Here is a 288,358-nt window from a genome sequence, read left to right as displayed (position 1 = left end):
TTGGATTCCCTCTTGGATTAGTTTACCTCTTCAATTCTGCAGTAACTAAGTTACCAGTACATTGGCGGTTGACTTTATTAACATTATAACGTTGCACACTATTTGACACTCATGATAAGACACTCATCACAAAACTGACACCACAAACATTATTTGGAAGTAATAATGACACTCAGAGCAGCTAAGGAAAAACATGCATAGACTATTCCAATTCTACACTGACACGATCTTGCAGCACAGGACATTGCAAGGCTCTTTGTAGACAAGGAAATGTACTCTGAGGTGCAGACTGTGGCAGGCAATTTACATGAAGCAAGCTCCCACACACAATGTGACTCTAATCAGTTTGTAACATTGAGGGTTAAATATTTGCCAGAACTCATTCCATCCCGAAGAAGAGCCATACTTCACTCAACGTTTTTCTCCCCACATCTGCTGCTGGTGAGTATTTCAAACACTTAATAGTTAAAATAAACACCATTTAAAAAGATGCACTGCTTCTTATCTTAGTGATGAAGGCTGAAATTTGACAAAACATAAAATTGCTCCTGTGTCAATAAGGCTGTTCATTAGTAATTATGGTTTTTACATTTTACTTGTCTCTCCATGGTGACTTTTCAAAATGTCTCTGCAGTAGAGTGATTTGGCGGAAACCCTGCAGAACTTTGAAACTTGACAAGCATGGATTTCTTGAGAGTCCATCACTATTTATCTTGTGAAGCTCCTTAAGAATCCACTGAGATCACTTCTCATTCTTCTCAGCTCCACTGAGTAGAGTCTCAATCTGTTCAACCTTTGCTCATGAGACAATCCCTCAGTACCGGAGATCATCCTTGTGAACTTTCTCTGACTGCCTCCAATAAAGTTAGATCTTTCCTTAAATAAGGAGACCAAAACTGTTCACTCCAGATGTGATCTCACCAGTATCTTGTACAGTTACAGTCTGTACTCTTATATTCCAACCTCTTGAAATAAAGCCCAACATTCCATTAGCCTCCCAATGTTCCTACTGCATCTGTGTACTAGCTATCTTTATTAATATTTTGAGGTTGCACGCTAATTGGCGCTCATGACAAGACACTCTTCACTGGGGCATTTGGGCTGACTCACTGTTTCATGCACACATACCCCCACGTCCCTTTGCTTTGTATCTTTCTGTAGCTTTTCCCCAGTTAACTTCATCCACAGTTCTTTATTTTTTTTTGTGGATTTGGAAGGTGCTGTCTAAGGGCCTTTGCTAAATTTCTGTACTGCATCTTGGAGATGTTGCACACTGCTGTTATTGAGCGTTGGTGGTAGAGTGAGTGATTTTACTTGTTTAGCAAATCTTGACACCATGATTTATGTGTTTCCACATCAGGTTAGGAGCAATTTTAAACATGGGACAGTTCATGATAGTTGTTTTGGAATAAAGTACGTAAGGATTCCCTCCCTTTCTTGCCCTGCTATCTGATGGTATTGTCAGCAGTTGCTGTGCTACAAAATCAGGAAGATGCTAATTTTTACGTCTGCATGTTGGACTGATGATGGCTTTTACCCAACGATGGAGAACCAGTGAGCCCTGGAGTGGAGAGGGTGAGAGGTAGAGTGGAACAGGAAAATCAGCCAGACTCTTAGCTCCTTGTTATTCAATCATAACAGGTGGACAGTAAAGGATTTGCATCTGAACATTATACTGAAATATGAGTATTGGATCAGGGCAGCCAATATGCCTCCAGCAGTGGAATAGCTTGGTACTGTCTAACCTTCAACATGCAGGTGGGGAAGCCCACATCCATAAAGTAGTGCCCAAGCATGAACCAACATCTTCAGAATAAGAAGATGGTTTATAAAATTTTTGTCTTTTATATAAATGATTCAGACATGAATATAGGCATATGGTTAGGAAGTTTGCAGATGACACCAAAATTGGTGGCGTAGTGGACAGAGAAGGATGTTATCTCAGAGCGCAACAGGGCCTTTACCAGATGGGCCAATGAGCTAAGAAGTGGCAGATGGAATTTAATTTAAATAAATGTGAGGTGTTGCATTTTGGCAAGAGAAGTCAGGGCAGGACTAATACAATTTATGGTATGGCCTGGGGAGTGTTGCCAAACAAAGAGACCTAGGGGTGCAGGTGTATAGTTCCTTGAAAGTGGAGTAGCAGGTAGGTAGGATGGTGAAGAAAGCATTTGGCATGCTTGTCTTCATTGGTCAATGCTTTGAGCATAGGAGTTGGAATGTCATGTTGTGGCTGTACACGACATTGGTGAGGCCACTCTTAGAATACTGCATTCAGTTCCGATCTCCCTGCTATAGGAAAGATGTTGTTAAACTTGAAAGGGTTCAGAAAAGATTTGCAAGGATGTTGCCAGGGTTGGAGGGCTTGAGCTAAAGGGAGCATAGTGTCTCAGTGGTTGGCATTGCTGCCTCACAGTGTCAGGGACTTGAGTTCAATTCCAGCCTCAGGTGACTGCCTGCATGGAGTTAGCATGTTCTCCTCGTGTCTGAGTGGATTCCCTCTGGTTGCTCTGGTTTCCTCTCAAAGATGTGCAGGTGAGGTGGATTGGCTATATTAAATTGCCTGTAGTGTCTAGGATGGGAAATGGAAGGTTAGGATAAGGGGTGTGTCTGGGTAGGATGCTCTTCAGAGAGTTGGCGTGGGCTTAATGGCCTGCTTCCACACTGTAGGGATTCTTCTACAGATAGGCTGGGGCTTTTTTCCCTGGAGCAACAGAGGCTGAGGGGTGACGTTATAGAGATTTATAAAATCATAAGGGGGCATGGGTATGGTGAATAGCCAAGGTCTTTTTCCCAGAGCAGGGCAGTCTAAAACTAGAGGGCATGGGTTTAAGGCGAGGAGAACAAAGATATAAAAGGGATCAGGGCAACAAACGTTTCATACAGAGGGTGGTGCGTGTATGGAATAAGCTGCCAGAGGAAGTGATGGAGGCTGGTACAATTGCAACATTTAAAAGGCATCTGGATGGGGACATGAATAGGAAGGGTTTAGAGGGAGATGGGCCAAATGCTGGCAAATGGGACTGGATTAAATTAGTATATTTGGTCGGCACGGTCAAGTTGGACTGAAGCATCTGTTTCTATGCTGTGCAACTCTATGACTCTATGTAGAAGCAGAAGTGGGCCATTCAACCCATTGAGCCTGCTCCTCAATTCAGTAACTGTTCTGATAATCCTCAAGAAGACCATTAGAGAAACATTGTGCCAATTATAAGAATTGTAAATCAAACCATATTAAAATATCGCTACGTCGAGCCATGCAAACCTAGTTTGCTGCAGGCAAATATGCACAAAGAGTTAAAGCAAATTTGGTTCAATACAGTAAGAGAAAATGGAAGAGCACTTTTAAGTGGTGATGGTCATTTCTGCAGCACTTTCTACTAGGCAAACAAGTGCACATAAAATATTAGTTTTTGAAAACTACAGTTTCTTAAGCAGCCAATATTGCCATCTTTATGTCTTCAACATGAATTTGTCTCTATTGCTTAATGTTGAGGCCATACCAAGAAACAGGGTCTCGGTAGCGAAGATGTGCGTAAATAAACATTTAAAACATTCACATGGCATTTAATAGGCTCTTTTTTTTGTGTTGGGCACTGTGGTTTTTAATGGGGTCTGACACTAATAGGGTTAATGTAAAATATGCCATTCTGTTAACAAAAAAAAGATATTTGCATTGGCTTTAATCTCATTTTCCATGCTGAAAGACTGACAGTCAAAAGTCAGTGATCTTTTAACAATCTGCTGTGTACTAGAGAATTTATGCTGCAATCAATATTCTCAATAAGTTTAAATAAAGCGAATCATTATCCGTGGCAGCATAATGCCAGAAAGGGGCAGCATAAAAGTGATCGGCCATATCAATGAAAGAATAGCGAGCAGCTTTATTAACAAATGATTTATCAAAATGAAAAGATTGGTTTAACACCCCCAACCAAAAAAAAACAACAATGAATAGGATAGGCAGAAGAAAGGAAAGGTTCATTCCTCAAAGAGAATATCTGCGACTTTGTGACTTTACAAAACATTGAGTAAATTGGAAGACAGATCAAAGGTCAGCTGTCTTGAAGTGGAACAGTTGTGAGGGAGGGGAGCAGTGGCAGTTTGGGACAGGGCAAAGTAGTGGTGCCCCTTTTTCTAACAGGGCCCTGTTTAGACACACCACCTGCTTCTCCTTTCTTCCAGGACCAACCAATCATGACAGTGTGTGCAGACAGCCATTAACTTCAATACTCCTGACACATGGCACCAGACGGAGCTGGATGAGTTAAGAAAAGAGAAATTAAGTGGTCAATAATGAGGAAGGTCAAAAGGAGCTCTTTACCAGTAAATGATGGCAATAGACCAGAAAATTCTATCAAAGCTGACGAATTCAACTCTTTTGTGCTCTGAGGTGGAAAATCTGTGATAGGAGCAAATTATTGCTGGTCTTGACGGAACAAAAAGTTATCGCTGTACAATTTGCAAAAAAAAGTGCCACATTTTACAGAGGTTGTTACTGATATGCATTTAAGCCATAATTAATTGGAGTATTTATGACTGGTGTTGGGAGCATTCAAGATCTCTAAATGATCCAGTGACTACCTCTTCTCAAATGCTTAATCTTTCTTCCAATAAACCTTTATAATATCAATTTATAAAATCCTGATATGTTTCTTAAAGATACACACTGCAATGATGCCATGTTATCATGCATCTTATGTGAGATATGAACATATAAATAATGAAGGACTGTTCTCCTTTGACAAAATACAAATGATCAAATATCTTTCACAAAGATGGAATCCCACTGGGGATAGAATTTTCCGTAGTAATATACCGCAGCTTAAAATCGGTGGGGTTTAAACATCACAAAGACCTCCCTTATAGAGACTTCCACAATACATCAGATGCTTCAACTGCTTACTGGAATTGTGTTTTGAAACAATTAGTCAATATTATCCAATTGTTCAAAGTTGTTTCTTAATAAATGCATAAAATTGTTAAGCCAACCAATGAAAGGGAATTAAAGATGATAGCATTAATTCTAACCACATGAAACATAAGGATTTATAGGTTTGGAAAGAAATGGAGCACCTGAATATGATAATTTCATTTCAAATCTGCAATTTTAGATACTAGTTAGGAAGACTACATCCAAAAGAAAAGTGTATCATAACATTATTTAATATATACATAATCAAGAAAATATATTGAGTAATTATGTGAATTTGCTTCTAGATGAAGTGGCTACACCTGAACATCAGGGTGTAATATTAAGCTTGAATCTGAAACAGCACTGTGGGCTGCTGAAGGAGTCACTAGACTGAATTACAAAGTAATTTTAAAACCCGGGTCTCAATAAATGGACATGAAGGATCGGGGTGATTAAGGAAAAGTGTATTTATGCGAAAAACATAATTCGCTCAACCTTTGAAAACCAACCTGATGCAGCTTTTAGTTCAAGTTGATATAATCCATCCACAGCTTTAAACATTTATTCCCACTGCCTTAGTAGCAGCAGTGTGGACCAACCTCAAAGATGCAATGCAGCAAATCACCAAGGTTCACCCAACGTTATGTTCCAAACGCACTGTTATATAAGGTGACAAGCTCTCAAGGAGTTAATGTTTCATGTCACATTAATCTCCACCCAAATCTGATAATACCACACAGTCTTTGGGTGAGAGCAGTAAAGTTCTAAAAAAGCACCTGGAAGAATCAGATACAGAAACAGAAGTTTCTGGAGAAACTCAGCGGGTCTAGCAATGTCTGTGAAGAGAAATGAAGCTGGCAGATACGTGGAGATGAAGCTCAGAGAGAGAGAAAAACAGATTGGCAGATAAATATATGGTTGGTAGTAAGTCAGGGAAGGAGGAACGTTGATAATGGAAACAAAGAGAAGATGAAAATCTGTTAACTGTGCAGAAAACAGGCCATTTCATGATGAGACCTGGGGTGTGGGGTGGATAAAGGACATGAATGTAGGTGTTCAGACCCTAAAATTATTGGACTTGATACCGAGTTCTGAAGGGTCAGATATATTCCATAGAGTTTCTGAGACCCCTTAGTAATTATGCCTAACTAGAATATTGGGTCCCCGATTTACAAACACTTGTAATTTTAATTTGACGAAGAAATATTCCCTTTACTTATGAACAGATATTTTACATGGTGAACAAATCGATTTGCAAAAGGATTCTCGAATGGAACCAGTTCACAATCCAGGAACTGCCTGTAATGCTAACTGTATGTTTTACAATCATGCAATAAGCTGCTTTGTGATCTAAGACAAGTGCTTCTTCTGTTTAGACTCCCAAGAAATTTATCCTGTCCAGCCAATAATTAAACCAGCCCCAGACTCAGCTTGGCAAAAGGAGGATTAGTGGTAGTCAGCTACAAAATCACGAAGTCACACGTTGGTGGCAAATGCATCTGAGATTATGACACCACAACTGTTACCATCTAGCAGCACAAAGACAGCAGATTCTTGAGAACATCACCTCCTGCAAGTTCTCCTCCAAGCTCACACGCTGGCTCAGTGGTCAGCACAGTTGCCTCACAGCGCCAGGGACCTGGGTTTGATTCCACCCTCGGTCAACTGTCTGTGTGGAGTTTGCACATTCTCTCCGTGTCTGCATGGGTTTCCTCTGCGTGCTCCAGTTTCCTCCCACAGTCCATAGATGTGCAGGCTAGGTGAATTGGCCCTGCTCAATTGCCCATTGTGTTCGGGGGTGTTTAGGTTAGGTGGGTTAGTAGATCTCCTGGAGGAAGTGCTGTTGCCAGAGATTGCAGCATCAAAAAATACAGCTCCATAATTATATATGTCAAATATAATTCAGTGTTAATATTCTCACCCTTACAACACAATACTGTGGTTGCATGCTTCACCACTAAGGCCCTTTCATCTTTCCAGGTCAGCATCGTAAATCCAATTATAAAACAGCAGAGTAATATTTGATTAAACTTTTTGACATAGATGATGCACAGTGTAAGTGGACTGGTTTGCTTGGTTGGCTGGATAGCTAGTCTCCAATGCAGAGTGACTCCAACAGCTAGTGTTCAATTCCTACAACAACTGAGGTTACCATGAAGGACTCTTCTCCTTGACCTCACCCCTCACCTGAGGAGTGTGATCAGGTCAAATCACCATTGCCACCATCACCAGTTGACCCTCTCTAATGAGAGAGTGGTCATTTGGCACTATAGTGCCTACCTCTGTACCATGCTTGATTGCTTTAGCCCATGGCTGGAACTAGTGAGTCAAGTAGTTTTCAGAGAGAAAATGATGGAGAGGTTTGACATGTTACTGCTTGCTATGACTTCATGGATGTTTAAAGCTCTTGGCTGTTTCAAGTTATGTAATAAACTGTTTGAATTTGGAACTGTTACTGCTCTATTCTTGTGATAAGCAAGATACATAGCAACTCTTAATCCAGACATATCCTGGCCAACAAATAACTCAATGAATATCACTAAAAAGACCAATTACCTGGTTATTATCACATGACTTTCTGAAGAATGGTCCAGACCCAAAACATCAGCTTTCCTGCTCCTCTGACGCTGCTTGGCCTGCAGTGTTCATCCAGTTCTACACCTTGTTATCTCAGATTCTCCAGCATTGGCCGTTCCCACTGTCTCATTATCACATTGTTATTTGTAGGAACTTGCTGAATACAATTTACCTTTTGTGCTTCACAACAGTGAGAAAACTTCAGAAAATGGCAAATGTGCACTAGTTGGAGATTCTAGAACTGGGGGCATAGTCTAAAAAAAAGGACCAGACCATTCAGGAGAAATATTTGAAAGACCTTCAACACTCAAAGGGTAGTAGAACTTGGAACTCTCTTCCATAAACAGCAGCGCATGGTGGGTCAATTGTCAAACCTGAGATAGATGGCAAAGGAAATGTATTGAAGGATATGAGCCAAAGGCAAGTATACATAGAGTTAGGTCACTAGCCATAACGCTATCACAGATCAGCCATGATTTAATTGAATGATGGGACAGGCTTAAGGAATTGAATGCCTACCCCTGATTCTAAGTCCCTATGAATGTGCCTTGGGACATGCAGAGGTCATGAATGCCACTATATAAATGAAATCAATTTTCAAGTATTGCTCTATCTGCCTCGAATGAGTATGACAAAGTGCCTATCAGTGAGAACACTGCTCTTCATCTTGGTAATTAAAATCATTTGCACCAATAACATCTGAAATTTCTTCTTTGTTTAGTTAAAGGCACAAAAATCTGTCTTGAGACTAAATTAAAACCTTACAACAATGCAAAACTACTTCACTGTCTTTAAATATATCCCATATTGGGACTTCTAGTGCCTGTGCAAAGTGCTGTATAAATACCAGTGTTTGTTTCTTCATTTTAGAAAAGTATGCTAAAAATATCTATAGGCGTCTGCCTGCGTTCAAAAAGTTATATCTCTCCTTAGTGCACCATTGGAAAAATGTATTGGTGTAAAAGCTAATAAATTTGTAAATTAGCCTCCTTCACTGCAATAACGTGCTCCAAACATTAACTAATGGCCTAAAAAATCAGGCTATAAATTTAAACATTAACATTTATAAGTTCCAGGAAATCTCTGGTGTGAAACTACAGAAATAATGGAGAGCACAATGTTTTAAATGGTAAAAACCAGTAAGTCAGTACATCTGTATTTATTTGTTCTGCTATTCATTGAAGGTATATTATTATGGGTTAAAGGGATTACTGATGAATGAAGTGAAACCCCCCTTACAACTCATCCTTGCACCTTTTGTAGTGGCATTCCACTATTTTCAGAACCTTGTCACAATAACTACACACCTGTAGTTTGTTTCCGTTTTCTATAAACATTCTAAGATTTCTTCTGCTCAGTTAAGTGTTGGATCTTCCCAGCATTTGGCTGTCACTGTGACATTAAGTATGCATACCAACTATACCCTTTGCTCACGCTGCTGTGGGAAACTCAGAAATCTACCAAAAGTGTTTTTGTAAGGAGCCATAGTTTGGCGTAAAGAGATGCAACTACATCATTGTCCACAGTTGGTTTGATTGTCAACTGGATGTACGATCCAATACCAGGGAGGAAATTTCTTCTGATTACTCGGTGTCATGACTGTAAAAAGGTTTGCTTAAAATGTATGGCCTATTCATTCATAGAAATACATAAAAATACAACATGAAAGGAGGCCAATCAGTCCATGCTAGCATTTACCTTTGACACAAATAAATCATGCCTAATATATTTAGTTACTTGGTTCCTTATCTGGTCATCCACCTATCTGACCTTGTCTTGAATTTTAGCATAACTTCTGCCTTAGCCATTCAAATATGAAGCTGGGTTCCACAGTACCAGGATTCTTTGTGTGACAAGGTTTCGACCCTATCAGTTGCATTTAAGCACTGTCATCCATGTGGTGTATGTATATCCACATCACTCCTGCGAAGTGAAGTCCAGGATTTTGACTCAGTGACAATGATGGAAGGAATGGTCATTTATGTCATTTGAGTGGTCATTATGAGTGGCTTGGCAGGGAACTTGTAGATGGTGGTGTTCCCATATACCTGCTGTGCTTGTCCTTCTAGGTGGGAGAGTTTGTGGGTATGGAAGGTGCTCTCTGAGGATCTTTGGTGAATTTCTGCAGTGCATCTTGTAGATGGTACACACTGCTGCTGCTAAGTATCAGTGTTGGAGGGATTGATATTGAATATTGATGTACTGCCAGTAAAGTAGGCTGCTTTGCCCTGGAGTGTATCAAGCTTCATGAGTATAGTTAAAACTGTACTCATCCAGGCAAGTGGGGAGCATTTCATTGCACTCTTGAATCGGGCTATTTGGGGAGACATGGGGAAATCATTTTAAAAACTGCCTCATAAATGCAGGGTACTATTTGTCAGAACTGCAATCCATATTTTTGTAATAATAATAAAATCTGTTATTGGTACATCAATCTCTCCAAATGACAGTTTCAAACATTTAACCACACCACATTGCTTATTTGGAATTGGTATCCTTTAAAATTATAATTATTCGGTTGGGGTACATGGATGCTACGACATAAAAAGCTTGGAAACAATGTTGTGCAGCCCACTCCTGATACAAATCTGCCATGAAAATGTCAACAATAACTTACAATTGGACAACGCATTAAATGTAGTAAAATGTTACCAAGAATCTTCACAGGTAGCCTGGTGGCTTAGTAGTTAGCACTGCTGTCTGAGAGCACCACGGACCTGAGCTTGATCCCAGCCTCTGGTGACTATCTGTTTGGAGTTTGCATATTTGCCTTGTGTCTGTGTGGGTTTCCTCCTGGTCCAAAGATGTGCAGGCTAGGTGGACTGGCGGAAGGAAATATCGTATCACATGGGTGTGTCTGGGTGGGATGCTCTTTTGATAGTCAACGCAAGCTTAATGCGCCAAAATGGCTTGCTTCCACACTGTAAGGATTCTATGAGGTGTGTGGTCCAAAATAAAATTGACACTGAGCTACATAAGGTAATATTGAGACACACCAAAGGCTTGGTTAGAGAAGTAGCTTTAAAAGAGCCTGTTAACGTGGCTGAGAGGTAGAAAGTTGAGACAGGGTGGGAAGTGTTGGATAGTGAATTCTGGCTCAAATGTCCCTGGCAACTGAAAGACTGGCTGCCAATGATGAAAATTGAGGATGCTTGAAAGACCATTCACAGAGGGTGGTGGAAGTCCTGGGGGTGGTCACAGAGACGGTGAGGGCAATCTGACTCATGAGGTACTTCAATTGTACCTAGGCTGTCTGTACTGCATCAGTACTGCCAGTTTGAATATGTGTGAGCTGGGCACTGCACAGCAGTAGCTGTTTTCCACTCCCTTACAGCATGACCCCACTTCCCTTGCAAGACGTGCCATTGTAACAGATTGCAGCCACAATTTTCACCGCATCAAGCTGAGTCATGTTGTAGTTGACCATTGCAGGAGACTGAGGGATGAGTTCCAGACAAAGTGGGGCCCACTAGATAACCAAATGGAATAATGAAAATGGCCATTGTCCAATCTTATTGAAAAATACAAAAAGGAAATAATAGAATTAAGCAATAAATGAAATAACATTAGCAGAAGAGATTTAAAGTTTATTTAAAATGCTGGTTAAGAAGAACAGCAAATAGGACAAAAACTGCAAGCATTGACCAATTCTCTTAACAATGGAATTTGCTTTTTGAACAGGTGTTCTTGTAAATGGCTTCATGGCTCAATTAGTGAGGATTTTCAAACCAGCTGCAACTTACTTTGATGATTCTTCTGGATCAGGATAGGATAAAGATACCAAATTTAAAACCAAAAGATGGGTTTGAATCACAGTGTGGAAATGATTTAACTTCTGCAACTGATATTCATGACATCTGGTATTGCTTTGCCTGATGGACACTGTGTAACAACTACACACTTTCCCACATTGTGTGGATTTTCAAATCACTCTTCTTTTTTTTGTTTTGGCAAGAACTCAGATTGTCTCATTGATCTGCAATTCCTTTGAAAGTTAACCATAGCTGTGAAGCCTATTTCTGGCTTGATACAAATTCACTGACCTTGGTTATCCCTCTGTAGCAATTATTCTAATGGCAGGGATGTATTTTAGGACATGTGTTTAAAGGCAGTTACGCCTTGCTGGCACATGAAGCCCTGCTATTGATGGAGACATGACAAAAGTTAAAGATTTTAAATATTATGTAAAAATTTCTAATTTACCTGTCTTTTAAACTCAGATGACAGAAAACACAGAGCCGATTTCTGCATTTGACGAGAATTTATTACAAGCAGTTAGACGGTAGCCACAGGTAAATTAATATGAATCATCAGCAAATAATTCTACTAGCTAAACTCTAATCTCAATATAAATTCTCCTTTATACACACACACACACACACACACACACACACACACACACACACACACACACACACACACACACACACAAACAAGAAAAAGAAATATGGGTGTTATGGATGGAGGGGAAACTGGTAAAGTATTTCAGTGATCTTTGTTGTTCAGACATGTTGAGTTTGTTATCATGTTGATCAGAATGTTGCTTCTCGTTCTTCCTTCTCTGGATGCTTCCACTGGTTTTCAGGAGGCACATGATGATTGGTGCACATATGCAGAAATCTTTCTGACTTATTAACTGAAAGTCACAGCTTACATCGACTTTTGAATCAAAAACAGACTGGTTTTCTTCCAGCTTCAAATCAATATTTTTCTTATTGCAGTCCACAGTTAAAAATACAGAAAAAAATAAAAATACATTGTCTTTACAAGGGATACATATTACAAGATATGCATCATACCCAGTCAGCAAACACATGCCTGTTACTGAGCTGCGAAATGATGATATTCATCTGCCCTGTGATGTGGGTCTCTTAGGCAGGTGCCTTAATTTCATGTCCTCCAATGCTGTTTTATTATATGTTCATTGGAAGCAGGAATTGCTAGAAACATCAGCATTTATTGCGCTTCCTGAATTGCTTGAGAAATGATTGTTGAAATGCAAATCATTGTTACATCTGTATAAGACACTTGTTAGACCTCAGCTAGAGTACTGTGTGCAGTTTTGCGCAGCACAGAGCAGGAAAGATGGGAATGCATTGGAGAGAGTGTAGAAGAGATTCACAAGAATTGTTGTAAGGATAAGAAAGTTTGGTCATGAAGATTTTGGAGAGGTTGGTTTCTTTTGGTGAAAAGAACACTAAGAAAGGCTTGACTGAAGTTTTCAAAATTGGACAAAATACACAGAGGGGTCCTGTGCACAAAATGGATGAAGAATGAAAGGGCCACAGATGTAAAGTGATTTGCAAAAGAATTAAATGTGATGTGAGAAAAAGAAAACATTTATTCCGCAACTGGCTTAGGTCTGAAAATGAACTGCATGGAGGTGTGGTGAAGGTAGTGACAATCAAAGCATTCAATTGGCTATTGAACAATAAGTTAAATAGAAATAATATGCAGGGAAAAGGTGGAGAAATGGCATAAAGTGATGATATTTTGGGTTTCCGATCAGACATGATGGAACAAATGGCCTTTCTTTGCATTGTAACAGTTTTATGATTCTGTGATGACAATTTCTGTGCAGAAGATATACCGGAGTACTCTTAGGAAGGGAGCTCCAGAATTTTGACTGTAAATTGAAGTTACAGCAGCTCAGCAGTGTGTGACTTGGAGAGGAACTTCCAGATTGTGGCGATCCCATTGTTCTTGTCTTTCTTAGTGACAAGTAAAGATTGCAGGTCAGGAAGCTGCTGTCATGTGTTGTCTTACATGCGGACTGTGCCATTATGATGTAGAGAGTGAATGTTTAAGATGGTGGATGATGAGCCACTTAAATGGGTTGATTTATTTTGGATGGTGTCAAGCTTCTTGAGCATGTTGGAGCCACAGCCATTCAGGTGAGTGGGGAGTATTCCGTCTACATCTGACTTGAGCCTTGTAGATGATGGAAAATCTCCAGGGAGTTAGAAGTAAGTATCTTGTCCCAGATTTCCCAGGCTCTGACAGGTTGTCCTTTGGGTTTTATTTTTATACCGTTTCTCGTGGTATGAACACTGAAAACAGTGAGATGGATTTTACAGCGAGGGGAAGTCTCGCACAGATTGTTCTGCGCTTTCTGAAGAAGGGTCCAGACCCGAAACATTGGCTTTCCTGCTCCTCTGTTGCTGATGGCCTGCTGTGTTCATCCAGCTCTACACCTCATTATGTCTTGTTTCTGCACTTCCTCGTTTTTACAAATGAAGGGTGTCTCACATTTCTGAGTGGAAATGCCAGACTTTGGAAGAATGTGTGAAATCGTATGGTACAGTTCTTGTTCATTGTTGTGCTGTCCTCCAATAACCTCCACAATGCGTTTCATGTGAACATGCCACAACTTTTTACCCCTCACTTGTGACGTTTTTCTTTTGTCTCCTGCAGGATGATCATTGTCTCTGCACGTGGCCCCCCAAGGAGTCTCCTCCTCTATCTTTAAGGAAGAGACCATGAATGCCATAGAGGAAGTACTGGTAAGGCTGCCTCCTACACCCTTTACAAGGTCAGATACTGGCACCTTTGTGGGTATGTTGGCTGCATTAGAGTTAGGACTTCCACCTGGTGAGTATTCTACTGCCACATCTTTGCAGTTGGCCGAGAGAAGGAAATGGTCTAGCTCATTGACACTTGGAGGATGGCTGGAGGCCAGTCGCCTGCTCAGCCCCAGGCAGGAGTGGACCCCCTGATGTTGCCAGTTTATGATTTTGTTGGTTTGCAAAAGCAGACGCAGGAGCATCAGGCAGGTCTGTCGGGAAGACTGACACAAAGGCTGCGGGCTGGCAGCAATGAGGTTGGGGATCCTGATGCCTCAGGCATGTGACTATCCGTCTGCCTCCTTGGACAGGTTGGCAGCTGTCATGGTCCACCACTCTCAGGGTCTACTGGAGAGATGCACGGGCTGGCACTCCATTGCAGAACTTCACTGGGTCTCACATTGGTATCAAGTCAGTGGGATGGCAATGTGTCCCAAAGGTCAAAATAATTTCTTTCTCTAAAGGCTCCAAAGGACAACGCTGAGGCTACTTTTAGAAAATTGCATTCAGTCTGGTCTCGCTGCTACAGGAAGAATGTTGTTAAATTTGAAAGGGTTCAGAAAAGGTTTACAATGATGTTGCCAGGTTTAGAAGTTTTAAGCTATTGGGCGAGGGTGCACAGAATTAGGTTATTCTCCCTGGAATGTCATATGTTGACAAGTGTACTTATAGAAATTTATAACATCATGAGGGGCATGGATAGAGTGAATATCCAAGGTCATTTTACCATGGGTGGGTGAAAGCGGAAAGGAGCCCAGAACCAAGATACATGGATTTACAGTGAGAGGGGAATAATTTAAAAGGGACAATGTTTTCATGCAGATGGTGGTGTGTGTATGGAATGAACTGTTAAAAGAAGTGGTGGAGGCAGTTACAACCACAACATTTAAAAGACATCTGGATGGGTATATGAATAGGAAGGGTTTAGAGGGATATGGGCCAAATGTTGGCAAATGGGACTAGACCAGTTTAGGATATCTGGTCAGCATGGAGGAGTTGTATGAAAGGGTCTGTTTCTGTGTTGTACATCTCTATGACTCCACGCGTCCCTTTAAGATATTCTCGAGAGCCACTTTGTATTTTCAGGGACTAGGTTTTGGTTTTCAAGTGAAGTGCTTGGAACACATAAACAGAGTTAGAAAAAATTTGCCAAATCTTAAAAATATTGTTGAACCTCCATTAACCTTCCAAACCACAATGCACATGAATAACATTATACTCAAGGCAGCACAGCATTAATATTGACACAAGATAACAGGCTTAAGTTAACAACAAATGCCTTTTTAAAACAAACTGATACACACCTACACACAAAATATCTTCATTATAAACATGGCATGCACAGAGTGGCAAAGTGGCAGCTGAGTGGCTGTATGTTGACCTCTAACAAATTCATTCCATCTCAAGGAATTGTTATGACTCACTGAGGCAGTACACTGGAAACCAAGCATGAGTATTCCCAAGTAAACACAAAATATTGTAGAAGTAAATCAGTTAATTCTATTTCTATTTCTCAATGGTAATGTGTTGCTGGTGTTAGACTGGGATAGACAAAGTCAGAAGTCACATGATATCATGTTATTGCCTGATAGGCTTATTTAAAATCACAAGCTTTCGGAGTGCTGCTCCTTTGTCAGCTGAAGTGGAGGGAAGTACACAGGCACAGAACGTATAGGTGCAGAGATGATGGCAAGATAATTCCAGGTTATTAAGAGTGTCAACAGATAAGTACAAAATAGTGTGAGTGAAGTGTCAACAGGCTGAATAACAAGTTTTTGCCTGTCATCAAAAGTGTCGAACAATGTAAATATTCAGCTGAATAGCAAGTGAAGGGATGACCTATTAACTAATTATTAAGGCAGAGAGATAATTGAGCCTGTGACCTTTTCTCCACTTCACCTGATGAAGAAGCAGAGCTACGAAAGCTTGTGACTTTAACTAAACCTGATGTAGTGTGAGTTCTGATTTTCTCTTTCTCCGCCAACGCTGCTAGATCTGCTGTGTTTCTCTGTGTTTGTTCATCAAAAAAGTTAAAGATTTTAAAGAGTACACCGAATTCCCCAGTTTATCTGATTTTCACAACCAGATTGACAGAAGTACAGTCCAGGTTATTGCACTTGACTATCTGTGCCTGTACCTGCCTCCCTTTCCCACCCAGGCCCTGGCACATGAGGTAACGTGTGGTTATACATTGCCCCTTTACCTTGAAGGCAGAGTTTTTCCACCGGAGCCCCTTCCCCAGCCATTCTTCGCTGTATCTCTCCACTCCACTTCTAGATCCTGTCGTCCCACTTCACAATTGTTCTCCTTCCCCCCTCCCAGTCCTGGGCAATAATGCACTGAAGTCAGTGCCATGTTGGCTGCCCATGTTATCACCCCTCCCACTCACTGCATTCCCTCTCTCCCTTTGTTTTCTGTAGATGGACCTAGCGGACTGAACCTCACCCCCCTCCAGTGACCTGACTGGTCAGTTCTGGAGAAGATATGCCCAGACCGCTGCCTGGTGCCACTTAAGTCTCTGACTGAGACTCACCAGCACCACCGCACCCCCTGCTGACTAGCCACTATGGAGTCAAAGAACTGACCATGACCCACTCCCTGGACTCTAGATGCATGTAACCCCCAGTTGAGATCACCCCAAACTGTCACTTGACTGTGGCTTATCCCCTGGGTGTATGGGAGGTTGCCCAAGGCTTATTGTGCTGGATAACAAAGTGTGGAGCTGGATGGACACAGCAGGCCAAGCAGCATCTCAGGAGCACAAAAGCTTTTGTGCTCCTGAGATGCTGCTTGGCCTGCTGTGTTCATCCAGCTCCACACTTTGTTATCTTGGATTCTCCAGCATCTGCAGTTCCCATTATCACTTATTGTGCTGGAACCTTGATTGATGGCTGCCTTCATGACTTTTTTGCGGTCCAATCCCCTGAAACTTTGAGGCATGGCTAGTTGCTGGACATGCAGTGTGTTTGTTGCTTAAGCTGCTCGCCTGTGGTGAGATTGATGTAGCAAAGAAAAGAACAAAGAACAAAGAAAATTACAGCACAGGAACACCCTGTTATACAGTAAGACATGCATCCCCATGGCCCTGGACTACTGCGTAGCAAGGCAAGCTGCTCAATTTTGTGACAGATCTCCCAAGGAAATGCAAAGCAAAGCCCAGATGTTGTGACCCAGCTATGGGAGGAGCACAGAGAGCATGCGAGCAACCGGGAGCCACCTCCCGGTCCCATCCAGGAGCTGGGTTCCTGTACTGCATGAAAAGTACGCCCACTGCAGTCTGTCAATACTAGCTGCTGGTGTGCCCAGCAATGCAAGTCTGTGCACCTAGCGTGCGCTGCCAGTATATAGGACAGGAGCCAGCTTGGTTGTGAGGGGTTGGCTGATGCTGAATGCCAATGCCCCTGCAGGAAGGGTGTGTGTCGCTGGTACCCATGGATCATGCCCGGATTGTGATTTGGTCATAGACAACATAAACATTTTTCGGAGCAAGGGGCAAGCTAAATCCTCCAGGCTCCCTTCTTTGGTCTCCATGTCGGGTTTTAGAACCATAGAAATGATGCCCTTCCTAATCCCATCTGCCTGCACATGGCCCATAGTCCCACACCTTATAGCACTTAAGGTGCAGATCCATGTAATTTTGCAAAGAGCTCAGGTTCTCTGCCTCCACGGCTATCTATGGCAGCAAATTCCAGACACCTACCACTGTTTGCTCATGTTCCCTCTATTCCTTCTGCCACTTAGCTTAGATCTATGACCCTTGGTTTTTGAACTCTCCGCATAGGGAATCATATGTTTCATCAATGTCTGGCTTGTTTGGATAGTTCAGTCAGATAGAAAACTGAAATGAGGTGAATTATACAGCTAACGAGGCATTGAATTGGCTTTAATCACCGTCCGATTGGCCACTTGCCACTGCCTAGTGCGAATCTTGCCATGCCACTTGTGGGAATCATGAAACATGGAGCGAGAAACCTCCCCGTGCCGAGATGTGTCCTACCCACTTCTCATCTGATTCTGCCACTAATCTGGCTGTAACCCACGTCGCTCAGAACCCTCCATCAAATTCTGTCCTTCGTTTCCATGGCATCACAGATTTGTTGGCCTTTTTGTCCTATTGTTTGAAACACAGCAAAGTGTGGCTGCCCATCTGCAATGTTTCATTTCAGGAATTCCTGTCAAACAGTAGAACTGTTACAGACCCAGTAGCTACACCAGCTGTGTCAATAATAAGGAAAAGACCGGCACTAAAAATGATTCAGTTCTCCTAAATCTTATGAGAATCCCATCCCTTTCTAAAGAATCATAAATCTTTTGATTTTCTTGCAAGGAGATGGCGGCCTTTTTGATGCCAGGCCTGTTGGTTTCAATGGAAAGAATTGATAAAAAAAGGCAAAAAAAGGAGGTGTTTATGGATTTCAATTATCTCCTGCTTTCTATCCCAGGATTGAGATAGGTCTGATTGAGTTGCCCTCAAGAGGCCCTTGAGACAACTCTGCATTTTTACCCACTGTCCTCCAAAGAGTAAGTCGTCCTCTTTTCGTTCGCTCTCCCATAGTTTGGTCAGTGTACAGAGCGCTAAGGACTGCCCTGAACAAAGAAGACCTACTTAACAAAAGTACGGAGCCAAATGGAAGCAAAATTGGAAATCCAGTGCCCAATTCTAGTGCAAACAGAGAGAAAAAAACTAATGGATCTGTTATTTCTCCTCCCATCCAATTACTGTTATCTAGCGGAGAGAATATGGGCGAAATGGTTCACACAAATTCTAATGCCCTTAATCCCTTCCATACATATAAACCTCACATTCACTTTCATGACTTCATTACTGAGCCACCCAGGCAGTATGAGTGCTGGAATGGGCCCACCAGCTGTGAAACCTGGCTCCCTCAGGTTTAATCAGCTAATGAGGGATATGTAAATGAAAAGCTTAGGGGATTACTGCTTGTCCAACGGCAGTTCACCCCACAATGATACAGCACTAATTCAGGTGTTAGCAAACCAGTATTAGCCACTGGCTAATTTAGCTCCATTCATGCTCTGATTGTACACTCAGCCCTTCTACTTATAGCAGGGTTCTGGCCCAGTGGGGGATTAGTTTCATGCTGTGGTGGGTCTGACATATTTCCTTTTACAGTATACAGTGACACCGGCTCTGGGAGTATGATTGACAGCTCTGTAGGATTTTCTTATGCAGCCTCCATTTCATGCACTAAAACAACAGGGAAAGTTTCCCATGTTATTACGTCCAATAAGTGCGAATCAGTGAGAAATCAATTACCTCTTTAAAGTTTTCCCTCCTCACTGGCAAAAGCTACACAAAGAGAGAGAGAGAGGCAGACAGACAGAGATTTGATCCAAACTGTCTTCTGACAAAAAATTCACTTTTCAACATAATAAGAGCATACAAAGCTGATCAACTTTTAAAGAAATCTTACATAAATTTATCAAATATCAGTAAACTTGAGATGCATTCATCACAATCCAGTGCTGTTCTGAAAGATTTACTTTAAAATAAATTAATGCTGAATGGTTAATTAACAAAGAGGCGTAAAATGATCATTCACAAAGGTTAAAGTGATAAACTTCATTGCAATTTCAGTGTCCTAGGAGAGGGCAAGGTTTGATGTTCTCTCTTATTAAGTGTTCTTGTGGCACAGTGGTAATGTCCCTATCTCTGATCCAGAAGATTCAGGTTCACGTTCTACCTCTGTGTTTGAACAGGAAGATTGATGACTCTTTGAGTTTAAAAAACAGCTAAAGCAATACACTAGTGAGACTGCAGGTGAAATACTGTGATCAGTTTTTGTCCCCTTATCTAAGGAAAGGCATACTGCCATTGCAGCCAGTCCAGAAAAGGTACAGCTGGATGATCCCAGGTACAGAAGGACTATCTCAAGCAGCAAGATTGGTAGATTAAGCTTGTACTCATTGGAATGTAGAATGAGAGGTGATCTTATTGAAACAAACAAAATAGGAGATAGTAGGAACTGCCGATGTTCGAGTCTGAAATAACAATCTGTAGAACTGGATGAACACAGCATGCCAGGTGGAATCAGAGGAGCAGGAAAGCTGACGTTTTGGGTCTGGATCCTCTAGACCCAAAACGTCAGCTTTCCTGCTCCTCTGATGTTGTCTGGCCTGCTGCATTTGTCCAGCTCTGCACAAAATTTTTAGGAGTTAGTTTTAGGGCTCGAGCACCAATGTCCTTTACCCACTCCAACACGCCTGGTCCTGTCAGTACAATGGCATGATCTGTATGTCCCTGTATGTTATGATCTACCTGTACTGCATGCAAAACAAAACTTTTCATTGTACTTAGGTACATGTGGCAACAATAAATCATATCAAATCATAGTTAGTAGCATTAGTGGAAATCACCAGTCATGGGTGGAAAGGCCATCCATGGGATGTTCTTCCAGGAACATAACGAGGGGCCTGGAAATAGTAAGTATCATTACCATCACCCACCCATTTCATTCCATGATCCCATCACCACAAACTTACCACAGGGTAAGAACACTAGCCTTTTGCCATCACCTCTGTTTCTCTCTCCACAGCTGTTGTTAACTCCTCTTTTTCCTTTATTCTTTTCTGCTCACGGACATTTCTGGTCCACATCCAGTTGCCCTTGAATTGAACAAAGTGTAGAGCTGGATGAACACAGCAGGCCAAGCAGCATCAGAGGAGCAGGAAGGCTGATGTTTCGGGCCTAGATCCTTCTTCAGAAATTTTTGATGAAGGATCTAGGCCCGAAATGTCAGCTTTCCTTCTCCAGCATTTGCAATTGCTACCATCCTTGAATTGAACAGCTTGCTCAGCCATTTCAGAGGGCACTTAGAAGTCTATTGCATTGCTGTTGGTCTAAAGTCACATGTAAGAATGAAAAATTTCCCTCTCATAAGGGGATTAGTGAGCCAGATATTTCTTGTTTTTTAAAAAATTGCAGATTGTTTCATTATCAGCATGACTGGGGCCAGATTTCAATTTCAGCATTATTAATTGAATTTCAATTCTACCAGCTTCTGTGATGGAATTTGAGCTTGTATCCCGAGAACATTAGACTTTTGACTTACCAGTCTGAGGATATTGTCACTATACTACCTTCTTCTCACTAAACATTTTGACACTTTCTACTTTTATTTCAGAGTTCCAACATCTGCAGGTATTTGGTTTCTATTCTAGAAGTGTATGATAGGGATGTATATGATATTATTGTCAATTTGGAATTTGGATTTTTGAAATAGAGGCACAAGGATTTTGATTTCCATTGAGTGAAAGCAATTTTTTTTAACAACGTCAGAAAGTGACCTAAATACATCATTCCCAAGAAAGCAAATGAATCAGTCACGTGACTAGCAAGGTGCCTTGGTGGGAATGGATGGAATGTTTGTACTGAGTTTACAACTCATAGAGAAAATAGACCATAAATTTTGTATATTGACTTCAATTCTGAACAGGACTCCTAATTCTTGGAATGAAACTCCTAGCAGGAGAATATAATTTTCAGTTCAGGGGTACAGTTTTCACCAGAATGAAACAATTTTAGATTGTGAAGTTTCCAGGATGCAAAAGCCATATGTAGATGTTTTCAAGTTTGCTAGGCCCAAAAAGAGGTTCAGACCGTCAGAGCTAGACAGAGGTCATAAAATTGTCCCAGTAGCCCAAAAAAAATTGGAATGAACCAGTTATGTAAGAAATTAAAGAGTAGAGATCAGAAGGATGTTTCTCTGGGATTGACTATCTGTAACTGATTTGGCAGTGCGGCTTAAACTATGTTCTGCTGTTTTCACAAACACACACGCACAAACGCATATATATAACATATGTGATACACATATAATATGTACACACTACACATCTATAAGTATAAAGAGAGAGAGAGAGCTTGGTTTTCTTTATTTCTCTTATGTAATAAACTTGTATGCATATGTAAAATAATGCTTGCAGCCTCTGTGAACATGTTTCATTGATTAATTGCTATGATAACTAACTACAAAACTTAAACTTATGATTTATCAAGCCAGGCTTCAATCTGGGATCTGATTTCTTCCTGTATTACCATCAGTAGGGATCCTAAGAACTGGTTTAGCCAAATTCAACAATTCATTTATAAATGGTAAGGGAAAATGTTCAAAAGATAATATTTAAATTGAGCAACTTGAAAATTGCATTGCCGTGGTCAGATGAAAAATTGCTCTGAATCCTGAGTGATCCAGGAATTAGATGCTTAACTGAGACAACTTGTCTGTATAGAAACATTGAAAATAGAAGCAGGAGTAGGCCATTTGGCCCTTTGAGTCTGCTCTCCAATTCAAAACGATCATGGCTGATCCTCTATCTCAAAGTCGTATTCCTGTTTTCTCTCTCCCCTTTGATGCCTTTAATATCTAAAAGCTTCTAAATCGCTTGGTACTACTTCAACCACAGGCATTGTTATATGTAATGACTAACAATCTCGACCTTGTTTGCATACCAAATAGACTGCCGTCATTTAAGAAGGCAACTCAAGCCCAACTCGGGATGCACAATAAATGCTGGCCCAGACAGTGTTGCCTACATCCCATGAATGAAAAACATAGAACCTCCCACTGTATTTTGACAGCAGTATATCTGGATTAAAAATTAAAGTGCAGTCAGATTAGTGAGCCAGTTTTGAAACGTTAATACATGTGTTTGTTGCTGTTCCATTTCTGAAAAAGACACCCTTTGTAAACACAATTTGTTGCTGCATTCCCATATTACCATAGTAACTGCAGTTTAGAGCATATAAAACACTTTGAGACTTTTTGAAGTCATGAAAGGCAATGCTATAAATGCAAATTATTTTGCTCTTTTACTTGACATCAGTATAACAAAGACTTGCATTATATAGCACCTTGATGGTGACAAAGTATCTCAAAGTGCTATACAAACAGTACCCAAAAAAGTTGGAAATGAACTGCATAAAGTAATATTAGGCTTTATAACCTCAGTCAAGGTCAAGTACTTTAATAGAGGACCAGGGAAGTGCCAAGAAGAAGAGCATAGCTTTGGAGGCAACAACGTATTTAAGGACATTGGAGCAAATACTATCACATGTAAAGTTATGCTTCCTTCAGGGACTAAGGCCAGTTATGGCTTTGATAGTCCATGGTAACCACCCGCTAGTGATACCTACTCAGAGACAACCTCTTAGTTAGTGACCTCCCACCTTAGAGTCGTAGAACAGTTACAGTGTAGAAGGAGACCATTCAGTCAATCATATCAGCATAGTTCTATCCCAATACCAATATCTGGCCTTTTCCCATATCCCTGAACACTATTTCTAGTCAGCCATCGCGTGCCCTCTTGAATGCCTCAACTGAACCTGCCTCCAGTCAATTAGGGGCAATGGGCTGGGAGTACATGAGGCATTTGGTCAGTTGGACAGCGCTGAGGGGAAATGTGGAAGCTGCTGGTGTAGGAGGGAGGCTGAAGAAGCATCTCAAGCTGTGGACACCTCTGAATGTGTCCACAAGCTGCCTGTCCATCTTTATGGAGCCGTGGCCTTTCTGTGTGGGAAAGAGGGGTGGGGAGGGTGGACATTTGAGCTAAGAGAGACCTCGCTGACATTACTATTTCCATTCCATCCCTCCCAACCAACCCCAACAGACTACTGTCAAGAGACGTCCAACGATCCGCCTGGACTTGGCTTCAGCCAGGAAAGTGGTATTCACCACAGGAAATGTCCCTGTGTTGGCTCCAATCTGCGCCCAAGTAACCAGCTGAGTGCCACTAATTAACTACCCATTGCTGTCAAGTTGGTCACTAGTTCCAGGATAATTCTGCCTCCGCCAAGGTTAATTGGATTGTGTGGGGTAGCTGAAACATGCTGCAGTTATACAGGGCCTTGGTGAGGCCACATCCGGAGTACTATGTGCTGTTTTGGTGTCCTTACCTGAGGAAGGGTATTCTGGCGATGGAGGGAGTGCATAGATGGTTTTCTCAACTGGCTCCTGGGATGGCAAGACTGAAGCATGAAGAGAGGCTGGATTGGTTAGGACTAAATTCACCAGAGTTTAGTTTTAGAAACCTAGAAAATGTGAACAGGACTACAGAGGATGAATGCAGGAAGGATATTCCTGTTGAATAAGGAGTCCAGATCATTCAGCTGTTGCTCAACATGCCAGCAGTTTTTTTTTGTAAGCTGGGAGGGAATGTAACCTTAGTTCACTTTTTTTCAACTTATGGTTAATGTTGAGTAACATCTGAAGGCTTTTCTATCTGTAATATTTCCATAGTAAATAAAAATAAAATACTGGGCTACAATGGGCATTGTGGACATTGTTATTGTGATGAGAGAATGTTGTAAGATGGGATGTAGCTACAGGCCAGTGAGGTCTGATGCAGCACCTGGGGAATAGGAATGCATCATTGTGTAAGCAAGTGTTGACCATGCTAGCTTGTGCTGTGAGAAGTGATGGATGGGGCCTCCAGCATAGCATTGATGACAAAGGCCAGCTCCAGTCCTGCAATGTCTGGCTGGGTGCATGGTCAAAGTTCCAAGATGGCACTGGATACTAATATATTCCAGATTATCTCTGCTAGGGTGAGTATTTCCAGTGGGTAGCACCAAGGTTGCCGTGGGGGGAGGGAGGTAACTCTGGAAACCTGTTTGAGACAATAGTGCGAGACAACTTGCTAGACCTCACGAAGATAAAACCTCCATGAAACTCAATGAATATGGCACTTAGCCAAAATGTTACAAAACCCGGGCCCAAAGCTTTTTCATTTGCATCTTGCAAGATAGTGTTCATTTGAAGGGGGGATAAGTTCATGAAGGTCAGAGGTAAGGTCAGTCAGGCTTCCCCTCACTTGCTCCCAATCCGTACATCCAATTAGTTCCAGAATCAGGCAAATGGAGCCCACCCTCCCAAAACAACCTGACAGGTGGACTGCACTGGTTTCGTCCTGGATACCAGCCACCCTCTTGCCTGCCTGTTCATTGGGCCTGTGGCAGATCATGACCCTTAAGTGCTCATGAGTCGAAGAGGACACCTAGCAGTTAATTGCTGAGGAGATGAGGAGGGTTAAAGTAACTGCTCAGGGTCAACTTATCAAATTAATGATCACAATGGCCCTGTGGTATTATCATGAGATATTATCATGAGACTATGAATCCAGAGACCCAGATAATGGTCTGGGGAGAGATAGTAGTAACTGCCGATGCTGCAGAATCTGAGATAACACGGTGTGAAGCTGGATGAACACAGCAGACCAAGCAGCATCAGACGAGCAGGAAAGTTGGCATTTCAGGTTGAGACCCTTCTTCAGAAATGGTCTGGGGACCTGAGTTTGAATCCTGCAATGGTAGATTGTAGAATTTGAATTTAGTAAAAATCTGGAATTAAGAGTCTAATTAAGAGACTAAGATACCATGAATTCATTGTTGATTGTTAGGGAAAAGTACATTTGATTCACTGAAATCCTGGACACTGTCATCCTGACCCAGTCTTGCCTACATGTGACTCCAGGCCCACAGCAATGCGATTAACTCTTAACTGCCATCTGGGCAATTAAGGATGGGCAATGAATGGTGACTGAGACAGAGATGCCCACTTCACATGAAGAAATAAACCAATTATTTGCCATTCTCATCAATTTCCTTACAGAAAGAGAAATTTCGCCAAAATTCATGCCAGTACCTTCGTGAAACCAAGGAGAGCTGCCCAATCTGTTAGCCCTTTAAGTTGGTAGGTCAACTTTAAAACTTTGGCCAAGTGAAGTCCTAACCTTTTTCACTGTTTTATCAAACTATTGACATGCTAAATTGACTCAGAAATGTCTTGCTATCTACATACTCCCAGGAATACTGAATAAAACCTTCAGAAGAATGTTTTAAAAGAGCGATCTGTTCTAATACAATTGAATAACCACCTCACATGAAGGATGGGAGAGGTTTAATGGTCACGTCTTCAGCAATAGTTCTGAAGATAAAGTCTGAAAGGACTTTACAATAAGGGCCGATTTGGCTGTATAGAAGTCAAAGGTTAATTGCAAACAAATTTGCTAAGCAAGGATATGACTTATTTTTTTGATGGAGAAAGGGTGTTTATTGAAGGACATTAGCAATTCAAAGAACTAATGACTCCTTTCAACAAGGAGATCTAAGCTTTTAAGCTGCGACCAGTATTCTAGAGCACAACTAAACATACGTTGAGCTGACATCTCCAAATGTAGGTAATGTTAAACTATTGATTTTTCTCATGAGGTCAGGTTATTTTGTGTGGGGTTGTTCATTCTTTAAAGCATTTACTTCTTGCTGTTAATTGTACCTCAAAGAATTTCAGGGCAAATGGTAATGGATTAATTGGTGTGACACTGCACTACAGTCAAACAACAATTGATAGGGTGTTGGAGGCGGGAGTGTAGATTTTCAAATAAAAGAGAAACTGTGTCAAAATGTTATCATTTCTTAATAAGTCCCTTGTGGATATATTTGAAGATGTACTTTGCGAGAACTTTTTCTCAAACTATCTAACTAACAGATCTAGTTGTATAATTATGTCAATTGTTCAATATTTGGACTTTTCAAGCTCCTCAGATGAGCAAAACTGTTGAAGTCAGTCTCCCTGACAGTAGCCTCCAGAGTGATGAACTATTACTATAACTACTTCATTACTACATCCTTGTTAGGCAAAAACAAGCAGCAGTGGGCCACATAAGAACCTTTTCACAAATTTTATCACAGTTATTCTGTTGCAAACAGCTCAAGACTGTGATCTCTCCAATTTTTTTCTCTTCTGGGTCAGCCTGCATGGTCTCTGTGCAGTGGTGACATCTGAAACCAGAAGTTAATTCTGGAGATGTCCTTGGCACACTGATTAGTGTGATGGACAGAGGAGAGGTTTGCCACTGAGAATTCCTTGGGGTGGGAGAGTCCAAACTAGAGGGCATAGGTTTAAGGTGAGAGGGGAAAGACTTAAAATGGACCTGAGGAGCAACTTTTTCATATAGAGGGTGGTGTGTGTATGGAATGAGCTGCCAGAGGAAGTGATGGAATTTCAAAGCCTGGGAGAGGGCGCATTGGAGATTCACTAAAATGGCACAAGCGAAGAGGTACTTCACTGTTGTAGCGAGTAAGTACTTCTTTACAAATTTTTATGTCATTTAGTTACTGTATATGTGGCTACTTTTCACTGAGGAGACAAAACAAACACTAGTTGGTGCAGAACATATCTGCTCAATCTGAAAACAAGACCCAAGCCTTCTTATTATTTTAATACATCATTTCATTGCCCTGGGCCTATTTCAGTGAAGCTCAAAGCAAGTTGGACAAACTGCACCACACTGTCCACCTAAGCACTTTACAGCCTTTAGTACTTCACTAATCCTAACTTCAGACCACAGACTTACTGAATAGTGGAGAAGGCTCAAAAAGGCTAAATAGCCCGCTACAGTTCCTATTCCTATGTTCCCCAAAAAGATAATGCGCTACAATGCTTTCTGAGCCTTGTTGTCATGTCCAGTGATGTCTCTTCAAGGAGTACTAGTTTGTCTGCTCATCAGTAGGCCACCGGGGTGGACCATTCTGTCCACACACAGACAGCAATTGCTGGAAAAACTCTGGAGCAAGATACAGAACTAGCATTAACTCTGTTGTGTCCCCACAGGGGCTGCCTGACCTGCCGAGACACTCTAACAATTTCTGTTTGTCTGTGTTTTAGACCTCCAGCATCTAAAGATCGTTGCTGTACTTTACACACATAGAACATAGAACATAGAACATTACAGCATAGTACAGGCCCTTCGGCACTCGGTGTTGTGCCGATCTGTCATACCGATCTGAAGCCCATCTAACCTACACTATTCCATGTACGTCCATATGCTTGTCCAATGACGACTTAAATGTACCTAAAGTTGGCAAATCTACTACTACTGCAGGCATTCCGCCTGGGAACCCTGCAGCCTAATGGTATCAATGTGGACTTCACCAGTTTCAAAATCTCCCCTTCCCCTACTGCATCCCTAAACCAGCCCAGTTCGTCCCCTCCCCCCACTGCACCACACAACCAGCCCAGCTCTTCCCCCCACCCACTGCATCCCAAAACCAGTCCAACCTGTCTCTGCCTCCCTAACGTGTTCTTCCTCTCACCCATCCCTTCCTCCCACCCCAAGCCGCACCCCCATCTACCTACTAACCTCATCCCACCTCCTTGACCTGTCCGTCTTCCCTGGACTGACCTATCCCCTCCCTGCCTCCCCACCTATACTCTCTCCACCTATCTTCTTTACTCTCCATCTTCGGTCCGCCTCCCCCTCTCTCCCTATTTATTCCAGAGCCCTCACCCCATCCCTCTCTCTGATGAAGGGTCTAGGCCCGAAACATCAGCTTTTGTGCTCCTGAGATGCTGCTTGGCCTGCTGTGTTCATCCAGCCTCACATTTTGTAATCTTGGAATTCTCCAGCGTCTGCAGTTCCCATTATCTCTGATACTATTGCAGGCAAATCGTTCCACTCCCTTACTACTCTCTGAGTAAAGAAACTACCTCTGATGTCTGTCCTATATCTTTCACCCCTCAATTTAAAGCTATGCCCCCTCGTGCTCGCCATCACCATCCTAGGAAAAAGGGTCTCCCTTTCCACCCTATCTAACCCTCTGATTATTTTATATGTTTCAATTAAGTCACCTCTCAACCTTCTTCTCTCTAATGAAAACAGCCTCAAGTCCCTCAGCCTTTCCTCGTAAGACCTCCCCTCCATACCAGGCAACATCCTAGTAAATCCCCTCTGCATCCTTTCCAAAGCTTCCACATCCTTCTTATAATGCGGTGACTAGAACTGTACGCAATACTCCAAGTGCGGCTGCACCAGAGTTTTGTACAGCTGTAGCATAACCTCTTGGTTCCGGAACTCGATCCCTCTATTAATAAAAGCTAAAACACTGTATGCCTTCTTAACAGCCCTATCAACCTGGGTGGCAACTTTCAAGTATCTGTTTACATGGACACCGAGATCTCTCTGCTCATCTACACTACCAAGAATCTTACCATTAGCCCAGTACTTTGCCTTCCAGTTACTCCTATCAAAGTGCATCACCTCACACTTGTCCGTATTAAACTCCATTTGCCACCTCATGTCAATGTGCCTATGAATCACTGGAACTTAAGTTGTTCTGTATGGAGATGTGCTGCCTAAAATATTCAGCCACCCATTCACACATGGCAATGTCCTTTAAAAATAGCTGTAGCTGGAGAATAAGTCAATCAGCCTTTTACTGTTACCACCGCATTTGGCTTGTTAAAACGAACCCCATCTCCCCGCAACCTGATCCCAACACCCATAGTCACACCTGCATCCCTACTGCCTCCAGAGTGTCAGCAGTTATCAGTGCATTCTTTGCGCCATCTGAAAATAAAGAAATGTTATACCACTTTACGTTGTTTTGGGATGACTGATGATTTGGTATGTTTCAATATTAAACTGAGACCACTTGTCCAAGTACTTGTCCCTGTTAACACACAGTAAAATCAGGGAATATGAAGCATCTGGAGAATTTGCTTGGACAGATGTTCATACTTTGTTCTTTGTGGGATTTGCAGAGTCCAGTGTTTTTTTTTCATTGTTATTTAATCCAGGAGGTCTGGATACTGTCCTGTGCCCAGAAAACCTCTGCAGTGTGTGAGGAGCCTGGGGTGAAAGTTACATTCAGAAGAAAATGCCAATGCACAGGAGCTAAGCTCCACATTCAAGCTGCTTTTGTTCTTGATGCTGACACTTCAACTTCCAGCTGCTGATCACTGATCTTGCTTGTTTAAGCTTCATTATTCAGGAACAATAACATCATCAATTAAGCTAAAGGAATTAAGTGCAATGTTAAGAAGCTCCAAAACCATACCTAAGATGAATAGTAGATATGTCACATTTCCAGGCCTTCTTAGTGGTAAAATTCTCAAAAACAAAGGCAAGCTAATTAGAATTTAATGCTCAATAACAACAGCACTCTGTCAGACAGGGAGTCGTATTCTGAAGCATGTTTTATTTAAAAATTCTTTAGGAAAATTACTTACAGCATGCTCATTTTATGATGGCATTCTTCACTTTATCTGGCAAACTTGCATAATGTACCTGATCAGTTTAGAGGCATTTAGATCCATAGAGTCATATAGCTGTGCAGCATGGAAACAGACTCTTTGGTCCAAAGCATCCCTGCTGACCAGATATCCTAAATTAATCTAGCCCCGTTTGCCAGCATTTGACCCACATCCTTCTAAATCCTGCCTACTCATACACCCATCCAGATGCCTTTTAAATGTAACTGTGCCAGACTCCATCACTTCCTCTGGCAGCACATTCCATACACACACCAACCTCTGCGTGAAAAAGTTGTCCCTTAGGTCCATTTTATATTTTATCCCTCTCATCTTAAACCTACGCCCTCTAGCTTTGGACTTCCCTCCCCTGGGCAAAAAAGGCCTTGACTATTCATCCTATCCATGCCCCTCATTATTTTACAATCCTCTATAAGGTCACCCCTCAGCCTCCAACACTCCAGGGAAAATAACCCCACCCGATCTCCCTACAGCTCAAACCCTCCAACCCCAGCAACATCATTGTAAATCTTTTCTGCACCCTTTCAAACGAAACAGCATTTTCCTACAGCAGGGAGACAAGAAATGAACACAGTATTCCAAAAGTAGGCAAACAAAGCCCTATACAGCTACAGCATGACCACCCAGATTCTCAAATTCTCTACCTTAATCTCCCCAACAAGATGAAACATCTTCCTGTTATCCACACTAACCAGTTCCTCAGGATCTTATATAGGTCAATAAAACCACCTCTAGCCTTCAAAAATTCAATGTATATAAACCCAAATAGTTTGAAATCCTTATTCCAAGAAATGAGTTAAATGAATCTTCTCTGAACGTCTTCTCAAGCAATTGTATCTTTTTCAAACAAAGAGAACAAAACTGTACACAGTACTCTAGTTCTGGGGGTCTTCCAAGGCCCTGTACATATGCAGTAACATTCCCCCACTTTGAGGTTGGATTAGATTCCCTACAGTGTGGAAACAGGCCCTTTGGCCCAACAAGTCCACACCGCCCCTTGAAGTATCCCACCCAGACCCATCTCCCTATAACCCAATCACCCCTGAACACTACGGGCAATTTAGCATGGCCAATCCACGTAACCTGCACATCTTTGGACTGTGGGAGGAAACCGGAGCACCCAGAGGAAACCCACGCAGACACGGGGAGAATGTGCAAACTCCACACAGACAGTTGCCCGAGGCTGGAATTGAACCCGTGTCCCTGGTGCTGTGAGGCTGCAGTGCTAACCACTGAGCCACCGTGCCGCCCGTTATATCTTATTCCCCTGATATTAAAAAACAATATGCCTTTCTATCACTTGCTGTGATTCACATACCAGGCCAGTCAAATTCCTTTACTGTATATCACAACTAACAGTTCTATAAGCTCACTGCACTAAAGCTGTGTACTTCTTTTGTGTTTCTCTTGCCAACATAGACAAGTTTAGATCTTCCCAAATTGTACTCCATCTGAACAAAGAAGACTAATAAAAACACAAAAGAGAAATAAAAAGATTAAAAAGAAAACAAAAAAACAGATGTAGTGGATGAGCACTGTACGAAGCATCTTACTCCGCCACCATCGACAATTCGAAGATGGTGACAGGATCGGACACTTCAGCCAGATCTGACCCAGTCTAAGATAACAAAGTGTGACGTTGGATGAACACAGCAGGCCAAGCAGCATCTCAGGAGCACAAAAGCTGACGTTTCAGGCCTAAACCCTTCATCAGAGAGGGGGATGGGGAGAGGGTTCTGGAATAAATAGGGAGAGTGCGGGGATGGCGGAAGTGTCGGAGGACATCCCAGATGTCCACGTTCTTCAAGGACCGCAACTTTCCCCCCGCAGTGGTTGAGAACGCCCTTGACCGCGTTTCCCGCATTTCCCGTCACACATCCCTCACACCCCGCCCCCTCACAACCGCCTCAAGAGGATTCCCCTCGTTCTCACATACCACCCCACCAACCTCCGGATACAACGTATCATCCTCCGACACTTCCGCCATCTACAATCCGACCCCACCACCCAAGACAGTTTTCCATCCCCACCCTTGACTGCCTCCTGGAGAGACAACTCTCTCCGTGACTCCCTTGTCCGCTCCACACTCCCCTCCAACCCCACCACACCCGGCACCTTCCCCTGCAACCGCAGGAAGTGTTACACTTGCCCCCACACCTCCTCCCTCACCTCCATCCCAGGCCCCAAGATGACATTCCACATTAAGCAGAGGTTCACCTGCACATCTGCCAATGTGGTATACTGCATCCACTGTACCCGGTGTGGCTTCCTCTACATTGGGGAATCCAAGCAGAGTCTTGGGGACTGCTTTGCAGAACACCTCCGCTCGGTTTGCAATAAACAGCTGCACCTCCCATTCGCAAACCATTTTAACTCCCCCTCCCATTCCTCAGACTGCATGTCCATCATGGGCCTCCTGCAGTGCCACAATGATGCCACCTGAAGGTTGCAGGAACAGCAACTCATATTCCGCTTGGGAACCCTGCAGCCCAATGGTATCAATGTGGACTTCACAAGCTTCAAAATCTCCCCTTCCCCCACTGCATCCCAAAACCAACCCAGTTCTTCCCCTCCCCTCACTGCATCCCAAAACCAGCCCAGCCTGTCTTCGCTTCCCTAACCGGTTCTTCCTCTCACCCATCCCTTCCTCCCACCTCAAGCCGCACCTCCATTTCCTACCTACTGCCTCATCCGGCCTCCTTAACCTGTCCGTCTTCCCTGGACTGACCTATCCCCTCACTACCTCCCCACCTATACTCTCCTCTCCACCTATCTTCTTTACTCTCCATCTTCGGTCCGCCTCCCCCTCTCTCCCTATTTATTCCAGAACCCTCTCCCCATCCCCCTCTCTGATGAAGGGTCTAGGCCCGAAACGTCAGCTTTTGTGCTCTTGAGATGCTGCTTGGCCTGCTGTGTTCATCCAGCTTCACACTTTGTTATCTTGGATTCTCCAGCATCTGCAGTTCCCATTATCTCTGACCCACTCTTTCCATTTCTTCTTCTGTATTTCTTTTCTCTTTTGTGTTATTTTTGTTTCTTTTTCTTCCCAGCGATTTCCTGACCTCTCGGCTTGGCCTTGCATGGGGTCCTCTTGGCCCGGCCTGATGGTCTCCCGGCACAGCATGGTTGTCTCGCAGCTCGGTGCGGCAGATTCTCGGCAGCCCATGGTGGTCTCTCAGACTGGTGTGGTGGTCTTTTGGCAGCTTGATGCGACAGTTTCCCAGCCTGGTTGGCCATCTCCCTGTGCCCATGGCAGTCTTTTGGCCTGGCATGGCCTCAGTGTGGACATCCAGCCTCGAGAAGATTCAAGGCCTGGTGTGAATTGGATGCACGGTGCCAGCATGGGTCGGTTAGAAGGTTTGTTATTCCAAGTTTTTTATTTCTCTACTGTATAATTTATTCCTGTGATCTATAACTCTTCAATTTTTATTTCTTTATTTCTCTAATTTGTTTTTCCTTCAGAACTTGTAATGAAAAATCAGTACCTAGGTACCTTATACTTAAAATGGTGCCATAAGTGGCAGCCTGTAAACTTTTCATTGTACTCGTTTGAATACATGTGACAATAAAGCTAATTCAATTCAACGTTTTGCTCACTCATTTGGTCTATCTATACTAGTTTGCAGGTTCCCACAATTCTCTAGTCCTTTCCACTTGGCTTTATGTCATCGGCAAATCTAGCTACTGCACATCTGGCCTATTTGAGGGAGCACTGTGGACAGCTGTTGGTCTGGTGCACCCTCCACTACGTTTGGTATACTTCTGTCCCTCGCTGCAGCTCCTATTGTCTTCCAGGAGATACCTGTTGGTCTGGTGCACCCTCCACTACCTTTAGTTTACTTCTGTCCCTCACCGCAGCTCCCATTGTCTTCCTGGAGATACCTGTTGATTGGCGCTATGCGTTGCCATTGTGTTGACTGCAGTGGGCTTTCTGGTCAGGGCATTTAGCTCAATCTGGGATCAGAAATCAGGCCCTAGCCTCACATACAAATTAGAACCAGAATTAGGCTATTTGTGCCCTCCCCATCCAAATCTTGCTGCACTTTTCAATAGAATCATGGCTGCTTAGGATTGTAAACTCAACTCCTCGTTTCCAATGTTCTTTCACACCCCTGTGAGGCAAGAATCTACTCAAGCTCTCCCTTATAAAAATTCCAAGATCCTGCCTGCCTCATATTCCACAGATTCACAGCACTCGGAGAGAAAAGAAATTCTTCATCTCAGTCTGAAATAGGAGACTCTTTTTGTTAAAACAAACAGAAGCAAGGGTTGGTGTTCTTTGCTGTTTGACCTTTCAGAGGTTTGACTAGAGCCTGAAATGATCTATGATTCTATTGGGTGGGATGCATTTCATTGGTATGCATTCAATGGGCCAAATGGCCTGCTTTCCACATGAAGGGGATTCTATGATTCTATGATCTTCAGATAATTTGATCAGGCATTTGGATATAAAGCTTAACTAAGGGAAGGTTATTAACTGGCACGGATACCAGTAACAACATGACACTTCGTATTGAAGGATATGAGTTAGTCATTTGTAATTTCTCCCCAAAACCCGAGATCTATAACAACTTGTTACAACTTAATTGGGAGGAGTATGCTGATAGTTTAACCGCACTGTTCCATAAGCTGTCATAAATGACTGAATACACACTGAAACCACTGAAAAAAACCAATCTGACTGCTACTGAGAACAAAAACAATTCACCAAAGATCCTCAGACAGCACCTTCCAAACTCATGGCTATTTGCATCTGGAAAGACAAGGCACCAGATACATGGGAACATCACCACCTGCTAGATCCCCCCTAATCCACTCACCATCCTGACTTGGAAATATATCATTATTCCTTTAACGTCTGGGTCAAAATCCTGGAATTCCCTCTCCAAGGGCATTGTCAGTCAACCCACAGCACTGCAGCGGTTCAAGATGCAGCTCACCTTCTCGAGGGCAATTAGGATGTCAATGAATGCTGGCCCAGTCAAAAATGCCCACGCCCCAGAAGTGAATGAAAGTGAACAGGTTTCATCATTATTGGGAAAATAACTCCATTTGTGGAAACATAGTTCTTTAACAAATGGCATGGAAAAAAAACATGGAAAGAGGGTTGGAATCTTCTCCCAGAGACAAAAAAAAACTATAGATGCTGGACTCCAAGGTAGACAAACAGGAGGCTGAAAGAACACAGCAGGCCAGGCAGCATCTGGAGGAAAGGAGCAGTCAATGTTTCAGGTATTAGCCTTCAGGACAGGAAGTGGGGGTAGGGGGAATTGCAGATAAAGGTGTTGGAGGGGAAGGCATGGAGGTGGAATGGCGGTGATAGGTGGACACTGGCAGTAGGTATAGCATGGTTGGTCAATGGGAGGGTTGAATCTGGTTGGTAGAATGGAAGGGTGGGTCAGTAGCTAGAATGGAGTGGAGGAGGTAGGGCTGGAAAGGGAGCAAGGGGATGGGTGGGATGGTCATTTGAAATTAGAGAACTCAATATTGAGTTAACCTTCCCACTCATGCCCCGGCTCTCCTTCTAGCCCTACCTCCTCCCTTCCATTCCACCTACTGACTCTCCCTTCCAACCAACAGTGGGATTCATCTTCTCGTTGACCAACCAGGTAGTACCTACTACCAGTGTCCACCTTTCACCATCATTCCACCTCACCCCCACCCTCTATCTGTAGCTCCCCTACCCCCACATCGAGTCCTGAAGAAGAGTAATACCTGAAACGTTGACTTTTCCTCTCCTGTGGAATTTTCTCCCAGTCTGAGTGTCATGGGCTATGGGAGGATTTGTGGCAGAATCAGATGGGATGTCTGGCAAAACTGACCTCAACATAGGGTGCAACGTGCTGCATTATTTATGTTTTTCACAAGTGGTGTGGTGAGTTTCTCTCTAGGTAGTGGCGAGTTGCTAATTAAAGGGGATTATTGGTTGATAAATACATTGTTGACGGCCCAACGTGCCTCATTAATATCCAGCTCTATCTTTGGAAGGTAAAACTCAACAAAACTCAATAAGGCAGCCAAAGGGGGCGTCAGGCAAATTTAGGTTGCTGCTTGCTCAAAAGGACTTCCATGATGGACACCAGGCACCAACAGCTCAGGACACAGTCCATGGGCACTGGCAGCACACACCCTGCATCCATCAACATTGGCATCCAATATGTGCCAGCCTCTGAAAACCCTCCTGGCACATCTCCAATCCATTTACAGGATGTTTCTACTGCACCCCGAACTGCGCATTTAACTCTCATTGTAATGCTATATCAAGGACAAGGTCAGAAATCACACAACACCAGGTTATAGTCCAGCAGGTTTATTTGAAAACACGAGCTTTCACAGCATAGTCTGTCCAGTCCAACACTGGCACCTTCACTTCATGTATATCAAGAGCACTGTGTACTCAGGGACATGCATCCAGCTCATGGACTGGACCATGTTATATCTCCAGGCTTTTCACTCACTGTCGTGGCTCTCACTCACACTGAGTCTACCCTGATGCTCACAGCATCCCTTCATTGTCTTTTTGTGTTTCATCCCTCAGTCAGAGATACCGGGCTCACATTACTTCTGTCTTGCCTTGTCATTTAGCACAGTCACAAATCCAGGAAGCTTGTCATGGTTGTCAGGAGTACTCTGTCAGTAAACGGGAATAGCCTTCACCCCAGGAGTACCAGAACAAAACGTCAAGGGCAGCCTATGACACCAGTCCAGGAGGTCAGACACAGTCAATCAGCCGTTCAGGGCGGTCAGAGTAAAGATGCTATCCATATAAAGGGTGAGAAGCCAAATGTCAGGCAGCTCAGCCCCCAACTTGACTCTTTCTGTCTTATTTGCAGTTGTCTTTCTCCTGTAATGAGAGAGGGGCAGGAATTAAGGGAGATAAAAGTGAGTGGCTCAGCTGTTGGTGGGGCTGCAGGTGGGGAGGTTTCCTAAGTGAGGGAGTAGGCAACACAGAGGGAATACAGGGGGGTCAGTGCTGTCAGGTTTGGGATGGATGACAGCGAGGGAAGGAAGATACTGCAGGCAATACTGAGTGCGGGAGACAATATTATGGCAGATGCAATATTATGCGCATAAATGTGAGATTATCCACTTGGGTAGCAAAAATAGGAAGGCAGATTATTATTTTAATGACTGTAAATTGATGGAGGGGAATGTTCAACAAGACTTCGGTCTCTCAAGCACCAGTCACTGAGAGTAAGTGTGCAGGTGCAGTCGGCAGTAAAGAAGGCAAACTGTATGTTGGCCTGCATTGCGAGAGAATTTGAGTACAGGAACAAGGATGTTGTGCTGCTGTTATACAGGACGTTGGTGGGACCACACATGGAATACTGTATGCAGTTTTGGTCTCCTTATCTAAAGAAGGATGTTCTTGATATTGACGGAGTGCAGCAAATGTTACTAGACTGATTCCTGGGATGCTGGGATATGAGGAGAGGTTGAGTCAATCAGGGTTGTATTCACTGGAGTTTGGAAGAACAAGGGCGGAGTCTCAAAGAAACCTAAAGAATTCAAACTGGACTAGACAGTTGTAGGAAGGATGTCCCCGATGGGGATAGGTGTTCAGAACCAGGGGTCATGGTTTAAAGATAAAGGTTAAGCCCTGTAGGACTAAGATAAGGAGAAATTTCTTCACCCAGAGGGTGGTGAACCTGTGGAATTCATTACCACAGAAAGTGGCTGAGGCCAAAACATTGTGTATTTTCAAGATATAAGTACATCTCTTGTGGCTAAAGGGATCAAGAGATTGTGGGGTGTGGGTGTAGGAGTTTGTGTGGGGAGGGATTAGGATATTCAGCTTAACGATCAGTCATGATCATATTGAATGGTACAGCAGGATTGAGGGATTGAATGGCCTACTCTAGCTCCTAACTCCTACATTTCTTTGTTTATGGAAGCAGAGATAGAGTTAGTGTAAAGCATTGATGGGAAGATAGTGGCACTTATGTTGGCTGAGTGGGGAAGGTCATTGACATTGTTCTACAGTGCTGGGCTGCATAGAATTATAGAGTCATAGAGTCCTACAGCACCGAGACAGTCCTTCAGCCCAAATTTGCCCATGCTGGTTAAAATGTCCATCCATGCTAACCACATTTCCCTGCACTTGGCCCATATTCTTCAAAATCTTTCCTATCTATGTATTTGTCTAAACACCTTTTAAATGTTGTTAATGTACCCACCTCAACCACTTCCGCTGGCAGCTCATTCCATATGTATACCACACTCTGTGTGAAAGCATCATCACTCAGGTTCCCATCACCTTTAACTGATTCCATCTAGTCCTCGATTCCACAACCCTGGGAAAAAGATTGAATGCATTTACTCTATTCATGCCTCTAATGATCTAATACACTTTTATAAAATTCCCCCTCAGTCTCCTATGCTCTAAGGAAAAAGTCCAAGCTTGTCCAATGTCTCCCTCTAACTCAGTCCCTTGAGATCTGGCACCATCCTTATAAATTTCTTCTTCACTCTTTCCAGTCTAATAATATCCTTCCTATAGCAAGGTGACCAAAACTGAACACAATACAGCCACAACAATGTCCTGTACAACTGCAACATAGCTTCCCAAGTTCTACACTCAATGCCCTGACTGATGAAGGCCAGTGTTCCCAGAGCCTTCTTCACTGCCCTGTCTCCCTGTGACTCCACTTTCAGAGAACCATGCACCTGAACTCTAAGGTCCCTCTGTTCCACTACACTCCTTAAGGCCCTACCATTCACCATGAAATTCCTACCTTGATTTGACTTTCCAAAATGCAACACCTCACACTTATCTACATTAAAATCCATTTGCCATCTCTCAGCCAACTTCTCCAGCTGTTCCAGATCCTGCTGCAATTTCTGATAACCTTCCTCACTGTCCATGATACCGCCTATTTAAATGTCATCTGAAAGCTTACTAATCATGCCCTGTACATTCTCATCCGGATCATTGATACAGATAACAAACAGCAATGGGTCCAGCACCGACCCTGAGGCACACCATGAGTCTCAGGCCTCCGGTCCGACTAGCATCCTTCCACTATTATTGTCTGCTTCTTACCAACAAGCCAATTGTGCATCCAATTTTCCAGCTCTCCCTAGATTCCATGCAATCTAACCTTCCAGAGCAGTCTACCATGTGGAACCTTATCAGAGGCTTTACTGAGAATCCATATAGACTACGTCTACTGCCCTGCCCTCATCAACATTCCTGGACACTTCATCAAAGAAGTCTAACAGATTTGTGAGGCATGATCTCACATGCATGAAGCCATGCTGAGTACTCCTAATCAAACCCTGTTTTACCAAATGCTTGTATATCTTATACCTCAGAAACTTCTCAAGTAACTTATCTATTACAGATGTTTGGCTTACTGGCCTATAGTTCCCAGGTATTTGTTTGCAGTCCTTTTTGAATAAGGGCACAACATTTTATACCTTCCAGTCTTCTGGTACCTCACCTGTGGCTAACGATGATGCAAAGATATCAGCCAGGGCTCCTACAATTTCTTCCCTAGCCTCTTGCAGGGTTCTTGAATATATCTGGTCAGGACCAGGAGATTTATCCACCTTCATGCATTCTAATACTTCCAACACCTCCTCTACTGTGATATGGACTGTCCCCAAGATATGGCCATTAACTTACCCAAGTTCCCAAGTCTTTGTGTCTTTCTCCACAATAAACACAGAGGAGAAATAGTCAGTGAGGATCATACCCATCTCCTGTGGTTCCACACATACATGTCCACTTTGGTCCTTGAGGAGTCCTTTCTCTCTCTAGTTATTCTTTTCTTTTTAACATACTTAAAGAATCTCTTCTCAGCCAAAGCTATCTCATGGTCCCTTTTCTCCCTCCTGACTTCCTTCTTAAATAAATTCCTGTATCCCCTATATACCTCCAGGAATTCCCTTGACCCAGCTGCCTGTAACTGAACCTTGACTGCTTCATTTTTTCTGGTCAAAGCCTCAATATCACTCGTCATCCAGACAGCTGAGAGTACCTTAAACTGGGTGGGAACCTCAGACCAGACCAGCCATGGTCTGGTGTCATAGCCTCCACAGCTGCTCCTGGACATTGGCACCATACTGTCCAACATGACGCCCAGATCCCTGTCCACAAGGTGAGCTTTGTTATCTCCCTTCCCTAACCTCACAATTTGTCCAGGGAAAACATCGGGAATTGTGCAGGGCAGCTGTAGACTGACAATGCTTGCCCTAGTTCACAATGGCTTTTCAAGATAATTATGATATAACAGAAGCTGGTAGCTTCTGGAATATATGCTGAGTGGTGAGTTGTTCTGCTAACACATGTGGTATGATGGGAGTGGAGTCATTTGTGAGGAATGCCATGGGCTGGTGTAGTTCGTTAATTTAGTAAGTCTGGTAAAATACAGTGAAAAAACCTGCTCACCCTCATGATGGAAATCCCCCCAAAAATCTTGATGCAATTCAGACTTAGCCAAGAAGTACCAAGTATCAGCTTAGGATCAGTAATTTACTACTACATTACTTAAACCAAACCCATTTAAATCCCAAATACACATACACACACAGACACACACATGCGTGTGTGCACACACACACAAATACACTGATACACACACAAAAACACACACACACACACACACACACACACAAATACGCATACACATATACAAATGCACACACACATATACACACGCATGCACACAAACACGCAGATACACACACGCACACACATATAAATATACATACACATACACAAACACACACAAAGACACACGTGCGTGTGCACAAACACACTAATTCACAAATAAGACATACAAAAAATGGTTTATGGGTGAAAAATAAAGGCACAGAAACCAAAATTCTGAAGGTTATAAGTCCCGATCACAAGGTTGTATCTATCACAGTTCATTTGAATTTTGCAATGATAGCACACTGTTGTCTGCAGATTGGTGGTCACTCTTCAAGAGGTGATTGGATGAATCTTGATCTTTTGTTGAATGAGAATTCTTTTGATTTTCTTTTGATTTTTCTGTGTTTTCACTCAGACAGGGAGAAGGTTGAAAGATGATTTGTGGTTCTGGGTGACTCGAAAGAGTCTCACTAACCTGTAACAAATTGTTGCTCAACCAAGTCGAGGTCTGTCATCAGGCAGTTTCCCTTAACTCAAAAACCCTGAATCACACTGTCTCAATCATGTAACAACCTCAGTATTGCCATGGAGAGCTAAAGTTGTGCAGTGCCTGATGTTTCCAAGTCATAAAATTTCTCTGGATTTGAAACTTTGAGTTTTACTTCCATTTGAGTCTTTTACTCCAAAAAGAAGTGATGTCATTTCATGCAAAATTATATTTATAAATCAGGCCTCAACTGGAAGACTGTGCACTGGTCTGGGTGCCACTTTGGGAAGGGTGAGACTGCACTGGAGAGAGCACGGAAGATATTTATGAGAATAGAATGAGAAATATCAGTTATGAAGACAGACTGGAGAAGTTGGGCTTATTTTCCTTGGAGAAGGCTAAGATGTGATTCAATATGTTTTCAAAATCATGCGTGAAATGAGCACAGTAACCGAGAAAATCTGTTTGCTCTGACAAAATGATGGAGAATGAGATAAAGGTCAGGACCAACTTCTCAGGGCCAACTAGGGATGGGCAACAAATGCTGGCACATGCCTGCGTACCACAAGTGAACTTTAGAAAGTATGTAATTTTCAAAAAAAGAGAACGTGATACGAGAAAAATCCTTTCACACAGTGAGGAGTTAGAGGACAGAATCTGCTGCCTGTAATTGTGGCGGAGGCAGATTCGACTGAAATATTCAACAGAGCTGATGGGAACTGCACATGCTGGAGAATCCGAGATAACAAAGTGTGGAGCTGGATGAACACAGCAGGCCAAGCAGCATCTTAGGAGCACAAAAGCTGACATTTCGGGCCTAGACCCTTCATCAGAAAAATGAAGTATTTTTGTGATGAAGTATTCAACAGAGCATGAGTCATAGGGTCAAAGATTCATAGACCTATACAGCAGGGGAAAACAGAACCTTCGGTCTAACTCGTTCAGGCCCACCAGATATGCTAAATTAATCTAGTCCTATTTGCTAGCATTTAACCTCTAAAGCCTTCTTATTCATTTACCCATCCAGATGCCTATTAAATTTTGTCAATATACCAGTCTGCAATACTTCCCCTGGCAGCTCATTCCATACACATATCACCGCCTGTTTGAAAAAGTTGCCTCTTGGGCCCCTTTTATATTTTTCTCCTTTCATCTTAAACCTATGCTCTCTAGTTTTGGACTAAATGAAAACCGAAAGAACTGCAGATGCTGTAAATCAGGAACAAAAACAAAGTTGCTGGAAAAGCTCAGCAGGTCTGACAGCATCTGTGAAGGAAAAAACGGAGTTAAAGTTTTGGGTCCAGTGACTGAGGAAAGGTCACTGGACCCGAAATGTTAACTCTGTTTTTTCTTTCACAGATGCTGCCAGACCTGCTGAGCTATTCCAGCAACTTTGTTTTCGTTCCCTCTAGTTTTGGACTGCCCAGCCTGAAAAATAGACCTTGCTATTCACTCTATCCATTTCCCTCATGATTTTATCAACTTCTATAAGATCACCTCTCAACCTTTGACAGTCCAGGGAAAATAGCCCCAGCCTATTCAGCCTCTCCTCATACCTCAAACACTCCAATCCTGGCAAAATCCAATGTAAATTTAATGCAGCAGGGAGCCCACAATTGAACACAGTATTCCAAAGGTGGCCTAACCAATGTCTTGTATAGCAACAACATGACATCCCAACTCCTATAATCAATGCACTGAACATTAAAGGCCATTGTGCCAAACACCCGAAAATAATTATTTAAATAGAAGAAAAACTGTACAGGTTTAGAAGCGAAGGCAGGAGAATGGCAATAAATCATTGCACTTATCAGATGGCCAGCTGAGATAACATGGGCTAAACAGCCTCTGTCTGCACCATACTGATTCAATGATTTTATGATGTTCAGTGCCTTTAACAGAGTGGAATGTTGCTGGACTACTGAGTAATTATTTGTTATGAAGCGTCTCATGGCACTTCACAGGAGTTTGTTTCTGTGCATTTGCAATATTCCCAAGCAACAAATTGTTAAGAATTCCTGGCATGCTGTTTTCCTCAGGATCACACAATAGCCAGGGAATACAGAAAAGCTTTCAAGGGAAGTGTGTGGAAATAATGTGAACGTGCAGATTCCTCATGAGTGCTTTCTTTTTAATCAGTAAGTAAATGTGAATGAGCAATGATTGCATGCAAGGGAATGTTAAGTTAGTATTAGTATCTTGCTATTGTAAGGAGCCAATTCGAATTTTATTTAACTGGTTCCCAGAGTATGACTGACACAAATTGCTTTGAGAAGCTTGTGTCAGGATACTGACTGAGTAGCAACAGGATGGGCTGAATTTTCCAGTGATTCTTCAGGATCTATGCTTTGGGGGTACACAATCAGTGTCCACCCATGAGGTGAGAGTAAATTCCTCATTGGATAATTCAGAGCTCACCATCTGATGTCTCAGGGTTTTCCCAGCCCAACGTAGGAACTTGTGGATAAGTGGTAATGTACCGACCTCTGAGCAAGGAAGCCCAAGTTCAAATCCCACCTGGTCCAGAGGTGTGTAATAACATCAGCAAACAGGTTATTAGAAACTCTCAAGCTGGAGACTCATTCAGCTGGAGCAGGGGTTCGGAGTTGCTCAGGCAGAAAAGCAATTATAATGGTTCCTGGGCCAGGAGACACTTTCAGGTGCTCTGCAGAGAGATTTAACAATTACAATGGCTGATAGTCCTCATTGCTTTTAGTTGGAGAAGTCCCTTTGTGGGATTGAGTTCAAACACCGGGTGTGGGGAGTCATTTAAAGTGAGAGGGAGAAATTTCAAAGGGACCTGAGGGGCAACTTCTTCACGCAGAGGGTGGTGCGTGTATGGAATGAGCTGCCAGAGGAAGTGGTGGAGGCTGGTACAACAACAACATTTAAAAGGCATCTGGATGCGAACATGAATAGGAGGGATTTAGATGTATATGGGCCAAATGCTTGAAAATGGGACTACATTAGTTTCGGATGTCTTGTTTGCATGGATGAATTGGGCTGAAGGGTCTGTTTCCATGCTGTACAAATCGATGACTATCCATCTTACATCTATCCTGCCACCAAAAGGGCAATAACCTCTGACCCTGTCCTATCATTGAGATACTGCTGTCAAGGAGCTGCCTTATGCTCTGCTTGTTTGGGGTGACTCCCTCCCATAAGGAGAAGCTATCACAAAATGTCCTCCAGGTGGTGTCTTCATTTCTTTAATTGGCTACCTGTTTTTTTAGGGGTAGGCAGTCTCCCGGTCAAACCCAGGGTTGGGGCAGGAATGTTTGTGGAGCTTCCTGATTGCCATGAGATCCTATTTAATGATCTTCCACTACCTACATCCCACCCTGTTTTCCTTCCCGTCTCCAAGGGACCAGGAAACATGACCAACTATAATGACCCCTGACTTGGAGGGCGACATGCAGGTTGATGTCGTTCCCAAGATGTTCCTTTTTTCAATCTTTAGAGACGTTGTTGAAGTAATTTGAATGAGCACTGTGTGGAGCTGGATGAACACAGCAGGCCAAGCAGCATCTCAGGAGCACAAAAGCTGATGTTTCAGGCCTAGACCCTTCATCAGAGAGGGGGATGGGGTGAGGGTTCTGGAATAAACCAGAGAGGGGGAGGCGGACTGAAGATGGAGAGAAAAGAAGATAGGTGGAGAGAGTATAGGTGGGGAGGTAGGGAAGGGATAGGTCAGTCCAAGGAAGACGGACAGGTCAAGGAGGTGGGATGAGGTTAGTAGGTAGGAACTGGAGGTGCGGCTTGAGGTGGGAGGAAGGGATGGGTGAGAGGAAGAACAGGCTAGGGAAGCGGAGACAGGCTGGGCTGGTTTTGGGATGCAGTGGGGGGAGTGGAGGTTTTGAAGGTTGTGAAGTCCATATTGATACCATTGGGCTGCAGGGTTCCCAAGCGGAATATGAGTTGCCATTCCTGCAACCTTCGGGTGGCATCATTGTGGCACTGCAGGAGGCCCATGATGGACATGTCGTCTGAGGAATGGGAGGGAGAGTTAAAATGGTTCACGACTGGGAGGTGCAGTTGTTTGTTGCGAACCAAGCGGAGGTGTTCTGCAAAGCGGTCCCCAAGCCTTCGCTTGGTTTCCCCAAGGTAGAGGAAGCCACTGGGTACAATGGATACAATATACCACATTGGCAGATATGCAGGTGAACATCTGCTTGATATGGAAGGTCATCTTGGGGCCTGGGACAGGGGTGAGGGAGGAGGTGTGGGGGCAAGTGTAGCACTTCCTGCGTTTGCAGGGGAAGGTGCCGGGTGTGGTGGGGTTGGAGGGGTGTGTGGAGCGGACAAGGGAGTCGCGGAGAGAGTAGTCTCTCCGGAAGGCAGACAAGGGTGGGGATGGAAAAATGGCTTGTGTGGTGGGGTCGGATTGTAGATGGTGGAAGTACCAGCCCAGCCTGTCTCTGCTTCCCTAACCTGTTCTTCCTCTCACCCATCCCTTCCTCCCACGTCAAGCCGCACCTCCATTTCCTACCTACCACCTCATTCCGCCTCCTTGACCTGCCCGTCTTCTCTGGACTGACCTATCCCCTCCCTACCTCCCCACCTCTACTCTCCTCTCTACCTATCTTCTTTTCTCTCCATCTTCGGTCCGCCTCCCCCTCTCTCCCTATTTATTCCAGTTCCCTCTCCCCATCCTCCTCTCTGATGAAGGATCTAGGCCCGAAACGTCAGCTTTTGGGCTCCTGAGATGCTGCTTAGCCTGCTGTGTTCATCCAGCTCCACACTTTGTTATCTTGGATTCTACAGCATCTGCAGTTCCCATTATCACTGAATGAGCACTGTACCTGTTTACTGCATCTTTTATACTACTCCAGATACACTGCATCCTGTAATCTGCATCATGTATACTGCACCATATACACTGCATCCTAAATTCTGCAGTCAGTATAGTGCACTCTGTATACTGCATCATTTATACTTCACTATGTGTAATCCATCCTGCATACTGCACCATCTGTTGCATTCTGTATATTGCACTGTGTACACTGTACCCTGTACACTGCATCCTACATAATGCAGCACATATGTTGCATCCTGTATGTTCTCGCCTGTATAATGCATCATCCATATCACATCATGTATTCTGTACGTTCGCCCAGGCAGTGAACGTTAACTCCATTGAGGGGGCACTGATCAATTGTTGCCTTGGATGGAATGAATGAGTGAATAAATGAATGAATGAATGAATGATTTATTATCATATGTATTTTACAGTGAAATACAATAACATACAGTGAAAAGCTTTCATTTGTCACTATAATCCAGCGCCATTTGGTAGATTAAGAATCAGAGAAAATTAAAAGATGTAGTTGAAGGGAAGTCCATCTACTTATGAGTTCTGAGCTCGTTTATAACCTCTGTTAGTTGGGTCTGGTGAGGCAGTGGTGAAGTCGCTGATCCTCAGGCGCCATCTTTCGCCATTGGGCCAATTTACCTTCACCACTACCTCCACTGGATCGTGTCAATTTCTCAAGTATTGTTGCCACTGCAGGTCAGCAGTGGGTAATCCAACAAATGACAAACATCTGAAATACACGCAGGGGTGAACTGCTTGGCCCTTGGAGCCTGCTCCAACATTCAACAAGATGCCAGCTGATCCAATTACTCTCCATTGCTGTCTTCCCTGGATAACCTTTCACCCGCTGACTTATCATGAGTTCATCCATCTCTTCTTTGCAAACATTCAAACATTCTGCTTCCATTGCCCTTTGAGTTTCAATGACACGTAACCCTCTGAGAGAAAGTCTCCTAATCTTTGTCTTAAATGGGTAGCCCCTAATTTTTAAACAGTGGTACATACTCTCCTACAAGGCAAAATACCTTCTCCACATCCATCCGGTCAACTCCCTTCAGAATATTGTATGTTTCAGCTATGTCACCTTTTACTCTTCTAGGCAAAAGCCTATGTTGTCCAACCTTTCTTCAGAAGACCACATTCCCAACTCTGGTATCAATATGGTAAACCTTCTCAGAACTGTCTTGCATGTATTTATGTCCTTTCTTGAAAAGGAACTCAGTAAAGTAAATAGTACTCCAGTTCCCCATATTAAACTGAAGCAGAACCTCACTACATTTGTATTCAATTCCCCTGTCATTAAATAATAACTTACATTTGCTTTCCTAATTACTACCTGTTATAATTCATGCTCTTGGATTCTCAGATCCCACTGCAACTCAGATTTTTGCAATCTTTCTCCATTTACACAACAGCATGAGTTTGGAACTAAATAAAAACAAAAAAAAATTACAGATACTATAAATCAAGAACAAAAACAGAAGTTGCTGGAAAAGCTCAGCAGGTCTAGCAGCGTCTGTGAAGAGAAATCAGAATTCATGTTTTGGGTCTGGTGACCCTTCCTCAGATCTGATGGTAGCTAGGAAATTGTCGGTTTATATGCAGACGATAAGGTGGGGTATGGGGTAAGAAATATACGATAGGTGGGGATAGAGCACAAAAAAAGAGAAGATCAGTTAGACAGACAAAGGAGTTGATGATAATGTGGCGAGGAGGCTGAATAGCTGTTAATGGTGACTGTTAGTGGCTAACAATAGTGTGTATTGCAGGCTATGTGCTAACAAGGTCTGATGTGAAGGATTGGGGGATAAGACATTGGGGAGTTCAGGCCATAAAACTTTTGAACTTGATATGGAGTCCGGAGGGCTGCAGTGTCCCTAAGCGGAAAATGAGGTGTTGTTCTTTCATCCTGTGCTGAGCTTCACTGGAACACTGCAGCAGGCCTGGGGAAGAAATGTTGGCCAGTGAAGGGGGTAGCGTGTTAAAGTGGCAGGCAATTGGAAGCTCAGGGTCATCTTTGTGGACAGAACATAGACGTTCTGTGAATCAATCACCAAGTCTATGCTTTGTTTACCCAATGTAGAGGACAACCCAATGTGAGCAGTGAATGTAGTGGACTAGATTCTGGGAAATGCAGATAAAAGGCCGCTTCACCTGGAAGGTATGTTTGGGCCCTTGGATACTGGGGAGGGAGGAGGTAAATGGGCAGGTGTTTCCATCTTCACTGGTTGCAGGGGAAGGTACCATGTAGGGCAGTATTGGGGGTGAAAGAAGAGCGGATCAGAGTGTCCCGGAGGGAATGGTCTTTGTGGAAGGGGGACAAGGGAGGAGAAGGGATTATGTGCCTGGAGGTGGCAGAAATGGCAGCTGATGATTGTCTGGATGTGGATGCTGGAAGTAAGAACAAGGGAGCCCTATTGCTGTTGTGGGAGGGAAGAGAGAGGGTGAGGGCAGAATTGCGAGAGATGGGTCAGGCTTGGTTGAGAGCTCCATCAACTACAGCTCTGGGGAATCCTCGGCTGAGGAAGAACAGAGATGTTGAGGAAAGAGAGGGACAAGAGAGGGAAGCAGCACCAATGATAAAATTGATATATTGGAGAACGCGTTGTGGTTTGGATCAGAAAAGGACTGGATCAAGGAAGGTTCCATATACCCAACAAAGAAATAAACATAACTGGGCCCATACAGGTACGCATAGCCACCCCTTTGACCCTCCCCTTCCTCAATATTCCTGTTTCCATTTCTGGGGATAAACTGGCCACTACTATCCACTATAAACCCACTGACTGCTACAGCTACCTGGACTATACATCCTCACACCCCATTTCCTGTAAAGACTCCATCCCATTCTCCTACTGGTTTTGTCTCCAATGCATTTGTTCTGATGAAGCCAACTTCGACAAGGGAGCCTGTGAAATGCATACCTTCTTCCTCAGTGCCGTTGTTGACATGGCCCTCAATCAAGTCCGACCCATATCTTCCACCCTCACCCCCTCTCTTCCCTCTCGCAACAGCGATAGGGTTCCCTTTATCCTATCTTACCACCCCAGCAGAATCCACATCCAGAAAATCATCAGACAACATTTCCACCACCTCCAGCATGATGCCACCACTCGACACATATTACCCTTCCCTCCCTTGTCTGTCTACACAGGGATCATTCCTTGTGGGAAACCCTGGTCCACTCTTCCTTCACACCCAAACCCCAATCCTCCCACCCCACCAAAGCTTTCCCTGCAATCACTGAAGGTGTAGCGCCTACCCATTAACTTCAACTCTCCCCAGTATCCAAGGACCCAAACATACCTTCCAGGTGAATCAGCATTTTACCTGCATTTCACACAATTTAGTCCAATGCATTCACTGCTCACAATGTGATTTCCTCTACAATGGGGAAAACAAAGCGTAGACTGGGTGACCGCTTGGTAGAACATCTGCGTTCTGCTTGCAAAAATGACCTTGAGCTTCCCGTTGCCTGCCACTTTAACACACCACCCTGATCCCTGGCCAACATCTCTGTCTCTGGCCTGCTGCAGTGTTTCAGTGTAGCTCAGCGCTAGCTGGAAGAACAACACCTAATTTTCCACTTGGGGACCCTGCAGCCTCTGGACCCTCTGGACTCCATATCAAGTTCAATAATTTTAGGGCCTAAACTGTCCCATGTCCTAGCCCCCTACCCTACACTCCAGGCCTTGTTATTACACAGTCTGGCATTACATACCTATTGTTAGTCACTAACAGTTGTGATTAACAGCTATTCATCCTCCCAGCCAGAATATTATCGAGACCTTTGTCTGCCTAAGTGTTCTTCTCTCTCTTTGGGCTCTATCTCCACCTCTTGTTTAGTCCTTAGCCCCTCCCTATCTCCTGCATATAAACCAACAGTTTCCTAGCTAACAGCAGTTCTGAGGAAGGGTAACTGGACCTGAAGCATTAACTCTGATTTCTCTCCACAGATGCTGCTAGACTTGCTGAGCTTTTCCAGCAACTTCAGTTTTTGAGCAAGAGCTACGAGCCAAAGTAGCTCATTCGACCCTTTGAGTCTGTTCTGTCCGTCATAAATTTTATGACGGTTTATGCAGATTTAAGAAGGAGCTTCTCTCAGAAGATAGTTAATCTTTGGAGATCTGTAGAGGCTGTGCCATTAAGGCTGGGATGGACAGTAACGGAATTAAGGCGATAAAGAAGGAATGTGCAGCCGAGAATTATCAGACCAGCCATGATCTTACTGAATGGCAGAGCTGCCTCGAAGTTAATACACTGAGTAATGTCCAAATCGATAAAAGTTTTAATATTCTGCACATATGAAATATTGGACAGGAATATATAAATGCTAAAGTTTTTCAGTTCCTTGCTATGTACATTTTGGGTCATTTCTCACAGATTTAACCTTGGCCTTGTCTGAAGTGTTTTGTAGGTTCAAGCCCCAAGAATTGGTCATTCTTAGAAGTGTCAACTTTGATACACAGCTGATGCACACTCACACAGACCTGACTGATCTAAGTGCTTTAGAAAACTCTGCTTTCCATGGTGTCAGGTAAGTATGTGCAGACTTTATTTGATTGATGTTTACTTCCCATTTTTTCTGCAGTTTCCTCGGAAGTTGTGAGAGTTTGTCACAGTTGATTTTCCCTTCTCTCTCTCTTTTCTCCTGCAGGTGTTAAAACTACCCCATTGGTGCCTGCAATAACTCATGAAACGCACATTGGATTAGTGTGCCCGTGAATGTTCACTGTGTACTTGACTGGAATACATTGGAGCTGAGGCCAACATTGTTCCTATTCAACAACTACACGTTTTCTTCTTGAAGCAGGTGGGACTGAACTATGATAAAGTTAGATTGTTTTTCATTAATTTTAAGTCTGCTTGCACTTCCCCATTCATTCCCACACAGGCCAACTGTGCCATCCACACTAGTGCCGTGTCAAAATTGTCAGAAGTATATCAGAACCAGCTGATTTGGCATTACCCAAAGTCAACATGATTTCTTCCAATAATAAAACAAAGAACTGAAGATCTGACCCCAAAACAGAAATTGCTGGACGAGGTCAGCAGGTCTGGCAGCATCTGTGGAGAGACAAAGCAGAGTTTAAAGTTTCAGATCTAGTGACCCTTCTTCAGAACTGATAATAGCTAGGGAATTGTGGTAATTATGCTAACAACAGGTGAAATAACTGCACAGAGGCCAGAATGCTGTCACCAGGTCACCTTTTATTAACATATGCATAGTACATGACACTGATCCAGATTCTTCACAGCTAGCTCTCAGAGTGAACAGAACCTGTTTATATCTGTCAGCCAAGTCTCCCTGATTGGTCCCACTTAATAACCCCAATTAGGGAACTCATATTCTATGAAGTCCAGCTGTCCGACCTTGTTACAAATCCCACAGCAGGAGGTGGGAGGTGGGGGTGGGGGTGTAAGGAGTGGGTGGATGGTGGAGACAGAGCCCAGAAAGAGAGAGATACAGTTAGGCAGAGAAAGGGATGGTTTGATAGTAAGCCGGGGAAAGAGAAAAGCTGATAATGGAGGGAATGAGTGGATGAAAATGAGTTGATTGTGCTATATGAATAGTTCATGTCATGACAGGGCCTGGGGTGTGAGAGTGTAAGAACACTGAAGGAGGTGTTGAGGCCTTAAAACGATTGAACTTGGTATTGCGACTTGAAGCCTGCAGTTTCCCAAGCAGAAGATGAGATGCTACTCTTCCAGCGTGCACTGAGCTTTCCTCGAGACTGTGCTCCTATCTCATCTAACTAAAATCCCATCTATTGTAACCTTATGGGTGTTTTGCCTAATTATTTTTTGAGATAGTTCTCATAGACATTGAACAAAATAACAAGTCAATGTGCTCCACTGAATATCTCATGTGATAACTCCATTCTAATTTTAAATTTTAATTTGATCATTTTGCACTATAGTCCCTAGAGATAGCTATATAAACACTGACAGATCTGTGTCATCAATTGAAAGCTGTCTTAAAGTGTCACAACCACTTTAAAAGCCAGATGACCGAACAGTGCTCATATTTATGAAATCCCATTCAATATAATAAATCCTTTCTCTGTTGCCTTTGAAGACAAAGAGTCACACTAATTAATCTAATCCTTGCTGTTTGAATATGGGGATCATCTGTACACAGACCACCTCACAGTAGGCTCTCACTTACACCAATCTGTCTCCCATCACCTAAAGGCAGTGAATGTGATCAGTAGCTGCCTCTTAGTGAACAATGTGAAACAGATTGTTCTGTCAGGGCCCATTAATAACTGTCATTAGTATTCCTGCATGGAAACAGCCAGTCCCTCCTAACTCCTCAATCCAGTCTTTTCTTCTTCATTAAAGATTATGTCCAGCTGGCAAAATTTACAGCTCAAACAGGGTCAGCATGGAGGTCATGTTCACAATCTACTGAGTTAAAATTAGTGCAATATTTAGCACTCTTAAGCTGAGGTGTAGCATTGGTTGTGATGCAAAATGATATTTGTTGTAGATGTCATTCTTAAGCATTTAACTGTATGTTATGCCACTATTTCCCTCATCATTCTCATTTCACTCCAGAATTCAGCAAGTATTTGGTAAAAAAATAACAATGGAAGTATGGTCTTGCCTATCAACAATTATATCAATGTATTTAATAGAGTTAGAATCCCCATAGGGCGTGAAAATATTAATAAAAATCCCAGCAGACAATGAAATTACTAAAAGGCAAGACTTCTCATTTTAAGACATTGACTGAAACAACTAAGCTAAAATCAACAACAATCAAACACTACTTAATGTTAAGATACCAAACTAAAGATAAAAACCTCTCATATTAACTAACCAAAAGAAGTGAAATAAGTTTTATAAATAGTGTTGCTAAGCACATGGGGCAAAGTGATATTTCTCATATTCCCCACACAAACTTGCCTCATTGCCTATCCACCATGGCACAATGGTGCCCCATTCAGCATATTCAGGGTGGCACGGTGGCTCAGTGGTTAGCACTGCAGCCTCACAGCATCAGGGACCCGGGTTCGATGCCAGACTTGGGCTACTGTCCGTGCGGAGTTTGCACGTTCTCCCCATGTCTGCATGGGTTTCCTCCGGGTGCTCCGGTTTCCTCCCCCAGTCCAAAGATGTGCAGGCCAAGTGGATTGGCCATAGTAAATTGCCTGTTGTGTTCAGGGGTGTGTGGGTTATAGGGAGATGGGTCTGGGTGGGATGCTGCAAGTGGCGGTGTGGACTTGTTGGGCTGAAGGGCCTGTTTTCACACTGTAGGGAATCTAATCTAATCATATCCTCCCTTTCGCCACAGGCAGAAATAATTGCCACTGCTGGATCCTGGCACTGCTACCATTATTAAAGCCTAGCCATGTTGAATTGCCCCAGGAATGTCAGCCAGAGGGCAACTGATGCCCTGCTTTGCCAATAGATACCTTGAGCCTTGGTGGATGAGGTGGTTGAGAGGAGGGATGGCCTCTTCCCTCAAAACCACTAGAGGGAGTTGCTAGCTCAGTCTGAGGTTGCCATCCAGATCTATGCTGTTTCCATGTTCCAGTAAAGCAGGAAACAAGTCAATAATGTCCTCTATCCTGCCAAGTGTCACCATTTTCTTTTTGCAACCTCAGTTTCACTTCACCTCATCTACTGTACCTGCCTCCCACCAAGTGTCATGCTCTGTCACTCTCACTATTGCATGAAGTATTTTCCCTCACTCATTCCCACCTATTCCATTCCCTCACTCAACTAACAGAGCATAACCTCTGTGATGTCCACTCACACAGTTGGGACAACTCACCACCTTTCCCCCACCTGCACCAGCTGTTTCATCCAACTTCATCTGACCCAATCCCTCCCTTTGCCCCATTGCAGGAGAAAACATCCAACATTTGGGATCCTGACTAAGCCAAGTGGCCATCAACCATGCCCAAAGTGTCTGGATGGACACTTGGACTGCCCTTAATTAACTGTGCTAGAATGCCTTGGCTGATTGGTGTCTCCCTTGGCTTGACTGAGGACCTCTCCCTTTAGGCTTCGAGGTACATCCATTTTGTTTGATACACATAGGGATTGTTTGTTGCTAGTATATTCTGGAGATGTGCCGTTGACATTGCACAATGCCATGCAGTAAGGTGTCCACTCTGACTGTTCGCTGCTGACACCATGACAAGATGCCTGGCTTTCTGTCTACACAAATGGCAAGTAAAGACAGAAATCCTAAGTGGCCCAAGTGCAAAAAGACAAGGTAAAGCAAGACAGGACAATGCAGAGATGCTGTGAGCATCCAAGTCAATGAAAACTGAATGAGCACTAAGAGAGTGAACCAGGAGCCACGAGATGCACTGCAGTCCAATCCATGAGTTGTGTTCTTGACTCTGTGTACAAAGCGTCCTGGCAACAACATTGCAAGGCAAGGTGCTAGTGTGCTCCACAACAGAAGAGCAGCACTGTATTGTATACGGATCAGAGATGTGCCATGAGAATCTTATGCCTATGTTTGTGGACAGAGGGTGCATGCGGTTGCTGCCAATGGAGTATGGCCTGAGATGTTGGTGACTGCCATTGAATATTGGGACTCTGAGGAACAGACAGTGAGCTACAGTCATCAAGTCACCACACTGAACTTCATTTTAGGAATTGCCATTGTCTAGTTTCTGTCTAAATTCTACAAGAAATTGCATATCACTGAGTTGAGATGAAGTAAAAATGAGATGCTAATGAATGCTTATGGGTCTCTCCATGCTTACTAGTGAGAATCTGTCTCACTGTTCAACATTCAGTTGGAAAATGGAACGTTTCACTTTCAATGTTGGGAAGTTCCCTACCGCTGATCAAATCTGATTTTCCCAACTAAGTCTCCAAGGCCCAAATTGTTTAAGGGCTGGGAAAATTCTGCCCAAAAAATCAAACTATCTTGCACCATCTTTTTGTGTCAAAAGGAACAATGATTTTTCATTTGGTTATAGTCATTTGAAATTCGAGAAATATGGAGGCAGAATCATAGAACATAGAACATCGAACATTACAGCACAGTACAGGCCCTTCGGCCCTCGATGTTGTGCAATCCTGTCATACCGATCTGAAGCCCATCTAACCTACACTATTCCATGTATGTCCATATGCTCACCCAATCCTCATATGACTTTTCTAAATCCAGTTTTCATTTCCATCAGAGAAACCTGTTGCATTTGTAAACCATTGAATCAAATTGACTTCAAAGTTTTCAATTGAAGAAACTTAAGTTTTCAGTAAAAGATCTCACTTTTATGCAGAATGATTTACCATAAATGTTAGTAATGATATTGTCAGAGAGTATAATGTAAACTAATCAAACAAAAAAGTGCATCTGATTATTTTTAGGCACTGAAGGATTTTCATCATCGATATTATTTCCTAAACTTATCATGGTGTTCCTGATTGAAGTTTGTTGGCTGGCATTATGGCTCTTAAAACTAGTAAATTAAATTAAGTAAATATGCATTGCAAGGCAACATTGTGAAACTGGACCATTTCAGTCTGGTGCAGATGAGCACTAACCAAATATTATTACATCAACCAACAGAATAAATAGACAGGAACTTCATCCTGCTGAGTAAAAGCAAGAATTCAGCATTCTCAATCCTCAGCTGTTTATGGTTTCAAAAACCAGTTCAAAATCAAACAACCTTTGGTCTCTCCCGATTCTGTGGATTGGTCTTTTCAGGCAGTAAAGAATTGTCAACAGCATTCGATAAATCAACAAACACATTCATTCATTTCAAAAAAAGCATGAAAACACCTCTTTGGATGTATGGTCATGACAGAAAGGTCACACCCAGTGTCATCATCTAATCCTAATCGTAAATACAAGCTGGCTGCATTGATCAATGCCCCAATTCTCTGCCCTGTTCCACAAATAGTGTGAGGAAGGAATTTGCCTTTCATCTACTGCTGCAGGATGAATATTACAGGCCTTGACAGTATCAAGGCTCTCGATAAGCCGTAAGTGCACCTGTGCAGAGAGCAAGACTTGAAGCTTTGGTAATCCTCAGTCACAGAGAAGGAAACTGACCAACATTTGCAGTGAAGTGGGGTCTTACTGCTGTTGACAACAAATATATTTTTTGTTGATTCAGTGCCAGTAGCCAAGCCAATATTTATTGTCCATTCTGAATTGCACAGGGTACTGTTAAAAATCAACAACATTGCTGTGGGTCTGGAGTCACTTGCAGGCCGGAATGTTTGGATTTCTTACCCTGAAGGTCGTCAATGATGCAGGTGCTTTTTTCTTAAAATGAAACTCAACAAAGAGTTACATGGTCATCATTTGGCTGGCTTTCTAATTCAAGAGTTTCACTCAATACAAATGTTAATAAAACAGAAGTAGCTGGAAAAGCTCAGCAGGTCGAGCAACACCTGTGAAGAGAAATCAGAGTTAATGTTCCAAGTCCAGTGATCCTTCCTCAAATTTTAACCATCTGCTATGGTGGTATTCCAACACATGCAAAATAAAGTTACAAAACTGGAAGTGATTTCAATCAATTTGAAACTGACACTTCATTGGAGTCAGTTTCAGAAATTATTTGATTTTGATCTGGATTTTGAATCCATAAGCAGCTGAGAATTTCAAATGGTCTAAAGAAGGGTCCAGACCCAAAATGTCAGCTTTCCCACTCCTCTGATGCTGCCTGGCCTGCTGCGTTCATCCAGCTCTACACTTTGTCATCGAGGATTTCAAATGCTGCTTCTCTGTCTACTCAACAGAAGTTCTTGTCTATTTACTCTGCTGGTTGATGTAATAATATTTAGTTTCAGAAGAGTATCTCTACCCTTGCTGTGTGAAATAGGTTGTATCTACAAGCTGTCATGGGATAACATTTGCACCTCATTGTTCATCTCTTTGCATCACTTCCTCTGTCTTACAAAAGCAGTAGTGAGTGAATGATTTGGTAATATCTCAATTTACCTTAAATTTAGACGTACTGCATTTAAGAAAGAACATACCAAACTGGAGATGCAAGCAGTTAAAATGCTCCAAGTTACTTTCTAACCATGGAGTCATGAAAATCCCCTGTATTGCACTTCACCCAGAGATAATAACAAAGACTTCAGTTCAAGGCTGGAGAGTCCATTTTTACAGATACATGCCAAGTATCATTTGGGGCAATGTGTAATTTTAACTTAAAACTGAACGGGTTTGCTGCTCAAGATTTACCATGAAGTCACCTTGGGCTAGAGAGGTACCAGCCCTGCAGAGGCTGATCTTCACAGAAGTATCTTTCTCCGTTCTTTGTTCCTCCAGGAAAGTAGGTACTGCTGTCCCACAACCCAAATGGAAAACAGAAACTGTCTTCTCCTGGATGTTGTATCACCTTTCTAAAAAAAAAGCTGTATTGCTTTAAGATTTAGATGTGCGAATGAACGAAGGACCAGGGTGAAAATACATGAACACCTGCTAAATTCAGTCCAGAAGGGGTATGCTAGAAGGAGGATACATACTTCATTATCTGGAACTGCAAGTTATAGTTGGAGCTGTCAAATTACGCTGTCTGAGACTTTCAAGGTTTTCAACAGGTTGAAAGGGCCAAATAGTCTACTCGAGCACCTAATTCCTAGTTTCTATTTGTTCCATTTCTAGTTTCTATGTTAGCCTCCCATAGCTCCTAAATCTGTTACAGGCATCCATGAGGATCTCACTTGCTCAGACCTTCAACTTTCTTGCACTTTTGATGATGGTGCACCCCTGCATTCTGTTGGAGTTCCTGACCTGGCACCTGTGGTGGATTGGCATCATGGTGGGTAGAGGTGAATACTGGACCCACCAAAAACAAAATGAGAAAATCCTACGCCAGGAGCGGCAGGGCTTCCATGTCTCCAGAACTGTCATCAGAATGCGTGTTGTTCTGTTCTTCTGCCAGATTCGTTCCTGATGAAGGTAGTTAATATTTTCTTTATCATCACGACAGCAGTGGGTGCTCCAGCTGGGAGGTTCTTCATCATTTCAAGTCGGCCGTCCAGAGTGTACCACTGAAGAATGGAATACGAATTTCGGCACCACATTGTTTGTAGTCTTTCTGCCTTACACTCAGGTAAACATCACATTATAAGTCCCAGCTGCTGTGACAACACAGAATCACAGTCTGTCAATCCATTGACAATGACAGAGCTGTAGAAATGATACATCATGGAAAGGGGCTATTTGGCTCATCTTGTCTGCACCAACTCAGAGGCACCCAAATGTCCTTTCTAATCTCATCTTCCTGCACATGGCCCATAAGTGCTGTAAGCTGCAGGGCTAAAGTGCAGATCCAGGAACCTTTTAAAAGGGTGTCTGTCTCCACCAGCCACTCAGGCAGTGAATTCCACACAACTATCACCCCCTGGATAAAACAACTTTTCCACACATTCTCTCTAATCCTTCTGCCACTTAGCTTGAATCTATGACTCCTGGCTTTTGAACTCTCTGTTGAGGGAAACAAGCTCCCCCGTCTACTGTATCTTTACCCCTCACTATTTTGTATACCTCAATCATGTCGCCACCATAGCACCCATCCTTTAGCCTTCTCTGTTCCAAGGAAAACAACCCCAACCTCTCCAATCTCTCCTAGTAGCTTTCATGCTGTAGCCCTGGCAATAGTCTAGTTCATCTTCTCTGCACTCTCTCCAGAGCAATTACGTCCTTCGTGTAGTGCAGTGTCCAGAACTACACACAATATTCCAGTTGCGGCCTCAGCAGTGTCTTAAACAATTTCATTATTGTATCAGAGATAGTAGCAACTGCAGATGCCGGAGAATCTGAGATAACAAGGTGTAGAGCTGGATGAACACAGCAGGCCAAGTCGCATCAGAGGAGCAGGAAAGCTGACATTTTGGGTCAGAAATCTGAAGAAGGGTCTAGGCCTGAAACATCAGCTTTCCTGCTCCTCTGATGCTGCTTGGCCTGCTGTGCTCATCCAGCTCTACACCTTGCTATCTCTCTTCATTATTGTATCCCTACTTTTGTATTCTCTATCCCTGCCAATGTTGGAGAGCATTCCAAGTGCCTTTGTTATGACCTTATCTGCCCGTACTGCTACCTTTAAGGGCCAGTGCACTTGCATGCCAACATCTCTCCGCATGCACAACTGGCCTTGTTGGTCAGGAAGCAGAAAATAAGGATGCACATGCATCCCTCCTGGGTTCTCCAAGATTGCTTTTAGAGATTGTAACAATTAATAAAAGGGATTTGAGAGGGGGAGGGAGTTGTTGTGGAGGAGGTTAGATTTGCATGTAAATAGTTTATGAAGTTGATTGTTTGTGGGAAGAATGAGCCTTGGATGATGTGGATAAAGGGCTAATTATACCTCTACTGAGTCAGAACATGTGTAAGAGATCATAAATTTTATGATCACGTGTCACAGACTTAAAGCAGTGATGAGGAGAAATTATCTGTAATAGTCACAGAATGCCTACAGTGTGGAAGCAGGCTATTCGGGCCATTGTGTTCACACCGACCCTCTGAAGAGTGTCCCACCCAGATCCACAACCCTACCCTGTCCTATACTTTTCCCAGAGTGTTGTGAATCTGTGGAATTTGATGGTGTGTGAATGGTGCTGGAACATTGAATAAATTTAGGGAGATAACAGACAAATTTTCTGTTAGTAATGGGTTGAAGGGTTGTCAGAAGTGGGCAGAAAAGTGGAGGTGAGGTTGAGATGGGATCAGCCATGATCAAACTGAATGGCGGAGCAGGCTTGAGGGGCTGAATGGCCCACTCCTGCTTCAAGTTTTTATGGTCTTATGTAATTATGATGTCAGAGCATATGGAACTGAGACCTGAGAAAAGAAGTCCAGCTCTGCTGTACGAATGCAGACTGTTAGCAAGAAATAAATGTGAACAATTTACATTAGACTTTGTATGTCTCAAGATCCTAGATGCTCTCAATGACAAGCCTACAGAAACATTGTCCCATCTCTCTGCATTCCCACTTAATTGTTGCTACCTGCATCAGTTAAATATTTTGAAATATTTTGTTACAAGCTAACATGAAAAGTTTTGGTGAGGTGTAATGAATTCAGTACCACAATATTGCTACCAATTCCAAAATCATCTCAATCACTTAAAAGCAACTACATTAAGGTGAAACAGAAGTTTCACATCATTTTTGTACTTAAATAATGTACAAAATCTAGGAGAATGAAGCTGTTAGAATTCATAACATCATCAAAAATTCATGATCCTGTTTAAAGCCTCACAATACCTTCCTGCTCAAATGTTTTAATGCTACCTGCATTTAATATGAAACAACTTCTGGTTTAGCAATTTAGCAGTTCAGAGGATGGTTCACTGGACCTGAAACATTAACTCTGATTTTTCTCTACAATTCTGCTGAGTTTTTCCAGCAATTTGTGTTTTTGTTTCGAGTTTAACAGTCATTGCCGTTAATTTTCTGTCAATTACTCAAAAAATATAAGGAACCAAATAGCCGAAAATAAACCATGAAGATCTTTAGGCCTCAAGCAGAATTTGGAAATGTATCATGATTCCTTCGGAGTCACTGGCCAAAATCCTGAAACACCTTCCCAAACAGCACTGAGGGTATCCCCATGCCAAGTGCCCCACAGAGTTTGGAGAACGCAGTTTATTACCATCTTCTCCAGGGCAAGTACCATCAAATGTTGACTGAGCCATAAATGAACAAAAATAACAGCTTCATTGTAATCAATTCAGCATCCTAAAGTGGGTTAAACAGTGTCTGATGATGGCAGACAGATGGAATGCATGTGACTAGCAGTGATTCAGTTGCCTCGGGTACCCAACTGGGATGGGTGAGTCTAATATTCACATTAACAGATGTGAAATTTGCTTTGGTAAATCACAATAAAACTGAGTCATTAAGAAGAAGGTTCCAAATCGTTTTTGACTGCATAGCACACGTCATGGCAAAATTTTGGCATCAAAATTGATTTGTTTTGACTATTGTGTGGTTTCTGTAAATACATTTTTATGGCTTAATTCTACAATACAGCAAGGAATAGCAAAGAACAATAGTATTGCTGCAGATCAGCTTGAAAATCTCTCCCACTGGAGGACAAGCAATAATCAATTATTTTTCAGAAATTCTGGCACTATCATCTCATAGAATTGTTACAGCACAGAGGAGGGACATTTGGCCCATTGCGTCTATACTGGCCCTCCTAAGGAGCAATTCTTGTACTATTGTTCCACCCAATCACTTCCAACATCCCTGAACAATCCTTCTCTTCAGATACTAAGAATATTTAGAACACACAGAAAATTTTAAAGGAACAGAGGGACATTGTTAACTTGGAGAGATGGAGCCGGAACAGCATAAATGCCTTGTTTGTGGGATTTACTAATGTTAGTTTAATAATTTGGTAACACCTTCAATTTAACTCAAACACCAACAATCTCCAGCCCCAGCCTGTCTCAACTTCACTTTCATTCAAATTGCTGAGCACTCAAAGGCCTGAACCATGACTAACAGTAAAAGCAAAAGATCCTCAGACAGCAACTTCCAAACCCATGACCACTACCATCTAGAAGGACAAGGGCAGCAAATACATGGGAACACCACCACCTCCAAGCTCCACTCCAAGCCACTCACCACCCTGACTTGGAAATAAATCGCAGTTCTTTCACTGTCACTGGGTCAAAATTCTGGGATTTCATTCGTAAGGGTATTGTGGGTGTGCATTCACTAGTTGACATACACTTTGGGTGCTAACAGTTCCAAATGTTAAGATTGGCCTTATTGGTAACCTGGCAAAAAGGTCTTGATCCGTTTGCAAGCTTGTCTCTGAAATGAGACACATCAAGGCCATCCTGTAAGAAAAGAACTGCCTTGATTAAAGTATTTATTGCTGTATATTGTGCAAACTCATGAATTCACTCAAGGCCACCACTTGAAAAGTGGGCACTGTAGTTTGAATTAACCCAGAGCAGGTGGACCGCAGCTTAGCACCACCTTCTCAAGGGCGACTAGGAGCGGGCAATAAATGCTGACCCCACATCCCACAAAATGAATAAATTTTTTAAAAAAGCATTGGGTGAGGATGTTACAACCCCTACTCTGCACCCACTCCCCTGGCTGTTTGACCTGGCAGAATAAGTGATTTCTGAAGGAGATGAGTCAGCATGAATTAGTTTGAAGTTTCAACCGATAGTACCCATTTTCTTCAATGTATCATTTCACGTTGGAACGATTTGGTGTGTGTAACACCTGTATCTCAGCAGTAGCACGTTTCCCTCTTGGCTGACATGCCCTGGTTCAAACTCAACTACATGACCAATTAAACATGCGCTAAAAGAGCACTATACAGTTCCCATACCATGTGATGTCCATCAGAGTAGGGTAGAGGATTTTCCTGGTGACTTGCTCAAAGCTTATTCCTCAAAAGACACCATCAGAAACAAAGGGTGGAAACTTATCGTGATCTGAGCAATGTGAGCTGTTTGTTTATTCATTCATGGGATGTGGGCATCACTTACGGGACCAGCATTTGTTGTCCGTCCCTAATCGCCCAGAGGTCAGTTAAGGGTCATTCTGGAGCCGCATGCAGGCCAGATGGGCTCCCCAAGATAAACGTTAGTGGCAGAACAGGGTGAGAAGTCTGGCGAGGCCTGTTTTGAGATTGAGACAAAAAGTGCTGAAGAAACTCATCAGGTCTGGCAGCATGTATAGAGGGAAACAGAATCGCTGTAACAAATCCAGCGACCTTTCATCAGACCCTATCTTAATGTTGTGAGCTCCTCACACTTTTATGCAGCACAGCGAGTTTTTCTCTAGGCAAAGGTGAATTGTCAATGAAGGAGGATTATGACTTGTTAAAGCTTTACTAACGGCCTAACTCACCACATTAACATTCAGCTTTCTATTTTTCTAAATTGTCAAACATGCTCCACATCTGGAAATCTCAACATGGATACCAGAGCAGCACCTGACAAATTCAGCTCACTGCCTGCTCCCAATGACTTCCATGTTGGACATTGATTGGATTAGATTCCCTACAGTGTGGAAACAGGCCCTTCGGCCTAACAAGTCCACACCGCCCCTTGAAGCATCCCACCCAGACCCATCTCTCTATAACCCACACACCCCTGAACACTACGGGCATTTTAGCATGGTCGATCCACCTAGCCTGCACATCTTTGGACTGTGGGAGGAAACCGGAGCACCCGGAGGAAACCCACGCAGACACGGGGAGAATGTGCAAACTCCGCACAGACAGTTACCTGAGGGTGGAATTAAACCTGGGTCCCTGGTGCTGTGAGGCTGCAGTGCTAACCGCTGAGCCACCGTGCCATGATCTCAGAGCATGGACACTGTTCACATGCACTACGGGTCCTCACTCATTGGCATCTGACAAACATCCTGGCACATCTGTGGATTACTGCATGCTCCTGCCCTTCAATGCTGTACGTCAGGCTGCCCCAGTAACTCTCATTGCAATGCTGCAGAAAGAACACTGTGTGGGCACACAGGGACATGCGCCCTGTTATAGACTGGACGTGGTTGTATCCCCAGGTTTTCTGTTTGCTGTCAAGCACTTACTCAATCTGAACCTGCCGCAATGTCCACAGCATCCCTACCTTGGTTTGCCTCTTTGCACCTTGCCCTCTCAGCCAGAGATGTAAGGCTCATTTCAGAATCAAAGAATCCCTACAGTGTGGAAGCACTCCATTTGAGCCATCAAACCTACACTGATGCTCCCCACCCAAACAGACTCACCACCCTACCCCATCCCTATAACTTTTCATTTCCCATGGCTAACCCACTTACCTACATAACCTTTGGACACTATGGACAATTTATCATGGCCAGTCCACCTAACCTGCACATCTTTGAACTGGAGCAGGAAAGCTGGCGTTTCGGGATTATCTCAGAGAGTGGATTTGGTCAACTCTAACTTTTTATCTGCACTCTGTTGTTACATCTTTTGCCATCACTCCCACCTGGCATGTGTAGCTGTATAGAAATCACAGCATAGGGACTGTCCAACCTGATTAATATTTCTTTAAGAAGAAACAGACCCACGTTCTGCCATCCATGCTCTCAAATCATAATCTGCAACACAGTCGTATGTCTGATTATGTGAAGACTGTTTGGGACAGCATTTCAGAATGGTTTCTTTGAGTCATAGAAACACTTGAGTTTGAAAGCAGGCCATTCAGCCCTCTGAAGAGCATTTCCCCAGCCCCAACTCCCTATAACCTTACATTTGGCATGACCAAGCCATACAGCCTGAACACTATGGACTGAGAAGAAATCGGAGCTCCCAGAGGAAACCCTCGCAGACACATGGCGATTGTGCAAACTCCACACAGTCACCCAAGGCTGGAATTGAACACGGGTCCCTGGTGCTGTGAGGCTGCAGTGCTAACCACTGAGCCACCGTGCCACCCTTTGGCTGTGTGAATCTGTTTGTTTTATGAGTAGAGATTGGACAGACTTGGCTTGTTTCCAGCGAAGTACAGAATAGTGACGGTTGATTTGGTTGAAGTTTCAAAGATCCTGAATGCTCCTAATAAAGGACGTTTCTTCTTGTGAGTCAGTCGAAAACTAGGGAACATTACTTAATTTTAGGGGATCTTTTGGCACAGAGACGAGGAGGATTTTTTACTCTCAGTGTCATGCAGACTTTGGAACTCTCTGCCTCTGAAGATTGTGTATGGTGGCATCATTGAATATTTTTAAGGCAAAGGTGGATAGGTTCTGATATGAAATGAAAGAGATAACTTTGGAGATCTGAAGCAAAAAGTCATAGAGTTGGGTATAGCATGGAAACAGACCCTTCTGTCCGACTAGTCCGTGCTGACCAGATACCCTATATAAATCCTGCCCCAATTGTCACCATGTGGGCGATATCTCTCTAAACCCTTCCTATTCATGTGCCCATCCAGATGCTTTTTAAATGTTGTAATTGTACCAGCCTCCACGATTTCCTCTAACAGCTCATTCCATACACGCACCATCCTCTGTGTGAAAAGTTGCCCCTTAGGATCCTTTTACATCTTTCTCCTCTCAATGGAGTATCATTTCTGATGAGTATCTTGCTTGGTTTTTGCTGTAAAGTATTAATGTACAGCATTTGGCAGTGACAAATGTACACGAAAATGATGGGCAAGCAAGTGAAGGAATCATTTGTAGTTCATTGAACTTTAAGTCTTCGTATTCAACTGACGGAAGAAAAATGAAGAGCAAGTGGGTGAGGCAACAGTGTGGCCACTGATTATTCTCATAATTTTGAAGAAACAGCAACTCTTAAAGGAAGGATTAACTTTCCCCACCTGCCAAGGGAAAAGCAAAATGCTTGCGTTTTCTTGTTTCCAAGAACAAACTGTATTCTCAAAATGTTGATGGCGGCATTAGCAGTGCAGCGTGCTGGCTCCTCAGCCCAGGAGCCTGTAGCTGACCTATTCTGTTTGCTTTTACAATACTTCTACCTTCTTCTTTCTCTGTTTATGATGTTTCCAATTCATATAGTTAACATCAAAACATCTAAATTCATCTTACCTTCATTTAACGCCTTATCCAGCGATGGGTAGCTTTCGGTAGTGTGTGATGGTGGTCTTTTCCCAGCAGAGTGGTTTCGGCCCTGCGGAGTGGTCTCCTGGAGTGGCGGTTTTGTCTGGTGTTGAGGTCTCCTCAGGTGGTCCGGCCTAATTTCCTGTGAACGCTTCCAGCCTAGCGTCTCGACGACCAGGCACGGCGTCTCTGCCCAGGTTGGCGGCCCTTTCTCAGTGGCATTTTCTTCAGCAGATGCTTCTCGCCTGGCATGGTTCTTTTCATTGGGCTGGTGGTCTTGTCCCAGCTCTGGTTTTCTTCAGCAGAGGCTTTCGGCCCAGGTTTTCCTGGTGGCCTGGCGCACTGGTCTTGCACAGCAGGCAGTGAAGAAAGTTCATGGCATGCTGGCCTTCATAACAAGAAGAATTGAGTATAGGAGCAAAGAGGTCCTTCTGCAGCTGTACAGGGCCCTGGTGAGACCGCACCTGGAGTATTGTGTGCAGGTTTGGTCTCCAAATTTGAGGAAGGACATTCTTGCTATTGAGGGAGTGCAGCGTAGGTTCACAAGGACAATTCCCGGAATGGCGGGACTATCATATGTTGAAAGATTGGAGCGACTGGGCTTGTATACTCTTGAGTTTAGAAGGATGAGAGGGGATCTGATTGAGCTGTATAAGATTATTAAGGGATTGGACACTCTGGAGGCAGGAAGCATGTTTCCGCTGATGGGTGAGTCCAGAACCAGAGGACACAGTTTAAAAATAAGGGGTAGGCCATTTAGAACAGAGTTGAGGAGAAACTTCTTCTCCCAGAGAGTGGTGGATATATGGAATGCTCTGCCCCAGAAGGCAGTGGAGGCCAAGTCTCTGGATACTTTCAAGAAAGATCTGGATAGGGCTCTTAAAGATAGTGGGATCAAGAGTTATGGGGATAAGGCAGGAACAGGATACTGATTGTGGATGATCAGCCATGATCATAATGAATGGTGGTGCTGGCTCCAAGAGCCAAATGGCCTACTCCTGCACCTATTGTCTATTGTCCTGGCGTGGCGTTCTCCTTATGGATCAGTTTCCTCCAAAATCAGGAGCCATTAAACGGACTGTGACGACCTTTTGTCCTCAATTTACTTTTGTTGTTATTTATGAATTTACTTGTGACTTGTATCATTGACACAGGCGCCATGGGAAGGCGACGTATAACACTTTGCATTGTATTTTTCTTGTAAAAGTACATATGACTATAAATTCTAAATTCAAATTCAAATTCAAATTCTTTGTTTCTGCTCCAGCGCAACATTTACCTGCACATCCCAAGAACATCCATTATTCCACCTAATACACGAGGAGTATGAGTCTATATTGTGTATTTTGAGGACAATTTGAAGCTTTTAAAGAATTGTTTGCACCGATCCCTGGAGTGTCTGGTCTAGCCTGCCCTCTAGAGCACAAAAAGTAGAATTGTAACTGGATTTGTCACTGGCTGAAGATCTGACACAAACAGTTCATTTCCACCATGCCCTATAATTTGACTTCACCACAATGTTGTCAATGTGCTGCATGTGTCTGAAGAAACATAAAGATGTATAATGTTATTTTAACACCAGATTGATTCCAGAGGCGAGCAATTTGTCTTACGAAGAGAGTTTGAGCAGTTTAGGCCTATAAACTCTGGGGTTTAGAAGAAAGAGATGAGATCTTACCGGTAGCGGGCAGCGGTGTTTTCTCTTTCACAGAAGGAACGGGAGCAGCGGAGGAAGTGACGAGGACCAGACGGGCAGCCGGGAAGGAAAGCAATGACATATATATCAGCAAGGCGGCTAAACCCGAGACTCTACAACTGTAGAGTCTCCTACCCACCCTCCTCCTCTAACCTAGTTAATAAGGTAAGGTTCATTCTAAACTTTCTCTATTGAATATAAGTTTGTTATTAATTTTATAGCAACTTGAACTAAGCTTTCTACTTTAGTATTGAGTGGGTGTTCAGATAATGGGGTATGGATGCTAGGGCAGTTGCTTGCTCCTCCTGCAGAATGTGGCAGGTGGGAGACATGGCACACGTCTCCGCTGGCTACATCTGCGGGAAGTGCACCCAACTCCAGCTCCTTGAAAACCGTGTTAGGGAAATGGAGCTGGAGCTGGATGAACTACGGATCATTCGGGAGGCAGAGGGGGTAATTGAGAGGAGTTACCGGGAGTTGGTCACTCCTAAGGCTCAGGACAAGGCTAGATGGGTTACAGTTAGGGGGAGGAAAGGGGACAGACAGACAGTGCAGAGATCCCCTGTGGGCATTCCCCTCAGCAATAAGTATACCGTTTTGGATACTGCTGGGGGGGATGACCTACCAGAGGAAAGCCATAGTAGTCAGTTCTCTGGCACTGAGGCTGACACTGCGGCAAAGAAGGGAAGGGGGCAGAATAGAAAAGTACTTATGGTAGGGGACTCGATAGTTAGGGGAATCGACAGGAGATTTTGGGGTCAGGATCGGGATTCCCAGAAGGTATGTTGCCTCCCTGGTGCCAGGGTCCGGGACATCTCCGATTGGGTGTATAAGGTTCTAAAAGGGGAGGGCAAACAGCCAGAAACCGTGTTACATATTGGCACTAATGATATAGCCAGAAAAAGGATTGAGGATATAAAAAGTGATTTCAGGGAGTTAGGATGGAAGCTGCAAAGCAGGACGAACAGAGTAGTGTTCTCGAGTTTACTACCGGTGCCACGAGATAGCGAGGCAAGGAACAGGAAGCGGGCGCAGCTTAACACGTGGCTACGCAGCTGGTGTAGGAGGGAGGGCTTCAGATATGTAGATAATTGGGATGCCTTCTGGGGAAGGTGGGACCTGTACAAGAAGGACGGGTTGCATCTGAACTGGAAGGGGACCAATGTCCTGGGTGGAAGGTTTGCTCGAGTAGTTCGAGAGGGTTTAAACTAGTATGGCAGGGGGGTGGGAACCTGAGCTGTATACCGGAGGTGAGAGTTGATGCAGGTGAGGCAGTAGCAAGAGGTAGACCAGCTAGTGGGAAGGATTTTCCTGGGAAGGAACCAAGGGATCAGTTAAAGTGTGTTTGCTTTAACGCAAGGAGTATCAGTAATAAAAGTGATGAACTTAGAGCATGGATCAGTACCTGGTGCTATGTTGTTGTGGCCATAACAGAGACACGGGTTTCTCAGGGGCAGGAATGGTTGCTGGATGTTCCAGGGTTTAGAACATTTAAAAAGAATAGGGAGGGGGGAGAAAGAGGAGGGAGTGTAGCTCTACTAATCAGAGAGGGTATCACAGCTACAGAAGCTTCCATTGTCGAGGAAGATCTGCCTACCGAGTCAGTGTGGGTGGAAATTAGGAACAGCAAGGGAGTAGTTACCTCGTTAGGGGTTTACTACAGGCCCCCCAATAGCAGCAGGGAGATTGAAGAAAGCATAGGTCGACAGAGTTTGGAAAAGTGTGGACGTAGTAGGGTTATTGTAATGGGTGACTTTAACTTTCCCAATATTGATTGGAACCTCCTTCGAGCAGAAGATTTGAATGGAGCTGTTTTTGTAAGGTGTGTTCAGGAGGGTTTCCTAACTCAGTACGTTGACAGGTCGACGAGGGGAGAGGCCATTCTAGACTTGGTGCTCGGAAACGAGCCGGGGCAGGTATCAGATCTTGTGGTGGGAGAGCATTTTTGTGATAGAGACCATAACTGCCTCACATTGTTACATAGCTATGGAGAAGGAGAAGATTAGGCAAAATGGGAGGATATTTAATTGGGGAAGAGGAAACTATGATGCGATTAGACATGAGTTAGGAAGCATGGACTGGGAGCAATTGTTCCATGGTAAAGGCACTATAGACATGTGGAGACTGTTTAAGGAACAGTTGTTGCAAGTGATGAATAAATATGTCCCTCTGAGACAGGCAAGAAGGGGTAAGATAAAGGAACCTTGGATGATGAGAGCGATGGAGCTTCTCGTCAAAAGAAAGAAGGTAGCTTACATAAGGTGGAGGAAGCTAGGGTCAAGCTCAGCTCGAGAGGATTACAGGCAGGCGAGGAAGGAGCTCAAAAATGGTCTGAGGAGAGCCAGGAGGGGTCACGAGAAAGGCTTGGAAGAACGGATTAGGGAGAACACAAAGGCATTTTACACTTCTCTCAAAAGGTCATGAATCTGTGGAACCTACTATTCCAGCATAGCAGGGCATTGAATAATTTCAAGGAGTCAATAGATAGATTTTTAACTAGTATTAAAAGGATTATGGGGAACAGGCAGAAAAGTGGAGTTGAGGCCAAGGTGAGATCAGCCATGATGGTATTAAATGGCAGAGCAGGCTCGAGGGGCTGAATTATTGAACCCTACTTGAGGTTGTTGACTTGCTCGCTGAGCTGGCTTGGTTTTGTTCAGATATTTTGTCACCATGCTAGATGAAGTCATCAGTGGGACCTCCGGTGAAGTGATGTTATTCTATTCCGCTTGGAATTAATACTGTCTGGTCCGTAATGGTGAATGCTGTCGTTTCTGCTTTGATCTGTAGGGGTTTGTGTATATGGGGTCTGATTCTATGTTTGTTGATTGAACTAAGAGTGGAGAACAACTACTTACCAACAGGCAGAGATAGACCCAACACCGCAGCTCGGTAATAGGAAACCCACACAGAGTCAACAACCTCACCCACAACCTGAGCTACAAATCTTTACGAAAACTTTAAACTGAATCCTACTTCTTCTTCTGACATTCTTGTGTTCTAATACAATGTGGAAGACAGGTTTGAGGGCAGAAAACAGCCACAAATATGTCACCAGATATTTTATTTATTTATTCATTCATCTGTGCGATGTGGGTGACACTGGCTGGCCAGCATTTACTGTTTCCCAGTTGTCCCTTTAGAAGATGATGGTGAGCTGCCTCTTTGAAACGCTGCAGTCCGACTACTGTAGGTTGACCCTTAGGGAGCGAATTCCAGGATTTTGACTCAGCAACAGTGAAGGAACATGGATATATTTCCAAGTCAGGATTGTGAGTGGTTTCGAGGGAAGCTTGGAGGTGGTGGTGCCCCCAATGGCCTAGTGCTATTATTGCTGGATTGTTAATCTAGAGACCCCAATAACATTCTGGGCCCCGGGTTGGAATCCTGCCAATGGAAGATGGTGGAATTTGAATTCATTAAAACATCTGGAATTAAGAATATAATGATGATCATGAATCCATTGTTGATTGTCGGAAAAACCCATCTGGCTCACTAATGTCCTTCAGGGAGGGAAACTTTCATCCTTACCTGGTCTGGCTAACATGTGACTCTAGGTTCACAACCATATGGTTGACTCTGAACTGCCCTCTGGGCAATTAGGGATGGACAATAAATACTGCCTGGCCAGTGAGGTCCTCATCCTGTTAAAGAATTTTAAAAAATGTATCAGCTGCCCTGGTCCTTCTTGATGGAAGTGGTCATGGGTTTGGAAGGTAATAAAATGTGAGGCTGGATGAACACAGCAGGTCAAGCAGCATCTCGGGTGAACTTCTGCAGTGCATCTTATAGATAGTACACACTGCAGCTACTGAGCGCCGGTGGATGCTTGTGGACATCGTGCCAATCAAGCTGGCTGCTTTTGTCCTGGATGGTGCCAAGCTTCTTGAGTGGTGTTGGATTTACAAGATTATTCATTACTGCCAGAATCTGGTACACATTTCTCTATTTGTCTTATTCAATTTTATTTTAGAACAATCACTAAAATAAGCCTTTAATTACTATAAACATGCTGAAATTGCTAAACAATTTAGCACATCATTTAAAATTTCTATCGTTTCACTCGTGAGGCCCCTATCATTATAACACAAGTACAACTAGTTTATTGCTCTGTTATGTTTTCGTGTCCCTGATGGTAAAAGGTAACCAATCACTGCTTCTTGTTAGACCTCAGCTCGAGTATTGTGTCCAGTTGTGCACATCACATGAGAGGAACGATGTGGATACATTGGAGAGAATGCAGGAGCGACTTACCCAAATGTTTCCAGGAATCAGAAATTTTAGTGATGGAGATAGATTGAAGAAGATGACTCTGTGGATTTTGGGAGTAGACTTCGTGCAGGTTTCAAAATCACAAACAGACTGGCTAGAGCAGTAAGTGGGGAGCTATTCCCCTGTTCATGAAAGGAATAAGAAATAGAAGGCATTGATTTATAGTCAAGAGCAAAAGAAGCAAGGGGAAAGTGAGGAAAACCTTTTTTGCTCAGTGAATAGTTCAGATATGGAATGCACTGCTTAAAAATGTAGCATTTACAATTGAGGCATTCCTGATGGAACTGGATGATTATTTGTGCGGAAATAATGTGCAAGGGGATGGGGAAAAGGCAGGAGACTGGCACGAGGTAAGAAGAGATAAAATGGCCTGAATGGCCTCCCCCTGAGCCATAATAATTCTGTGATTCTGTTGTACACAGTACTGAATCATGAACATTTCTGAAATAATGCAACATTTGGTCCACCTCACCTATATTGGTCCTCATGCGGCTATACAACTGGGGATAATCGATAGTCCTCAGATTCCTTTTGTAAGGGAATTTCAGATCACAGGACAAAAGGATCAGGGTATAACTGTCAAATTACACACTATGCCAATAAATGGTGTACAGTCCTACAGGTTACTTTACTTGATTAGACAGAGGTCAGGGTGCATAATCAACAGACTGTAATTTCAAATCACAATGTGGTAGTTTGAAAATTTGCACTGTCTATGAACACATATGCATATCCTTAGATCTGGCAAAACCTAAGTTGTCTGCCATCAAATTATGCAGACACAATGGGCCAAAAGGCTTTTTTCTGTGATTTGCCTGTAAATGCCTATTTCAGTGGGAAACTCGACATCTGTATTGAGACTGGGCTATACATGACTGCAGTCCCATAACAAAACTGATTTTTAACTGCCTGGCATAATACCCAGGCAGTCACTCAATTCTATCAAACTGCTACAAAGAAATCTAACTTTGCCACATGGATTTTGGTGGCTCAAGAAGGCAGACATTCGGCACCTTCTCAAGGTAAATTATGAAGGGGCAATAAATATGTTTGTTTCATTCATTCACAGGATACTGACCAGGCCAGCATTTATTGCCCATCCCCAGTTGCCCAGGCAACAGTTAAGAGTCGACTGCATTGCCGTGGGTCTGGAATCATTAGTAGGCCAGACCAAGTAAGGATGGCAATTTCCTTCCCCAAAGAACATTGGCAGTAATGCCCACATCCAGAAAACAAATGCAGGACTCTGCAGTTCTCTGAGTTCAGTTTGCTAGCTTCGCAGTGTGACTCTGTCCCATGGTACTGATTGAGACTGGCTTAGTCTTTCAGTGCTGAATGTTGAAATCCCATTAGAGAATATGATAATCAAACTCTGAAAGAGCTATTAGCACGTGAAAAAAATGACACAAATATACGTAAAATATTCAAATAAAAGCAAAATATTGCAGAGTTTGGAAATCTGATATAAAAGCAAGGACTGCTGGAGAAACCAGGTAGGCAAACATCTGAGGAGAGAGAAACAAGCTCAATTTTTGCAAACCTCGAGCTCAATGTACCGAAGTGTCTGCCTGAATCATAAGTCGGTGTGTCTGCGCACTGATCGGCATGCACAAATTTTTTGAGCACTTGTACAGCTCAGGGAGAACATTGGTTAGTGGAACACAATATCTGGGAAGGTTCTGTTTCAGTCAAAGCAGAATTATGCCATCTACTGAAACCAGACCTGCACTGAGGACGGAAAATCTGCACTGGTTTAGAGGGATTGTCTTACAAGCAAAGCTAAAACAGGTTATGACTCTACTCATTGGGGTTAAGAAGAATGAGCGGTGCTCTCATTGAAACATACTGGATTCTTAAGGAGCTTGACAAGGTAAATGCTGACAGAATGTTTCCCTTCATGGAAGAGTCCAGGACCAGAGGATATAGTCTCAATTTAAGACTGAGATAAGGAAGAATTTATTCTCTCTGAAGTGAGAGAGTCTTTGGAGTTCCTTGCCATGGGGATGGGGGGATGGGGGGATGGGGGGGGGGGGGGCGCAGAATCCTTGTGTATGTTTAAGGTTGGGATAGAGAGATTCTTGGTTAGAAGTGGAATCAAGGGTTGTGGGGAAAGAGCAGGAAAGTGAATGTGAGGAATGTTGGTTCAGCCATGATCCTATTGAATGGTGGAGCAGGCTCGAAGGGCTGAATGGTCTACTCCTGTTCCTAATTATTATAGTCTTAAGGTCTTTGCTGTGAAAGCTAATGTAATTCATTCCAGGACTTTTCACGCTTTCCAGCAATAACAGTAGCTTCGACAAAAATCAGTCAGTTTTCAGTTCATTACATTAGCTCAGTCTCAAGTGTCCTGTCCTTATTTACTGCCAAACATATTAAAATGTCAGTCTGCAGCCATCAGAGCAGAAGCTCGTGATGTACTTTGAAAATCTGATGTTCCAGGTTGGCACTTACTGTTCTGCCACAGCCAGAAAAACAGCTGTACACTGCTCCCAGGACATTCAACAACGAAGCAGATAGTACTTAATGAATACCCAGATGGTTCACAAGCACAGTGTTGTTCTGCAGATTTATGCTTGTGACATTCCCATGACACCTGAGTCATCTGTTGCTTACTTCTTCCAGGAAGAAGATAAAGTGGACAGTTACATCTTGTTAGATGTGACTTACCTGCACAAAACTGGAAGTAATTAGGGAAGCTAATATGAAATAGAATGCTATAACATTCAAAGCTATGGGCCAAGTGCTGTAAAGTGGGACTAGTGCATATTTAGAGTAGTTTTGTCAGTACGGACTGGGTGGCCTCTTCTGCATGACATGATTTGATGATTCTATGACTTTTATTGTTGATTCTGAGGGAAATTGAATACAATAGTATGCGTCAGCTCTGCAGGGTGCTGGTGAGACCACATCTGCATACCGCATGCGGTTTTTCTCTCCTAATTTCGGGAAAGATGTAAATATTTCAGAGAAGATTTACTGGGCTGATATCTAGAATGGGCAGGTTGTCTTACACGGAAAGATTGGACAGGATTGGATTGTCTCTGTTTGAGCTTAGACGAGTAAAAGGTGATTTGATTGCAACATGTAAAGTGTTGAGAGGCATGCATCTTGAAAGGACATTTCCTCTTCTGAGAGGATCTAGAGATCAATGAAATTTTTTTTAAAGCATAAGGGGTTTCTCGTTAAGACTGAGGTGAGGAGAAAATTTTATTTTGCAAAAGGCCTGTGAGATTTTGGAACTGTCTTTCTTGAAAGGCTGTGGAAGCAGAAGCTTCGAATATTTTTAAGAGAATAGTTGATAGGTTCTTGAGAAGTGAGGAGGTGAAAGGTTATTGAGGGCAGGCAGGAATGTGGTGTAGCCAGTCTGATCATGATCATATTGAATGGTGGAGCTGGTTTGCAGGGTTGAGTGGTATCTTCCTTCTCCCAATTCACCTGTTTGCTCAGTGCCCATTTCCTCAATTAAGGGAATATGATGAATGGGAAGGGCATATAATTAAGCACATATTTGTCACATTTAAACAAAACAATGGATATTGCACTCTCACAGGAAGGTTCTCCAATTTGGTCTAAAGAGTGGCAACTGTATTCTATTGGCTGTACAGGATAGCAATCAAAGGTGGATAAAGATCAAAATAAATCCAGTTCTGGGAGCTTTTGTCAGATGTGGTTGGAAACCTGTCTAGCTCAAACTAAGAAGAAGCTTAATTTTGAAGAAGGTGTCACTGTACTCGAAATATTAACCCTGTTTCTCTCTCTTCGCAGATGCTGCTAAACTGGTTGAGTTTCTCCAGAAATCTCTCTTTTCATTCCTTCTAGATTTCTAGCATCTGCAATTCTCTGTTTCATTTTAGTGTTTCTCTCACAGCCACGCCTCTTCCAGGTACACCCACCTTGAAGAAGTCCTGCCCCTCTCACTGATAGGACTTCCAGATTAGTCTTTGTTCATCATCATTATGACTTTTGTTTTCACTCGTGTTTGACAAAGCTCGCTTCCACAAACACAAGTTCTGAAGAAGCGTCACTGAACTTGAAACATTAACTGTGTTTTCTTAACAATCAAAAGAACTGCAGATACTGGAATCAGAAACAGAAATTGCTGGAAAAGCTCAGCAGATCTGGCAGCATCTGTGGAGAGAGAAACAGAGTTAACATTTCATGCCGTGACCCATGTCGTAACGGTCTGACAAGGGTCACGACATTAAACAGTTAACTCTGTTTCTCTCTCCACAGATGCTGCCAGACCTATTGAGTTTTTCCAGCAATTTCTGTTTTTGAGAACTCTATTTTCTGTGCCCTTGCTGTGTAAAAGACTGGAATGGTTAAGGGTAGAACGACAGTGAATAATTTCCACATTAGCACAATTCTGTGGCTTAAACTACTATAGTCATTGTAGTCTCTTTTTTAAAAATCAAAATGCAGCAATGTGGTAATATTTGGATAAAGTATGGCAAAATACAGTTTTTTAAAATTCTTTCATTAGATGTGGGCACCACTAGTGAGGTCAGCATTTGTTGCTCAGCCTTTGAACTCAGTGGTTCAGAGACAGTTAAGAATCAAACATATTGCTGTGGGTCTTGATTTACATGTGGCCTGATTCCAGGTAAGAATGGTAGATTTCCCTCCCTGAAGGGCATGAGTGGACCAGATAGGATTTTACTGCAATTATTGATCATAGTCATGGTTGGCTGTGGGACTAGTTTTATAATTCCAGATTTAATTTGAATTTAAATTCCATCAATCGCCATGGTGGGATTTGAACACACATTCTTTGAGCATAAGCTTTGTCCTCTGTGTTGCTAGTACAGTGACACTATCACCACAGCATCACTGTCCCATTCGTAGAGGAACTAGGAGCGTGAATAGACAATCTGCTTTGAGTATTATTCGTTACTTAATATGATCATAACTGATCTCATCGCTGCCTCATCTCCCCTACCCTGACCGTTCTCCATAAAGTTTCAACCTATCACTAATTAAACATCTGTCTTTCCCGTCCTTAAATGTACTCAATGTTACATGATAGTGAATTCCACAGATTCATGACCCTTCGAGAGGAGTAATTTCTCATCTCCATTTTAAATCTGACCACCCCATCCAAAAACTATGACCGCTCATCTAAGATCGCCCCATGTGAGGAAAAACACTCTCTACATTAACTTTGTCAATCCCCTTTTATCATCTTATTTACCTCAACAGAATCTATTCGCATGCTTTTAAACTGCAGAGAGCTTCATAGCTGAATCTCTCATCATAAGGGAAAACCCTTCATCTCATGAAACAATTCAGTGGACCTCCTCTGAACTGTCTCCAATGCAATTCTTAGCCTCTTCTTCTATTTGAAAGTCCAGTGATGCTTCCTGCTGGGCTTATCACAGTGATGCAAAATGGTACCTGGTGTCACAATGGGATGGTTGGAGTTGAAGTTCACATCAAGTTAGTCCTCCGCTGCAGGGGGCAGCACCGTCCGGAAGTCGCTAATCCGGAAGCTCTGAGAGAAGGCGAGATGAAATTTCCTGGTGTCTGTGCCTTTAATCTTGGTGTGTTTTCACTCAGCACTTTGGCACTTTCTTTGGCTTATTTGCTGTATCATCTGGAGAATTCTGACCCAGGGCCTCTACCCATTTCTAGGTAAAACCAAGGTTCAGTGCCTGTTTTGGGTTTTAGTTTTACTGCATTTTTTAAATGTTGACTTGTGTCTAAATTCCTTTGGAAAAAAAATAAACTGGAATGCATCTTATTGTTACGTGATGAATGTTGCTGTATCTCAAGAAATTGAATGTCATTTCTGATTCAGAGTAACTTCTAATATGCATGATCGAGCCAGTGACTCAGCTGTTTTGCAGTGAACTCTTGGCAGCTTGCTTGTCCGGTACCTACCCAGTTAATAGCAAAGAATGTGGATGCTCCGAGATCTGAAATAAAAGCAGAAATTGCTGGAGAGATGCAGCAGGCCTTGCAGTGTCTCTGGAGGGCGAAACTGAAGTTAGTATTTTGAGTCTGATGTGACTTAGAATCATAACAGCATGGAAGCAGACTGTTTGGTCCGACCAAGCAATATTGACCACGTTCCCAAACTAAACTAGTCTCACCTGCCTGTACTTTGCCCATGTCCCCTCCAAACCTTTTCGATCCATGAATTTATCCAAACGTGTTTAAATATTGTAACTTTTTTCTGGTAGCTCATTCCATGCATAAACCACTCTGCTGAAAATAGTTGTCCCTTTTAAATTATTCCCCTCTCACTTTAAAAATATGCCCCCTAGTTTTAAACCCTCCACCTTAGGGAAAAGACACTTGTCATTCATTGTTACAATTGAAATGAGGTCAGCCAGGTGGTCCTCATTAGAGTATGATTTCCCTGATTGGACCAGCCCCAATCAGGGCATCCTGGCTGACAGATACAAACAGGAGTGTCAGGCATTCTGTTTGTTGTAGGAGCTGGCTCTGAGCTAACTGGGTCAATGTCTTGTACTATGTGTCTGTAAATAAAGGATGACTTGGTGATGGGATACCGGCCTTCGTGGAGTTATTTCATTCACTCTATCTATGTGGTGATTCTTTAAACCTCTATAATGTCACCCCTCAACCTGCTGCGCTCCAGTGGAAAAAAAGTCCCAAGCCTATCTTTATATCACACGCCCTCTATTCCCAGCAACATCCTGGAGAATCTTTCTGAACTTTTGTCCTGTTTAATATCCTTTCTATAGCAGGGTGAGCAGAATTGGACACAGTACTCCATTAGGGGGGTCACCAATGTCCTATACGACCTCAACATGATGTCCCAACTCTTATTCTTAAAGGTCTGAGCAATGAGGCAAGTGTGCTAAACGCCTTCTTAACCAACCTGCCTGCCCTGCGATGCAAATTTCAAAGAATTATGCACCTAAACCCCTACGTCACTTTGTTCTACAGTACTACCCATGGCCCTACCATGAATAGTATAAGCCCTGTCTTACCAAAATGCAATTCCCACACATTTATTCAAATTCAATCTATCTGCCACTCTTCAGCCTGTTGGCCAAATTGATCAAGATCCCTTTTTTTAAATCTTAGATGACCCCCATGGTCCTCTACACCACCAATTTTGGTGTCATCTGCAAAACTTACTAACCATGCCCCCTACATTCTCTTCCAAATCATTTATGTTAAACAAAAGTGGACCCAATACAGATCCCTGAAAAACAACCATCCACCCCACCCTCTCTCCCCTAAAGATAAATCTAATTGGCAAGCTAGCCCTGAATTCCATGTGTTCTAACTTTGTGCTTAATATACCATGCAGAACCTTTTGAAAGGCTGTATTAAAGTCCAAGTAAACAAAGTTTACCGCTCTGCCCTCAATTATTTTGGTTACTTCATTAAAAAACTCAAACTCAACCAAGTTAGTGATACATGTTTTTCCTTGCACAAAACTATCCCTAATCAATCCTTGTTCCTCCAAATGCATGTAATTCCCATCTTTCAGAATCACCTCCAGCACTTACCCACCACTGACGTCAAGCTCTCAGGTCTATAGTTTCCAGGCTTGTCCCTATGTCCTTTCTTATATAACAATACAATATTAGCTATGCTGCAGTCCTCCGGTACTTCACCCATGTTGACAAATACTTCTGCGAGAGTCCCCACAATTTACTCTCTAACTTCCCACAACGTCCTGGAATACATTTAATCAGATCCTAGAGATGTATCTGCCTTTATGTTTTCTAAGACCTCCAGCACTTTCTTTTCTGTAACATAAATGATTTTCAAAACATCAATGTATATTTCCCCAAGTTCTCTAGTCTTCATTTCTTTCTCAACAGTAAAAACTGGCACGAAATATTCATTTAATGCCTGCCCTATCTCCTGAGGTTCAACACAAAGACAACCTTGTTAACCTTTAAGGCATCCTGCTGTCTATCTCCCGCGTTGCTGTCAATGTATTTGTAGAAAACTTCCAAAGAAGCCATTGATCTGGAACATTAACTCTGTACCTCTCTTCACAGATGTTGCCAAACCTGTTCACTTTCTACAAGCACCTTGTACTTTTATTTATGTCTGACACGTTATGTTAGATGAGTAGCAATCTATCAGTGCTGGTTTTGGGAGTAGTGTAGTTAGCTTCCAGAAGAAAGTCTCCGCTAATATTCCTGATCCTGATTGTTACTCTGTGACCCTTGTTGAAAATGCACCTCTGTGGGATAGGATCAGAGATTTACCCTATTAGAATAATTCACATGTGAGGAAATGACTGGGCAGGGATTTACAGCGAATGCAACTACGGTTCAGTGTGATCCAGCATTTCCAATTTTATTTGTCTTTATTCTTTGATGGAACACGGACAAGGCCAGAAATTGTTGCCCATTCCTAATTGAACTGAGTGACTTGCTGGGAGCATTTCAGAGAACAGTTAAGAATCAACCCCATTGTTGTGGATCTGGTGTCACATAAAGTAAAAAGGTAAAGTCAGACAGTAAGGCTCCTGTCTCATTCAAGAGAGACAACTGCTGGTGGATTAACTTGGGGGTCACTGGTCCTCATCTGAGGGGAGGGGTGAGACATGGTAACCTCAGCCAGTGCAGGAATTCAACCCATGTTAGCTTCACTCTGCATTGCAAACCAGCCATCAAGCCAACTGAGTTAACTGACTCCCCTCCTTCAGAGTAACCTCAGCCGTTGTGAGAATTGAACCCACAGTTAGGGCATACAGAGTAATTCCTCTTCCTTTTCCTGAAGGGTATTAGTGAACCAGATGGCTTTGTACAACAGTCACCATGGAGACTAACAATTAATTTTAACCCACTTTCAGGTGAGGTAGAGAAAACAATCTATTGAAGATATTGGTAACGACAACTTTTACTTGTCTACTTAATAGTTTTAGTGTATGTTTTATAATAGCAATTAATTGATTTTTTACTTGTTTTGTGTTTCCAGTATGTCTCAGGATATAAATAATCTCCGAGAAGTGTACAAGACACTGAATAAATCTTGTTTCATTCTTGGAGCTTCTGGGGAGACAGGGAAAGTGCTGCTGAAAGATATTGTTCAAAGCCAACTCTTTGCCAAAGTCACACTTATCGGCCGCAGAAAACTAACCTTTGAGGATGCCACCTACGAGAATGTAGTAGGTTTTCTCTATCTTGACTATCTCCCATTTATGTGATCATAGCCAACTTGATGGAACTGTGGTACTAATGCTGAACAAATCCGATGTTTTGGGTGACATTTAAACTGTGGCAATGAAACATCTGCAGGTTTCAACTCCGGAGAAATGGTCACATTGCTTGATGTGTGTAGCAATTTTGTAATAACACTCGAAATTCATTGTTACAAACTCCTGATAATCAATCAGAACGTCTTTGCCCTTGGATCTCAGTGTTTTGGCTATTTTGTTATCCTTTAGACAATAAATAGTTATTTTAAATGTCAAAATACCATTAAATTAGTTATAAGCTGTAGATCATTGTCACTGAATGGACGCATCAGGAGTTCTTGGTTCCAGGGTAATTCTTCATATTCTGCACAATTGGTCCTTCCACGCCTTTCACTAATGTTAATGTTTTATACAGTTTTGAAGAAGAGTCCTGTGCGACTTAAGGTGGTAACACTAGGGCAGCTGAAAGTCTAAGGGCATTATCACTTGTCTGTTAATCCAGACACTCAGGTAATGGCACGGTGGCTCAGTGGTTAGCACTGCAGCCTCACAGCACCAGGGGCCCCAGTTCGATTCCACCCTCAGGCTGACTGTCTGTGTGGAGTTTGCACAGTCTCCCCATGTCTGCTTGGGTTTCCTTCCACAGTCCAAAGATGTGCAGGCTAAGTGTATTGGCCATGGGAATTGCATGGATAGGTTAGGGTGCTGGGTCTGGGTGGGTCTTTAGACGGCCCATGTGGACTTGATGGGTGAAATGGCCTGCTTCCTCAGCGTAGGGATTCTCTGACAATGTTCTGGGTATCGGCTTTCAAATCCTGCTGTGGGTGTAAGTTAATATCGAATTCATTAAAAAGTCTAGAATCAAGAGTCTAATGATGATGCTTCGTTAATGACCTTCAGGGAAGGAAATTGCCATCATTACCTGGTCTAGCTAACATGTGACTCCAGACCCACAGCAATGAGGTTACTGCTTAGCTGCCCTCTGGGGAGTACAGGTCCCCAGTTTCCTGAAAGTAGCATTACAAGTGGATAAGGGGTCAATAAAGCAAATGGCATTCTGCCTTCATTGGTTGGGGCATAGAATATAAAAATTGGCAAGTCATGTTGCAGCTGTACAGAACTTTAGTTAGGCCACATTTGGAATATTGTATACAGTTTTGGTCACCAGATTACCAGGAGATGGAAGCTTCGGAGAGAGTACAGAAACAGTTTACCAGGATGTTGTCTGGTTTGCAGTGTATTAGCTTTGAAGAAAGAGATTGGACAAACTGGGTTTGCTTCCACTTGAATGTCGAAGAATGAATGGTGACTTGATAGAACTTTACAGAATTATGAAAGGCAGTGGATTGAATGGATAGTCAGAGTCTTTTTCGCAGGGCAGAAATGTCAATTACTAGGCAATGCACGTTTAAGGTAAAATGGGATACATTTAAAGGAGATGTGAGGGGCCCTTTTTTTTAAAAACACAGAGCGGGGAATATGCTGAAATTTGCTGCCTGAGGATGTGGTGGAGGTGGATACAATAGCAACGTTTAAGTGGCATCTTGACAGATACATGAATAGGCAGAGATTAGAGGGACATGGACATTATAGAGGCAAAGGGTTTTTAGTTTAGAAAGGCATCATGTGTTGGCACAGTCTTGGAGGGCAAAGGACCTGTTCCTGTGCTGTACTGTTCTTTGTTCTTTGAGGAAAAGATGAAAAAGATGTTACAAAGATAGTAGGAACTGCTGATGCTGGAGAATCTGATATCACAAGGTGTAGAGCTGGATGAACACAGCAGGCCAAGCAGCATCAGAGGAGCAGAAAAGCTGACGTTTCAGGTCTGGACCCTTCTTCAGAAAATTTTCTGAAGAAGGGTCCAGACCCGAAACGTCAGCTTTCCTGCTCCTCTGATGCTGCTTGGCCTGCTGTGTTCATCCAGCTCTACACCTTGTTATATATGAAAAAGATGGTTTTTTTTGGTTGGCCATATTTCGATAGAATACCTATTTCTTTTCAATTTAAACAGGTCCAGGAAATTGTTGAGTTTGAGAAGCTGGACGAATATGCGGCTGCTTTCCAAGGCCATGATGTCGGGTTCTGCTGTTTAGGGACAACCCGGGCCAAATCTGGGGCGGTAAAGAGAAGTATTTCTTATTTGCTTTACCATATCTTTCAGTGAATGTAATCCAACTGCAGGAACATGCAACATGCTAGGTAACAGTGTAACCACGGAGAGCTCATTTTCCAAGATGGCAGCGGTGGAGTAGGTAGTGTGTGGGCTCCTGAGCCCGAGACCCGTCCACTCCATCTGCTTTACTTTTCCTTTCCTTCAGCTTTTTATTTATCTTTTTACTCTTTAATGTCACTTACCTTCGGCATTGATGGTGAAGTGGGTCCAGCGCAGACAATTGGCGGCGGTGGCAGGGGTGAGTTTTTTGGGTTTCTGGCAGTGGTGGTTGTGGCGGAGATGAGTCAGGGCCGAGTCCTGGACCCAGTGGCATCTTTGGCGGCTGCATCATTCAGGTTGGACCACAGTGAGGACTCAGGTCAGCAGCAGCAGGTTGAATTTGAGCCTGGTGACAGCGAGGTCGGCCCAGTGAGGGTGGACGCCAAAGAATGGCGACTGTATCCCAGTGGCATGATGAAGGAATTTGAGCCGGGTCAACTGTTTTGTGTCAGTAAAGGTCTCAGCATTGGGCTGGAGGAGCCAAGATCCTGGCCCATGACTAAACACTTAAAAAGAAGGACTGTAGATTTGAACATTTCTTTATTTTCTGCCTTTATACTCAATGTTGTGATTTATTTTCTGTGTTTCAGGGCAGTGCTGGAGACTGGCATGAGTTTTAATTGGTAACATGATACATGTGACAATAAATAAATCAAATCAAGTCACTCCTCTTTATGGGAGAGTGTAGAACCAGATAGCATTGTCTTAGAATAAGGGGTTGCTCATTTATGGTAGAGATGAGGATGAATCTCTTCGCTCAGAGGGAAACTAATCTATGGCATTCTTTGACATAGAGGATGACAGCGGTTGGGTCATTCAGGGCTGAGATAAACAAATTTTTGAGCAGTCAGGGAATCAAGGGTTACGGGGAGAAGGCAGGAGTGAAGTTGAGGATGATCAGGTCAGCTGTGATCTCATTGAGTGACGGAGCAGATGTGGTGAGCTGAATGACCTACTACTTCTACGCCTTATGGTTTGATCTATTATTCGTGACTGCGGCATGAAATTGTGATTTATTTTTACATGAACATTTAAATAACCTATTACCTGTTTGATGGCTGGTGGCAGTATGGGCTCAGGAGTATCTGGTGTACTCTGATATCCAACTATTGGCTGTTCCACATGAATGAGGCTCGCACAGCCATGAGTTACAGACTGCCAGCCTGGTCATTTCATCAGCCAGTGCCAAAGCAGAGCCAGTTCTGAACCTCGTTGCCAAATGGCTGTCAGCAATAACAACCCGTGTTTATATAACACCTTCAATATTGTAAAATGCCCAGGGGGCGTTAGCAACCAAAGATCGACGTAATAACTAAGCCACATGAGATATTGAATTTTATTAAAGTAGCTTTATTGTCACATATTCACATGAGCACAGCAAAAAGTTTTCAAGTCATCACTTACAGCATGTTCCTAAGTACAGATCCTTGAATACAAATTCTTAGGAAAAAAATTAGAAATAAATAACAAGTCCAGCATTACAGGCCTTGAAAAGTGCAAAATCACAGTAGCACATTAGAAAAATAAAGTTTGGAATAAAGTCCTTTCTCAATGTTATAATAAAAGATTAGGACAGATGACCAAACAATTAGACTGAGTTCAGAGATAGGAGGAGCTGCAGAATCTGAGATAACAAGGCGTAGAGCTGGATGAGCACAGACGGCTGAGCAGGAAGGCTGACGTTTCGGGCCTAGACCCTTTCTGATAAAGGGTTAGAGCCCGAAACATCAGTCTTCCTGCTCTTCTGATGCTGCTTGGCCTGCTGTGTTCATCCAGCTCTACACCTTGTTATCTCAATTAGACTGAGTGGCAGGTTCTGAGGAGTGTCTTAAAGGAGGCCAACGATGTGGAGAAATGTGGATAGACAAACCTCTGGCAGCTGAAGAGGTCTGGCAGCTGAAGGGGTATTCCCAAAGCCTGGGGGCTCAGCTCTCACTGTGCTCAGCCTGTCTGTAGCAAACCTGACTGAAATGGGAAGAATTTGCTTCATTTGTTTCCGGTTTGAACAATGGCTCGGTGGACTCTAAAGGACTTCCTTTGGCCGGTGGGAATTCAGGGCTGGGAGCATGTACTGAACAGATCTGTTTTAATACTCGATGAATGAAATATTGATATGCTTCAGTGACCAATTATTCTGGGACATTGAGGTCCTGTTTTCTTTAGGGTGGAAGGTATGTTACTATTGTATTCCTCCTGTACCATGGTTCAAGGAGGCAGCTCACCCCTGCATCCTCAAGGTCAACTGGGCCAGTGACGCCAATATCCCAAGTATGAATAAAGGAAAACTCTGATCTAAATTGCATCTCAACTCCTGCCAGTTCAGAAGCAGTGTAATACTCACTAAGAGGCTTTTCTACACTTTGAAGGATAAGCATATTTAATCAGGTATTGGGATAGAGATTAAATATGAAATCTGCTAAATGGTTTTGAAGGAATTAGTTAGTCACTTTGAAGAATTGATGTATTCATTAGAGTTGCCGTTATTTAGATTGAGATTTTATTTTCACATGCACTCAAGCACAGGAGTATGTTGAAAAGTGTCCAATGTTGCCATACATAGCACCATCTCAGGTACAAAAAAAACTCAGGTACAAAATAGTAAAAGTTACAAAGTTAAAGATAAGCATTACCTTCATAGAATAAGTAGAAAAACAAAGAAGCTAGGTAATAGTTAGCATTGAAATCCTTCGTCATGTAAACTAGGAAATTAAAGGAATAATGTTTAAAGTTCAACAGTTTATGATGTTTGCTGGCTTGGCCCCCAGTCTCTTCTGTTTAGCTCACTCTCCTGGAAACTTCCGCTACCTGTTCTCACAACCGCCGCAGATACCAGGGGCACCACCTCCCACTGCTGGTCCTTCTCGTGGGTGGTTGGAGTGTTGGGGTGCTGGGGCCAGTGATTATTGTGAGTTTTCTTTTTGTTCGCAGCAATCTTCCAGAGGCCTGTGCAATTGACCACACATGAGTGCCATTGTGATAAACGATGTGCAGGTCAAGTGGATTGGCCATGGTAAACGTTAGGTTACGGGGATAGGGTGGGAGAGTTGGGTCTGGGTGGGATACTCTTCAGAGGGTCAATGTGAATCTGATGGGCTGAAAGGCCTCTTTCTACACTGTAGGGATTCTATGATTTTATCAAACTCATCAAGGCACTGCACAACTGGATGAAAGTTTGATGCCAGTAAATAGCACCGGAGTATTTTGGGGCCTGAGTGGCCTCTTTCTGCGGTGTAGGGTACCTATGGTTCTGTTAAATGAATGACCATATAAAGGCTTTTCCCATTAGTAGTTGACCAGGTTAAAGCTGTAGTCCTCCTGGTCTTTATGGCTGTGTGCCATGCAGCATGGTATGCCCATTCTTGCTCTTGTTGCGTAGAAATTTATAGCCCAAAAACTGGCCATTCTGCCCAGCTGGTCTGTGCCAGCATTTAGGCCTCCCATTCTAGTTCACTACAGCATATCTGATTTATCTCATAATCCTGTCTCTGGCATGTACATATCAAGTTCAGAAGGTTCTGCGCTGTCAGACACATTCCTTGAGAACAATTTTAATTGCTGTAGTTTTTAGTTTGCGGAATAACCCTTTACATTCCATTCAGTAGTTAGTGACCCCGAAGGGTATTCAGCAAGGGTGCAGCAATTAAGTCAAACCGAAAGATGAGCATCCCTTAAAGGAAATCAGGAACAAGTGTTAAATAATCAAAGCAAAATTAAAATTAAAATTAAGATCAAAGATCACTGTGGGTGGAATTGAGGCACTCATCTAAGGATACCGGAGTGTTGATGTAAACACCAAAGAGAAGAGGGCAGTTGGCCTAAAGCCCGCCAACCTCCCCACCACACACACACAGAGACACACAGACACACACACAGACCCCTCTGAAGCACGGACATTTGAGAAGGAGCCCCTTCAAGAATTGAAACAAGCAACTTTAACACTTTGTGTGCCTGTGGACAATGCATTCTAAATTGGTCCCACATGAGCCGGCAGCCTGGATTCTTCCCAATGGGAAGATGGCATTTCTTAATGGTACCAATCCATTCTGAGACAGTCTCTGACAATGTTCCCTTTAGGCTGAGGCCTCAGCACAGGCCATTCAAGAACTGGATCCTTGAAAATACTGCCTGTCTGCTGCTGCTCAAAATGCTTAAAGGTGGCCACACCCCTAAATAAATCACCTACAAAGAAACTGAAGGGAATATTGTTTGCTCTCAGCATTGTCGTGTTGGATGTTGATAAACGTACAACATTTTTAACATTTCTATTTTTACTTGATTTGCGTTCAGAAATTTTAAAATAAAATCCCTTCATATCCTTAAGCATAAATTGCACTTTTTAAAATCTTTTAAAGCCTTTAAAAATGTCCCTTGAGGTGTAATTGCCATGGATGAGTGCATCTTAATTTTATTTGAGCCGTTCCCTTTATTGAGATTCACATCTATAAAGTTGTGTTTGTAGTCACCTAGGGAACCTCACGCAAATTCCTTTCTTTTCTGGCGGATGAAAATTTCAGGATTAAGTCCACTGGCTGCTAATAGGACAATATTTTGCTTTGTTTGGGACAGATTCATCAAAAGAAACAGCAAGGCAACTTGTCAACTAGAAGCTATTGAGAGGGGATGATGGTTGAGCGTGGGTCTAAGAAGTGGTGGCGTGGGCTCTTGTTCACAGGCAAGGGTTTGCTCCTTGTTAGGAGCACTTCTGCATAAGGGACGCCAGCGTCTGTTTCTGGGCTCGCATTGATGTGGTGTATCAGTAATCGGATTTAAAGAGAGCTCCAGTATATATGTCAGTTCAGATTTCATCAAGTGACCATTGAAGGGCTGCTGCAAACTAAACTCTGTTTTAGAACATTGACCAAGAACTAAGGGCAGAGAAATTGTGCATCATTCAATTCAAGCGTTGGAGGTGTCGAATAATTGACTTGTGTTTCGACACTCTCGAGGCTGTTAAGTTCTGCTTGGGTCTGTTTGTCTAAACCCTTTAAAATAAGCCTTTGGTGTGTGGAGTCGGGGAAAGAGTGAACTGAAATCAAATGTACCAAATGCTATTCAGTATTTCGATAGTGGCACACAGCAAAGAAAGTGGCTACAAAATCAGTGTGGGAGGTCACTCACTACATCTATTTTGTTTTAAAATATCCCAATTGAAATGTAGTTTCAGCAACAGAACAGTTATGGCCTTGATTTTTCATAATGGGCTACTGTCACAAGACTTAAAGCGTTTCTATTTAGTCCTTTTTAGTGCTTTTTCTCAATTTTCCTAGTCTCTGTAATTGTATATAAACAAAGACACTAAAGCACTTAAAAGTGGAAATAAAAAAAACCTGACTCCGATCTTTACTGATAAGCTTTCATGTATCATCTTTTTGGGAAAAGTTGATCATCTGTTTAATAATGAAGGATATCTATTAATTATGCTGTCCGGAGCGAGGAAATCTTGCTGCTTCAAATCCTGTTGTTTAGAACTGCATTGCTTTTTGTTATTTGTTCCTAAAGTTTGTTATTTGTATCTCTTTGACATTTTTTTAAAATTGACATCACCGGAAGTCAACCATATGTTATTAGTTCATGTGGGAAGTTATCATTAGAATTAAGACAAAATACCCCAGATGCTAGGAATCTGAAACCAACACAGAAACCACTGGAGAAACTCAGCAGGTCTGGCAGCATCTGTAGAGAGAGCAACACAGTTAACATTTTGACTGTGGTATGACTCTCCTTTAACTATCCTTTACATTGTTGGTCAATGTTATCCCCCACCACCCCCCTGCCTCCAAACCAGATTTTAGTTTCCAAATTTACATGGCAGCTCAAACAAAAGCAAAATACTTTAGAGGAGGCAATGGCCTAGTGTTATTATTGCTGGAATGTTAACCCAGATAATGTTCTCGGGACCCGGGTTCGAATCCCACCACGGCAGTTGTGGAGTTTGAGTTCAGAAATATTGGGAATTAAGAGTCTAATGACAATCATGAATCCATTGCCGGTTGTTGGGAAAAACCCATCTGGTTCACTAATACCCTTCAGAGAAGGAAGCTGCCATCCTTACCTGGTCTGGCCTACGTTTGACTCCAGATCCACAACAATGTGGCTGACTCTGAACTGCCCACTGGGCAATTAGGGATGGTCAATGAATTCTTGCCAACCAGTGACACCCTCATCCTGTGAATGAATTTTTAAAAAAAAGTGGATGCTGGAAATCTGAAACAAACAAAGTGGTTGCTGGAGAAAGTCAGTAGGTCTGGCAGCATCTGTGAAGGGAGAAACTGTTAACATTTCAAGTTTGATACAGCTCTTCTTCAGAACTCATCATTCTGAACTGAATTCATCTGTCTGTCCAGCTTCCTTTTTAAAACCAACGTCTTCAACCAAGTGTTTTTTTTGTCATCATCCTATTATTGCCTGATTCTGCTCTGTTTTCATTTCACATGATCAAGCTGCTGTGAAGTGACATGGGGTGCCAAAAATCCTATGTAAATGCAAAAATATTGAAAATAAAAGCAAGACACATCAGAGACAGCAGCAGTGTAATGAAACATTGAGGAAAGCTGTGGTCTTGTGACAATACAGACTGCAGTTCTGTTTCAATTTCAGTCTCTCCAGAATGCCTCTTTTTCCCTTCTTTTGCAGGAAGGCTTCTTTCGAGTGGATCATGATTATGTATTGAAGTCAGCTCAACTTGCAAAAGCTGGAGGGTGTACTCACTTTAACTTGGAGTCTTCAAAAGGAGCAGATAAGAACAGTTCCATTCTATATACAAAAACCAAGGTTGGAAAATTTTGAATGTAATTTTACTTCAAAGTGAGTCTGTTAATTCTGCCTAGGAGCAGTCTTGCTGACCATGTAGATACACCCTGTCCTTTCAGTACAGTGACGCACTAAATTATTAGATTACATTGCCTTAGGGTTATATTTGGCAGTTTTGACTTAGTGTGCCAAAGCACTGTTAAATACAGATTGAATTAGAAAACCAGGGTCAAAATATAACAAATTGTGCCACTAAGCACTTCCAGTGTTTGACTGAATTATAAAAGTTAACATCTCTATTTTTCTGAATCGTACTAGCTTTGTAACTGAGCTGGGTGGCATGGTGGCTCAGTGGTTAACACTGCTGCCTAGGGACCCAGGTTTGATTCCAGCCTTGGGTGACTGCCTGTGTGGAGTTTGCAGATTCTCACTGTATCTGTGTGGGTTTCCTCTGGGTGTTCCAGTTTCCTGTCTCAGTCCAAAGATGTGCAGGCTAGGTGTTATAGCCATTGCAAATGCAGAATTACAGGGACAGTGTAGAGTGGTGGGTCTGGGTAGGAAACTTCTTGCTGGGTTGGTGAGGATTTGATGTACCAAATAGCCTCTTTCTACACTGTACAGATTCTATGGTTTTATGTAACCCATCAAGGCATTGCACAATTAGTTGGAGGTTTGATGCAAATACTTGGGAATAAATTTTTAACTTACCCTGGAAAATGATTCACACTATTAAGTGACGAGAGACACTGGGAATAGATTGTACATTATTTTCTGCATCAGAGAAAATAATTTCTCCACATCACCGTTTAAAACACCTTAATTGGATTGCCCCTCATTCTTCTAAGTTCAAGGGAATATGAGCTAAGTTGTCGTATTAATTTAACTCACTGTATCATTTCCAAATCTATATAGCAGTTCCATCAGAGACTATATATGTTTACTGAGATGTGATGATTCACCTTGAGCGTGCTACTGCAGATAAGGTTTAACTAGGCCCCCTCCATGTTGCACACTAGATCCCTTTTAAGATAAAGGCCAACAATCTGTTCTTCTTCAGGAGTTCCCTGCCAAAAAGCTGACCCAACCTGATCTCCACCTTGGCTAGAGCAAGGAGGTAGATTGCCAAGCCACCCTTACCAGAATAGTGATTGAACCCCATACCGTTGGCATCGATCTAACGTAGACTTTAAGGCATACAGCCTCCCACAGAGCCCAAGTTGCTCTGATGACCTTACATCTTTGCCTGGCACTATGGCTAGTGTTAGTACAGGCTCCAGTTTTCCGATCATCACATGGCTGTCAGGAATGTTGCCCACTCTAACCACGTGTCACAGCGAGTCAATTGTGCTCAACCACCCTATCCTTGCAAACCTCAGAAAATCTTGTTCAACATTAGATGCCACTCCGCCAATAGACTCCTTTTGACTAAATAATTCTACTTGCGCTAGGAACTACATTGGAAAGCAATTTAAGTTGATCAGTCAACCTCACTTTTTTTTTTCCACATGTGCCAGAAGTTACATATGTTAATACATGGAACCCTTTTCTTTGTAGGCAAAAATAATTTGCCTGTATATAGTAGCTTTCTCAATGAGACAAGGGCCATGGAGACTGTCAATCCAGCTACATTCTTCATGGCAACACTCGGACCAATCAGAATCTACTGTTTTGTTTTAACCAGCTAAGATTGACAGTTAACAGTTCTGCTACAATTGCACAGTAACCGTGGTCCAATTGATAGGCACCCTCTTCTCATGTTGTATAAACTGGTGCTCCCTTTCCAAACTGAGTTTCTTGTGTTTCGGACCTGAACAGCTTTGAGTTGGGGTTGCTTTTTAACATGTTTAATTTTTAGGATGTCATCATTGATTTTAACCAACGATGGAGGTATTTTGTTGTGCGAGCTGGTTGACAGAGGATCTGAAGTGATTATCCAGTCTTTGCCACCTTCCAACTGTAGACACTCAACCACAGTGTATATGAACAACATTACTGTTGCGCAGTGACCAAACCTATCGGTGGTGCACTCTAGATGTTTGCTGAATCAACATGGTTTGGAGATGTTAGGGCACACTTCTGGCTCAGAGGTAGGGACTTTACTATTACACCACCACGGCCCTCTGTGTTGCACTCTGTTATCAGATCAGGGTAGAAGTCCCATTCCATTATGCTAAAAGAGAACAGTACTTCAAAGAAAAGCAGAGAACTGGGGTTCTGGAAAACATTTATCCTTAGAACATCATAATCAGAACAATTTGTGTAGTCAAAAGAGAAGTATAGTACAGGAACAGACCCTTCAGCCCTCCAAGCCTGTGCCGATCATCATGACCTGACTAAACAGAAAAACAAGCCTTCTGCCCTTATTCGGTCCATATCCCTTTATTCCCTCCCTATTCATGTAACCATCGAGGTGCCTCTTAAATGTCGCCAACATGCCAACATAAGGCATTTGATAAGGTTCCCCATGGAAGGCTCATTCAGAAGGTCAGGAGGAATGGGATACAGGGGAACTTAGCTGCTTGGATACAGAATTGGCTGGCCAACAGAAGACAGCGAGTGGTAGTAGAAGGAAAATATTCTGCCTGGAAGTCAGTGGTGAGTGGGGTTCCACAGGGCTCTGTCCTTGGGCCTCTACTGTTTGTAATTTTTATTAATGACTTGGACGAGGGAATTGAAGGATGGGTCAGCAAGTTTGCAGACGACACAAAGGTCGGAGGTGTCGTTGACAGTGTAGAGGGCTGTTGTAGGCTGCAGCGGGACATTGACAGGATGCAGAGATGGGCTGAGAGGTGGCAGATGGAGTTCAACCTGGATAAATGCGAGGTGATGCATTTTGGAAGGTCGAATTTGAAAGCTGAGTACAGGATTAAGGATAGGATTCTTGGCAGCGTGGAGGAACAGAGGGATCTTGGTGTGCAGATACATAGATCCCTTAAAATGGCCACCCAAGTGGACAGGGTTGTTAAGAAAGCATATGGTGTTTTGGCTTTCATTAACAGGGGGATTGAGTTTAAGAGTCGTGAGATCTTGTTGCAACTCTATAAAACTTTGATTAGACCGCACTTGGAATACTGCGTCCAGTTCTGGGCACCCTATTATAGGAAAGATGTGGATGCTTTGGAGAGGGTTCAGAGGAGGTTTACCAGGATGCTGCCTGGACTGGAGGGCTTATCTTATGAAGAGAGGTTGACTGAGCTCGGTCTCTTTTCATTGGAGAAAAGGAGGAGGAGAGGGGACCTAATTGAGGTATACAAGATAATGAGAGGCATGGATAGAGTTGATAGCCAGAGACTATTTCCCAGGGCAGAAATGGCTAGCACGAGGGGTCATAGTTTTAAGCTGGTTGGTGGAAAGTATAGAGGGGATGTCAGAGGCAGGTTCTTTACGCAGAGAGTTGTGAGAGCATGGAATGCGTTGCCAGCAGCAGTTGTGGAAGCAAGGTCATTGGGGTCATTTAAGAGACTGCTGGACATGCATATGGTCACAGAAATTTGAGGGTGCATACATGAGGATCAATGGTCGGCACAACATTGTGGGCTGAAGGGCCTGTTCTGTGCTGTACTGTTCTATGTTCTATGTTCTATGCCAGCTTCCACCAACACCTCTGGCAGTGCATTCCAGGCTCCTCCTGCTCTCTGTGTGAAAACGTTCCCTTGCACATCTCCCTTAAACTTTCCCCCTCCCACCTGCTCCCTTGTAATTGAAATTTCAACCCTGGGAAAAAGCCTCTATTTCTCCACCCTATCTATGCCTCTGAAAATTTTGTAGACCTCTATCTGGTCTCCTCTCAGCCACTGTCTTTCCAGTGAAAACAATCTTAGCCTTTTTAACCTTTCCTCATAGCCAATGCCCTTAAGACCAAGTGACGTCCTGGTGAACCTTCCCTGCACTCTCTCCAAAGCTTCCACCTCTTTCTGGTACTGTGGTGACCAAAACTACAAACAATACTCCAAATGTGATCTAATGAAGGTTTTGTATAGCTAAAACTTTGTTTGCGAACTCTTGTACTCCATGCCTCGGCTGATGAAGGCAAGCATGCCATACGACTTCTTAATTTTAATATGCCTTCTTGGCTATTATGTTAGTACTGCTCAAGAAAATTGTATGCAAATAGGGTGCTTCATTTCCTGTATTGCAACAGTGAATACACTTCCAGAGTAAGTAAAGCTGTAAAGCACTTTGGAATGTTGTATGATTGTGAAAGATGTTATGTAAATACAGTTCTATATTGTGTATGGTCAGGTCAGATATTGGACACTGTTTTGTTTTGGGTATTAGAGGTACAAGGAAACATTGATACATTAAAGGTGAAGTGTTGAAGGACCACAGGTTCTCGGTGGAAGGACCACACACACACACACACACACACACACACACACACACACACACACACACACACAGTAATTAATAATCTTGAAATGACGTTAATTCAGATTCTTCAAAGTGCGTCAGAGCTTGCTTACTTGCTCATAATAGCATGCTTTAATATCAGCTGAATAAACCTGGATTATTAAGACTAGAATTTTGTGAAGGCTGTTGTGGCACAGTGGTAATGTTTCTATCTCTGAGCCAAAAGGCCTTGGTTTAAGACCCCCTGCACTACAGGTGTGTAATAGCACCCCTCAGCAGGCTGTTTAGAAAATACCTGGGAGATTGGTAAGGAGAGTTCTTGATGACCAGTTTTAAACAAGTAACATTTTTGATTCTGTTTTAAAATTAACTCTGAAACAGGGTCAGGTGGAAGCTGAAATTGAAGAGCTGGATTTTGACAGATACAGCATTTTTCGTCCTGGGTAAAGTCAATTTCCTCTGTTTATAATGCTAATTTGTTTTTCTTTTCTAATTTAATTTGTCATTTCTTTTTAATTCCATGAAATGAACAGTAAGAATGTGAGATAAAAACAGAAATTGCTGTGAAAGCTTAGTTGGTCTGGTAGCTCCTTTGGAGAGAAATGGAGTTAACATTTCGGGTCGAGTGACCCTTCCTCAGAACTTATTAAATAAGAAATTGAGCCTGAGTAAATAGGTGCTTGGTTTTTAATGATGGTTCTGAAAGTTGTGTACTCTCTAATATTTCTGCGCTGTTGCTAATTTTTTTTTTCCTAACTTTAACTTTGAAACAGAGTTCTGATGTGTGACAGAGAAGAATCGAGACCCATGGAATGGATGGCAAGGAAATTTCTTACTCCTGTGGCTTACATGTTTCCAACTGCAATAACAACCCCTGTGTCGGTGTTGGTAAAGGCCATGATGACCAATGTTGTACTTCCAGCTGACAAGAAAATGGAATTGTTTCAGAATAAACATATCCATGAGCTTAGTAAACTTGGAGAAACTAAGGCCAAGTAGCATTATCCAAAGTTGACTTTCCAAGTGCATACTGCTTTCCTTGGCTTTCTTTTACCTTTGAATTGGTTTAATCCGTCTTCTTACTGGTGTTCTGTTATCACATTAACATTTATATTGAGGATTGCTTTAAAAGGACATGTTTTGTTGAAGTTTTGAATTGATATTCTTGCAAATTGTCCTGAATTATGCAAGCTTCAACAAATTGTGTTTTTCTTCGGCGATAACAGCTGTCTCTTCGTGGTGCTGCACGGGACAGGGTCTGTTTGGTTTCTGTTTTTTGGGAGGCGTCTGGATTGGGATTGGTTAAGTTGAAATTTGATGAAGATAGACCACAAATAAAAAATCTCCCACAGCATGTTATGATCCCAGACAGATCAGCAGCTTTACATTACAATCCAGGGATCAGTGACTTTATTTTAAAGTAGATAATCCCATGTACTATACTGAGGCAGTAAAGCCATGCAATTCCAAGGTTTTGAACAAACGAAAATAAATTTTACATCAGCAAAATAAGTACAAATAACATTCGAACATCTGTAATTAGCAGGAGATGAATGGTGAAGTCAGACAAATTGATATCTAACAACCTATCATATCAGATAGCAAAGGTGGTCCAGACAAGTTCCACACTATTTCACCAAAACACCCCACCCCAGACATTAGTTACACTCTGGGTCATCAAATCTCTTTAAAACTTCACAAAGGATTCCAATTCTTCACTTTTGAAGATTTGACTTGAAGCTCATTGGAAAACTGTAATGTCATGGAACGTCTGAAAAGCCTGTTCATTTCCTTTTGGGTGAGCTTCTTTTCTTGGCCATGTGGCTCGCCTGGATTCCTGAAATTGCACTCTGCTGCCTACTCATTGGCACAATTTCAGCATGTCCACAGAGAGCTAGCATCACCAAGCTGGTAGTGCCACATAGCTGCACCAAGCAAATGCTGCTTGTGGGTTGCCTTTGCCTCCACTCCCAGCTGCATTGAATTATTACTGGATGGACAGTTCTTCTAATCTTCCACCACTCCTGTGGCATTTTCTGAGCCCTAACCCAAAGCACTTTGCTGCACCTTATGGCTTCCAGTGTGTCTCAGAGCCCAAACTGTATTGTCCTATCACAGCTCCTGGTGTTCCTTCTTGAGCCTGACTACACAGAACCGGTGAACTTTCATCTTCTCAATGGCACTGTTAACAAAAGCAATTTTCCTGTGGAATAGCTGATTCTTTTTAAGTAACTGACTCAAATTGATTCTGACCCTTGAACTGCACTATGTGCCCTACGGAAAACTTTACAACAACCCCACTCTCATCCCTAGATAGGGTTGAATGTAGCAACCGCTGGAACTGTTGATTATAATAACAATTAGAATACCCCAATCCCAGAACATTACAATATTCGTGCATTGTTGCCTTACATAATACAATTGGAAACCACAAAAAAGATTTCATCACAACAGTCTGATAGTCAGCTCAATTTCTATTACCTTAACCTCTATATATTCGTATTCACTTTCCACTCTGAATAGAACATTCAACGTGAGTGGATTTTGATTTTTGTTCTGTACTGTATTAATTAGCAGACAAAAATTACAATTGTGTAATGATTTTGTTTCATTTTATACGTATAATTTGTAGGGATCTATAATCACTTTGAAGACAACGTGGCATTTTTATCCATTGTGGGGGCATTCTTCCACAGTTTGCACTGATCATATTGTTTTACTAAATTATTGTTTTTATTACAGGCCTTAATCTGTAGCTGTCTCATCTCTGAAAGTGACGAAAATGCACTGGAGTGAGCATATCTCAGGTTTTAGAACTTTATTTGACTTTGTACTACCTTGTAAGTACCATATCAGGCACACTACAAAAACCCGGACTGCTTCCAGGGCAGTACTGGTTGATAAATTTAAACACACTTCTAATTTTAAAATGTACAGTATTTCTTTCATTGAGCCAAAGTGTGAAATTGGATCAGATTTGGCCTGCAACTGCATCTGGAGTTTTGACTGTATTTCATGAGGTGATGTGATTGGGAGTTAAAAAGAGAGAAGTGCTAGTAACCAAATCTCTTACTCTATCCAGAAACCTATGACTATCATCCAACACGGTTTTGCAAGAAATCATGCAATAAAATATCTAGAAGTCAATGTAGGATTCTGTAATAGTGGTTATCGTTGTGAAATCTCTTCTGTCTCAGTGTTGTCATGTGTCAAATCTTCAGCGTGTTTTGGCTGATACTTGTAGAAATTACTGTTCTCTTGTTTTGCCTTGTGCTTTTATAGCTTTGAGTTTATTTTTCAATGATTAGTTTGTAGCTTATGTATGTATAATGATCAGACAAGGAATGTATACATATTATTTTCAGTTTAATTGTGGTTAATATAAGACACTGTTAGCCTTTGTCTGTTGCTGTGCTCCTGCTGGTGAAATTGTCTGTATGTCCCCAGGCTGATATAAATGCAGTGATGGAGGAGATTTAGTTTTCATAACCATTTTCAATGTAAACATACTTTGAAGGTTTAGTTTGAGAATGTGTTTTTTCAGTATTGGTTTCAAGGGAATTGGTTACTGTCTTTTACTACACAACTGACTTCTATACATATTTTACTTTGGAATTATGTTTTGCAATTTTTAATGTAATAATTTCTTATTAAAAAATCTAGGTTATGGAGATTTATTAAAATATTAAGGTTTGTTTCTTGACAAAGTGAACCCTGTCTCTGGAGAACATGAGGTATTGTTATCTTTACAAAGTTAAATTGATACAGACTCTAACAGTCCCTGTGAGCCCACAAGTAAAATAAAGTTATTTTGAGTAAAGTGTATTGATAGACTCTGGAACTCTTTAGAACATTTCAATGTATAAGTTAGACTCTAACAACAATACTATTCATGAAGATCAACAGTACTTATTTTCTCAGCAGACCCAAATTACTGTGGTGGCACCTCATTATCATGGTGCAAAGCTATAAACTTGTAATTTACAGAGAAAAGTGATCCCATAAGTGACTGGTTTCCTAAGAAATCAGTCAGGTGATATCAAGAAATGACATCAGTAAGACAACTCATTTTTTGAGACCAATCCTTGATAGGCGTACATGGTCTAGCCAATTTGAGGATAATCATGTGGTGTTCCTGCATTGTTTCCTTTTATTCTCTCCCGTGGGGTCTGGGTGTAGCTGCTCAGACCAGCATTTACTGCCCACTCCTAGTTACTCTCAAGAAGTAGGCGGTGGTGAGCTGCTGCCTTCAACCACTGCACGGTGCTGTAGGCAAACTCAATGCCGTAAGGGATTTTGACCCAGCCACACTGACGGAACAGCGATTATATTTCCACATTAGGATGGTGAGTGGTTTGCAGAGCTATAAACTTGTAACTTACAGAGAAAAGTGATCCCATAAGTGACTGATTTCTTAGGAAATGGCATCAGTAAGGCTGGCAGGTGGTTAAAAACCGAAAGAACTGCAGACGCTGTAAATCAGGAAGAAAAACAAGAGTTGCTGGAAAAGCTCAGCAGGTCTGGCAGCATCTGTGAAGAAAAATGAGAGTTAATGTTTCAGGTCTAGTGACCCTTCCCCAGAATGGGTGGTGTTCCCATTCTGCAAGCCCAGAGATACCACTGCCCGTGCACGGATAGCAAGGACTAATAAGCTGTAACCTCACAGTCTATGGATAAAAAATAGGCCATTTAGAACTGAGATGAGAAGATTTTTCACCCAGAGTATGGTGAGCCTGTGGAATTTTCTGCCACAGAAAATAGTCGAGGCCCAAACATTTAATGTTTCCAAGAAGGCGTTAGTTATAGTTCTTAGAGCTAATGGGATCAACGGGCATGGGGTGAAAGTGAGAGCAGAGGACTGTGTTAGATGATCAGCCAGGATCATATTGAATGGTGGAAGGGCTGAATGGCCTACTCCTGTTCCTGTTTGCTTTGATTTTATGTTTAGCAGTTAGGTGCACAATAAAAGATCAGAATAAGAAAATAAACAAAACACTGTGGATGCTCAAGACCTGAAATAAAGACAAAATTATTGAAAAATTCAGCAGGTCCGTGGAGAGAGAAACAGCCTCAAGTCCGGTATGACTTTTCTTTGGAACTGAAGTGAGAGATGACAAAGTGATGAAGTTTTTATGTAGAAATATTTGGGAAGCTGTAAGTGGAGCAGAGGAAAGGTTAGGACCTTTTTACCTGACTTCCCCTCCATCTGGACCCCAGTTCTGTCTTTTTACCTATTTTTCATCCTTTCATCAAGAACTTCAATAAGTTGTTGCTGACCTCAATTTCTCTGCTCCCCTGACCCATTTCAACCTGTCTCCCTCTGAATTTGCTGCATCCTGTTCTCTGAAGACTTCCTCATTAAATGTTCTGACAATTATTATCTGGCTTTTTTTTCCCTGATGTACTCATCAGATACTCATCCGGCTGAATGCTAACTCTTTTACCTTCTCCCATATCTCCTGCTGGACCATGACCTAACCACTGAACATCAAGCTGTTGTTTTTAGGACTGTCATTGCCCTTGTCTCCTCTAGAGTCTTTATCTCTTCATAGCCCCAGCCTCAAATAGCAGCCTTCTGTGTTGTTCCCAAAATCCACAAACAGAGTTACCCTGGTAGACCCATCATTTAGAGTGAATCACTGAACTTATTTCTTCCTATTTTGATTCTGCTTGTTTCTTCTCCTGTCTTACATTTATGATTCTCAGTCATTTTAACAATTTCCTGTTTGCTGCACCTGACCATCTCTATGAACATCCAATCCCTGTACACCTCCGTCCCATCCCCCATCCCCCCATTAGAACAATTTGATGGCTGTATCATCCGACAAGGGATGCCTTAACAGTCCCCGTCCTTCACTCCCGCTGACTTTGTTCTCTCACCTTTAACTCATCTTGCTTCCTCCAAATCAAACCTGTATGGTTGCAGAGGCCTGCCTTCTAATGGGGTATTTGGAACGTACCTTGTTGTAGTGTTACTGGGATACCCTCAATTTTTTTTTACAGTACATCACTGACTGTATCAATGCCTTTTGCTGCTCCCATGTGGAATGGGACATTTCATCAATTTTACATGCAATGCTTACCTTTGTCTCATTTTCACCCAGCCTGTCTCCGCCTCCTCCTTCTCTGTATCCATTTTTGAGGGTGAGTTGACTACTAATGTTCTTTACAAGTCTAATCGCCCCCACCATTGCTTTATTTGTACTTCAAACTGAACTTTGTGTAAGGACTCCGTTCTGTTTTCCCAGTTAGTTTATCTCTGACTAATCTGTTCCAGTGAGGCCACCTTCCACACAGGGTGCTTCTGACATGCCTTCCTACCTTCTTCGCTCCACACCTTCACCTTCACCTTGCCCCCCACCCACCCCCTAGCAATGTGGAATACAGGCCCTGAACCCTGTTCAACCCATTTTCTGCACTTTGGCACTCACCCTCTAACTATTCCTTCCAAAATCGCAATACAGTTCCTTCTGTCCTCATATTTCACGTCATCGGCCTTCTCATTCATAGGAACATCCCCACTATTTCTGTCAACACAGCATTCCAAAGGGGTTGATTTATTCTGTGCCTGGCCCGCACCTCCATCACCCCAATTCCTTCCCAAGCAACATTTGTCCTTTTATTTCCTGGCTAACCCAAATACTCCTTCCAGGCGGAGCAGCCATGAATTACTTGTGCTTGTTTCAATCCAACGTATTCACTTCACCGTTCACAATGCAGTCTCCTCGAACCAGGGAAGACCAAATGCAGGTTGGGTGGCTACTTTGTGGAAAATCTCTGCTGTGTCTTTAGCAGTAGCCATGACCTTCCAGCTGTTTGCTGTTTCCATACATCATCTTGTTCTGATGCTGACCTTTCTGCCCATGGCCTGTTGTCGGGCTCCAGTGAAGCTCAATACCAGCTGGAGAAACAACACTTCATTTTCAATGTTGGCACTTTACAGCCTGCATGACTCAACATTGAGTTCAACGATTTCAGAGCATGGCCTCTGTTGTCCATTTAGATAATTGTCCCCCCTCAAATATTTCACACCTTTCCTTCAGTCAGCACTGATCTATATTCTGCTATTAACATCTAGTCTGGCTCTAAACCCTTTCTCTTCACTAGCCTTTCTTTTGCTTTTTGATCTGTGACACTTCTGGTCTCTAATCTGCTTTGCTTTTAACCTTTCCCTTATGTTTCACTTGCTCCTCCCTAACTTTTGGAACAGCATTGCCTTTGTGCCAAGAAAAGTCATTGTGAACTCAAAATGTTACATCTGTTTGTCTCTCCACACATGCTGCCGGACTTGCTCAGTTCTCCAAACATAATTAGAACATCAGTCAACAGAGCAAGACAACACATAAAGTCAGATAAAAACTGAAATAACTATTGATGCAGTAAATCAGAAACAAAAACAGAACCATTCAGAAAAGTTCAGCAGATCTGGCAGTATCTGTGAAGAGAAATCAGAGTTAACGTTTTGGGTCTGGTGACCCCTCCTCAGAATGCATGCTGTCAACCTGAAATTTAGAACAAGTGTTCCAGAATGAAGTCATTGATTCATGTTAAATTAATGCAGTTGTGTTTTGTTTGTGTTAAACATAATATATTCTGTGAAGTCTGAAACTGCATGTTTGAACTTGGGGTGTTCTTGACATTAGTTAGGGTTGAAAGACCTTTATATTGACTCTTTAATTCAGTCTGTAATCATAATTGACTTCAGTCTTAAATTGAAAGTTCAAGAAAATCCCAAGATTTTCATGCAGTCAGCTAGGTCATAGTCAGAGGTGTGCAGCATGGAAACAGACCCTTATTTCCAACTTGTCCACACCAACCAGATACCATAAATCAATCAGTCCCATTTACCAGCATTTGGCCCATGTCCCTCTAAACCCTTCTTATTCATGTACCCATGCAGATGCCTTTTTAAATGATGTAACTATACCAGCCTCCACCTTGCCTCTTAGGTATCACATGGTAGGGGAGCAGAATTGACAATTCCTGCTTCTTGTTCTTATGATCAAATGTTTTAAAGTTTGCACTGTTATAACACAATTATTTTACACTGTTTACATTGTTATAAAGCGGAAGTTGACCTTCCTCTGAGAACTAAAACTGAAACACCCAAGGAGGAGTAGCTTGCCCTACAACCTGTAAAAGGAGTGTGAAAATCATGTAAACAGCAGGCCAAGCAGCATATCAGGAGCACAAAAGCTGACGTTTCGGGTCTAGACCCTTCATCACAAGGGGAATAGGGAGAGGGTTCTGGAATAAATAGGGAGAGAGGGGGACGCGGACCGAAGGTGGAGAGAAAAGAAGATAGGTGGAGAGGAGAGTATAGGTGGGGAAGTAGGGAGGGGATAGGTCAGTCCAGGGAAGATGGACAGGTCAAGGAGGTGGGATGAGGTTAGTAGGTAGGAAATGGAGGTGCGGCTTGAGGTGGGAGGAAGGGATGGGTGAGAGGAAGAACAGGTTAGGGAGGCAGAGACAAGCTGGGCTGGTTTTGTGATGCAGTGGGGGGAGGGGACGAGCTGGGCTGGTTTTGGGATGCAGTGGGGGAAGGGGAGATTTTGAACCTGGTGAAGTCCACATTGATACCATTGGGCTGCAGGGTTCCCAAGCGGAATATGAGTTGCTGTTCCTGCAACCTTCGGGTGGCATCATTGTGGCACTGCAGGAGGCCCATGATGGACATGTCATCTGAGGAATGGGAGGGGGAGTGGAAATGGTTTGCGACTGGGAGGTGCAGTTGTTTGTTGCGAACCGAGCGGAGGTGTTCTGCAAAGCGGTCCCCAAGCCTCCGCTTGGTTTCCCCAATGTAGAGGAAGCCACACTGGGTACAATGGATACAGTATACCACATTGGCAGATGTGCAGGTGAACATCTGCTGCATTCACCGCCTCCACTTCCAGAACTAACACTACACACATCGCCCTCACCACTGCTGCTGCCGCCCACCCCACTCCTCCCACTGCCGACGGAACTCCACCCACTGCCGACAGAACCCCGCCCACCACTGGTGCTGACACAACCCCGCCCACTGCCGATGCTGACGGAACCCTGCCCACAGCCGACGGAACCCTGCCCACCACTGGTGCCGACACAACCCCGCCCACCGCCGATGTTGAATGAACCCCACCCACAGCCAGCAACTCCAGAGAAGACAGCCACACTGAGCCCTGCCGAATCTTCACCATCCCCCCCGACCTCCCCCTGACTGAGGACGAATGGCCAGTCCTAAGCAAGGGGCTCACCTTTGTCCCCCTACAACCACACATCAACGAATACCAGTCACGTTTGGACATCGAGCAGCTTTTCCGCCACCTTCGCCTCCATGCTTACTTCTTTAACCGGGAGGTTAACTGTCCCTCCACTGACCCCTTCACCCGCCTCCAACAGAAGTCCTCTTCCTGGACACCACACCCAGGCCTCTTACCCTCCCTCGACCTCTTCATCTCCAACTGCCGTTGAGACAATAATCTCCTCAACCTCTCCCCCGCAGAACGGGCTGCCCTCCACTCCAACCCCAACCTCACCATCAAACTCGCAGACAAGGGTGGCACAGTGGTAGTATGGCGCACTGACCTCTACATTGCCGAGGCCAAACGCTAACTCTCCGACACCACCTCCTACCGCCCCCTTGATTATGACCCCACCCCCGAGCACCAAACCATCATCTCCAACACCATTCATGACCTCATCACCTCAGGGGACCTCCCACCCACAGCCTCCAACCTTATTGTTCCCCAACCCCGCATGGCCCGCTTCTATCTCCTTCCCAAAATCCACAAACCTGCCTGCCCTGGTCGACCCATTGTCGCAGCCTGTTCCTGCCCCACCGAACTCATCTCCACCTATCTGGACTCCATTTTCTCCCCTTTGGTCCAGGAACTCCCTACGTACATCCGTGACACCACCCACGCCCTCCACCTCCTCCAGAGCTTCCAATTCCCTGGCCCCCAACACCTCATTTTCACCATGGACGTCCAGTCCCTATACACCTGCATTCCTCATGCAGATGGCCTCAAGGCCCTTCACTTCTTCCTGTCTCACAGGCCCTACCAGTACCCCTCCACCGACACCCTCATCCGCCTAGTCGAACTCGTCCTCACCCTCAACAACTTCTATTTCGATTCCTCCCACTTCCTACAGACAAAGGGGTTGGCCATGGATATCCGCATGGGCCCAAGCTATGCCTGCCTCTTTGTACGTTACATAGAACAGTCCCTCTTCTGCACCTACACAGGCCCCAAACCCCACCTCTTCCTCCGTTACATTGATGACTGTATCGGCGCCGCCTCTTGCTCCCCAGAGGAGCTCGAACAGTTCATCCACTTCACCAACACCTACCACCCCAACCTCAAGTTCACCTGGGCCATCTCCAACACATCCCCCACCTTCCTGGACCTCTCAGTCTCCATCTCAGTTAACCAGCTTGAAACGGATGTCCATTTCAAGCCCACTGACTCCCACAGCTACCTCGAATACACCTCCTTCCACCCACCCTCCTGCAAAAATTCCATTCCCTATTCCCAATTCCTCTGCCTCTGCCACATCTGCTCCCAGGATGAGGCATTCCAGTCCCGCACATCCCAGATGTCCACGTTCTTCAAGTACCGCAACTTTCCCCCCAACGTGGTCAAGAATGCCCTTGACCGCGTCTCCCGCATTTCCCGCACACATCCCTCACACCCCGCCCCCACCACAACCGCCCCAAGAGGATCCCCCTCATTCTCACATACCACCCCACCAACCTCCAGATACAACGCATCATCCTCCGACACTTCTGCCATCTACAATCTGACCCCACCACCCAAGACATTTTTCCACCCCCACCCTTGTCTACCTTCCGGAGAAACCACTCTCTCCGTGACTCCCTTGTTCGCTCCACACTCCCCTCCAACCCCACCACACCCGGCACCTTCCCCTGCAACTGCAGGAAGTGCTACACTTGCCCCCACACCTCCTCCCGCACCCCCAGCCCAGGCCCCAAGATGACTTTCCATATTAAGCAGAAGTTCACCTGCACATCTGCCAATATGGTATACTGTATCCATTGTACCCGGTGTGGTTTCCTCTACATTGGGGAAACCAAGCGGAGGCTTGGGGACCACTTTGCAGAACACCTCCACTCGGTTCGCAATAAACAACTGCACCTCCCATTCGCGAACCATTTTAACTCCCCCTCCCATTGCTTAGACGACATGTCCATCATGCGCCTCCTGCAGTGCCACAATGATGCCACCCGAAGGTTGCAAGAACAGCAACTCATATTCCGCTTGGGAACCCTGCAGCCCAATGGTATCAATGTGGACTTCACAAGCTTCAAAATCTCGCCTTCCCCCACTGCATCCCAAAACCAACCCAGTTCTTCCCCTTCCCCCACTGCACCACAAAACCAGCCCAACCTGTCTCTGCTTTCCTAACCTGTTCTTCCTCTCACCCATCCCTTCCTTCCACCTCAAGCCGCACCTCCATTTCCTACCTACTAACCTCATCCCACCTCCTTGACCTTTCCGTCTTCCCTGGACTGACCTAACCCCTCCCTACCTCCCCACCTATACTCTCCTCTCCACCTATCTTCTTTTCTCTCCATCTTCGGTCCGCCTCCCCCTCTCTCCCTATTTATTCCAGAACCCTCACTCCATCCCCCTCTCTGATGAAGGGTCTAGGCCCGAAACGTCAGCTTTTGTGCTCCTGAGATGCTGCTTGGCCTGCTGTGTTCATCTAGCTTCACATTTTGTTATCTTGGATTCTCCAGCGTCTGCAGTTCCCATCATCACTGAAAATCATGTAACCTGCCCTTCAGCAACTTCTAGTCATTCAACAAAATAAATCCCTGACCCTCACTTCAAAATCAACAAGTAATAATTTATTTATCCAACTCTAACAGTGAGCAGATTAACTAAACTATTAAGAAAGTGAATAAACCCCTTCTGAATAAAACAAAATTCTAATGGTAAGATATCCCAGTCGATAGGAGTCCCACTTATGTACAAAATAATAGAAGTTAGTCTCTTGAAAATTATAACCAAGTTACGTGTCTTATGGAAAATTTGGTGCCTTCTCCATTGATTATTCTGTCAGAAAGGCCTTGTCTGTCCATTCTTCTGTCAGAAATATTCACTAGTTATACCATGGGTACATTTGGTCTTTACATGGTACTTTCTCTGGGACAGAGAGGGGTCTCTGAGAGTCAGCGATTCTCTCTTGAGAGCTGAAGGATGTTAACTCTGGTTGATAAAAGTTTGCTCTCCTGTCTTTGTCCAACTGCCCCCTTCTTTTATACCCTTGATAACATATCAATTTCTTTCAATAGGATTGGTCGCATGTTGTCAAAACCATCAGATTTAAATTTTATTGGTTTTTGCTATCTAAGTGCCTGGCTCAAATTGATTGGCTAAATTCAAAACCATGTTGTCTTGGTAAAACTACTGCTTGGCTGACTAACTGTGTGGCCTTTTGATTCAAATGTGTTAATTCGGATGCTCTCTTTGTATTTTCAAACTTTGAAGCTGCTCACAGACATTTTGTTTAAATCCGTAAACATAGAAAAAGCACATCATCTTTTAAAGAGATCAAGCATTGCCATGAATTTTCTATAGGACAGGCAGGAAGGAAAGGGTGGTGGGATAGCTTTGTTAGTACAGGATAGAATGAATACAAATGCAATAAATTACCTTGGACCAGAAGATGTAGAAATCATATAGGCGGAGGTCAGAAATAAAGAAGAAGAAATAATTTATATGCTTCTGAACAGTAGCTTTACAGGGAAAGAAATTAAATAAGAAGATTCATTGACAGAAACATAGCTGAAGTAAAGGACATGGAAAAGATACTAAATGAATGTCTTGCTTCTGTCTTTACCAAATTAGAAGATATTGATAATGGCCCAGTTGAAAGTGGGTGTTGAGCAACTGAGCAGTATATAGTGATAGATAAACAAAAGGTGCTAAAAACGCTGGCAGCACTCCAGGTGGAGAAGTCGCCAGGCCTGGATGGGATGTATCCTGGATTACTGAGGGAGGTTAAGGCAGCAAATCTCAAAGCCACTGAAAGAAATGTTCCAGGCCTGTCTGAACACAGGATTAGTCCCAGGGGTCTGTAGGATTGCAGATGTCCCACCGTTGTTTAAGGGCAAGGGATAACCCAGGAAACTACAGCCCTGTCAGTTTGACATCAATAGCGGGAAAATTGATAGAGGCAATAACATGGGATAAGGTAAATGTACATATAGAGGAAAATAAGCTAGTACAAGTCAGTCAACACGGCTTTGTCAAGGGTAGGTTATGTCTGACAAAATTTAATTGAGTTCTTTGACAAAGTGACACAGGCAGTGGATAACGGTGTGCTGTGGATATTGTATATTTATACTTTCATCAAGCATTTAATAAGGTGCCACGTGGCAGCTTGGTTAGCAAAGTAGGAATGTTTGGAATTGATGTCCTCGGCAGCATGGATTAGACATTGAGTAAAAATAGGAAACAGAGGGTAAGTACAGATGGACATTTGTCAGACTGGAGACAAGCTGAAAGCAATGTTCTCCAGGGGTTGGTGTTGGGACTCTTGCTTTTTCTGATTTCTGTAAATGATTTGCAGATGGATGTCAGGGTAAAGTCTCTAAATTTGGAAATGATATCCAGCTAGGAAGAATAGAGAAATATAAAGATGATGCTAAGTGACTTCAAAGGGACATTGACAAGTTGATCAAATGGGCAGATGAATTTCAATGCAGTGAAATGTGGTGTAATGCATTTTAGTAGAAGAAACACAGAGAGACAGTACAGATTCCATGGTACAATGTTGAAGGGAGTGCAGGAGCAGAGGGGCCTCGGGATTCACATGCATGGTTTTCTGAAGGTGGCTAGGTAACTAGAAACAGTTGTTAAAAAGACTTATAGGATCTGTAGATTCATAAATAGAGGCTTGGAGTATAAAAGCAAGGAAGTAATGCAACATCTCTACAGATCATTAGTCAAATTAGATTTCAAAATTTAGGTTCAAAATTTGGGGAAAGATGTTAAAGCCCTGGAGGAAGTGTAAAGGATATGTACAAGAATGATACCAGGGAATGAGGGATTTTAGATGAGCATGGAAAATTAACAGATGACTTTGGAGATGAGGTGTTCAGATTGACAGGATAAGGAAGAATATTCTGTTTCCACCAGTTAGTATGTCAGTAACCCAGGGTCGCTATTTCAAGATGGTCAGCAAGAAAGCTAGGAGTGAAATGAAGAGAAACTTCTTCACCCAGAGAGCTGTTGGGATTTGGAATGTGCTGCCTGGGAGGGTTTTGGAGACTGATTTCAAAACAGAGCTGGAGATATATTTGAAGGTGATGAATTCAGAGGGCTGCAAAGATGGGGCTCAAGAATGGGGCTGGCTGGGTAGCTCTTTTGGGTGCTGGAACAGACATGATGGGTCAAATGGCCTCTTGCTGCACTGTAAAATTCTATGTTAGATAATGAAGGCATGTGAATAGGATAGTGTACTAATCATGGGTGACTTCAATCTTCCTGTAGATTGGAATAGTCAGATTGGCAGAGGTAGCCGTAAAGGAGAAATCGTGAGTGTATCCTGTACGGTTTCCCAGAATAATATCTTATGGATGCAATTAGACATCAGGTTATTTGGATCTGGCCATGTGTAATGAGGCATTTTTTAATAAATTATTATCATACTAAAAGATCCCCTAGGTAACAGTCGCCATAACAAGTTAGAATTTAGAATTCTTAGACACTTGCCACCCTGTAGATGCTGAATATTCCTTTCCGTCTATGGTTCTGCTCACAAACCTCACACCCTACCTTTTACCACCTCCTTGCCATAAGCCAAAGTGAGCGCCCAAAAGATTGCCATTGCACCCAGAAGGCACAGTAAGTGGATTTAATGCAACAGAGAAACTTAACGTCTAGATATCCATTTTAAAACCAGTTAGCTTGGAAATATCACCCTCTGCTGCCCTGTCATCAAACTGCATGTGTCTGAGGACAGTTTTCTTCGATGCTGAACCTCATCGTTAGCTTTGACAGTGACAGCTTTGGTCGAAACAGCCAACTTGTGTGTGTTTTTAACTTGTATTCGAAAGATTATTCTGTTAATAATCCATTATCCTATTTAAAGAAAAACAAAAGAAATGTTTTTATTTTGAAGCAATATCTGATGAATCACACGTCTCTGAATTTAAATTTATAGTAATAATGGTGATCAAATGAATACCAGCTATGACTTGAATCATCATCAAACTGCCAAGCAACCAAAAGGTTAATTAGTTAACATCGTTTTCAGTCACTTACAAGTCACATGTAGCATGTGGTAGTGGTGTAAGCCCATTGTCACTATTTATTTGTAGCTTGGAATACAAAATCAATCAGATGATGTGATGAAACCAAGATGTTTGGAGGTGTTGTGGTGGAGGGATAAAGTTTCTGATTTTCATGTACCTTGTAAAGAAATCCAGTAATTACAAGATCAAGGTTTTAGTTAACAGTAACTAGCACTGTCTCAATGTGCTTTTTCCAAATGAAAGTCACATTCATACAGAGTCTTATGAGTGATTATCACATGAAAATTGTTTACTGGAGTCGAAGATGATGTTGCCGTTTTTTGAAAAATAATTGAGCTGTTGAAGCTCATTAAGTGTTATATCTCCAATGTTTTTTTATTCAAACTGTGTGGGAGGATGCTAGATAGTCACATTTGCAGGTACGTGTCCAGGGTGGTTTTTCCAAGGGACAGCCAGCATTTTGATTCTATTTTACAACCAAGGCCAGTTCTTTGTTCAGGTGTACTAGCACAGTAACGACTGCTTGTTTGGTTCTTGGGCAAGTGCCTGCAGCTTTGTGTTGGACAACACAGCAGAAATATGCAGTCTGTGAGCGAGGAACATTTCAGTCTCTTTACAGATTCCTTTCTTGAAAGGAGAAGCATTAAAACCAGCTTTAAAGACACTAAAAGGATGAAACTTCAACCAGTGAATGAATGAGTGTGAGGTGGTGTTTCCTCAACCTTGTGTCCTCATCATTGAGCAGAAAGGAACTGGAAGGACCTGAAGGAGAACATCTCAGTCGCACTTGGGTTCTCGATTGGTACCAGTACTGTAGTCCACTGACTATACCACTTTGTGTTAGTTTGTACGTTTATGGGAGGTTTTTCAAAAGTGGTAGAAGTTATATTTTTGGGTGTTATAAGATGCCATAATGTTTCTTTTCTGTAATCAGTTAAGAACAATCTGTTTATAAAAAATAGCTATTTTCTTGTTGAGTATAGAAAACCCATGTGTGTGTTTGTTTAACTTGAGTCTGTCAATCGGGTCAATTGCAAACTCTAGGTAGATGTATTAAATTGTTTCATATTTGCAATAACTTGGAATACTTGGCCTTTACTTCCAGTGCACTACCTCAGTGAGCCTTAATATTCAATAAATTGTGTGTCTGGAATTCAAATTCATGATATTGGAGATAAAAAACTGAACGCTTGCTGTTCATCAGAGCGACATAAATCATTTTTCAACTTTTACATACAAGCCGCCAAAGGTCAGATGAATATTCTGGCTATTGCCTTCTGTTCTGAATGATGCCACCCCAATAATCCAGGCTGGAATGAAAATGATTGGTAAGGAAATTGCCCAATCATACCCAACCCTTGCCACTCTTAAATTATTGAGAATTCATCACACAAGACTTGCATTACATAACTCTTCTCCATTCTGTTGGAGACCTGGACTCTAAATTAAACGTCAGGCAATACACTGTGTAAGCAGTAACAAGGAAAGAGAGTAGTCAATGAATCGTAGGACACTTTAAACTGAGAGGAATAGAGGGATCTTGGGGTACTTATCCACTGATCACTGAAGGCAGCAGGACAGGTTCATAGGGGAGTTAAGATGTACAGGACACCTGTCTTTACCAATCACAGAATGGACACAAGAGAATGTTATGTTAGAGCTGTACAAAACATTAGTTAGGTGGCAAGTGCAGTACTGTGTGTTTCTAGATCCTGCACAAAAGCAAGGGTGTGATTGCACTCGAGAGAGTGCAGAGAAGATTCACTACAATATTGCCTGAGGTGAAGTAGTTTAAATATGAAGAGAGGCTGGATAAATCCATTGTTTTCGGAGCAGCGAAGGTTGAGATGGGATCTGATTGAGGTATATCAGATAGTGATGGGCATGGACAGGGTGAATAGAAAGCAGCTGTTCCTGTTTGCTGAAGGGTTAATAACAAAAGGGCAAATTTAAGGTGAAATACCTTAAGATGTTTAGAGGGCATTTAAGGATCATTTTTTTTTAACGCAGAGAGTGAAGGGAATCTGGAATGCACAGCCTGGGCGGATAATTGAGGTCAGAAATGTCGCAAATGTTTTAAAGAACATGGATAAACATTTAAAGTATAACATTTAAGGCTGTGGGCCCAGTGCGAGAGGATGGGATGAGTGCTGGTAGGATTGAGGATAACTTTAGTCAATGCAGATACAATGGGCTGAAGGGAGGGAGTTGCTCTGGGAGTCCTCAACATTTACTCCGGACCCCATGAGGTCTCATGGCTTCAGATTAAAAATGAGCAAGGGAACCTCCTGCTGATTACCACATACCGTCCTCCCTCAGCTGATGAATCAGTACTCCTCAACGTTGCACAACACTTGGAGGAAGCACTGAGGATGGCAAGGGCACAAAACATGCTCTTGATGGGGGATATCAATGTCCACCACCAAGAGTGGCTCGGCAGCAGCACTACTGATTGAGCTGGTCGGGTCCTATAGGACATAACCGCCAGACTGGGTCTGTGGCAGGTGGTGAGGGAACCAACAAAAGGGAAAAACGTACCTGACCTCATCCTTACCAATCTGCCAGCACAGTTGCACCTGTCCATGACAGTATTGGTAAGAGTGACTACCACACAGCCCTTATGGAGACAAAGTCCCGCCTTCACATTGAGAACAACCTCCATCGTGTTGCTGTGACCATCACCAATAAGAGACAATCTAACCACTGCTCCTTTACGTTCAATGGTGTCACCATCCCTGTATCCCCCACTATCAACATCCTGGGGATTACCATTGACCAGAAACTCAACTGGACTCACCACATTAAAACACTGGCTACAAGAGCAGGCTAGAAGCTAGGAATACTGCAGCGACTAACTCACCTCCTGACCTCAAATTCTTTCCACTATCTACAAGGCACAAGTCAGGATTGCGATGGAATACTCCCCACTTGGGTGGATGAGTGCAACCCCAACAACACTCAAGAAGCTTGACACCATCCAGGACAAAGCAGCCTGCTTGATTGGTACTACATCCACAAGCATCCACTCCCTCCACTGACGCTCAGTAGCAGTAGTGAGTACTATCTACAAGATGCACTGCAGAAATTCACCAATGATCCTCAGACAGCACCTTTCAAACCCCCAAACACTTCTGTATAGAAGGACAAAGGGATCAGACATATAGGAACACCACCATGTCCAGGTTCCCCTCCAAGTCACTCACTATCCTGACTTGGAAATATATCACCATTCCTTCCACTGTCACCGGGTCAAAATTCTGGAATTTCCTCCCTAATAGCATTGTCAACCCACAACAGGAGGACTGCAGTGGTTCAAGAATGCAGCTCACCACCACCTTCTCAAGAGCAACTTGGGATGGGCAAGAAATGCTGGCTGGCCAGCGACGCTCATGTCCCACACATGAACAGAAAAAAAACCCCCAACTTCAGTATCGACACATTGACAACCAAAGCTATGCCACACCATTGAAATTCTTGAATGCTGACCTGATCTCTGTGATACAGGCTCCAGGTGTACATCCCACAATCCTACTTGTGTGGAGAGTTATTCAATGTAGGGTTTTCCACTTGGGCTTGTTATATGGGTGCATTTGTGTGTACCTGTATCTACATATGGTTAATGCACAGGTCACGGTTCTTTATACCTGCTGCAAATCAACAGAACAGGAGTTGAACATAACTTAGTGCAAGCTTGATCAATCAGTGTTAACCTGCCTGATTTAAAGTTTAAACAGAGCTTGGCAGTTAACTGTTGATCAGCAGCTAAATGCAATCTTCATCACTGCATCCCTTCCAATGATGGAATCCACTTTACAAGTCCACATGCCAATCAAACCTCTATCTTCTCCCATATCGCCTAAGTTATTTTCCTTTTTTTTTGGGTATTTCTTCTGAATTGCCTGGATGAGTGCTTCAGCAAAATATATCTTTTTCTCAGCAATACTGAATCCTGCTTCTTTTCCAACAAGGTTCTCATGCTTATAGCTCTAAAATGCTTCTTCATTGATTAAAGTCAAAATCTATTTAGAGTGCCAGAGGTTCAGGAATTTGTGTTTTGAGGATCACATTCTCAAATTCCCCCAAAAAAAGCTAATCCTGTGATTCTGGGATTGCCCTTCAAGGAGAGTTTATGGAGAGTTAGCCTACATTCACAACAGTAGGGCTCCCAAAAGTAGGGGTCAGGTTCCAAGTGAGGCCATGAACTGAAATTGGGCATTATGAACTCTGAGGAAGTAATGGTTCCTTGTGGACCTCTCACTGAGCCATTAAAGCTGTGGCTCTACTCTCTTGGTTCTTACAGAGGGATCTCCACAAGCATCAAGCCTTAAAATGGCATCACAGTTGGAAAGGGGTTTGGGAAGTACTGCACTAGAGTTTAGAAGAATGAGAGGTTATCTCAGTAAAGCCTAGAACATTTTTACTGGGTGGATACAATAAGGCTGCTTCCCTTGGCTGGGGCTTGGGGTCTAGAATGAGACAATTCTCTACTCCAAAGAACTGTGGAAGCACAATCACCGCGAATATTGAAGATATAGACAAATATAGATAAGCTGCAGAGCTGGGCTGAGAGGTGGCAAATGGAGTTTAATGCAGACAAGTGTGAGGTGATGCACTTTGGTAGGAGTAACCGGAAGGCAAAGTACAGGGCTAATGGTAAGATTCTTAGCAGTGTAGATGAGCAGGGAGATCTCGGTGTCCATGTACACAGATCCTTGAAAGTTGCCACCCAGGTTGACAGGGCTGTTAAGAAGGCATACAGTGTTTTAGCTTTTATTAATAGAGGGATCGAGTTCCGGAACCAAGAAGTTATGGTGAAGCTGTACAAAACTCTGGTGCAGCCACACTTGGAGTATTGTGTACAGTTCTGGTCACCGTATTATAAGAAGGATGTGGAAGCTTTGGAAAAGGTGCAGAGGAGATTTACTAGGATGTTGCCTGGTATGGAGGGAAGGTCTTACAAGGAAAGGCTAAGGGACTTGAGGCTGTTTTCATTAGAGAGAAGAAGGTTGAGAGGTGACTTAATTGAAACATATAAAATAATCAGAGGATTAGATAGGGTGGATAGGGAGAGCCTTTTTCCTAGGATGGTGATGGCGAGCATGAGGGGGCATAGCTTTAAATTGAGGTGTGAAAGATATAGGACAGATGTCAGAGGTAGTTTCTTTATTCAGAGAGTAGTAAGGGAATGGAACGCTTTGCCTGCAACGGTAGTAGATTCGCCAACTTTAGGTACATTTAAGTTGCCATTGGACAAGCATATGGACGTACATGGAATAGTGTAGGTTAGATGGGCTTGAAATCGGTATGACAGGTCGGCACAACATCGAGGGCCGAAGGGCCTGTACTGTGCTGTAATGTTCTATGTTAAATAAAAGGGAGGCAGTGATGTTCTGACACTATCACTTGGCTAGGAATCCCAGAGGCAAAAAAGGGTAAAGGTTCAAATCCCACAATGGCAGCTGATGGAACTTGAATTTAGTTTTGGAATTGGAGACTGATGTCATTTCTGTTGGCTATCAATTGACAAATACTCGGGGCAATTAAGGATGGAGGAAAACTGTTGGCTTTACTGGAAAAGCTCACATCTCATGATAGAATAAACAAAAAGTTAGATTTCTAGGTATTGGAGACACCAAAAGGGCATGGAGGCAGTGAGGTGTGGTATAGGCAGATCACAGTCAGGTTGAATGGTGGAATAGGCTTGATGGGTTGAATGGCCTACCTCTTCCACCCATTTCCTATGGGAACCCGTTATAGAAATGCTTTAATTTTTAAAATATGTTTTTTTACCCTTTGCTATTGAATGATTTTGATCATTATTCTTTGCTTCCCTGAACTTAGATGAAACTCTTTTACACAACTTACAAAAGTTTATGTACGTTCCAAAATCTGTGCAGTTCATCCAACATTTAAAAGTGCAATCTGTTTTGAGAGTAGTCTGGAATGTGAAACACAAGGTTTCTGTTCTGAAAACGGATGAACAGCATTTGCTGGGATCTGACAGTACTGAAGGGCTGGCTGAAATGTGAAACTAAACTGCAATCTAGGAGCCACAGACAAAATTAGAAATACACTTTTATGTTATCCATTTTATTTTGTTTAGTCATGCAAAAGGTGTAATCCACAATTACAACCACATTTATTTCTATTGTACATTTGCATTCAGATGCATCTGCTGTTCCAAAACTTGATTGTCTGCAGATAAACCTTCACTTTGTTTTTGCAGAAATAAGCCTTATTCATAAAAGAAACTTGTATATAATTATGTGTATATGTATATATAAGTTACAACTCGACCAAACATTGCTGGTAAAATGCACAGCAGAGATAGCTTGTATATATATAAAATTACTAAAGCAGTTCTGTACAGTTTTTGCACAAGAATAAACAATGATGGGAATGTGGCATTCTCCGCACTGCAAAAATTAAACCTCAGGCGTTTCTTACTAATGCAGGACAATACAGATATTTGATCTCGCTGCTGCTGCGACCCATCGTTGGTTTCAACACATTATTCAAACATTGCCAATTCTCAGTGACAGCACCAGGTGGAGCTACCTATAAAATACTGTTTATGTCGGGGCGAGATCTTAATTGGAGACCATTCAGTATTGTGATTGAATATTCATATCCAGATCTAATCCGGAACACGCATCGCACTGAATTTTAAAGAGAAAAGCTCACGAATGCAGAAGTTGTTGAATACATTCATTCTAAACCTGCAGAAATACTTCCTATTTCCAGGAACAGAGCCGTCCCATTGACCTGGAAGCGGATGGGATATGTTGGGGGTGATGACATTTCATATAGCGTCGGTGGCTTGAAAACATGGCTGAGATTGAAGGTAAACACACGTGGGTGAGAGATCAATGAATGAGGAGTAACATGAATTGTAACATTGTAGTGTAACAATGTAGCGGCCGCTGTATCCCTGCTGTCTCGTTACTATTGAAAGTTTGGGCGGATTGGCGGGGCATTTAAACAGGGCCAGTCCTGCTCTCGATCGGCAGATTTTAGATTGTTTGAGACGCCGGGGGTAAAACAGACTCAGGTTTTGAAGGGCCCAGACCCGAAACGTCAGCTTACCTGCTCCTCTGATGCTGCTTGGCCTGCTGTGTTCATCCAGCTCTACACCTTGCTATCCCAGATTTTGACCTGTTTCATTCCAAGTTAAGGAGTTCACTCGAAGAATTTTAACCACCAGGAAAGACCTGGCAGGAACCGCTTAGAGATATTTTTAGTTAACCCGTTCAGACCTGATATGACACATTTCTAGAGCAGGTGGGCCTTAAACCCAGGTCACCTGGCTCAGAGGTATCAGTGTGTCACAAGGGCGTGACCAATGCTTTGGGACTTAATAGATATTTTAAATCAACCTCTTCGGACTTAGTACAAGCCTGGAGCTGGTGGAACTTGAACCCAGAACTTCTGGTCTAGTGGTAGGGACAACACCACTGCACCATAAGAATCTGTAAGGAACTTCAGTCATAGAATTATACAGTGCAGAAACAGACCTTTCTGTCCAACTTGTCCATGTTGACCAGATATCCTGAACTAATCTGAGAGGTGGCAGATGGAGTTCAACCTGGATAAATGCGAGGTGATGCATTTTGGAAGGTCGAATTTGAAAGCTGAGTACAGGATTAAGGATAGGATTCTTGGCAGCGTGGAGGAACAGAGGGATCTTGGTGTGCAGATACATAGATCCCTTAAAATGGCCACCCAAGTGGACAGGGTTGTTAAGAAAGCATATGGTGTTTCGGCTTTCATTAACAGGGGGATTGAGTTTACGAGTCGTGAGATCTTGTTGCAGCTCTATAAAACTTTGGTTAGACCGCACTTGGAATACTGCGTCCAGTTCTGGGCGCCCTATTATAGGAAAGATGTGGATGCTTTGGAGAGGGTTGAGAGGAGGTTTACCAGGATGCTGCCTGGACTGGAGGGCTTATCTTATGAAGAGAGGTTGACTGAGCTCGGTCTCTTTTCATTGGAGAAAAGGAGGAGGAGAGGTGACCTAATTGAGGTATACAAGATAATGAGAGGCATAGATAGAGTTGATAGCCAGAGACTATTTCCCAGGGCAGAAAAGGCTAACACGAGGGGCCATAGTTTTAAGCTGTTTGGAGGAAAGTATAGAGGGGATGTCAGAGGTGGGTTCTTTACACAGAGAGTTGTGAGAGCATGGAATGCGTTGCCAGCAGCAGTTGTGGAAGCAAGGTCATTGGGGTCACTTAAGAGACTGCTGGACATGCATCTGGTCACAGAAATTTGAGGGTGCATACATGAGAATCGATGGTCGGCACAACATCGTGGACTGAAGGGCCTGTTCTGTGTTGTACTGTTCTTTGTTCTATGTTCTATGTTCTAATCTCTTTCCATTTGCCAGCCTTTGGTCCATAGCCCTCTAAACCCTTCCTATTCATGCACCCATCCAGATGCTTTTTAAATGTTGTGATTGCACCATCCTCCACCACTTCCTAGGTCAGCTCATTCCATACCTGCACCACCCTCCGTGTGAAAAAGTTGCCCCTCAGGACCTTTTTAAACCCTTCCCTTCTCACCTTAAACCTGTGCCCTCTCGTTTTGGACTCTCCTACCCTGGGAAAAAGACTTTGGTATTCACCCTATCCATTGCCCCTCAAACCGAATAAACCCCTTCTAACTACTAACTATACCTAAATAAAGCAAGATTCTAATGGTATGCTGTCCCAATAAATATGAATCCCACTTCTATAAAATTTAAAGAAAGAATTTAGTCTCTCGCAATTACAGCCAGATGACCCATCTTCTGGAATGTTCTGTGCCTGGGCCATCGATTCTTCTGTCAGGACAATGAACTGGTTGTTCCATGGGGTACCTTTGTTATTTAGATGGTGCTTTCTCTAAGACATAGAGGAGGCTGTGAGAGCCAGCTATTTTCTCTTGAGAGCTGAGGGTTGTTAGCTCTGTGGTTTTGTCCAACTACTCCCTTCCTTTATACCCTTGATGATCTGTCAACATTTCTTAAAACAGGATTGGTCCTATGTTTGTCAAAACCATCAGTTATTAAATTTAATAGATTTTTGGTATCGAAGTGCCTGGTTCAAATTGATTGGCTAAATTCATAAGCTCATTATCTTGGTAAAAACTGCTGCTTGGCCTGCTAACTGTACGGCCTTTTGATACAAATGTTTCAATTCAGGTGCTCTCTGTGTACTTGCAAACTTCAAGCATGCCAGAGGCCTTTCTAACCACCCTGCCTATATATGACACAAACTTCAAAGAACTATGTATCTGAACCCCTATTGAAGTATTGTAGCTAAGGATGAAACAGTCAGCAGCAACAACATATATAGCACCTCTAACATAATAAAATGTCACAGAAGAATTAACAGGGCCTTTATCAAATGATGACGCCAAATCATAAAAGAAGATATGACGTCGGGTCACCAGGAACAAGGTTGAAGATGTAGGCTTTAAGATAGAAATGTTAACGTTAGGTGCAGAGATTGAATACAGGGTTTTGGGTGAAGTAAGTAAAGGCCTGACACCAATGGTAGAGCAGTTGGGTTGCACAAGAGGCTGGTATTAGAAGAGTAAAACTATCTCAGTGGGTTGCGGAATTGGAGAAGATGCCTGAGATGGGGTGGCAGTGGTGAGGCAGTGGCAGGGCTTTGCAAACTAGATTTAGAACGTTAAATTCAAGGTATCACTTGATTGAGGTCATGGAATCTTGGTCAACTCTGACATCTGTCCAGGTTAATTTTCTGCCTGTGGCCCTGTCAGTAATCTGGGAAGAGTGCAGGATGACCCACTGACAACTGGCCACCTATATTGAAACAACCTTGTCATTAATACACCCATTCTGCTAGGCTAACAACTTCTCACATTTTATTGCAGTCTTCCCCTTTATTGGCTGCACCATCCGCGCCCCTTCCGGCTTCAACCCCCAAAACCCCTCTGAGGTGTCATTGCAAATGTTGTTATTGGACTGCTCATTCTCCAACCTAAACCATTCACATAAATCAGGAGCAATAGTGGTCCGTCATCAATCCCTGGGGAACACACCTTTCCACATTCTGTCACACTGAGGAACCACCTTTAACCCATACATTCGGTTTTTGAGACAGTTGTGGTAATGTGCAGCTGAGTGTTTGGGAAATGCTGAGGCTGTGGAAAGGGTCTCCAGGCATTTAAGTTGGAGGTTTTTTTTAAAAATTGAGTGGTCATCAGAAAGAGAGAGACCATTCCAGATGAAAAGTAGTTGATGTTTGTCAGTTCTGATTTCAAGGACATCAGCAACAAAGGGCTGCATGTTCCTGTCAGTTTAATAACACCGATGTAATACGGTGCAAAGCAGCGGGGGATTTGTAGCAGGGCTGTCACACAGCAGCCTGAGAAAGGAAGAGTCTGCATTTAGATCGAGAGCAACAGTGAATCCTTCGTTGGTGTCAAAGTCAGGACAGAGATAACACAGTGTGACGTTGTCTTATTTGCTAAGCTCCACACGCAACTTCCCTTATAAAGTCTGTTCTAAATAAGGATTAAATTAATTTATTCTATAGATGTGATTTTTGTAGTTAAAACTTGTTCCACAGGCCTGAAACCACATCTGCTTAGAGACATAATTAAGCTAACATGGCTGACCAAACAATGACATAGCAGTGTCACTGGGCTGGTAATGTAGATATCCAGGCTTATGTTCTGGTGACACCAGTTCAAACCCCACCATGACCACTGGTTGTGTTTAAGTTCAGTTAATAAAAGCTACCAAAATGTGAAGCTAGCCTCAGTCATGGTGACCATGGCAACACCTAGCGATTGTTGTAAAAACACATCTGGCTCCCTCATATCTTTTCTGCTCTGAAGTTTGTTCTAAGTGTTTATCCGTCTTGTGCAATGTCGGCCAACATTCTAACCTTGGGCTGAAATTGCCCTTTTACTAGTTTGAGCCCATGTCTTTGATGTCTTTTTTTCCTCATTCTTTTATGGGCTTTTAGTGTCACTGGCTGGGTTGGCATTTATCACCCATCCCTAATTGCCCAGAGGGCAGTTAAGAGTCTGTCACATTGCTGTGGGTCTGGAGTCACATGTAGGCCAGTCCAGGTAAGGATGAAAGATTTCCTTCCCTATCGGTCATTAATGAATCAAATGGGTTTTTCCGACAATCCATGATAGTTGTTATGGTCTTCGATATCGACCTATTATTGTGCTGGGATTTGAATCCCTGTCCCTAAACTTCATGTTGGGCTTGTTCACTGTCATACATAACCTGTCAAATCTTTTCAATATTTGTAACACTGTGGTAAGATCACCACATCAGCCTTCTATATTTTAGGGAACTAGGTTTGTGTATCTAGTCCCTGTAATTCAATCCATTTATCTAGTTCTGCTTCCATTTCCTAAGTTCATACATAGCCTTGGCATTGTGCTGGATGTTGGTGGATCAGTGGTCGAACTCATACCTGCCACCCAGGAGGCCTGGGTTTGATTCCCGACCGATGGATGGTACTCCCTTACATCCCCCTGGGGTGGAATGGTGGTTCAGTGGTTTGCACTGCTGCCTCACAGTGCAATGGACCCAGGTTTGATTCCAGCCCCAGGCAACTGTCTGTACGGAGTTTGTATGTTCTCCCCACATCTGCATGAATTTCCTCCAGATGCTCCGGTTTCTTCTCGCAATCCACAGATGTGCAGGTTTAGTGGATTGGCTATGCTAAATAGTCGGAGTGTCAAAGGATTTTCAGGTGGATTAGCCATAGGAATGCAGGGTTACAGGGATAGGGAACCGGAGAGGGTCTAGGTGGGATGTTCTTCGGAGGTTTGTTGTGGACTTGATGGGCTGAATGGCCTGTTTCCACACTGCAGGGATTCAATGAGTCTATATTTGTAGTGAATAGTCACTGATTGCAAATAAGGTAACTGTGTTCTACCAGCTGTAGGTCCTGAAAACCTTGGGCAGTATTTCACTTCTGCAACCAAGGTATCCTCTTTGTGTTTCAGTCATTTTTGATATGAAACTGCATCCTGTATTTTCCTGTTGTTGCTGCTGAGACTTTGATCTTTAGCTTTCCTACTTCCAGTGTGGACAACTGAGCAAGGAGAGGTCGAGGCTATTCAGCCCTTCAAGCCTGCTTGCCTTTCTTAAAGATCATGACTGATCTGACTGTAACCCTAAATCCACATTCCTGCTGACCCCAATAACCTCTTACCTCCTCGCTTACCAACAATTTGCCCACCTGTGCCTATAAAATATTCAAGGATTCTGCCTTTTGAGGCAGAGATGCTCAACACCGATAGAAATTCTTTTAGCTCTTCTCTGTTTTAAATAGGTAACCCTTGGTAACAAAAGCTCCTAAGTTTTGATTCTTCTACAAGAGGAAACATTTCTACCCTGTAGGGACCCCTCAGGATCTTGTGTGTTTCAATCAATACATCTCTTCCATATACTGTATGGTGCCTCTCTGCTCCCTCTGCCTTTGTAAGTGCCTTGAGTCCACACAACCCGCTGAGAATACCACAATGCTTTCAGTCCAGTCTCCTGCACATTCTCCATTCTCTTCGCTTTCCTGTAGTTAAAGTACTTTTAGCTGTCCAGGCCCTAAATCATGGAATGATCTCCCTAAGCTTTGTTCCAGTTTTACAACTCTCCTTAAAGTCTACCCTTGGACAAGCTTTTAGTCACCTCTGCCAACATCTCCTTACTAAGCTCTGGGACAGTACTGAATTGATGACACTGTTGTGAGATTTCTCATGAAATCGTTCAGCTGTAAGGCACCAAGTAAATTGTTGTTGATGTATGTTCCAACTCAGTGGAGTGATGTTTTGTGGATGACTCTTCTGCAAGAATTTCTAAGATTTCTTTGTGTCTGTGTGAGAGAGGGGGAGAGAGAGATTTATGCTCTACCTCCATTTAACACACAACATATATTATCCTTTTGATAGAGTTTCATCTTTTTTTCCTGGTAGACAGAGAAGATGTTACTGAAGAGATGCCTGAATTGTCTGAGGTGGGCGATGAAGAATGGTGTGACTGGGATGAAGAAGAGCAGATCAAGGGACAAGAACAGATTCGTTGCCTGTTTTGTGAGAGGTGCTTTTACTCAAAATAAATCTACAGATATTTGTCGTTGTCGCTTGTGGATAGGGGTAAAACTGTACTATCACAAAACATTTATACTCTGAACACATCTACATTATATGCCTTAAAGTATTGGGTCAAATAGTGAAATGCCAGTTAAGCTGAGGCAGTGACTTTTTTTATTATGCTAGCACACTGCGAAATACTGGCCGATCGGATAGAGTCGTAAACCCATGCAGCACTGAAGAGGCCTTTCTGCCCATTGAATCTATACCAACCTATTTGCGCTGATCCCACTTACCATCACTTGGACCAGAGCCTTGAATGTTATGACATTTCAAGTGCTCGTCCACATTCATTTTAAAGATACTTGGGTTGAAGGGAATATTGGCATCTTTATTCCTTGACAAGTAAGAGGGATTTGGGTTTGCAAGATTAATACTTGGATTGGCCAGGTCGTTCCATGAGGAAAGGGTGGACAGGTTCGGCTGGTAACCATAGGTGTTTAGATGAATTCAAGATGATTTGATTGAAATATTTAAAATCATGATGAGTCTGTACGGAGGGCAATGTGGAAAGGATATTTCCACTTGTAGGAGAATTCAGTACTAGAGTTCATTATCCAGAAATTGGCAGATGCCCATTTGAAACTGAGATGAGGAGATTTACTTTCTCTCAGACGGTCATGAGTCATCATTATCTTAGAGTTGTACTTGGAAGCAAACCCTTCCAACCAGCCCATGGTGAACATCATCCCAAATTAAACCTATCCCACCTGCCTGCCCTTGGGCCATATCCCTCCAAACATTTCTTATTCATGTACTGACATAAATGTCTTTTAAATGTTGTAACTGTACCCGATTCTACCAATTCCTTGGGAAGTTCATTCCACACACCAGCCAGACTCTGCGTAAAATAAAAAATGCCCCTCATGTCTTTTTAAAATCTCTGTCCTCCCACCTTAAAAATATGTCCCTTAGTCTTCAAATTCCCCACCCTAGAGAAAAGGCACTTGCTATTCACCTTATTTATACCTCTCACAATTTTATAAACGTCTATAAGGTCACTTCTCAACCTCCTAAGCTCCAGGCAAAAAAGATCCCAGCCTATCCAGCTTCTCCTTATAACTCAAACTCTTCATTCCCAGTAACACCCTGGTAAATCTCTTCTAAACCCTGTCTTGCTTAATATTATCGTTCCTATAACTATGCCACCAGAAATGGACTTGGTACTTCAGAAGAGGCCTCATCAACGTCCTCTACAACCTCAACATAATGTCCCAACTCAGAAACTCAGTGGTCTGACCAATGAAGGCAGGAGTGCTAAACACATTCTCAACCAACCAATCTATGTGTGATGTAAACTTTAAAGAATTATGTACCTTGGAATTATGCCTTTGGAACTCTCTTCCTGAAATGGTTGGGGAAAGCACAGTTCTTGAATATTTTAAAGTAGAGATGGATAGATTGTTGGTATAAAGGGGTTATCAGGGAGTAGACGGGAAAGCGGAATTCTCATTATGATCAAATGAGCCTTGGTCATATTAAGTGGTGGAATAGACTCGTGGGGCTCATTAACCTACTTCTGTTCTTAGTTCATCTGTTCATGAACGAGCAAATTTGTAACTCTAAACTGGGACAGTTAATTGAGCATTTTATTCCTAAAATTCTGGAGTACTTTTCCTTCAGCTGAGAATCCTACTTCAAAGGCTGCAGCAGTGATTTTAAAATATACCACAAGAAGTTTGCAGACCTCGTGGTGAATCGCCTGGTCATGTATCTCCACCAATATTGATTTAAGTCATCCTGCAGGATGGGAGACCAGGCTTTGTATTGCAATGTCGTGAGGGAAGCAGACAGTGATAACTATTTTACACACTCGACTCTTTGCTTCTCTTCTTATTGGCAGCATGACACTCTACCGCGGTTTGGTGCCTCAGAATTCCAACTGTGCCAGTTAAGTGAAATGAGGGATTGAATCCTCACAGCCCCTGGTATTAATACTGCTGTGTGCAGTGGCCCTGTGAAGGAAGTTGTCAAATGTAATAGCAGAATACTGGAATTCAACACAGATCTTGATGGAGAAACTCAGCAGGTCTGGCAGCAGCTATGGAGAACAAAACAGTCAATTTAGAGTCTGGTATGACTTTTTCAGAACTAAATCTAAAAATCACATCTTTATAGATTCTGCTGCCAAAGTAATGCTGCGTTGGTGTTCCCTGGTGCTTTACAATCAGTGTACAGTGAGTGGTGGGTGCGTGGAGTGCTCAGCTGGCAGTGGTAGTGGATTAGCACATCTTGGATAGGCACATGGATGATAGTGTAATGTAAGTTATGCAGGACAGCTTGATCTTAGTAGGATAATAGGTCGGCGCAACATTGTGGGCCGAATGGCCCGTAAAGTACTGTACTGCTGTATGTTCTATGAGTGGCAGATGTGCAGTCAAAAGCAGACCACATCTTGAATATTATTTACAGTTTTGATCTCCATATTTAAGAAATGATGTAAACAGGTTGAACGCAGCTTGGAAGAGGAGTCATACCAGGCTTGAAGCCCTGCTGTTCTTTTATTCTCTCATGGATGTGATCATCACTGGCTGGGCCCAGTCCCTGTTACCCTTGAGAATGTAGTGGTGAGCTGCCTTCTTAAACTGTCCATGTGCTGTACGTTGACCCACAATTCCGTTAAGGAGGGATTTCCAGGAGTTTGATCCAGCGACACTGAAAGAGAATGGCGATATATTTCCACGCTGCTTTGTCTTGGATGGTGTCAAGCTTCTTGAATGTTGTTGAAGCTGCACCCATCCAGGTAAGTGGGCAGTATTCCGTCACACTCCTGACTTGTGCCTTGGAGATGGTGGGCAGGCTTTGGGGAGTTAGGAGGTGAGTTACTTGTTGCAGTATTCCTTACCTCTGACCTGCTTTTGTAGCCACTGTATCTATGTGGCCAGTTCAGTTGAGATTGCAGTCAATGGTGACCTCTTAGTTGTTGATATTGGGGGGAGAGGTGGGAATTCATTGATGGCAACACCATTGAATATCATGGGGCAGTGGTTAGATTGTCCCTTATTGGAGATGGTCATAGCCTGGCATTTGTGTAGTGCTAATGTTACTTGCCACTTGTCATCCCAAACCTGGATATTGTCTAGATCTTGTTGCATTTGAACATGAATTTCTTCAGCTTCTCTTTCCACAGATGCTGCCAGACCTACTGAGTTTCTCCACCATTCTGTATGCTTGTTTCAGATCTCCAGCTTCAGCAGGATTTCACTTTCATTGACTAGATTGAAATCTGAAAAGAATGTGTTGGTCTCAGATAGGTTAGACAGTTTAGGCTTATTTCTACTCGAGTTCAGAAGGGTCAGGGGTGAAGTAGGCAAGATCCTGAATGACCAGGACAAAGTGGATGCGGAAAGGATGTTTCCTCTTGAGTGTGAGTGCAATATTACGGGACACTGTTTCAAAATTAGGAATCACTCTTTCAGGACATGAGGAGAATCCTTTTCTTCCAGTGGACTATGCAACGTTGGAAGTCTCTGAGGAGGCAGTGTCACTGAATTAGTCAGCGATGGATAGAGTCTTGTTAGGCAAGGGAATCAAAGATTATTGAGCCGATGGAGGATTGTGGAATTAAAAACGCAAACAGATCAGCCACAATCACACTGAATGTGTAGCAGAATCAAAGTGCTAGATGGCCTACATTTATTTCTAATCTGCATGTTTTTTATGGAAATATCTGAAGGTTTCTGTCTGACTTAAGGCATTCTGGTAATAGCTTTACGAAACGACATTTGCTGTCTGTCTCACTATTCCAAGGATTGACAGTATGAACTGCTGTATTTGTAGGGGCAAAACTAAACCTGCTTGCAGTTGTTTAGGTTCATAAACGAAAGACTAGTAAGTACCGTCATAGTGATGTGATTGCTGTTGAAGTGAGAATTAAAGATGATTTTATAAAAAGAAGTTACAACAGTACTGCGACAACAACTTACTGCTGGTATTGTAAGGCACATTTTTAACAAGCATGAGCTGAAGGTTAACCTAAGGGATCTAGTATGTATTTGCTTTGGGAGCAGACGGGAAAAGTATGAACAGATTCCAGTAGATGGGACATTAAAAAGATTGAAAATGGAAGATTTCTGTTATGTATGTTTCATTCTTGGACAATTATGTCGGCATTTGTATTACAAGGAGTAGAAAGATTGATGGTTTTCAGTATGTCTTGGACAGAGTTTCACCAATTCACAACCTTTTGGGTGAAGAAGTTCTTCCTCAATTCAGTCTGATATCTGCTCCCCCTTATTTTGAGGCTATGCTCTTTTGTTCTAATTTCACCTACCAGTGGAAACAACCTCCTTGTTTCTATATTATTTATTCTTGAAATAATTTGATTTGTTTCTATAAGATGCATCCCTCATTCTTCTAAATTTCAATGAGTATGGTCCCAGCCTACTCAATCTCTGCCCATAACCCTAACCCTCTCAATTCCCGAATCAACCTAGTGAACTTCCTCCGCACCCCCTCCACTGCCAGTACATCTTTTCACAAGTAAGGAGATAAAAACTGTACACAGTACTCCAGGTGTGGCCTCGCCAGTACTCTACAGAGTTACAGCATAGCCTCCCTATTTTTAAACTCAATCCCTTGAGCAGTGAAGGACAAAATTCCATTTGCCTTCTTAATTACCTGCTGCACTTGCAAACCAACTTTTTGTGATTCATGCACAAGGACACCCAGATTCCTCTGTTTAGCCCCCTACAAAAGACAGTCTGTCTCTCTCTCTCACTCACCGAGGTTGTTTGAATAAATACAAAATTAACCTGCAGTCTCCTTACTGTAGTCCTCCTTTGTTCTGAGTAGGAGGTGAACCTCAGCAGTCACGATGTTTGTCAGTTGTGGTGTGGCACCAAAAATAAGCTATTCCTTGTGTGGCACTGTGCTCCTTCAATTTCTCAACCAGTTCAGCGGATATAATTTGTTTAAAAACTGCCAAAGTTAAATCTTTTCAGCTGAATATTTCTTTTCCACTCTTTCAATTCTCTTCTTATTGTTTGCTCTGTCTTACTGGATGAGACTCCCCTGCTTCACTGTTCTTACCTCAGCTGTGTTCTGGAAAAAGATTCTTTTGAGCAGAAGGGTGCAGAGTCAAGAACTGGTTGAGTTAAAAGTTGTTCGTTAGCAGAATCTGACCCTGTGTCTTCATAACTCTTCGGTAAAATAATATTTGGAAAGTGGAGATACAGGCCCATCACAATCTGAAGGATAGAGAGACACAAGCTATTTATTTCTCATTTGAAAGATTTTGGATGCATTCTGTCTACAGATGAAGCAGGGGCTGCTGTTTGCAGACTCTACGGATTTACTGAGACTGAAAATGTATGTCTCTTTGTAGACTCTGGTCTTTAGTTGACGGCTTTCCAAATTTGCTTCAAGAATCTCACTGATCATAAAACACCTTGGGTATGACATACCAAATAAAAACTGATAAAAATTCCCACAGAAGATAATGAATTGCTTGTTGTCTAGTATTGGCACTGTCAACATGATGAGCAATCACTCTGTGTTCCAAGCCCTATGCCTCTGCTGTTGCTTAGAGCAGAATAACTTTGCATGAAGCAGGCAAATTGTCTGGAAACATCCTAAAGCCCCTCTGCTTCCAGAGGAGCAATCAGTTGTTTCTAAAATGATTTCTTGTTTCTTTCTCTCACACAACTGAATCAATCTCTCTTTACACGAAGACAAATTTAGGACCATGGGATATTGGCGTGGAATTCTCCTGTCTCCTCCCTGTAACCTTTGATCCCTTTACTAAATATGTCCCTCTGAGACAGGCAAGAAGGAGTAAGATAAAGGAACCTTGGATGACGAGAGCGGTGGAGCTTCTTGTGAAAAGGAAGAAGGTAGCTTACATAAGGTGGAGGAAGCTAGGGTCAAGTTCAGCTCGAGAGGATTACATGCAGGCAAGGAAGGAGCTCAAAAATGGTCTGAGGAGAGCCAGGAGGGGGCACGAGAAAGGCTTGGCAGAACGAATCAGGGAAAACACAAAGGCATTTTACACTTATGTGAGGAATAAGAGAATGGTCAAAGAAAGAGTAGGGCCGATCAGGGATAGCATAGGGAACTTGTGTGTGGAGCCTGAGGAGGTAGGGGAAGCCCTAAATGAGTTTTTTGCTTCTGTCTTTATGAAAGAAACGAAGTTTGTAGTGAATGAAACCTTTGAAGAGCAGGTGTGCATGCTGGAATGGATAGAGATAGAGGAAGCTGATGTGCTGAAAATTTTGTCAAACATTAAGATTGACAAGTCGCCAGGCCCGGACCAGATTTGTCCTCGGCTGCTTTGGGAAACGAGAAATGCAATTGCTTCGCCACTTGCGAAGATCTTTGCATCCTCGCTCTCCACTGGAATCGTACCTGAGGACTGGAGAGAGGCAAATGTAATTCCTCTCTTCAAGAAAGGAAATAGGGAAATCCCCGGCAATTACAGACCAGTAAGTCTCACGTCTGTCGTCTGCAAGGTGTTAGAAAGGATTCTGAGGGATAGGATTTATGACCATCTGGAAGAGCATGGCTTGATCAAATACAGTCAACACGGCTTTGTGAGGGGTAGGTCATGCCTCACAAACCTTATCGAGTTTTTTGAGGATGTGAGTAGAAAAGTTGATGAGGGTCGTGCTGTGGATGTGGTATATATGGACTTCAGTAAGGCATTTGATAAGGTTCCCCATGGTAGGCTCATTCAGAAGGTCAGGAGGAATGGGATACAGGGGAACTTAGCTGTCTGGATACAGAATTGGCTGGCCAACAGAAGACAGCGAGTGGTAGTAGAAGGAAAATATTCTGCCTGGAAGTCAGTGGTGAGTGGGGTTCCACAGGGCTCTGTCCTTGGGCCTCTACTGTTTGTAATTTTTATTAATGACTTGGATGAGGGGATTGAAGGATGGGTCAGCAAGTTTGCAGACGACACAAAGGTCGGAGGGGTCATTGACAGTATAGAGGGCTGTTGTAGGCTGCAGCGGGACATTGACAGGATGCAGAGATGGGCTGAGAGGTGGCAGATGGAGTTCAACCTGGATAAATGCGAGGTGATGCATTTTGGAAGGTCGAATTTGAAAGCCGAGCACAGGATTAAGGATAGGATTCTTGGCAGTGTGGAGGAACAGAGGGATCTTGGTGTGCAGATACATAGATCCCTTAAAATGGCCACCCAAGTGGACAGGGTTGTTAAGAAAGCATATGGTGTTTTGGCTTTCATCAACAGGGGGATTGAGTTTAAGAGTCGTGAGATCTTGTTGCAGCTCTATAAAACTTTGGTTAGACCGCACTTGGAATACTGCGTCCAGTTCTGGTCGCCCTATTATAGGAAAGATGTGGATGCTTTGGAGAGGGTTGAGAGGAGGTTTACCAGGATGTTGCCTGGACTGGAGGGCTTATCTTATGAAGAGAGGTTGACTGAGCTCGGTCTCTTTTCATTGGAGAAAAGGAGGAGGAGAGGGGACCTAATTGAGGTATACAAGATAATGAGAGGCATAGATAGAGTTGATAGCCAGAGACTATTTCCCAGGGCAGAAATGGCGAACACGAGGGGTCATAGTTTTAAGCTGGTTGGTGGAAAGTATAGAGGGGATGTCAGAGGTGGGTTCTTTACACAGAGAGTTGTGAGAGCATGGAATGCGTTGCAAGCAGCAGTTGTGGAAGCAAGGTCATTGGGGTCATTTAAGAGACTGCTGGACATGCATATGGTCACAGAAATTTGAGGGTGCATACATGAGGATCGATGGTCGGCACAACATTCTGGGCTGAAGGGCCTGTTCTGTGCTGTATTGTTCTATGTCCTATGTTCTATGTTTACTAATCCATCTCTGTCTGAAGCCTATCTTTGTGTGAAATACAATCAATGACCTGGCCTCCACACCTAGCTGTGGTAATGAATTCCATAGATTCATCACCCTGTTGCTGAAGAAATTCACCCTCATCTCAGTACTAAAGGGTTATAGCTTCACTCTGAGGCTGTGCCCCCAAACACTAGTCTCTCTGACTTGTGGGAACACTTTTGCCACATCCACAGTATTCAGACCCCTCAGTATTCTGTAAATTTCAGTCAGGTGCTCCCATATCCTTCTAAACCACATCGAGAGCAGACCCAGAGTCCTCAACCACTCATCATATGACAAGCCCTTCACCCCTGGTATCACTCTTGTAAATCTCCTCTTGGACCCCCTGAAACAGTAGCACATCCTTTCTCAGAGATGGGCCCAAAACTGCTTGCAGTGTTCCACATGTGGCCTGAGCACAGCCTTTATAGCCTCAGCAGTACACCTCTGCCCTTCTATTCTAGCCCTCTTGAAATGAATCCTAACATTGCATTGCCATCCTAACTACCTGAACCTGCACGTTGACCTAAAGAGAACCCTGAAATAGGGCTCCTAAGTTCCCTTGTTATTAGTTTGAATCTTGGCCACTGTTTGACCACTTCATCGGATGAACACAGTACCAACAACACTCAAGAACCCTGACACTATCCAGGATAGAGTAACCCACTTGATTGCCTCTTCATCCACTACTTTCAACATTCACTCCCTTTGTCAACAATGTGAGCCATTTGCAAGATGCACTGCAGTAACTCAGCAAGGATATTTCAACATCAATCATCTTCCAAACCCATGATCTTTACCATGTAAGTTGACTCCCTCATCATGCATTTTCATTGCTACTGGAGCTGCATTCATCCAGGCATGTGGTAAATGTTCCACCACAACCTAGACTTGTGCCTTGTAGATGGTGAACAGGCTTTGGGGAGTCAGGAGATGAGCTACTCATAGCAGAATTCCCAGCCTCTAACTTGCTATGATAACCACAGTATTTAATCAATACAGTGTGGAGCTGGAGGAATGCAACAGGCCCAGGGAGTAAAAGAAGAGCAGGAAAGTTGGCATTTTGGGCCTGTTGTGTGTTTTGGAAAGTTCTGATGAAGGGTCCAGGCCTGAAACATCGACATTTCTGCTCCTCTGAAGCTGCCTGACCTGTTTCAGTCCCACACTGTATTGAGTCTGACACCAGCATCTGCAGTTCTTGCTACCACCACAATATTTAGTAGCTCGTTCAGTTCAGGTTATGGTCAGCAGTAGGACCCCAGAATGTTGACAGTTGAAGATTCAGTAATATTCATTACAATAATGTATTCACCAGAATTTTTAAATTTTAATGAATATTGAAGGTAATTAGAATTCTTTTCTTTGCAAACAGATTATTCAGTTCAGCTGAAGATACCTTTTCTCACTGTAAAGTGGACCATCAATTTGACATGAGCCAAATAGTTCACAAGCATGGTAGGTCATTTTTCAGTTCCAACACTACACTGAGAATTTAAGGTCATTGTGTTTTCGACATTTAAAAGACTGCTATTGTTAGAAAGCAAGTAAGTGTGAAATCTGTAATTTTTCTAAAACTTTAATATTTTGTCAGTTGTATATTTTGATGGTAACAGGAAGTATCTTTTTCAGGTCTCGATTGTTATGGGTTCATCAGGCTTGTCAATTTTATTAGAATCACAGTAAGTTTTGATATGTCTGAGAAGTATTCTCTTTTTTTTAAAATCAAGTAATCACACTCCTGTAGATTTTTCACAGGGCACAAGGTGATATCCTTCAAGAAAAAGCACTAAATACTTTGACTCTTGTTTTCTTGGAGTTAATGTGGACAAAATTTCTATCGAGCACTACATAGTTGAAGTAGAAGGAGGAAAGTTCGGGATAAAACATCAATTGCTTCCTGGGCATAAGGACATGAAATACATGTTTATTTATATAGACTTGGATCCTGTTTTAAAATATTGGCCATTGGGCAAAAAATATTGAACAGAAGTAACAGGCAATAAAGTAAAAAGGACATGCGTTGAATTGTGGAAGGTTATATTTTTAAATGAGAGGCGCACACTTCATTTGGTAATACAAAGCTATTTTAATCCATTGTCCAGAGACTGGAAAGAATGAGCGAGCTATTATTTTCATTCAAATGTGGTTTTCTGCATTTCAGCTTGCAAACAGGGGCCAGTCAAATCATGATAAGGAGTTTGCAAAGGAATTGGAGGTGGATGCTGGCAATTTATGAGTCTTTGCACTGCAGTCTAATTTAAGTTCCTAATTCACATTAATCATTCAGCAATTCACTCCAAACAATTCTGATGTTTTAAAGAGCATTACCCTGATGTCACTGTGTGAAATTTGGCAAGGGTAAGCTGACTTTATTTGGCTCTAACTGTTAGGGAAGTACAGTCAAGGAGTACATTTTATACTTGGATCAGGAGTTTTTGTATAATAGGAGTGAATGGATACATCGTAATTCCATGCTGTGAAATCATGCAACAAATGCTTTATGATGTCCAAAGATGTTTGCAAGCTTGCACATTTGTAGCAAATATAAGTGCACTTATATTTTAAACAGAAGTTGCTGGGAAAGCACAGCAGGTCTGGCAGCATCTGGTTCCAACTGGAACTCCATCAACAAACACATTGACTTGGAGCCAATCTACCATCCCCTGAGAAAAAGAACAGGAAATGACATCACCAATGCAGGAAATGACATCACCAACCCAAGGAAACCGAACCAGATAAATAGAAAACGGGACAGAACACCAGCGCTTCGTCGGAGGCTCACTGATGATGTTACCTAGAATGGTGACAAAATATCTGGGAACAAACCTTACAGCTCAGTGAACCAGCTCACATCTCGAACACAATAAAGACCCACTCTCTTGTGGACCGAGAGGACGAGAGTGCAGTCTTGGAGGTGAAAGGAGGACGTCGGGTTGGCTGTGCACCCTTGCGACCAGTGGATCTTAATGCTGGCTTCGGCCTAACGCTGGTTCAGGGGAGCAGCCAACCTGCAACAATGGCTGCGGCAAGTGCTCGTGCCCCAGGTCAGGGGGTCCGGAACACCATCCGTGTTTCCGTAAAGAAGGTGGATGAAGGTGCACCTGTGGACCGCACCTTCTTCGTGAAGAGGGTCCTGTTGGACTGTTGTGGGTTCGCTGCTGCGGACATTTACTGCCTGCAGGATTTCCCCGGAGGGGGTTTTTACGATGTGACCTTCCGGAGTGCCAAGCTTTGCGAGCGCTTCCTGGAGGTTTTCAAGGAGAAAGGAGGTGAGGGCCCCCTCTCTGTATTGACCGCTGTCCCGCTGTTTGTGAGCCAGCGCAGAGGAGCCGTATGGTGACTGTACACATGTACAACCCGCATGTGCCAGCAGTTGATGTCCTGACCTTCCTCGGAAGGTATGTGAAGGTGGAAGGGGACCTAACTGACATGGTGGACCCCTTTGGCATCTGGACGAGTAAGAGGCAGGTCAAGGTGACGCTGAGGATGGGCGCAGACGGGAATGTCGCACACCCACCGTCCAGCTTCGCGATCGGCGGGAGCAGGGGCTACCTGACCTATGCAGGGCAACCTAAAGTCTGCCATGCCTGTGGTAGGTCAGGTCACATGGCGGCCGACTGCAAAGCCACCATCTGCAGGGAGGAGGGACACCTTGCAAAGGATTGCCCACGAGAGAGAAGCTGCAACCTTTGCGGGGAAGCGGGCCACTTCTATAGGGCATGCCGCGGCGGGGTACCACCTGCGCCCAGGTCGCCGGCAGGGGAAATGCGGGGCCAGCCCCCCCCGGAGGAGAGGAAGGCACCAGGGCCCAGCAAGGACCCCACTAATGTGCAGGAGGGCCAGGCCGTGCAGGAGGGCCCAGCCCTGCAGGATGGGCCCGAGGCCAGCAAAGCACCCCTGCAGGCTCCGATGCCCCCCGACAACCCGGAGCCAATGGAGGCGGCGACAGGCGACCCAGGGGAGTGGACAACAGTCCGGAAAGCGAGGAGGAAGGTGCGTCGACGGGCCCAGGAACCGCAACAATCAGGCGGGAAGAGGCAGCTACAGGGGGGCTATAAGAGCTCCTCTGATGAGGAGGATTCGGAGAGGGCCCACCCGAAGCAGAAGTTAAAGGTCTCGAGGGGGAAGGAAAGCAGCACCCCGCTTCCAGGTGACGGGAGGCGTCCTGAGGCTCCCTCCGACACCCAGTCAAGTGCCGCTGGAGCACTGGAGGGCCCCCCGGAACTTCCAGGCGGGAAGGAGGAAACAGCGCGTCCCCAGCCTGACCCGGAGCCGGACCCTCCTGCCTCCGCACCCCTGATGGGGGGATGCCACCCGGAAGGCAGCACGGACGGTTTCCTGAGCCCAGAGAGCGTCCAGCAGTTAGCCCGGGCAATGGGCATGAAGGGACAGATGGAGGGGCTGGACCTTGGACTTGGGGAGGGTACTGCGGTCACTGCCCACAATGGGGGTACGAATTGCGAGCATTAATGTGCGCAGCGTCAAGTCAACCGCGAGATGTGTGTCCACGTTGGCCTACCTGACCACCATCAAGGCGGACCTCCTGTTTCTGCAGGAGTGCGGGATACCGCACCTCGGCAGGTACGGGAAATGGTCCGGCGCCTGGACCTGTGGGCCTTCGATCTGGTCGGGGGGTAACGACTGTCGCTCCTCGAGCCTGGCTATTCTGCTGCGGGGGCACAACTTCACCATCTCTCAAGTTCAGGAGGTGGTGGGGGGGCGCCTCCTAGTGGCTGACATCACCTACAGGAATGCTCCCCTGAGGCTGATCAACGTGTACGTCCCAGCGGTACGGAGTGAGCGGTTGGCCGTCCTGCAGTGGCTTCCACCCCTGCTGGCTACGTCCAGGCCGGTCATCCTAGGCGGAGACTTCAACTGCATCATTGATGCAGATGGAAGATCCGGCGTGGGGACAGTGGGTGGGGGGATTCAACTGGACGTCACGTCCAGATTCCTGATGGGCACGGTGAAGGACGCCAAGCTGCTCGACGTCTTCAGCACCCCTGCAGACGGAGCGCAGCAGAGGTACACCTGGTCGCGGCCAGACGGGTCTATCCGCTCAAGGATAGACTTCCTGTTTGTGTCACGGACGTTCTCGGTCAGATCCACCGGTGTCGAGCTGGTGTTCTTCTCTGACCACTGCCTCCCGTTGGCCGACTGTCACTTACAGGACGACCAGCCGGCCGGCAAGGGGACGTGGAAGCTCAACACGACTCTGTTGACCCCAGAGAACGTCGAGGAGCTTAAGAGGGAGTACGCCGGTTGGAGAACCGTGAAACCCCTCTTTGAGTCTCTGGGCGACTGGTGGGAGACGGTGAAGGAGAACATCAAGAGGTTCTTTGTCCTCAAGGGTGTTCAGAAGGCAAGAGAGAGGCGGGGAAAGCTGTCGCGACTCCAGAAAAGGGTGCAGAACCTGCTCCTTCTGCAGTTGATGGGGGTCGATGTCATGGAGGACCTCCGCGAGGTGAGGGGCCAGCAAGCCTCACTCTTCGGTGCGGAGGCCTCCAGGATAATCTTCCGGTCCAGGGTCCGCTCCGTGGAGCAGGACGAGACGTGCTCGCGTTTCTTCTTTCAGAAGGTGCACAAAGAGAGCTCTGTGCTTAGCCGGCTGAAGGAGGACGACGGCTCGGTGACGTCGTCTCGGCCCGATGTTTTGAGGATCAGCAGATCCTTCTATGCCGGACTGTACGACGCGAAGCCCACGGACAGCACGGCCTCCGAGTCGTTCCTGTCGTCTATTACGGAGGTCTTAGACAACGGCACGAGGGAGTGGCTGGACCGGCCGATATCCCTGGACGAGCTGGCCAGAGCCCTCAAGTCCTTGCAGAGGAATAGGACTCCCGGAAGCGACGGCTTACCGGTCGAGCTGTATTCCGCTCTGTGGGGCCTGGTCGGCCAGGACCTGCTGGAGGTGTACGATAGTGCGCTTCGGGCAGGGGAAATGTGCAAGTCCATGAGGAAGGGCATCATCACCCTCATTTACAAGAGGAAGGGGGAGAGGGAAGAAATTAAGAATTGGCGTCCCATTTCACTTTTGAACGTGGACTACAAAATCCTGGCCAAGGTCATTGCCAACCGGGTCAGGTCTGTCCTGGAGTCAGTGATTCACCCTGACCAAACCTGTGCTGTGCCGGGCAGGAAGATCGCTGAGTGCCTCGCGCTCATCAGGGATACGATCGCCTACGTACAGGACAGGCGGGTGGACACCTGCCTCGTCAGCCTGGACCAGGAGAAGGCCTTCGACAGGGTTTCTCATGCTTACATGAGGGACGTCCTCTCCAAATTGGGGTTCGGGGAGGGCATCCGCAATTGGATCCGGCTGCTCTACGCCAACATCGTTAGCGCAGTCTCGATCAACGGGTGGGAATCAGACAGTTTTCCTGTTAGATCTGGAGTCAGGCAGGGCTGCCCGCTCTCTCCTGCCTTGTTCGTGTGCTGTGTGGAGCCCTTCGCCGCCTCCATCAGGAAGGACGTGAGCCTGAAGGGCGTGACTATCCCAGGCAGCGGAGGCCTTCAGGTCAAGACCTCCCTGTACATGGATGATGTCGCCATCTTCTGCACCGATCGTCGGTCGGTGAGTAGGCTGTTGGACATCTGCGGCCAGTTTGAACTGGCCTCGGGTGCCAAAGTCAATAGGGGTAAGAGCGAGGTCATGTTCTTCGGGAACTGGGACGACCGCTCCTTCATCCCCTTCACCGTCAGGACAGACTACCTGAAGGTGCTGGGTGTTTGGTTCGGTGGAGCTGGGGCATGCACTCAGACTTGGGAGGAGCGTATTGCCAAATTTAAGCAGAAGCTGGGCAGGTGGACGCTCCGGTCCCTCTCCATCGCGGGTAAGAACCTGGTTGTCAGGTGCGAGGGGCTTTCGGTACTGTTGTATGTGGCGCAGGCCTGGCCTATTACCTGGACCTGCGCCGCTGCGGTCACCCGGGCCATCTTCCACTTCATTTGGGGGTCGAGGATGGACCGGGTCCGCAGAGACACCATGTACAAAGACCTGGGAAATGGGGGAAAGGGCGTACCGAACGCCACCCTCGCCCTGACGGCTACCTTTGTGTGCGGCTGCATCAAGCTGTGCATAGATCCCCAGTACGCAAACACCAAGTGTCACTACTTACTGAGGTTCTACCTGTCCCCGGTGTTGCGAAAGATGGGCCTGGCCTTGTTGCCGCGGAATGCTCCAAGTAGTTGGACCGTTCCATACCACCTGTCCTTCGTGGAGAAATTTTTGAAAGGAAACACCTTTGACCACAAGGCCATCAGGCAGTGGTCAGCATGTAGTATCCTCGGGACCCTTCGGGAAAAGGAGAGGGTGGATCCCGTCGTGTGGTTCCCCACGCAGACTGCCAAAGTCGTTTGGCAGAATGCCTCATTGCCAGAACTTTCAAACAAGCACAAGGACGTTGCTTGGCTGGCGGTGAGAGGGGCTCTGCCAGTGAGATCCTTTATGCATGCCCGGAATCTCTGCACCACTGCACGCTGCCCTCGAGGTGACTGCGGGGGGGACGAGACTGTTGATCACCTCCTTCTGGAGTGTGCCTATGCGCAGGAGGTCTGGAGGGGGATGCAGTGGTATTTGTCGAGGTTCGTCCCGAGCAGCTCCGTGACGCGGGACTCCGTGCTCTACGGGCTGTTTCCGGGTACGCACACCGAGACCAACATCAACTGCGCCTGGAGGACCATCAATGCGGTGAAAGACGCTCTTTGGTCTGCCCGCAACTTGCTGGTCTGCCAGCTGAAAGAACTGACCCCGACCGAGTGTTGCAGACTGGCGCACTCCAAGGTCCAGGACTACATGCTGAGGGACGTGCTAAAGCTTGGGGCAGCCGCCGCCAAGGCGCGGTGGGGAAAGACCACCGTATGAGCCCCCTCGTCCAGAAAAGGGAAAAGAATCCTATCTGGTAACTGGGCCCAGCTGGCGCCTTCCCCAACTGGTCAGGGGGCTGACTGGGACTGTGCGGGGTGACGACTGCCGGGGCGGTTTCTTTGCTTTGTTTTTTTTTTTCTCTGTTTTGTTTTTTTTCCTTTCGTTGGTGTACGTACCCCCGGGTAACCCGGAGTGGCTTGCATGACTGGGTAGGTGTATAAATGTTTTATTTTTTGTACATTCTATGAATAAAGTATATTTTTTCCAATAAAAAAAAGTGACGAAACATCTGAAAACGAACCTTCCAGCTCAGCGAGCAAACTCACATCCAGAGCATCTGGTGAAGTAAAAAAAACAGAGTTAACCTTTTGGGTCTGGTGACCCTTCCTCAGCTCTTTCCCAGCAACTTTTGTTTTAGTTCCTGATTTACACCATCCGCCTTCTTGTGGTGTTCATAATTGCACTGTAATTTGTCTTCAGGAATAAAGACTGTCGTTTTTGTTTCTTTAACCAAGAATGGGCACACTGTCTAGAGACACATCTTCCAAAGCAATGACACAAGGTTGACTGGACTGGTACTGGGGATGTGGGCATTGTCTTTTGAGGAGCTCCTATTCTTCCATCTGCTTACTTGTCGATCTAGAGAGCTGTCAATACCATTATTTACTTACGTGGAACTGCAAACGTCATGATGCAGGCAAAATTAAAAGCTGAGATAACAAAGTGTGAAGCTGGATGAACACAGCAGGCCAAGCAGCATCTCAGGAGCACAAAAGCTGACGTTTCGGGCCTAGACCCTTCATCAGAGGGCCCGAAACGTCAGCTTTTGTGCTCCTGAAATGCTGCTTCGCCTGCTGTGTTCATCCAGCCTCACACTTTGTTATCTTGGATTCTCCAGCATCTGCAGTTCCCATTATCTCCGATCAGAATTAAAAGCTGCACAGCTTGACCAAGCCAGCTTCACAAAACAGCATCTTTTATATTTTAAAACACAAGTGTTAGCTTAAATCTAGACAACAAAAAAATGTAACCTCAGTCTGACCAGTTCTCTTATTATCGTCGGTGTAGTTCATATTCCATCTTGACATCTGTATATCAGCTATAAGTTGCGCTGAAAGGCGTGTTTCTCTGTGTATATGTGACAAAATTGTAAATTTCTTGTAGAGGCATTGCAACTTGGAAATCATTTTTTTCTCATCTCATCCTATTGGATATGAATGCTTTGATGGTTGAAGTGAAGAATGATGATATTGGGGAAATTTAATAAGCAGAACAGTAAACTGCTTTGAATTGAGTGAGATTGGATTGACTGAGAAGAGTTTAATTGCAGTAAATGTTACTTAAAAATTTGCATTGTACAGCGAAGCGAAGAGAGAATAATGGTTACAGAGAGAATTCTGGTGAAGCTCAGCAGGTCATGCAGCATCTGTGGAGGGATGTTAACACAAAATGTTAACTCTGTTTCTCTCTCCATGGACATTGCCAGACTTGCTGAGTTTCTTCAGCAACCTCTATGTTTGTTTCAGATTTTCTGCTGTATGTTGCTTTTATTTGAAATTGACACTTGCTGTGTGTTGCTTTTCACAGAATCCCCCTGCAGAATCTTTCAAATCCATATTGGGTCCCGTCCCTTGGGAGAATGAAGAATATATGAAACCACCGTCCACAGATGATCCTTTACTCCAGTTTGGTACAAATCATTTTTCTTGTTTGTATTATAAGGAATTCAGATCTTCTCTGGTGTCTCAAAATTGCAAACCTTTTAGTTTTTAACAAGAATCATGACTTTAGTCTGGCATTCCAAAATCAGGATGCAAGAATCATGTGACGCGGTGAATTTCAAACACTAGCTTCTGGGAGTTTGTCTGCAGCTGTTAGCACAGTCTAGACCCCCTCCTGTGTTAATTTTCAATCTTTCTCCATTTCTATTTTGGCCCCCTCCCAGTTCCTTCCATGGGTGATGACACTTGCTAAGGGTGTCGTTGCCCACTGCGTGATCTCAGTCCTTCAGTATTCTTGGTAACAGGACATACTCCACATGTGAATGTGAACGTCCTGTCTCCAGGTGATTCCAGAGCGAGATCGGCACAAAGGAGCTCAATACCATTGTCTGCGTTCCGGGCAGGCCACAGGTTCGGGCAGACCAAGCTGCCAAGTAGTCAGGGTCGAGAAACCAATCTCCTTAGCGACTGGTTGATACTATCCTGAGGCTTGGAGGGAAGCAGAGTCTCACTGTGATGACCCAGCTGTTTCTCACATCAGTGAACTCAACACAGAAAGCAGAACCCAGAACCAGCTCTCCACTTTGCTCAGGGACTTAATAAAGACAAGACCAAGGAAGCTGGACTGTCCGGACACAATGGATATTGAATGTTGAATGCTTTCAGGGAGGAGTTAGATATAGTTCTTATGGCTAGAGGCGTGAATGGGAGTGGGGGAGAAAACAGGAACAGGGCACTGAGTTGGATGGTCAGCCATGAGCATAAGGAATGGCCTAGTCCCAGTGATAATGGGAACTACAGATGCTGGAGAATCCAAGATAATAAAATGTGAGACTGGATGAACACAGCAGGCCCAGCAGCATCTCAGGAGCACAAAAGCTGACGTTTCGGGCCTAGACCCTTCATCAGAGAGGGGAATGGGGTGAGGGTTCTGGAATAAATAGGGAGAGAGGGGGAGGAGAGAAAAGAAGATAGGTGGAGAGGAAAGTATAGGTGGGGAGGTGGGGAGGGGATAGGTCAGTCCAGGGAAGACGGACAGGTCAAGGAGGTGGGATGAGGTTAATAGGTAAGAAATGGAGGTGCGGCTTGAGGTGGCATGAAGGGATGGGTGAGAGGAAGAACAGGTTAGGGAGGCAGAGACAGGTTCCTCTCCACCTTTTTCTTTTCTCTCCATCTTCGGTCCGCCTCCCCCTCTCTCCCTATTTATTCCAGAACCCTCTCCCCATCCCCCTCTCTGATGAAGGGTCTAGGCCCGAAACGTCAGCTTTTGTGCTCCTGAGATGCTGCTTGGCCTGCTGTGTTCATCCAGCCTCACATTTTATTATCATGGCCTAGCCCCATTCCAGTTTCTGTTTCTGTGTCTTCCAGTGACTGCAGTTCAAAAGTACACTGTTTGTTCTAAAGCCATAAGGTTTGTGAAAAGTATTTTGGTTGGAAATTTATGGGAAGGATTGGATGTGGGCCACCCCAACTGGTCACATCCCTCAGATTCATGAGGTCATAGAGCACGGAAACAGACCCTTCAGTCCATCCAGGCCATGCCGACCATAATCCCATATTAAACTAGTCCCACCCGCCTAGTCCTGGTCCATATTCCTCCAAACCTTTCCTATTCATGTTATTTTTCTAAGCATTTTTCAAGTGTTGTAACTGTATCTACATCCACCACTTCCTCAGGAAGTTCACTCTGTGTAAAAAAAAACATTGCCCTTTGTGTATTTTTTTAATCTCTCTCCTGTAAGATGTGCCCTCTAGTCTTGAAGTCCCCTATCCTAGGGAAAAGACACCAACCATTAACCTTATATATAGGTGTCTAACAGGCCCAGAACAAGTGGACCCTGCAGACAAAGCTGGGCTCCACCCCTGGGAGACACAGCTTGGTAGTAAATGTTGTTGGGCCTGCAGGCAGGTCCATGCAAGAGGCCCCGTGGAGCTGAGGATGTCTTAGGCCCAGGGGCTTTGGAACTCAGGGTGGGCTTGGGGGCCCCACATGGAATGACACATTCTGGTCTGATTCCTCTTGTAGATAATTTCTAACCAACCTGCTCAATGGAGGTGGTCCACTGGAGGTTCTGTAACAAGGAGTTTGCCATAGGAGGAGAAGTTGAGGACTCTGGGTCTGCATGCGATGGGGTCTCAAAATGATTTGGGGGACGATCTGCTTGAGACTGATAGAATACTGAGAGGCCTGGCTAGGATAGCTGTGGAAAAGAGGTTTCCACTGGTAGGAGAGACCAGGACCCAAGGGCACAGCCACAGAGTGAAGGGATAACCCTTTCGAACGGAGATGAGGAGGAATTTCTTCAGCTAGAGGGTGGTCACTCTGTGGAACTCATTGCTGCAGAGGGCTGTGGAGGCCAGGTCATTGAGTGTATTTTAGGCAGAGATAGATAGGCTCTTTATAGGGGAACAAGGGTTTCAAGGAAGGAGAGTGGTGTTGAGAAACATATCAGCCAGGATCGAATGGTGGAGCACACTCACTGGGCCAAATGGTCTCATTCTGCTCTTTTCTCTTCAGGTTTTATAGTCAGAGATTACACAACTCTGAAACAGGTGGGACACAAACCTTGTCCTTAAGGTCCAGACATGGGGACACTACCACCACACCACAGGAGCTGGCTCATCTTGTTCACTTCAAAATTGAGCTTCAGTATGACTTATTTCTGAATATTAATTTTCCTGCTGGCCTTTGCTTCTGAAGTGAGCTGTAAAAGGAAAGAAGATGGGTAATCTCATTTTGACAAGTGCCTCCAGTGGGCATGTTGCATCAATGAATGGCACTCTTCCCTCTTTCTTTCTGCCATTTTAAATGTAAGGAGTGAATATATTGTTCAGTGTCTGAGGAGATAACAGCCTGCCCACTCCTCTCCACCTGCACCAAACTTACTATGACAGGGGTAGTGTATTATTGAAGTCCATATAGGTTTTAACAAACTCCAGTCTGGCCTTGATTATATACTTAGTGTAATAATGCAGCGAGCCAGACCGGAAGGGAACATAATTTATTGCTGAACACCAAAATGGAGCCATTACTCATGACAAGGTCAGCTTTACTTTTGTTTAATTTAACCTATATTTCTAATCAACCCAGTCAGAGATGTTAAAAACCAAAGGAACTGCGGATGCTGTAAATCAGGAACAAAAACAAAGTTGCTGGAAAAGCTCAGCAGGTCTCGCAGCATCTGTGGAGGAGAAAACAGAGCTAATGTTTCAGGTCCAGTGACCCTTCCTCTGAGGACATTGAAAGTACTCGACACTGACCTAACTTCTTCAGAGCCAGCTCTCAAGGGTGAACTGAATATTGGCCTCCCCTGTTTATATACATATTTCGTTACACCCACTCTACTGCTACACAGCAGTGGTTCTTGTTAAGCTCCTCTCCTCTCCTCTCCCTCTCCTCTCCCTCTCCTCTCCCTCTCCTCTCCCTCTCCTCTCCCTCTCCTCTCCCTCTCCTCTCCTCTCCCTCTCCTCTCCCTCTCCTCTCCCTCTCCTCTCCCTCTCCTCTCCCTCTCCTCTCCCTCTCCTCTCCCTCTCCTCTCCTCTCCTCTCCGCTCCCCTCCCCTCCCCCATCCGTGCTGTGTGTGCACACACATAACGTACAAAGATCCAGTGAAGGTATCACTCTCATGTTGACATCTGTCAGCTGGGGCTCCCTGATGGGTGCCAGTAACGAGACACACCTATCAGCCCTAGCCATGGAACTCATATTCTATGAGGTCCACCTGGCTGACGTCATTACAATCACTACAACTGCCTACAGTGTTTTTTATGTTGTAACCTTCAATCTAAATCTGTGAGAGAGGTTTCCGCAATCCTTGTACAGTATGCCCCTCCCTTTCATTTGTGAGCATGTTTTCTTTTCACTTAAAGTTGCCAAATGGACAGGAGCAAACTCGACCAACCAAAACGTGGCCTGTCACTGTTCAGTTACACAGCACAATGGGCTGAATGGCTGCCTTCTGCTCCACAATTGTTTAACTTTAGCATTGCTGAACACAGCTGCCACGGCCCCTTCAGACCACAATCCCTGCCCCTCCCAAAAGGGCCAAGGCTTTAGACTGACGTAGTTTTTGTACTGGCTGGGTTCAGTGCATGGCTGCGCTCACTGGGTGTTGTCTTCACAGATGTCGATGAGTTCTGGGAAAGTACAGAAACGCAAGCCTGTTTGGCAGAACCACTGGGTGAGGAGAGCTGGGACCGAGCAGCACAGCTTCAGCGATTACGAGAAGCAGAGAGAAGAGCCAAGGAGGCTGAAGCAGCCATGGAAAGGATCATGGGAGATTTTGAGAAAATGAGGTGTGTGAGTTTTATTTATTTTGGGAAGGGCCCTTCTCTCCCGTGCCCCGTAACCTTCAGAGGTCACAAGCCTAATGGCACAACATGAGGTGGAGTGCTATGGAATCCTGGGCCACAGCTGGGTCAGGGAATTGGGTTCTGAATTCTTTAATGACAAAATAAAACACATCTTTGACGGAGGGGTGGGGATGAGAAAGGGCAGCCGATGGAATATTAAAAACTCAAAAATAAAACTGGAATTTAAAACTAGCCTCAGTAATGGTGACCACAATTCTTGTAAAAACTGAACTGGCTCACTAATGTCTTTGAGGGAAAGAAATCTGCCACCCTTACCTTGTTTGGCCTACATGTGACTCCAGACCCACAGCTATGTGGTTGACTCTTAACAGCTGTCTGAAATGGCAATTGAGAATGGGATAGTCATGGGAGACCCTAGGACCAGAGGGCATATTCTCAGAATTAAAGGACACCAATTTAGGACTGATATGAAGAGGAATTTCATCTCAGTGTGTTGTGAGTCTTTGAAACTCCTTGTCACAGAGAGCTGTGGGGGACAGAACCCTTGTGTATATTTAAGGCTGAGATCAATGTATTCTTGATCAGTTTGAGAATGAAGGGTTATGGAGAAAGGGCAGGAAAGTAGACATGAGGAATGTCAGATCAGCCATGATCTTAGTAAATGGTACAGTGGCCTCAAGGGGCTGAATGGCCTACTCTTGTTCCTATTTGTTATGGTTTTAATGTGGGCAATGAATGCTGGCCTTTCCAGTGACCCCTTATCCTAGGAAAGAACAAAATAACTGGAATAACGTTTAAAAATTTAAAAAAGTTAAAAATCAAGTTTTTAAAAAAAGTCTTGGGACAAATGATCTTGAAGATGGGACTGGCAAGGAGGGATCTCAACATTTAAAATAGGTTCTTTGATTTTAAAAGGATACTGTTGAATCCTTGAGAGCTGGGTGGGCTAAATAACAAATTGATAGTATTCTGCAAGCTCACAGGATGGAGTTGTCGACATCCAGAAAAGAGTGGTAGTGAGTTTTACATCCTGCAGTGGTTTCACTTGATTTCAGTCAGGCAAAGTGATTCTTGGTAACCTTTCTTTGATATGTTACTTCTGCTCAAAGAACATGTTAAATACTGAGACTGCATACACATTGCAGCTCAGCTTTGTTTATGCAGCCCCCGATTCCAAGGATAAAACTGAGTGAATTTCCTCGCTCAGTCTGCATCACATCTGACGGTGCAGGGTGGTTAAGTTGTCATTTCTCTCCGATCAAATTATGATTTAGTGGCAGATAAACTTGCACACAAGACTGGATTGTAGTACAACCGGCAGCTTTTGCATTGTAGTGAGATTTGTTTGAATTGCTGCTTTTATTACAATTAAAATCTGCACATCCTATGCCAGTATCCCGTGAGCAAACTGATCATTTGGTCATGACTGGGGAAATTGTAATTTAACTACTAAACCAGCAGAGGGTGTCAGAGTGTAAAAAGGCTGGAAGTTTATTGGAAACATTCTATTGTATAATTTTTTTGCGGTTCAGTGAGTGTGCCTCAAGGGTGTGTTTTAAATTGATTACAGACAATATGCACAGGATTTCGTGATAAATGCAGATGCCAGAGCTGAAACATCAAGCACAAACGCTATAGCTAACCTGCAGGAGGATGAGGACAGTGTCTATTTCAGCTCTTATGCGCATTATGGCATACATGAGGAAATGTTAAAGGTGAGATTACAATTGAAGAACCTCATCAGGTTATATCTTCAAATGGGAACAAGCTTCTACTATCCAGCTGTAATTGCTGCCTTTTTGACTCAATTGTAACTTGCTAATTTCTCCCACTCTGTTTCCAAAGAATGTTTAAACCTCTTTGCTGCTTCAGAGTGACTCCTGATTTTTATTTGTGAGACTCAGCCATCATTATCCAAAGCTTGCTGGGAAGAATCTTATTTCTGCAGGCAGGACATTTATTTAAAAAAAAATTGCAACAACTTATAAACCCAGGGGACAATCCCAATTTCATTTGTACAACATTCTTTTTTAAAGTAGCACCTTTCTTAATTCCCAACCTTAATGATGGAAAAGATGGAACAGCATCTTTACTGGAGAAGAACTGTGGTTCCATTATTACTGCAACATTGTCGAAAATTAGCGGATCTAGATTAAGGTTAAAAGAATGCAGCCTGATTGGCAGGATATGATATTTGTTTAAATTAGAACAAAAAGATGCTGATGCTAAAGATCTGGAACAAAAACAGAAATTGCTGGAGAAACTCAGCAGATCTGGCAGTATCTAAAAGACTATAAAACATAGGAGCAGAAATTAGGCCATTCAGCCCATTGAGTTTGCTCCACCATTCGATCATGGCTGGGGTGGCACGGTGGCTCAGTGGTTAGCACTGCAGCCTCACAGCACCCAGGGACCCGGGTTCGATTCTGGCCTCGGGCGACAGTCTGTGCGGTGTTTGCACATTCTCCCCGTGTCTGTGTGGGTTTCCTCCGGGTTCTCCGGTTTCCTCCCACAGTCCAAAAATGTGCAGGCTAGGTGGATCGGCCAGGCTAAATTGCCCGTAGTGTTCAGGGGCCTGTGGGTTATAGGGGGTTGGGTCTGGGTGGTATATATCAAGGGGTGGTGTGGACCTGTTGGGCCGAAGGGCCTGTTTCCACTCGGTAGGTAATCTAACCTAATCTAATAAATTCCTCAACCACTTTCTCCCCATAACTCTTGATCCCCTTGACAATCAAGAGCCTATCTATCTCAGTCTTAAATGTTCTCAATGACCTGGCCTCCACAGCCTTCCGTGGCAGTGAATTGCATAGACTCACCTCTGTCTGGCTGAAGAAACTTCTCCTGTATCGCCGTTCTAAAAGGTCTTCCCTTTACTCTAAGGCTGTGCCCTCAGGTCCCAGTCTCTCCTACCAATGGAAACATCTTCCCAACATCCACTTTGACCAGTTCATCTGTGGAGAGAGAAACAAAGTGGGCGTTGTAGTCAGTATGGACCAGTTTGGGCCAAAGGATCTGTTTCTCTCCTGTATTACTGTATGACTCTTAGTTAACGTCTCAAGTCTAGTGACCCTGCTTCTGAGTGGAGGGTCAAGAAATCAACCTGAGCTTACCCAGTCTCCCTTCATAGCTCTATCCCAGGCAACATCTTGTGAATCTCCACTGCACCCTAAATACTGAATGAGTTGAAATTTCCCCCATTTGAATATCACGAAAGGATGAAGCCATTATTTTTAGCCTCAGTTCCAAACCTCAGCTTCTAATCACTTACTCCATCCCTTGCCTTGTGTTTGCAAATTTGTTGTCACATTTGATCCTGAGATGTGCTGCTGGTCTTGAATTTGTGCTAACTCTAAGATTGTCCATTTCCACTCCCCGAACCCCTCTCCCTCTCTCCCATACTGTCTTCTCTGCCTAAGCATTTGGATATTTAATTTCATGCGTGGCTTGGTTTCATACTTTATCTCTGTGAATTGCGTTGGTGTCATTATCTTCGAGGTGCTGTATAAGTTGTTGTTAAAGCTGGTGCACAATTGTGAGAAATAAATGTATTAGGTTAATCATACATTGACCTTCCCTGCAGTAAGATGGTGATAAAAGTAAAGAAGTGACGTGAAGCTGATTCTCACTTGCTCCCCCTGCTATTCAAAATGTTGCCTTCAGTTTGAGTCACTGAAACCCAGGTAGGTTATATTGGTTTTAGATGAGGTTCAGCTCAGGCCACAAGGAAGATGCCAGAGTTAAGCTGAGAGAATAGGTAGCTCTCGCACTGATAGCTCTGTCCTTGGCCCACTCACTGCCAGGTTCAGCGTGAGCAGGTAGTAACACATCTTTCAACTGGGGATTCTGTAGCCTCTGGACTCAACAGAGAATTTAATCATTTCAAACCCTCATCCATTTTGTTCCAAAGACAGAAATTGCTGGAAAAGCTCAGCAGGTCCCGCAGCGTCTGTGTAGAGAAATCAGAGTTAAGGTTTCGGATCTGGTGACCCATACTCAGAACTGACTTTGGGTCACTCGACCTGAAACATTGACTCTGAATTCTCGACACAGATGCTGCCAGACTAACGGAGTTCTTCAGGCAATTTCTGGTTTTGTTTCTGATTTACAGCTTCTACAGTTCTTTTGGTTTTTATCCAGTTTGTTCTCTTTGCTTATTTTGTTTTATTTCTTTTAGAAACACAGCTGCTCTGGGTACATTCTTTCTTTTCTTGTCCTCGGCATCATTCCCTTTGGCCCTGGAAGACTAATTTTCCTGCCATTCAGTCTCTCCTGTTCTCCACCTGATCGCAGACCTCCAGTTTTGTGCTTGCCCTGATTTATGTCTCTAACTTTTCCCTGATAAGTGGTCAATGACTTGAAACGTGAACTTTGATTCTCTCCCCAAGTGATCGCTGCTTAACACATGAACATAAAAGCAAGGCTAAAGAATAGGCCATTCTGCCCTTCGAGTTTGTTCCACCATTCAGTATGGCTGATCTGATAATAACTCAACTCTACGTTCCTGCTTATCCAGCCCTCTTTGTCTGTCTACCTTTGCCTTAAAAATATTTAAACAGAGCTCCAAAGACTGTCAAACCTCTGAGAGAAAAGAAAACATGACCTGCTGAGTCTTTTCACCAACTTCTATCTCAATTGTGCAAATGTGGTATGTAGTTTAGAGCTTAGAGGTGTGTCGTGTTTGGATCCAGGTGGACCTTGTTGACTACGAGGCCCTTGACTGGGGTTGTTCGCCAATCAGGAAATCTCTGGCTGACCAATATAACCAGAAGATTTAGAATCTCGTCAGTTCAGGGACTGACCCCGAGCTGGTTGGTCACAGCCAGTGTACTTTGCACATGTAAGTAAGGGGTGACTTAGTGATGGGATACTAGCCCCTGTGCAGTTATTTTGATGTGTGAGCACTCAAGCTATGGAAAATGAAAAGCAGATTTGAAAGGGTGGCTGAGAAGCTCTTTCCTTAATTGATGCATAGAACATAGAACATTACAGCGCAGTACAGGCCCTTCAGCTCTTGATGTTGTGCCGACCTGTGAAACCAATCTGAAGCCCATCTAACCTAGACTATTCCATTATCATCCATATGTTTATCTAATGACCATTTAAATGCTCTTAAACTTGGCGAGTCTATTACTGTTGCAGGCAGGGCATTCCACGCCCTTACTACTCTCTGAGTAAAGAAACTACCACCCTATCTAATCCTCTGATCATCTTGTATGTCTCTATTAGGTCACCTCTTAACCTTCTTCTCTCACAAAAACAGCCTCGAGTCCCTCAGCCTTTCCTCACAAGACCTTCCCTCCATACCAGGCAACATCCTGGTAAATCTCCTCTGCACCCTTTCCAATGCTTCCACATCCTTCCTATAATGTGGCGACCAGAACTATACGCAATACTCCAAGTGCAGCTGCACCAGAGTTTTGTACAGCTGCAACATGACCTCATGGCTCAGAAACTCAATCCGTCTACCAATAAAACCTAACACACTGTATATGCCTTCCTAACAACCCTATCAACCTGGGTGGCAACTTTCAAGGATCTATGTCCATGGACACCAAGATCCCTCTGCTCATCCACACTACCACGAATCTTACCATTAGCCCAGTACTCTGTATTCCTGTTACTCCTTCCAAAGTGAATCATCTCACACTTTTCCACATTAAACTCCATTTGCCACCTCTCAGCCCATCTCCGCAGCTTATCTATGTCCCTCTGTAACCTGCAACATCCTTCTGCACTATCCACAACTCCACCGACTTTACTGTCATCTGCAAATTTACTAACCCATCCTTCTACACCCTCATCTAGGTCATTTATTAAAATGACAAACAGCAGTGGCCGCAAAACAGATCCTTGCGATGCAATCTGCATGCAGAACGTGGAGCTGTATAGCAGTGAAATTAAGGAAGAGTTTCTCTACACACAAAGAATTGGAAATCTAGGATTCTTTTCCCAAAGACCTCTTGCTGGTTCAGTCAAAATTTTAAAGGTCAATTTGTATTCAATAAAGGCGGAGAAGGACAAGGGAACATAGAAGCAGGAGTAGGCCATTCAGCCCCTCGATCCTTTTGATTTTCCATTTTGTGGCTGATCACCTGCCTCAATGACAAGTTCTGGCACTGCCTCTACTTCCCTTCATGGCCCCTGTTGGTTTCTGTTTCAAATATACTCAATGATAGAGTTTCCACAGCCCTCTGGGGTAGAGAATTTTGGAAGTTCACCACTTTCTAAGTGAAGAAGTTCCTCCCCATTTCAGCCTTAAATGACCTGTTTGTTCTGAGCCTTTGTTCCTCTGAATCCGCATCCTATAGCGCACGTGAAACATCATTCCTGCATCCACCCTGTCTATTCTTTTTAACAATTTTGTTGTTGTCAGTGAATCTCCTCTCATTCTTCTAAACTCCAAAGGATACAGACGCAGTGTCTTCAGTCTCTCCTCAGAACTGAATTCAAGCTGGTAAACCTTTGCTGCATTCCTTCAATGTTCATCAGTCTGTAAGAAATAGAACCAAGAGTAGGCCATTCAGCCCCTGAGCCTACTCCGCCATGATTTCCCTACTGACTAGGACATGTTTACTTTCCTGTGTTTCCCAATAATCTTTGATTCCCCGACTGAACAAGAATCTATCTGTCTCAGCCTTAAATATACACAAGGACCCACAGCTCTCTGTGGCAAGGAGTTCCAAACACCCTCAACCTTCTGAAAGAGGAATTCCATCTCATCTCATTTTTAAATTGTCACCCCTTCATTCTGAGACGATACCCTCGGATCCTAGACTATCCCATGAGGGGAAACGTTCGCTCAGCGCTGACCTTATCAAGGCCCTTAAGAATTCTATATGTTTCAGTGACATCACCTCTCATTCTTCTAAATTCCTGTGAGTAACATTCCTACCTGTTTAATCTTTGCTCATAAAACAATCCCTTCATACCAGGGATCATCCCAGTGAGATTTCCCTGAACTGCCTCCAATGAATTGATATCTTTCCATACATACAATTGATCCCTTTATTTTGCTCATTGTACTTCAGATGTGGCCTCACCATCACCTTGTACAGTTTTGAGTTATAGCTGTTATACTTCAACCCCCTTGAAATAAGGGCCAACTTTCCATTAGCCTTCCTGATTCCCTGCCTCACCTGTGTACTAGATTTCTGTGCTTCCTACCCTCAAGTCCATTTGTACGCAGTTTTTCTCCCTAAAGTAATATTCTGTTCTACTGCTCCCCCTTCCAAAATGAATAACTTTACACTCTCCCACATTATACTCCATTTACCAACTTCTTTGCACACTTACATAACCTATCAATATCTCCGTAAACTGTTGTATCCCCTTTGCAGCTTGCCTTTCCTCCTATTTTTGTGTTCTCTGAAAATTTAGCTACAGTGTATTTGCTTCCTACAAGTCATTAATAAATGTTGTAAACAGTTGCAGTCCCAACCTGCTCCCTGTGGAACCCCAATGGTTATAGGTTGCCAGTCAGACTATGAACCCTACTCATTGATTCCTGCCCATTGACTGATTCTCTATTCACACCAGTATACTACCTCGAACACCATGGGCTGTTATCTTAACATTTAATCTTTCGTGAAGTACATTGTTGAATGTCTTCTGGAAATCCAAATACAAAAGTTTCCTCAGGGGATGGGACCAGATGCAATCTTATTTAGATTTGATGTATTGGAGCAAGACATTCTTACTTCTGTCCTCGAATCCTTTAGTGATAAAGGCCCACATAACATTTGCTTTGCAAATTGTTTGCTGTACCTTCATGCTAGCTCTCACACACCCGTGAACAAGGACACCCATACCCAACATTTCCCAATTTCCAAAATCTTAAGAAATGTTTTGTATCTCCACCCAAAGTGATAACCTTACACTTATCCAAATTACATACCATGCATTGACCCTGTCCAAGCTCCTTTGAAACCAGTCTGCATTGTGCTTACAACACCCATACTGCCATTTAGGTTTGTGTCATCTGTAATCTTGTAAACGTTATGTGTGGTTCGCAATCCAAAACATTGCCACCTGACTGTTCAGTATCAGAATCACAAATGCTGTTAAATAGGGATGAGGTACAGATCAGTCACGTGAACGTAACTAAGGAGCAGGAGTAGGCCACTCAGCCCCTTGACACTGCTCTGCAGTTGAGCATGATTGTGGCCATAACTTCACATTCTTGTTCTCCCCGAGTAACAGTTGATTCCTGACTCTTAAAGGTATTAATTGTTCTGTCAAAGATTTAGAAGGATGTTGGCAGGGCTGGAGGGCATGTGCTACTGGGAGAGGCTGAATATGCTGGGGCCAATTTCTCTGGAGCGTTGGAGGTTGAAGGATGGCCTTATTGAGGTTTATAAAATCATGAGCGTCTTCGATAGGTAAATAGTCAAGGTCATTTTTCCAGGGTAGGGAAATCCAAAACTAGAGGTTTAAGGTTTGTGGGAAAAGACTTAAAAGGGACCTGAGGGGCAACTCTTTCACGCAGAGGGTGGTGTGTGTATGGAATGAGCTGCCAGAGGTGGAGGCTGGTGCAACGACAACATTTAAAAGGCATCTGGATGGGTATACGAATAGGAAGGGTTTAGAGTGATATGGTCCAAATGCTGGCAAATGGGACTAGATTAATTTAGGATGTCTGGATGCCATGGTCTGTTTTTGTGCTGTACATTTCTATGATTCTATGTCGCCCAAATTCTAACCTCTGTGAACTAAATTGCATCCTAAATTTAGCTGTCAGCGTTTTAACTCACAGTAATTACCATTCCTTAAGCTCCGCTGTGCTGACAGTATGTTAGTGTCATGTGCCATTCTCGAGAGAACAGAATTCTACAGATTCTTTTACACCTGAGAGGAAATAAGTCAGAATGAAATTTAACCATGGACCAGGTTGAAGGGGCTGAAGTTTTTTTAACGTAATCTATAAAGTGACCAAATGCATAGATTTTTGTCTTCAGGAGACAACATGAAATAGATTCTCTTTTGAGTTTTATAAAGTGAAAAACAAATAACTGCAGAAGCACTGATGCTTAAAATTACATCAAGGACTGTAATTGATGAAGTTCAGGCAGAGCTGATTATTGTGGACTCTTGGCTCTGTTGGTCTGATCACTTTCCGACCGAGTGCCTTGGCAATTGACACTGAGTCCTCTGTTTCTGGATGTCTGAGCTAGTTCAGCTGCCAAAGTTGCCTTCTTTTGGGACTGTGGTAAAGATTGCTATGTCTGCTGTGAGCCTGGCTTCACTCATTGCCACCAATTTTCAGTTCAGCTTTTGAAAGGCAGGAGTGTAATGGTAATGTCACTGTAATGGTAATCCCGAACCCCAGGTTAATGTAATGAGGGACGTGAGTCCCACCGTGGCAGATGATGAAATTTGAATTCAGTGATATCTGGAATTAAAAACTAGCCTAATGGTGACCTTTATAACCACTTCTGACCCCACCACCTAAGGGGAGATGATGGAATACCGGGTGGTATTCTCACAGGGCTGTTAATCCAGAGACCCAGGTAGTGTTCTGGGGACCTGAGTTCAATCCTACCAAGGCACATGGTGGAAACTGAATTCAATAAAAATCTGGAATTAAGAGTCTGATGATGGCCATGAATCCATTACCGATTGTTGGAAAAACCCATCCGGTTCACTAATGTCCTTTCAGGAAGGAAACTGCCATCCTCACCTGGTCTGGCCTCCACGTGACTCCAGACCCACAGCGAGGTGGTTGAGGTTGAGAATCAGTCAGGGATGGGAAATAAATTCTGACCTAGCCAGTGAACACACACCCCCAAAGTGAATGAATACAAACGAAGCTGTGAATTGTTGTTAAAACCCATTTAATTCATTCTGCTGGTCTACATACTCCAAACAGCAATGCGGTTGAATGTTAACTGCCCTATGAGCAATTAGGAATGGACAATAACACTCAACGTCTGTCACATAATATCTTTTTAAAAGTTACCACTCAAATTTTAACAAAAAACAGTAGGCCTCTGCTCACTGATAATGGGAACTGCAGATGCTGGAGAATCCAAGATAACAAAGTGTGGAGCTGGATGAACACAGCAGGCCAAGCAGCATCTTAGGAGCACAAAAGCTGACGTTTCGAGCCTAGACCCTCCTGAGATGCTGCTTGGCCTGCTGTGTTCATCCAGTTCCACACTTTGTTATCTTGACCTCTGTTCACAGTCTTACGGAGCGAAAATTACTTTCCAGAATTTCTGTCAAATGTTGGAATGTTTCCAGTATTTTGCTACTTTTACTTCTAGCTAAAGGAAGCTTTGATTTTGGATTAGAATGTGCATCTGACCAAAACACAGACATGCAAAAGTTCTGAGCTGGCAGTCAGGATGAATTTTTTGACCTTTAAGTACATATGCAAAGTAAACACCTTCATGCCATTTGTATAACAAGGAGAAGGAAAGAAATGATGAATATTTTAACAATGGTTGCATTTTAAGATTCATCGTTTTAAACTGTGTTTGCTTGACTGTAAATTTGCAGGATAAAGTGCGGACTGAGAGCTACAGGGATTTCATGTTCTGCAACCCCCATATTTTCAAGGATAAGGTAAGAGCAACATCGCCAGTTGTGCAGTAGCTGCAGTGTTTAGTTAGAAGCTTCCAGAAGGTAGGAAATCACTAGCAATAGCCTTTGTCCATGAAAGGATTTGATTCAGTAGACCCGGAGTTCATTACAGTATGGATGTTTTTTTTACAGCAAGCAGAGACTGGAGTGTACTGATAACGCAAGTACAGATCATTGTCGTCATTGTACAGTGGAATATCCCATAACTGTTATCTGCTACATATAATGGGACAGCTGGGAAAAGCAATTTTGCATTTTTTTTTGCACCTTGCTTGTAGAAACTGGGAAATGCATAGAAGGAATGTGTTGGGCTGCAGTTTGTTTCGGTAACAACAAAGTGTGAAGAGAAACACATTATGTTCCCATTTCATTTTTGTCTAAAGCCCCTTCAGCTCCCTCTTGAATGTATGAATACTTTGTTCTTCCTCTGACTCCTTAGCAGTTTAACCTTTGGTAGCTGAAATAGTTAAACCTGAATCCTCTATTCACCTCCTCATCAATCATTTATAATCTGTGCTCCCTGAAATTAAAATTATATATTTTCAGTTACTGATACCACAGTAAATTTTCACTTAAAATTATAACTATGTTCCTGAAAGTCGTGACTTTTCTTAAGTGGAGCAATTTTAAGTGAATCATGTGCTCACATAGGGATCAGTGTTAAAGCCAGAATTGGGTTCTATCAGATATTTCTCACCTGGAAGAAACAAAGCCCATGGTGAAATATTGTACCGTGCAGGTGCAGGATTGACTATTCCATGATGAAATAACTAGCAAAACAAATTAAATCACAGAGTCACAAAAGTAGTGGATGTGTCGGTGATCGCGTTTCAAAATTTTATTAATTCTGTCGTTGCGCCAGTGTTTGGAAGGTTGCGAATGTTACCGCGCTGCTTAAGAAAGTCGGGCAAGAAAATATGGGGAATGACAGACTTGTTTGCTGATGTCAGCAGTAGGAAAAAAGTCAGAAGTCACACCACACCAGGTTATAGTCCCAACAGGTTTATTTAAAGTCACAAATTTTCAGAGTGCCGCTCCTTCATCACGTGAAGTCTTTCCACCCCAGTCCAATACCGGCATGTCCACATCAGTACTAGGAACAATGCTGGATTCTTGTTATAAAGGATGCGGTGATGGGATATTTATAAAACAACTATCTGGGCATCACTTCGTAGCAGATAACATTCCCTGTCCTTCTTCAGCAGTCCTTTGCGTTCAAGGATGACCTCACAGAAGCGCATAAGGAGGCCGTTCACTGGCTGGTCAGCATTTATTGCCTGCGCCCAGCTGCCTTTGACTGAGTGGCTTGCTGTGCTATTTCAGAGGGCAGTTGAGAGTCAATCTTATTGCTATGGGTCTGGAGTCACATTGTAGGCCAGACCAGATAAGAATGGCAGTTTCCTTCCCTAAAGGACATTAGTGACACAGATGGGTTCTTTTTGTTAATTGGCAATGGATTCGTGGGCACCATTAGATTCTTAAGTCCAGTTATTTGTAGAATTCAAGTTCCACTATCTGCCGTGGCGGAATTAGGGATGGGCAATAAATGCTGCCTAGCCAGTGATGCCCCCATCCTGAGAATGAATAAAAAAACTCACTTCCCCGAGAGTTTCTGGAATCTTACTTGTTCTTCCTGCCAAATAGAACCACCTCCCCACCTACACTCTCCTCTCCACCCATCTTCTCCTCTATCCATCTTCAGTCCGCCTCCCCCTCTCTCCCTATTTATTCCAGAACCCTCACCCCATCCCCCTCTCTGATGAGGGGTCTAGGCCCGAAACGTCAGCTTTTGTGCTCCTGAGATGCTGCTTGGCCTGCTGTGTTCATCCAGCCACACACTTTGTTATCTTAGAAAACCATTTTTGTTGTAGAGAGCTTTGCTTGGTGCTTCTGACACAAATTTTGTGTTTTGCAATTGAGCCTGTCACAGTAAAACAGTCTCGAACTTGATGCCACTTCGGTTCCTTTAATTAGCCATTGGTTTTAAGCTTTCATATCCATAGTGACCTCAGTCAGTATTTAACATCTCCCTGAAATAATTTCATACCCAAGACTAATTACTCCTTTTCAAAATTGTCTTCATTTTCACTTTGGACGCTTTTCCAAAGTGCAATGACCATTACTCCTGATACTTAAACTAGATACCTGTTTGCACTTCTTTTCTTTAATATCTATGATATGGCTTTTCCTTTGGAATGTACATTTTGGATTGAATCTATCACGTGCTTTTCAGCGTACGAATATTTGATAGTTCTGTTTTGACAAAGAGTGCCATTGCTTGTGCAACCAAGGTGGTTAATGTCATAAAAGTAATATGTAAAATTCAGTGTACTCATGGTGACAGACAGGCTCCTTGTAGTTTAATAATTTAAGATTGCACAATTCAATTTGCTGTTAACAACTAACTTACTGAGAGATAGCAAGAACAGCAGATGCTGGAGTCAGAGTCTATACAGTGTGGAGCTGGAGGAACACAGCAGGTCAGGCAGCATCAGAGGAACAGGCTTGCACCCTTTGGGTGTAAACTAGCTCACTTATCCCCAGCAGCTATGGTTTGACACTTAGACGTCAAAAATAATCCCGTACTCCTGCACTGTGTGACATATTTTCCTCATTCTGCTTCTATTGTCTGACCTCTCCATTGTGAGTTACGTCAAGGATATTTGTCCCAGATTTTATGTCATTGCATTTGGTTCTTTTTTTTTGTACTTCCACAGACTCCTAAATCCACCTCACCCACTCCAAAACACTTTGCAGCTTTTCTAGAGGGTTTAGCAACCTGAAATCAATTAATCTTTTCAATACAGCATTGTTGTTGCTACTAATTTCTTTCAGTTCCTCATTTTCACAAATTATTTGGTTCCACAACATTTCCCGAGATATTCTCCATCTTCTTCCATGAAGAAAGCCCTGAAAGTAACTGTTCAGTTTTCTCCAGCATTCTCCATTCTTAGTTGGAAGTTCATCTGTCTCTATCTCCGGTGGATGCACTTTTGACCTTGCTAGTTTTTAATGTCCATTCACATTGTGAAAGAAGCTTTTCATTGTCTCTCCCTGCATCTTACCAATGCTCATGCTTATCATGTATTTTTTCTGGCAACCTCATAGGCCACCACCTTTCGACTATTAATCTTTGACTTCCTCCTTTAACTTCCTTTTCTAGCCGTGATTGATTTTTTTTCTTTCTCTACTCATTTGTGTGAATGTCGATGTTGCAGGCTGGGTCAGCATTGGTTGTCCATCCCTGAGCTGCAGCTGACAAGTTGGTGATGAGTTTCCTTCCTGAAATATTGCTGTCCACTTTTTATACTTTCATTCGCAGGATGTGCATGTCGCTGGCGAGGCAGCATTTATTGTCCATCCCTAATTGCCCAGCAGGGAGTTAAGATTCCACCATATTGCTATGGGCCTGAATCACATGTACCAGGTACTGGTGCAGATTTCCTTCCCAAAAGGACAACAGTGAACCAGATTGGGCTTTCCTGGTAATCCCACAATGGTTTCATGATCATTACTGGACTCTTAATTCCAGATTTATACAGCATTTAAATTATATCAATTGCTAAAGTGGGGTTTAAACCCTTGCCCCCAAAATGTTACTTGGGCCAAGGGATTAATAGATTAGCAATAACACTAAAGGCCATCACCATTCCAGTACACACATTCTATCACAGTTCTGACTTTACCTTGTAGACCATGGATAGGCTTTGGCAGACAGGAGGTAAGTTACTTGCTGCAGGATTCCTAACCTCTGACCCTGCTTTTGTAGCTATAGGATTGATATAGCTAGTTCCGTTCAGTTTCTGGTCAATGATAACCACCATGATGTTGATATTGGGCGATTCACTGACAGTGACAGCATTGAATGTCGAGGGACAATCAATAGATTATCTCTTGTTTGAGATGGTCATTGGCTGGCACTTGTACGACACAAGTGTTACTGGGCACTTGTCATCCCACACCTAGATATTGTCCAGATATTTTTTCATGTGAACATGAACTGCTTCAGTATCTGCGGAGTCACGAATGGTGCTAAACATTGTGCAATCATCAGCAAACATCCCCACTTCTGACCTTATGATGGAGGGGAGGTCGTTAATGGAGCAGATGAAGATGGTTGGGCCTGGGGCACTATCCTGAGAACTTCTGCAGAGATGTCCTGGAGCTGAGATGACTGACCTCCAACAACCACAACCATCTTCCTATGTGCCAGGTACGACTCCAACCAGTGGACAGTCCCCCTTGCTCACCCTAATTTGCATTGACTCCAGATTTGCTCGAGTTCCTTGATGCCACGCTGCAAACAGCAGCTTGTCTGATTTTGGGATGTGATTTGAGGCTATGTTCAGTGAAAAAGATGATCACAGACTGCCCAGCTAGAGGGAGAATATAACAGCTTCCTTTTCCTCCACTTCCTCTTTCTCTCCTTCCTCCTTTCTAACTCATGCTATCACACCTTTTCCACTTCGTCTCCCTCCTGCCCTGCTTCCTTATCCTCCATTTCTTCTTTCCCTGCTGCCTTTTCCTTTGCTTGCTTCCTTCCTTTCCTTTCTGTCTTCCTTCTGTTCCTTTCTCTCCTCATCCTCTGCCTCCCTTCCCTTTTCCTTTCCACCCTTCTCCCTCTGCCCTTCTCCCCCACTCTCTTTTCCTCACTTCCTTCTTCCTTGATTCCTTCATTATTGTATTGTCCCACCGTATCTTCCCCTCCTCCTGTTCTGTTTCCACCCTCCTTCATTTCCCTCTTCCTTCTCTTCCTTCTGTTCTCCCTACCCTCTTTTTCTCCCTCCTTTCCTTTCTCCTCCTATTTCCCCCCTCTCCTGTTTTCTCTCCTTTTCTTGAGGAGTTCAGTATGAGGCTGGTGGCTTGGGTTTTGTCCTTGTGGGGAACGCAGCGTATCATTGACTCCCGCAAGCCCGCTATCCTTACTTCTGTGTGTTAAAAGTGCTGTATAAGTGCACATTGTTGCTGTACCAAACAATTGTGTAAAGCAGCTCCTCTTAATTGTGGAGAATTAAAAGTCTGCTGATAGCTATTCAGTGTTTGTTTAATGCAAAATCTTTATTTAAAAAGACTGAGTCAAGAACCTAAGGCCAAAAGCTGTTTAGGTTTGATGCTAGACTTTCATTGTTTTTTTTAATATCTCAGCTTCTGAAAAGTGTTTGAAAATTCATTCTTATCTTATGCATTAAAATGAGCTGAATAAATTTTGCATTGACAGCATTTCCCATGTAGAATACATGGATGAGCAGAGCCACTGATAAAAGTCTGTTTGTTACAGTTCAGTGCAGTCCTCATAAATGTGATCCCACATTATTACAGCTGCTTTATCAATGGTTTCCTATTTGCTGTCGTCAGAAATCTCGAAGGAACTTTAACTGAAATGTAGCAAGTTTATGGTAATGTGCTGCATTAATTTATTAAATCGAATGAAATCCTACAGCTAAGCATCTATTCAAAGATGCAGTCCTCAAATTTTTCCTCTCCAATATAGAGCTTATTACTCATTTTAACCAACTTTATATTTAAATGAATGAATATAAATTAAATAACATTCCACCCTTCCCCGTATGGAGAAACTGCATGATTATTGTTGCATTTAATCTAGTTTTTAGTTTGGTGGTGTTTTTGGTGCAGGATCTAGCATCGTTGTGGGGGGATGGTTGGAATTACAACCAGTATTCAAGGTTGGACAATACAATGAATTTGAGAAGCTATCTAATAGCTGTAGTTAATTCTTTGAGACTACAGTACATTACTGAGCAATGTTTAATCATAATGTGATAGTTTAACATGGCAAAATATCAAATTGATTCAGTATTTTCTTAGAAAATGTAATTTTGGATCTTGTTTTGGTTGTCAGCAAAGAAGTAAACTCATTTGTAGTTTTCTAACTACTGGGTTCATATTAATTAAGTGGAGAATAAAGCAATTTTTAATAAGTTTCTGAAGTTTTTTTGTTGTTTGCTTTTGGGACGTGGGTGTCACCAGTCAGGTGAGTATTGAGTTTTTCTTTCTTGTCCAGTTCTAATTTTCCATGGCACCATGTTGAGGAATCACCTTGTTGAAATACAACAATCTTTAGGCTATAGGGACATCCACAGGATGGTTTGGGAAGGAGTTCCAAGGTTTTGATCTGGCAGTGGTGCAGGAAGAGTGATGTACAGTATCAAATCAGGAATGTGTGTAGACAGAAACATGCAGTTGGTGTGTTTCTATGTGTATGCTGCCCTTGTTCTTCTAGCCATGGGTTTGGAAGATACTGCCTGTGGAGCTGTGGTGAAATCCTGCAGTGCATCTTGTGCTGATGCACACTGGTGATAATGAGCATCAATGGTGGATGGACTGAATGTTGGAGAAGGTTAATGAGAGGCCTGCTTTCGCACAGAGGGTGATACGAGTATGGAATGCACAGACAGAGCACGTTTGTAGAAGTGGGTACAATTACAGCATCTAAAATACACTTGGACAGGTACATAACAGGAAAGGTTTAGAGGGATATCAATCAAACACAGGCAAATGGGACTAGTTTAGTTTGGGATAAATTGTTGGTGTGGATGAGATGTATCGCTGGTTCATAGTTCCTTGAAAGTGGAGTCACAGATAGACAGACAGGGTGGTGAAGATGGTAAAAACCGAAAGAACTGCGGATGCTGTAAATCAGGAACAAAAGTAGAAATTGGTAAAGCTCAGCAGGTCTGGCAGCATCTGTGAAGAAAAAAAAATCAGAGTTAACATTTTGGGCTATCAACTCCTTTGTCTGTCCAGCTGCCCTTCTCTCACTTCGGGCTCTATCCTATTGTTTACCCCCTACCCCACCCTCCTCCCAGTCTTCTGCATCTAACCTGACATTTCCCAGCCACCATCAGTTCTGAGGAAGAGTCACCGGACCTGAAACAATACGTCTGAATTTTTCTTCACAGATGCTGCTAGACTTGCTGATCTTTTCCAGCTTTTCCAGTTGTTGGTACCCTTGTCTTTGTTGGCCAGTGCATTGAGTAAAGGAGTTGAGAGGTCGTGTTGTGGCTATGCAGTACTTTGGTGAGGCCACTCTTGGAATATTGCATTCAGTTCCCATCTCCCTGCTATAGGAAAGATGTTTTAAACTTGAAAGGGTGCAAAAAAAAATTTACAGGGATTTTACCAGGGTTGAATTGTTTGAACTACTGGAAGAGGTTGAATAGATTAAATTAGATTAGATTCCCTACAGTGTGGAAACAGGCCCTTCGACCCAACAAGTCCACACTGCCCTTTGGAGCATCCCACCCAGACCCATCCCCATATAACCCACAGACCCCTGAACACTACAGGCAATTTTAGCATGGCCAATCCACCTAGCCCGCACATCTTTGGACTTATAGAAGTTTACAGAATCATGAGGGACATATATAGGGTGAATAACCAAGGTGTATTTCCTAGGTTAGGGGAATCCAAAACTGGAGGGCGCAGGTTTAAGGTGAGAGCGGAAAGATATAAAAGGGTCTGAAGGGGCAACTTTTTCACACACAGGGTGGTGTGTGTTTGGGATGAGGTGGTGGGGGCTGGTACAATTGCAACATTTAAAAGGCATCAGGATGGTTATATGAATAGGAAGGGTTTAGAAGGATATGGGCCAAATGCTGGCAAATGGAGCTAGATTAATTTAGGATGTCTGGTTGGTGTGGATGAGGAGCACCGAAGGGTCTTTTCCATGCAGCACAACTCTGTGACTCCACGACTGGATGGTGATAACTGTGTGGTTTTAAAAAGTTGTACTGCATTTGATGACTTTCATTTCACCCTGCTTCATTCGAAGCATCATTTTGTAGGTAGTTTTGGCAGGGGATGTAAAAGCTGTTGTTCATTTATTAAATCAAACAAATCTCCCACTTTTCATTCTTCTGACCTACATACCAAACAAAGTAAAGCATGTTCGCAAATTTAACTTAAATTAACCTTTTAAGTTAAAAGTTAACATTTTAAAAGAAGTTTTGAGTGACATTTTGAGTGGTGATTTTGATCTTGAGAGAAGAATGAGGAGGCTTTTGATAAAATTTTAAAAATTGGTTTTTCTGCATCATGCCAAATTAGGTCTAGAATCACTATCTCTGGTGCAACTTCATGTAGCTGACAATGAATCTCTTCAACAGCACAGGGCGCTGCTGTTGTTCAGTGTGAAGCAGCTCGTCACTCACCAGAAGAGATCAAAACGCCAGTTACAGTCTGTAACTGGGACAAAGTTCTGGAATTCCCCTCCCTAAGGGCGTTGCGGGTCAAGCCACAGCGCACTGCCACCTTCTCAAGGACACCAGGGATGGGCAATAAATATGTCCCCGCCAGTGACACCCCCATCCCACATATGAATAATTTTTAAAAAAATGTTGAGGTGAAGGAGCGGAGCACACAAATTAAAAGCGGGGGCAGGAACAAGTCATTTGACCCCCCCCCCCACCCCGTTCAATTAGATCGTCATAAAATCATACAACCCTTACAATGTGGAAGCAGGCCATTCGATCCAATGAGTCCACATTGACACTCCAAAGAGTATCCCACCCAGACCCACTCCCCTCTTCTATCCCTGTAACCCGACATTTCCAATGCTCAACCATCTAGAGACTACGGGCAATTTAGCATGGCCAATCCATCTAGCCTGAACATCTTTGGACTGTGGGAGGAAACCAGAGCACCGAGAGGGAACCCACGTAGACACGGGGAGAAATGTGCAAACTCTGCACAGACAGTTGCCCAAGTGTGGAATCAAACCTGTATCCCTGCTGCTGTGAGACTGCAGAGCTAACTACTTGTTACTGCAGGCCTGATTGCTGCATTCCCAAGCACCACACTACCTTGCCCCAGCTGCTTCCACATTTCACTCCCTTTCTCACCAAAAGAACCTGCCTTCAGTACTCAATGGAATATTCTGCTGAGTCCTGATGGCTGCCCAGTGTGTGACAGTGGAGTTCCCCCTTGCTGGCTGGTTCAGAAGATTGTACTAGCCTTCCAAACCCCACTGTGCAAGTTTACACATGGGGCTCTGCCTTTTAATAGAGCCAGAATCAAGCAATTCATGTAGAGGGGGAAGAAAGAGATCATTTTGAGAAATGTGTACTTTTTAGGCTGTAGATCCTGCACTTTAACTCTGATATGTTTTATGCTACCTCTGTTACCCTCATTTGAACCGGTAAAGTATTAAAATGACTTTCCAGGTAGTTTTGGATGTTGGATGTGGAACTGGGATCTTGTCCATGTTTGCTGCCAAAGCAGGGGCCAAGCACGTGATCGGAGTGGACCAATCTGAGATCATTTACCAGGCCATGGATATTGTAAGGTAAAAAGAATTTGGGGCTTGGATTTTGTCTTTGCACTTTCCCAATTATTGTTTCAGGCTCTGTCCTTAAAATTACTGTTTTAATGAGATCATTCTTTTTCCTTGAAAGTCAGGCAGGAGACTGATTAGGGATGCTGGGAGGATGAGATAACAGAAAATGGACAGCGATAAGGATCGTGCCCAGGATATAAATTTTACCAGCTTGAGTAATTATTCTGTCCTACGTAATATTACTTGTCATGATAATAGCATATTCAGGAAGATGGATATGTTGCCTATTGGGGCAGAGAATCATTAAAACTTAAGAGTCGAAGTTGCATGCTGTTTGGATTTCAGTGTTTGCGACTAAAGACCCACAATAAACAACACTAAGGGAGAAACAGAACTAGTGACAGTGTGGACTTGTTCCTCATTACTTTTGCTGCAGGCAGTGAATGAGCAAAACTGCTAGCAAAATGTGTTTCATTGATGCAAAAGAAAAATCGTGCAGTTTAAAACACTGGAATTATGATCAGATTATGATCATTAACATCTACGGGACACTGAGGCTGAGCATGTCCTTGGACTCTGGGCTTATAGATCCCGTGGGAAGACTGTCTGACCTTAATAACTCCTATTCAAAAGTTTGATTTTTGCTTCTGGATGCTGTTAGTGAGATGCTTAAAGAGCAAAGTGGCAAAAAACTGTGGTGACATCACACCATGTTTTGGCTTGTGTTCTGTGGTATTAATGTGAACTTTGGTCTGTTCCATGCACACAGTGTGTGTCCCCGAAATCAGATGGCTGCATTTTCAACCATCATTTGCAAGTTGCTTGTCTGTTGTGCCTTTTATCAATGGGGAGACAGCGGTAATGTCATTGGATGAGGAATCCAGAACCCCAGGCCATTACACTGGACCCCATCATGGCAGGTGGTGAAATTTGAATTCAGTAAAAAGGTAACCTAATAGTGACGATGTAAACATTGTTGTGAAAACTCATTTGGTTCATTGTTGCCCTTCAGGGAAGGAAACGGCTCTCCTTAGCTTGTCTGGTCCATTTGTGACTGTAGTCCTACAGCAATGTGGGTGATTTTACCTGGCCTCTGGACATTTATGGCTGCGCAATAAATGCTGGCCTAGCCAGCAATACCCACATTCCATGAACAAATGCTTGGCACCGCGGTGGCTCAGTGGTTAGCACTGCTGCCTCAAAGTGCCAGGGACTCAGGTTCGATTCCACCCTTGGGTGACTGTCTGTGTGGAGTTTGTGCGTTCTCCCTGGGTTTGCGTGGGTTTTCTCCAGGTGCTCCAGTTTCCTCCCACAGTCCAAAGATGTACAAGTTAGGGTGGATTGGTCATACTAAATTTCCCGTAGTATCCAGGGATGGGCAGGCTAGGTGGAGTAGCCATGCGAAATGCGGGGTTAAAGGGATAGGGTAGGGGGAGGGTAGATCTGAGTGGGATGTTCTTTTGATAGTTAGCATGAACTCGATGGTCTGAATAGCCTGCTTCCACACTGTAGGGATTCTATGATTATATGAAATATTAGAATGAATATTGTTAATTTCTTTACGAAATCCCTTCATTGTCTCATGGAGAAAGCTGACAATTAAAGAGTTGACCGTGTCCTCAGAGAGAGACAACTGAGCTAAACTGAGCCCAAGTCAGCAGGTACTGGCCGTTAGATGATATGCGATCATGATTTGATTGCATTTGTCTTGTCCTGTAGGGAAATGACAATCTCAGGCTCAAAATTTTATCACAGGAGAACCATGATGCTTTTTCTTTTGCCTCAGCTGCATTGAACATGGTGAATTGGAAGCGAGGAGAGGTGGAAGCAGAGTTGAATCAAGTAAAACCGTCCGGGATCATTCCGGTGGTTTCAGAGAGAAATGGGCCGCTCCATGAGTGATGGAACTTGGCAGAGCTTTTTGCTCAGAGCTTACTGCACAGGAGAAGACCATGCAGCCCATTCTGGCTGTGCTCGGACTTTGAAGGAGCGACAGTGTTGTGGCTCCCTTGCTCTTTCCCCTTTGATAATCATTTTTGAACGTTATGATTGAATTTGCTACCAACAGCCTTCTGAGCAGCGCACTCATAGCAACCCGCTAGACGAAGCAAATTTCTCATCTTCCTTTTCCCTTTTACCAGTCATCTTTTGATTTCATTCTCCCAATTGGCATAGTGCTGACACAGGCTTCCATAGTGAGAGAGAGGAATGGAAAAGTGAAAACGAAGCCCTGCTGTTACAGTATTTATTCTGTGGGAAAATCCTGAGCGTAATTCTTTTGTAAAGCTTGGATGTAAGTTGCTTAACTCGACTGTTGTAGCGCAACATAGAAAAATAACCATTGATATTATTGTCAGTTTGTCATTTAAAATGAATAAAACCTTCATTCACATATAACCAAGGATGAGAACCAAAATGACTACAAGATCCAATTATTCCTATTGCCCTCAAACTGCCGGGAATTTTCCCAGGTGTGTTTTGGTTTGAATGCCCTCTGCTTTCCCTTTGCCCCACTCTCTAACTCCTCAGAGATAAGTTCTTGGCCTTTTTATTCTATTCCCTCCTCGCTAAAGAATCTTGGACAGGGCTGGGAACACATAAAGAGCCCGATGTGTGTTTGTCATTCTGAAACAGTGCGAAAATAAAGTTGAACCGAATGCGTTGCCTTAAACCGGGTATGGTGTGGTGCTTCAGGGTGACCTCTTCTCTTTTACATTAGCCTCTTTGTTCTGCAGTAAGCACTGTCAGGTGGAAGAAAAATGTCTGTCATTTATAGAGTGGAAATTATTTGCCAAGGAAATTACACCATAAATTTTGACTGAGGTGCCCTGAGCATACCACATGCCCAAGGTTATCAGTGAACTATCTTAAACTATTTGGATGAGTTAGTTAATTTGCTCTGTTCCACTCTACACCACGTTTTTTTCGTCCAGAAGACAATCACTTTCATCTCCTGTTTTAATTGTTATGAACAAAATGAAAGTTGTCTGCGTACTCTTTTGCTTCTTCCTTTAGCCTGATTTTGAGCTCTTTATTAGGCTTTTCTCTTTCGTTCTACTTATCATCCTGCATCTTTTAAAGTAGTCTCATTCTGCTTCTTTGTGAGTCTAATTCCTCCAGATATGAACTCATAGACAGAAGGTATTGCTACGACATGACTGCAAATCAATGAGTGATTGGCAATGAAGGGTAGCTCTGAAAACTTTAAAGTAGTTCCCAAAAATCCGCAGCTGTCCTTCGAGAAATACTCCCAAGAAGGCCTAAAAATTAACCATTTGGGCCCTATTAGTGAAGCCTTATTTCTTGCTTGGCATCTCAGCTTATTTCGGCCATTCTTTCTCCCATTTTATTTCATCATCATTTTGCTGCTAGGGCACCTATCTTCTGCCTTGCCTCCTCTTATCTCCATGACAATCTGCTCATGTTTATGGAACATAGAACATTACAGCGCAGTACAGGCCCTTTGGCCCTTGATGTTGTGCAGACCTGTGAAACCAATCTGAAGCCCATCTAACCTACACTATTCCATTATTATCTATATGTTTATCCAATGTCCATTTAAATGCCCTTAAACTTGGCGAGTCTACTACTGTCAGAGATAATGGGAACTGCAGATGCTGGAGATTCCAAGATAATAAAATGTGAGGCTGGATGAACACAGCAGGCCAAGCAGCATCTCAGGAGCACAAAAGCTGACGTTTCGGGCCTAGACAAGGGTCTAGGCCCGAAACGTCAGCTTTTGTGCTCCTGAGATGCTGCTTGGCCTGCTGTGTTCATCCAGCCTCACATTTTATTATCTTGGAGTCTACTACTGTTGCAGGCAGGACATTCCAGCCCTTACTACTCTCTGAGTAAAAAACCTACCTCTGACATCTGTCCTATATCCATCACCCCTCAATTTAAACCTATGCTCCCTCATGCTCACCGTCATCATCCTAGGAAAAAGGCTCTCCCTATCCACCCTATCTAACCTTCTGATTATTGTTTATGTTTCAATTAAGTCACCTCTCAACCTGCTTCTCTCTAATGAAAACAGCCTCAAGCCCCTCAGCCTTTCCTCGTAAGACCTTCCCTCCATACCAGGCAACATCCTAGTAAATCTCCTCTGCACCCTTTCCAAAGCTTCCACATCCTTCTTATGATGCGGTGACCAAAACTGTACACAATACTCCAAGTGCGGCCGCACCAGAGTTTTGTACAGCTGCAGCATAACCTCATGGTTCCGGAATTCGATCCATCTATTAATAAAAGCTAAAACACTGTACGCCTTCCTAACAGCCCTGTCAACCTGGGTGGCAACTTTCAAGGATCTGTGTACATGGACACCGAGATCTCTCTGCTCATCTACACTACGAAGAATCTTATCATTAGCCCTGTACTTTGCCTTCCGGTTACTCCTACCAAAGTGCATCACCTCACACTTGTCTACATTAAACTCCATTTGCCACCTCTCAGCCCAGCTCTGCAGCTTATCTATGTCTCTCTGCAACCTACAACATCCTTCTTCACTATCCACAACAAGTTGTAGTACCAAGCTTACGTAACTTGGCTGTTGACTGCCAGTCGTCATTTAACTGGTGCATTCTCTATGGCAAAATAGGACTAGGCTACTTTAGGATATCTGGTCAGCATGCACGAGTTGGACCAAAGTGCCTGTTTCCTTGCTGTACATCTCTATGACTCTATGACTGCAACAGTCAGAGTCCTGTTCTCATACCCAGTGTAAGAGCATTATTCCCCTTTTAGAGTCCCTTGTGAGTTTGTTGCAGTGTGTCAACAAAATGTACAATTTGTCCAGCAATGCACAAAATAGATTGGGGCAAAGCCTCAGTAGACAATGAGCCAAAACACTTCTCATTGGGCAGAGCACCCATGACAATTTGATCCCTTGCCCTAATGTGCCTTCTTTTTGTTTAATATCAGTTGTCTGTTTCTTAACAAGTCTGCGAACCCCCATGGGAGGCTTTGCTGATTTCAGGATGCTATCTATCAGTGTCAGTGTCGGGAAATTGAATTATTGGGCTCCCGTATTTTAAATTTCACTCTCTGCCTGTTTGTACATTTGGTGTTTAGCAACCTCTTCTTGTTTCTGCTGCTAGGGAAAATGAACTGGATAGTGTTATCACGCTCATTCGAGGAAGGATTGAGGATGTTGAACTTCCAGTTGCTAAAGTGGACATTATTATTTCAGAGTGGATGGTGAGTGTTTTTAAAATAAAATTATCAAGAATACCACATTATGAATTTTGGGCTGTGTAGGTATTTGAACGTAACAACTACCTTTTTAAATTTCTGCTTCGTCCATCCTTTATGTTGCTATGTAACATGAGAGGCACTGCATAAATGAAAGGTTTTGTTCTGTCACGTGCTGGTTGAGACTTAGAGCTCTCTGAACTGTTGCAGAGATCTCGTTTTATATACCTGCATTGGTGCACCTTCCTGTTAAAACCAGGCTTTATCAATGGTTTCAAGAAGCTGTGTTTCTGTGGGCCGTCATTTGCTTGAGGTACGTTCAATAACTTTGTACGTCCCCTGCTCTATTAGACCATAAGCAAGAGGAACTGGAATAGGCCATTCAGCCTTCAAGCTTGCTCAGCTATCCAGTTTCCTGCATTTTCCTCATAACCCTTGATTCCACACCTGATCAAGAACCTATCGATCTCAGCTTTAAATATACAAAGGAATCTACCTCCACAGCTCTCTGTGGCAAGGAATTCCAAAGACACTCAACCGTCTGAGAGAAGAAATTGCTCCTCAACTCAGTTTTAAATTGGTTTCCCTTCACTCTGAAATTATGTCCCTGAGACTGTTAAATGAAGAGAAACATCCCCTCAGCATTTACCCTGTTAAGCCCCTGAAGAATCCTTTGTGTTTCAATGAGATCACCTCTCATGCTTCTAAATGCCAATGAGTAGAGTCCCAACCTGTTTAACCTTTGCTTGTAAGATGATGCCTTCAATTCCAGGAATCATCCTAGTGAACTGCCACCAATGAAATAATAACTTAAATAAGGAGACCAAAACTGCTCACAGTACTCCAGATGTGGTCTCACCAGCATCTTGTACAGTTGCAGTAAGACTTCCCAACTGTTATACTCCCAATTCTGTTGATAGAAGACTCAGTAGGACAGCAGGATAATACAGTCTTTGGTCATTGTTTTCCTGGTTTGAACTGAGTCTGCACAGACTTTAGCATTGTTCTGGATCATTCTGACATTGTGTGTTTTAACTGTTTGAGAAGCAGCCCGAGATTAGGGTTTGAAATGATGCACACTACATATATGAGGTGTAAATGTACCAAGAGAGCAAAGGAGTAGAGACAACAACATGCTGCAAACTATTCTGTTAATCCATGCTGCTTCAAATCTCCAGAGATGGGTAGTCACACCAACAGTGAGAGAACATAGGAACAGCGCTTGGCCATTCAGCCCCTTGAGTCTGTTCCACCATTCACCGAGATCATGACTGATTCGTGGGCTAACTCTGTATATTTGCCTTTGAGTGAGTGAGTTATTTATTGTCACATATATGCAGAAAGATGCAGCGAAAAAATTGATTTGATTTATTATTGTCACATGTACCTACATACTGTGAAAAGTTTTGTTTTGCATGCAGTACAGCAGGTCATAATGTACAAAGTGTTCAGTGTTACCACAATCCTGGCCATTTTGAGTTGCAAAAGAATATAAAGAAGTACAAAAATAGAGTTCATCCTCTGCGCAAGAAATCTTCAAACACAGCTCCAGGGCTTCTGCAAGGTCTCAGTGAGGTATCCCAGGCCTCTAGGAGTCCCCATTCTGGGTACAGCAATGAAGACCCCATCAAGCGTCTACCTTCAGGCAGACTGCAGGCAGGAGTGTGTGCTTCGGGATCTGTCACCTCGTTAGGTAATGACCCACCAAGTCTACACTCTGGGCCTGCTGCAACCAGGAATCCTCACTTTGGGCACTCTCACTGCTGCAGTTGATGCCCCAGCCCCTGATGCCAGACCAACTTCTCCACGACGTCACAGGGTGAAGAAAAGAGAAAAGAGAAAGAAGAAAGAGAGAGAGAGAGAAGGAAGGATACAGCCGGCCTGGAGAGTATAGGCTCAGAATCTTGAACAATACCTACTGCCATCTTAAAGAAGGCCCATATTCCGTGATACATTTCGTTAACAAAAATGTAATAATCTCAATGTTAAAACTAATTACTGATCTAGCATTCACTGCTGTTTGTGGAAGAGAGTTACAACTCTACGACCCTTTCTGTGTAGAAATGCTTCATAATATCTCTCCTGAATAGTCTGGCTCTAATTCTCAGACTATGTCCCCTGATTCTAGAATCCCCAGTTAGAGGAAGGGCAATTGCTGTTGTTGAAAGTGTCTTTTAAAATTTTTCTGGTTGTGTGTGGGGGTTTTCTTTCATGCGTGTACACTGTTTTTCTATGTGCTGTTACATATTTGTTTGGGAAGCATTATGCATGTCTTGTACTGTATGAAACATTGTGAGCAGCTTGGCAGGAATGTTGCCGATCCTGACTTATTTTTATTGGAAGGAGTGCAGGAAAGGTTTACCTGTCTGATTCCTGGGAGGTAGGATTGATGCACAAAGGGAGATGGGATCAAGTTGGGCTATACTCACTGGAGTTTAGAAGCATAGGGAGATCACATAGACTGTATAGAATTCTAACTGCACTCTCAGGAAACTGAGAAACCTAAACTGAGTTTAGGACTGAAATAAAAAGCAATTTATATCAAGCAGTTAGCTTGCTATAGGAAGGGTGTTGTTAAACTAGAAAGAGTACAGAAAAAAATTACAAGGATGTTGCCGGGACTGGAGGGTTTTGAGTTATATGGAGAGGCTGGATAGGCTGGGACATCTTTCCCTGGAGTATCAGAGAGGCAGAGAGTGACCGTTATAGAAGTTATAAAATCATGGGGGACATAGAGTGAATAGCCAAGGTGTTTTCCCCAGGGTGGGGGAGTCCAAAACAAGAGAGTATAGGCTTAAGGTAAGAGGGAAAGATTTAAAAGGGACCTCGGGCAACTTCTTCACACAGAGGGTGGTGCGTATGTGGAATGAGCTGCCAGAGTAAGTGGTAGAGGCTGGTTCAATTACAACATTTAAAAGGTATCTGAATGGGTACATGAATAGGAAGGGTTTAGAGGGATATGGGCCAAATACTGACAAATAAGACTAATTCAGTTCTTTGGGGATATCTGGTTGGCATGGATGATTTGGTCCAAAAGGTCTGTGTCTGTGCTGTGTGATTCTATCACCATAAGTTGAGGACAAAGCATTGAATGCTTTCCAGAAGAACTTAGGGCTGAAGGGCCAAAGGATAGGGAGAGAAAGCAGAAACAGGGTACTGTGTTGGATGATCAACCATGATCATATTAAATAGTAAAGTAGGTTTGAAGGGCAGAGTGGCCTACTCTGATTTTCTATGTTTCTATGTTTACTCCTAGATTGCTAAGATTTTATTCAACCTCTTCGCTTTGCTCATTTTCATTGTTATTTCTGTTCTTTTGGTTGTTTCACTGGGGGTTCTCTGCTTTAGATTTATTCCTGCTGTTTCAAAATTATAGTCTTTCTTTCCCTCCTACCCTTGTTCACATCTCTGTCTCCTTGCCCTATTCTGTCATAGTGTACCTCATCCCCTCATTTTGAATGGTGTTATTAATGCTAGTGTTTTCCATATGTTTTCTTAGATGAGTTAAGGTACAGATCAGTTGTGATTCAGTTCAGTAACACAGTATCTAGGTAGAGGGGCTGAATAGCCTCCTCCTGCTCCAGTATTCTCTGTCTATTCGACACCTGCCATTGACTTGGGTGGTCGCATTTACTCCGGATGAGAAACCAATCGGATGGTTTTCTATTTGACCAAGGCATTTTTCACATTTTTCCAACCAGTTTCCTACTTGAAGCCAACCAGCTGATCAGGCTGCCTGTCTCTCCAGTGAAGTAAATACCTCGGGAGCGTCGTAGAATCCCCTGCAGTATGGAAGCAGGCGATTCAGCCCATTGAGTCCACACCGACCCTCCAAAGAGTATCCCAGCCAACCCCATCCCATCCTATTGCCATAGCCCCACATTTCCCATGGCTAACCCACCTAGCCTGCCCATCCCTGAACATTATGGGAAATTTAGCATGGCCAATCCAGCTCAACCTGCACGTCCTTGCACTGTGGGAGGAAACCCATCCAGTCAAGGAGAGAATGTGTAGACTCTACACTTCCAGCCTCAGGTGACCGTCATTGAACCCAGGTCCTTGGTGCTGTGAGGCAGCAGTGCTAACCACTGAGCCACCGTGATGTATGGTCAGTCGGATATTGTGATTGGGGTGCGTGGTTATAGAAGGGATGGGGGCTGTTGTCGGTGGGCGTGTGAGCCTGTGTTGCATTTCTGCTCCTTCACTCTTGGAGCAGGAATAAAGAAAGGAGGTAGTTAGTTAATGTAAGAGTACAAAGAGAAAAGAGGTGATCGCTTTTGATGATGGTCCTTTGACCAGGAGAGATGGTGACTGGATCTAATTCATTCACAGGATGTGAACAACACTGGCAAGGCTAGCATTATTTGTCCATCCCTAATTGCCCAGAGGGCAGTTAAGTGCCAGCCATATTGCAGTGGGTCTGGAATCACATGCAGGTCAGGCAAGGATGGCAGTTTCCTTCCCTAAATGACATTAGTTAAACCCGGCGGCTTTTTCCTGACAATCGACAATGGTTTCGTGGTCATCATTTGACCCTTAATTCCAGACATTTATTGAATTGAAGTTTCATCATTTGTCTTGGCTGGATGAGAATCTGGGTCCCTCGAACAGTCCCAGGTTCTCTGGGATAATAGTCTATTAGGACATTCACTGGAATTTCGAAGAATGAAAGTGGTGGTGGGGGGAAGCTGAAAGAAAAGTATAAAATTCTAACTGGACTAGACAGGATAAATTGCAGGTAACATGTTCCTGATAACCAGGGAGCACAGAACCAGAGGTCACAGTTAAGGATCCAGGACAAGCCATTCAGGACTGAGATGAGGAGAGATTTCTTTACCCAGAGCCTGTGGAACTCTTTGTCATATAAAGCAGTGGTGGCTAAATCATTGATTTTCATTGTTAAACACCAATCCTTCTTTCCCATCACCTTTAAAGTGAGCTAATCACAGAGAAATGACTCACCTTAAACCCCAAAGATACTTCTATGGTGATCAGAGATAATGGGAACTGCAGATGCTAGAGAATCCAAGATAACAAAGTGTGAAGCTGGATGAACACAGCAGGCCAAGCAGCATCTTAGGAGCGCAAAAGCTGATGTTTCGGACCTGAAACGTCAGCATTTGTGCTCCTAAGATGCTGCTTGGCCTGCTGTGTTCATCCAGCTTCACACTTTGTTATCTTTTATACTTATTTGGTGAGTGATTTTAGAGCTTTTTTGGACTTGTGGGCTTATGACAATAGGATGGGATGGGTTTGGCTGGGATGCTCTTTGGAGGGTCAGTGTGGACTCAATGGGCCAAATTGCCTGCTTCCATACTGTAGGGGATTTTATGACTCCCCCAAGGTACCTGCTTCACTGAAGAGTCAGGCAGCTGGTTGGCTTCAAGTAGGAAACTGGTTGGAAAAATGTGAAAAATGCCTGGGTCAAATGTTTTCAAGAAGGAGTTAGATATAGATCTTAGTGCTAAACAAATCAAAGAATAAGGTGAGAAAGTGGGACCTGGGCACTGGGTTGTGGATGATCAACCATGATCTTGAGAAGCAGACTCCCTCTCCAGAATGGTCTCGTCCTGCTCCTATTTTCTACGTTTCCAGGAGGGATTGAATCAAGCAGGAGAACAGAGCAGGACAGGTTGGGAAAGAATGTCGGACTAGAGGAGGAAACTAATTCAGTTTAGGATACCCAGATGTCATGGATGAGTTGGACCGAGCGGTCTGTTCCTGTGCTATATGACTTTGTCACCATAAGCAGTTGAGGCCAAAATATTGAAGTGTGACCAGAGGACAATAAAATATGGGAGTGGAGTTAGGCCATTTGGCCCATCAAGTCTGCTCCACCATACAATCATGGCTAATCTGTTCGTGAACCCAGTTCTCCTGCCTTTTCCCTGTAACTCTTGATTGCCTTATCAATCAAGAGCCTATCTATCTCTGTCTTAACTACACTCAGTTTAGTGGCCTCCATGGCCCTCTGTGGCAACGAGTTCCACAGATTCACCACCCTCTAGCTGAAGAAATTCCTCCTCCTCTCAGTTCTAAATGGTCACCCCTTCATTCTGAGGCTGTGCCCCCCGTATCCCTCTCTCTCCTACTTCTTCTCTGCGTCCAGTCTATACAGGCCTCTCAGTATTCCGTAAATTTCAATCAGAACCCCACCTCCCCCATACTTTTGCGGTGGAAACGTGGGGAGTACGTCTGGATAGGGCGACTGGGAAAAAGAAAAAAAAGCTGTGGGGACAGCTTCCCCGTAGAGTCAGGAATTTCTTTCCCAATTTTCTTCCGGTCGGAACTGCTGAAATGCCAGGGTTCCCAAAAGAATGACAATATGACTAGAGCAACTGGACTGTGACAATTTTCGATGGTGGAGGTGAGCACAATACCTTTATGATAACATCACAGTGTTATTAATTTATTACAGTATTGCTGCAGTGAAGAAAATCTTTTCAAATGATTTCTTTTATTTAGGTGGTAATATTTTTCTGGGTCTTGAATCACTGCAGTTCAATGGTCTGTCAGAAAGTTAAGTTCCTTTGAAGGTCACTGTGTGTAGAAATAGATTTTTGGGAGTATCTGCAGTAATTAGGTGAGGCTCTCAAAATTGCAAATAAATATGCTGCGTGACTGTTTAATATTCATTTTTTTTTCAACCTATTCAATTTGAAAAACAATGGTTACCCAGAGCAGTTTTGTGAGCTTAATGGCTTACTTTCTGAGCTGTAACAGCTCACTAGTTGTGTATTTAAATGAAACATTGAGAGTGTTTGTTCTGATTCATGTGAATTGTCTAACAGCGCCATGTTTTAGGCAGATACTGCAGGGAGCATTCAGTCCCATAGCCCTAGCAGTACAACAGCCTTACCAAGGGCAAAGGCTGGGACTCAATAAAAGGTGGGGAATACATTGGGAGCAATCCTGTATTTTTGTTAGTTGCTGTCCATTGTAAGAATTGACGAAGCCTGCCGATTTAAACATTTCAACAGTTAAAAGAAACGTAACCAACTAGATTGCTTTTCAGTGAAGCATGAATGAGTGTTAGATTTTACACTGGGTTTTTGTCAGAATAATAACTTCATTATTGACTGCAGTGTTGATCAGTGTTGACCTCCAACATGGGTGGCTTGTTTCTCTATTAAGAGTGAAACATGCTCGCCAACTGAATCATCCAGATGTCTTGCTTATGGTTGTATTGTCATTATTGCCCTTCTCAGTTTGAGTTTTCACAAAACAATACAGGCACTTCCCCAGGTTGAGAATGCAGTCCGCTTGCAAAGTTGATTTGTACGCAAGTCAGAACACAATACACAGTAATAATAAATAGCTGTTCATAAACACAGGAAATGTTAGTAAGTCAGAACTTTAAAATTACACCCCCGAATGGAATTACGTTTGTAAGTAAGAGCATTCGTAACTCAGACCGTCATAAATCAGGGACTCCTTGTAGGAAAAGCTTTAAAATCACTCAACAAAGAAGTATCTTTGGGGTTTAAGGTGAGTAATTGCTCTGTGATTAGCTCACTTTAAAGGTGATGGAAAGGAAGGATTAGTGTTTGACAATGAAAATCAATTATTGTGGCCTCTTCTTTTGATAATTTGTGGGACCACTCGTTTTCAAAGCTCCCAAACAGTAGAATGAATGGTCGCTGGCTCTGTACAGTTCCGGCTGTCCTTGTCATTGGCCTCTCTGCGCTAGCACTGTCCTGTTGTTGGTAAAACTGTCACATTGGCCTCACACATAAAGGCATTGTTGCTGCAAAGCATATTGTTGGACTTTGTTCAATCTTACTCTGAGTTTTTTGGGACTCGTTTCTCCACAGTTGCTGTCGAGTCTTTGAAAATGTTGAGGAGCGTCACAGTATTATGAAGAGGGTCAGAAGCTCTGACCTTTCTGGCACAAAGCAATGTGTGCTTTTTAGGCTGTTCAGCCCACTGAGTCTGCTCCACCATTCGATCCTGCTGAAATGCTTCTCAACCCCATTCTCCTGCCTTCACCCTGCAACCCTTACCAATCAAGAATCTATCTATCTCTGTCTGAAATATACTAAGTGACTCAGTCTCCACAATCTCTTGTGGCAATGAGTTCCACTGAGTACCACCCTCAGGCTGAAGGAATTCATCCACATCTCAGTTCTAAAGGGTCGTCAGTTCACTCTGAGGCTGTACTCTTGGGTGCTGGTCTCTCCCACTGGTGGAAGAATCTTCTCTGTATTCTATATTCTTCTCTGTGACATCCTGTCAGTATTCTGTAAGCTTCAATCAGATCACTCCTCATCCTTCTAAACTCCACTGAGCACAGACCCAGAGTCCTCAACTGCTCCTCATATGACAAGATCTTCAACCTCAGGATCATCCTTGTAAACTTCCTCTGGAGCCCTTCCAAGGCCAGCACATCTTTCCTTGGATACGCAGCTCAAAAAGACCTTTCGGCTGCTGAGTGTGCGGTACGGCAGGTCGGGCTGCATCCACATGGCTTCGTCATTATCTTTCCAGCTCAATAGCTCGTTCATGTGTGTGTTTTGGTGCTGTTTGCTTTGGGGCCTCCTCCTGTGAATCTCCATCCCTGCTCCTTATAATGGCGGGATTAGAAGTCAAGCCAGGAGCCCATTAGTCAACTCAGAGCCAGGATTTCATTGGTTGGACTTGGATCCAGGACCCTGTTGATCGATGTCCAGCACCGTAGAAGCTGTGTGATCAATGCAGCGTGACCGTGTCTGGCTCAGAGATGGCAGATGTGGAAACAACAGACCCAGTGATAGCAGGGAAGGAGCATATTGCCAGGATCCTGGGGGACGATGTCAGACAGTAGTGACTGTATGAGCAGAGAAGGTGAAGTCTATGGAGAGGGAAAGATGAACTTTTGAAGCAGTTTCAGTTGCAGTAATATCAATTTATCATTAAATTGTTCAGTATTTTACTATTCATACGATTTATTCAGTAACTTTTTCTGTTATCCAAGATGGTGCCAGAATGTGGTGACATTATTGACTGTTCACTGTAGCCAGGTAGAACTGACAATATTAAATAGATCTAAATCTGAATCAAAGCGGCTCACACTATTCCAAATGCAGTTTGACCAGACCCTTATACAGCCTTAGCAGTACATCCCTGTTCTTATCTTCTAGCCCTCTTGAAATGATTGCTTACATTGTATTTACCTTCCGATCTGCCAACTGAACCTACATGTTAACTTTCTGAGTATTCTGGACTAGGACTCCATCTCACCCTTTCCCCATTTAGAAAGAAAAGTCTGTGCTTCTATTCCTCCTACCAAAGTGCGTAACTTCACACTTTCCCACATTGTATTCTGTCTGCCACTTTCTTGCCCACTCTCCTAGCCTGTCCAAGTCCTTCTGTAGGCTCCCTGCTTCCTCAATACAGGTAGTTCTGCTGTGTGTTTCGTTACATGATTGATGAATAGTGGACACTGTTTGGATAAGGCAAACTTGACAGGGTGTTCCCTATGACGCAATTTTCTATAGCGCGAGGTCACACAAGAACGCAACAATCATGTTATAGGAGAGCTACCTGTACAATTTGTCCATCCAGCGATCTTTGTGTCATCTGCAACTTAGCATCAATGCCCTCAGCTCATTTGTTCAGATCATGAATGTATAACCTGAATAGTTGTCATCTGACACTTTAGCACTCACAAAAATGTTGGCTAACTAGCAGTTTCAGAATCCACTTTATAAGAGGATTACAATTGTACTGAGAAGGTGCAGAGGAGACTTACCAGGATGTTGCCTGGACTTCCAAGATTCAGTTATGAAGAGATATTGGACAGCCTGGGGTTGGTAGTTTTCCCAGAAGGTGGTGGGTCTCTGGATCTCGTTGCCTATAAGGGTGGTAGAGACAGATGTCCTCATAATATTGAAGATGTATTTTGATGTACAGTTGCAATATCAAGGCACACAAGGCAATGGGCCAAGTGCTAGAAAATGGGATTGTAATATTTAGGTGGCTGGTTTTGACTGGCACAGACACAATAAGTTGAAGAGCCTTTTAATGTGCTGTAGACCTCAGACCCCATAACAATGAGTACCTTCTGTCTTACATTTTGGTAGTTAGAATGTGGGATTGCATTTCCTAATTGTTTACTTTCTAATTGAGAGCAGTTCCTCTCCTTGCTGTTAGAGAAATATCATGAGATCCTGGTGAAGTTGGGGAGATTCATTATTTGTGGTCAAATCTCTAGATTGTTCCAAAAAAGACTTATTTGATCATTTCAGAAACTGAACTGAATATTGTCCTGTAAGGCGATGTTCCAGTGTTTGCAAATATTTCTCTAGCTGTGTTGTGGACCTGTGACTATGCAGACATATTCATTACTGTTTATTGAGTGTGCCTTAGAAATATTAAGTGTTACAACATTGGTGGGAATAGGGGCTGGAAATCAAGCCTCAATACGGCAGGATATTTGATTTGCCTGGTTGTGATAACTGTCTGAATGTCTTAAACAAAAAGACACACCAGGTTTCATTAGTGAGCAAGAAAACAAAACTTATTGATTGTCACATAGCTATCCTCTAGAGTGCAACAAAAATGTACACCTAATTATCACTGTGCAAACTTAGACTACTTTGTTTAAGTTCACTCGCACTTTCATTCACAAATACGATGCACAAGACAATTTTGCAGGAATGTCATGGGTGCAAAATGTAGATGAAAAGGAACAAAAGCTGAGAATCTAAGAGTCCAAAATACAAGACAGCATGGGGAATAAGGTGACTCCCTCTCAGGGCTTCTCTTTGGCTTTTGGCTACACTTTTGAGCGGCTTGGCTTATGAGGAGAGATTGAGTGGACTGGGACTATATGAAGGGTCTAGGCCTGAAACGTCAGCTTTCCTGCTCCTGAGATGCTGCTTGGCTTGCTGTGTTCATCCAGCTCTACACCTTGTTATCTCGGATTCTCTAGCACCTGCAGTTTCTATTATTTCTGGGACTATACTCATTGGAATTTAGAAGAATGAGGGGGGATCTTACAGCAACGTAAAATTATGAAGGCAATAGATAAGGTAAAAAGAGGGACATTGTTTCCACTAGTGAGTGAAACTAGGGGGTATAGCCTCAAAATAATAGTGAACAGATTTAGGACCGAGTTGAGGAGGAACTTCTTCCAAAGGGTTGTGAATCTGTGGAATTCCCTGCTCAGTGAAGCAGTTGAGTTTATCTCATTGAATGTTTTTTCATGAAAAGCTAGATTTTTGAACAGTAAAGGAGTGAAGGGTTATAGTGAGTGGGTGGGTAAATGAGTCCATGAAAAGATCGGCCATGATCTTACTGAATGGCAGACCAGGCTTGATGGGCCAGATGGTCTAATCCTGCTCCTATTTCTTATGTTCTTATTCTGTTTTCAACCATGGCAATCCTCAGTTGGGTGGCTGGGCACTTGAATTTTTAAGTTTTATTTTCAAGTCTCTTGGGGTTGGTTTTCTAGTCAAGAGATTTGGCTTACTTTTGCAGACTTTTGGAATCTGATTGTCACTGTTCTTTTCTTTTAGTTCAATATCGATTGTTTGACTTAAACCCTATCCAAATGCTATCGCTGGGTGAAATTTTACTTTTAACACTTGTGATTTATAAGCATTTTAAACTAATATCCTTTGTGCTTTTGAGTTTTGAACTAGTGGTATAAGGTTTTCCGAGAAGCGCTGCAAGTCTGGCAGCATTTCTGTGGAGGGCTATTGGGTTAATGTTTCTTCAGAGTTGAGGAAGTCAGATCAGACTCAAAAATGTAACTCTGTTTCTCTCCACAGATGCTGCCACACCTACTGAGTTTCTCCAGAATGCATTGTGTTTGTTTCAGATTTCTAGCATCTTCAATACTTTGGTTTATTTCATCATCAGAACATCATTTTTAGTATTATGACACTCCAGAACTATTACTGCCTTGGCTTCTAAGTGAGCTACCTGCATTAACTTATTCAACTCTGAATTTGCTTCCTGAGCCTTAATTAAAGAAGACGTAGTAAATACTTCTTTTGAACTGTCTCCTATTCTTAAGGTAAATTTTGGCTGCTCTAACAACTGTTTGCAGTGTTATTATGACCTCTGATGATGGACTTTGTTTAGCTATTACATGCACACAATGGAAAGATACCTGGAATGTGTTCCTGTATTGTTCTACTAAACAATCAAAAGGGCTGTGGATGCTGTAAATCAGAAATAAAAACAGAAATTGCTGGAAAAGCTCAGTAGGCCTGGCAGAGATTGGAGTTAATGTCTTAGCTCGAATTCTGAGTAAGGGTCTCTCGACACAAAACATTAACCTTGTGATAGTTCTGTCTCGTTAGCCTCACTCAGACTTTCCGTACTTATAGGAGAAGTTTTAACCTTTACTCCAGCCAAATTAGTACCTAGGAGAAGTCACATCTATTCACAGTTAACTCCTAAACAATTTGTAATACCACTGTCCTTAGCATCAAGCCAATGTGTAACCAATTAGTGAACATTACATAGTTCCACTTCTTCTTTTCCACTTTAAAAAAATAAGAAATGAGCCCATACCATTCCTAGCAAGATGGCATCCAACTTCTGCTTTGCAGTTTAAACATCAAATAAAATGTATGTGGTCCCAGCAAAGAAAAGCACTGTGCTTGTTCCATTTTAATTGAAGTCAAACTACTTTTGATATCATTGCTTCTCTAATTAAGCCATCTGCAAGCAGTCCATCTTGTCTCTCTTATTTCTGAAAACAAGCACCCGTATGGAGCTAAGAGTGAAAACTATTATTTTGAAAGATGATTAAAATAGAATTTCAAGGTTATATTTCCTGAGTAAGCTGAGTCTGCAAGACTTCAGCGACAACCATGTGTGACTAGTGACATGGACACAATGCATAGAATCTCTACAGTGGAGAAACAGGTTGTTGAGCCCAGTAAGACTACACTGAACCTCAGAGCATCCCAACCAGATCCATCCCTAAAACCCACCTAATCAACACATCCCTGAACACTATGGGTAATTTATCATGGCCAATCCACCTAGCCTGCACATCTCTGGACTGTGGGAGGAGACAGGAGGAAACCCATGCAGATACAGGGAGAATGTGCAAACTCCACCCAGACAGTCATCTGAGGGTGGAATCGAACCTGGTCCCCTGGCGCTGTGAGGCAGCAGTGCTAACCACTGAGCCACCGTGCCGCCCCAGTTACCAGAACATCAGCACAGCATACTGCAGAATGGATGCTTTATCGATTTGCCTTCAACAACAATCCGTTGTCTAAAGTGTTTTCTCTTTCAAACAGGCAATGTCTGTAGAGATCTTTCTTGTCTCTTTCTCCAAGTGTTTTTCTTTTATCCACTTATAGGATGAAGACATTGCTGGCTGGCCAGCATTTATTTCCCATTCCTAGTTGCCCTTGAGAAAATAGTAGTGAGCTGTCATCTTGAACTGCTGTTATCCACAATGCCTTTAGGAAGGGAATTCCAGGATTTTGACCCAGTGATATATTCCCAAGCCAGGATGGTGAGTGGCTTGGAGGGAAATTTGCATGGGGTGGTATTCCAATGTATCTGCTGCCCTTGTCCTTCTAGTTGGAAGTGGCCGTGTGGTAATGGAAGGTACTGTCTAGGGATCTTTGGTGAATTTCTCTGATGCATCTTAGAGATAGTACCAGCAGTGTGTACTGAGTGTCATGGTGGAGGGAGTGGATGCTTGTGAATGTGGTACCAATCAAGTGGACTGCTTTGTCCTGGATGGCGTCAACTTTCTCGACTGTTGCTGGAGCTGCATTCTTCCAGGAAAGTCATAACTTCTGCGTTGTAGGTGGTAGACAGGCTCTGGGGAGTTAGGAAGTGAGTTATTTGCCACAGTATTCCTAGCCTCTGACTTGGTCTTGTAGCTACTGTGTTTACATGGTGAGCCCAGTTGAGTTTCTCATCAATACGAACCCCCAGAGGTGTGGTCCTTATGCAAGATTTGTTTTTAGTGGAGGATTTAGTGATAGTAATGCCATTGAACATAGAGGGGCAGTGAATAGATCTGTCTCTTATTAGGGATGGTCATTGCCTGGCGTTTGTGTGGTGCAAATGTCACTTGCCACGTGTCAGCCGAAGCCTGGATATTGTCCAGATCTTGTTGCATTTGAACGTGGACTGACTCAGTATCTGAGGAGTCACGAAAGGTGCTGAACATTGTGTCATCATCAACAAACATCCCCACTTCTGACCTTATGATGGAAGGAAAGGTCATTGATGAAGCAGGTGATGTTAGTTGGGCCTAGGACTCTACCCTGAAGAACTCCTGCAGAGATGTGCTGGAGCTGAGATGACTGACTTCCAACAACCACAACCATTTTTCTCCATGCCAGGTATGATTTTAACCACCAGAGAGTTTGCCCTCTGATACACATTATTTCCAGTTTTGCTAGGGCTCCTTGATGCCACATTCAGTTGAGTGCAGCCTTGATGTCGAGGGTTGTCAATCTCACCTCACCTCTGGAATTCAGCTCTTTTGTCCATGTTTGAACCAAGGCTGTAATGAGGTCAGGAGCTGAATGGCCCTGGCGGAACACAAACTGGGCGTCACTGAGCAGGTTATTGCTGAGCAGGTGCTGCTTGATCGCACTGTTACTGACACCTTCCATCACTTTACTCATGATCGAGAGTAGACTGATGGAGCGGTAATTAGTCAGGTTGGATTTGTCCTGCTTTTTGTCCATGGGACATACCTGGGCAATTTTCCACATTGCAGGGTAGATGCTAGTGTTTATGAGGAGACATTTCTTCAGCCAGAGAGTGGTGGACCTGTGGAATTCATTGCCATGGAGCGCAGTAGAGGTCGGGACGTCAAATGTCTTAAAGGCAGAGATCAATAAATTCTTGACAAGGAATCAAGGGCTACGGGGAGAGTGCAGGGAAGTGGAGTTGAAATGCCCATCAGCCATGATTAAATGGCGGAGTGGACTCAATGGGCCAAATGGCCTTACTTCCACTCCTATGTCTTATGGTCTTATGGTTTATAACTGTTCTGAAAGAGCCTTGCCTGGGGAGTGGCAACTTCTGGAGCACAAGGTTTCAGTCCAATTACTGGAATATTGTTGGGTCCATAGCCTTTGCAGTCTCCAGTGCCTCCATTGTCATATTGCATGACATGAATTGAATTTGTTAAAGCCTGATATCTATAATGTTGGGTACTACTGTTCCTTGAAGCTAAGGTCATAGTTGGACTGGCTGGTGAAGAAGGCATTTGGCACGCTTGCCTTCTTTGATCAGAGCATAGAGTATTGGAGTTAGGACATCATGTTGTGACCATACAAGACATTGGTGAGGCCACTTTTGGAATACTGCTGGTTCTGGTTGTCTTGCTATTGAAAGGATGTTATCAAATTGAAAAGGGACCTTAATGTGTAAGTCCATCGGTCGCTGAAGGTGTCAGGACAAGTAGACAGGGTGGTGAAAAAAAGGGTTGCTTGCCTATGTTAGCCAGGGTGTAGAATATCAGAGTAAGGAAGTTTTGTTACAACTTTTGATGAGGCCACAGATGGAATACTATGTGCCATTTCGGTCCTTTCACTGTTGGAAGGACATGATTGCATTGGAGAGAGTGCAGAGAATATTGCCTAGGATGGAAACTCTCTGTTATGAGAAGTGATTGGATAGGCTGAGTTTGTTTTCCCTAGAGCAGAAGAGGCTGTAGGAGGACCTGATTGAGGTATACCAAATTATGAGAGGCATAGACTGTGTTGATTGTGAGAATCTCTACTCCATGGCAGACGTTCGTAAAACTAGAAGGTTTTGAGATCTGAGAAAATTTCCTTTCACCCAGAAGGTCCTAGAAATATTAAATGTACTATCTAAGAGGGTAGTGGAGGCAGGTAGCCTTGCAACATTTAAGATGCATTTGAATAAGCACTTAAAATGCCAGGTAGGCAAGAGACCAAGAGGAGGTAAACAGGATTTATGTAGTTTGGTGTCTGTTGGTCGGCAAAGATATGGTGAATCGAAGGACCTGTTTCTAAGTTGTATGACTCTATGGCTGTTTTCAATAGGATCATGCCTGTTTCAACGCCCCTCAAATCCACTGTCCTGCTTTTTCCCTGTAACCCTTGATTCCCCTTCTGAACAATAATCTATCTATCTTAGCCTCAAATACGCACAGGGACTCTACCCCCACAGCCCTCTGTGGCAAGGAGTTCCAAAGACTTATGAACCTCTGAGAGAAGAAATTCCTTCTTATCTCAGTGTTAAATTGGTATCCCCTTATTCTGAGACTATTCCCTCTTGTCTTCGACTCTCCCATGAGGAGAAACGTCCTCTCAACATATATCTTGTCAAGCTCTTTAAGAATCCGACTTTTGTCAAGAAGACTAAAAGGAGATTTGGTAGAGGTTTTCAAAATTATGAGCAGGCTAGATGGATGGAGTGGGTGGGGTGAAGCTGTTCCTGCCCATATAAGGAACAAGGAATTAAAATAATTTATGATTGAAGCAAAGGTGATATGAGGAAAACATTTTCACACATTAAATGTTACAGTTTGAAATGTACTGCCTTATAGTGTGGTGGAGGTAGGTTCAATTGAGGCTTTCAAGATGAGCATTGGATGTTTGTTTTGATAGAAATGGTGTGCAGAAGTATGGGGAATAAGCAGGAGATAAGGAAGAGATACTCATGCTCATTTGATGATCCAGTGCAGACCAGATGGGCTGAATGGCTTCTTTCTGTGCTAGAACCCTCTGGCAGTTCTGTTGGTTCAATTTCCACTCACCTGGGTCAAGCAGTTGCAAAGTTGAAGCTGTAATTTAGTTCACGGGGCCTTGGTTTGATTATTCTCCAGTTCATGTGTCCTGGCCCCAAGCAGAGCAACACATGGGCGTGCTGTAATTGACAAATGTCCAGAGATTAATAATGAGATGAATTACTTACAGTACCTGTTCTCAATTGGTATCCAGTTATCCCTGTGAATGGTGCTCGTCTGTTGCCAGGTTCTTGTCCTTAATCCATTCATTTGTGGGACATTGATGTCATTGGAAAGAGCAGCAATTGTTACCCATCCTGAGCCTGCAGCTCTTGATGTGGTGAGATTTGAACCCATATGGCCAGAGCATTCATCATCTTGATTAGTAGTCATTACCTCTACCCCATCACCTGTCTACAACAGAATAAATCTGACCTAATGTCCTTACTCTTATGTCCTGTTAATGAAGGCCCAGGATACTGTATGTTTTAATAAAGTACATATTTAACAAAGATAGATTCTTGATCAGTTGGCGAATCAAGGCTTACGGGGAAAATGCAGGAAAATGAACAAGAAGAATGTCAGTTCAACCACATCCTATAGAATGGTGGGGTGGACTCGTGGGGCTGAATGTTCTTCTCCTTATCCTATTTCTCTTGGTCTTATGATCTTAACTGCATTCTCATCCTGTCCCTGTCATCTTTAGAGAGTTACACACATGTACACCCAGGTTCCTTTACTCCTGTACAAAGCGTCAATAAAATTTTCCCTATTGAAATATATTATGGTGTCATCTCTCAGCATTGCCAAATCCAAGAAGTTTGTGCCTCAGGAGTCTTTTGTTGCTATATTGCCAGGATATTGCTGCTTGCAGCTACTTGTGAGTTTTGGAACCATACCTTCAGAAGCTAGCCTTGGATTAGCCCAGTCTTTCACCAGGATTATTACCTGCTGATGTGAGAGTCTCCTGATGTCACCGCAGAGATTTTCTTTGCTGGTGCATCATTGACGACTTCTGACAAACCGCCCTCTTCAGAAAAATGTTCAGCAGCGATCTGTACATTGTCACTAGTGACAGCTGCTTCTATTTAGCTGTTGTCACTAAATTACCCTTTTCAATACACTGGTACTGGGGCTTTGCATCTAGATTTCTCAATTTGGTTAAAAAAAAAGCCTTCTCCACGAGAGACTGCAGTGAATTGCTGCCTATGAAGAAAGATTTCCATTAATAGGATGTCTTTCATAGCCTCGGGTCAACCTGAAGTGCTTTCCAGCCAATTAAGTGCCTTTGAAATGTAGTCACTGTTGCAGTGCAGGGAAATGCAACAGAAACTTGGCATATACAAAGTCTCATAAGTAGCTATCTGGTCCATGAGTAGTCAGCTTTCCCTGATAACAAAGTGTGAAGCTGCATGAACACAGCAGGCCAAGCAGCATCTCAGTAGCACAAAAGCTGACGTTTCGGGCCTAGACCCTTCATCAGAGAGGGGGTTGGGGAGAGGGTTCTGAAATAAATAGGGGAGAGAGGGGGAGGCGGACCGAAGATGGATAGAGGAGAAGATAGGTGGAGAGGAGAGTATAGGTGGGGAGGGAATAGGTCAGTCCGGGAAGGATGGACAGGCCAAGGAGGCGGGATGAGGTTAGTAGGTGGGAAATGGTGGTACGGCTTGAGGTGGGAGGAGGGGATAGGTGAGAAGAAGAACAGGTTAGGGAGGCGGGGACGTGCTGGGCTGGTTTTGGGATGCAGTGGAGGGAGGAGACGAGCTGGGCTGGTTTTGGGATGCAGTGGGGGAAGGGGAGATTTTGAAGCTTGTGAAGTCCACATTGATACCATTGGGCTGCAGGGTCCCCAAGCGGAATATGAGTTGCTGTTCCTGCAACCTTCGGGTGGCACCATTGTGGCACTGCAGGAGGCCCATGATGGACATGTCGTCTAAGGAATGGGGGGGGGAGTTAAAATGGTTTGCGACTGGGAGGTGCAGTTGCTTATTGCAAACTGAGCGGAGGTGTTCTGCAAAGCAGTCCCTAAGCTTCCGCTTGGTTTCCCCAATGTAGAGGAAGCCACAGTGGGTACAATGGATACAGTATACTTCATTGGCAGATGTGCAGGTGAATATCTGCTTAATATGAAAAGTCATCTTGGGGCCTGGGATGGGGTGAGGGAGGAGGTGTGGGGGCAAGTGTAGCACTTCCTGCGGCTGCAGGGGAAGGTGCCGGGTATGGTGGGGTTGGAGGGGAGTGTGGAGCGGACAAGGGAGTCCTGGAGAGAGTGGTCTCTGCGGAAGGCAGACACGGGTGGGGATGGAAGAATGTGTTGGGTGGTGGGGTCGGATTGTAGATGGTGCAAGTGTCGGAGGATGATGCATTGTATCCGGAGGTTGGCGGGGTGGTATGTGAGGACGAGTGGGATTCTCTTAGAGTGGTTATTGCGGGGGCGGGGTGTGAGGGATGTGTTGCGAGATATGCGGGAGACACGGTCAAGTGTGTTCTCAACCACTGTGGGGGGGACATTACGGTCCTTGAAGAATGCGGCCATCTGGGATGTGCAGGAGTGGAATGCCTCATCCTGGGAGCAGATGTGGCAGACGTGAAGGAATTGGGAATAGGGGATGCATGCAGGAACAGCAACTCATATTCCGCTTGGGAACCCTGCAGCCCAATGGTATCAATGTGGACTTCACAAGCTTCAAAATCTCCCCTTCCGCCACTGCATCCCAAAACCAGCCCAGCACGTCCCCGCCTCCCTAACCTGTTCTTCCTCTCACCTATCCCCTTCTCCAACCTCAAGCTGCACCTCCATTTCCCACCTACTAACCTCATCTCGCCTTCTTGACCTGTCCGTCCTCCCCGAACTGACCTATCCCCTCCCCACCTCACCACCTGTACTCGTCTCTCCACCTATCTTCTCCTCTATCCATCTTCGGTCTGCCTCCCCCTCTCTCCCTATTTATTTCAGAACCAACTCCCCATCCCCCTCTCTGATGAAGAGTCTAGGCCCGAAACGTCAGCTTTTGTGCTCCTTGGATGCTGCTGGGCCTGCTGTGTTCATCCAGCTCCACACTTTATTATCTTGGATTCTCCAGCATCTGCAGTTCCCATTATCTCTGACTCATCTTTCCCTGTTGATTTTATATTGGTCAGGACACCGAGAGGAAATATCACTGCTGTTCTTCTTGATAGTGCAATGGAATTTACGAACATTACCTGTAGCTATGAATTGCTGCGTTACATTATCCTCCAATATGTTCAGACTTGCATACAAATTGATTTACAGACTCAGGTACAGAACTCACTTGCAACTGGATTGACTCGACTTGTTACTCACTGGAATTTAGAATAATGAGGAGGATCTCGCACAAACATATAAAATCCTATAGAACCAGGCAGGCTAGATGGGGGAAGCATCTGCCTGATGTTGGGAAAGTCCAGAACTAGGGGTCACAGTCTAAGTATAAGGGGTAAGCCATTCACGACTGAGATGTGGAAAAATTTCTTCACTCGGAGAGTTATGAACCTGTGGAATTCTCTCCCACAGGAAGCTGTTGGGGCCAGCTCACTGGATGTATTCAAGAGGGAGCTGGATATGGCCCATGTGGCTAAAGGGATCAAGGCTATGGAGAGAAAGTGGGAATGGGATACTGAGATTTCATGATCAGACCGGATCATATTGAATGGCGGTGCAGGTTTGAAGGGCCAAATAACCTCCTGCACTGATTTTCTATATTTCTGTATTTGCGACCCAGGGACTGCCTGTATCCATCAGTCAGCCCCTCTGAGAGTGCAGCAGTCCCTCAGTACAGGTACTGAATCAGGCTCATGTCCGCTTCTCTGAATGCATGCAGAATGGACTTGTACTTCAATGACATTCCCACGACACCCTTATCTCCCCAACATCAAATAAGTCCAACCTAACATAGAACATAGTGCATTGAATAGAACATAGAACATAGAACAGTACAGGCCCTTCGGCCCACAATGTTGTGCCAAACTTTTGCCCTAAACCTAAAGTCTATCTAACCTCCATCCCCATGTTGTACTATCATCCATATGCTTATCTAATAGCCACTTCGATGCCCTTAATGAGGCCAACTCCACTACCTTCTCCGGCAATGCTTTCCACGCCCCGACCACTCTCTGAGTAACGAACCTACCTCAGATGTCTCCCTAAAGTAACATCCTTGCTCTGCTATTCTGTCAGTAAAGGCTGAGGATACTAAATGCTTTGATAATGTATATATTTAAGATAGATAGATTCTTGATCAGTAGGGAATCAGAGTTTATGGGTAAAATGCAGGAAAATAGATATGAGGAATGTCAGATCAGCCATGATCTTATTGAATGCCGAGTAGGCTCGAGGGCCCAAAAGGCCTCATTTGCTGAAAGGGAGCCAATGGATGCACCGTCAGATAAAATATGCAAATTTTTGTTCTGATCTAAATTGTAATTGCATGAGCCAACTGCTCCCCAAAACCATAAAATTCTGGAAAGCCTTTCAGCTGTGACTAATTTCTATCCAGTTCCGCCCTTCATATCGAGCAAGCTGGGAGCTTTGTGCATTTGTTGAGAAAAATGTCTCAGCTGTATGTGGTTGTGATACCAGAGAATTCTGTTTCCTGTTTATTAATATCCAGCCACAAGAGACAGTAGAATTAACTCCTAGCAGTAATATGTCGTCCCTTTGTCATTGAGGCAGTTTAGCTGAATGTGCTCAGGAATTGCTTTTGTTAATATGTGGGATGTTTTGATTTTAATATTTTTGGATCCATAACTTTTATTTTAAAATAATCACTCTCCATTGTAGAAAGGAAACACTCCACAAAATATTTGAATGAAAATGTTTTTAGATTTTATTTCAAAGGGAGTAGAATCTGAAAATAGGGAAAAATTGCTCAACCTCTTGTTATGCTCCCAGCTGATGTTATTACCAAGCAAGTCAGATCTTAGACAGGAACCTGGCTTGATAGATCACATTTAATTTTGTTTTGGTTTAGACAGATCTTTGCTTCAACAATAAAATGCAACTTTATTATACAAGAAATTAAGATAAAATAGAAAAAATACAAGCTATATGTTTCTAACACAGATTTGGATTCATGGGATTGCATTTCTACTGTGTGTTTTAAAATTGCAATTTTAAAACATGCCGAAGAAGTGTAATCCCATTAATCGAAACTGCTTCTTTAGAATTGAATAGAAACAAAACTGTATTTGTATATTACACAAAACACGCCACTGGTATAGTACTCAGTATGTTACTTGGACAGTATTCACACTAGATTCCCCATATTTAACATCTTGTTAGGTTTAAGTTACTTGTGACTTCAAGTTTTAAATTACAGATAGCATACACCAGCTTAAATGTATTTAGCTTTAAGTAATCTCTTCAGAGTTTTATCCCAACACTTTTGTTCTGGGACAAATAGTAACTTGAGATGACCTTATTCTCCATATGCACTTCACTTTTCAAGAGCACTTCTCTATACAGTCTTCATAGGATTGACTTGAAGTCAAAAGGGAATCTTAAAGTCTCTTTCTTTCAACTCAAAAAATTCAGAAACCTAACAAATCTTGAAGCCCAGAGATAATGGGAACTGCAGATGCTGGAGAATTCCAAGATAATAAAATGTGAGGCTGGATGAACACAGCAGGCCAAGCAGCATCTCAGGAGCACAAAAGCTGACGTTTCGGGCCTAGACCCTTCATCAGAGAGGGGGATGGGGTGAGGGTTCTGGAATAAATAGGGAGAGAGGGGGAGGCGGACCGAAGATGGAGATTAAAGAAGATAGGTTGAGAGAGTATAGGTGGGGAGGTAGGGAGGGGATAGGTCAGTCCAGGGAAGACGGACAGGTCAAGGAGGTGGGATGAGGTTAGTAGGTAGATGGGGGTGCGGCTTGGGGTGGGAGGAAGGGATGGTTGAGAGGAAGAACTGGTTAGGGAGGCAGAAACAGGTTGGGCTGGTTTTGGGATGCAGTGGGTGGGGGGGAAGAGCTGGGCTGGTTGTGTGGTGCAGTGGGGGGAGGGGACGAACTTGGCTGGTTTAGGGATGCAGTAGGGGAAGGGGAGATTTTGAAACTGGTGAAGTCCACATTGATACCATTAGGCTGCAGGGTTCCCAGGCGGAATATGAGTTGCTGTTCCTGCAACCCTCAGGTGGCACCACCGTGGCAGTGCAGGAGGCCCACGACGGACATGTCATCCAGAGAATGGGAGGGGGAGTGGAAATGGTTTGCGACTGGGAGGTGCAGCTGTTTGTTGTACCTCTACATTGGGGAAACCAAGCGGAGGCTTGGGGACCGCTTTGCAGAACACCTCCGCTCAGTTCGCAACAAACAACTGCACCTCCCAGTCGCAAACCATTTCCACTCCCCCTCCCATTCTCTGGATGACATGTCCGTCGTGGGCCTCCACTGCCACGGTGGTGCCACCCGAGGGTTGCAGGAACAGCAACTCATATTCCGCCTGGGAACCCTGCAGCCTAATGGTATCAATGTGGACTTCACCAGTTTCAAAATCTCCCCTTCCCCTACTGCATCCCTAAACCAGCCCAGTTCGTCCCCTCCCCCCACTGCACCACACAACCAGCCCAGCTCTTACCCCCCACCCACTGCATCCCAAAACCAGTCCAACCTGTCTCTGCCCCCCTAACCGGTTCTTCCTCTCACCCATCCCTTCCTCCCACCCCAAGCCGCACCCCCATCTACCTACTAACCTCATCCCACCTCCTTGACCTGTCCTTCTTCCCTGGACTGACCTATCCCCTCCCTATCTCCCCACCTATACTCTCTCCACCTATCTTCTTTAATCTCCATCTTCGGTCCGCCTCCCCCTCTCTCCCTATTTATTCCAGTTCCCTCTCCCCATCCCCCTCTCTGATGAAGGGTCTAGGCCCGAAACGTCAGCTTTTGTGCTTCTGAGATGCTGCTTGGCCTGCTGTGTTCATCCAGCCTCACATTTTAAAATCTTGAAGCCCCATTATTTACTATGCAGTCGCAATGCAATCGCTGTCCATCAGAAATCCATGAGCCATGCACAAACCAGATTAGCTGAGCGTGATGCCAAAAGTTTGGATTCAAGGTTACCGCGAGAGTCCCTCCTCCGCAATCTCTTCCCCTCACCTGAGGCATGGTGGTGCTCAGGTTAAACCACCACCATTCATCAGCCTCTAATGAGAACATAACCCTTAAAATTAGAGCCATCATCCTAAAGTTTCTGTTACACAATATTAGGCGCTGGTTAGATCAGACCTAGAATACTGTGAACAGTTTTGGCTCCCTTACCTAAAGCAAAATATATTGGCAGCATAGAGATTAATCCCAGGCATAGAGTAACTTTCTTATGAGGAGACGTTGAGTAGGTTGAGACTGTACTCAATGAAATTTAGACGAATGAAAGGAGACCTTATTAAAACAGGAAAGAGAACAATCTTAAACTTGTCAACAAAGGAATACACAGATAACGAGGAGCTAGGGAAACTTGACATCACCAGGGTACTCACTTTTTTGCAAATGAATGTGGAGTCTGTAGTTTAACACTGCCTATGTTCAAAAGCTTGTGTATGAGGAAAATGTGTCAACTGTTAAATTCAAATGCAAGATTGAATAAATGGCTTGGCACTAGTTCATTATAAAAAAGCTGTTTGCACATAGGTAGTGGAAATGCATTAGCTATGAGCTCACCAGCATGTTAGTTCAGTTGGCTGGACAGCAGGTTTGTGATGCAGAATGATGCCAACAGCATTGGGTGCAATTCCTGTGCCGACTGAGATTATCATAAAGGACTCTCCTTCGAAGAGCATAGGAACAGAAGTAAGCCATTCAACCCCTTGAAGTTGCTCTACCATTCAGTGAGGTCATGACTGATCTGTGATCTCACTCATTTGGCCCATATCCTTCAGCACCTTTGCTTAACAAAAAATTATCTATCTCAGATTTAAAATTAAGAACTGATATAACATCCACTGCTCTTTGTGGAGAGGGTTCTAATCCTCTATTACCCTTTGTATGCAGAAGTGCTTTCTAACACTGCTCCAGAATGGTCTGGCCCTAATTTGGTCGAATCCCCAACCAGTGGAAATAGTTTAACTTTGTCGACCCTGTCTTTTCCTGTTCGTATCTTGAAGACTTCAATCAGATCTCCACTAAACCATTCAAAATATTAGAGAAAATAGACCTAATTTGTGTAATCTCTCCTCATGACCCTGAAGACAAGATAAATGAGGCCTGTCTCTCTAGAATTTAGAATGTTAAAGGATGATCTGATCAAAGATTTCAAGATATGAACAGGAAAAGACAGGGTACATAAATATTAACAATTTGCACCAGAGCAAGGGACATAGTCTGAGAATGAGGGGTAGACCATTCAGGAGAGATGTAAGGGAGCACTTCTACATACAAAGGGCGATAGAAATTTGCAACTCTCCCACAAACAACAGTGCATGCTGGGTCAGGTATTGATTTTAAATCTGAGATAGATACATATCTGCTAAACAATGGTATTAAGGGATATGACCCAAAGACAGGTAAATGGAGTTAGGACACAGCTCAACCTTAATTTCTTTGAACGATACAACAGGCTCATAGTGCTGGATGGCCTACAGCTGTTCCTGTGTTCCTATTCGAAATTGAGAGAGCACTGACAGTATTCAACCTTTTGATTTTAGTGCCCTAAAAATGGCTTAAAAATTCTGATTCAACACAGTGTAAATTCTGCAGAGGAATCAGGATTTGTACAAATGTAAGTAGAGATCGGTCATTACTATGTGTTTTTTTGTCACAATGCTTAATCCCATGAGATTTCTTTTTAAACAATTAATTTGGACTCCTGTGTTTCTGCCATAATGCATTTGACTTTTGCTTCAAAGAGCAGCTGCAGAGGATTAGCTTTTAGTTCTAGTAACTGTCAGCTATCAGTCTGACCAGGCTATTCATGATTCAGGTTCAGGGATTTATCAGTTCAAAGCACACATTCTCTGCGCTCCCCCACTTCCTTGACCATGACCACCACACTGATTCCCCCTTGTCCCACCCCAAGAAAAATGTAGAAGCTCTTCATAATGGTCACTGCAGTTGCTGATATTGTAATGGGATTCTTTCTGCTGAAGGCTGAAAACGCAATGTTCATCACCTCAACAAATAGCAGAATTTAAATCTACCAGCTAGGCTAACATTCAGATAAACAGTGTTAATGTCCGTCTTTTGTGTTAAGCCTGTGTGGGGAATGCAGCTGGAAATCAAGCCACTCTACTCCCAGAGTCATAAGAAAAGTCAAAGATTTTAAAAAGTGCACAAGCTCATTAATTTACCCAACTTTCAGTCCCAGATTGATAAGAAGCACTGAACAGGTTTCCATATTAAACAAGAGTCTCTAGTTATTACAGGTAAAGGTAAATTTGCTACATAGAACCATAAGGTTGCCCTTTCATTAAAGAAAAACCGTTGATGGTGTTTAACCTGAGGGTCACTATGCTTCAAACAAGTGAGAGGTTGAAAGGGAGAGACCTTTATTATAACCTCAGCCATTATGGGAACTAATTAGACTTTAGCCACAGTTATAAGCTATCAGTTTATACTAATTAAAACTTCTCTTTTTCTAAACTCCTCCCTACACATGCAGATAAACAGGATAAAATAGTTTATGGACATGGGGAAAGATTGGAAAGTAATCTTTGTTCCCAGGTTCTATTATTTAGATGATCTTTATGACTGTTGTTCCAGCCAGCACATTGCTTCAATCATCATTCTCCAGATGCTTCCACGGATTGCTAAGGGACACAAGGTGGTAGATTTCACTTATGCAAGGCTTCTGACTTAGCAGTTAAATATCACAGCCTACAGTAACTGCTGCAGGAATGATAAACTAGTTTTCTTCAGTTTTGACTGCAGAGGACAGGAAACTGACGTGAGCTAGGGAAGAAATCAACATTCCTGTCTCTCTATCTCTCTCTCTCTCTCTCACACACACACACTCTCTCTCTCTCTCACACTCTCTCTTACACACGCTCCCCTACCTCTCACGGGTCCAGGTATGTTCAACAGAAATCGTAAAGCACGATTGATTACCGTGCTAATGCAGAAACCCTCGGACAGTACAATGGCAGTATCACAAGACTGTTAATCCAGAGATGTAGGTCGTGGTCTGGGGACCCAGATACAAATCCCACGATAGCAAATAGTGGAATGTGAATTCAATAAAGAATTGGAATAAGACCCCAATGATACAGATTGTTGGTATAACATAGCTTATCTACTCATGTCCTTTAGTGAAGGGAATCTTCCATCTTTTCCTGATCTGGTGTACATGTGACTCCAAACTCTCAAAACTGTGGTTGATTCTTAACTGCCGTCTTGACAATAAATGCTGGCTGAGCCAATGACAAAAAAAATCCTATTAGTCCTGAAAAGTAGCCCTGACAAACTTTTGTAAGGAAGAAACACCGTGCCTACAGAAACCCTCACAACTTAATCGTTCATTCCTTCAGACATGCATAAAAACTCATATATCACTACTTCAAAATCCAAATTCCCCACTTAATACAAATGATATGATACATACATAAATGCACACAGATTACATCGTGATTGCAAGATGGGAGTAACGAGTAAGGAAGTCTTAAATGCGGTTATGCACATGACAAAGTAGTTTGTTTGATTGACACCCCATTTAATACCTTGGACATTTATTCCCTTCCCCACTGATGCACCATGGCACTAGTGTATGTTATGTACAAGAGGTTCTGAAACCACTCACCCAGTCATCTTGTAAATCCACAACCTCTACCATCTTTGAAGAGCAAGAGCAGCAGCTGCATGGCAGCATTATCATCTGCAGGCTCCCCTCCAAATCACACACCATCCTGACATAGGATCTCATCACTCTTGCTGAATTAAAATTCTAGAACTCTAGCTCTAACAGCATTTTTGGATGTCCCTACACCAAGGAAATGCAATGGTTTAAGAAAGCTGCTCACCACCGTCTTCTTGAGGGCATTTAGGGGTAGGCAATGAATACTGGGCCAGATGTCCACATCCTGTGAATGAATAAATGGAAGAAAAATGTTGTACAGGACTTTGGTGAGACCATGCCTGGAATACTGTAAACTTTTTTGTTTTTCCATATCTATGGAATAATATACTTGACTCAGAAAGGATTCAAAATGAATTTCACTCGATTTATTTTGGGGATCAGAGGGTTGACCTATGAGAAGCAATTGTACAGCATGCATGGAAGCTATAGAGTGGAGGAGTATAATGGCATTGAAACATAAAGAGCTCTGAAAGGGCTCCCCCTCACTTAAAGACTGTAGAACTAAGGTGCAGGTTCTTGAGATAAAGAACCAACTGCAATTCAAACTGAAGTAAGAGCATTCTTTCTATGAAACATCTCTGCTCTTCTTATGAATCTTGACCCCAACTTCCTAATTTCTTGCCAGTCAAAATAAAACATTTTGCCCACATGCCAATATTTCTGGCCTAGGCCTGCTGCAGTGCTCCATTAAATTCCCCAACACAAGCTTATTGGCATGCAATCTCATTTTCCACTTTGGCACTTTACAACCCAATGAGCTCAGATCCTGATCACTGGTCCTCCATTTTACTAGCTCCCAGATTCCCACATTCCTGTCCCAGTGTCTTGTTTGCATGAGTCTGCTGTTAGCACAGCTGAGATATTTTCAGCTATGTTCTAAATCTACATCCTTCCTCTACCACCATTAACACTCCCTTTGCATTTTGCTCTGGGCACCCTCACCATCTGTTGCATTTGCTCCTCCTGTCCCTTTTTCAACAACATAAACAGTCATTGCCAGCATAGTATAGTTATTTTCCTACCAATTTTGGTGCATAAGAACAGTTATACCAGCCTTGAAACGTGAACCCTCTTTATTTCTTCACAGATGCTGCTAAAACTGCTGAGTTTCTGCAGCATTTGAGATGTTTATTTCAGACCTCCAGTAGCAGCAGCACTTTGCTATTATGGGAGAAATTTATCTATTGAGAGAGGGCAGGGAATTTTTGGAATTATCTGCGCCAGTGGAAGCTTAGTCATTGAAGACGTTCAAAGCTGAGATCGGTATGTTTTTGAACTTGAAGGGAAACAAGCAACATAGGCGGGAATGTGACTTGAAGACAAAGTGTAAGAATGATCTCACTGTGTGGTTGAACAAGCTCAAGAAGCCTATTCTTGCTCCTACGTTCTGATTAACAACTGCCCGACTGACGTTGACCAGAACAAAGGATTAGGTGTAAACTTATTCATTTGTAAGGCAGCATAGATTACTGCTAGTAAAATGTTCAATTAAAATGAGAAAGTAATAAATGAGAGAAAAAGAAAGGAGGTGGGGAAAAACATTTATATTGTGATATTATTGTTATCTGTCAACTCTACTTAGACTGCTTTGAAGTCAGAATGATCTTCACTGTTTAGTTCTGTTCATATCTAGCAGGATTTCGAAGGGAATGAGATTTTAAGTGATTTATTTAGAGAAAAAGCAGCAACTAGAGCTGTGTTGAAGCACGTTTTTGGTATTCTTCTGAATGGACAAAAGTTGTGGTGAAGAAATTATATCTTAGCTCGCCAAATAGATGTATGACAAGTATGTAAATACATGCTACTTCTAAATGATCTGGATCAGAGATAGAATACATTTGGATTCAAATGAGTTGGTCGATTAATTTCATCATTGTGAGCCGTCTGTTCAAAATCAAATGTAATTAGGCAGTAAATAAAACCAAAAGAAACTGCAGATGCTGTAAATCTGGAACAATTCAGAAATTGCTAGAAAAACTCAGCAGATCTGTTAGAGCAGTTCTGAGGAAGTGTCACCAGACCTGAAACGTTAACTCTGCTTTCTCTCCACAAATGCTGACAGACCTGCTGAGTTTTTTCCAGCAATTTCTGTTTTTGTTGTAATCAGGCAGTAGTTTGTTTCATGGGACTTGGCTGTTAATCTCAAGGCCGAAATGTGTTGACCTTCCCTAACTGACCTGGAACTGAGGTGTTTTCTTAGCCACAAAACAGTCAACCTCATGTAGGCTCAACCGGGTAAGAGTGGTGGGATTCCCTGCTCTAAAGGACATGATTAAACCAGCTGGCAGGCTGACCTGCTGTTTTGTAGCCCAGCTGTTCATTCAAAGAGTCCTTGTACTGTCAGGGCTGAGGGCTGCCTGGGGAAGCCCAGATCCAGTGTTGATTGCACTCAGGAAGTAATGAATGAACATTCTGAACTTAGTTATCAGGGAGGAGGGCAGCTGGGTATATTCACACTGAAAACATAGATGGATTCAGGTTTCTGAAGTGCAATATGGCCTGTAAAAGACCATATATCAACTTGTGGCAAATAGTGGTTCCTCATTCCACCTTTATATATGCATTGTTTATTAGTCCTCCCCCTCAATCCTTCATTAACCATTACATGGTTGAAACTGTTGACTGAAAATCATAACCTCCAGCTGAATTCATTTCCAATTTCATTTTACAATGACAAATAATCTTGCCTCAGCAAAATTTGAGTTTATGAAGGAAATAAACTAACCATTATCACATGATTGATAATTGTGAATATTCTTAAACTCCACTCATTACTTTTGTCAACTGAGATGATATCTGTGTTCCCTTCCTTGGGAATATCTTTAACTTTCTTTGCTGGTCTATAATGAAATGACTGCACGCTGCATTAAACATTTCATTTTCATTTCTGTAATTTTTCTTCACCAAAAAGTACTACTTTTTATTGAATCACGGAAATGTGCAGGAGCAGTGGAAGAGATGTACGGTCTGGTAATGTGATTGTTGAAATAGCTTTGCTCTCAAGCAGAAGCTTCAGATGTTTTCCATTTCAGTTTTTTTTAATTCACTCGTGGGACAGTGCCATCACTGGCCAACCAGCATTTATTGCCTGCTCCTAGTTGCGCATGAGAAGGTGGTAGTGAACTGCGGTAAGTTGATTCACGATGCACTTAGGGAGAGAATTCCAGGATTTTTTGACCCAGTCTCACTGAAGGAACAAATTATGTTTCTAGGTGAGGATGGTGAGTAGCTTGGAGATGGTGATGTTCCCATATATCTGCTGCCCACTTCCATCTGGATGAAAATGTTTGGAGGTTTGAAGATTCTATCTAAGGATAGAATTTCTGCAGTTCATGTTTTAGACAGTACACACTGCTGCTGCTGAGTGTCCATGGTGGTGCTCACAGTGTTGACATTTTGCAACCTGTGTAAATACGTCAGAAGGAAGTGTGGATTCCCATCAGCTTCCTGTTACTTTCCAATCACCCTGATCAGAGATGTATGACAAATGTCTGCAGAAGGTGGAACTTGAACCCAGACCTTGTGTCTTGTTCAGAGGTAGGGACACTACCACAAGAGCCTTCAATTCATCAGCTTCCCTTCTGGGCTCACCTCAGGATTAAAAGCATAGCAATTTAAGAAGAAACAAGGTGTAGAGCTGGATGAACACAGCAGGCCAAGCAGCATCTTAGGAGCAGGAAGGCTGACGTTTCGGGCCTAGACCCTTCTTCAGGGTACTGCAAAATGGGATTAGAATAGTGAGGTGATAATGGGAACTGCAGATGCTGGAGAATTCAAGATAACAAAGTGTGGAGCTGGATGAAGGGTCGAGGCCCGAAAGGTCAGCTTTTGTGCTCCTGAGATGCTGCTTGGCCTGCTGTGTTCATCCAGCTCCACACTCTGTTATCTTAGAATAGTGAGGTGGTTGTTTTTGATCAGCGTAGATCTGATGGGCTGAAGGGCTTTTTTCCCCAGTTGTAGAACTCTATGACTCCAACATTGTATTACAATATATGGCAATTTGACGAGCACTGATGTTTGAGGCTATTCACTGTACAATGTAGGTGGATATGTTTAACTGTTGATCCTGTGGCAATTTTATTGATCAAGAATGGAGCCCCATTTTTACAGGGATAGTTGGTTGCATTACTTCTTGTTCTGAACATTTTGCCACGTTTTTCTCATTTATTATTGATGCAACCAACGCTATTTGTTCCTGTTGGAAAATGGTGGTCAAGTTGTGTCACTTGTGTACTTCTGGTAATTATGTAATTCCTGTAGTAGCTCACTTAACTTAATGAGATTTACACATGTTCTGTGAATTCATAATTAACACCATATTCACCTCATTATCTCCAAAGTCCCAAGTGTGAGCAGGAAATCTACTTGGGAGAAAACACAGTGAATTAAACAGCCAAAAATACCCATGCATTGCTTTTTATTAAACCTAAGATTACAACTTTTGCAGTATCTACCAAAACAATTCATTAGCATTCTCTTCAGAAGTGCTGAAGTAATTAGATTTTGATTGGTCCCCAAAAGGAAGTAATTATGACATTTCATTTCCTAAGTTTGTTTCTTCAGCATACCATAGTTATATAAGGAAGTAAGGATCTACATATATCACAGGAGGAAGCAACCCTTTAACCAAGGTATCAAATGGGCATTCTGTCTCACCTAATTGGAATGCGTGTCCTGCTCATGCACCTCTCCAGTCCTTGCTGACCTGCAATGGTCTTGATTGATGACACTCCTCCTTATCTTCAAGTCCCACATTAGCCTTACTCACTTCTCTTTTTATCTTAACTTTACACTCTTCTCACATCCTGTCTGGGACCCTGTCCTCTCCCTGCCTACAAATGCTTATACTTGAGTTTAGTCTCACATATGATCTCTTCTCCCTTCTCTCGTCTTCACTGCACCATCAGCAGCGGGAATTCTGCTACTTCAGAATGATTCTTCTCCACCCTTCCTCAGACTTGTCTTCACATCTTTCACTACTTGTAGTGTGCCCTCGGGCCTCCTCTGAGCTTTCCTTGTTCGTGCAACCTGCCTCCTACATCCTCAGCTGTGGGCATCAGTTAGTTCAGTTGGGAAGATACTGGGCGATGCCAACAGCGCGGGTTAAAGTCCGTGAAATGGCTGAGGTTGCCTGTCTCTCATGTGAGACATGTTGACCCTCAGTTTGACCTCACTACAGCTCATCCCTCTCTCTCTAATGAAAGTGAGAAGCCTATGGGCCTTTGGGACTATGGCAACTTTCACTTCACTTGCACCATCAGTCCCATTCCCACTAAATGGCTGACTTCCCAACTCCCATCCCTGATTTCCTTGTTAAGTGGTGCCGCTAGTGGTTCTCTCTTCTAAACCACCAGCTCTTTGAAGTTACAAACAGCGTCAATCTCATCAAAGAACAATCTTAGACACTTCCATCCTGCCCCATGTCCAAATGCTCACCTTTTTCAAATCCTTGAATGTGTTGTAACCTTCTAACTTTCTGTCTGCAAATCCGACCAATAAGGGTCACAGAACCAAAACATCTCTTGTCACCTAAACTGCCACAACGATCCCTCCGCATCCTTTTTAACCTGCCTGCAGGTTTTGTTAATGGTTAGCTGTGCTATCACCCTTTAATACCTATCTCTTCCACTAACCCTGTCCCCAACACCCTCCCTAACCCTCCCTAACCCTCTGTCTAACCCTTCTCCTAACCTCCTCCTAACTCTCTCCCTGACTCTGCCTCCATTCCCCTCCCTGATCCAGTCTCTATCCCACTCCTTAACCCTCTCTCTGCCCTTATCCCTATCCTGATTTATGCAGTTGGATGCTAGAGCAATTGGTGTCTATCTAAACTTGCTTGGAGAATTATTTCTACTCATTTCTCTTGCTGTTTTCACATCATTACCTCTGGCCTCTCTCCCTGCCTGATTTTTCACTGATGTTTAGACCCTCCACAGTATGTTCTGAAAACAGTGTCAGCTTCCGCATGTTTGCTGATGGCACCCAATCCTATCATGCCAATATCTCTCTACACAGTCAAGTGCTTGTCTGATATTCTGCATTTGATCAACAGAAGTTTCCTTGTGGAGTCTGTGGTTCCTGCAATAAACCCTGTTTCCTAGATACTGAAACCATTGTCTCCTTGCCAACTCACTGAGATTGAACTGACTGCCATTGAGCCAGTATCACTAGGACTACCTTTCGCAACGGTGTTTCATGTCTTGCTTCACCTCTGCCTCAGCTATGATGCTGAAACCCTCATTGTACCTTTATTAACTGTGAACTTGACGACTCCGATGCACTCCTGAGCCAACCTCCCACTTTCTGCTGTCCATACACCCTAGAGTGTGCAGATATCTCCAACTATTATCCTGAATCATGCCACGTTCCCATACACTATGATTGTCATTAACCTACAGTGGCTCCTGATGAAGCAGTTTTTGAAACTTTTCATTGCTGTTTCTAATTTACCTCCAGCCCCTTTGACCTCACTGCTGTCTCTCTGTGCAATACTACCCAGACCCACAATCCTCCATGATACCTGTAATCTTGCAATTCTAATTATTTATGCATTTCTAAAGGTAGTTGCTTCACCATTGGTGGCCATGCCTTCAGCTGCTAAGGCCCCCAGGCTCTGGAATTCCCTCACAGCACCTTGCAGCCTCCCACCCTCATTTTCTATCTTCCAGAATGCTGCTTCACACTAACCCCATTGACTATGCTATGGTTATTTGTTCTGATAGAATCTTAAGTGTTTTGGCACCAAATTCTGCTTAGTTGTGTAGGCCAAGCCACTGGATATTGTTGAGGAAGAAATTGATGTATTATTTAGTTCTTAAAGGCATTTAGGAATATGGGGAGGAGGCGAGAAAGTAGCATTGCATTATAGGATCAGTTGTAAATATATTGAATGGCAGAGCGGGCTCGAAGGGCCAAGCGGCCTAATCTGGCTCCTAGTTTCTATGTTTCTCTATAATGTGAAATGTTACTTTATTACGTTTGACATACAATGTAAATATTTTTGCAATTGAAAATGACAGAAGAAATTAGAGACAGAGGAGTTCTCACTGCCCTGAGCTCGATCTTGATTCAAATAGTGCCATTTTACAATTGGGCAATGTTTTGGTGCCTGGAGTGTTGCCTTTTTTTGAGAGGCAGGACCCTTTGCGATGGAAATTGGAGATCTGTAAAATACACGGGACTCTGATTCCCATCTAGAGGGACGACTATACAGAACATTTATGACCCTTCCACCCCAGATTTACTTTGTTGCCAATCAGTTCAGGCTCCGAATTCCCCTGACAGGGGTAGGCCGAGAACTGCTGAGGTGCCCCAGTTTCACACCTGCAGGCTATTGTTGGTGTGGCTGTCAAAGCGGGAACTGCATTATGTTATTTTTCCCAATTACTTTCTCAGCCACTTTGTTCAATGGTCCTCTCTCCTTGTTAATACCTGCTGTGCTATTGTGAACCATCACTGTGACAGTACGTTTGTCACCTACCATTGTATACTTTTGCTATAACTCTATCAATGCTGTTCCTACTATTATATTTGACAGTAGGTTTTCGTTGCTGATTTTCAACAGCAATGATGTCAATTAAGGTGCACTGCATGATATTAGTAAACCAAATTTTCAAAGCTATAATAAAACACATTCCTGACTGAACCTATCATAACGTACCAACTACATACAGTGGACATTTCTTTTCCAGCAATATTTTTTCTTTTCCACTGTGATATCAAATAATGTTGAAAATATTACTTGAGCATTTATGGGAAAGTGGATTTTTATTGCCATATTTAAAACATAGTCACTTATGGTTTTTCATTTGGCTTGTGTTCTAAGTAACACAGGCACAAATATGTGCGTTGATTATGTTCGAATTTTTAGACTTGCAATTTTGCCATTTAATGGCCTTTGTGCAATTTTGCATTTGTCATTTGCCTTCCCACTAATGGGTACTTGGGTACGATATAACAATTTACATGTTTATGATTAATATTCTTGAATGTGCACACACATAATTTAGGGGTTAAGTGTAACTCATTTTTCATCTTGAGTTCAAGGTGCTAGTTTACATGTGGCTTTTGAATGTTGCCCATGTTATATTTACCAGTTTGTAAAATGACCAATGCACTATTTGTTCCAGAAGGAAAGACTCTTCACATTAATGTCTATTTTTTAAAAAATGGTCTGGATTTTGAGAAACTCTTAAAATGTTCTTTCTTACATGAAATCTGTGTCTGTAAATGCCCAAATAAATTGTGTTCTTTTAGCTTATTGGTTCTTCATGTGAACACTGTGGTTTGAATGTCATACTGACTAAATTTATTTCTCCTTTCATTATACTCACCTTTTATAATTCTGAGGCAATATAGTTGGTGTCTTTATTGACAGGTTAAATGTATGGCCTATGAAATGTTCACTAAGCAATCAACATACTTATTACCCCTGACGCGTTTGCTGCAGTACATCAGCTTTCATCAGCTTTCATCACTCTGCTCATACATCACACCTCAGAAATCACAGTGATTTTTCAACAAGACTAAATTCTTAATTTCAAACTGCCAGATGTAGTGTCTGAGCTTTGTGTCATTAGACTGCAAAAGTGTTATGCACATAATGTTCTGATTTGATGTTTGATCTTAAAAAGATGTAATGCATTAAGGTGCATTAAATTCACATTTAAATCCATGTTCTAGCTGAAAATCCTCTGTGTTTGTCCCATGCCTAGGGCACAAAGGTAGAGCAGATGAAGGCACCTAGCATTTGAAGAGCTAATGTCCTTCCCCCACCCCCCGTTGTGTTTGGAATGCACCTTTTCCTCCCCATTGATAAGAAGCTTTATCCACTATCTCGGGTTCTGAAATTAATGGAACTGCAACAAGTTATGCAATGCGTCACTATTAACCGTGAAGAGAATTTTAGAGCTTGGTGGAGATGGTGGTGCAGGGCAGAGGAGATTGCAGTAGATCACATTTTATTTTCATATCTGTGGCGCAGAAAATACATTTCCAGGAAATTTTATACATTCCTTCATTATGCTGTTTTACTTTGATGAAAAATATGGAAATGTAGACCATTCTAGACTCAAAGCACTACATTAATAACTTTATCAGCCTGAACTGTTGAAATTAAATTGACTTTTCTAAGCACAAGGTTGGAATATATTAATTGTACACTGCTTTAAAGAAAAGGATGAGCTGTGCAATTCTGAAGGTGTTGTTTGACAAAGCAGAACGCGCCGTGGACCCGAGAGCATCATGGGGCACAGTAGAGACTGTGACAGGTATAATTCTGTAGCCAGATGGCACCCCTACAGGTGAGGCAGTGGCCTGTGAAATTACATTCTAAATTACTCTGCAGATGAGCCCAGCACACAAGTGCAGGGAGCTGATTGTTCAGATATCCATTGTAAATTACACAATTCAGCACCAAGGACAGTACTCACTCACTGTCATAGTGAAAAGGGACTGGTGGGTGCTGGTGTTGCATTTGTGAGAGGAACGTCAGTGCAGGGATAGGTCAGCCAAAGGGCAATGGCTTGTGGAAAATAATGAAGCTGTACCAAATACCTGGGAAAAAAGAGAATGGTAACACAAACACCCCAAAACACGCACATGCACACACACAAACACACAGACATACTCTCTCACTCGCTCTGTCTCTCACACACACTTCACATGCACACACACAAACACACAGACGCACTCTCTCACTCGCTCTGTCTCTCACACACACTTCACATGCACACACACAAACACACAGACACACTCTCTCACTCGCTCTGTCTCTCACACACACTTCACAGGCGCACACGCACACACGCACACACACAAACACACAGACACACTCTCTCACTCGCTCTGTCTCTCACACACACTTCACAGGCGCACACACACACACACACACATGCACACTCTCACAGACACTCATATCTACAGAGACACACACACTCTCTCTCTCACACTAACACACACACTCACACATACACACACTCTCTTTCTCACACTAACACATGTGCCCTCTCTGTCTCACACACACACACATGCTCTCTCTCTCTCTGTCTCTCTCTCACACACACGCACGAACACACACACTCTAACACACTTTGAAAGTTGAATAAGTCTAAGGAGTGGGGTGATATTTTTGCAAGGTGGAAAAATTCCAATCGGTGATAATGATCTGAAATCTCCTTCAAAGATTATGAAGGATATTGAGCTTTGGCATTTCAAACAACTTGTGTCTGTACATATCTTGTAGTTAATTGTTTTCCTTTTGATCCGGCTGTGAAAATCATTAAAAGTGCAAGTGATTAATTCCTCTGACAAATCAAACTGCTTCAGGGACAAAACAGCTTAATTTGTGTGTTTTTTTTTGGCATAATTTTGCTTTGAAAGGGTGTTTGTATGCTCAGAATTAACCAACAGAACAAATGTATGAAAATGTTTGACTATTATGAGTGGCACTTCTCATGCTGTTAATGCCACTATGAGATTCACAAGCATACATGCTGTATCTACTGACATTATTAATGGGATTTGGACTTCTTATCAAATCATAAAGGACTTTATGCACTTGATTGCCACCTACTGTTGCATTTCCTGACATCATACCTATATCAGACCGAAGCATATAAAGGTTTTAGATTAATAAACAGGAACAAATGTTGATCATTCGGCCTCACAAACCAGTTCTGACATTTACTGGCATCAGGCTAGATTTGCACCTCCATCCACTTGGATCCAGATTTTTGGGTCAAAATCCTGGGTCTCCCTTGTTAATAGACAGCCTGCAGCAGTTCATGAAAGCAGCTCACCATCACACTAGCGTTGATTGTCCAAGGCAATGGCAATGATCCCCACATTCCCTTGAGTGAATTTTTCAAAATTCTATGATCCCTTTATGAAATAAAAGAAAGCACCGTTTGAGTTCCTGTTATTTTGTTATGTATCTAATTACCGTAAAAAATATTTGTAACTGACATGATCACTCTGCATGACTGTAGATGTGCTGTTGCATCTGACAAATCCTTACTTACATTAAATCACTCAGGACTTCTTTTCAACCCAAGCTGCTTTGCAGACTGCTAACTACAGATGTTTGCTACCATCAACCAATTCTCTCTGACAGAAACCTGCACATTACGTAACCTTCTGGATCATTCTCTCTTTCTAAAGGGAAAATGTTTCTATCCCTTGTTCCCTGTGTCATATGACATCTTAAACCAGTTACTTCCTCTCTTTGACATATATTTTTCTGAAGCATTGAACTATTCACCTCAATTATTTTCTTTCCTAAATTCATGTAAATGCATGTTAGCACATTTCTAGACTCCCCAGCACCACTCTCAGAACTAGAAAATGAAACAAAGTTATTCCTTTTTTATGAACACACAGAAATACAATTCAAGCTTTAAACGTCTACATGGCTCTGTCCACGTTAGAGCTCAAGTACTAATACATCATGAATCTTCATCATCTTTCACTGGCTGTGAATCTAATGTTGGACATGGTTTCTCAGATTAAATGTGCTCACTGCTCACCCGTTATATATTGCACTTGTGCAATCAGCATGAGCAAAGGTATCCCCTGCAGAAAGCAGGACTTTACTGACATTTCCCAAGTAACGGCTTCACATACACTTAAAAGTTTACTCCTAGAAGTCTTTATTGTTTCTGTTTTATAAATACTCAGATATTATGAGTTATATTTTCAGCTTCACCTCCTGACCAGTCTTCTGAAAGTGCTCATCCTCTGCCAGCTCGACCAATGCCAGGCAATGACCATAACCAGCAAGAGACTAAATGACCACTGACATTCAATGGTATTCCAATCATTGAATTCCCCACTATTAATATTCTAGGGGTTACCATTGACCAGAAACTGAACTGGATTCGCCACATAAATCCTGTGGCTGCAAGGGCAGGTCGGAGGCTAAGAATACTGCGATGAATAACTTAGTTCCTGACTTTCCAAAGCCTGTTCACCATCTACATGTCACAAAGAGTGTGATGGAGCACTCTCCACCTGCCTGGGTGAGAACGAGGGCAGCAGACATATGGGAGCACAATCATCTGATAGTTCCCTCCAAGCTAGACACTGTGCTGACTTGGAAATATATTGTCATTCCTTCAGTGTCTCTGGGTCAAAATTCTGGAATTCCTACCCTAAAGACATTGTAAGTTCACCTACAGCACATGGTTGCATTGATTCAAGAAGGCCGTTCGCAACCACCTTCTAAAGGGCAACTAGTGTAATAAGTACTGACCCACCCAGTGGCAGTCCTATGAATGAATACAAAAATAATCTAGAAATTACTTAATTAGGGTTTCAAATTGAGTGGGTTCCATCGAGATAGCAATTCACTCAAATGATCCAGACAAATAAAATCTACTCCTGTATTTTTCACTGCTGTCTGTAGATTCAAGTAATGAAATTTTGTAAGACCTGCATAGTTTTAGGTATACTGTATATGTAAAATAAATTGAAATAGGGATTAGAGAAAATCATTGTAGCTTGATTCTCTGTTCTGGCCTGTTTCACGTTATTTTACTCTGGTCAGCTGAAAAAAGGAGAACAGTTACAAATGGAAAGAGTTGGGCCATGTAGAGGGCTCACCTCAAGCTGCATTCTCCTGAGGGGCAAAATGATGGCTCTGGAAGGCTACCAGGAATGATATTTCACTTGTCGTTCAGTTAAAAAAGATAAGGTGGATTGTGCACTGGTGATTATAGCAATATAGTGCATGCACCTCATTTGAGGATGCTCGAGTAATGCTGTCTGAGATGCTCAATGAAAGCAAAATGGCACAGTTACAAAATCCTATGTGGGCAGATCAATGGAAATAAACTTCTCCATGGTTACAGCTTGTATCGAAGCACTGATGTTGGACCAGTTAGGCCAAGCCCATCCACTAAATTATTACAATTATGGCTCCTCAGCGACCTAACTGCAATTCCCTATCTTCACCCCTTATCTCTTGGTAGTTTTGGTCCCCAAAACTCTTATCAGTTACAGATTTAAAATGAACAATTAATGCACGTCAAATCCAATTTGCAGAAGATGGTTCAAAATGTCTAGCAACCAACATGTGTAGGAGTTCTAAGAAAGGGTCACCGGACCTGAAAGGTTAACTCTGTTTTCTCCTTCACAGATGCTGCCAAACCTGCTGAGCTTTTCCAGCAACTTTGTTTTTGACCCTGATTTACAGCATCCACAGTTCTTTTGGTTTTTATTTAACCAACATTTGTATAAGTGTTTCATAATTTCAGTCCTGAAAAGCCTTGCACCAGTTTTCAGGCCATGCCACCCCCTCAAACCTGTGTCTCTGCAGCTAATGGAAATAAATTACTTTAATTTTCCCCATTTATTCCCTTTAATCTCCTGAAAGTCTGGATTAAATCACCCCATAACCTTCCTTCCTGGAATACAATGCGCGTTTGAGTCACTCCTTTTTGCATTTTACTCATTGGAATTCTGTCAGTGTTCTGTTGACAGGTTTTGTCATCAATGAAGCCTGTGGAGTAATTACATTTATTAAAATCAGTGCTTAAAAATGCTTTCAAGATATTGATGTCTGGGATGCTTAAAGTATTCACAGTGGTGAATGCACATGTTCTGATATTTATTTTCTTTTGGGGATTTAGGCTAGTTGCTTTTATGCTGATTGGTCATTCTGATCTTATATTTACCGTATAATAATCATTTTCCTCTCATTTTCTACACAGGGTTATTTCCTGTTGTTTGAATCGATGCTGGACTCTGTCATAAGTGCACGGGACAGGTACCTGATGGAAGGTGGTGCAGGTTTGTGTTTGAGGAGGGGAACCAGTAACTACATCAAACTAAGTCTCATCTTGGCTGAAGGCAAATGTGCATTCCTCTCGCATTGTGCTGTGCACCACAGAGAAAGTTGCCATTAAAAATGAAATATTCCCCCATTACAGACAGCTTGCAGGCATCCTTTAATTGGCTTTCAAAAGGAAGACACATTAAGTGTTGCTTTTGGAGATCTTCTGGCTTTGAAACGTTCATTCGTTATTGTAAAAGTGCTTGAAGCTGGCAAAGAAAATATAATCATGATTATTTTTCAAGTTCAGAAGGTACAAAAGTTGTTAGTGTGAACTTATCCCATTATTTATGGCAATAGACATCTATTTTGCAAGGGATGTGAGCATTACTGTCAAGGTTAATACTCCTTGACCATCCCTAATGACCATGAATATCTGTTGGCCAACCTCTTCCTTGCACCACTGCAGGCCACTGGTTATAGGTACAGTTCTGTTGAGAAGGGACTTCCAAGATTTTGATCCCACAAAAGTGAAGGAAATGGTGATCTAATTCCAAGTCAGGATGGTGAGAGACTTGGAGGGACAGTTGTAGTTTGTGGTGCTCCCTTGTATCTGCTGCACCCAATGGTGGTCGGGTGTTTGGAAGGTGCTGTTGAAAGAGTCTAGGTTCGTTGCTGCAATGCATCTCGTTGATATTTAAATTAGTGGATGGGTTGTTTTTGCCTTTGATGGTGTTGAGATTCATTAGTGTTGTTGGAGGTCCAAGCAACAGCTGCTGAACATTGATGCCAGACTCAGTTTTACCAGGCATCGGGTAATTGTGATGAAGTTACTAACTGCAGGTCTGAAGTTGGAAGCGGTATGAATAGCAGCTAATAATTGTCTTAAGTTCCACACCAGCCATTGAAATATATTATTGAGAAGAGATTACTTTTCAATCACATCGTTTTTGATGTGGTTAGAGTTCTGAATGCAACCCTTTAAACATATTCAAGAAATATTGATGGTAAACTGAGGATTAATTGTCCTTCAGAAGGTAGAGCTGAGCTGCCTTTTTGAATGCAAATCAGATATTTATTCCAAACAAACACAGAGACTGCTGGTAAAACTCATCAGATCAGGCAGGACTACGATAACAAAGTGTGGAGCTGGATGCACCACTCTCCCACTGCAACTCTAGAGTAATATCCATCTTCGGTCCACCTCCCCCTCCTTCCCTATTTATTTCAGAACCCTCTCCCCATCCCCCTCTCTGATGAAGGGTCTAGGCCCAAACGTCAGCTTTTGTGCTCCTGAGATGCTGCTTGGCCTGCTGTGTTCATCCAGCTTCACACTTTGTTATCTTGGATTATCCAGCATCTGCAGTTCCCATTATCTCAGATCAGGCAGGACTCTACAGTCTAGGAAGAATCATAAATGGAATCGAAACATTGACACCTTTTCTCTCTGCACAGATGCTGCCTGAGTTTCTCCAGCATTCTCTGTATTTGTTTCAGATTTCAGGAATCTGCAGTAGTTTGCTTCTATCAGATTTTTTTGGCTATTTGGCCTTAGAGCTAAAGGCTATGGATGGTTTGGAATTTGTTAAGAGCATCCAGAAGGGATTCTTGAAACAATATGTAGGTAGTCTGACTAAGGAAGGGGCCGTATTTACACCTTGTATTGTGAATGAGCCTGGCTAGGTGGTTAAAGTTTCAGTTGGGGGAGCATTTTGGGAACAGTGATCATAAGTACATACATTTTAAGATAGTTATGGAAATGGTTAATCTGGTCCTCAGGTGCTAAATTGGGAAGAAAGCTAATTACAACAGTATTAGGCATGAGTCCATTGTCCATTATAGGAAAATCCCATCTAGTTCACTAATTTTCTTACAGAAGGAAACTGCCATCCTTACCTGGTCTGGCCTATATGTGACTCCAGACCCACAGCAATGTGGTTGATTCTTAAATGTTCAATGGGAAATTAGAGATGGACAATAAATGCTGCTTAGCCAGCAATGCCTTTATCTCTGAACTGAGTAAAGAGTTTGGCAGGAACTGGAGAAAGTAGATTGGAGGCAGCTATTCAGGGTAAATCTGCCTCTGATGTACAGGACTCTTTTAAAAGCTAGTTGGCCAGAGTTCAGGACCAGCATCTTCCTGTGAAGATGCAAGATAAGGATTGCAACATTCAGGAACCTTGGATGGGGTGAGACGTTGGAAATTTAGTGAAAAAGGTAAAGGAAACGTATGTAAGGCTCAGGAAACAAAAATCAAATAAAGTCCTTGACGAGTATAAGTGAAGCGGCAAAGAATTTCAAACAAATTTAGGAGGACTAGACGGGGCCATGAAATATCCTTGGCAAGTAGGATTAAGGAGAATCTCAAGGCATTTCATCTGTACATTAGGAGAAACAGAGTAACTAGGGGAATAGTAGGTGCACTCAAGGTCAAAGGAAGGAATACGTACATGGACCCAGAAGAAGTGGGTGAGGTCCTTAATGACTACTTTGCATTGGTATTCATCAAGGAAAAGCACATGGATGGTGGTAAGATTAGGGAGGGTATGTTGATATTCTGGGGCATGTCAATATTTAGAGGGAGGAGGTATCTTTGGAAACATTAATGTTGATAGGTCCCCAGGCCCTGATGGGATCTGTCCCAGGATACTGGAGGAGTCGATGGATTCACTGAGGCCCTGAATCTTCTTTAGCTGCAGGCGAGATCCCAGAAGAATGGAGAATAGCCAATGTTGTTCCATTGTTCGAGAATGGTGACAGGGATAATACAGGAAATTATAGGCCTGTGAGCCTTGCATCAGTGGTAGGGAAATTATTGCAGAGGATTCTAAGGGATAGGAGAAGGATGGACTTATTAGTGATAGCATGGCTTTATTCAGGGGAGGTGGAATTAAAAATTGGAAGAGTTATGGATAGTGAGGACAGATATGAAAGGATGCAAGAGGATCTAGATCAGCTGGAAAGTTGGGAAGAAAAATGGCAGATGGAGTTTAATCTAGGCAAGAGTGAGGTGATGCATTTTGGGAGGTCAAATGCAAGAGGGAAGTATGCTGTAAATGGCCGGACCCTGAGGAACATTGATATACAGAAGGACCTTGGAAAACAAGTCCACAACTCTCTGAAAGTGGCAACACAAGGGGATAAGGTGGCAAAGAAGGCAAATGACATGTTTGCCTTCATCGATCAGGTCTTTGAATATAAGAATTGGAAAGTCGTGTTACAATTGTATAAGGCTTTGGTCAGGCCACATTTAGAGTACAGTTCTAGTCACCACACTGTAGGAAAGATGTGGAAGCTTTTGAAAGGGTGCAGAAGCGGTTTACCGGGATGTTGCCTGAATTACAGTGTATTAGCTATAAGGAGAGGTTGCATAAACCTGGATTGTGTCTGTTAAAGTGCTGGAGGCTAAGGGGTGACCCAATAGAAGTATATAAAATTACAAGAGGCATGGATGGGGTGGAGAATCGGGGTCTTTTTCCGAGGGTGGAAATGTCAAATACAAGAGACCTTTGGTTTAAGGTGAGGGGGGAATGTTGAAAGGAGATGTGTGAGGTATGTTTTTTTACACAGAGGATGGTAGGTGCCTGAAATGCGCTGCCAGGGGAGCTGGTAAAAGCAAATATGTTTAAGAAGCATTTTGATAGACACATGAACAGACAGGGAATAGAGGGATATGGACCATGTACATCATGGTCGGCACAGACATGATGGGCCAAAGGGCCTGTTCCTGTGCTGTACTGTTCTATTTCAGAGGCAGTTAAGAGTGAAACATTGAACTGGACCTGGAGTCTCTGATAAGGCAGAATGGGGAATGGCAACAGATTTCATTCCCAAAAAACATTTTGTATTTTTAGAACATAAAAAAAAGGATATAAATTGGTTTGCTGCAGAAAAAAAATATTTCCACTTGCTCGGGAAGTCCAGGAGAAGGAGAATAGTCTGAATATTTGAGACAGATTGTTCAGGAACAAACTTATAAAATGCTCTATGCACAAGCCCTCTTCCATAAATCTCAATTGATACCATTCATTTTTTTCTTTAAATCAGGGATTAATAAATGCTTGCGGACCAAAGGTATTTGTTCCCTAGTGGCCTAGATGTCATTTATAACAATCTACTGGTTTTACAATTACCATTCAGGTTTTTTTTATTTGATCAAGGGATATAGGTGTCACTGGCTGGACCAGCATTTAATGCACTTTCCTAGTTACCCTTGAGAGTAGCCATCTTGAACCATGTGCTATAGATAGACCCACAGTGCCCTTACAGATGGAGTTCCAGTGATAGTGAAGAAAGCTGATATATTTCCAAGTCAGGATGGCACGTGGCTTGGAGCAGAACTTGCAGGTGAAACAGTGTTCTCATGTATCTGCTGCCCTCATCTATCTGTATGGATTTAGTTGTGGGTTTGGAAGGTGCTGTCCAAAGTGTCTTGGAGAATTTCAGCAGCAGATCTTTCAGATAGGACACACTGCTGCAACTGGGTGTTGGTGGTGAAGGAAGTGGATGTTGAAGGTGGGAGATTAGGTGGCAAATGATGCTGGTCTTTGGATTTACTTACTCTGCAAGATAAATTTGTAGTTCATTTGAATAAAGAAATAAAGTCTTCACCTTTAAAGTCAGTGGAAAATAAATCAACTGTAGTTCAGTCAGCAACATTGAATACTAAATGTGGGAATATGAGAATGGAAGGAAGGTCAGTGTCAGTCATAAGCCCACCTTCACTCCATTAATCCCCACCCTCTAGCACTTTGTATTACTTTTCCATAGAATTTTGGCCCTCTTGAAACATTTTCTATTCTGCCCACGGTCAGACTTGCTTTTGAAATCCAGATAAATTGAAATCAATCTCACTTTCTGGAGATCTTTTAATGTTACTCCAAGTATAAATTATTGCTGGTGATGTAAAATGCGCGTAACAGTTTACATTTTTTAAAATTTGGGAAGGAGACCTTTGCAAGGACTTACTTTATGAAGAACGTTTGAACAGCCTAAGCCTGTAACTCGTGGAGTTTGGAAGAATGAGGTGAGATCTTATTGAAATATATAAGACCCTGAGAGGACTCGGCAGGTTGGGTATGAGGAGGATGTTTCCTTTCATAAGGGAAACTAGATCCAGGTGACATAGCTATGAATAAGGCATGCCCTTTTTTCAGATAAAGATGAAGTGAATGTTTTTCCTCACAGAGAGTTGGTCGAGTATGAAATTCCCTTCTCCAAAAGGTGTCTGTACATCTTTTCAAAGCTGAATTCGCTAGGTTTTTGACAGTCAAGAGAGTCAAGGGTTACAACAGTTAGGCTGGAAAATGAAGTTGAGAACACAACCAGGTTAGCCATGATCTTATTGAATGGTAGAGGAAGCTCGAATGGCTGAATGGCCGACTCCTGTTCCTATATTTTATGTTCTTACTTGCAAGAGTATTTTTAAAGCTTACATGTTTTACTTGCACTTACTTCAATAGTCAACATCCATTGGTAACCCTGTGCAAGCACATAACACAAAACTGTACGTATTGAGCATGTATACCATGACACAAGGCATACAATCCACTATCACCTTGCTATGTTTGTAAGGATAATACTATGAATTGTCAACTGTTCCTTCTGATTTTGATGTTGTAAAACACTATGCCAGCAGTCTATGCAGCTTAGGCTAAATTGACAATCTAAATTTATTACAATACATAAATATACACTGAAGATTTTTTAATTTAGAGCATATCAACATCAAAATAGCACATTACTTTCACTGGAACATATGAATGGCAAGAAGCAACCATGCACTTGTAGAGGGAAGGGTCCCAGTGGTTCGAAACCCTCCAATCTCTACTTCTGCAGCTTCTTCTCCTACCTGGTGTCCATCTCCTCTCCCTGGCCATGTTTCGACTGCCCACCTGCCAATTGGCAAACTCCATCACCTCAGGAGCAGCTCTTTAGTAAGCCCCTAAGTGATCTCAGATGGCTGCCCACCACTTGCTCACGGGCAACTGTTATGTCCCTGACCTGTCCTTCTCAAAAGTGGCTCAGTGCCAGCAGACTGGTATGCTGGCGGGCGATGCTAAATTCAGGTCCCACCTGCTTTCAGTGCCACCTCCATAAACCCTGCCCAATGTTGTCAAACAAACATCCAGTAAACAAGATCCTCTATAGCTCTGTTTTCCTGCTTGGTTATATTGTTTTTGTTCAGAAATAGAACATTATTGGACATCGCATTTTTGGAAAAGGATGTTTCTATAATTTTCAGTCTGGGAGCAGGATTATTTCAGTATAGGAGTAAAATTATTTTAGCCTGGGAGTAAGATTAGCTTTACCAAGGTCGGTTACCCTGCAGAGCTGCTGTGTGTGGGGTGGGAACTCGATGCTGTGTACCTAATGAGACCTGCTTTTCTTTAAAGAGAAACAGCTACACTCAGTCACCAGCCCAGTTTGTTAGAATGAAAATGAGATTGGAAACAGAGGAGGAAATTGGTTCAGTGTGTGTGAATTCTGTCAGTTGATCCATTAGTCAAGGTTGGCTAATCAACAAGCTAGCTTGCCTCAAAAGCCTTGTTGCAACAGAGCACTGCATCATTTTGATTTCCTAAGGCAATTGTTTATTGGTGGAAAAGAGCAGTTGTGAGATGCTGCTGAATTTTGAGCAGTTAATATTATTTAGCTCCAGATCACAGCATGTTTTATTTGGGGAAAACGTCAAAACTCGCATTAGCTGTAATTATGAGTTAGCTAGGATGTGTCATGCCATGGTCAGTATTGAAGGGGTTATAGTTTGTTTTCCCCCATTTAAAATGTATCTTCATTCCCAAAATGAAAGCTGGACTTTAACACAGTTTGAAAAATAGAGAGAATGTCTCTAAAAGTCAGCCTTGCAAAAGCAACCCAGGTCTCTCAACATGCAAAACAATAGAAGTGTGTTTTTTCCCTCCCAAAAATATTCCTGTAAGACTGTGTTCTTTGAGCTGCACTAATCATAGGCCTGACCCGAGTGTACATTTCCAAACACCCAGCACCAGCTTCGATTCATTCTTGATGTTCTGCAGTTTGCATGCCGTTCTGAAAATACAGAGAGCTTTGCATTTTGCTCGTCAGTCACGTGAGCTTCTGTCAAAGACAAGGTGGCTTTAAGCAGTGAATTGAGAAGGACACAGATATCCTTTCTGTGAGTCTCTGCAAGTAGCCAGGAGAGCTCTTCCTCCCTGTCCAGTCAGCGCTTTGTTAATTTTGCTCATGTGCAGTTATAATTATTCAATTACTGTGCTAATAAGGTAAAAATGAAGGGACAAATATGTTCTGTTGGAAAGTTTAAAGGCCATTGAAGCAAAAGGACCAAGAGTGAAGAATATTGTTTGTCACCAAATTGAAAACCTGAATGCACTGATTTATAAATACAGACTCAGTTTGTGATTTTTTTTAAAGAAATGACCTGTACCCATCCATTGCACAAATGTAAGGGAAACCTAGAATTGTTTCAGATCTCTCATTTTGCTGATGAAAACCTGTATGAGTTTGGCAGAAGACAACAATGGGGTTTCTGGTGAGTGTAAAACAGTGTGAAACACTGTGTATCTTTATCCTTGGAGAAGAACCCCTGCTCCTGTGGTTCTTAACTTTTACATGTGATGGATGGCTCAATTTTTTTTCTCCACATGGTCAATGGCAGTATTACCCTCATGTCATCAGATGTTTGTCACTCGCTTCATTCCGTTTAGAGACCAAATAATTTTAAAAGTGTCCAAATCCAATGAGTTAATATTGAGTCAGGTGATGGAGTGAATGGCCTCTTCCGGTGCTGTAACAATTTGGTGATATCCGACATTGCTCCTTCCACAGTTGGGTTAATGGTCTCATTGCTCTCTTTCAGTGTACCCTGATAACTGCACTATTAGCCTGACAGCAGTGGGTGACAGGAAGAAACACGATGAACGAGTAGCTTTCTGGGAGGATGTGTATGGCTTTAAGATGTCCTGTATGAAGAAGGCAGTGATCCCAGAAGCTGTGGTGGAAGTGATAAATGCTGACACCCTAATTTCAGAGTCCTGCATTGTCAAGGTACGTGTTGTCAGTCAGCTGCAGAGTTTCATCAAATTAAATGCTGAAGGCACTGTTGGCACAAATGCGAATTTTCATGCAGCGTGCAAGTAAATGCTGATATTTAGGATCACGAAAGAGTGATAGTGACAGGGTTGAAAGTGGAATGGTTAAAGTTGATTAATCAGGCCCACGCTGTAATCTTGTGTTGGAACATAAACTGCCAGGTAGTGCTAAACTCTGCTGAGTCCCAGAGTTCTTGCTTTGTACATTGTATGGTGATCTGTCATCTTTCAGAGTGTGTCGGAGGGCAACCTATAACAGAAATTCTGTCTTACAAACTGGGTTTTTCACAACTATCTGTGAAGCATAAATGTGGAAGTTGTTTTGTGCTTACAGTAGCTTTTCACTGCATTGAGGCCAGCTGAGGTTTCAAAAAAATATTTGTGATATATGTTGCAGTTAGTTTTTCTTAAGATACATTGAAATGACTGCATGTTAGTGTAAAGATCTTCATTCATTTTCAGTCTTGGTAATAAAAAGCATTCATTAATGAATCACAAATTTAAAGAATAAACATTGTTATCATTACTAGGTTAAAGAATCAGGGAGCTGTTCTGATAAACACATTATTTGATTCATTTATGGAATTTATTACTGAATCTGCTTTCACCCACCTTTCAGTCAGCACATTCATTTTCATCATACTTCTCTGAGTGAAGCAAAACAAAGCCTCCTCATTTCCTACTGCTCCTTTTCCCAATTATCTTCCAACCATGTGTCCTCTGTTTATCATCAGAGATGAGGAGCAGGCAGGAAAGTGGAGGTGAGACCAGGATAAGATCAGCCATGATCATTAACAGGTGGAGGGCTTGAAGGGCTGAATTTGCCGACTTCCATTCCTAATTCCTATGTTTCTAAACAGTTTCTCTGTATCCAGTCTTAACAAAACCTTTCAGTATTTTGAACACGTTTGTAAACCCCTCTCATTTTGTCCTTTATGTTTGATGTAGACATTATGGCTCTGGTCCCTCTCCATTGCCTAAATCCAACTAAGTTAAGACTCTTGCCTCTGTGTGGCATTATTGTGTAACATTCCATGGTGTAGCATGTTCACAAATCATTATGATTCCACACGTGCTCCTGAGATGCTGCTGGGCCCGCTGTGTTCATCCAGCCTCACATTTTATTATCTTGGATTCTCCAGCATCTGCAGTTCCCATTATCAATGATTCCACACCAGTTTGCTGTTCAAGCTAAGAGATGTTGCACTGGATAATATCTAACTAGTAAATGGCCTGTTAATATCTTGCTAGTCATTACTTTCACATTGCATTGTGCTGTGATCAACGCTGAGTAAGCAAACATTAACCACAACATAAATTCATTTTTTGCCTCCGTGAAGGAGGCAAAACACAATGCTTTTAGAGATACTATAATTGATTTTTATTTTCAACATGTATACTCGAATTACAAGTAAAGAGGTATTCCAAATGTCTTTAATAATGTTAAGCACGTAGCTTAAGCTGAATTCTGCAAGAGGTAAGTAGTTAGCTGAAATATAGGAAACAGTGGGTACTTGTTCATAGATTGATGTTCGGGTGAGGGGAGAGCGGGTCAGTGAAATCCCCTAAAGTTAAATTTTGCCAATCCCCAACTATTTCTGATTTGGATTCATGGCCTGGATTTAAGAGTTGAAGGTCAACTGGTCAGATTCACAGAGGTGGAGCTGGGGTGAAGGAGAGGCACATTGAAACTGCCGTGAGGGCTACCAAATGAGCAAACAAACAGTACATGAGGAGGCATGAAATTGTGTCGGTATTCAAACCCTCAGGATGTTCCATGGTGCTTTGTAGCTAATGGTTGACTTCTGAAGTGTAGCCGCTTTTCTTCTGGAGAGCGCGGAAGGTGAACATACAATCTGTTTGTTTTTGGTGATGTTTTGTTTGGTTAAGGTTACCACCAAACTGCAATAAATTGGTGTGTGTGGCAATGTCAAAGGAATGGTTTACATGACACCTTGTTGCAGAACAGCTGTGAAATCGAGGTCATTAAAGCACATAGATTCATTTTCCTGTCTAGGTGCCTGAATAACGTCTATTGGGAAATGTAATCAAGGCCTCTGGAAACAAACAATACTTGCAGAATAAAACTTCGCAAAAGTGTCACATCACTTTAGAAATAAGAATCTGTCTGTGGAAGACAGAAGAAAATTACTAACATGCTACATGTAGCCAGTGTAACTATATACACGTCAAAACTGGAATATAACCAAGACAATACTTACGATGGCCTGGCAGTGTTTATGCAGTGAAAGCAGAAATAATAATTCAACTCCTTCTTCACAATGTTCTGATGAAGAGTCACTGGACTCAAGACATTAACTCTTTTCTCTTCACAGATGCTGCCAGACCTTCTGAGTTTTTCCAGCAGTTTCTGTTTTTTGTTTGAGATCTTCAGCACACAATGATCTTTGCTGTATTTTACAACACTGATATTACACAGGAACAGAGAGTTAAACAGAACAGAGAAAACAGAGCGAACATTTTGAATGTGGTGACCCTTTGCCTGAACCCTTATGATGGAGTTGTAAACAGTTGTGCTGTTAGGTAGACCACAATATTGGAGTACATTGTACAGATCTATTCACCACACTGCAGATCAGAGATAGGGTGCAGAGGTAATTTACCAAGATGTTTCCTTGGCTGGAGTGACTCAGCTATGAAGGTAGGTTGGAATTGCTTTCCTTAGAGCAGAGGGGCAACCTGATGAGTAGGAATAAACTTTTACTCATAGTAGATGGTAGTTTGAATATCTCAATTACTGGGGTCATAGATTTTAAGCTGTAGGAGGTTTAGAGGGGATTTGTGGGGAATATTTTCTCAATCAGATGGTGGGTATCTGGAACTCACTGCCTGAAAGAGTGGTAGCGATAGGAACCATCACAATGTTTAAGAAGTATTTCGATGAATGCTTGAAACCCCATAGCATGCAAAGTTCTGGGCCAAATGCTGGAAAATAGGACAAAAGTAGTTCGGTGCATGAGGATTGGTGTAGACATGATGAGCCAAAGGGCCTCTTTCTGTGCTGTAAGAGCTTATGGTTGTATTCTGTGAGAATGGAAGATCAAGACGACAGTGATGTTTTTATACTTCTGGTTTGACACATATGCACACAATCTCAACTGATGAGGAAAGCAAACACAAGAATTATTTTCAAATGATTGTCAAGTGATGACTAGAGTTTCTCAGTTTGATGTTTGGGAGAGAGAAACTAGAACATTGTTGCATAAGAAGTAAGTGTCATGTGAGATGAATGACCAGGTCTGAAATGTACAGCCTGGATTTGTGGTCGAGGCAGGTTAAAATGAGGCATTCGAGAAGCCATTGGATGTTTTCTTGGACAGTAATGCTATTTGGGGACATGGGGACAAGGCAGGAGATTGGCCGTAAGTATGGTGCTCTTCTGGAGAGCTGGTGCAGACACAATGGGCTGAATGGCCCCCTTCTACATTGTAATATTCTGTGATCTAATAGTGACTTGTAAAAATGAGAGATGTTTACCTACGAACAGGACCCATGTGTTGGCAGATGTTTTTAGTGTATATACTACACCTTTTTCATTGAAAATAGGTTATGGACACTCTGAATCATTGCGGCAATCCCCATGGCTACACCTTGGCCAGTCTATTCACCTGGTCTGAGGCGAATAGCTAAGATGGACAGTTAACAGATCCTGCTGCATCTCTTGGCTAACCTTGATCCGACTATTGATCACGCTGTTCCCATGCTGTATAAATTGGTGTTCCCATTTAAAATTTAGATTCTTGCATCCCAGTTCTGTTGAATGCAAGATAAGAAGGTTCATCTTCATCTCTGTGTTCAGCAATGTTTGAGAAAGTGATGAAGGGCTGAATGCACTGACGGCTTAAGAAGCAGAACAGATCCAAAACCAAAATGTTGGCTGCTGTCAAAGATCGTGAAAGCCGGAGAGCAATACTCATTAATGCTGCAAAACGTGGCTGCAGAGAAAGAAGGTGATGTCGATGTTGATTTGGAAGAATTGCCAGCCTCTCTTCATGAGATTATTTTGGTCCTATCAAATTACATATTGCAAATCACTGTCTCTTGGATCATCAAATCTGTACTTTACTGGAGTTTAAATTAACACAAAGTGGATTTGGGTTCATCTTTATTTGTCCTTAAGGTGCGAGCATCACTGGCAAGGCCACCATTTGTTGACAGTTCCTAACTGCCCCTGAAAAAGTGACATTGTGCTGTTGTCGAACGTTGCAATTCATGTGCTGTTGGTGAGGGAGGGTGTCCTGATTCCTGACCCAATGACAATGAAAGAATGTCGATATCATTCCGAATGTCTGGATGGCTTTCATGTTGGAGAGGGTGGTGTTCCCTTTGCAATGCCGCTTGTTTTTCTCGGAGTTAGAGCTCATGGATTTAGAAGGGGCTGTCATTGTGCTGGTCTTTTCATGAATGAGTTTAAGAATGGAGAAAAGAGCATAATTTTCATAAAGGCTGAATTTTACTCAAATTTATGAGCAATAAGTTAACAATTTTTGAAGGTTATTTGGAGCCATGTCTTGATAAGCTTGCATGAAGAAAACCCAGATTGAAATTAACTGAATATTGCTAAAAAAAATGGCTAGGTTCAAATATGGGTAGTGGTCTCTGGGTAGTTTATTACAGATTCCATTTCACACTCTGCAGCACATGGACATTTAACAGACAGTGGCTTCCTCGTGAATGAAACGTCAGCTAGTGACATTAAAGTCAGCTACTTTCAAATGTTTACTTGCCCAAAGGTACATTTCCCTTGTTTATGTTCCTCCAAGCCCCTACTCATTAAGGTGTCAGAAAATGTGAGAGTATACATTCTTAGCTTTCATTTGTTTAATCTAATGCTTTTTGTTTGCATGGTCTGGGAGCTCCACATTGCTGTTTATGTTGCTGAATGACACAAAGGTTGGTGCCTGTTGGGGAAAGCAGTCAGCCACGCTGAATGCGTTTAGGGAATGTTCCACAGTTCTATGAAATCCAATTTCATTAGGTTAAGCATCAAATAGAGGCAATTAATGAAAAAAACTTATTATTCTCATTTAATATGTAAATAAAATAAATTTAAAGCGCCATTAGTCATCCTTGTGTTTGTAAACTGTGATGACTAAACTGATTCACATAATGCTTTAAAAACCAAAAGAAACAGAATTTAACCATGAGACTGCAAAAATGAAAATAGTAAGAGAAATCATGTAGCACAGAAGGAAGCTGTTCAGCCCGTCATGCCCAACGTAGCTCTTTGAAACGTAGGAAATAGGAGAAGGAGTAGGCCATTCGGCCCTTTTACCCTGCTCCACCATTCAATATGATCATGACTGATAATGCAACTCACAGTCCTCTGTTCCTGCTGTCTCCCCATACCATTTGATCCCTTTAGTCCTAACAACTATATGTAAATACTATTGAAAACATTCAATGTATTGGCCTCAACTGATTTTGATGATATTTGATTTATTGTTGTCACAGGTGTGGAGATACAGTGAAAAGTGTTATTTTGCGTGCTAATTAGGCAGATCGTGCCATACAAAGTGCATCAGGATAGTGGAGCAGAATGCAAAATACACTGTTACAGCTGTAGAGAAAGTGCAGAGAGAGAGGGATCAAAATGAACTTTTCAGAGGTCCGTACAAAAGTCTGTTAAGAGCGGGGAAGAAGCTGTTCTTGTATCTGTTTGTACATGTATTAGAATTCCACAGGCTCACCACTCTCTGAGTGAACAAATCTCTCCAAATCCTAAACAGCCTACCCCATTTCCTTTGTTTTTATTCATTGACAGGATATGGATGTCGTTGGTTAACCAAACATTTATTGCTCAACCCTAATTGCCCACAGCAGTGAAGAGTCAACCACTCTTGTTACCAATAAAAGTTGTTCACCAGCTTCCGAATTAATCAGCGAATGTGGCATTGCTTTAATTGTTGTACAGTTTGTACTTGATCAGGAAGTAGTGCCCATGATATCTTTGCTATAAGGTCTCAGGACACATGCAAATATACAAACCCAGGGCAAGAGTCAGTGATAAGACATAGCTATGCACATGATCACATACTTCAAATTATTCATCTGCAGCAATCATTAACATTTTTTATTCTTGAAGTTGCCAACCAAAGTCAAAAGCAGCATTGGTTTGTGTAAGTCATAAATCTGAAGTTTGGTTCATTTTGCCAGAAGTTCAAAAACCTGGAACCGTATGTATCTGACAGAACTGTGTGTACACCTAGACCTCACATGTGGTAGAGTTTTGAGGAATTGACCCGCCACAGCCTTTCTGTAGGAAATTTTTTAAAACAATTCAGTCATGAGATGAGGGCGTCACTGGTAAGGTAGTATTTATTGCCCATCCCTAATCGCCCAGAGGGCAGTTAAAAGTCACCAATATTGTTGTGCGTCTGGAGTCACATGTAGGCCATACCAGGTAAAGATGGCAGTTCCCTTCCCTAAAGGACATTAGTGAACCAGATGGGTTTGTCCAACAATCAGCAGTGGATACGTGATCATCATTAGACCCTTAGTTTCGGATTTTTTTATAATTGAATTCAAATTCCACCATCTTCCATGGCAGATTTGAACCCAGGTTCCCAGAAATTCATCTGGGTCTCTGCTTTAACAGTCCAGTACAACTGCACCACTGCCTTCCCTTATAGACAAGCGATCAGTGACAGTTTTCACAGAGATATTTGCAACCCATGAAAGAATTGTGAAAAGAGGAAATGTTAATGGAGCCTTTCAATCTGTTTTAAGCAGAGGGTTGCAGATGCAAGATTGAACAAGAATGCAAATTTGACAGCAAAGCATTTCTGCAGTATTCTAAGGGAATCAAGTGTTTTGGGGAAAAGGCAGAAAAGTGGAGCTGAAAATTGTTGGATCAGCCACGATCTCATTGAATGATGCAGCAAATTCAATGGGCTGAATGGCCTATTTCTACTCCTTTGTCTGATGATCATGTGGTCGTAAAGTATTCCCTGCCAGGTAGAATGAAGCATCTTGCATCTTGTATGATGTTATAATCATGGAAAACAGAATTATAGTAGACCCTTTGGTCAATTGAATGTTGGGTGCAAGTAAGTTACTCTGTTGTATGCTCACTCTCTATTAAGATCTTCATTGTATAATTCAGGAAACACAGTCAGAATGCCAACTTGTTTCCATTTCTTGTGTCAATTTTGGGATTGCATTTTGTCATGGTAATTCCTTTGGATCTGTAGGACGCTCTTGTAAAAATGAGAAACAGAGATTCAAATGATAAGAATACCTTAACGGGGTACAAGTGATTTATGAACAAACTGTGTGAATTGCGCAACCTACATGAAGTTGCTTTCTTTGTGGTAAGTGCTATTTTAATAATACTCATTACTGTTGCTCTTTTGAAAGATATAATTTCCATTTATCAGTGCAATGACTAATGTTACACAGGAGTGCATCAATTAAATATATTCCAAGCACTGGAATGGAAGCTATTAAAAATGTTAGTTCTGACTTGAGGTACATGATGAACATCAAAATGATGTTGGAAGATTATTGGGTCATTATGAATGAATTGTGAAGTGGCCTTGCATCAGGAGTTAGAATTTTATCATGCACTAAATTGGCTCGCACTGATTGAATTAGTCTTTGGAAAGTGGGCAGACCAGTTTGAAAAGTAGCCTCCAGAGAAACAGGTGGAATTAGGTGGAGAGAGAAAATGGAATAGGCAACATGCCATTTCTTTCAGTCCAGTATGCTCAGTTTGGTGTAATGTCCTGGCATCTTGATGACTGCTTTTCTGGAAAACTGTTCTTGTTTTCCAGGCGATCGACTGCAACAAGGTCGGTATTGCAGATCTGGATTTCACCTCGAAGTTCTCGCTGAAGATAACGAAGGATCATGAATGTGTGGTGAGTTGGTCTATTTCAAGAGAAGGCTGAATTCGAGCAAGAAGTCTGAAAGTTAATTGGATTTACAGTTTGGTAATGAAGCAAATTAGTGTCAAAAGGAAGATCTGTTTGGTTTGTTCATTAGACAATTCTTCACCAAGCTAGGGCATGTTAGTTCATTAATGCCATTGCAATAACATGCAAACATGTTAGATATAGTTTTGAGCCTGTTAACAATATTTCTTGATATTATTTTATATTTTGTAGAATTGTTGTTAACTATTTGTTATATGTAATAATTAAGTTTCTAACTTCTGTTACAGCCTGGTAACTGATGTACACAGTGCTTCATAATGTGCATTCCACATATTGTTTCTCTTTAGTTTGCTGCTAAACTTGGTGCTAAGACTTCAGTTAGGTGGTTTGTGATCCTTAGTTTGTCATTCCTCCTACTTGACCTATTTTCCAACAGCACCAAAAGAAATACATCTGAATGTACACTATGAATAATTGGTATTTCAATTATATACTTTATATTAAAAGTATAAAGTTGCTGCAATTTAACACCTTTCAGATGTATGCAGTGTTAATTGAAACAAAGTTTTATGCTGCCTCCTTTTTTTTTCCTTCATTCATAGGACATGGGCTTTGTTGGCCATTCATAATTGACCAGAAGGCAATAAAAAATCAACCTCATTGCTGTGGGTCTGGAGTCATGTGTAGGCTTAGGCTGGGTAAAGACAGCAGATTTCCTTCCCCAAAGGATTTTACAGTTCTTCCTGATAACCAGCAATGGTTTCATGGTAATAATTTGACTCTTAATTCCAGAGAATTGAGATCCTAAGTAATTGAATTCAAATTCCACCATCTTTCAAAGTGAATCCAGGTCCCAGAGTCATTACCTGTGTCTCTGGATTAATGATTTAGTGATAATGCAACCAGGACGTTGCTTCCCGCAACAACTTGGGCTTTTATCAAAACAGTGATACTTCATAGGAGTGTTATCAAACAAAGTTGGGATGCAGTGATGCATTGATAATGTCACTGAATTAGTAATCCAGAACTGCCCCCCAAGTATATATTTTGTGGACATGAGTTTGAATCCCACTGTGGCAGGTGGTGAAATTTGAATTCAATTTAAAAATTGTCCTGATGGTGACCATGCAAACACTGTCAATTTGTAAAACACCATGTGGTTCATCAATGTTCTTTAGGGAGGGAAGCCTGCTATCTTTGCCTGGTCTGGCCTACATGTAACTCCAGACCGACAGAAATGTGGTCAACTCTTAATACCCTCCGGGCAATTAGGAATGGTCATAAATGTCACCCCAGCCAATGATGCCCACATCCAATGAATTAAAAATATCCCACACTGAATCAACTGTGAACGGTAGATGCTTGCTGAAAGAGATGATTTTAAAGGAGGTGAGGGACAGGTTTCAGAAGAAAGCGCCTGAGCTAAAGATCCATGTAGCTAAAGTCACTGTAAACAATGATGAGGGAGATTTAACATCGCAGATGTACACTGCTGTTGAGGGAGGTTGAGTTGAGGCCTTTAATTGATTGTTTAATAAAGACTTGATGGTGAGTTGTGGAGTTGTTCCCTCCCCATGGACCTTCTCACCCAGAACTTAATTGTTGAGGTGGCAAGAATTTCTGTTTTAAATTTACCCCCTTTAAATGTACGTTTAATTTCTAAACGGTGAGAAAATTCGTAAAGTAGAAGTACAAAGGGAGCTGGGAGTGTTGGTCCAGGATTCTCTAAAGGTTACCTTGCAGGTAGAGTCCGTGATTAAGAAAGTGAATGTAATGTTGGCGTTTATCTCAAGAGGGTTGGAATATGAAAGCATTCTTCTGAGACTTTATAAAGCTCTAGTTAGGCCCCATTTAGAATACTGTGTCCAATTTTGGGCCCCACACCTCAGGAAGGACATAGTGGTGCTGGAGCATGTCCAGCGGAGATTCACACGGATGATCCCTGGAATGGTAGGTTTAACGTACGATAAACGGTTGAGGATCCTGGGATTGTATTCATTAGCGTTTAGAAGGTTGAGGGGAAATCTTAATAGAAACTTACAAGATAATGTATGGCTTAGAAAGGGTGGATGTGGGGGAGTTGTTTCCGTTAGGCGGGGAGAATAGGACCCGTGGGCACAGCCTTAGAATTAGAGGGGGTAAATTTAGAACAGAAATGAGGAGACATTTCTACAGCCAGAGAGTGGTGGGCCTGTGGAATTCATTGCCACAGAGCGCAGTGGAGGCCGGGACGTTAAATGTCTTCAAGGCAGAGATTGATAAATTTTTGATCTCACAAGGAATTAAGGGCTACGGGGAGAGTGCAGGGAAGTGGAGTTGAAATGCCCATCAGCCATGATTAAATGGCGGAGTGGACGCGATGGACTGAATGGCCTTACTTCCACTCCTATGGTCTTAAGAAGGAGCTGGGTGTCAGTCCAAGGACAATAAATAGCCCTTTGCCACCTCCGGGGGGAAGGCAAATATCCACCCCATCAGAAACGATGTTTGAAATTTGTGAGCGTCGCTGGCTGAGCCAATAGTTATTTAGTTGCCCAGAGGGCATTTAAGAGCCAGCCACACATTGCTGTGAGTCTTGAGTCACATTTCGGTATAGACAACAGATTTCTTCCCCGAAAGGTCATTAGAGAACCAGATGGAACTTTAATAGCAAATGACAATGACTACATGGTCAGCATTAGGTAGCTTTTTAATTCCAGTTTTATTTTATTATTGAATTTAAATTCCACTATCTGCTGCGATAGAATTTGAAGTATCCCCCGGCTGGACCAGCTTGAGGGCTGTCTTTCAGAGTTTGCTGTGCCTCCAGTCAAGACACAGTACATCCACTAGGCTGAGAATTACTCAGAGACCACATGTTTAGGCAAGGTCACCTCTAGCTGAAGGAAGTACAATTAGGGAAGGAATGGCTAACCACTAGTCAGAAGAAGGTAAGCATTAGGCAGGCATGTTGTAAGGAAAGCACAGAGTGTACTTCACTCAAGAACAGTTTTTCTGTGTTGGGCAGTTCCTCTGGGTAGGTCAACCAGAACTCAGCTGCACAAGATGGAGTGAGCAGAAAGGGAGGGAGAATTAGACAGGGATTAATTGATTACACTAGTCCACTGACATGACTACCTTCCCTAATATCTCTGAATTATGCAAAGAACATAGATAAATAATATGGGAAATTATTTAAAATTTCTTTCATGGGGTGAACAACTGGGAGAAACACTATAATGCTGTTCACTAGGTGGTTAAAACATTGGGAAAAAGTCCAGGAGAAAGGATATTTGGGATGCTTTGCAGAAAGGTGGTAATCAATGAAATTACTTTTTGTTGATCTATGCTTCACAATTTTCCTAATTTTAATGTGAGAACTAAATCTAGAGTGGTCATAATTTCAATTCATTTGTTAGAACTAGGGAAGATAATATTGAGCTGTAGCTAGTTTTAAGCAAGCACAGGGGTGAGGAAAGAGAAGACTTGGACAATCCAAAAGGAGAGGGAGAGGTGAGATAACTGAAGAGCCGAGGGTTAAGGCAACCAGAACAAGTAAAATTTCAAATTCAGAAGCTTTCAATATACTACCCAACGCCCTAAATTCTTGTTGTAGGATTTCATTCCACATTATACCTATGTCTTTAGCCACGGTATGAACCATGATCTCTGACTGTTCCACCTCTCCATTTGGAATGCACTGCAGCCATTCAGTGCCATCCAGGGAGGCAACACACCTTCCTGGAGTCAAATCTGTCACCACAGAAATGCCCATCTGTACCCCTCGCTATTGAATCTCCTGTCACTGTTGTTTTCCCTCCCTTTCTGCTCACTCCATCTTGTGCAGCTGAGTTCTGGTTGACCTACCCAGAGGAACTGCCCAACTCAGAAAAACTGTTCTTGAGTGAAGTACACTCTGTGCTTTCCTTACAACATGCCTGCCTAATGCTTACCTTCTTCTGACTAGTGGTTAGCCATTCCTTCCCTGATTGTACTTCCTTCAGCTAGAGGTGACCTTGCCTAAACATGTGGTCTCTGAGTAATTCTCAGCCTAGTGGATGTACTTTGTCTTGACTGGAGGCACAGCAAACTCTGAAAGACAGCCCTCAAGCTGGTCCAGCCGGGGGATACTTCTGCAGATGTGGTCATCTGGGAGTGTCTAAGATTTCTTGTGCGCTGCAGGCTGTGCAACTCCTGGGGTTGAGTTCCGCTGAGCTGTGCGTTGAATTAAAATATTGTCACCCTAAATTTCAGCCAAGGAGTAAATTATTTAAGTTCTTTTTCAAATAAAGAAACTGCACCTCTTACCTTAGTGCAGCCTGAAGTGGAGAATCACCTGCTCTCAATCAGCTGTATTAACGTCACTTTGAACACAGACAGATTCCCTGTAGCTCTGCCTGGCTCATTCTCTAGCTCCTATTCCCGCAGATGTTTTGGCCCTTAACTCCGAAGGGTGCGGGGCCCCCTGCTTCCTTACAGGAATGCCATGGGAAAGGAACAGAATGGGGTGTTGGGAACCATACTGTTACAGTGCTTTCCAAATGCTCAACTGAGAGGGAAGAGGTAGATTTGTTCGTGGCATTACACTGGTGTTGGTGGTCATGGAGATAATTGAGTGTGGAGGCTGTTGGGTTGCAAGCTTGGGGAGGTGAAGGGAAACTTTATTCTGACTCTCGGAGTGTGGGAAACAGATTGGACTACTTACAGGGATGTGATGGCACTGAGCTAATAATCCAGATGCCCAGATTAATGGTCTGCAGGCATGAGTTCAAATGGGAAGTTTATCACAGAAATAGTGACCACAAAACTGTCATTTGTGGTTGGAAAATCTTAACAGGTTCACCAATTGCCTTTAGAGAAGGAAATCTGCTGTCATTACCAGGTCTGGCCTACATGTGACTACAGACTTCAGCAAAGTGGTTTACTCTTAGCTGCCGTCTGAAATGCTCTAGCAAGCCACTCAGTTCAAAGGCACTCAGGGATGGGTGACAAATCCTGGCACAGCCACATGCCATGATAGAATAAGGCATAGCCGAGGGTTCACAGTGATTGTAAAAATGTGTTCTTAGGATGTGGGCATACCTGGCTCGGCCAGTGTTAATTGCCCATTCCTAGTTGCCCAGCACTGTCTTTTCATGCAGCATAAATGTTGGTTTTCCCCTTGTAATTTTTTTTCACGTAAATTGTCCTGATCTGTGTCTGGTGAAAGTCTTGAACAAAATGTGGCTTTTCTCAACAGTTCTTAAGTTTTGTAAAACCAAACAACTACTTACATGTCTGTGTGTGAGGACATAAAGAGTGATGTTATCTTATATCAGACGTTGTGGCTTGTCTTCTACAATAACCAACGCTGTGTTATTAAAAGCCTTTCTTTCTTGTAGCAACGATCAATATTGTATTAGACTATGGCCAAAAAAGTGAATTCCTGTTATTGATCTGTTGGATGGTACTCCAATTTAAGTTGAACTGACAACGTTCATCTTTAATACTTCTCTCAACAGTCGAACAAGACAAACAAACCTGCTTAAAACTGTACTTAAACTTCAGCACATTGACAGTGTCAGAAACTGAGCTGCGAGAAACTCCCAAGTTTGATTCCCTGTGTTTTGCTGTGATAGCTAACTTCAAGCAGACTGTGCAGCGATTAGTATTTTTGTTTATTCATGGGACATTGGCATTGCTGACTGGGCCAACATTTGTCATCCATCCCTGACTGCCATTGAGAAGGTGTTGGTGAGCTACAGCATGATAATTTGTCAGAATGGCAGTACACCTAGCGCTAATGGTACATCTGAACATTAATTTTATACATTCATGGGATGTAGGCATCACTGGCTGGTCAGCATTGATTGCCTATCCCTACTTGCCCTTGAGAAGGTAGGGGTGAGCTGCCTTCTTGAACCACTGCAGTCCATACACTGCAAGTTGATCCACATTGCCCTTGGGGAAGGAAACCTTCCATTCATTGACTCTCATTTACACTTCTCACTGCCTCAGAAAGGCAGCCAACCTCATCTAAGACCCCTCCCAGCCTGGTTATAATTTCTTCCAACCTCTTGCATCAGGCAGAAGATACAATAACTTAAACACACAAACTGACAGATTCAGGAACTGCTTCTTCCTCACTGTTATTAGACTTCTGAACGGACCTCTCAAATTTCAGAATAGTGATCTTTCTTTTTGTACACCCTCTTTGCAGTCATAACTTTGTATTCCTCACTCTGTTCAATCACTGTATGACCTTTGTATGTTATGACCTGCATGTACTGCATGCAAAATATAATCTTTCACTGTACCTAGTGTATGTGACAAAAAAGAGTCAAATGAAATTAAATCAAATCAAAAATTTCCAAAAGTTTGACCCAGAGGTCAGGATGGTGAGTGACTCGGAGGGGAACATGTAGACAGCAGTGTTCCCATATATCTGCTGCCCTTATCCTTATGAATGGAAGTGATTGCATGGAAGGAAGGAGCTCTGTAAGGAGCCTTGGTGAATTTCTGCTGTGCATCTTGGAGATGGTACACATTGCTGTTGGATGGACCATGCAATCTTGAGCTAAGAATGGCTAACTAGATTGGTTGTGTCTCACAGTGTCCCCATTGACACCCATGATCAAGATTCTCAAATGAATGTTGACCCACAAATGGTGAGGTATCAGCAAGTGTTCCACAACCATGAAATGAAAATTATTTTTAATCAATCTGCTTAGAATTGTTATGACCTACAGGATGGGGGGAATTGAACCTGGACCTTCTGCGCCATTAGACACTTAAAACTTGTAAGCATGTGGATATCATCAGAAATGCAGAGAAATGCAGTCAGGATTTTCCGAACTTATGTGTTAAGATCCCAATAGATTTCAAGTTACTGTATCCCATGTTAACCTTTTGAGTCAGAGAGAAATTAGTAAAGAATAAAATAAACCTGATAATGCCTTGGGTTTTCTGTCTGATATCAGCAAATTGATTGCGCTCATGATCACATGGTGCAGGCCTGTCAAATCCAGTTGGATTTCGAAACAAAACTCCTGGTAGTCTTAGAGGATTCTGAATGGAAAATAAATTCTTTCCTTTACTAGCGTCAGTTGGAGATCTTGGTAATTTGTGTTTTGGTGCTTTTGACATTATATGAGTAAATAAAGTCTGTTGGTGTTATAATTGAATCCACTTCGATTTTGTTTTTGCAGCTTCATTGATCCATAGCAGCAGTATATCTAACCTTGCATTGTGGAGCCATAAACCAAGTTTAAAGGCTTCCTGGTTTTATTATGGACAGTGTGTTTTGACAACTGGGTCCCACACAGTTAATACATGCTCAGGCATTTGTGTCAGATCCTATTTCTTAGCACCCGCTATCAGTTGAGCTTAGGCCAGAAATGGGTGAGATACTTTGCTGACAGAAAGTTACAGCTTGGTGTGAGTGCACTGTGACTGTTGCAGAGGTGAAGCAGAGAATGAGGGGCAGCAACAATTGTTCATATTCAGCAGACACTGTTTGCTGCTTAATGAAAAGTATGAGTTAAAGTTCATTGGAGGGACAGCTGAAATATACTAATCTTGAGCCAGAAAACTAAACAAAGGAGGAGTTAGAGGAGCAGGAGAAGGGAAGGCTGAAGTGGTAAGAGATGATTTGTTTAATACCTATTTAAGACATGATAAGGAGATTCACTTTCCTCACAGAAGGTCAAGAGTCTTTGGAACTTTATAGCAGAAGCAGAATCCTTGAATATTTTGAAGGAGCACCTCCAAAAGGCTATAAGACATAGGAGCAGAAGTAGGCCATTCAGCCCATCGGTTCTGCAGCACTACTGGAAAAATAACATTGCTGACCTGATCATCTTCAACACCACCTTCCTGCCTTTTGCCTTTAACCCTTGATTCCCCAAAAAGATTAAAAATCTGTCTCTCCCAACCTTGGATTTACTTAATGACTGAGCCTTGACAGCCCTCTGCAGATTCCACAGATTTACTACCCTCTGAAAGAAGAAATTCCTCCTCACCGCGCTCTTCAGTGAATGTCTCCTCCTGAAAACAATGGAATTGACACAATTTGCTGTGTAGGTCATGTTCCCTTTATTGAAGCACCACCACTCTGTAATTGGTGTGATCTTAGTTGATGTTACAACTGGACAAGTTATACCTCAGAGTGCAACATAGAATCATGGAGGTCTATAGCACAGGCAAAGACTGTTCGAACCATTGCTTCCACACCAGTTAAAAACCACTGCCAAGAATCATAGAATCCTTACAGTGCAGAAGCAGGCCTTTCAGCCCATCAACTCTGTACTGACTCTCCAAAAAACATCCCACCCAGACCCAATGCCCCCACCCTATCGCCATCAACCCTGCATTACCATGACTAATACCCTAGCCTGCACACCCCTGGACACTATGGGACAATTTAGCGTGGCCACTCGATCCGACCTGCACACCTTTGGGCTGTAGGAGGAAACTGGAGCACCACGAGGAAACCCACAGAGACACGGGGAGAATGCGCAAACTCCACCGTGACACCACCCTGACTTGGAAATGAATCGCTGTTCCTTCACTGTCACTGAGTCAAAATCCTGCAATTCCCTCCCTAATAGCATTGTGGGTGAACCAACAGCATGTGGACTGCAGCGGTTCAAGAAGGCAGCACGCCACCACCTGCTCAAGGGCAACTAGGGATGGACAAGAAAATGCTGGCCAGCCAGCGATGCACACACCCCACAGAAATGAATAGGAAAAAAAAATCTCTGACTGGCTTGAAAGGGTATTGGAGCGGGAGGGGGAGCATCCAGTTGTTGTGGTTTATGTCAGAACAAACAATGTAGGCAAGACCAGGAAAGAGGACCTGTTCAGGGATTATCAGGAGCTAGGAACAAAATTAAAGAGCAGGTCCTGAAGGGTTATAATCTCTGGATTTCTGCTGAGCCATGTGCAAATTGGTATAGCGACACAAGAATAAGGGAATTAAACACGTGGCTAAAGGAGTAGTGCAGGAAAGAGGGGTTCCTTTTCCTGGGGCACTGGCATCAGTACTGGAACAGGAGGGATCTATACCACTGGGATGGTCTCCACCCGAACTGAGTTGGAACCAATGTTCTAGCAAAAAGGTTAAATAGGTTGGACAACAGAACTTTAAACTAGAAAGTGGGGAGGAGGGGAAGGGTATAACTTTACCCAGTGGGGAGCAAGGAAGTGGGTGAACATCTGTAGGGGTAGATTCCACTGTGTGGAAAAATGTGAAAAAAATGACGGGAAAGGAGGACTCAGGAGAGGTTATTAAAGTCTCCAGCACAGGCGCAAGTAGGACAAAGTGTTTGAAAAGGATTAGGAATCCAATTTCAAGCGCACTGGATAAATGAGTGATCATGAGAAGAGGGATGGTTAATACACAACTAAAGATGTTATGTCTGAATGTACGCAGTGTAAGTAAGAAGGTACATGTGCTTGTGGTGCACATCAAAATTGAAAGATATGACATGGTGGACATCGCGGAGACGTAGCTGCAAGGAGATCAGGATTGGGAGCTGAATATCCAAGGATATACATCTTATTGAAAAGATGGGCAGGTGGGCAGAGGGCGCTGGGCTTGCGTTATTAGTAAGAAATAAAATTAAATCAATAGCAAGAAACAAAGTAGGGTCAGATGGTGTGCAATCTGTGTGGGTAAAAGTTGAGGAACCGCAGAGGTTAAAAAACCATAGTTGGGATTGTGTACAGGCCTCCAAACAGTAGTCGGGAGCCGGGGCACAAGATACACCAGGAGATAGAAAAGGTGTGAAAGAAAGACGAAGTTAAGGTGATCATGGGGGATTTCAATATGCAAATGGACTGGGGAATTCATGTTGGTAGTGGATTGCAAGGAAAGGAATTTGTGGAATGTCTATGACGTGGCTTTTTGGAGCAGCTTATGATGAAATCCACTAGGGAACAGGCAATTCTGGGTGTAGTGTTGTGCAGTGAGGCAGATTTGATAAGGGAGTTTAAGGTGAAGGAACTCTCAGGAGGCAGTGAGCATAATATGATTTAACCTAGTCTACAATTTGACAGGATGAATATAGAACCAGAGGTAATGGTATTATAGCTAAATAAAGGTGACTACAGAGGCATGAGGGAGGGACTGGGCTGCATTGACTGGGAGAGGAGCCCAGCAGGAAAAACAGTGGAACAGCAAGGACAGGAGTTTCTGGGAGTAATTCAAGAGATACAGCAAAAATTCATCCTTAGGAAAAAGAAGCATGGTACAGGGAAGATGAGGCAACCTAGGCTGACTACGGAAGTCAAGGATAACATAAAAGCAAAGGAGAAAGCATATAATCTGGTGAGGGGAAGTGGGAAAATAGAGAACTGGGAAGCTTGCAAAGACTGACAGAGGGTAACAAAAAAAGAAATAAAGAGGGGGAAGATTAAATATGAGGGTAAGCTAACCAGTAATATAAAGGAAGGACTGTAAGAGTTTCTTTAGATAAATAAAGGACAAAAGAGAGGCAAAGGTGGACATTGAACTGCTGGAAAATGATGCTGGAGAGATAGTAGTGGGGAACAAGGAAATGACCAAGGAACTAAATGATTACTTTGTATCAGACTTCAAGGTGAAAGATGTGAGTAATATCCCAGAAATTCAAGAGCGTCATGGGGCAAAGCTGAGTATGGTGGCCATCACCAAGGAGAAGGTGCTAGAAAAACTCAATGGCCTGAAGGTGAATAAATGACCAGGACCAGATGGACTACACCCCAGTGTTCTCAAGGAGATAGCTGAAGAGATAGTGGAGGCATTAGTGGTGATCTTCTAGAAATTGCTAGAGTCAGGGAAGATCCCAGAGGACTGGAAAATTGCTAACATGACACCACTGTTTAAGAAGGAATTAAGGGAAGAGACTGAAAATTACAGGCCATGGGTAAAATTATGGAGTCCGTTGTGAAGGATGAGATTTCTGAATACTTGGAAGTGCGTGGTAAAATGGGCAAAGTCAGCATGGCTTCATTAATGGGAGGTTATGCCTGATAAATCTGTCAGAATTGTTTGAGGAGTAACAAGCAGGTTAGACCAAGGAGAACCATTAGGTATTATCTACCTGGACTTCAAGTAGGCTTTTGACAAGATGCCACACAGGAGGCTGCTGAGTAAGATAAGGGCCAATGTTGTTAGAGACAAGGTACTAGCTGTCTGGCGGAAAGCAGAGAGTGGGGTTAAAAGGGTTTTTCTCAGAATGGCAGCTGGTGACAAGTAGTGTTCTACAAGAGACAGTGTTGGGACTACAACTTTTCACATAATGCGTTAATGCTCTAGATGAAGGAACATCAAGCATTCTTGCTAATGTTGAGATGATACAAAAATAGGTAGAGGGGTAGGTAGTATTGAAGATACAGGGAGGCTGCAGAAGGATTTGAACAGGTTAGGAGAGTGAACAAAGAAGTGGCAGATGGAGTACAATGCTGGAAAGTGTGAGGTCATGCACTTTGGTAAGAAGAATAGAAGGATGGACTATTTTCTAAATGGGGAGAAAATTCAGAAGTCTGAAGTACAAAGAAACTTGGGAGTTCTAGTCCAGGATTCTCTCGAGGTAAATTTGCAGGTTGATTCAGTAGTTGGGAAGGCAAATGCAACTTTGGCATTTATTTTGAGAGAACTTGAATATAAAAGCAGGGATATACTTCTGAGGCTCTGTAAGGCCCTGGCCAGGCCACATTTGGAGTATTGTATGCAGTTTTGGGCCCCACATCTCAGGAAGAATGTACTGGCACAGGAACAGGTTCAAGAGAATTGTCCCAGCAATGAAAAGTTTAGCATTTGAAGAACATTTGAAGACTCTGGGACTATACTTGATGGAGTTTAGAAGGATGAGGGGGGATCTAATTGAAACTTATAGACTACTGAATGGCCTGGACAGTGTGGATATTGGGAAGATGTTTCAGTTGGTAGGAGAGACTGGGACCCCAGGGCACAGCCTTAGAATAAAGGGAAGACCTTTTAGAACAAAGATAAGGAGAAACTTCTTTTGCCAAACAGCGGTGAATCTAGGAATTAATTGCCACAGAAGGCTGTGGAGGCCAGGTCATTGAGCACATTTAAGACAGAGGTAGATAGGTTCTTGATTGTCAAGGGGATCTAGGTGTACAGGGGGAATGAGGTTGAGAAACTTAATAGCCATGATTGAATGGCAGAGCAGACTCTATGGGTTGAATAGCCTAATTTCTGCTCCTATGTCTTTTGGTCTTCTGAATAAAACATGTTTCTTTTTAATTCATTCATGAGACGAGAGTGTCCCAAGCTAGGTCAGCATTTATTGCCCATCCCTAATTGCCCAGAGGGCACTTAAAAGCCAGCCATACTACTGAGTGCTTATGTTCTTTTGGGATGTCCCTCGAAATTGATTGGTCTTGAACTGGATTGGCTATCTCTACATTTTAGTCAACCCTTCCCGTCTATGTGCATAGCTGCAGATTTCTATCGTTTGAGAAATCTCAACAGTGTTCACTGACAAGTGCCCTAACAGGGGTGAGCAAAACGTACACTAACATCCTGAAAGAACGGTGCAGTGTGTTTTGTCCGGGAGATGGGTGTAACCTTCCTTCACAGATCGTGAGTGTTTTAATCTCCACGCCTGGGTGAACTCCATCAAAAGCGCATTATCCTCCTACACTTGTGACCAGCTGCCTAATTGTATCGGGCCCGAACACACACTGCTGAAGCACGATAGGAATAAAGTGGGAGAAAAAAGGAGATAAATTACATTGTGGCGGTGATGGTGATGATGATGATAATTATTAATGCTTTCACTGCATTGAAAACTGGCTGTCATCTCCTCTTGCTGCCTTTCCGATATTAATGAGCCCTGTCTGTTTGTCTATCCACTTCAGAAGACCCATGTGTGAATCACTACTTTGACTTTCCTTGAGTGTTTTATTCTTGACAGCTTCCAGCATTTCACCTGACAGGGTGAAGGCTAAAAATGCTAATTACGCACACTAACCCTCGCAGCCATTCAATTCTTTTTGGAAGGACGTGTTATTCTGCTTCTTCCCAGCTAGTTCTGGTGCAGCTTTCAGTGGCTTGGCGCCTTCGTTATTTGCTCTGATCAGGAGCCTGGAGATTGTGGCAAACATGGTTATGAACTCGGTTAGCTAACCTTATCAGCTGTGAGTGTGTGAAGGGTAAATCGACCAGCAAGTTCTGGAGATTTGCATCTTTTAATCCCCTGAATTTACTGGCCAATTTGCACATTAATGAGGGCATGCATCCTTAACATGCATTTTTTTTTCAAACAAGATCATAGTTGAGTGAATTATTTTGTGGATCTGGTATTGTCACCAGTTAGAGGCCGTGATAAAACCTGAAATATATGATCGATGCAACACAGTTAACTGATAAATGTTTCTTGTGGTGTGGGATAGCTTCTGCATAAAATGTTTAAGTACGCCATTCCCTTGGCTGAAAGAGCTGATTGGCCTATTCCATCTACTGTTTTACAAGAGATTTGCCAAAGAAAGGTTTAGAGGGATACCGGCCAAATGCTGACAAATGGGACTAGATTAATTTTGAGTATCTGGTCGGCATAGACAAGTTAGATTGAAGGGCTGTTTCCATGCTGTTTGACTGTATGACTATAAGTACTGTGTCTGTGATTAAGTCAATCCCCACTGTTAGTTGCTCCACCATTGGTCACCGTGCCTTCGGCTGCTAAGGCCCCAAGCTCTGGAATTCTGTCCTGCTCTTTTCCTCTCAAACTCTCTGTGCACCTTCAGGATGCTGCTTTATATCAACCCCATTGACAAAACTCTTGTTTATTTGCCCTGATTTTTGCTGTTAAGTGGCTTGGCACCAATTCTATGGAATCCATGTCACTGAGTATATTCAAGAAAGAGGGCAATGAATTGGCATTTGGGGCTATGGGGAGAGAGAGAGTAAGTGGCATGGTGCAAGAAGATCAGCCATGATCATATTGAATGGCAGGGCAGTCTCAAAGGGCCAAATGACCTCTTCCTGCTCCTGGTTTCAGTGTTTCCACAATGTTCCTGTGAAGCACCTTGAGTTACTTTATTACATTGGAGACACAATGTAAATATTGTTTCAATTAGAAAAGACAGAGGAACTTAGAAGAGACGGGAATCTTACCAACCTGGGCTCACTCTTGATTCAGCATCGTCAAGTTATGGATTGAGGTTGGGATCTGGAGAAAGCTGCCTCTGCCATTATCATTTACACTATTCCAATTGTCATAAGGTCGAACTGCATGGTAGTTCTACTGCTCATCACAGATGGCTAAAGCCAGCTCATTGTTCTGCAATGAAGTTTGTCAGAGTGTATGAAGAAAATGGTCAGGAATTGTTCAGGGTAAGATATGTCAAAATTGTCGCTGACAGTGCTGCACAGGGTTTACAGTCCTACTTAGCCTTTGTCTCATGTGGGCAGCATGACCTGCTCCATTGCAGTCCCTCTTTCTGCAACCAGTGGGGTCTCTCACTTGAAGCTCCCCTTTCAATGTTTTCCACTGGCTCTTTCTTAACTGGAACCATGTTATTTTCCCATCTGGTAGTGCCCATTCACTGACATGCTATTGGGGCATATGCCCAGGACGTGAAATATATGTCCTGCCAGCCCTATGAGAACAAGAATCAGGAGTAAGCCATTTAGCTCCTCAAATCTGCTGTGCTATTTAATACGATCACAGCTAATTGGATATTAAACTAAGTCCTACGTACCCCAATAAACGTTTACCCACTGAATTGCAAAGAATTCTGCCTTTAAAATGATCAAAGATTCTGCTTCCACTGCCTTCTAACTAAGAAAGTGACCCTATGTAAGAAATAAATTCACAAATTTTAAATGTCCAGTAGGTGTCTCTGACCAGCCTGGTGGTTTGGTGCTAATGCCTTTCCATGTGAAGACCAGGATCTTGCTTAGGCAATGCTGATGGATGTGTCCAACTTACCCCTTTGCCATGCTCTTCCATGACTGGTTGGCGCAACTTGACATCACAGTCGAACATGGAGAGTCGTAGCTTCGTGATCGTGTGGGTGGTGTTGATTATGTTGGATATGGAGTCACTGGAAGTCCAGTCCTGCTTTGCTTATTCTTGTGTGGGCATGGATCTTTACATCACCTTCCCGGGAGATGTTGCATCCGAGGAGCATCCTGGGCGTTGTCAACATCCACACCTCATATCAAGGCTGCATAGTCTTCCCAATTCTTTTCCCTCTGGATTTTAGAATTTATCATTTGAAGGACGATGATGGTTGCAGAGTTTGAAATCCTGTGATGACACCATTGAGTGATGTGTCTGAATTTGGCAGAGAACATCACTTTGCTGGCCAAATAGATTGGCACTAATGTTTGTTATCTGGAGAAATGTGTGTACAATACTGGTCACTGTAATAATGAAAGGATGTTAATACATCAGAAGCAGTTCATAATGCTGCCTCGAGTGAGCAGATTGCCGTATGAGGAAAGGCTGGACAGGTTAGGCCTGTATCCTGTGGAGTTTAGAAGTGTCAGGGGGTAACTCAATGAAACATACAAGATCCTGAGGGGACTTTACCGTGTTGACGTCAAAAGGATGTGTTTCCTTTTGTAGGAGAATCTAGAGCTTGTGGTCACTGTTTGAAATTGCCCATTTAAAACAGAGAGAGGAAACATTTTTTTCCCTGAGAGGGTTGTGAGAGTTTGGCACTCTGGTCTTCAAAAGGCAGTGGATGCAGAATCATGAAGTATTTTTACAGCAGAGGTATAGAGATTTTTGATTACCAAGCAGATGAAATATTATTGGGGATATGTAGGAATGTAGAGTTAAGGTTAAAATCAGATCATGATCTTATTGAATGGTGGAACAGGCTCAAAGGGCCAAGTGGCTTACTCTTGTTCCTATGTCCAATCGTTCAGATGGTTAACAGATCAGCTGTGAGAAGACCAAGAAATGGAAGGCTGGATATCAATAAACTCCACATCACTATTAGCGAACAGAGCATTCACTTTGATACATTGTAATTGTTCCGATCGATTAACCAAAAGGTGATGTACTGTCAACACATTGGATGGTGAAGAGAAAACAATTCTTAAAAGTATTTTTAAAATGACAGTAATCTGAGTCAGGCATTGGCTCCAGAGTGTGCCTGAGAGGAATTTTCATTTATTTTTCTCTCCGCTGTAGCTTGTGATTTATGTTTAACCTTTCTCAGGAGATTACAGGAATTGAGAATAGGGACTAAATAGAAACAAGTCGAATTCCACCAGGAATCCTGACTGTGGGTTAGCTCAATGTTTTTTTTCTGCCTGCCATTTCTGATTCTCCTTTTGTGTATGTTGAAAAGGTGAGACTTGATACTCCTGCTGCTCAAAATCACACAGTGGCTTTTCCTTGGTGGTGTGGGGTGGAAGGTGGTCTACTTCCTCATGGATAGGTATAAAGACTGAGAATAGATACCTGTCTTCCAGGTGTAGCTATCCAAGGTTCTGGTAAGGCCTTATCTGGAATACTGAATCAAAAACTGGAATTGCTAGTTAAGCTCAACAGGTCTGGCAGCCTCTGTGGAGAGAAATAAGAGTTAACATTTTCTGAGGAAGGGTCACTCAGTCCAAAATGTTAACTGATTTTTATTCACAGATGCTGCCAGACCTGTTGAGCTTTTCCAGCAATTTCTGCTTTTGTTTCTGATTTACAGCATCTGCAGTTCTTTTGTTTTTTTTTAATCTGGAATACTGAATAGTTTTAGTCCCCTGATTTAAGGAAAGATACCATTTCATTGGAGGCAGTTCAGTGAAGGTTCTCTAGGCTGAGCTGCAGTATGGACGGATTGTGAGCAAATGTTAAACAGGTTGGGATTCTACTTGCTGAAATTCAGAAGAATGAGAGGTGATCTCACCGAAAATATTGAATTGTTAAGGGATTTGACAGGATAAATGCTGAGAGGGCGTAGTCTCAGAATAAAGATTCTAATTTAAGACTACTACAAGGAAGAATTCCTTCTCTCAGTAGGTTGTGAATCTTTGGAACTTTTTTTCAGAGAGAGCTTTGGGGGTAGAGCCCTTGAGTATATTTACTGTTGTGATAGATTCATGATCAGTTGGGGAATCAAGAATTACAGGAAAAAGACAGGAAAGTGAATGTGGGGAATGTCAGATCAGCTATGATCCTATTGAATGGCAAACCAGGCTGGCGAACCCAAATGGCCTACTCCTGTTCCTGTCTGTTATGGTCTTATTCTGAGGGGTCCTATCGTCATCTGTGACACACCAGGGAACCAGACTCTCAAATCCCACTTTTTTCCCCTGTTCTGTTTACAAGATGAAGGAGCATTTGTTGAATGTGGAATGGGTGTTACCGTGCAAAACTGTTTGCTGTACCTGTACACACCATGCTATCAAACCATCTCCTGGCACCATTGCACGGTACGAATGGCAGCAGGCTTTGTTGTATTGGAAACATAAGAACACAGAAAGTAACAACAAGAGCAGGCCATTCAGCCCCTCAGGCCAGCTGTACCATTCAGTTAGATCATTGTTCATTGTTTCCATCAACATCATTTTTCTGCAGTTTTCCCCCATCACTTGATATATTTCATTTCCAGAAATCCATTGATCTCCATTTTAAGCACACTCAACAAATGAGCATCTGCAGATCACTGGAGCAGAGGATTTGAAAGATTCACCAGCCTCTGAGTGAAGAAATTTCTCCTCATTGCAATTCTAAACGGTTTGCCTCTTATTCTGAGACTATGTACCCTGGTCCGAGACAGCCTCCAGACCCCAGCCAGACAGAGGAAACATCTTTCCTGCATCAATCCTGTTGAGCCTAGTTAAAATTTTCTATATTTGAATAAGATCACCTTTCATTCTTCTAAATTCCAGACAAGTGCCCGATCTATTTATTATTTTCTCATAGGAGAATCCCAACAATTATTTGGTGACCCTTCAAATCACTTCTCCTATGGCTTCTCCTCCATCTCTCTTCAAGCACAAAAACCAAACCTATAGAGAATATCTCAGTGTGATATCACTAAGGTTCTATTTAATTGCAGTAAAACATTAAAAAATGAAACAACTGCTGTAAATCAGTAAACAAAACACAAATTGATGGAAAAGCTCAGCAGGTCTTGCAGCATCTGTGTAGAGTTAACGTTTCGGGTCCAGTGACCCTTCTCAGAGCTCTGAGAGAAGAAATGCTTCCCCATAGCAGTCTTAAATTAGAATCTTTGTTCTGAGGCCATGCCATATGATCCTATGAGGGGAAATATCCTGTCAAATGTCAGTTTGCAACTCCCAGTCCCTTTTAGTTTCGCAAACTTAAAAAAAACTTTAATCCCAAATCATTCTTGTTGATTAGGAATCCCTCGGGTCGAAGCACTGATCCTGGCCATACCCACTGGTTACAACCTGTCAATTTGAAGCGATCATTTATTCCTACACCTATTATCTGCCCATTAACTCATTCTCAAAGCATACCAGTATAGTCTGCCAATAAGCTGTACTGTTGTTTGCATGGGACTTGCATGGGACCTCATCGAAAACATTTTAAAAATCTCACTGTACCACATCCTTACTGCCACCTTATCTATTCTGTTTGTTAAATTGATTTCCCTTATATGTTGACTCTGGCCAATCCTATCAGTCGTTTCCAAGTTATTCTATCATTCATTATAGATTCTCACATTCTCCTTATGACTGATTTCAAGCCAATGTGTCTTCAGTTCCTTGTTGTCTTGCTCCCTCCTTTATTAAATGTCAGGATTACACCTATAACCTTGTAATCCACGGAATATTTGGGAGTTTGCAGAATTTTGTAAAATGGCTACTAATATAATTCAATACACTGGTGTGTGTTCATCAGGTCCACAGAAATTATTTTCTTTAAGACTGTGCTTACTTTTCTTCAAATGAAACAAGAACAATACAAAACTATCTGTGAATGTTTCATTAAAAAGGTGCTGAGTGTGTGTGTGTGCGCGCGCGCGCGCACGCGCACCGTTGCCATTAAATTGGCAGTTTGGTGTAAGCCTTGTGTTGCTTTATTTTACTTGGATGAGATTCAGTAGAGATTTGTATTGTGTAAGTTCATTATGGTGAATAATTAAAGGTACAGAGCTGCACTGAAGAAAATTAACAGAAGCTACCACCTAGTGTTTCTGGTTCAGCTAACTGTAACATGTCCTTTACCAAATAGCAGGAGAGCAAACATTGGCAGAATATTGGAAATTTATTCAAATGCTCTAACTTAGCTCTGTTTTCCAATTTACTCAAGCAAGCATTGAGATTGCAGCGCATAGAAGGCAGAATAAATTCTTCACGCATCATTTTGATGGAACATGAAAGGCAATATTTTCTTTTCTATTACTGTTCTAGATTCAGATAAATACAAGGTACCCCTTTTGAAATAAAAGAAAAGCAATTTAAAAATTTTGAAGGCGAAGATAGTTGGAGTGCACTGTTGGCCAAATTTCAGAAATATATTTTCTATTTAGCCATTGGAGCATAAAAATGATTTTTATTTTCTCCTCATCTCAACTCCAAAGTTGAAGCTACAGGAAGTTTGGTGAACATGGGAAAATGCATGCTTGGACATTCTCATCAGTAAAAATTAAGAAAGATGGGTGGTTGGCCCATTGTGGGTGATGTTATGACGGGTCAATATACTCTCCATCTTACTTACTCTGGGAAATTGATGCTTAGCAGTTTACTTGAACAATTCCAGCCCTTTCAATCATGGATAGCCTCCCATAATGATGTTAGGAATGAAAATCTCTTGTCTGAATGGTGAGTTTCTGTCCCAGATACTGTGGAGGTTTCCTCTTATTTTCGTATCTGATGTTGGCATCACTGGGAGGGCCAAGAGTTGTTACCTGTCCCTAATTAGCTTCAAGAAGAGAATTCCCACTCCGTTAACTACTGCAGTCCATGTGATTCACCCACAGTGCTTAAGAACAAAGAAAATTACAGCACAGGAACTGCCCCTCTGGCCCTCCGAGCCTGTGCCGATCCAGATACTCTATCTAAACCTGTCAACTATTTTCCAAGAATCTGTATCCCTCTGTTCCCTGCCCATTCATGCATCTGTCACGATACACCTTAAATGATGCTACTGTGCTCGCCTTTGCCACGTCCACTGGCAACACCTTCCAGGCATCCACCACCCTCTGCGTAAAGAACTTTACATGCATATCTCCCTTACACTTTCCTCTCACCTTGAAATTATGACCCCTAGTAACTAAGTCCTCCATTCTGGGAAAAAAGCTTCTTGCAATCCACCCTGTCTATACCCCTCATGATTTTGTAGACCTCAATCAGGTCCCCCTCAACCTCAACCATATTCTGCGTGGGACTTATTAGTGCCCTGGACAATTTATTATGATGCAGGTTAACACCAACAGTGCAGGTTCAATTCCTGCACCATGAAGATCCAGTTTTCTCAATCTTGCCCCTCGCTTGAGGTAGGGTGATCCTCAGGTTAAAACAAGTACCAGGTCACTCTCTCTGTAATGGGACTATGGTGACCTTGTACTGCTGAGGTTGTTGTTACTGTATCAGGCCATAAGTCTGCTCTCTCATGAGAGTAAGATGACTGGCCTCTGGTGAAGGGTCTAGGCCCGAAACGTCAGCTTTTGTGCTCCTGAGATGCTGCTTGGCCTGCTGTGTTCATCCAGCCTCACATTTTATTATCAATTAAAGGTAAAGTTGCCTTTGTCCCAGAGGACCGTAGGGATGCTCTCTCCTGTGAGGTAGCTGGTGGTAGTTTAGCCTGAGGGTTACTATGTCTTGGGCAAGAGGAGAGGTTGGGAACAAGAGTTGTTCATGATGACCTCAGCCAGTGTAGGAATTGAACCCATGCCGTTAGCATCACTCTGCATTGCAAACCAGCTGTCCGGTCAGTTGAGCTAACTGATGCTTCTAATATTCTGCTACAAACATTGTTTCATCTCCAAACTGAATGCCTTCTTTCACTGAATTCTGTCCCTCCCAGTTTGAGTTCATGACCTCTCGTCATGATTCTCAAACTGCTAGCAAACTGTAAGGTGCTCCCTGACCTGTACAGTGTATGGCAGTTCCACTCAGGGAGTCGTGTTTGTTATGAGATTGTTTGTCTGTTACCTGTTCCTCAGAATTATACTCAAGATACTTGCTTCTGTTTGGATTCAACATGCTGTGAAAGCCCCCAAGTTTTATGATTGATTAGTGCCAGTTCTTTGCATTTCCAGGGACAAAATCCTGAATGACCCACTGTGGGTTGAATTCTTCCCTGATCTTGATTTGAAGAGGCAAAGTCAGATGAGAAAAACTAACAATGATTTTATAGAGCCATGCAGCATGGAAGCAGACCCTTTGGCCCAACCAGTCCATGCTGAACGTAATAACAAACTAAATCCGTCCCAGCGGCCTGAACCCAGCCCATGTCCCTCCAAACCTTTCTTATTCGTGTACTCATCCAAATATCTTTTAAATGATTTAATTGTACCCACTTTCACCACTTCATTAGGAAGTTCATTCCATTTATGAACGATCCTCTGTGTAATAAGTTTCCTTTTTATGCCTTTTTAAAATCTCTCTCCTCTCACCTTAAAATATGCCCCCGTAGACTTGAAATTCCCCATCTTAGGGAAAATACCATTCATTTTATCTGTATCTCTCATTATTTTGCCCTATTTGCAGAGCTATTTCCAGTTATATTGAATTATCAGGTGGATTTTATTCAATGTGAACTTGCGCCTAGAGCTGGCAAGTCTGATATTTATTGCCCATCCATTGTTGTTCTGAGAATGTGCATACCTTGGACTGCTGTAACGGAATTCCAGAGCAATTGAACTGTGAAAAATGAAATACATCATGTTTGCAAGTAATTACATTATTTCTAAAGAAGGGTCACTGGACTCAAGATGTTAACTGTGTTTCTGTCTCCACAGATGCTGCCAGACCTGCTGAGTTTCTATTTTTGTTTACATCATTTCTTGTTTGTCCAATTTCAAATGTACGGAAGGAATTATGTTGCTGTATGTTATCTGATAGAAACCAGGAAACTGCAGTTCAGAAATGCAGTAGAATATTAATGAACGAAAAGCCAGTCTTCATTCAGAGTGTGATGTTCAACACGAAAAGTATGGATGCCGTAACTGTTTTCACCTGTCAGAATTTGTTAATCATCATGGACTTATTGTCTGCTCCTAGCACAAGGTAGCAGGTGTTGTGATTTTTTTTTAGAAAAAAAGATTTCATTTATTTTAATTTTTCTGGAAGATTAACACAAGTCTTTAGCACTGCTGCAGCTGTTGGCTTTTGAAGATTTCAATTTATTTGTCCTTGACCCATCCTTTTGCCTTGATGCGATATCTACAGGACACAAAAGACTGAATTACCCCCGAAATTGCAAGCGACCGCTCCCCCCAACCCCTCCCCAACCCAGCTTTTATAAAAGCTGCCTCGTGGCATTCAGTTTTTATTATTTGCTCTCGGATGCTGGCGCATCACCGTTTCCTGGTTTATGTTGCGGAGAAGTGGGAGGATGGATTATAAGTACAGTCAGATAACTTGAGTTCATCAGCGTTGCTCCCCAGGGAGCGATGGACATTGGAAGTGCCACAGACTGCAGTCACTCATTTTCCTCATTTAACCTTTACCACAGTGGGTGGGGTTTGTTGTTGCAGGGAGCTGTCAGTGTGAGAGCTTGCTGCATGTTATAGACTGCAGTGACAGACATGAGAGCATGATCCAAGTGGAGATGGTGCCTGATGAAGGAGGGGAGAGAGCACTGTGTATTGATCAGTGTGGCTCTGTAACTGAGAATAATGACTTATGCTTTTCAGGCGTGATTAGAATTCATCAGCCCCTGTCATATAATTTTGTTGCACAGAACTCCTTCATCCTGACTTGCTCATGTCAATATACTCTGATTTGCATTAATCTGTTCTGTAGATGAATTAGCAAGCTCTGATTAAATGGAACAATTCCTCTGAGGCACCTGTAAATGTATAACAATTATATGAAGTGTGGATTATGTACTATACCTGTCAGCCACCAGATAAGATATCATCTACTTCAGTGTTTTTATTCCAACATCATCTTCCCTAATATATACTCATTGTCACAAAAAGCTATGCTGTTGTATACAACAGATTTTAAGGGCATAAATATAATTTCAGAGACTTTAATAAAAGCAGCAGTATTACAATTCAAATGGTAACTCTCAATTCTGAGCTCTAAATTTATCTTCTTCTCTCTGTCACATGGGATTTTTCCCAGTACAACAAAGATAGCTCGATATTAGTGAAGCTTATGTTCAAGTTGGGTAACTAAGCTCCCCTGAGGAGGAAACTGAGGAGGTGCTTTGAAAGATTGTTGCGAGTTAGGGCAATGATTTAGCTAGGTGGCTTGGTGACTCAGGACTTAGCACTGCTGCCTCACAGCACCAGGGGCATGAGTTTGATTCCACCCTTGGGTGACTGGCTGTGTGGAGTTTGCACATTCTGTCTGGGTGCTGTGGTTTCCTCCCACAGCCCAAAGATGTGTCAGTGAGATGGATTGGTCATGCTAAATATGGACTTGTTGGGCTGAATGGCCTGCTTCCACACTGTCGGGATACTTTTAAACATTAAAAAAAACCCTACAATGTGGAAACAGGTCATTCGGCCCAACAAGTCCACACCACCTTCCGAACAGGAGCATCCAACCCAGACCCATTCCCTTAATTTCTCATGTCTAACCCATCTAGCCTAAACATCCCTCGGCAATTTAACATGGACAGTCCATGCTAAACCCTGCACATCTTTGGACTGTAGGAGGAAACCCACGCAGAGAAGGGGAGAACATGCAGACTCCACGCAGACAGTCGAGGGTTGAATCAAACCTGGGTCCCTGATGCTGTTAGGCAGCAGTGCTAACCACTGATCTACGCTGCCTCGATGATTCTAGGGGTGGGGGCTTTATTTTTAACAGAATCAGTACAGAACGGATGGACTGCGTGCGCAGTTAGAATTGAAGTCAAAAATTTACCGCCTCACCTTCTGCTCTTTGCCACTTTTCACTGATCGTTTCACTGATCAACTTCATTTTATTCAGAACGAGACTGACAAACAAAACATAGATCCACAGAAAATAAGAACAGGAGTAATGACTCATAGTTCAAGGATAAGGGATAAACCTTTTAGGCCTGAGACAAGTTGAAAGGTCTTCACCCAGAGAGTGGTGAGCCTGTGGAATTCTATACCACAGAAAGCGGTTGAGGCCAAAATATTGTGTTATCAGGAATCAGGTAGCTGCAGCTCTTGTGGCTAAACGGAAGAAGTGGTACGGGGAGAGAGGTTTAGGGGATTGAGCTCAATGATGAGCCATGATCGTATTGAGTAGTGAAGCAGTCTCAAGGGGTCAAATGGCCTACTGCTGCTCCATTTCTATGTTTCCGTGGAATGTTTAGATAGTTTATGGTTGATTGAGTATGGAACTGTTATGTAAAAGCACCTAAAGTGTGTATGTGTCTGTTTGGGGGGGGAGGGGGGAATTTGTGTGTGTGTGGGATGTGTAGGCGTGTGTGTGTGTGGGAGGGGTGGGTGTGTATGTATGTGGTGTGTAGGTGTGTGTGTGGGGGGAGCGTGCGTGTGTCGAGTGTGTAGGCGTGTGCGTGTGTTGGGGGAGGGACAGTGTGTGTGTGTGTGTGTGTGTGTGTGTGTGTGTATGTATGTGTGTGTGTGTGTGTGTGTGTGTGTGTGTGTGTGTGTGTGTGTGTGTGTGTGTGTGAGAGAGAGAGAGAAGCAACCTTTCTTCCTGCTGCAGCCTGTCCAAACATATAATTTGCAATTTAGTGAGTATCCCAGATGCATGTTTTAACCTGTCACCTCATGGAAAGGGATCGTCCCCATATGCCATACACTGGGCCTCATACACATATCCAGACATTTCCTCAGTCAGCAATCGGGCCTTCGAATTTGGACATCACTGAGATCTCATGTGAGAAATCCACCTGGGCACATAGCGTAGTTTCAATCTTGAAGAGAGATTGGCTAGACTGAGGTTATTTTCCTTACAGCAGAGAAGATTGAAAGGTGGGATGATTGAAATGTATAAAATTGTAAAGGGCATGTGTAGGCTTTACAGGAAGAAGCCTTTCCTGTTGCTGGAGGGATCAATGACCAAGGCATAGATTTAGCATGAAGTGCAGAAAGTTTAGAGGAGATATGAGGGAAAGCTTTTTCACCTCCAGGGTGGTGGGAATCTCAACTCCCTGCCTGTAAGGGTGGAGAGGCAGAAGACATGAACTTGCATTGCCAAGGCATACAAAGCTATGGGCGAAGTTCTGGAAATGGGATTAAAATAATTAAGTGGTTGAAATTTCCCCTTCTCTGATGAACTGTGCAACATAGTTCTGAGTGACACAGATCTCTCAGCTTCCAAATTTGATTGCTGGTCTCGACTGAGTTCCAATATTTTACATTTAGTGTGTCTGGAGCCTAGTTTGCAGGAGAGCAACTCACGTGAGAGGGGGCTCTGATTTCATTTGCATACTGCACTGCAGACTTTATTACAGATCCCCAGGGAGCATAAGCCCACAGAAGACCTCCCACATTTCAATCACTGTCCCTTATCTTACTGTTCCAGATGACAGTTAAAACAAGGAGGTAAGGCTTGCTTACCCGAAAGAGCAGGTTTAAGACTCCCAGCTATTCCCCCATAGTGCACAATGAACTGTAGCTGCTGGGACAATAAGCTTTAGTGTACCTACACTGGTGAGAGAAGTATAACATCAGGCTGATCTCATCATGAAAGATACAAATGTGGCAACTGGGTTAAACTGAAAAGTGAATGACCTGAAGCTGCAACAGAGGTGATTTTGCATTGCCTTCACTATAAAACCAGGAGACTGGGCAGATATAATTACATACAGCACTCCTCGGATCACAGAAACCATCGGATTCATTAAACGTACAAACCACGTTTACTGTTTGTGGTTAATATGAATGATTTAGTCTTGAATGTAGGAGGCTTGATCAGTATTACTCGCAGATGATACAAAAATTTATCAGGTGGTAAGTCAGGAGGAGGATAATCTTAGATACAGGAGATTATATACAGTCTGGACAGATGATCTGATCAGTGGCAAATGGAATTCAACCTGGAGAAGTGTGCGGTGATGCACTTGGGTAGGACAAACAAGGTAAGGGAGTACAGGATGAACAGTTGGACTCTGGGAGGCACCAAGGACCAGAGGGACCTTGGTGTGCAAGTGCCTGGTCCCTTAAGGTATCACGACAGGTAGATAAAGTGAGGAAGAGGGTATATGGAACACCTGCCTTTATTAGCCAAGTTTAAGAGCAGGGATGTGGTCTGGAGCTATATAAGAAGTTGGTTAGGCCACAGCTAGAGTGTGCAGTTGTGGAATTAATTTTATAGAAGGGATGGCACTGGAGAGTGTGCAGAGAAGATTTACTGGGACATTGGCTGTATTGATGAGTTTGAGTTATGCAGAGAGAGTGGACAGACTGCCATCGTTTTCTTTAGGACAGAAGAGATTGAGAAAGAAAATGATTGAGATATATAAAATTATGAAAGGCATAGATAGGGTGTACAGGAAGAAACTGTTCCCCATGATGGAGGAACAGTGACCAAGTGCCTAAATTTAAGTTACAGGAAGAAGCTTTGGATGAGATGTTGGGAATGCCTTTTACCCAGAGGCTGGCAGGAATGTGGAACTCAATGCCTGTAAGGGTGGTTCAGGCAGAAACCCTTATACAATTTAGGCGGTAATAAAATGTGAGGCTGGATGAACACAGCAGGCCAAGCAGCATCTCAGGAGCACAAAAGCTGACGTTTCGGGCCTAGACCCTTCATCAGTGCTCTGATGAAGGGTCTAGGCCCGAAACGTCAGCTTTTGTGCTCCTGAGATGCTGCTTGGCCTGCTGTGTTCATCCAGCCTCACATTTTATTATCTTGGAATTCTCCAGCATCTGCAGTTCCCATTATCTCTGATACAATTTAGGCGGTATTTAGATGTGCATCTGCAATACCAAGGCATACACGGCTATGGGTCAGGTGTCAGAAAATGTGATTAATATATTTACATGGTGATTTTTGAGCAGTGCGGGTGTGAAGGGCTGAATGACCTTTCTCTGTACTGTAGTTCTCAATGACCCTGCTGGTGTTGGACTGGGGTGGACAAAGCCAGAAGTCACATGACACCAGGTCATGTTCCAACAGGTTTATTTGAAATCACAAGCTTTCAGAGTGCTGTCCCTTCATCAGGAGCAGTCACTTCACTTCACCTGACGAAGGAGCAGCGTCTGGAAAGCTTGTGATTTCAAACAAGCCTGTTGGACTGTAATCTGGTGTCATGTGACTTCTGGCTTTGTTCACCTAATGCCACTGGAGCTGACCTGCTATTGGGCTAGGAGTTTGGTGGGTATAATGATAATGTAACTGGACTGATAATCCAGAGCCCTAACTAATCCCACCACGCCAGGTGGTGACATTTGCATTTTAAAGATGCTACTGTAATAGTGACGAGATAACTTTCATCAATTATTGTTTAACAACAGAAGGAAATCTGCTGTCTTCCCCTTATTCTGAGATTACATTCTCTGAGCCTATACTCTTCAACATGGGAAAACAACCTTTCCACATCTTCCTTGTCAAATCCCCACAGACGATTGCCTTTTACTCTTCCAAACTCCAATGCGTACAGGCCCAATCTACTCAACCTGTCCTCAGAAAGCAATTCTTCTATACCTGGAACAAAAACAGAAGTTGCTGGAAAAGCTCAGCAGGCCTGGCAACATAAGAAGAAAAAAATTAAAGTTAACATTTTGGGTCCGGTGACCCTTCCTTAGAACTGAGTTCTGAGGAAGGGTCACCGGACCCAAAATGTTAACTCTGATTTTTTTCTTCACGTGCTGCCTGAGCTTTTCCAGCAAGTTCTGTTTTTGTTCCTCAGTTACAGCATCTGCAGTTTTTTCAGTTTTTTTTCCGTTTCTGGCGTCAGCCAAGTGAACTACCTGTGAACTGCTTCCAAAGATAGTATATCTTTCCTTGTTTAGGGTCCCAAAGCTGTTCACAGTACCCCAGCTGTGGCCTAACTAGTGTCTTGTGCATTTTTAGCAAAACCAAGCTAGGGGACACAGTGGCCTAGTGGTATTATCGCCAGACTGTTATCCAGAGACCCAGGTAATGTTCTGGGGACCTGTGTTCAAATCTAGCCATGGCAGCTGATGGAATTTGAGTTCAATAAATATCTGGAATTAAGAGTCTAATGATGACCATGAATCCATTGGAGGTTGTCGGAAAACCCGTCTGGTTCACTAATGTCCTTTATGGAAAGAAACTGCCATCCTTACCTGATCTGGCCTACATGAGATTCCAGACCCACAGCAATGTGGTTGATTCATAACTGCCCTCTGGGTAATTAGGGATGGGCAATAAATGCTGCTTGGTCAGGGACACCTGCATCCCGTGAACGAATTAAAAAAAACTTTTATTCTACATTCCCTTTGAAATGGCAGACAATTCCACAGGTTCAGCAGTCTTGGAATGAAGAGGTTCCTCCTCATTCTTGGGTGGCCCAGTGGTTTGCATTGCTACCTCACAGCATCAGGGACCAGGGTTCGATACCATCCTCAGGCAACTGTCTGTGTGGAGTTTGCACATTCTGCCCGTATCTGCATGGATTTCCTCCGGGTGCTCCAGTTTCCTCCCATAGCCCAAAGATGTGCAGATGAGGTGAATTGGCCGTGGGAACTGCAGGGTTAGAGAGATAGGGTAGGGGAGTTGAGTCTGGGTGGGCTACTGTTCAGAGAGTCAGTGTGGACTTGTTGGACCAAATGACCTGTTTCCACATGTAGGGATTCTATGATCTCAGATCTAAATGGTCTGACCCTTACACGGACAGTGTCACCTGATTATAGATGCTCAACCTTGGGCAAGCAACCTTTCTGTACCTATATTGTTGAGCCCTGTAAGAATTTTCTTTTTTGAATGAGACCACCTCACATTCTCCTAAGCTCCAGGCCCAGTTAATTTAATCTTTCCCTCCATCCCAAGAATTAGTTGCTGAAGCATTGTTGCACTCCCTACTGGGCTGATGTAATCTTTCCATAGGTAAGTAACATTTTGCTAGCCGTCACGGCTGGGTCGATGTCATGTTGATCTCATAATGTGGAGCACCTTCAGATGTTTTTCAAGATTAAGGATGCTACTGAAATGCAAGTAATGATTGTAAGGCTTGACAGTTTCTCTGGGGAGTTGCTGTTCTTTGCTTTGTAACAGTTAGCGTTTCCAGTCATCCATTGGGAGAAATATCATACAAACCATTTAATTTGATGCACGATTGAGTGTATTTATGATAAAATATTTATCACAGCTCTCGGGATAACAAAATCATTTGTCACATGTAGCGAAATCCAAGTCTCAAAGTGAATGCCTGCATCAACCAATCATTACAACCATTGCCGGATTATTCAGAGAAGTGAACACACTTATGATTTTTGATTTAGTGCTGTGATTTTTTTTTCAGGCAATTTCTGGACACTTTGATATTTTATTCGAGAAGAATTGCAGCAATAAGGTGAGGATCCTGGCCTGGCAGAATGCAACTGCAAAAATCAGATGTTTGTCAATTTAATTGTCAAGAGCTGATTCCCTAACCAGATGCTCTTTCATGGAGTCTTGCTGTGCAGTGATATTCGGCCCACATTGATTGATTGACTGACTGATTGATTTATTGTCACGTGTACCAAAATGCAGTGAAAAGCTTTGTTTACGAGTGGTACAGGCAGATCATAGTAAGCAAAGCATGTACAGATCAAAAAGACTTACACAGAGGCATACGGGTTACACTGCACAAGGCGTACACGAGGCAAAATCAACATTAGCAAGATCAGCTTTATTTGGGGCTAGAGAATCCACTTATCAGCCCCATAACAGCCAGGAAGAGGCTGATCCTGAACCTGCTGGTGCATGTGTTCAGGCTTCTGTGTCTTTTGCCTGACGGAAGAGGCTGTAGTTCATTACTGGAGTGCAGTGGGTCTTTGATGATGTTGGCCACCATTCCGTGGCAGAACGCCCAACAGTTTTACTCCCCAACTGTTCCCCCACTTTCCCATCTCTGATCCCTGTTCAGTGCCCTATACAGTCACCCTTTGAAAGTCATTATTGGATTTGCCTGAATCATCATTAGCTCCATCGTTATCCTGTGTAGAGAAAATATTTCCGTGTCTGCTCACTGGTTCACAGGAAACCTGTGGCATAAAAGAAGGCAATTCTGTCCATTGTATCTGTGCTAGCCGAATAATTAGCTGGTTGTTTTTGACCAGAGCAGACACAATGGGCTGAAGGGTCTTTTTCTTTGTTGTAAACCCAATGAGTCAGCCTTGTCCTAGTTTCAAGCTGGTTGTCCCAAGCCCTGGTTGTTTATATTTGTTAAATGTGATGAGAGTTTTTGTCTCTGCTGCCCTTCCAGGCAGTGAATTGTGGACCTTCATCAGTCTGAGGGTAAAAACATTCCTTCTTAATGAGAAGCACAGACAGAAACCACACACTCTGGTTTTGCTCATGCCACGGGTTCCTGACCAAGCCCCTGACCTGGACCTTACCCCACCCCAGGATCTGTGCCCACTCCCCTGGTCCAGGCACTGCACCTCATCCCCATCCCTCTCTATCAGTCCAGAGACTGCACCCCAACCCGTTCCCCTATCCCAGAACCTGCACTCAGCGCCCCTCCCCCAACTCAGATACTGCAATGCCCCCAACTCTGAGTGTAGCAACCCAAGTGCCAGCCTGACTTCCAGCCCCCTCCCTGAGAGTCCTGATTATTGGGTCCTGGTGTTCCCCCACATACTAATCTTTTGGTGAGACATCCAGAGAATCTCCAGCAATCTCTGTTCTTGTTTCTGATTTCCAGCATCTGCAATTTGTTTTTTTTTTAAACTAACCTTTCGTGATTCATGCACAAGCACTCCCAGATGTCCAGACTCTGCAACCTCTCACCATTTAGATAGTTTGTTTCTCTTCTCTTCTTCCTGTCAAAATGGACAATTTCATGATGTTCCACAATATGCTCCATTTGCCAAATCTTTGCACAATCACAAACTATCAACATAATTTTGAGCACTGATGAAGAGTCATCCAGACTCGAAACGTTAGCTTGCTTTCTCTCAATAAGATGCTGCCTGACCTGTTGCGATCTCTAGCAGTTTTTGTTTTCAGTGCAGATTCTAGCATCTGCAGTAAAGTGCTTCTGTAAACATATTTTTGTACCCTCCTTTTGTCCTCTTCACAACTTGCTTTCCTGCCATATTTGTGATGTCAGAAAATTTGGCAACTACACTTTCTGTCCCTTCATCTAAGTCATTTATAAACTGTTGAGTTTCTTGCTCTGAGCACCAAAGTACACCACTCATTGCATCTTGATAATGCTAAAAAAGACCCATTTACACCTACTCTCTGCTTCCTGCTAGCCAGTAAATCTGTTCATGAGAATATCCTCTAAAATGTCAACATTCATTTTCCGAGATAGCCTTGCATGTTGCACTTTAACAAATGCCTTCTGAAAGTCTAAGTTGAGGACCACAGTTGGTTTCCCTTTATCCACCGCACATAGTATCTCCTCAAAGCACTCCAACAAACTCAAATGTAATTTTCCCTTCACAAAGCCAAATAATTTCCCAGAAAGAGAAGCAACCCTTCCATACCTACCTTTGTCAAGTCCACCAAGAAATCTGTATGTTTCAATAAGCTCACCCCTGTCCAATGAAGCAGAGACATCAGTCTTTGAGGTTAATTCTTTGCTGAACTTTCAACAGTAGCAAAACAGTGAGGCAGTCCTGGAAACGATCTATCCTCCTAACTCAGATAAAAACTTTTAAAATGAGCAGGCCTGCTTGTTGTAGTAAACAGTTTGTGATTTTGTTTTATTGTGAGGCAGTATTTCCTATGGTATTGTGGAGCCAGTACGTTGCAAACATTACTGTTCACTGGGTACCTCTGAACTCTCCCTTTCAGGTCATGTTCTCCACTGGCCCAAGAAGCACCGAAACACACTGGAAGCAAACTGTTTTCCTTCTTGAGCAGCCGGTCTCAGTGAGAAAAGGTAATTGACGTTTACTGCATGTTTCCAAATACGGAGCTGAGGCATGCATAAGGCACATGGCTTTGGTGTTGTCATGTTTTGTTTTCACACGGGATGTGACAAGGTGAATTTTTGTCGGTTGTCCCTAAGTCTCCTTGAACTGAGGGAATTTAAGAGTCATTCATGTTGCTGTGAATTAGGAGTTACATGGACGCCGGACCAGGTAAGAATGGCAGGTAACTTTCCCTAAAAGGTATTAGTGACCTAGATGGGTTTTTATGATAATTGTAGGATGGTCGTCATTGAGCTACACATTTTTCTAATGAAATATTTTACAGATTTACATTTCATCAGCTGCTAAGGCTTTAAACACACATAACCAGAGCATTAGCCCAGGGCTGTACATTACCACCACCCCAGTGATGTTACCACTATGTCACTGTCTCCTAGCTTTTTGGCTAAGATCAGACGCAGTGTTGTGATGAATCACATCAGGAGGCACAGTGCCTTGAGTTAGTATTTCTCTAATAATCGCTGTGACTTGCTTTTAAGAACCAGCTTTATATGAAGTTGATGGGCTGGCTGGTGCCCGCACTGGATACTTTTCAGTATGAATGGCAGCAACGTGAATGATGGCAGAAGTGCCAGCAGAATGATGAGCCATGACCATTCAACGTGCATTCAAAGATTAACCTGGGTCGCTGCCAGTTGAAAGATTTAGCCAGCTGCCCTCCACTTTGAGTTTTACCTTGAGAAATCTCTGTGTTGCATCAAAAGAATTAAATAGACAGATATGAACAGACCACATTCCCTCTGGTTAAGACTCAAAGCTGAAGGGTAGTGACACTGTCCTTTTCAACCTCATCAAATGCAATGTCTTAAACAAACTGTGACTGAAGTTCGGCAAATCCCATCTGTCTGAACTGAGCTTTAAAGCAGACTACATTCTGACTATTAACGTGAATAAGCCCGATATCTCTCGAATGAGATGAACAAAACTAAACTTATTTTTACATTTTTTGTGCCATCATTGATGTTTCTGTTTTATCAATATATGCTGCTTATACTTGATGAGTAAACTTGTATTTCGTGTTAGACCAAGAAGATATACAAATCTATCAGGGATCTGTAATGTAAAAATAGGTCAAGGTTTTGTTCAGCCATCCCTCTTCCATAACTTTATCCCCAACCTTGAGAAAAGTCACTGTAGCAACAACTGTTTACCAGATAGATTCCTGGGATGGCGGGACATGACTGGGTAAATGCAGGTGACAGCAGAGTCCAGAACCAAGGGTCATAGCTTCAAGATGTGGCGTAGACTCTTTCGCACGGGAAAAACAGAAATTTCTTCACTCAGACAATGGTGGGCATGTGGAATTCTCTGCCACAGAAAGTGGTTAAGGCCAAAACATTGGATGTTTTCAAGAAGGAGGTAGACATAGTTCGTGGGGCTGAAGGGATCATAAGGTCTGGGGAGATTGAGGGAGCAGGGCACTGAGTTGGATGACTGTCCAGAAATATATTGAATGGACGATCAAGCTGGAAGTGCTGAATGGCCTACTCCTACTCCTACTTTCTTTGTTAAATAAAATGATAGAGAACTTCTTGGTAAGGGGATCTTCCCCTTTTGATTATGACAGTGTTGCCCCCCCCCCTTCACTCCTACCTTCTCACTCAGATACTTGTAAGTCACTTGCATGTGTCAGCTTTCCATTCACTTCCTTCCATTTTCAATGCAGTGTAAAAGCAATAATTTTCCTTGTCAATGTTTTGTCTGTTTTGGGCTTTCAAGCTTAAAAGTGCTTTGATGTTGATGCATTAATCAAACTTAGGTGTTTGTGTTTTATAAAATCACGAGGGGCATAAGTAGAATTGATATAGTTGTCTTTTCCCTAGGATGGGGGATTTCAAGACTCAGGGGCGCATTTTTACGGTGAGAGGAGAGAGATTTTAAAATGACACGAGCGGCAAATTTTTGCACAGAGGGTGCTTCACGTGTGGAATGAACTTCCTGAGGAAGTGATGGATGTGTGGATACAGTCATAATGTTTGAAAGATATTTGGGTAGGTACATGAGTAGGAAAGCTTTAGAGGGATATGGGCCAGAGCAGGACTACTTTAGTTTGGGATTATATTCAGCATGGACTGGTTGGACCAAAGGGTCTGTTTCTGTGCTGTGTGACTACGTTAAGGGAAAATTTGATTTGTACCAAGCCCGGTGATGGATACAGGAGGTCCTTTCTCTGGCAGAGACCTGTAAATGCTTTGTAACTCATCGATAACAACAGTTCAAGGGAGAGTTGAAGAGAAAGAGAATGTCAAGTGCCAGCACGTGTACTGAGACGAGATTAATTGCTGCTTTCATGCCAGAAAACCGGTCTCTAATAATTCATTTACTAGATTGCCAATCAACCCACTTATTTTGCTTGAATGTCGGAAGTTATTTAATATTATTGAACATTTTTAAACGATGTTTTAAAGGAAAGAACAGTAGCTGCAAATGTTACTTGTTTATTGACGCTGAAGAACAAGCCTTTTAATGACAAGCGCAATGTTTTGTGATACACAGAGGATAGTCCTTTACTGTATCGGAGTTCAGGCTTGTTGGTGACATAAGTCTGAAGTTACACAATGCTGCACTTTGAAGCACATTGTCAAGAGCTGGAAATGTGAATTAACAGAACCACTGACAGTTTTGAACAGAACAAATTAGAGCAAAATTTACAATTGCAAATACTGCTGTAAATTGAATGGGTTAAGCATCCACATGCTGTTATGATTTGGAGCTAGATTGTTACTGTCACTGGGTCATCAACATGGAGCTCCGTTCCAGCAACACCATAGATTTCCCCACAGCATGTGGACTGCAGCAGCTGAAGAAGGCAATTCACCATCACCTTCTCCAGGGCCATTAGAGATGGGTAACAAATGCTGGACTTGCCTTCATTGCTCACATCCTGTGAACAAATAAGATAAATAATAAAACAATTTCCTTCTCATATCCAGAAGTCAAATACTTGCGCAACTGTGGTAATCATGTTATCAATGTTTTTCTTCTCTCTGAATGGAATTATTTGTTTGAACACTGCAGTATGTTGACTAAATAGTGCAATGTTTATCAGTTTTATATGAAAAGGTTTTGTCTGAGAAGCAGTGGACAAAATATGGAATGAACTTTGAATCATGGTGGAATCAGATTAGTTCCATGAAATGAATCATTTTTAACCAGTGACGTGGCAAAAAATCTGAATCTAGATGTTTGGAAAACATAATATTTTTACATGAATATTTAGTCAGGATTTGTTCATAAGGAGCTTATGACATGATCCTTTTCTTTAATTCCTTCAATAATTTTATTAGCACATTATTTTCAATAGTCGGGCTTCGAATTTCAAAGTGCTTTTTCTGTGATATAATTGTAGAGCTAGCTTTAAAATTGTACACGTACATCGCAAGTAGCCTTTGCCATTCTAAACCACAGCTTTGATTTGAAATTGCCTCTTGCGGCATTAGGCATTTAATTGAGATTTTACATCGTTCATTGGCTTTCTGCTTGTTTGGTGTCTTGGGAAAATCCCTGCTTGCAGCAAGATCCCAAAAGCCCCTTGTTTAGTGAGGCATGCATAGCGTTCTCTGTAACACCACCTTTCATCCATTGATGCTTCTTCAGAGTATTTTGCGTGAGGGTCTCGAACAGCCTGCGTCACTCAGGGAGCATGAGAGATGTTTCTTGCAGGCCTAGTGTGCAAATTTAACCAACCGCTGCTGACTTCTTCATGAATTTCAATTCTCTGTTAATCTGCATGCAGCAAAATGTACAGTGCGGTGTACCTACAGCCAGAGGTATAAGATAAGAGTGGAATGACGCAGCTAAGCCCCAGCAAGACTCTGCACTCCTGCATACAAGAGCACCAGAGCTGCAAAAAAAAATTCCTCATATTACATCAAGATGACATTGACAAATTGCTCTACTTAGCCCTGAAATAATGCGGGTGCTGTTAATTCTTGCAAGGAGGATACCTTCTAGAAATGTACCAGGCAGCCAAATCTAAGGAGCAAATGTGTGTGATTATGCCTTTATTGCCTGTATTTTTCCAGGAATTCACATTGAAGTTCTTTGGAAAAATAAATGTACTATTCCCTCAAGCTGCTAACAGGCATTCGGTTGCATTCTGAAAGGGGGAGTTTATGTATTAATTAAACCCACTTATTGTACTTTAATGCTTAACCTGAACTGTATGATTTCCACCAATTTCCAACCCCCATATCCCCAGACCTACGCTTTATTTGCAATTCCACATTGTCCTTCACATGTCTTTGTAGGAATGGTTGACAAATGTTTGATGCACTTGTTTATTTTTTAGGCTTGATAGACTAGGCAGTTTAGGTTAGACGTGTTTGAAAAAGATTGTGATGATTGCTGACTTGCAGTTGGTCAGTGTTATGGCAATGTAAATCAATTGTACAGGCATGCAGTGATTTCTGTGGTCTGCTGAGAAGCAAGACCACACAGTAATACACTTTACTGCAGTAACGTTGAGACTGAATTTTCTCAGGTCAGGACTATTCTTAAAACAAGGCTGCATCAGCCGGGATTGCTGGCTATTTGCAATCCGTCCAGCGTGAACTGCTGAACATCTCACTCCAAAAGTTATTATGACATTGAAGACGGGAGTAGGAGTGGGCCATTCGACCCCTTTGAGCCTGCTCTACCGTTCAATATGTACCATTCATACGATCGTGGCTGATCATCGAGTTCAATTCCTTAATCCCACCCTCCCTCCATATTCCTTATATGGCCTCAAGTGCTTTTTGTGGCAGTGAATTCCACAGGCTCACCACTCTTTGGCGAAGGAATTTCTCCTCATCTTAGACCTGAAAGATTTAACCTTTACCCTGAAGCCATGGCCCCAGGCCCTTGACTCCTCCACCATCAGGAACATCCTTCCTGCGTTAACTTGCCCAGTCCTGTTAGTTTTTTATAGGTTCCTGTGATATTTACTACCCCCCCCCCCCCCCCCGACCCCCTACCTCATTTTTCTAAACTTCAATAGTTACACTGCTAACCAACTCAATTCCTCCTCATACATCAGTTCTGCCATCCCTGGAATCAATTAGATAAACATTTGCAGCACTCCCCTTATAACGAACATCTATCCTCAGATGAGACCAAAACTGCACACCATATTCCAGATGTGGCCTCACCAAGACCCTGATAATTTCTGCAAGACATCTCTATTCCTGTAACTGTACTCCTCTTGCTATGAAGGCCAATGCACAGTTTACATTTTTACTGCCTGCTGCATCTGTATGCTTACTTGCAGTGACTGGTGCATGAGAATAACCAGATCCCGTTGAACATTCGCCTGCCTCAGTTTACAGCCAATCAAATAATAATCTGCCTTCCTGTTTTTTTTTGTTGCCAAGTCTCACATTTATCCGCATTGTACTGCATCTGCCACGCATTTGCCCGCTCACTCAGCCAGTCCAAATCACACTGAAATATCTCTGCATCCTCCTCACAGCTCAGCCTTCCACCCAGTTTTGTGTCATCTGCAAACTTTGACACATTACATTTAGTTCCCTCATGGAAGGATGGGGCATGGTGGCTTAGTGGTTAGCGCTGCTGCCTCACAGTACCAGGGACTCAGGTTTGATTCCACCCTCGGGTGTTTGTTTGTGTAGAGTTTGCACATTCATCCTGTGTCTGCACGGGTTTCCTCCCATTAGAGCAAAGAACAAAGTAAATTACAGTACAGGAACACGCCCTTCAGCCCTCCAAGACTGCACCAATATGCTTCCCATCACAACTAAAACACCCTACCCTTCCAGGGACTGTATCCCTCTATTCCCATCATATTCATGTATTTGTCAAGATGCCCTTTAAAAATCACTACAGTATCTGCTTCCACTACCACCCCCGGCAGCGAGTTCCAGGCACCACCCTCTGTTTGAGAAACTTGCCTTGTACATCACCTTTAAACCTTGCCTCTTGCACCTCAAGCCTATGCCCCCTAGTAACAGACCATTCCTCCCTGGTAAGAAGCTTCTGACTGTGCAGTCTGTCCATGTCCTTTGTAATCTTGTAGACAAAGAATTACGAACCTGAACCCCTAGGTCCCTCTGTTCTACAACACTACCCAGTCTTTACTAATCACCTGGCAGAAACCCAGTTGAAGGCTAGTTTCCGGTTGATGACCAGGAACCTATCATTGATTGTATTTAGAACATTGCTGGTTTATTAATGCTATTTTGGGAAGCAAAATGCTGATGTACTCTCACCTCTCTATGATACCAGACCCACAGCAATGTGGCTGACTCATGGCCTAGCAGGCGAGAGAGATCACATCCACATTCAATGAAAGAATTATCAAAAGTGTTGGTGAAATTCATCACAAGCGTTTCTTTGCAGCATAGTTGGAAGTTTTTCTTTGTTTTAATTCGGTCATGGGATTATGGGCATCACTGGCTAGGCCCAGCCCTAATTTTCCAGTGGCCAATCAAGAGGCAATCCACATTGTTATCGGTCTGGAGTCACATGTAGGCCAGACCAGGTAGGGATAGCACTTTTATTCCCTAAGGGGCATCAGTGAACCAGGTGTGTTTTTTGGACAATTGATGCTCTTTGCGGGGGCGGTGGACTTGTTGGGCCAAATGGCCTGGTTCCACGCTGTAGCGATTCTATGATTCTATGACAATGTCCTCACAGTCATTATGCACATCCTGGGCTCCAGCCGCTCTGGTTCAAATATTTTTCATCACATTGTCATTTCTCCTTTCGCTAGTCATTTTAAATCAGTGTCCTCTGGTTTTTGATCTTTCCACAGATAAGAATAGCTTGTCTCTGTTTGCTCTGACTTGATTCATCATGGGTTCACCCATTACTGTTTAATGGTTGAATGCTAGCTATTATGGCCCAACTCAGTGTTCAACCCCAGGTTAGAATTCATTTCCACGTTTAATGTCTGCAGATCTACGTTGCTGCTTTCTGCAAATCCTGAGAGCCAAATGTTTCTCTTCCTCCCACTAAGATTCTGAAAAAAGGAGCATGGACACATCTCCTTTCGATGCTGAAGACAACCAGTTGACCTAGTCTATTTACATTGGCCTGAGAAACATCATCTCACCTTCTGTCTTTTGCTGCTGAGCCCTGATGTTACTGTTACCTCAACTGCACCAAGTGTTTTTCTTTTGAATAAATTCAATAAGAGTTTCTAACTCTACCACTTCTTCAGGCAGTGAGCTCCAAACCACCCACACCATCCAGCTGTAAAAAAAAACTCATCGATTCCTTGATAATCCTTCTCCTAATTAGACGCTGGCTCCTGGTTGTTGACCTAGCTTTTAAGGGAGATAACTTGATGCTAACTACTCAATTTAAGTCCCTCTTAATTTTTACACAAATTTGCTAAATCTGTCTTTTCCAGAGAAATCAAGCCCTTCCAATCTTGCCTCAGGGCTAAAATTCTGGCACCATCCTGATAAGTTTCTGCTGGGGGGAGCAATTACATCTTCTCTCAAGTAAGGGGACCAAAACTGTCCACAGTAATCCAGGTGCAGTCTAGTTTAGCTGGGCCACAAGACTGATTTCTCCAATTGTTAGCCTGTCATTAATGGTGCGGGGTGGAGGCTGCGGTGGGGGTAGAATTTTTTTCTTGTGCCATCACCAGTCTCTGGGGTTTTATGCTTTGAAAATGATTGCTTTGTACCTTCAGTAGTTCCTGCAAATTCCGCTTAAAAGCACACAAGTGTGCACATTTAGGTCTACCTTCATTCCCGCAATCTCTGGCAAACTTTCTTGCATAGCTTTCGGATTTGAATGCTACATGTCCCTCTTCCTGAGTGTATGTGCAATTGACTAATGGACCACAGAAACAGGGGAGCTGTTTTTGCGTCTCACGCACGTTGTATTTATAATTCCTCTGCTGACATCATTTTCTCCTGACTTGACCTTCCATCAATGAAATAACCCTTCCCCCACTTAATTTTATGGTCTAGTGGTGAGGTCGGCCTGAGGCTATCGAATTAATTTCAGATGACACCATGCTATGGAGTTGCAAGTGACCATTTGCTGGAAGAAACCGTAATCTCCGTCAGATCTCAACAATGCAGTTTGTGTCATCAAATTAACTTCTTGGCTGTCCACAATCTGATTTCAAAGAATTTATCATAAATTGCTTTTGCTTGCATTTTTTGTGGTGCTTTGAAATAACTGAGAAAGCAGTTTGCTGTCATGCCATAGGCCGCCAACTGGGAGATTTTTGCCTCTCACTTTCTTCTATATATGTCATGTTGCTCATTATTGCACTGAAATCCAGTGCTCTCACAAACAGTTGTACTCAGATTCTCTGGTATACCATAGTGGTGTCCTGCAGTGTCTCTTCCTCACATATTTTTGATGAAACTTTGCAATTCTCTAGACTATATTTAGTACTCAGTAAAACTCTTTGCAGCAGCTGAACTAGGCCACACCTGGATTACTGTGGACAGTTTTGATTCCCTTACTTGAGAATGGGGGCAGTTCAGAGAACATTCACTAAATTGACTCCAGAGATGAAAGGCATGACTTTTGAAGGGCAATTGAGGACTTCAAGCCTATACTCTCAAGAGTTTCAAAGAATGAGAGGAGATATAACTGAGGTATATAAGGGGAGATGATAGCCGAGTGATATTATCATGAAATTATTAATCCAAATACCCAGTTAAGTGTTCAGCGGTCCTGTGTTCAAATCTTGTCATGGCCAATGGTAGAATTTGAATTCAGCACAACTCTCGAATTAAGACTCTCATGATAATCCTTGAAATCATTGATAATTGTTGTAAAAACCCAACTGGTTCACTAATGTCATTAAGGAAAGAAAACTGCCATCATTATTTGACCTGTATCACATGTGACTCCAGAATCTCAGCAAAGTGGTTGACTGTTAACTGCCCTCCAGGCAATTAGGGATGGGCAATAAATGCTGACTTAGCAAGTGATACCCACATTCTGTGAATGATTGAAGTACGGATAAAATGCTGAAGTTGACGTCATGTCAATGTTTCTCCTTGTGGGGCATGCTGGGTGGGGCTCAGAAGTGCTTATTTTCTGCAAACATCTGAACTTCTAATTCTCAGGTCAGCATTTCTGATAGGATTCCCTGTGAATGAGGTCAGCGTTATGGGATACGAGGTAGCAGATTTAAAACATAGATGAGGTGAACTGATTTACACAATCCCCTTATGGTTGTGAATCTGTGGAATTCACTCCCCCAGAGAGTGTTGGACGCCAGGATATTGAGTAAACTCAAGGGAGCAGATAGACCGATTTTTGTAGATGGATCGACAGAGTAATAGGTTAAAGGTTTATGGAGAATGTGCAGGAAAGTGGACTTGAGGCTGAGATGAGGTCATGATCATACTAAATAGCAAATCAGGCTCAAGCGGCTAAATATTCGACTCCTCCTCCTAGTTCTTAATATTCTTAAACTAACCTCAATCTAGATTTGTGAGAGGATGTAAAAATAAAGAGAATTTCATCAGGTTTTACAGCCTGTGTATTGCTGTTGAGTGTAAAGTACAGTTCTTTCACAGGTTATTGTGATATTTTACAAATGGCATGATTGCACAATGCTGCAACATCTTGAATTTAATATTTTCATCCTTGTTTTCAAATCCCAACATGACCATGCATCTGCCTATCTTTGTAGCTTCCTAGACTTCTCCCAGATCTTAATATTCCTCTTGTTCTGGCATAATGTTAATCATTCCACCAATGTCAATGTTGCTTCCAATAATTCAAACTCTGGCACTCCCTTCCTCAGCTTTTCTACCTCTCTGCCCTCAGTAAAACTGTGACTAAGTCACCGCTGTAACATCTTCATGTCAAACCATGCTCCTGCAAAGTGTCTGGGAACATTTTACTGTGTGGAAGGTGCTGTATGAATGCAAGTTGCAGCTGTTGTGGGAATAACCCAAGCCTATCTTCTTCCTACATTTGCCTGAGTCACTGGGAATCCAATCAGATATGCTAACCTGAGAGTTAAAAGTTCAGATGTTTGTCAAAAATAAGTATTTCTGAGCCCGCCCAGCATGAACCAAATCATAATCAACACAAGAAGGATTGTCGCAATTATGTTTTTGACAGATTATTTTAATATGGGTCTACTTTTATAATTTAGAAGATCTCAGGATTAGTTTTGAAGACTGCCTGCCCGATTTGATTAGTAGAGATTGAAGGGACCCCAGTTTGTTTCACTGAAAAGAAAGTGCATGGTGTTTCCACTAGGAGATCATGCCAGTGCATGTGTGATAATCATGGATAGATTGAGAGTCTCTAAAGACCCCAGAGAATTGTTGAGAATGTCAGGTTGTAAATCCTCTGCTTTAAGTTGTTCTTTTATGTCAGAGACGAAAGGGTGTTTGACTTGCAAGGAAGCTCCTCCATAGCTCTTCCTGGATACAAGGCCCATGTGATTCACATTGGTATGAAAATGGGCTTTGAGAAGTGAAAAGTTGAAATGATATCCCTGAAAATTCTCAGACACATATAGCCTATCGGGTGAGGGAGATGGGCTACAGGAAGCAAGAATATGAGTGGGAACTCTCACTCAGTTGGAAAGTTATTAATGGGGAGTTAAAATGAGGCCGGAAGATTTGCCTAGCATTAGTTGGATGGAGAAATCATCACAAAAATGCACAGCATGAAAGTTGCTTCTGGAGTTAAGGATTTTCAAGCTAAGAAAGGAAATGATTAAAAATAAATCCTGGGAAGCCAAAATCCGTTTGGACTCATTGTAAGTGAGTCCAATTATCTACTTAAGAACTTCCTGACAGTAGGTTTTGATGTTTGTGTTGAAAAATCCTGTAGATTAAAGGATCAGTTATCTACAGAAACTGTATTATTGATAGTACTTTAAGTCCATTAGTTATAACAAGCTTCTAAATACGTGAAATTTTGTGTCATGCTGTTTGGTTAGCCTTGAGCCAGAAACTTGAATTTCTTTACAAAAAGTCATCAGTTTCTCGAGGGATTGTAACAAACCAGTAAAAACTTCATTCTGATAATTTACATTGCAGAAGAGAAAGTGGTTGAGGAATTTTATTGTAGAATGTTTGGCCCAATTCTGCTGTGGCTCCTATTCTTGGAGCATTGAGTGGCATTTTGACAGGGCCATGAAGTGGGATTCCTTATTGTGTGCCTCAACAGGTGTGGGCAGTATCCTCTCTTTAACCCAGGATGGACATGTATGGCTCTCTGATGAAGGGTCTAGGCCCGAAACGTCAGCTTTTGTGCTCCTGGGGTGCTGCTTGGCCTGCTGTGTTCATCCAGCCTCACATTTTATTATCTTGGAATTCTCCAGCATCTGCAGTTCCCATTATCTCTGGACATGTATTTTCTCTGTTCTTCAGGTGTATTTGGATAATAGCGTTTTTTTTAATTGATGGTTTCAGTGACAATAAACAGGTGCAAATGTGAAATATGTTCATACTTTTTATGGTAAAAAACAAAGTTGCTGGAAAAGCTCAGCAGGTCTGGCAGCATCTGTGAAGGGAAAAAACAGAGTTACCATTTTAGGTCCAGTGACCCTTCCTCAGAATTGATTGTGGCTGGGAAAACGTCAATTTATATGCAGATAAAAGTGAAGGAGGATGGGGTAGGGAGTAAATGATAGTATATAGAGCCTAAAGAGAGAGAAGAGCACTTGATAAAGAGTTGATAATGATCAGGCTGGCAGGGTGAATAGTTGTTAATGGGGACTAATAGTGACTAATAACAGATAGTGTGTGATGGCAGGCTATGTGGTAACAACGTGTTCTGAGGAAAGGTCACCGGACCTGAAACATTAACTCTTGTTTTTCCTTCACAAATGCTGCCAGAGCTGCTGAGCTTTTCCAGCAACTTTGCTTTTGTTCCTGATTTACAGCATTTGTAGTTCTTTCGGTTTTTATGTGGTAACAAGTACTGGTGTATGGGGTAGGGGGCTGGGACATGGAAGAGCTTAGGCCCTAAAATTATTGAACTCGATATTGAGTCCGGAGGGCTGCAGGATCCCCAGTGAAAAGTGGGGTTCTCCCAGCTTCTATTGAGATTCGCTGGAACACTGCAGATAACCAAACGTTGCTAACCCACAGACAACCAGGTGCACTTTCTAAGTGTGGAGCTGGAGGAACACAGCAGGCCAGGCAGCACTAGAGGAGCAGGAAGGTTGTCATTTTGGGTAGGGACCCAGGTTGCTTTTAAAAGAGTTAACTCAGGCAGGGAATTCCAAATACCCTCCACCCACTGCATAAAAACATTTTTTCTCATGCCCTCTCTCATCATTCAGGTACTCAGCTTGAATCTACAGTATTACCGCTGGTTTTTCAACTCTCAGCCAACTCTTGTCAACTCTTAGATGACAAGACGTAGAGCTGGATGAACACAGCAGGCCAAGCAGCATCTTAGGAGCAGGAAAGCTGACGTATAAGGCCTAGACCTTCCTTCAAAAAAGTCAGCTTTCCTGCTCCTAAGATGCTGCTTGGCCTGCTGTGTTCATCCAGCTCTACACCTTGTTATCTCAGATTCTCCAGCATCTCCAGTTCCTATTATCTCTTGTCAACTCTTGTTCTTCCTGTCCACTCTATCTCTACCCCTCACAATTTTGTGTACCTCAGTCATGTCACTCTTCAGCCTTCGTTCTTCCAAGGAAAACAACCCAAATCTCTCCAGTCTCCTCAGAGCTACGACCTTCCTGTAATGTGGTCACTAGGGGAGGCAATGGCCCAGTGATATTATTACCAGACTGTTAATCCAAAATCCTTGGTGATGTCTGGGGACCCGGGTTCAAATCCTACCAAGGCAGATGATGATACTTGAATTCAATAAAAATCTAGAAGTAAAAGTCTAATGATGACCATGAATCCATTGAGGATTGTTGGGAAAAAAAACTCTGGTTAGTCGTGTTCTTTAGGGAAGGAAACTGCCACCCTTACCTGGTCTGGCCTACATGTGACTCCAGACCCAGAGGAATGTGGTTAACTCTTATCTACCCTCTGGGCAATTAGGGATGGGCAATACATGCTGCCTGGTCAGCAACACCCTCATCTTGTGAACAAATAAAAAAAAGTTGTGCTTTGCTTATAAGGTTTTGTGGGGAAGGTGGTGAAGGGGTGGTAATGTTACTCGGGTAGCGATGTTCTGAGAGCATAGGTTCAGATGGCAGCAGATGAAAATTAAATTCAATTTTTTTAAAAATCCGGAGCGAAGAAAAGAAAGCAAGCTTAATGCTGACTGTATAACTACTGTCAATTAGTGTTTAATAAAAAACATGGTCCACTAATGCCCTTTAAGGAAGGAAATCACCAGCCTATATGTGACTCCAAACCCGCAGCAATGTGGGAGAAAATGACAGCTGATCCTGAAACCTAAACTGAAAACAAAAAGTGCTTAAAAGGGTCAGCATTTATGTAATGGTGTTGGAGTGCTGGGGCAGGAAAGGTGTCGATAGTTCAGAGTAAGTGATTGGAATGTTAGACATAATGTTGTGTGTAACTGCCAGACTGGTAAGAACAAACAGCCCCATTGGACTGAGTGGGAGGGAAGAGAGGACACGGTGACAGAGAATGTAACATGTAAAGCTAAAAGAATAAGAAGAAGTGGGATTTGGTTCACAATATGAAGGTGTTGAATTCAATATTGAGCCCAGAAGGTTGTAAAGTGTCCAGTCTGAAGATGAAATGTTGTTCTTCCAGTTTGAGCTGTGAATCACTGCAGTATGACAGCCTTCCAAGGATAGATAAGTCGGCATGCAGGCAGGAAGCTGTGTTAAAGTGACCAGGTCCAGAAAGGTCAGTGTCATGCTTGCATACGGACTGGAGGTGTTCTGCAAAGTGGCCACCCAGATATTCTGCCCACTGTGTCCAAAATGCCTACATTTGTGTCCAAATTAATAGCCTAATTCTAGAATATTGCCAATTTCTAAAGCAAGACTTTGAGGAAATTCAAGTCTAAGTAAATTGTATTATGCCCTAATTTCCTTGATTTTATTTGCACCAGTTTGATGAGAATTGACAAGCCCTCTACTGTCCATTGATATTAATCAGTCCCCATCGGAACAAGTATACAAGGTAGATTTACAGCTTTCAAACTTTCATTTTTTATTTAGCCTATTTTTCCTAATCAACCTGTTCAGAGATGTTTTTACATACCCCTGGAGAAGGTAAAACTTAAATCCAGGTCTCCTTGACCACAGTAGGGGCACTACTACTGTGCCACGAGAGGGCCCCTACTTATAAGATAAATGTACCTCACCTATACCAGAACTTTGAGATGCACAGCATTGCTTTGAATTAAATCTGCCTTCCAATTGTCAGACATTTTCTTGAAATTTGCACACAGCTGTGTTTGAAGGCAGGCACGGCTTATAAAATGCACTGTGTGGCCAGATGTCCACTGACCCACCTGTATCAACCGACCTCCCAATTTACAGGGAATGGTAGATACACCAGGAGGCTTACTCACTCCTGGGCCTATTGTGAGGTCCTTAAGTGACAAATTCATTCCCACTTAATCATTTCATCCACCGACTGCTATTCTACCCATAGTAGGGCGAGACCTGTGCCAAAGTGGGCGCTAAGCAGCTTCTACTGAGTATGTTTCTGTCAGACTAGATTCAGGGAAGATTTCTTATAGCTTATCTCCAGGAGTCATCATCTACCATGGTAATGCCTCCCTTTAAACCTCCCATGCAGCAATAAATGGATGTTAAATTACTCAAGGTCGCATTTTTGAGGATAGGTTTCACATTTGCAACTCTGCATTTGTCTCATCAACAATCATGCTCAGTGGGGTCTCCCGTTTGGACTCTCCAATTTTATTCTACATTGGTGTCTGAATTAATAATCTAATTCTCAGGCCCACCCATCCCATCTTCTCTGCCTTCCCAATTTGGACCTGCCAACCAGGCCGTCCCAATACTCCAAAATTAGCAACCTGCAGTCCAGCCTCAGTCGACACTTCATAGAATCATTGAATCCTTACAGTGTGGTAGCAGGCCGTTCAGCCCATCAAGTTCACATCGACCCCCTGAAAATTATCCCACTCAGACCCACCCTCCTACCCCATCCTTGTTGCCCTGGCATTTCTAATGGCTCATTCACCTAGCTTACTCATCTCTGGGCAGTATGGGCAATTTAGCATGGTCAATCCACCCAATCTGCTCATCTTTGGGTTGTGGGAGGAAACCGAAACACTCAGATGAAGCCCACGCAGACACAGGGAGAATGTGCAGACTCCACACAGTCACCCAAGGCTGTTTTCATTCTCTCCCTATCTCTGTATCCTCATTTCCTCACATAAATCCCTCCCTTTCTCCATAAATTCCTCTGTCCTCTGGAGTCCTCTCTACCTCTCAATCTCCTTCTGCATTTACACTCTCCTTATCTCTCTAACCTCCTCCAGCATCTACATCCCTCCCTTTCTCCATAACCTCCTCCCCTCCCTAAAGCCCTCCCAACTTCTCATCAGGGACTGACCACCACTTCGACTTGATGATGCAGGGACTGGAGTGTCATCGGCCAATCAGATTGTGTAGCTGCTCAATAATATGGGAATTTCTCCCCATATTCAGGCAAATGTGGGGATCATAGAACCCCATACAATCCTGCCTGTGCTATCATTTGATACGACTTTGTCACATGTTATTAATCTGGTAACCATATAAAATGATATTGCTGCTTATCCTAGCCCAGCACCAACAATGTTCTGTAAATTTCATACAGATTGACAATTTTCAACAGTGTCTCAGTCATTGTTCCCTCAGTCGCATGCTCTATCACTGGGTTGGTAATGTTAGTTAATCCCGACAATCCCATGAGTCGCATGAAAAAAGCACAGTAACTTAAAAACAAACAGATTAAAGCCTCTTCAATATTGTGATCATTACTTAGACTCTGATTGTATAGAGCATTGATCTGTGGTGGATTCAGGCCAAGTTAACTTGAGATGGGAATTTGGCTGTTAGTGGATGGAAGCAGCATCTAAAATGTGTCGCTGACTGATTCAGTGTCAATCTTTTGTTTGATTTGCGTTGCATGTTTAAATGTGTTAAAGCTGGGAGTTTCAAATAGTCATAAGTGATTTGATTTGAACCTCGTTCAAAATTGTTCATTAAAATTCGTTTGGATTAATGGTTTTGTGACATTTGTCACTTCCCTTCAATGGGAATATATCTTTCATTTCTGACACAGTTTACTGTAAAGAAATGTAAACCCCAGTCCTATGCAGTGGCTTTGGTTTTTGTCAAATGAGGTAGAGAGAAAAGAAAGTGCATTCCAAATTAAATCCAAATGGGCGCGGATTTTGATAAAAACCCAAGTCCAAATCTTTAGCCTTGTCCTGGACTTGGTTATAAGTGTTCCACTTGGACTAAACTCTTGCCGCCATTCTGATTCCTTCAGGGCCAATTCTCTTTCTAAAGAGAGCACACCTTTTTTAAAATTTATTCATTTTGTGGGACATAGGCATCACTTGCTGACCAGGACTTATTGCTTGTCCCTAGATTGTTGCAATCATTTTGCTACTTGCCTTGCAAGTGAATCCCAAAGGAATCAATTTCTTGCAGCATAGATATTGACCATGTGAAATCAAAATGCTACCAATGCTGAAAATCTGGAACAGAAGCAAAACAACTCTGCTGGAAGCACTCACTATGTCACGCAGTAACGATGAAAATTTCAGGTCTCCAGTTTTCTTGAAAGACCAACAGTCTGACATGCTAATAGTGCTTAATGCTTCTGCCTATAAGGGATGCTTACTTGTTCTGTTGGTGTTTAACATCCTGTGATGGTTTTTGAGGCAAGTTTGGATTGGGGAGGGGTAGGTGCCATTCACTCTGTGACTCACCCCTAACAGGTACATGGAAGGTGTGGAATAACGAATCCAAGGCAATGGTCTAAATTAATTACTTAGCGCTCAAAATAAATATTATGCCGTGAAAAGTAATATATACCGAACTGGCTATCAATTCAAAAAAATATAAAACTAAAGATTTTTAATTTAAGGTAGAATCTGCTTAGAAAACTACATGTTGATAGATTGAATGAGTGGGCAAAAATCTGGCAGATAGAGTGTAATGTGAGAAAATGTGAAATTGTTCACTTCTGCAGGGAGAATAAAAAAAAGCAGCGTATTTATTAAACGGAGAATGCCTGCACAGTTCCAAGGTACAGAGGGATGTACGTGTTCTAGTGCATATCACAAAAGGTTAGTAGGTAGATGTAGCACATAATCAAGAACATAGAATATTGAACAGTATAGCACAGTACAGGCCCTTCGGCCCACGATGTTGTGCCATACTTTTGCCCTAAACCTAAGGTCTGTCGAACCCCCACCTCTACCTTATACTATCATCCATATGCCTATCTAATAGCAGCTTAAATGCCCCTAATGAGGCCGGCTCCACTCCCCTCTCCGGCAATGCACTCCACGGCCCTACCACTCTCTGAATAAAGAACCTACCTCTGACGTCTCCCCTATGTCTACCTCCACTCTCTTTAAAAATATACCCCTTCATAATAGCTACCTCCACCCTAGGAAAAAGTCTCTGGTTGTCTACTCTATCTATACCTCTGATCATTTTGTACACCTCTATCAAGTCACTTCTCATCCTTTGTCATTCTAAAGAGAAAAGCCCTAGCTCTCTCAATCTTTCCTTTTAAGACCTTCCCTCCATTCCAGGCAACATTCTGGTAAATCTGCTGTGCACCTTTTCCAATGCTTCCACATCTTTCCTGTAATGAGGGGACCAGAAGTGGACAGAATACTCCAGATGTGGTTGAACCAGGCTTTTGTATAGTTAGAGAATAACTTCACGGCTCTTGAACTCAATCCGCCTATTAATGAAAACTAACACACAATGTGCCTTCTTAACTCTATCCACCTGGGTGACAGCTTTCAGGGAACTGTGGACATGAGCCCCAAGATCCCTCTGCTCCTCCACACTACCAAGAAATTTTCCATTAACCCTGTCTTCTACTTTCAAGTTTGTCCTTCCATAAATAATCACCTCAGACTTTTCAGGGTTAAGCTCCATCTGCCACTTCTCAGCCCAGCTCTGCATCCTATCAATGTCCCTTTGTAATCTAGAACAGCCCTCCGCACTGTCCACAACGTGAACTACTTTCATATCATCTGTAAACTTGCTAATCCACCCTTCCACTCCTACATCCAAATCATTTACAAAAATCACAAATAGAAGAGGATCCAGAACAGATCCTTGTGGTACACCACTTGTAACTGAGCACCATGTTGAATATTTCTCGTCTGCTACCACCCTTTGTCTTCTAAGGGTTAGCCAATTCTGAATCCAATCTTCCACATTTCCCCCTGTCCCATGCCCCCATACATTCCGCATGAGCTTACCATGGGGAACCTTATCAAACGCCTTACTTAAATCCATGTATACCACATCCACTACTCTACCTTCATCCACGTCACCTCTTCAAAGAATTCAATAAGGTTTGTGAGGCATGATCTACACCTCACAAAGCCATGCTGATTATCACAAATCAAACTGTACCTTTCCACATGATCATAAATCCTATCTCTCAGAACCCTTTCCAATAATTTACACACAACTGACGTAAGACTAACTGGCCTGTAATCTCCGGGGTTATCCCTATTCCCTTTTTGGAGCAAGGGAATGACGTTCGCCTCTCTCCAATCTTCTGGCAATTGGAGGCCAATGGGATGCTATCCTTTATTACAAAAGGAATTGATTATAAAAGTAAGGATGCTATGTTTGTTCTACATGGCATTGGTGAGACCACAGCTCGAATACTATGTGCAGTTTGCTCTCTCTTGGATAGATGTAAATTGTAAGGACTGTGGCTTTTTATTTTGTGTTTCTTAAAAACTGTGGGGTGGAAGGAGAAAGAACTATTTTAAAAGCAACAGGGTAACTATATGTTTTGACAACTTCATAAACAACTGCTTGAACAAGCAGTAACTGGAGAATTAAAGATTATTTGGAGCTGAGTGGCTGTAGATTTGCAGTTTTTGTTGGCAACAGGACATTGATTAGACTATGTTCTCCTGACCAGTTATCAATGACAGAGGCCTTCCTGCCTGCCACCAACTGTGTGATTAGTTCTCAGGTGAGTGAACAACTTGGAAATGGGAACAAGTTACAGAGGGAGAAGTGTTCAGTTCTTCCCTCGGCTGGGAGCACTCTCTCTGTTCTCTGCAGTCAAAACTAACTTGAAATCTAAAAAATCTGAAGAAAACTAGTTTATCTTTCCTACAACAGTTATTGTAAGCTGTTACTTTCAACTGATATGCCGCAGACCTTGTACTAGGGAACCATGCTCCTTGTGTCTCTCACCAACCAGGATGTATCCAGAGAAAGACAACTGAAGCATCATGCTGCCTAACAGTTATAAAGATCATCTCAGCAACAGAAACTGAGAACAAAAGCTAATGGACTGTGTTTTTGGATTTTCCTGTCCACCAACAGCCTACTTTTCCCTCTGTGTTTGTCTGTGCGTATGAGAGGATGAGGTTAAACTCGTGCTGTGCTTCTTTGGAACATTGTAGCAGGCCAAGGACGGAGATGTTAGCATGTGAGCTAACATTCTGCAATGCTTCTTCAAGTCAGAAGTCACACAATTCAAGTTCTAGTCAACAGATTTATTTGAAGCCACAAGCTTTCGGAGCGCTAGGCACATGACGAAGGAGCAGTGCTACGAAAGCTTGTGACTTCAAATAAACCTGTTGGATTATACTTGGTGTTGTGTTACTTTTGACTGTGTCAACCCCAGCCCAAGACTGGCACTTCCACATCCTAACACTCACTGTAAGTGCTGTTTATACAGCTGCTGCACAAGCAGTTGAGGAAGCCTAATTTGCAGATAAGGTCAAGCCGGGGACTGTGTACAGTCTGAATACAGGATTCAGCTTCGGCCAACAAGAAGTAGCTGATTGGTCTATGGATTAATGACCATTTATCAATGACAAAGGCTTTCTGCCTGACAACAACTATGCTATTAGCTGCCAGTTAGCGTCACAGCTTTACAAGAAGCCATTGAATCTCCACAAGGGTGGGAGCTGACTTTCTTTTCTGTGGAGAAAGCCAATTTATTTTTCGTTCAGAAGTTACTGCAAGCTGTGGCTCTTAACCAGTCAGCTCGAGACTTTATACATGTGAAACAGCCACCCTGTACCTTCTGTAAGCAACTGAAAGTATCAGAGGAAGGAGAATCAAGGAACAACATATGATGGCAAGCCAGAAGGTCCATCTCAGTGACCTCTATGAACAGAGAACATTGAACTACCTTCTCAGTTTTTCCCTTGTCCAAACCACCCATTTTTTTTCCCCAACTGTGTCTGTCTATCTGCATGTAGGTGTGTGGAATGCTTTTTTAGGTGGTCAGTTTCGTCACTAGGAGAGTTTTATGTCAACAGTAATAGAGTCATAGAGCTGTACAGCATGGAAACAGACCCTGCTGTCGAGAAACAGAGCATTTCTTTCATATTTGAATCACACTTATTGTACGATTCAATCCAGTATAATTATATCTACATGTGACAATAAAACTAATACAATAACTTTGCGCAAGGGGAATTTCAACATAAATTGGTCCATAGATGAGCCAGATGTAAATGGAGGTAAATTTTAGCTTAACTTACCAATTTATGATGGTGAGGGAGGAGGATCTGCTGCGTCGCCGCATCTGCTCCCACGATAAGACATTCCACTCCCGCACATCCCAGATGTCCAAGTTCTTTAAGGACTGCAACTTTCCCCCTACAGTGATCGAGAACGCCCTTGACCGCGTCTCCCGTATTTCCCGCAACACATCCCTCACACCCCGCCCCCGCCACAACCGCCCTAAGAGGATCCCCCTCGTTCTCACACACCACCCTACCAACCTCCGGATACAACGCATCATCCTCCGACACTTCCGCCATTTACAATCCGACCCCACCACCCAAGACATTTTTCCATCCCCACCCCTGTCTGCTTTCCAGAGAGACCACTCTCTCCGTGACTCCCTTGTTCGCTCCACACTGCCCTCCAACCCCACCACACCCGGCACCTTCCCCTGCAACCGCAGGAAATGCTACACTTGTCCCCACACCTCCTCCCTCAACCCTATCCCAGGCCCCAAGATGACATTCCACATTAAGCAGAGGTTCACCTGCACATCTGCCAATGTGGTATACTGCATCCACTGTACCCGGTGCGGCTTCCTCTACATTGGGGAAACCAAGCGGAGGCTTGGGGACCGCTTTGCAGAACACCTCTGCTCAGTTCGCAACAAACAACTGCACCTCCCAGTCGCAAACCATTTCCACTCCCCCTCCCATTCTCTAGATGACATGTCCATCATGGGCCTCCTGCACTGCCACAATGATGCCACCCGAAGGTTGCAGGAACAGCAACTCATATTCCGCCTGGGAACACTGCAGCCATATGGTATCAATGTGGACTTCACCAGTTTCAAAATCTCCCCTTCCCCTACTGCATCCCTAAACCAGCCCAGTTCGTCCCCTCCCCCCACTGCACCACACAACCAGCCCAGCTCTTCCCCCCCACCCATTGCATCCCAAAACCAGTCCAACCTGTCTCTGCCTCCCTAACCGGTTCTTCCTCTCATCCATCCCTTCCTCCCACCCCAAGCCGCACCCCCATCTACCTACTAACCTCATCCCACCTCCTTGACCTGTCCGTCTTCCCTGGACTGACCTATCCCCTCCCTACCTCCTCACCTATACTCTCCTCTCCACCAATCTTCTTTACTCTCCATCTTCGGTCCGCCTCCCCCTCTCTCCCTATTTATTCCAGTTCCCTCTCCCCATCCTCCTCACTGATGAAGGGTCTAGGCCCGAAACGTCAGCTTTTGTGCTCCTGAGATGCTGCTTAGCCTGCTGTGTTCATCCAGCCTCACATTTTATTAACCACATTGAGTATACGGTGATATCACAATTTTAGTTTTCTCCTAATTACAGTTAGTTTTGTAATGTTATTTTGAATGCAGCCATCATGTTTCAAGTACCCCACATATAAATTACCACCATGGTGTTTTAACTAGTGCATCTCTTTACTGAAATATTGCTTTCATTCATTCTCCATGAGGCTGATTGCCTTCATATAGCCTGAACAATTTATTATTCTCTTGCAGCTAACAACTGGAATTTGTCAGAGTTGCTATTGGTACATTTATCCTCTTCACATTTCTCCCTTTGTAAATAGGGTGATCCATCCCGCAAACCGTGGGTGCTCAGATATGTTTTAGAAATGCCATTCTTCCTGTGTCAGTCTGGAACCTGAATGTTACACTTTTTGACCGCTGTCAACATCCCCTCAAAGGCCAATGTGTTCACACTTAGGTTGGATCAGCAAGAATTTAATTGAAGGTTTCCGTTGCAATTGTCGGAAATTATCCACTTAGAAATGATCTCAAACCACCCAGCTCAAACTCACTGGACCTCTGGATTGACCTCTTTTGTCACTCTCAAAAAAACAGAATTTGGCGCAGAAACTCAGCAGGTGGGCAATATCTGTGGAGAGAGAAGCAGAATAAACATTTTGAGTCAAGTAACCCTTCTTCAGAACTGCACTGGACTGGAAACACGATTTCAGTTTTCCCTTCACAAACGCTTCCAGACCTGCTGAGTTTCTCCACCACATTCTGTTTTTGTTTTTGTTTGTTTCATATCTCTAGCATCTTCACTTCTTTGTTTTCTTTTCATTTGTTACTCGTTGCTTGACCTCTAACTTTGATAGTGATTCTCGTGAAGAATTTCGCTAGTGTACAGATTCTAGATAAAGACTTGTTAGTTGTACTCTTGCTTTACGTTTAATGCTTTAAAATCTTCAAGGCAAGTGAAGCTGAATATTTGAGTGCAAATTCTACCTGGTGCTAGGTGGAAAAAGTTGCAGGTATCTCTATGGGTCACATGAACAGATGAGAGTGAAGGACTTGAGAAGGTTGGTTGAAGTCATCGAAACCATGCCTCTCTCTCATGGTCTGCAATTTCCTCTTTAAGTCACTCACCATCCTGACATGGAAATATATCACTGTTTCTTCATAATTACTGGTTCAAAAGCCTCAAATTCTGTGCCTGACAACATTGTGAGTCAACCTATGGACGGCAGAGGTTCAAAAAGACTTACCACCACCTTCTCAGGAGTAACTAAGTCAGTAACTCCTGTCCCAATCAGCGACACTCACATCCCATGAATGAATAAAACTAATAATGATTATAGCAAGCCTGGAAATACATTGCAAGAATCAGCATGTCATTAAATTATTTCAAAATGATATCATATTTTCACAAGTGTACAAACACTGGCTTCTGCTATAAACAGACAAGGTGTGTGTGTGTGTGTGTGTGTGTGTGTGTGTGTGTGTGTGTGTGTGTGTGTGTGTGTGTGTGTGTGTGTGTGTGTGTGTGTGTGTGTGTGTGTGTGTGTGCACGCGCGCGCTTACAACATGTGTTTGTCATGAAGGAGCCTGGTTTGAGTTTGTTGATGTGGAGTGTGATACACCAAACTAATTGTTGCAAACTTCCGGGTTTATTAATTAATTAAAATTCAGTGACCGTAATCATCCACATAAGAGGAGCAAGAGAGAATGTTGTTGTGTAGGCATATAGGAACCTTTAATGGAGCTTTCTAAAGAGGCATGTGGTGCACCAGACTGATCAGCATGAGTTCCTATATTGATTAGACCAATGAAAATTTAGCTGCCATTATCACCTGATTTTAAAAAAACTTTTCTTTATGTCGATTTATCAGTACTGCATGAGCTAGTACTTACTGCACTTGGAACAGTGTCAAGTGTAAAATGATTTAGGGGAGCACAAATCAAACAATTTCAAAATTGTTCAAGTGCAGAAAGATAGGAAAAGAGGACATCATTTCGTTCTCCCAATTTTTGTCTTCTCATTCAACATTGAAGAAGGCGGAGAGCAGATGAAATCTTCTTCCACAAGGCCATGGAGAAATATTAAGAAGGTGAAGGAATGTCTGTGACAACAACCTGGGACTGCACAGTTCTGTTGCAGCTGCTTCTACCACAAGAACCTGTTCCGCTTGGTAAAGGTGTGGATAATTCTGCTTTTATTGACTGGCGGGTACTTCGCTGTGACTGTCAAGAGAGCTATTTTCATTGGACCATAGCTGGACACTGATCCCAATAAAGAATGGTCCCACCAAGTGACCTCTGACACTTGTCTAACCAACAGTGCGACCAGCTGTAATCAGCACAACTTTGATTCAATGAACCAACCGGTTAATATAAGAGGGGACCTTCCAGGAGGTTTTATGCCAAGGTCCCATGGTAAGATTTTGAGTTCACTCCTATATTGATTAGGTCCAATCAAAATTATGCTACAACTTGTGCACCATGCATGATCAAAGGGTGAGAGTGTGATTCACTTCTGACAGACCTTCCCAAACTGTGATAAGATATTGGGGTGGGGACTCTGAGGTAGGAATAGCCACAGTGGGGTTTGGGGTGAATGCTAAAAGCTGTGAGGGCCCTTTAAATGTTTCTATTTAAATCTGCATAGGCATGATATAAAGGACATCTTCGAGACCTGGCTACTCCTGGGCATTTGGCTACTCAAACCACACAGACCTGCTCCCTAGCACTCCCTCACTCACCCCACATACAGCCGTGGCCTCTACCCACTCAGAGACTGAAACTACCCAGTCCCAGAACCCCACAAAATCTGAGGTATGAGCATGGATTGGAACTGGGACAGAATTAGGAAGTGCAAACCTGGGATTTATAGCAGTTACACTGTGACTGACCCTTACTTCAGAAAATATAATTTACGGAGTTCAAAGGAAAATCTAGGCCCTTCTATAATTGGACATAACATAAAGATCTTGTCGTTTAGTGAGCTCATTTTCATCAAGTTTGAAATGTTTGAATCTGCCTCTGTCCTATTCAGAATGATTATGCTTTCAGATCATGTTGGAGAGTACAAAGCAAAAGCTGGCTGAAATCTCTGGGTGTATCTGTAATGTAGAAAGTGAAGCATGTGTGCGTCAATTTAATATTGTTCTGAACAGATAATTATAAAAAAGATAGCTGGCTGGCATCAAAGTCAAACTTAGAGTGTCCTATCCATTGGATAAGTCTCTTCAGAATCAGAAAATATGTCTTGCACTGTGAATTAAACTGATTCACATTTTTACATGACCTGTAGCAACATATCACCATAAGTAGTTTGTTTCTAACAAAATAAAACAAAAAACTGCAGATGCCAAAGATCTGAAACAAAAACAGAAATTCCTGGAGAAACTCAGCAGATCTGGCAGCATTTGTGGAGAGAAAGCAGAGTTAACATTTCGAGGCCAGTGACCCTTCTTCAGACCTCTTCCACAGAAAGGTCATTGGACACAAAACGTTAACTCTGATTTCTCTCCACAGACGCTGTCAGACTTGCTGAATTCCTCCAGAAATTTCTGTTTTCATTTGTTTTTGGAGGGGCTCAGATAAAATAAAACTGCCAGAAAATATTCTATAAAAATAATGCATTATCTTGCGATCATTAAGCAATTATGTCAACAGACTTTTGCTTTCTGCTGTGTGTTGTGTTGTCCTTCTATAATTCTGATAGCCATCTATTCATAAGCAGTAGTGCTGCATTTCACTTACTGGTGTGAATTGCTGTTTATCATTACAAATGGAAATAACAGTAATGCAATAAATGATGGTAAAAAATTTATAGAATAGACCATGATAATGGGAAATGACATAGCCTTGCAAGTAGATGACAGAATACATAAACAGAGTCTTACAGGTCCAAAATTTTGTTTCATACATCAGCATATGACAACAAGAAATAGGAACTGGAGTTGGCCTCGAGCCTGCTCCACCATTCAGTAGGATCATAGTTGATCCAACACTCCTCACATCCACTTTTCTGTCATTACTCTTAACCTTTGATACCCCAATTCATCATGAATCTCTCTATCTCAGACTTAAATGTACACAAGGACTGCAGCATGGTGGTTCATTGGTTAGCACTGCTGCCTCACTGCGCCAGGGACCTGGGTTCGATTCTACCCTTGGGTGACTATCAGTGTGGAGTTTGCACGTTCTTGCATGGAGGCTGCAGAGGATTTGCAAGTGGGGATGGTTTTGAGCTTGCCATGTTAGAAGTCAGTTGTTGAGTGAAGAGGATTTGATTTGGAACATGGTAGGCACATTTGTTTTGGAGAAGTTGTAATTGTCTACGAGCCTGTGATTATGGTTCAATACATCTTTTGGGTAACCATTTATTTCAGTCTTTATCTAACTGGTTTCTGCAGTTGATGAAAATCAAGTAGAATTACAGAATCCCTGTAGTGTGGAAGCCAGCCATTCACCCCATTGAGTCCACGGCGACCCTCCGAAGCACATTCCACCCAGACTCACACCCTTACCTTGTCTCTGTAACCCTGCATTTCCCATAGCTAATCCATGTAGCCTGCACATATCTGGACACTATGGGAATTTAGCACGGTCGATCCACCTAACCTGCACATCTTTGGACTGTGGGAGGAAACCGGAACACCTGGCAGAAACCCACGCAGACACAGGGAGGATGTACAAATTCAAACAGTCAACCAAGTGTGGAATCTACCCAGGGTCCCAGCCGCTGTCAGGCAGTTGTGTTAACCACTAAGCCACCATCCTACCTGGAAGTTTACAAAAACACATAGATGACTAATGAGTGGAAGTGGGATTTTCTGTTCAATTGTAGATGTCTACAACCATTACAGATGATGGCCAAGGGAAACCTTCTCTGCCACAGGGAGTCAGAGCTCACCTATGGGAAGCACTCACCTGTGAACTGCTATTGAAATTTATTAGACCCAAGAGTACGGAAGTGTGAGCAGGAAGAAAATCAAGATGAAGTGTCAACTTCTGGTGCAAGTTCATCGAGCTGAAATGTTTGCAGTGTTTTTCTCTCTCAGCAGTTGTTATCTGACCTGAGTGTTTCTCGAGCATTTTCTGTTTCTGTTTCAAGATTTCCAACATCCACAGTGGTTTATTTCTGTGCCTGAAGTTGGACATTATTCACAGACCAGGAAGATCTTTGGACATTTTACACTCAAGCTATTGAATATAAAAGCAGCAAAAATTTTAATGTTTTGCGGAGCTCAATACAGTGCCGATGCAGAGCTAAAATGAGCTTGGGGAACAGCAAAGGAACCTGTACATTATCCAGAATTACTGGGGAGAGGAGGTTGCTGTGTTGCAGCAAGCTGTACCTTTATTCAGGAAACCAAGCCTGAGGAGAATGAATCAGTGCAGATTCCAGATGGAGCTTTAGAGATAATGACAACACAAAGAAGCTGTATGAATGCACAAAGGAAGAACAATGTGATGTTAAACTTGTGGTGAAAGGCACATCAATAACGATGTGTCTGCTATATGAAGCACAGATGAGTCAACAGTAGATTGAAATCCAACCCAGGGTATCACTTGTGATCAAAGGAAAAAAGAGATTCTCCAAGATGTTGCCTGAGATGTAGCCGTTTAGCCATGAAGAGAGGCTAGATAAGCTTGGGTTCATTTGTTTAGAGCTGAGAAGGTTGAAAGTGGATCTGACTGATTCTGAGGGACATGAACAGGGTGGATAGGGAAATAGCTGTTCCCCTGAGTTGAAGGGTGGATAAAGAGGGAGCATAATTTAAGGGCAAAGGGCAGATTATTGAGATGGGACTTGAGGGAAAATGTTTTCACCCAGGGGGAAGTGGAGGTCTGGAATGTATTTTCTGATGAGGGTATGTGAAATGGGTAACATCACAATCTTTAAAAAGTACTTAGATGAGCACTTGAAATGTCAAAATATTCAAGGCTATGAGTCAAGTGCTGGAAAGGGGGCTATCCTGGCCAATTAGACGTCTCTGATGAATTGGTTATTCCTGCCAAAAGGCAAAAATTCCAAAATGCCAGACTTGCTTTTGGAAGCTGTTGACAATAATCATGTCCACGGATACAATTATGGTCCACTTTTCAAAAAGGCCACAACTTGTGTTTATACAGATCACCTATAATCATAAAATCATACAATACAATGTCGAGGTGGCAGTGTTGGACTGGATCAGAAATCACACAACACCAGGTTATAGTCCAACAGGTTTATTTGAAATCACAAGCTTTTAAAGTGCTACTCCTTTGTCAGGTCATGAGGGGGCGGCGCTCATCTTGTGATTTCAAATAAACCTGTTGGACTATAATCTGGTGTTGTGTGATTTCTGATCCAGTCCAACACTGCCACCTCGACATTGTATTGTATGATTTTATGATCATAGGTGATCTGTATAAACACAATTTGTGGCCTTTTTGAAAAGTGGACCATAATTGTATCCGTGGACATAATTATTGTCAACAGCTTCCAAAAGCAAGTCTGGCATTTTGGAATTTTTGCCTTTTGGCAGGAATAACCAATTCATCAGAGATGTCTAATTGGCCAGGATAGCGAGTTATGGTCAGACAATCCCTGAGGAATGGGTCACCTCTGTTGAAGTACTTATTTCACTCATAGTCATTTCCAGAAGGTAACTGCTTTCAGCGTCAGACTGGAAAATAATTCTTTGCTTAGGTTTTTGGGAAAAGTATGTTGAATTAGAACAAAACAAAAATGATGCAGAGTATGTTAGTGTCGTTAAAATCCTCCTTTTTTAGAGGAAAGGTTAGATTTTTGTTCAAATGCATATTGTTTATCTGTGTGCATCGAGTAATGTTTTTTCCGTTTGCTCTAGGTGATGTCTTACAAGGAAAGATTTCCTGTGGCAAGAACAGAAAAGATCCTCGGTCGCTGATTGTAACAATATCAATTAACAACATGAAACAAACGTACAGTCTGCAGTGAGAGTTCTGTCCTTCAATACCACAGGGTCTGCATCCACGTATTTGTTGTGTCAACAAAACAGGTCACTGCGGATGCTGGAGATCTAAAACAAACCAAACCAGAAATTTCTGGCGAAACTCGGCAGCTCAGGCAGTACTTGTGGAGGGACAGTCAGAGCTAACACTTGGAGCCCAGTGACCCATGTTCAGAATAGTTCTGAAAAAGAGTCACTGGGTACAAATTGTTAACTCTGTCTCTCTCGCCACAGATGTTGCCAGACCTGCTGAGTTTCTCTAGCGTTCTCTGTGTCTGTATTTGTCATGTTAAAATTGAGAATTTTTGTTTCCCAATAACTGTGATAGTTGAATATCCCAATTACCATTGAAGGTTATCTAAATTAAATATAATTAATAAGTCCTGTCATCAATAATACTTTTCATGAATAAAGTAATTGAGTGCACTTGAATCCAATGGGTCTCTTTATGACTATCTGGAGGAGTAATTTAATTATGTCATAAATAATACACAAATCTCAATGTTGTTTTGGGACATTTTCTTCTGAATTAACTCTAAAGATCCTTCACATTTAGATTGAACCCCCTGGATCTGTCTACACCTGATTGACCAGTGTTTAAAAAGTTTCCAAACAGGAATAAAGTGTGAATTCTGATCTTTTCTGTAAGTTACATCACAGAAACACTGTGACTTAGGAATAGAAAACAGGTTTTGTTTTAGTTCACGGGTTTTGAGCTGTATTCTAAGAAAGGGACAATAATGCAATCATGAACTACAAATTTTAGCAATGATATTGCCTGTGTAATTTGTCTCTAGAGCAAGAGATTATAGAAGTATCTAAAGTTACAGCACAGAAGGAGGCCATTCAGCCTGTTGTGAATAAACTAGCCAAGCATTCAGTTACATTATGATGTTACAAGTTTTTTTTACATCTTCATACCTGAGGCATACTTACAGTCAAAGAGATGTAAAGTACAGAAAAGGCCCTTCAGGCCAGTGTGTTTGTGCCTATTTAGAACAACCATAAACCCATTTTGTAGCACTTGATCCAAAGCTTATATTCCTTGGCATCACAAGTGCACATCTAAAATCCTCTTAGACATTATGAGGGGTTCTCCCTCTACCACCCTGACAGGCAGTGAGTTCCAGACTCTCGCCTCCCCCGACTGAAAAAGTTTTTCCTCAC

At 43.0% G+C, this 288,358-nt stretch overlaps 2 protein-coding genes across 4 annotated transcripts; both read left to right on the top strand.

The window, feature by feature from the left end:
- The first annotated feature begins 76,966 nt into the window (after nucleotides 1–76,966).
- htatip2 (HIV-1 Tat interactive protein 2) lies at nucleotides 76,967–97,747 on the top strand. The gene is made up of 6 exons (XM_048545890.2): nucleotides 76,967–77,118; nucleotides 80,404–80,593; nucleotides 82,635–82,742; nucleotides 89,469–89,606; nucleotides 94,317–94,378; nucleotides 94,709–97,747. The coding sequence occupies exons 1-6, from the start codon at nucleotides 76,994–76,996 to the stop codon at nucleotides 94,932–94,934; spliced, it is 849 nt and encodes a 282-aa protein (XP_048401847.1). The 5' UTR covers nucleotides 76,967–76,993; the 3' UTR covers nucleotides 94,935–97,747.
- An 18,057-nt stretch (nucleotides 97,748–115,804) lies between these two features.
- prmt3 (protein arginine methyltransferase 3) lies at nucleotides 115,805–288,025 on the top strand. 3 transcript variants are annotated; one of them, XM_059652184.1, is made up of 16 exons: nucleotides 115,808–116,047; nucleotides 122,152–122,275; nucleotides 131,506–131,588; nucleotides 131,763–131,812; nucleotides 139,588–139,690; nucleotides 143,846–144,017; nucleotides 145,606–145,750; nucleotides 154,533–154,598; nucleotides 163,799–163,920; nucleotides 169,011–169,110; nucleotides 210,292–210,370; nucleotides 218,212–218,399; nucleotides 226,240–226,326; nucleotides 255,783–255,833; nucleotides 258,269–258,356; nucleotides 287,069–288,024. In XM_059652184.1, the coding sequence occupies exons 1-16, from the start codon at nucleotides 116,032–116,034 to the stop codon at nucleotides 287,176–287,178; spliced, it is 1,584 nt and encodes a 527-aa protein (XP_059508167.1). In that variant the 5' UTR covers nucleotides 115,808–116,031; the 3' UTR covers nucleotides 287,179–288,024. The 3 variants fall into 3 exon arrangements, 2 of the variants coding, with proteins under 2 accessions (XP_059508167.1, XP_059508168.1); XR_009446857.1 differs by lacking the exons at nucleotides 255,783–255,833; nucleotides 258,269–258,356; nucleotides 287,069–288,024 and adding an exon at nucleotides 225,658–225,777 and having other exon boundaries at nucleotides 115,805–116,047; nucleotides 226,240–226,325; XM_059652185.1 differs by lacking the exons at nucleotides 115,808–116,047; nucleotides 122,152–122,275; nucleotides 131,763–131,812 and having other exon boundaries at nucleotides 287,069–288,025.
- The last annotated feature ends 333 nt before the right edge of the window (nucleotides 288,026–288,358 follow it).

Source organism: Stegostoma tigrinum, chromosome 17 (assembly GCF_030684315.1).
Source record: "Stegostoma tigrinum isolate sSteTig4 chromosome 17, sSteTig4.hap1, whole genome shotgun sequence".
In the NCBI taxonomy this organism is placed as follows: Eukaryota; Metazoa; Chordata; class Chondrichthyes; order Orectolobiformes; family Stegostomatidae; genus Stegostoma; species Stegostoma tigrinum.
Note: the sequence above shows the minus strand (reverse complement) of the source record. Positions and strands in the feature narration are given on the sequence as shown.

What these genes read in the sequence shown, in the direction of transcription:
- htatip2 (XM_048545890.2), top strand. Translation starts at nt 76,994, where the DNA reads ATGAAATTTCCTGGTGTCTGTGCCTTTAATCTTGGTGTGTTTTCACTC. An exon ending in ATGCCACCTACGAGAATGTA is followed by an intron (nt 80,594 to 82,634) that starts GTAGGTTTTCTC and finishes CAATTTAAACAG; the next exon opens with GTCCAGGAAATTGTTGAGTT. An exon ending in TACAGCATTTTTCGTCCTGG is followed by an intron (nt 94,379 to 94,708) that starts GTAAAGTCAATT and finishes ACTTTGAAACAG; the next exon opens with AGTTCTGATGTGTGACAGAG.
- prmt3 (XM_059652184.1), top strand. An exon ending in CCTGATGGAAGGTGGTGCAG is followed by an intron (nt 210,371 to 218,211) that starts GTTTGTGTTTGA and finishes GCTCTCTTTCAG; the next exon opens with TGTACCCTGATAACTGCACT. An exon ending in AGAAGAATTGCAGCAATAAG is followed by an intron (nt 255,834 to 258,268) that starts GTGAGGATCCTG and finishes TCTCCCTTTCAG; the next exon opens with GTCATGTTCTCCACTGGCCC.